General features: G+C 43.7%; 3 protein-coding genes across 9 annotated transcripts; 1 reads left to right on the forward strand and 2 right to left on the reverse strand.

The window, feature by feature from the left end:
• Positions 1–21,291: 21,291 nt before the first annotated feature.
• LOC148024687 (HNH endonuclease domain-containing protein) lies at positions 21,292–41,624 on the reverse strand. Of its 2 annotated transcripts, none has more exons than XM_087694336.1 (3): positions 41,344–41,624; positions 39,317–39,439; positions 21,292–21,796 (listed from the first exon to the last, which is right to left on the reverse strand). In XM_087694336.1, exons 1-3 carry the CDS (start codon positions 41,552–41,554, stop codon positions 21,666–21,668), a joined length of 465 nt encoding a protein of 154 aa, XP_087550462.1. In that variant the 5' UTR covers positions 41,555–41,624; the 3' UTR covers positions 21,292–21,665. The 2 variants fall into 2 exon arrangements, with proteins under 2 accessions (XP_087550462.1, XP_087550461.1); XM_087694335.1 differs by having other exon boundaries at positions 21,292–21,863.
• A 47,191-nt stretch (positions 41,625–88,815) lies between these two features.
• On the forward strand, positions 88,816–112,671 carry ABCI15 (trigalactosyldiacylglycerol2). Of its 2 annotated transcripts, none has more exons than XM_087694337.1 (4): positions 88,816–89,570; positions 111,132–111,461; positions 111,580–111,786; positions 112,275–112,671. In XM_087694337.1, the coding sequence occupies exons 1-4, from the start codon at positions 88,932–88,934 to the stop codon at positions 112,371–112,373; spliced, it is 1,275 nt and encodes a 424-aa protein (XP_087550463.1). In that variant the 5' UTR covers positions 88,816–88,931; the 3' UTR covers positions 112,374–112,671. The 2 variants fall into 2 exon arrangements, with proteins under 2 accessions (XP_087550463.1, XP_087550464.1); XM_087694338.1 differs by lacking the exon at positions 88,816–89,570 and adding an exon at positions 89,835–90,924.
• Positions 112,672–120,818: 8,147 nt separating this feature from the next.
• On the reverse strand, positions 120,819–241,708 carry LOC148024689 (calcium/calmodulin-regulated receptor-like kinase 1). 5 transcript variants are annotated; one of them, XR_015693338.1, is made up of 11 exons: positions 241,315–241,708; positions 232,702–232,824; positions 191,967–192,322; positions 188,448–188,601; positions 162,551–162,677; positions 122,870–122,955; positions 122,681–122,752; positions 122,272–122,475; positions 121,920–122,169; positions 121,395–121,750; positions 120,819–121,306 (listed from the first exon to the last, which is right to left on the reverse strand). XR_015693338.1 is itself a non-coding variant. In XM_087694340.1 (11 exons), exons 1-11 carry the CDS (start codon positions 241,366–241,368, stop codon positions 121,677–121,679), a joined length of 1,410 nt encoding a protein of 469 aa, XP_087550466.1. In that variant the 5' UTR covers positions 241,369–241,708; the 3' UTR covers positions 120,819–121,676. The 5 variants fall into 5 exon arrangements, 4 of the variants coding, with proteins under 4 accessions (XP_087550466.1, XP_087550468.1, XP_087550465.1 ...); XM_087694340.1 differs by having other exon boundaries at positions 120,819–121,750; positions 191,967–192,051; positions 192,142–192,322; XM_087694339.1 differs by having other exon boundaries at positions 120,820–121,750.
• Positions 241,709–259,168: the final 17,460 nt, after the last annotated feature.

A 259,168-nucleotide genomic window follows, 5' to 3' on the forward strand; every position in this document is an offset into this window, starting at 1 on the left:
TGAAACTTGGGCTCATAATTGTGAGGTTGTGGGTTTCAAGTCTCGCTAAATATATCACTTTGTTGGACATCTATGTTTATATGGTGTGTCTATTAAAGTCTTGCATATTGCCCACTTGGACACTTGGTTGGCCCTCCTCAATAAATTCTTTCAAGAGCATCCTATTGAGATCAAGGTTTGTCATCCTTGGCAGGGTCACCAAGGAGGGTCCTAGTGAGATCAAGCTCTGTTGTTCACTAGGCCTGTGAGCTATCCTATCTGCACATAATGGAGTCCATGACACATGTCAAGGCATGATTAAGTCCACACTATATGAGTAATGTAGTCCACACCACCATGTGTGAGAGATAGAGGAGAAAGGCACACATGAAAATGACAACTCCATTAGGAAAGCATGTTCATAATAGTCTTAACTTGCATACCACAAGGGGAGGCAACACATGCAAAGTCTCAAAGAAGGCATACATGTAGATGATAGCTCAAATGAAGTTATGCTTGAGTTATAGTGGTCTTAATGTGTATATTGAAAAGAAAGGAGGTGGTGGTGCATCTGAAGCCCTAAACAAGAAGGTCCTACATGCAAAAGACAACTCGATGAAGTTGAGGCTTGATATAGTGTCTCATTGTTGATTGTGCAAATGAGGAAAGCACAACACACATGAAGCCTTGAGAAGAAGATAACATAGGTAGATTATAGCTCAATCGAAGCCATGCATGATGACAAGGGTGGCTTTTTAATCAAAGAGGTGGCTACTTTTTGTTGTATTGATGTCAAACTTGTTTATATAGAGGAAAATTAAGGTAAAATGGCACTTGATGATTATAATTTTAATTTTATAAATGGGGATATAGATAGCATAATAAACAAAGATCTTGCTAAATATATGAAGTTAGATAGCCAACATGGCTATAATCATATTGGTAAGTAAGAAGTCCTTTACAAAAATACTTATTAACTCCCATTGAGGGATGTGGAATATCCCTTGTTTGAGCACAAGATAACCCTTACAATGGATCTAGTGCATTGCTACTCTCAACAATACAATGAGCAAGGCGCCAGGATTTCTTCAATCAAATGAATAAGTTGCATAGAAATTACAAAAAGGGGATTAATCTTGTTTCAAGACTAACATTTTGGGATTCTTAGAATGGTGATTGAAATGGTTTACTATTTTCATTTGATCCTTTGCAAATAAAGGGAGGAAAACATGTTGATTTGGTGTCTTGTCAAGAAAATGTAAGAGATCTATACATGTTTATGCACAAGAGCATTGCATGTAATAAGTGATATTTAGCTTATAAAGAAAGTGATAAAGTAGTCTTCTAAAAGAAGCTTTAGCAGTTCTAGAATGAGCAGTCACCATACTAAGTGAGAAATACTATGTTAATTGATGAGAATGACAACAAATGTATTTGAAATAAACATAGGGGACTAGTCTCATTGTGAAAAGATGCAACGCCAAGATCCAAGTGAAATGTGGGAAAACTTGTCCAAGGATGTATGTTTCTGGTTTACAAAGAGGCTTGCAACTTTCGATACCTTCGATTTCACTATCACCTACCCTATGCCTTGCCACTTAAACCCCAATAAGTAATTAGAGAGAATGGAAGTGTCACTATGGTGATATAGATACCTATGCTAGATATGGTTTGTTTGTTTGAAGCTTCATCCTCTTATTCATCATAAGATTCCTCTCTATCCAAGTCACATCTTCTAAAGATTTGTTGTCATTTTACCATCTTTCTAGTCTCTCTAAATTGTGAGCAGCTAAGACAACACAATGATACATGAAGTTCAGATAATGCTCCTTGGTCTTAGCTCTATGTTGGAGCTTCCAAGAGCTATTCCAATGGCTTTAGGTTAGCTAGAAGATTATGCTTAAACCTAGATACACCCTCAACCCCCAAATCATGTTGTACAAAGATTCAAAGATATATTAGTTTCAAAACCTACACAAAGCGGTAAAAGGCAAAACCAAGTGACATCTAGTATCTCATGCTCACATATGGATCTTCTAAAACTATCATCTTGTCCTAACGAATAGAGTTGACTTGTAATGATCTAATGGGGACAAGCCTTAATGAGTGGATAGGCGAGTCTAGCCTTCACCATTAAGTGGCTAGGCAATCCATGCATTAGAATATGCACTATGTCATCAACCCAATAATTACAAAGTAGGGTTTGCTCTAAATAATTTGATCTCTTGTGTGATTTGAAACTAGTATGTGCTTGATAAATCACCCACCATGCATTGTGAGGTTCTCCACTTGGAATTCTCAACATGTGGTCAGCCATAAAATGTTGTTTGCCTTTATGCATAACCATAAATAAGTCAAATTCAAGCTATAGAAGTAGCCATCAAGAAGATGTCAAGTTGCACACATCTTTTTCATAAGATACATGAAAGCCTAATCATCTACAGAGAATGTGAATAGCGTAGCTAGAAAATAATGCCTAAATTTCTTAACTTTGTATGCCATTCCCAATTGTTCACATTCAATGGTTGAATAGTTTATCCCAATGTTAGTTAGTCACTTTCTTGCAAAGCTTACCAAGAAGTCCAAATTGGGGTCACCTTTCAAGAATAATGTCACTCTATCAACAATCTTGCATTTATCAATATAGATATAAAACAAAAAAAGTTCCATTAAAATATCACAAGAAACTTGTGCAACGGTTTAGCAATTATTGCATAATTCAAGGCAAATCATCTATAGTGCCTTTTATGGCTAGGAATTCATTGGTATTTGTTGAAGGGGGGAGGTCTACAATAAATTTCACCTAAGAAAAGTTCATAGTTATTTTTCTTTTTGATACTACATGTCTAGAATATGGTTTACCCAAAATTGGCATTTAAGGGGTCCAATGAGAGTCAATATCATTTTCTTCTCTCAAATGATTGCCTTAGGATGTCTAAATGTTCTTTGTTTGCAACTAGAGTTGCAATAGAAATCACTAACAAAGGTTCAAGGAACTTCCTCATCATATCCCTGTACACATTAATTGTTAGAAAGGCCATGGTGCATTGGTCAGACCAAGGACATGAATACAAAAACTTCCCATTCTATGGCAAAGTTTATGTTGTGCTTATCATCTAGGTGGATCTTGAAAATTCATCAAGGAATCTATAAGACTTGTTGCCTACTACACAACCCAACATATGCTCTATGTACAAAAATTGGTAACTGTCTCTCTTTGTTTGCAACATTTACCTTCTTCTAATTGATGCACACACTCAAATTTTTCAATTTTTTTAGTACAACTATGATCGATGGTACCTTGTCTGTCTGGTTGATCTCACAAATGAAACTTGCTTTGAGAATCTTGTTGATCTCCTTCCTAACTAGACGTGCGTACATGGGGTTTATTATGTAATAATGGTGTCTTATTGGTTTGGTGTCAAGAGCTAGTATGGGCAACAATTTCAAGAGGTTCTTATTAAGATCCACATATGACCATAAGAAAATATATGAAATTACTATTTGAGTGGTTCCAATAGTTTAGATCTCTCCTCCTTGGTGAGATCATCAGCAATAAATACAAACTGGGTTTGATATACCCTCTATGACTAAGTTTACCTCCACCTTGAAGGTCCTTATATTGGTTTGCTATTATTATCTTTTAGTTTACACTCTATGGTTGGCATTACCTCAATCTTGGAAAATCCTTCTATTGGTTCAATGGTATTATCTTCTCATTGCCCTCTTGACCTCATTATGACTCAATCTCCTTTCTTGAACTTTGTGAATCAATTTAACAAATCTTGGGGTTCTTCTATGCTTCCTCTTCAAAGTTTTTCCCTTGATTACTTCATCTTTCTTTGTCATGAGTATGATGGTAGGTCACTTTTCATGCACTTAGCTTTAGCAAATTGAGGGATCTTTGGATCATTGTTAGTACATTCTTTAGACACTAAGTGAGAATATTGAGTCACTTTGAAGCAATGTAAATATTGAATTTAGATGTCGAGTGAGAATAATAAGTTGTTGTGGAATCTTCTTCATTAAGAGTGGCTTTTGTTTGACATGCTCCAATGTTGTAGAGGGTGACAAGCTTGGGTAGATCAAATATAGCTTTCTCATAATCTAGGACATGAAGCAATTCTAGCCATTTCCTTTCTATGTTAAAATTGACCACTCCACCATGGATACGAATTCCTATTGATTATTTTAGAGCAAGATCTACTACAATCTACTCTATGATTTACTCATAGGTGTCATAGTCTATGATGTCTAATCCATCTCTGCATTTGTCCTTAGACTCGTCTTTGTCAAAGTCTCTTCAGGATAGTCATCATCTAACATTCCTTATATTCTTTCAAGGACTTGAGATGTTGAAAGTGCATAATTATAAGATTAAGTCATGCACCTCAATCTTGAAGGGAGAAGCTTGAGTGAGAACATGAGCAAGCTGAAGAAATGGAGGAGTGAGCGATGGCAGGTGGAGAGAGAGAGAGAGAGAGAGAGTCAAGATGTAAGAACTCCAAGTAACAATATGTGACCCACCTTCCCTTATTCAAATGTCATTGAAAGAATAAAGAATGAAGTGGTAATCATGGGTACTCACCATCTGCAGTGTACAGGTATAAGAGTACTATCAATGTAGTAATATATGGGTGGCATAGGCACAAGTGCCTCTATCCTCAATATAACTCATCCAATTCAACCCAATCCTTTGCATCAAAGCATTTAGGCTTTACTCCATCATATCTCAATGGCTTGATTTGCAATTTTTGCACTAGAACCTGCCGAATTTGTGTCTTCCAATAGCTATAATTTGTGGCATCCAACTTGTCAATGTTGAAGATAGCACTATCATTTGATCCACTAGCCATAATGCAATGAATGAAACCATAATCCAAGACAAATAGGTTATTGTAAATGATAGTAAAACAAGCCAAAATCACAACCAAAGATAGTGCTTGATAGAGAAAAAATTGCTAAGAGTAGGGTTATCCACTAATTGATAAATAATGATGGCCGAGTCAAAGCAGGATAGTCAAGTCAAAGCATCTGCCCTCATAATGATGCATAAACCTACAATTGCAATAAGTCAAAAATAATGAAAATAGTAAATCCAAAGCTGTGTGAATAATCGACTAATAGAATCCAATTTGTAACTGCAAGGGATATCTTGCAAGAAGCAGGATATGAACAAACCACTAGTAGTCACTTAGCATGCAACCGGTACCAAGAACTATCAAACTCAATGTGTTAAATTGGGATACATCCAATAGACATAACTGTCATATATATATAGTAGGTCTCATGTATAATCGAAGAGAACTGTCAAATGCACAACTAAGAAAGTTGGAAGAGGCTTAATACATAGCCAAGCAAGATGAATACATCACTAACAACAACCTAATAGAGATAGGCCCTGGCTCAAAGCATGAATAAAATTAGCCCACTAGGCAACAACTACATCTAAATAGCATCTAGAGAGCACAAGCATAACTATTATTATTCCACAATCTCACAAAAGTCGGCTCAATTACATAGACCCAAAGCTCTGCTCAAATGCAAAATATCCAAGTAGCTAAGTGACTTTTATTGGAACAAAACCAAATGCCAAATGAGTAATGCAAGCTCAAAGCATCAAGTACATGGCCATCCAAAATCCCAAATACATCAAGGGTAGATCTCGAAAACCCAAGACAATATTCAAGCCTATAATATCAATGGTCATTGTAGCAACTGGCCAAAGCTCCAATACATGTAACCAAGCTCAAATGTGAAGCTCAAAACATTCCATAAGCATATCTCAATGCATAGCATCAATGTCATACGTTAATACATCCACTGAAGTGCTCGAATATCATCAAATGGCAATAGGCATAAACTTTCACAATCAATTGGCTTATTGTGAGAGAACACAAAATGTATATCATTAATAGTAGTCAATAAAGCAGGTATGTCCTTAATGTAGTGAACAATATGTCTATCTCCAACACAGTGAACAACAGGTCTATCCTACACAAAGTAAACACTAGGTCTCTCCTACACAAAATAAATAGTAGATCTATCCTTCACAAAGTAAACATTGATTCTATCTTACACAGAGTAGACAAAAAGTGTGTCCTACACAGAGTAAATAGCAAGTACGTCCTACACAAAGTAAACAAGTCTATTCTAGATAGAGTAAGCAACATGTTTGTCCTACACAAAGTAAGTAGCAAGTATGTCCTATCTATTATTATTGTTGTGGCCACACTAGAGCACTTGTTGAAGCTCAATTTGATCTAGTTGATTCTAGGAAGGAGTCCACATAAGCTAGGAAGAGGCCTATGAAGCATGGGCTAATATGTACAAGGGAGAGCACGAGCAGGTAGAAGCAATGGAGAAGTGAGCTATGGCAGATGGAGGAAGAGAGCAAGAGAGAAAGACTCAATATGTGAGAGCTCCAATTGTCATAATTTATGATCGGCCTTCCCTTATTCAAATATCACTAAAAGAATAAAGAATGAAATGATAGTGATGGACACTTGCCACTTGCAATGTACAAGTGTGAGGGTACTATTAGTGTAGTAATACACATGCAGCATAGGCATAAGCATCTTTACCCCCAACAAAGCTAGCTCCACTCTGAGTTGCTTTCAAGCGTTCTTCTACTAGGTTCTTGTTTGTTAAGGGATTCTAATGCTAGATAAGGACAGATTGGTGGATTGTGTCTGTGCACTAGTATCCAAGTACTTTAAATACGTCTTGATGTAAGGGATAGAATGCCAACACGATATTGGACCTTAGAGAATGTGTGGATCAATATACTACTTGCAACTGCTTTCAAAAGACTGTTTGAAACTATATTTGTGTCTGTACCTAATTTACTAGATTAACATTGTATAAAGGGACTAATTAATGAAGTTGATTTCTATGTGTCAAATTAAATTTTTGTAGGGTTAGTTAGTAAACTAAAGAAAACCCTTAAGGGAAGCGGGTGGTTAGATCCTTAGTAGATCTTACCAAAGGCAAGGTGGTCTTGGTTTACCAAGAGGCTTCCATCACAATTCAAGTGCTAGGTTAGGTAGGTTTAGGAAGGGCTAAATATTGACTATCCTAGCATATTGTCATTAGAATCCAACTCATGCCATTTTAGGGACTCAAAGTTGAGACTTTACCCTATGGGTAGCAGAGGAGTCAACATGCAACATTCCCCCTCGTTTCTTACTCTCTTTGGACCAAGTGTGACGTTGTCAAGTGGCTACATGTTCAAGGAAGGAAAAACAAACATATTCCAGATATATGCATATGGGATGCTTACTCATGAGCTTGGTAGATTTTCTAGATTCAAAATTGGTCTCCAAAATAGTCTGAATATCCATTAATGGTGAGTATTATATTAATTTAATGAAAATTTTGGGTAGATAAAAATACATGCAATAAGGTATATTGAGTGCAATAGGAAAATACCCAAAAAAAATGTGTTTTTACAAAAAGTGGCATTTTCAACTATTGCAAGACGATTCTAGCAATTCCGCCCATACTACCTTGTAGACCAAGTCTATCTTAGTTTATTTGAGTATCCTGATGACCATATTTTGGATTCGTATATAAAAGTTACAACAAAATCAAGTTATAGATAACTTAGGACAAGATGGTTGTACTTAAGGCTTTGATATAAGGTTTCTTGCTTCTATCAAAAGCCTGTGTTTGTAATCCAAGAGCATGTCCTCAATGTACAAAGTCCTTTGCAGAGTAATATACAAAGTCTATTCTTCTAAACCCCTATAGTTTGTGGCTTGTGACACATACTCCCCTCAATAGCATGAAGGCATATACTGCATCATCAATGCAAATTGTCTTACTTACATCGAAACAACTTGAAGTGAATTTAGTGGATGGAAAGGCTTAAGGATATCTACTTATTTATTTTTGAAGAACATAAATCAAAACCCTGTCCTCAAAGATAGATGGATACCAGATTCAATTAAACCACTATGTTTATGAGCAAGTGATCTAAGTTATTCCGACTAATAGAATTGCTATCATAAGCCACTCATGCTACGAAAATTATTACAAAGAAGGCTACCCATACCTTCCTTCCAAATATGGAATCCTAGAAATATTTGTTGAGCCTCCTTACTATCATACTATCGATATAGCAGATTTCCATGGATGAAATCTTCATACTAGAACCTTCATCTTGGTATAATACCTATTGTCACTATAAATAATACAAATAAAAGATGGTTTTCTCTCTCTAATGTGTACAATAACTATAGTCCTTAAAGGAAATCCTAAGCTACATGGGTAAGATTTACTATGCATATTAAACTAGCTCCTTATGTATTGAAAATCATGATATTCTAGCTATCATTGATCCTATCAAACTACGAGAAGAAATACATCTTGTTATAATACCTATGGTCATTGTAAATAATCTAAATAAAAGATAGCTTTCTCTCTCCAACATGTACAATAACTATAGTGCTTAAAGGAAATCTTTAGTTACATGGGTAAGCTTTATGATGCATATTAAACTAGCTCCTTGTGTATTGAAAACCAAGATATTCCTGTCTTCATTGATCTTATCGAACTACAAGAGAATAAATCTATTCTCAAGAAGATCAAACCTCCAAATTTTGATGGGAAAGGGAAGGACATGGAAACACATGCAAAATTTTGGATTGACTCTATGGAAGACTATTTCTGAGCTGTAGGGACAAGTACCCCTAACCACCCCATGTTGGCCAAGCTAAAACTAACAAGGGAAGCATGTCTTTGGTGGAAAAAGTGATGCAAAGACACTAGAGTCTTGAAAGCTATGGCCACATGGAAACTCATAAAAGGAGCTGTGAGTGGGAGGTATCTTTTGCCTTCCTATCACACCTTGAAGATAAACGAGTTATTCAAGCTTCGCCAGCTAGGGTTAGAGCCTAGAAGTATATTACTCCCAATTTGTGTCTCTCCAAATGTAAGCTTTGGGAATGGATATCACAAATCCTCCCTTGGACACTCAATTGGAATCTATGCAACCCAAGGATCTTCAATATGCTCTCCTTAGAGTCAAAACCTTAATTGGTTCTAATAGAGGCCAATATCTTGATTATCATTACCTCTCAATGTACTCCAAGAAAGACCTAATGATACAAAGAACCATGGGAAAAGGTGCCCCAAGTGTCCCAGAGATTCAAGACACATCCTGAGAAGTTTCCCCACTCATCGTTAATGTTTCTATTGCAATAAGCTAGGGTATATCCAAGCTAATTGCCCTAAATTGGATCAAGAAGATGAGGAACCAAGAAAGAAGGGAAGCCATACGAGTTCAACATTTGGTATATTGCAAGAATCAAATAACGATGAAGACCTAAGGCCCATTATACCCTCTGAAGATGAGTAGAAGCCCTAAAAAGATGCAATAAGCCTTATACTTGTAATGGATCATAGTTTTCTAATGAATTTAGCCACAATATATTACTCAAATCCTATCTTAAATTCATAATATCCCTTTGAGGTTAAATGCTTGTATTAGAATATCATAGTGAAAGCATGGTAGGTCCTAACCCACAGGTCGTACAATCAAATTTACCATAGAAAAAGCAATAACCCTAGTTTCTCCTAGGACATATTGATTCCTCTAAGGGGGAGAGGATGTAACCTGAATAATTATTTTAAAGAAGTGGTCGTCATTTGTCAAACCTGCCTCCATGTCATCTCCATTGTCAATGTCATCCTTTTCACGATTGCAACAAGTCATCATCATCTTCAATCCGTCATAAAGCACTACGATGAACAAAACTCTATAAAGCTTGCACATGAAAGTAAAAGGCATGCTCAGTGTGAAGGGGAGGGGAGCCTCGAGCCATCCACAAGCTATATAAATCCTATGAGTCTTAGGCTATTGATTTTCATTCATTATTCATTATTCATTAGCTCTCAAAGCATTACACACACACACACAAAGGTACGATAGAGGGAGTGAGAGAGAGATAGTAAGAGAAGCACATAATGAGGAAGATAGAAATAAAGAGTGATAAAGATGAAGAGATAGTATAGGTAGGGGGGAGAGAGAGAGAGAGAGAGAGAGAGAGAGAGAGAGAGAGAGAGAGAGAGAGAGAGAGAGAGAGAGAGAGAGAGAGAGAGAGAGAGAGAGAGAGAGAGTGTGTGTGTGTGTGTGTGTGTGTGTGTGTGTGTGTGTGTGTGTGTGTGTGTGTGTGTGTGTGTGTGTGTGTGTGTGTGTGTGTGTGTGTGTGTGTGTGTGTGTGTGTGTGTGTGTGTGTGTGTGTGTGTGTGTGTGTGTGTGTGTGTGTGTGTGTGTGTGTGTGTGTGTGTGTGTGTGTGTGTGTGTGTGTGTGTGTGTGTGTGTGTGTGTGTGTGTGTGTGTGTGTGTGTGTGTGTAAGAGAAGGATATAATGAGGAGGATAGAGATAAAGAGTGAGAAATTGGAGAGATATTATAGCTAGGGGAGAGAGAGAGAGATAGTAGTATCAGATAAAGAGAGTTAGAAGAGAAAGAGGAATAGAGAGGAAAAATGTAGAATAGAGAGTGGGTGAGATAAAGAGTAGACCTCAGAAGTCTACCAATTTCAAAGGATTGACCTACTTGCAACCCATCCTCACAACGATTATTCTCTTTTCCTGGAAAAATACTCCCCTGCTTTTTCAGACTCTAAGCATCATGTCTTACTTTTCCAAGCCATATGGTTTGGAGGTACTACAAGGATCCATGAAGGGGTAGAGCGAAGAACGTGTTAAAAGAAGTTTTCTTGCTATGATGGCCTCAAAGCGGCGGAGAGTTGAATTGGGATAAGAGGTTGCATGTGTAAAAGAAGTCCCATCCATTCCAAAATTTATTCAGGTGCCTTTGGATAGATTTAAATAAATGTTGATTAAGTCAAATAATTGATTTGTTGATTGATTAGTTTATAACTAGTCAGTTATATTGTTACTACTTGCAACAATGATGGATAAAGAGTAGTTTCTATTCATGTAGTCAGCATCCTTGAATATCCTTAAATTTTGTACATTTAGGAGGTAATTACAACATACAACATCCTAAGAATACAAAAATGATTTATCTATTAGGAACTAATCATGATTATCCCTTAGAGAACATGACTACTAGGAGTAAAGGTAGATGCCTAACTCATGCATGTTAATGCGTTGTATGCTAAAGGGTTGCATCATTTAGAAAAAATATTATGACCTTTGAAAAGTATAAAGAGATTTTGAGAAGTATCGCATCCTAAACACCAGGGGAGACTTACATGTATCCCTTTATGTGATTGCACTCTAAGGAGAAATAAGTCATGGATTGTATCTTCTCTTATGAGATATTCAAGGAAAACTATTTTGGTTTTGATGAAATGTTCTAAGACATGCTTGTTGCTTGGAAAAGGATGATTGCCCTGTTTGAGGATTTTGAAAAAGAGATATTGTGCCTAGATGGGTGAGCTCTTAGATATGCCCTAGGTCTCCCCCAAGACTAGTGGCAAAGCCCTTCACCAAGGGGTTTGATTTGTCGATGATAGGTGTTAGTACTAGCCCCAAATGTGAGAGGTCTCTTCATAGAAAGAGTCTTAGGCTGAGACACAATAAAGGTGCCAAGAGGGCTCTCACCATAAATTCCTTGGGTGTCGAGGACTAGCCTAACCCATGCAAGCCTAGGATGATCTTCATAAAAGTCCCTAATGCTGATAAGGGAGGATTAGTGGACTGGGCCCATGCATGGATATCCAACTACTTTAGATATGAGTTCCAATGTAAGGAACTCGTATCTAACACACTTTCAAATTGTATCTCTTATTAGCTTTTTCTTATACTCCTTGAACCCAATCATGATCATACCTATCCATGGCATTTTGATGAATTGAGTGTTTGAAGTCCTTGGATTCTAAACCACATGAAATATTAGCATCTTTGTGATGTTCAATTTCAAATCTCTAATACTCTCTTGCATCCAACATTTAGTGGATCTCTTGGGACTAGATTCATTGAGCCTACACTTTTATCCTTTGAGAGCAACAAGTCAAGAGTTCTGTGGATTGGATATTAAGCTATCTATTGAGATGTTCTTCAAATAGTTGTGCCTCTTCAATAGGAATCACTTATTGCAGTTCCAGTTACTTCGTCCCTCTTTCTTTGCTCTTGATCCTTCGTGGATTTGTGGCTTGGCACAATCATCCCTGGATAACATCACTTTAGCTTATAAGCACACCCTTGTAGTAGGGACACCACTTTAACTATTTGCCTTAGTCACACTCTCACATAATTTGGGCTAGGCTCACCCATTTCCAACCCTAAATCTATGAATGACATCATGAGGTTACCCCTACCATAAATAAGGGACATATAGCTTGAAATCCTAGCAATGTTATTCGACCCATTAGCCATAATACAAGAGATGAAGGCACAATCCAAGACAAACTGGCTATTGTAAATGATAGCAAAATAGCCCCAAAATCATAGCCAAATCAAGCATTGAGCAAAAGAAATTGCTAAAAGTATGAGCTACTAATTGTAATCAAGTAATTATCAAATCCAAGTAACTACCCTCAGATAGAATGCATAAAATTGAAATGACATGTTACTATAATAAACCGTAGCAATATACCAACAACAAAGTGTGAGCAACCAATAAAGAAAAACCATGAATAACCAACACTAAAGGCTATCACAATTACAATGTATCAATAACCATATATGTCGTAGGCATAGACATTATGCAATTGGAGATCTCAAGGTAAAGAGATAAGAGCTACCAAATACACAACCCATTGAGCAAAGCTCAATACAGAACCCACAACCATATAAATATCACTAATAACACACTAATAGACATAAGTGTCGGGTCTAAAGTAAGTAATCAAATTAGTCCACTATAGGGTAACTGCATCCAATATATATCAAGAGAGTATGTACATGAAGTAAGTGTTCCATGGTCTCAATGAAAGTAAGCTCAAGCTCAATTACATGTTAAGATGGCAAGCTCAACACGTGCAAACATTTATGATGGACCACCTAGTTAGATGGGTCCGTAAGTCTATACTTACTACATGAGTGGTCATTATGATCCTTACATGGCCACTGACCTATCTCTTATTATATTTGGTTGTTACAACTGTATACAACTAGCATAGTTATAGTACAAGTCGATTAGTATAGTCAATTATGCACTATTTGACTCAGTAGGCCACTTTTCTTTATGTTGTATCTTATCTATACTTTATGTAATTGTATTATGTGAAGAAGAAGAAGAAGAAGAAGAAAACCAGCAAGAAAATTAAGCTTGAAAGTTAAGTGCTTGAGATTAGATGGAGGGGAAAAGTACCTCTCTAATGAGTTTAGTAACTTTTTGAGGTCTCATATAATAAAGAGAGTTTACTTACAATTATACCCACAACAAAATGGGATTGCAAAAAGGAAAAATAGACATATTACAAAAATTGCACGAGCATTGATAGTTGAAAAGAAAATGCCAATATACTTTTGGTCAGAAGCTATTCATATTATTGTCTATATTATGAATAAAACTCCTACAACTGCAATTCATGGGATGACCCTCGAAGAATGCTTTATAAGCAAGAAGCCCGATGTGTCACACTTGAAAGTGTTTGGCTATATTGCATTTGTTCATGTGCCAAATGAGCTATGAAAGAAGCTTGATCTAAATGTTTAAAAATGTATTTTTACTAGATACTCTTTAGAGTAGAAAGAGTAATGTTGTTATAACCCTATCACAGGTAAGTTTAGAGTGAGTAGAGATGTCATTTTTAATGAGATGAACAGTTGGTATACATCTAGTGGTGATGCATTAGATGATGATAATGATCATGATAGTTATATGCAAAAAGAAAAGCAAGAACCATGGAGCCTTAGTGAATTTGATACATCATCTAGTACTACATCTATAGTTAGCCCTTGGTCTGAGACTAAGGAATAGCCCCACATCTTCAGGTGCATCTACAAGTATTGTAGGTAAAGACAAAGAGAAGAAGAAAGTGTCGAATAATAATGCTGCATCTATGAGTCATTTGGGATTTGATGGAGATTTCAGTGGTTCAGAGAGTTTGGATGATGAGCTTGGTATTCCTTCAATCAAGACACTAGGTATACAGAGAGCACATGGTAATGTAAAGGATCCACTTAGTGATCTAGTGATATGCAACTCTAGCAGGGTTAGATACCCTATTAAAAGATTTGGTTTTGAAGGTTAGGCAGCTCACCATTATGCTTATATGGTAAAGGTGGTTGAGAATATTATTGGTCATGCTCATTTTCCAATGTACATCTTGAATAAGGTATGGTTTGGGGATTCTATAATGTCATAGAGTTACATGTGCATATTATGTGAACCAAAAAGATCATAATAATATGTACCTCATGGACATCTCAATAGTACAATGTGCCACGTTCCTTATGAGTGAAGAGAAAACCTGTATCACTTGTCACTACTACGCGGATGCAAGACATGATTTAAAACTTGTGCTTGTAAGGGTTACTACATTTTTTCCTCATGATACAAAATGGAGTGATAAATGTTGAATGTGAAGAACATATCCAATGCGCAACCAAGAACATCAATGGAAGAAATTTAAAAAGTGAGAACCCTTGTCATGCCCATGCTCAAGGTCCATCAACATAGTGGTCCAATAAAGATTCAAATAATTCTTTACAAACAATTGATCACAAATTTTCTTATAACAAAGGGTGCAACAATGGTCGATATATGCAATGACAATAAATGGCCATCTCTAGACCAGATCCTATATCACAAATACTTTTTGAATTGTAAATGTTGAATAAGGTATGGTTTGGGGGTTTTATAATGTCACAGATTTACATGTGCATATTATGTGAACCCAAAAGAGAACAATAATACATACCTCATGGACATCTCAATAGTACAATGTGCCAAGTTCCTTACGAGTGAAGAGAAAACTTATATCACTTTTTACTACTACACGGATGCAAGATGTGATTTGAAACTTGTGCTTGTAAGGGTTACCACATTTTTCCTCATGATAGCAAAATAAAGTGATAAATGTTGCATGTGAACACATACCCACAATCTACAACCAATAACATCAATGGAAGAAATTTAAAAAGTGTACTCTTGTCAAGTTTGTGCTCTACGTCCATCAACATAGTGGTCCAACAAAGATTCAAATAATTCTTTCTACGTAGTTGATCATAGATTCTCAAATAACAAAGGGTGCAACAATGGTGGATGATCAAGAGATTCATAATTTTCTAGAGGAATAAATGCCACTAGTGCAGAATCAATTGTATGAATTTGTGTCATTAGTATTATTACCTATGAAAAAAAGAAGAGACTTTGGTGATAGGGGACGGGTTTAACAATATACTAAGTTAAAGGATAATTTTTCATATCCTTTCTTTCATAAGAGTCATTTTTCTAGCCAAGGTGCACCGCACGAGGAATGCTTCATCTTTAATATGTTCACAAAGGGACTTGGCTCTAGAGTTAATATTGCTAATCTAATGCATCAATTTGAAGGAGAGGATCTCTACAAGGCTTGGATTCATTTTAATCTTACCCACAAAATAAATGGTTAGGCCACAATCTTGTGTCTTCTTAATTCAAGGTATTTGGCTCATTCTTGTTTGTGGTAAAAATATGTGCTTAGTTTTGTGCTTATATTTGTTTCCATGTTTTTATAGTTTGAAGGGTCTCATGATCATTAATATGTGTGACATGAAAGAGAAGGATGCAAACAATCACATCCTCTTTTGGGAATGTCTTAACAACATTATAAGAAAAATGGACATCCTCCTACAGACATTGTGAGCTTTGTGGCATATGAAATCAGTGTGAATGAGTGACGTTGCTATCAATAGCAACCATTGAGACCTTACAAACCGCTTATCAAGTAAGGCATTTCAAGCAAGTGGTAATGGCTACCTCTCACATAGCTGTGTACGCTCTCACACAAGGATGTAGTGAGCTTACCATTGAATCTGATCATTGTAGTCCTCTTCCTTTAATCCTTTGATAGCTCCATGATTCAAGACACTAGCTCAAGCAAGCTTCATCTCCATGCTCCAAGTTCCAATATCCATAGTGCCACACATGAGAAAAGAGAAGAGAAGAAGGAGAAGAAGAAGAAGAAGAAGAAGAAGAAAAGAGGATAAGAATAGCTTCTCCACAGTCCCTCACCCTCACGCACTCACACTCTACGTCTCTTACACTCCCTCTCTCATGTACAAGAAGGAAGCAAGAGCAAGAACAAGAAGAGAGCTAGTTTGCACACACACCAAAAATGAGCTTACCCATTCACTTTTTTGACTTTTATACATACCCTTCTCACCTTGTGCACCCAACCCATTTCCATGATAGGCTATTCGGCCTTGGTCCTCTTTTCCACTCTTTTCCTATTCTCAAGGCTCATTTATATGCGCCTTTTCATTTACAACATACACAGGAGGGAGTATGGTGCTCATTTACAAAGTGCTAAAATGTGCTTTATCTCTTGTGCGCTTTGTTCTTGGTTTTAAAATTTTTCATGCACTTCTTGGTCTTCTTTTTTAATTTTTCCCATGCTTCTTAGTCTTCTTTTTCCATCAAGTTGTCTTCTTATGCTTCTTCTTAAGCCTTCTTTGTGCCTTGTGTCATTCCAAGGGTTAAAAATGAGATTGCAATTAGAGTTATATTCAATGGTAGACTTAACTATGTGCTCAAAGGGAGGAAATGTTTATACTTATTTCACTAGGAGCAAAGTGTTATGATATATAGTTTATTTCTATGAAAATAAAATTTTATTTATTTATTGAATTATTATTATTATTTATATATACTACATGTTGCATGTGTATGCATATAGCACTATTCACATTGTGCCCAAAGGATAGGCAAAGAATTATTGTATTTTCTGCTTTTGATGAGCAAATTATTAGTATTTGGAGAAATGCAAATGCAATGAGTTTTGTATTTATTAATGAAGTGCCTTAGGATTATTATTTTGGATACTATTATTGTGCACATATTTATTTGTGTACTTATGTGGGGGATTATTTATTATCATTGTAACTTCTGTATTATGGCCTTAGGAAATTTGGTTATTTTTATAAAATTAGAAATATGGCTTATGCTTTAACAATAATAAGATAGCCATTAGAAATCATTAGCCAAAAATAAGTCATTTTCATGCAAGGAAGGAAAAAAAGCCCAAACAGATGCTTTCATGATTTTGAACACAAAGGGCAAAGAGATAAATCATTTAATTAAATACATAGGTAAGGGAGGTGCTCACTCATGCATGGGGGGAGATTGTACCCATTCTCTTGTTGTGCACTCGTCTCTTTTGTTCTCTTGCTATCTTTTATTTTCTCAATTTATGGTTGATTCATTATTAAAGTATAGTGAAGGTGGATAGCACAAAGTGTACAAAAGCATACAACTAAGTTCATCCCTCCAAGACTTAGAAGCCAACATATTGAGTTATGTGAAATATAGTAGTAATTCAAGACATATAAAATTATGAAGATGAATGTATTCTGTATAAGCAAATGGAAGTGTCAAAATGACTTTACAAATCATAATGTTATGGCATTAGAGTGATAATGAAGGTGGTGGGAGACTAAAATAGACCATTATGCCAACCTCACTCTTGTATATTCATTGTTATTGTTCTTAGCTAAGATTATGTGTTTTTAAAATAAAGTCCTACTATTAATTTTTGTACTAATTTGTAGGGGCACTTTAGTCATTGGGAGAGTATATATACCCCAAACACAAATCTCTCTGAGAGCATACATGTAAGATGGTTGGCAGGGGAGGGCGGGAGAAAAAAATGTTATATTAGACAATGCATGTGTCACTCATGTAATAAACTCTTACATCCAATATTCTCATGAGATGGCTATTATAACATGGATTATGTGTACTTAAAATAAGGTCTTATTATTTTTTCGCTAACTAATTATTAGGAGCACTTGAACCCTTAGAAGAGAGACGCATTTGAAACACAAATTTCTGTGAGAGCATATATCTAAGTTAAAAAGGATGCTCTCTCTCTCTCTCTCTCTCTCTCTCTCTCTCTCTCTCTCTCTCTCTCTCTCTCTCTCTCTCTCTCTCTCTCTCTCTCTCTCTCTCTCTCTCTCTCTCTCTCTCTCTCTCTCTCTCTCTCTCAACTTGTCGTTTTTGTAACCACTCTATTCCTCTCAGTCAAACAATCAAAGAATATATTTAATCTTTTCATCACCCTCCCCCCCAAAGGTTGCAATTGTGGCACTTATGGAAGAGGCTTAGACTGGAATTCTCTCCGTACGAGTGAGATATAGCACACAAACTTTCTCTACCCTCTTGGCAGTATTGCCAAAGCCAAGTTAGCTCTAGTCCATGGAAGAAATACCTATGCCAATGAGTATACAACTTAAAAGCAAAAAATGTAGCCTTCAAGGATGCACTTTCCAAGCTATACACACACTTCACTCAAATAGAAAAGCTTGCTATAGAGGTGGCTACAACTAATAAGAAGATCAAAAATGAAGTCAAGGACATGACAACAAGAGTGCAAAAGGAGGTACACAAGGAAACACATATGACACCTATTAGCATATCTTCTCAATCTTTATTATCAACTAATGTTCATGAAAAACCAAGGTTGAGTTCAAAGTGAATTATTAATTTTGAAAAAGAAACCTTGAAATTCTTGACGAAAATGTTTTTCATTCCAAATCTAGGGTCACATTAGCCATAATATAGTCAAAATACTTACAAAAAACAAGAAAACCCCACAAATTGCCAAGGTTTAAGGTTTTTTAGACTATGGTTCCGCTCTACTACACTGCCCATCAATCAATCCATTGCCCAAATCCATGTTGCCCATATTTGAATAGAAACATTTTGCAATAAATAGTAATCATCCAAATTTAGAATAACTATTGACCTATGGATCTTTTTTTAAAAAAATTCACGAATCATGTTGCCAAATTCCAGCAATCACACTTTTCAAGCAAAACATTAGTCACTATATTACAAGGCTTATTCTTCAAGTTTATAAATAAGGTTGTATAAGCAAAAAGTTGGTTTACTCCTTTCATCAATTTTACTTGTTGCTTCTTCACCCATGCATGGATAACCTTGAGAGACTCATGAGCAACTTTAAATTTAATATATTTTCTTCTCTCTTAGTGTGAGAAGTCATAAAGGCACATCAGCCATATTTAGTATACAACCATTTCAAGCATATTCATTGTTTGAATTTTGTATTGCATGAGGTGTACCTCATTTACTCTCCCTAACCCTGACTCATCTATGGATTCTCTACTATCATGATGTATTGCATCTTGATCACCCATCATGGTTTGGATTTCGGCCTCACCTCTACACTACATTATTGGGATGAAGTCGCTAATAATTAAAGGATCTTGGGAACTTCTATCTAGAGTAACTTCTACAAGTGAAAACGCTTCAATGTCTAAATATGTTATATAGTGAGTATGTGTGTTCCACCATGTGAACATAGATGTACTAAATAAAGGTCAAGCTAGTTAATATGCCTCTTGCACTATATAAACAAGGCCATGCAACATGTCTTATTGTGCCATTTCCAATATATTGAGAAACACTCGAGCTCTCTCTCTCTCTCATTGGGTCTCATGCACTTCCCCCAATGTTTTGCATCTTAATACTTGCTCCAAATATTTGGGTTGATGAATGCCATTTTCATGCCAAGCTGCAAAGTCATCAACCCCAACAACCCAAAGGCTAGATGTTACCTCCACTAGGATACCCACTACATAGGAATCATTCTCTTTTCCGTTTGTACATTGTTTCTCTCTCTGATGGCCAATGGATTATCAAATTACATCAAAGGGGAGAGCAAGATTGTCTTATGTTTGCGACACAGCTACATGTTAGATGGTCGTAGTATTAGTAGAGATGAAGTACGATGGATAAGCTGCCTTTACTTTGGTCTGCCTTGACCGATTACATGGGGCCAACTCTCTACCGATGGTGCTCGAAAGTACCTCTTATCTTTCCTTGGATCAAGAAGTAGATGGAGACTTATCAAGGGTGCATCCATCGACAAAAGTGCTTGATGGCCCTTGTTGCATTCTAATGCTGGTTATAGCAACTTCAAGACGCCTCCAGCATATGCAATTTTCAATAAGACTGTGCTATGACGTGTGCTAACAGCATATTTTCCACGCCAACGAAAGGGTTGTCACATTTGCATACAAGTACGACGATAGGTTTACATTCCCGGAGACTTTGTGTCGATGAAGGTACTTGATTAAATTTCTCACTTGGGCTGTTTGATGACCATGCATGTTTAGAGTTTTACACTTGCCTTTCCTGGGCCCACCCAAACCACCGTCCAAAATGTTGCTGTAGACGTAAAACCATACAAAGGAAATAGAAGCTGTTTCACATTCTTTGGCTGGTATTGCAAGATCTATTAGCAATGAGCATAGTACGCTCTTTGTAAGGATATTGGAAAGTGAATTCACAGGTTAAAAATCCTGCCATTAGTCCAATGGTAGTCTCTAATATTTCATTTAGGTATCAAATCCAACTTACCTCAAATAAGTCCAAGCACGCGTACCCAATACTGTTCTGGAAACTTGCATATCCAGTCATATTGTTCATTGCTCGTGGTACTTTGCATTGATCACAAATCTGTTCTACCACGCAACTACATAGAATAGATTAACCTCATGAAGACACCAAACCAAGGGCTTCTAATGCTTTCTAAACATCCTGCTGATTGCTCTCATATCATGCTCATAGTAGCAGATTGTTTTTTCACCTTTAAGTTACTAAAACTTTCACCCCTAGCACAATCCATCATCATGGGAATGACGTGTATGATAAATTGCAGAGGAACATTGGGAGGAGCTCTTGATCAATACTTGAAGGCCAGTCTCATAATTAAACGTCAGCTGCAGCATCTTATGAAATACAACATCTGCAAGTTTTGTGATGTTATATGACCTCTTTTGGGTTCAAATTTGCTTTCATGAGTTTATAAATTATACCACTGCATGGCTGCAATAATGGATCTTCTTGGGTCTCTTCATTTATTAGCCATACTTATCAAGAGTCCAAATTCATGTAAGCACTGAATTGTACCCAAGAAGAGTTAAGAGGCCTGTCTTCTTTTGACTTGTTTGCAGTGTTACCCAATTATAGCCAGCACAAATGCACAAATGACTTGTTTATACAAGCAAGTAATCAATATTTTGAAACATTGCAAATCATAACCAGATATACAATTATCTAGATAGAGGATTCATGTCAGACATCACTCTGCTTTAGAGCAGTCAATGATATCATTGACTGCTCGAGTAAACCCCCCGCTAACATATTTTATCACACATGCACACACACCATATTAGAATATGCCGAGGGAAGTCATATTTCATGTTATCTTGTTGGCTGATTACAAGTTTGAATTCCTTCTAGCCAATAAATTTGCCAAATTTTCAAGAGGTTGGCTAGTGCACGACAAAGTGCGAGCAGATAGATCTGACCCTTATGTTACAGCACAAAAGGAACAAGGGGACTCTACATGCATCATATGCATGACATTTGAGAGTGTCTTACATCGTTAAATCTTTCACCCCATGAAGGGGCCAAAAGAGAAATCTGGACTTGGAAAGTGAGTGAGTGAGTCAATATTATAAACCATGGATGCTCTTCTTATGAAGCCAATGGTAATCACAATGTTATATCAAAATAAGTATGTGTGTATAGAATTAAGAAAGAACTGTTGTGTTGAGTCTATTCTTGTGGATCAGACTTATAGGGAAGTTCACATGCCATCTCTGAGACTGAGTTTTTTGTTTTGGAGAGTGCAATGCCGAGAATTTCTCCCACAGATTTACACCTGCATTGAAGACCTGGCCGAATTACATCACCATATACTGCCATCTCAATAATATCCAGTTCCTTGTCTACAGTAAAAGGAACAAGTCAAAAAGAACTCAAACAAACTCCTAGTACAAAAGAATGCAACTCACAGTCAAAACAGTTCAGGGCTAGTATTACAACTTTTTTTAAAAAGCCTAACACATATATATTATTGCAAGATCCACTGTCTTATCTGCAATTTCTAAAAGCAACTCATAATGAAAGAAAAATCCAACACCAATGAGGGAAGGGTGAAACAACTAGTTTGCGTCCTGTCCGACTAGAAAACTCTCACTGGTCCCGCCGCCTTAAAAAGTAAACAATACTTGGGCTGAAAATGATGCTGATTCAGGAAGAGTGGCTACTCAGTCAAAATGGGATGCTGGGTAGGCTTCTTTGGGAGCCAATTTAGTGGTTCAACAAATCGCTGGCTTTCATAAAGATTCCAATGTTTGGTTACATTTGATTTGCCAATTCTAATGGCAATATTCCCATGGTTGGATGTACTAGGGCTTCCTCCAGCCAATCCTACAGGATGCAATGGACATCTGATAGGCCAAGAAAAAGTTCTAATCTGAATATCCCCTGCTCAGGCAGACACCTTACAATTTGTACCCTAACTGTGTATAGTAGTAGTAGTAGCAACACAGGTGTGGGTTGTTACTTGCAGTATGGTGTTGGAGCACCATGATCAAACACAGGTTACAGGTAATGCACAATGGGCTGAGTTCAAGAATACTACAACTACAAACACAGACCTTTTTATTTTATTATGATCAGACCTTACTATGAGGATTATGCTGGCTTTACCTCAAGGTCCCCATTGGGGAAGTTTAGTATTCTAGGATTGTCCAGGAGACCGATGATGATTCCTGGTTTATGATAAGATAGTGGTGTGGTACATTCATTGGCCAAGTACGGATACGAATTCCTCAAACTGGAACGCTACTAGGAAGTTGAAGACTTCCAAAATTGGAAAGAGAGAACTCCTGAATTTTGAAAGTAGACTTCTCCTAGTTTGAAAAGTGGCTACTGATTACATTCCCTTTAGTTTGTTCTTGTTTGGTATTATAAAGCTTGAGCATGCAAGATGTTTGGGGCGTAACAACTGTAGAAGGTTGAGGGGGCAAGGGCCAAGAATCATGTCAGCGGTGTCATTCGTGATGTCTTGTGCTGCATGCCAAACAAGCAATAGTAGTTGATCAGGTCTCTTTAAACGTAGTTGTATCTTACTTGTATTACTGGTGAGGATACCATCACATTGTAGGGACCACGAGATTCATTTGATGCAAAGATGTTTTAGGTCAGATCTTGAGAGTACTAAGTTTGACCCAAGGAGGCATTTATTTAGTGTCGCAACCACCACAGCTAGCCAACCTACTACAAACATCGCCATGGCACTTTGGACCAAGTCCAACCTAACTCAAGCCATTAATCAGCTAGTATATTAATGACCAACTGCCCAACCCTTGATGCCACTCACTTTGTTCGACCATTTGCCACATCAGCAACTGCACATTCGACACTCAGCTATGGCCGGCTGCTCGACCCTTGATGCTGCTTGCTTTGTTCAACCATTAGCCACATCAGTAACTGCACAGTCAAGACTCAACTATGACTGGCTGTTTGCCCCTTGCTTTGTTCAACCATTTGCCACATCAGCAACCGCACAGCCGAATACTGGCCAGCTATATGGACCAGGTCCTTTGGCAGTATGTCAGGTATGTTGACAATCAAGCCAGAGGGCTTGAACCATCCACCGTGGAAAAGAAAATCAAACCCCATCTAGTGGCAAGGTGTATGGCTAGTTATTGATGGGCTTAGATCCTTTACCCTACAACTAAGTATGTTACTAGTGCATTGGCCTAGGCAGCAAACCCAAGATGATGGGAAAGATGGCTTCACCTCAACTTCAATCAACTCAAACAACAAGGTCTTTAATTGAAGTAAGATAGATCCTAGCCTAGATCATCAACCTTCATAGTCAACCTTACAAGCTCTCTATGAAAGAGTCTAGTCCACTTTACATGCTCTCTATGATAGAGGCTGGCTCGATAGTACATTGTCCATATCAAAGTGATGATGGATCTTGATCAGCTTGTTGTAGGGTGACATCAATGTTACTATATGTTGCAAGATTTCCTAAGGCACGTCTATGAGCCAACCAAATTTCGAGCATCATCAAAGCACCTACGGTAAAGGTTTCTTGGTTTGAGTTGGACCAATTGGTTAGTAACCAATGGCTAAGCAACTAGGCCTCCTCTCTGATTTAGATTTCATATGGTAATCAAATTATGACCTTGTATGGCAATCCACTTGTGTATATAAATAGGGACCCTTTTATTTCTCATTTTTATTTCTAGGTACTAATCAAGGCACTCATTCTTGTCCTTTATTTTCTTTGACCTTTCTCTTAGGGTTTAAGCTTCTAATCACCATTCTCCCCTATGCAACACAAACTACATATGATTGTGAAGGTGCAACAAGTTGCACATGCACACATCAAACAACAACCCAAAATGGTGCAAAAGACCCACAAACAACAACCCAAAATGGTGCAAAAGACCCATGAACAGTGCATTAGAGTGCATACCTATACACAGCCAAGGAGATCACATAATCCTCAATGCAACTTCAAAGTCCACACTTTCTTCTATGAGAGAAGATGGCAATAATGTGAGTGTAGATATAAAAATCATCCAATAAACAAACACATTATGTGAGAGAAGAAAGTAATATACTAAACAAGTGAACTAAATAAAGTAGTACAAACCTAAACCTAGAATACAAGTACCACACCTTGGGCCCTTACGGAATGGAGAGTGTTCAAAAAGGGAAAATTTCTTTGGTAGGGCATAAAAAGATCCCAAAATCGCTCTGGAAGGATACACGTGAAAATATGCTAGGGTTTGCACTAAGGAAACATGGCATGTACGACCAATGAAACACAAAGACTCAAATAAAGACAAGTAAAACTCAATACCTAAACCCAAAACGCAAAACACGAAAACTCAAAACTCAAACACAAAGACAAACACAAAGAGGAGAAACTCTAAAGCGAATAAATGTTGTAAATGAATGTAAGAGTGTACAAAATGCCCAAGGGCAAAGCAATGTAGCGTCGAAGAGTGACATCCACCAAAGGCGGATCCGAAGTGCAAGTGCCACCAATCAGAGATGAGAGAGTGCTGAATAATGAAGGGCAACAGGCTGGTCACCAAAACACAACAGTCAGAGGCTGAAATCTAGTAAACACAGCAATGTACCACCAAAGGAAGGCTAAAAACTAATCACCCAAGGCAAAGAACTGTCAAGCAACAACAAGAGAGGTTTACTGATGTAAACCGCTTGCTCAATAACAAAAACGCAGGTACTACAGCTATTGCCCGGTAGGAGAGATGGCAACAACTTGTCGCCTAGCACCAAATGCTAAAAACGCAGGCTAATCAGGTTCTATGATGACACCGCAAATGGAGACCTCCAAACAGTAAGGCTACGGCTAAAAACAAGCTGCCTAAGGCTGGATAGTGATGGGCTCTAGTCGGTGATGGCTAGACAACAAATGGTAGGTGGCTGATGGCCAAAATCTGCACGCTAGAGTAAAAAACCTGCACAAAAGGATAAGGTGGAATGGTGGGACACCGCCTATTTATAGATGCTAAAGGGTGCCCCAAAAAGTTAGGGTTTTGCGAGACCACTAAAACCCTCTCAAACCACGTACCAAATTTGCATCTTTCATTAATCAAGCATGTTTTGGGACTATTTAATAATGCCATCAATTGTAATGCATGTTTTAGCTAAACAACCCCTCTTAGATCCAAAATTGAGCCTTAAAGGTAAGGCCCATAATGTTTACCCCAAGGCGTCCCACCCCAAAGCAACGAAGGCATCAAACAAAGGGTGCACATCGGCTGCCCAATGACCTACCAAGACTGTAGAGGCAATGGTCACCTTACCAAGGGAATCCAAGTAGTCACCCTAAAGAGTATAGGGAATTGGACAAAGGATGCTTGTCGGCTACCCAATGGCCAACCAAGCCTACAAAGGCAAATAAAACCACATTCATTTATTTTTTTTAATGTGAAAAAGTTAATTTTATGGGTGGCGGGCAATTAAGTAATAGTGACCTAGAAGATAGGAGTAGGGATGGTACACCCGACACATCACAAACCAATACAAGCTTACCCATCCACTCGAGAATGATAATAATGAGATAAAAGGTGATGAAGGAGCATGTGAAGAAGGATGGTGGTTTAAGGCATAGATGGAAACAGCTTAGGATCCGTCCAGTGGTGCTCTGCACAATGGGATGCATAGTATGCTACATTTTGAAGATTGCCCATGCAGCAAGTGCCACTTGGAGAGTGTCCCTCATGGGAAAATTATTCACTTGCCCAAGCACCCTAGTACAAAGATGATGAAATCATGCAATGCATAGGAAAAGGTACAACAAAGAGAAAGGGCCAATATTGAAGATATGTACCAAAACCTGTAGAATAACAAGAAGGGTAGGAACCCTCTCTCAACTTGGATGTCGATACCAAAGAAGGAAGAGGAGACTGAGGATTTCAGCCTTTTTGTAGGTGTCGAGACCCATGTGGATAAAGATCATGAAGCATCCCTGCTGGAAGAGCAAGGATAGAAGTCACTGCCATGATAGTATCAAGAGAGATATTGCACGATCCGCTGCGGCAAGGAAAGCCTCCATCCTAGAAGAGCAAAACTCCAAGCACATGGAACCATGAAAGAAACAGCATGCATCTCCCGTCTCTAGCTCATGAAGAACCGATGCAAGCTTGTGTATTAGCCCTACATTAAAATACAAAACCATGCAAAAGGGATCAAAATCTGCAAGCACAGAGGTGAGTAGTGAGATACTCCAAAAAACAAAACTAAAAATAAAAGAAAGCTAAGCTCAGTGCAATGCAATGAGTATGTAAGTATGCAACGGAAGTGTAAAAAGAGAAAGCCCAAGTTAATGGCCACCATTGTGTATGGCAACGTAGGGAAGGGATTCTAGAAGCTACAATGGATGTCCGAGCAATGGATATGTAAAGTGCAATAGGCGAGCCACTAGCAAATCAATTAGCCAATTCTTCAAGAGTAGTGAGCGAGAGACACTATTGAGACTGTCCGTGTGTCATATATCTAGTAGCCGCTAGGGCTGATGGAGCAAATGGTGCAATAGCAAGAGGCGTAGTCCCATAGGACTGGCCAGACAAAGTGGAGACAATCGTATCAGATTATGGTGGTTTTCTAGGAGAAAGACCCTAGGCCTTCGTACAACACTCCTCGTCCACATGGCCCGACCTCTGATAGTGTGTGCAAAACCTATTTTTCTTAGGAATTTGCTTCCAAAGGAGTCATGTTACCTTGGTTCCATGGGAGGAAGTCGTGTCACCCTTGTTTTGGCTTGCTTGTGTATCTTACAAGTTCTTGCCATTGTTCATTTTCGATCCCAAAGAAGAGGCAACCAACCCTCGCCTCTCTAATTGGATGTGTGTGGTTACCTTGGTTCCATGGGAGGAAGTCGTGTCACCCTTGTTTTGGCTTGCTTGTGTATCTTACAAGTTCTTGCCATTGTTCGTTTTCGATCCCAAATAAGAGGCAACCAACCCTCGCCTCTCTAATTGGATGTGTGTGGAGAACTTCTAGTAGACTTGATCGTGCAGCCTTGCATAATGCAAAAACTCACACTCAGACTTGTAGAAGATCAGCAATCTAGGGAGTGGAATAATGTGTTGAATAAAATTGAAATATTTATCAGGCAACTTGTTCAAGAAGAACGATTGTTGTCTAACTTCGGAAAGCTAGTAGTGACAAACTCCGCAAATAATCACCAACATTTGACCAACTTGACTCTCAAATCATCCCCTTCTTTAATGAAAAACTCGTGAAGCTTAAAATCAAGATTGATACGTTGAGTATGATCTCATGCCGCATAGTAGTTGATGAGATGATTTCAAATTTCAATGCGAGGAAAAAAATGCTATAATTGACAATGGAACTCAAGAAGCAACCCATGCATTAACTCGACATTGACTGTAGCATTACAGACTCCATTGACGGATGTGATCAGGGTGAGCTAATTGAGGGTCCAACATAGGCTCATTGGTACCAATGACGAGGTCCCAAAGTTCTTGAGATTCAAGGACTTGTTGCATGAAGTTTGACCAAGTGGTGAAATTCAACCCATTAAAATGTGTCTCATCCGTAAAGGCATTTTTTGGCCATAGCAATAGTAATAGTATTACTAGGAGATGGAGAAGATATGTAATGGGGGTAAGGTGAATAGGGGAGATAGGGTAGGGGGGTGGAGTATACTTGAGAAGGAATTTCCTTCCCAGAGTGCCCACCATGCATATAAGAAGTGTACATAGTAGATCCAAATGTAGACAAGGACGGACTGGGTATGGGCATGGTAATCGCTTGTGGAGCCAAAGGTAAAGGGATGGGGACCCAAGGAACAAAGGATGGAAATCCCTGCGTAGAAGTAACCGAAGGGATGTAACAACAGTCCATGAGAAGACGATGGGTATCCTTGCATCTAAAAAGTAATGTGAGTGTCCAAGGGTAGTGAGGAGAATGCCCATTACAACCGTGCTTGCTTCTGAAAGATTGTGTAGGGGATTGTGAGTGTCCGAGGGTAGTGAAAGGAATAACCATCACAGCAGTCCCGGAGTGAGGATGTGATAAAGTGGGGGTATGTGAAAGATACAGTGTTACAGGGTAGCCTTCTTCCTAACAATGCACCAAGAGGTGTAGTGAATGGAGGGGAGGTAGATGGTGGGATGGAGAAAGAGAAAGTGTTAAGAGCAAAGAAGAAAGATCCAACCCCTACTATGCTTTGAGAGTGTGCTAGATCACTTGCATCCCTTTTGTATCGCTTTTGTCATTCTTCACCATCAGCTTTGCAATTGCTTCAGCACCTATTCAATACACTCCCATTTATCCATCCCACATTCATTCCTTCTGACGTTCTATCACTCCATTCCATCTCTCCGTTTGGTATCAACATGCACATGACCAATGTTTTAGCTACCAAATCACCTCTCTCTACCCAACGACAATGCTCTCCACCCAGCATCAGCCTCTTGCGATGTGTTGCACAGTCTAACACCTACCTAGCATCAACAATGGCTTCTACATAAACCTACTACCTCAGACACCTACGTTTTTGTAGTTCTTGCTCCATCAGAGCTGGATTTTCTCATCTAGCAAGCTGTCTTATTGATCCTCATCTTCCTAAATATGCGTTCATAGCTGCTGATCTTCTTTCTCAACTCCGAGGGCATCATAGATCTAAGTTTCACTCCCTTGATAGTTGGCCTTCACCTTTAGCATGCATCTTCGACATCCCACTACCCAAAGGACTATGTTTCGCCCCCTTCACCATGCAAATTCCCTACAAGAGTTGTTGCCTAATCAAATAACTTAGCGCACTTATCTTCAAAGTTTCAACTCTATTGCATCAACTTTGTTCACTTAGCATGATTTAGTGCTTCATTATCTTTTTCTTCTGTGTTTTCTAAGTTTCCCTTCTCTCCCAATGTTTGTCGTACACGCTTCGTATTTCTCCTTGCATACCCTACTATCTCTTTAATTTGCCTTCATAGCAATCATTTCTTGACATGGTGTCAGAGCCAGAGGTGCTCAAAGAGCCACAAAGATCCTCTGCATCGGAGAAGGCAAAGACATGTTGCGGGTTTGGCATCATCTTCTAATTTTCCCCTTTATTTCCGCTACATCATTGGGAGATACCTCCCACCCTCCCTTGTCCAAGTTGACATACCGATACCATGGCTTCCCCTGACGACAGTCCATTGGGTGCTTCAACACAACCAATGCTTTCCATGAATCTGGCAAAGTCATGAGCTAGAATATAGCCCTTAAGTTCGGATCAAAAGCTGGCAAGTCTGCATCACGTAATTGACTCAAAATACTAGTGAAAGCATTTAAATGCTCTGGAGGAGGGCTTAGACTCATCAAGCTTCAAGTTGACCAACTTTTGCATGAGAAGGACTTGATTGACAGGAGTCGTATTCTCATACATAGCCTTGAGTTTCTCCCAAACAACATATGCAATGGTGAGTCCCTTGACATCAATCAAGGTATCATCTATGATTGCCATTTTGACATAAGTGATGACTTTCTTATTCATTTTAGCTCAATCCTCACTTGACAAAGCAACAAGTTTTTGTTCTGCCAAGCATCATCAAGATCCTTCCAGAAAAAGTATACCCTACATATGATCCTTTCAAAGATCAAAGCCATAGCCGTCAAATTTGCGAATCTCAAAAAGATTCTTTGTGTCTGATGTAGATGCACTGCCAACCATTTACAGCAATAAAATGCTGAAAACTTTAAGCCAATAGCAAGGTTGTTGAATATAACAACAAGTATTCAAACTCATACTTCCAAAAGTGCCCAAGAAGCAAATATTATGCTGCAATTTCAGTCCCAAGGGCTGATTACAGCATATACATGAACCAAATCTGATACATGTGCATAAAAGACAGCTCCCACTTCAATAATACATCACCGTAATGCTCAAACACAATAACCCAAGTGTTGTATGTACCACTGTTTCATTGCACAATAAACATTTACCAATACATGTACCAAGAGAAGCTACCCTTTTACAACATTTAATACATCCCAAGACCAAATTTCTCCCACTCAACAATGAATTTGCTGTAGTTTCACTATTAAAGCACAAATCGGCTCAAAATGCATCATTGATGCAAAAAGCCCCAAAATTTTTGCAATAAATCTACTCCAATTGCATTAATGCATCATCCCAAGTGTCAAATACAGGCAAACATTGCAGGAATTTCACAAAAACTGCAAAACCCCCAAATTTCAAGATCCAAATGTACACAAATTTCAGTGAAATTGGCTCGACTAAGCTAAAATTCACTTGTACATGAAAAGCCCCAAAATTTCCATGGCAAATGCGCACAACATTTGCAATTTCTGGGTCAAATGTCTATGTTCTGCATGAACAACATCAAATCTCGGAAAAGCCCGAAATTTCAGGCACAAATCTGCAAACTGTTCTTGCACACGCAAACCATCATCAATGAGCAAGGGGCTTGCTTGTTGCAGAAATTGAAAAAAATGATGAAAACTGCTCGAAATGTGTGGAGTCAGCCCGTCACCAGCCATTGATTGTTGCCTGACTTGCGCCTGATGCTGCCTGGTCCAAAACATGACACCCGCTGCCTACTCATGACCTGCGCTTGCCTGTCGATGGTCGCCTAGTCACACCTGCCTGCCACCGCTGGCCAAACGTTGGTGCCACCTGGTCACACCGACCACCACCTACCTACCACCTGCTGAATACAATGTCGTCTACACATAGAAGTGACAACCTGCAGGTCTCTTTGTGCACGTGGAGAAATTGGCTCGTACAGTCCTCGAGAAGCGCGCGCACTCTTGATGAAGCTCTGATACTAGTTTCAAGGAAAGCAAGAGTTCCCAGCTAGTGTGCACAAGGAAAATGAGGTGTGTTCAGCAGTAGAGAGTGCAGAGAGAGTGGAGACTCAAGTTGGGTGTGTATCAATGTGGTACACACAAAGAATTAAAGAATGTATTTATACTTAGGGTACTATACACTAACACCCACAAGGTGTGAAGAAAATTGCTAGGGTTTGCACTGAGGACACACAGAGTGTACGACCACAACAGAAACACAAAGAGGCAGACACAGACACAGAGGGCAAAACTCAAACCCTAAACTCAAAACTCAAAACTCAAACCCTAAATGCAAAACTCAAAACTCAAACACAGAAACTCAAACACAAACAGAAGAAGAGAGAGAGAGAGAACACAACTCTGAAATGAATGCATGCTGTAAATGAATGTAAGAGTGTACAGTGTGCTCAAGGGCAGAGGAATGTCGAAGTGTGACGTCCACCGGAGATGGATTCCAAGGAGTGCTGAATAGTGAATGGCAGCAGTCTGGTCACCAAAACGCAAAAGTCTGGAAGCTGGAAACTGGTAAATGCAGTAGTGTACCTTCCGCCGATCGGAGGCTGGAAACTGTGCACAGGTGCTGTAAATAGTAGGGCGACAACTGGAGAAGGTGTGTCAGACGACAACTAGAGAAGATGTGTCGGAGAGTGTCAGGACATGCAATGCTGTAAACACAGGCTGGTTGACCCTAGATGATGGACAGCAAGCTGAACAACAGTTTGCGACAGTCTGGAGCAATCACCAGCAGCTGAGAGCTGTTCCCTACAGCAATGGACAGGCTGAAGATAATGTGGCTGCAGTCGATGATGGCTGGACAGCAGATGGAGGCGGACTGCGGGCTGGAAATTGGGCGGCAACAACAACAAAGGGTGTGTGGGCTGGTGTAACCTGCAAACAAGGATGATCAGATCGCAACAAATGATGATGTCACCAGCAGTTGACGTCAGCATGGATGAAGGCACCAGCAACAGGAGCAAACATGCATGGAGTGGCAGCAGTCTCGAGGGCTGGACAACCACATGGGAGGAGGCTGATGGCTGAAATCTGCACTCGAGAGTGTGAAATCTGCACAGACGGAATAAGGCTGAATGGGGGCAGTCTGTCTATTTATAGATGTGGAAGGGCGGCCCAACGATTAGGGTTTCCATTGAACTCTCTCAAACCGCTCCCTCTTTTAGGGTTTTACTTTAAAAGAGCATTTTTTTGTGTGTTTTGGGACTGTTTAAGAGGCTAATCAGCAAGTAATGCATGTTTTAGCTCAACAAGGGTGCGGTCACATGTACAAGTAAATTTATATACGAGAGAAGCAAAACAGTACACTCACACCCACAAGGGTGTGGTCACATATACAAGTAAATTTATACACGAGAGACAAAAGGGCCTTTACACCTAGCATAAGGTACCATTTAGTACCGTATTTTATCGTACCGTACTATATCGTACCTTTTGTATCTAGCAACTATGGAGCTAACTAATTTGCTAACACCCTCTGTCAAATCATGGGTGATCTGATGCAATACAATGATGACTCATCAAAGTCCATACAACAAAAACTATCAAAGTAGAACCATGGATACCCAAGCAATGGGTGAGTGATCAAACCACCACCAAGTGCCTCAGAGAGAGCTTGGCATTGATGTCGATCACATCAACTCCTAGAAATATTGAAGAATTGTAGCAACTCTCTGTCTGTCAAAAATACCTTGCAATAGTATACATGACCATGGATTCTCCACCAACCAAATCGCCAAATCGTCCCCTCATGTGAGATTGAACTAGGAGCCAATCTTACTCTTGGTCAAGAAACATCCCATCATGAACATGGAAGTCAATCCTAGCTCCACAATTTCAAAAAAACCTACCAAACTTTAGTCGATGCAGAAAGGAAATCCCTCTCCAAACCCTTTGCACTTGTATACTTGTATAGATGAACCCCACCAACCCCGTCTCACCACCCCCTCACACACACTCTGTGGCACTATGGAGTCATAATACATGACCATATCACTTGCACTAGAAAGCAACATGAGGGGTAGCCAACCCCTTCCCCTTCTCTGAAGAAGATGACCCCTTCCACGGCTTGGTCTTCAACTTGGTTGAGGGATCCGAGTCAGAGCCAAAGTCAGAGGATGAGAATGACTCATCTAAAGAGTCCATATCTTGCTTCTTCTTTTGTCCCTTCTTATCATAGTGATAGCACTAGGCCTTCAACTTCTACCGGTCACCCTCTTTGAAGCTCCAAATGCCTCAAAGCCACCATATCGAGATGGAAGCCTCCCTTGTCATCTCAATAATGTCTCATGCTCAAGCAACATCGAGGACATATGTGTAAGACTAACTAGCATCAATGATGTCTAGGCTTGCAAAGCATTGGCTACTCCACAAAACCCCAAAGGGAGCTTATAGAGCTAACCCCCACAAAATGAGCCTCTGGAAGCACGAACTGCATGTGTCAGTTGATTTTGTACTTGTGTAACCTAAAGCGAGAAAGATTGAACTGTATCTTTAGGCTCAAAATTAATTTGATGGAGCTATCCTAAGGTCACTACACGCATAATCAATGAAGTCTTGTACAACATCTAAAGCTTCTCCCACACCGTTGAAGCTATTCTGCGGGAGGTGACTGGTAGAACCTCTTTAGAAATGCATCACAGAAGAGCGGAATACACACATGCATCATCTTAATTCCATGTAAGCACAGCTTCCTCATTATTGAGGAGGTCCCAATCATCTGGAAGAGTGGGAGGTTGGGCTGCTCAATAGCTCCTAAAACAACATACCATAATCGCTTTTGCATAAACCATGCATTCATGACAGCACTCCATGTGAGATAGGACCATCAAGTTTATCATCAGTAGAACAACAAGGAGGTGCCATTAGGAGCGAATAGGAGAAGAGAAAGAATAGAATAGAACTAGAGAAAGACTACAGCCAAACTGCAATACAAACTGCACGACAAGTTCATACACATGTAAAACACAAAGTCTGATCAGGAAAATAAGAAGATTGCTGCAAAGACCAAATTGGGATCAAACACAACCCGAAAAAAATGATTACAGCCAACCAACTTCAAAATGGACCTGAAAACACAATCACCCGGTCTGTGGACACAGCAAATACCAAAAATGTGGGGTCAATTCAGAAAACGTAGGCTGATTAGGCAGAAAACACAGCATAAACTGGAGAAGACAAGTCACAAACAGCCTGGATGAGAATTAACAATAAAAACACAGTTTACTGAGGCTGAAAATAGGCCAATTGGGGATAGCAGCAGGTTGCCTAGTTTTGAAAAGGTGATCAGCAGCACTGGGCAGACCTGCAAAAGCAGAAAGCTGGCGCCCAAAAAAGAAATGCACAAAAAGAATGTGCCCAGCCCACAATGCATGTACAAACTCATGCATTAGATGACTTATCTACTAACTAACAGGAGGGAGAATCATAGGCGAAGGAGTGCTAATGGGTAACTTGGAAGTAAGGGGAGGGGCTGATAGTGAGGTGGAGTCAATCAATGACGAACCACCACCTGAGTCACCATCAATAGGAATATCTTGCAACCTCGTCAAATAGCACATCCCTATTCACCTGTACCTTTTCCTTCAGGTCAGAGAGCCTGTAGCCTTTGAGGTTCTGCTATAACCAGCGAAGATAAGCTTTCACCACATCAAGTCAAGCTTGCCCCATTTCTTCTTGTCCATATGGGCATATGCGCTACACACAAAGATGCAAAAATGGGAGTTAGAAGGCTTCTTACCAAATAAAGCATCATATGGAGTCATTATACCTGTAATGCCAAAGTTGGAGACCTAGTGCCAATATGCACCATTGTAGCAACCACCTTACCCCAAAGGAAATGAGGAAGATTGCAATGCTCTAGCATTGATCAAATAATTGCAAGCATGGTCTTGTTGGCACACTCCACCACACCATTCTCAAATGGTATGTTCAGATGGGAGTACTCCATATGAATGCCATTCCCTGCAAAACATGCCAAAAGCATTAGAACAAAACCCTCCACAGTGATTAGCTCATACACCTCAAACCTTGAAAGAAGTTTGCTTTTCAGCAAGCACATTCTAGTCACATAGATGTTGGAATACACCTTGCTCTTGTATTCCAAGGAATATAGCCACACGTACCTGATGCAAAAATGGGAGACAAAAGGCTTCTTACCAAAGAAAGCCTCATATGGAGTCATGTCCTGTAATATCGAAGTCGAGATCTATTGCAAATATGCACAATTGTAGCAACCGACTCGCCCAAAAGGGAATGAGGAAGGCCAGTGACCACAATGCTCCAACATCGATCAAGCCATCTCAAGCAAGGTCTTGTAAGTTGTTGGCATGCTCCACCACACCATTCTCAAGTGGCACGTTCAAATGGCAATACTCCATCCGAATACCATGATCCCTATAAAACATGTCAAAAGCCTCAAAGCTAAACGCTGGAGTATGATTAACTCGCACACCTCCACCCTTGAAAGAAGTTTGCTTTTCAGCAAACACCTTCCAGTCACACAAAAGTCGGAATATGCCTTGCTCTTGTATTCCAAGAAATAGAAGCACACATACCTATTGAAATCATCAACAATAAGCATTAGATATTTAACCTTCCAATGGAGGCTGTGCACATAGGTTTGCACAAGTTGGTGTGCACCAACTCTAGTAGAATATCTAACCTCAAAGCAACCTATGCGCGAGGGTACCTATGATGCTTGCCTCATAAGCAATTGGGGCACAATGTGTGGATAGGGAAAATTTTGGAAGCCCCTCTACTAACTTCTTTCAAGAAGCCTATCAAATGAAGTCAAAGTTTAGATGCCCATTACGCGCATGCCAAAGTAGCCCAAGCTTGTGTGAAGTCCACGTAGCAAGGGCAATAAAATTGTAGAGCCCACTCTCCTGTGTACATGTCCAAAAAATAGTACTTATGAAAGAATCCTCAACAATCACAACATCCTAGGTGAATACCACTCATGTACCTAGCTATGTCAAACCATGGACAAAAAGAAGGTTAAAATCCAAGTTTGACGAATAAAGAGCTTTGGCAAAAGAATCTTTTCAATCAAGTGAAAGGGGAATAGTCCCCACTCCACGAATTGAAATAGAAGGGTTGTCACCAATGGTGACAGAACCCCCCTTGGGAACGATTCTGGAGCCAATCACATCAATAGGTCATATGTGAAGAGGCTACATTGTCCACAAGCCATGGCTTCTCTGCAATCAAAGAAGCAAGTGTTGTATCCTTCAATCGTGACCTTTAATAGATGGACAAAGGCTAACTCTATAGTAACAGGGGTAGCTTTCCAATCTTTGGAACCTTCCTTTGGCTTCAAATGGGGCTACTTCTGCCAACACTTCTCTTCCGGATAAGTGCCCTTCGCAAGGTGTGGGCATTTAGGCTTTGGCTTCTTCTCATCCCACTTCTTGTTTGTAGCCTTCTAATTCCCCTTCTTGTTCCCCCCCCCCCCCAATATCTGGTATAGAAAGGGGGGGGGGGGGGGGGATATTCTACCAATACTTCTCTTCCGAATAAGTTCCCTTCCCAAAATGTGGGCATTTAGATTTTGACTCCTCATCCCACTTCTTGTTTGTAGCCTTCTTATTCCCCTCGTTTCCCCCTCCTATATGCGGTAAAAGCCTTCGTAGAGCCAAATCCACTAGCTGTTATCGCTTGAGTCACTCATCATGCTCCAAGACAAGCCAAGCTAGCTCTTTCCAAAGAAGACTGTCACAAACCTTGGAGGTCAACAAGCTCATGTAGAAAACATCATACTTAGGAGATGGCAACTAGATACAAAGTATCATGGCCATATCCTTCAAAGATATCATCCAACCAAGGGATGCAAGCTCATCCCGCACATCCTCTAACTGGTTGATATGGTCCTTCATAGAAGGAGTTCCATCAACTAAGAGCATCTTGAATTTCTCCTCAGTTATCATGTGGACAAAGGTCTTCTAATGGTAGAGGGAAGAGAGCTTTGTCCACCCCTCCACAGCAATCCGAAGCATGCGCACATGTACAATAACAAAAACCTATTGGCTCATACAGAGAAAGAATCAATCTCAATAGTTGAGCCAATCCAATAATGCAGCTTGGTCCATCATAGAACCAATATGGGGCTCCTTCGCCACTAGACAAAAAAGTCAAGGTGATAATAAAAGTCCATAGATCAAAGGTGTTGAGGATGCACTCCACTTTGCAGGAACAAATGGAGTAGTTTGAGTCGCTAGTCAATCTTCTTTTGGTAAGGAAGGAAGAACCCACACCTGTATAAAGGGTGCCATGATGACTATGCCAGGGCTAGAAGTACATGCCCCATAGTTACTAGGAACGGGGAATGAGAATGGGACCTCCCGGAACGGGGGGAACGCCCAAAGTTAGGGAACGGGAACGGAGGGAGCGCCAGGCACGCGGGAGAGGCGGGTGTTGGGAGGCGGGCCTGGCAATCGAGCGGCCAAGCAATGGAGAGGCATGAGGCATGTCAGGTAGGTAAGAGAGGTGGGAGAGGCAGGAGCGGGGCCTAGCTGGCACGAGGCGGGGCAACAATCACGACAAGTGAGCCGCGATAGTATTCACGAGAGGCGGGAGTCGGGCAGCTAGCGCAAGGTGGGACATGACACGATCGACAATTTTTTTATTAAAAAAATGCCCCGCTGCTGGAACAGTCGTTCCAAACAAGGAACGGCCAGGGAAACGGCCCAAAACGGATGGGAACGCAACAAAAACGAGCTGGAACGTTCCCCCAGCGTTTCCTGGGCTCGGACCTCCCGGAACGCGTTAATCCGTTCCCAAGTGCGAGAACGGCCGTTCCCTATTTCTATGACAGGCCCTATGAGAAACATGTAGTGAAGCGGGAGGGGGAGAACCCTGCTCTGATCCTCAAGTCCTATCAAAATGAAATGCCTCTATTCTTCTATCTTCATTGCACTCATCTAATGGATGTGAACACTTGTCTTCTGAGTCATAAAAATCATTGAGCCAATAATATTGCATAGCTCTTACAGACCTGTAAACACACTTGAATTTGCTGCATTTGGATGTTGGAAAGCCTGAACAAAGGGAGAAAAGAACTACACCTGTAAAGAAGCAGTTGTAGATGATTGGCACATGTGGAAACTACCCTAAACAAAGTGGAAAATCTACAAGGTGCTGAAAATCTATGTTTTCAGCTCCAAGTTGTCCACTAAACCTGGGTTTGGACTGCACTAGGCAGATCGCTTAGTGTGGTCTTCTCTAGAGGTATCCCCGGCATCCTCACTTAGGCAATGATACAATGTGAGAATGCACAACAAAAGGGAAATAGGGACGAGAAGAGAAAAGAGAAGAGAGAGACTGCAAGAGAGGAGAGTGTGAAGTGATAAGTCTACATTGAATTTGAATGGAAAGTGGAATACAATGACAGACTGGTCAATCCTTGCATGCAGCCCAAGTGGTCAATGAGAGCACTAGATCAAGCTGATGAAACCAACGACATCAAGATGAAGGAGAGGCTGAAGTCAAGGTGTGCTGTCCACTGCAAAGGAGATAATGACCAGTCAAAGTGAGGAGCTGATATATATAGCCCCAAACTGCCAATCTAACCGAATAGCTGCAGTCAACCACAAAAATGCTGGCCAACCAGCTGTAATAAATGCACAATCAGCTGGTGAAATTCAGAAACAGGCCACCCCCACACTGGCCACTAAAAAAGAAAAGCAAAGGCTGTAAACCATCCTTTGCTTGTGTGAACACACCCAAAACTCAACTGAACAAACCTACTAACCCTGTTTCACATCAAATAGTGACTCCCCTGTAGTTGAGGTAGGGAGATAACTCGTATCTTGTATGAAATACTTGGAATAATCATGGAGAAGCTTATCTTTGTGGTACATTTTGATAGGCAAGCATATAGTGACTAAATGCTGAGCCTATGAGCATCTCAGCCTCATTCAGCTGCTGGACAGGCTTCTTATGTCTTTCGCTATTACAAAAGATGACCTGGGCTACTATTTTAATTCAAAAAAGGATGTTAGAAGTCAACCTGTAAACTTAAGATTGCAGGAGTACTGTTCAAGTTGCTGTTTATGGAGATCATGTTTGTCACTCTTCCGACGATTTACACGTGACTGAAGAATCTGGCAATTTGACACATCTGACTCCCCACCTGCATGTACATAGGGGCAATGTGATGCAAAAACACAAGTTAAGAACAAGGTCCAAAAAACTTGAGTAAAAACCCCCAACATTAGCTGCACATGACTTCAAACAATGGGTCCACTTCCTTCAATTAATTAAGAACACAGTTTCAAAAGCCCTTTTTGTAACTTGGCAGCGGAGTCAAAGTTACTGGCATGATCTATAAAGGGTGACAGCCAAAAAATATGCCACCAGTTGGACAGTCCACACAGCTATTGGGTAGGTAAATTGGCTGCCCCTAAAACCCCATGCTCATATAGTTCTTCCTGGGATCCATTCAGCTAAGTAATGAAAGACAAGAAAGAAAATCTGTAGCTCAATAGATATTCAGCTAAGTAATGAAACACAATAAGAATCTGTAGGTTAGAAAACCTAGTTTATATGTTGCATTTTTATGTTCCATCGTGTTAGAAAATCTGTAGCTCAATAAATGTTCGGTAAAGTAATGATACACAATAAGAATCTGTAGGGATGTAGGCTAGAAAACCTAGTTTATAAGTTGCATTTTTATGTCTCACTTATGAGTGATTTTTCTAGCATATTCTATGTCAACATTGGAGGTCATTCACGGCCATATAAAATTCCTGAACGGTCTAAAAGTAATATCAAATCCCTCAACAATGCCTATGAGAATGAACAAGATGCTGATGCAAAGCAGCAGATGGACTACACTCCACAAGGCCCACTATACACAAAAGAGTACCTGATTGAGTACACCCTATGAATGGAAACATCAATGGCCTACTTGGACAAACCTTGTATGGCTGCAACTGTGTCTGATTAAGCATACAAACAGTATCTGATTGAGTGGACCTATGACCACACAGTCCAATGGCTTGATTGGACAGACACTGCATGACTGCAATAGTTCCAGGGTTTTTGGCCCTGTGACTGCAAGATCCAATGGCCTAATTAAGCAAACACTGTATAAATGGACTACCTGAGGGAAGTAAAAAGCTAATTAAGAAGACAAGCGGTAGTGGATTAAGCCGACCCTACAACTGCACAGTACAATGACCTAACTGAATTGAGTGGACCCTATAACTGCACAGTTCAATGGCTTCATTGGACAAACACTGCATGACTGCAATAGTTCCAGGACCTTTGACCCTGTGGCCGCAAGATCCAATGGCCTAATTAAACAAACACTGTATGGATGAAACATTTCACAGAAGAAAAAAGCTAATTAAGAAGACAAGCAGTAGCGGATTGAGTAGACCCTACAACTGCACAGTCCAATGGCCTAATTAAACAAACACTGTATAGATGGAAATTTTCACAGAAGAAAAAAACTAATTAAGAAGACGAGCAGTGCAGATTGAGAAGACCCTTCAACTGCATAGTCCAATGGCCTAACTGAATAAACACCAGACAACAAATTTTGACAATGGAGTTGAGAAACAAGTGTTTCTAGCATATCAACAGAAACATCACCATTCATATTGGCTGAGAATTTAATAAGGCAAATAGATATTCGTTCAGAGCGCATCAAGTGGTGCAACGTCATCATGAAGCACTCGTATACAATAGGCTTTTTTTGCAGTGAGCACATATGAACACTTACAGTCCCGTGCATGGGTGTCGTTAGTAGCTAAGCACATCCTATGACTGGACGGTTCAATGACCTAATTAGAAAGGACACTAATTCCACTGTGACCGTTCAGAGGAAAGAAGAAAGGTCTGATAATAGGAGCTAATGAAGCACACCTTATGACTAGTGTTCAGCTCAATGTTATACCCTAAATATTACTTGCTCGGGAAAGAAAAAGGAAGATAGTCGTGGAACAATATTAGCATTGAGCACACATAACACGGGAGTGTTTTTTTTCTTTTTGTTTTTTGAAGGGTGAGGGCTGCTTACGCAGAGGAGACCTTTGGAGAAGGGAACGATGTGGTCGTACTCATGGCAGAGGCATCCGTCGCAGCGGGTGAACTTGCGGCACACGATGTTGCCCGCGGGGTCCTTGCGCCAGCGCTCGGGGTGACGGCCAGGCACCACGTCCGCGTTCTGCCAGCACTGGCTCCGCACCTTCTCGTCGAAGAAGCGAGCTCGCTTGGTCGGGCTTGAGTTGCCAGCTTCCATGGCAGCTCGCCTCTCTCTCTCTCTCTCTCTCTCACCTATTGGTTAGATGCCGCTGCTAGCCTAATGTAACAAAAAGTAAATTAACCTGACGTTTCTAAGCCTACCCTGAAGGATTTTATTCTAGGATTTTGGTATCACTTACCCTAAGTCTTAAGAGCCGTGTCGCACGCGTTTTATCAGTTGCTTAGAAAGAGAGAGATTTTTGGTATTAGTTACCCTAAAGAGCCGTGTCACACGCGTTTTAGCCGTTGTTAAGAAAGAGAGAGACCGGAGGTTGTCATCAAGAGAGAGAATAGTGTAGCAAATGAGGAGTACATAAGCTGCCATCAATTTAATGCCCTAAAAGTTTTTCATTTGCAATTGTAGTTTTGTTGACATAGAGCTCAATTTTTATGCCTTACGCCTCTTACAATTAGGTCACACCAAGGTCAGCAATTACCCCTACTAGAATTGTGGTCACTCTAGGGGGGTTGGGAGTAGGAATGCGAATAGGTGAGAATGGTGCGATCTCATTCATGCTACCCCCACTATTCCTCAAGGTGGCATAGCTCTAAGTTCCATTACTTTTTTTCATTGAGGCATGTATGATAAAGAAATGGAGATTTTTTTGCTCTCTCTCTCTCAAAATTGGCCTTTATGTAGAGGGTAAATTGAAAGGATGATTCTTTATTATAAGGGATAGGATAAAAGTTGTCCTTCAATAAAAGCATGTTTTGTATCTAAACCTTGATTTTCAAGGTATAGATAAGGATGCATGCATGCACACACACACACACACACAAATAAAACAATTGTAGTTGTCTAACTCTCTCAACCATATGGCCTCACTTCTACCTTCTAGATCTTGGAATTTTGAGTGAATCTTGAACTTTGGAAGGTTGAATCTATAGAGTTAAAAGAGGATCAAAATGCAACACACACACACACACACACACTCTCTCTCTCTCTCTCTCTCTCTCTCTCTCTCTCTCTCTCTCTCTCTCTCTCTCTCTCTCTCTCTCTCTCTCTCTCTCTCTCTCTCTCTCTCTCTCTCTCTCTCTCTCTGTGTGTGTGTGTGTGTGTGTGTGTGTGTGTGTGTGTGTGTGTGTGTGTGTGTGTGTGTGTGTGTGTGTGAGGGTGACAACAGACTACCTCATTAACCTTAACGTTTCAAGAGATTAGGGTCCTGGGACTCTAAGAGACCTCATTCCAATACACAAATAATACAATGTTAAATTGAACATATTTGATTGGCCTTTAGGTGTGATAACCTAATTTGAATCTAAGAATATTGCAAGAAAGTGAGAATGTGGGGCTATTCTTGAAAAATGTTGATGAAGATGGCTCTAACTTGCATTAAAAGACTATAGTATAACTAATGATATATGTAGTTTCAAAGAAGAGTAGGCAACTATGGAGGCCATGCTACAACATTGTAACTATGCAACATTAGCCAAAATTAACCACATAGGATATTTTTCTCTCATGGTGGGGTTCTTGGCAATCTCAACCCATGGATTCGTTAAACTCCACTCGTGCCACTTAGATGGGGCCTAAAGTTTGAAATATTAATATTCCCTTTTTGTTTTGTACTTTCTAACTAATGGCTTGTATATCACTCCACTTCCACCAACCTCCTCCTCACCATAGAATTCAACTAGTTTCTCTACTTTTGCATTTCCCTAAAATCTTCTCTTATTTATGGAAATGAGCATGGTGATAATGCTTTGAAGCTTACTAAAATACTATTGTCACTAAAGCATTGTTTCATGTTTTATATGATGGATTTTACAAATGTTTTCTAAAAGTCGAGACATGCATCCAAACTAGAGCCATGCTTCTTTCTAATGATTTTTATCCTCCTTTATTTATCACCCCTAAATGGATGCTCTTAAAGTATACTACTAACCATCTAGTATAATATGATATCACATCTATCATGGGCTGATGCATTGATATCTAGTACATGCCCATCTACTAAGGCTTTTATTTCTGTATCAACAAAGCTAGCTACAATAGTGATGTCTAGACTCAATTTGAAAGTTAATACATGCATCCAAATTAGAGCCATGCTTCTTTCTAAAGATTTTTATGCTATTGTATTTATCAACCCTGAGTGGATGCTCTTAAAGTATACTACTCACCATTTGATATAATATGATATCACACCTATCATGGGCCAATGCGTTGATATCTACTACATGCCCATGTGAGGCTTTTATTTCCATATCAACAAAGCTAGCTACCATAGTGACATCTAGACTCAATTTGAAATATTGTACTCAATATACCTAATCATACTCATAAAAAATGCAAACTATGTATAAATCAAAAATTTGCAAGCTTGTCAAAAGGATTGGTTGTGGGACTTGGTTGAGGCTATGCATATTAGTAGCATCCCTCATGCTAGGATGGGGCCATGATGTTTGAGAGAGAGGGGCCTTGCCCTTGTTGAGGGAGAAGGAACCAATAGGTGCTGAACAAAAAACATGCTAATTGGGTTGATTCCATCTCCAACTTGAAAGAATAAAGGGTTTCTTTGCATGCTAGAATAAGTCAAATGAGGGTTGTCATTTATAGCTAAATTGACACTCCCTTTTGACTCATGAACACCCTCAAAAAAAGAAAAGCAATAGATGTATCCCTCTCAAGAGGATCACTCAAACCCAACTTCAAGGCTCGGGCATCAAATCCATGTCTAACACAACATATCATCCCTACCCCTCACCTTAAAAACAAAACAAAAAGAGAAACCAAGGCAGGGTGATAAAGACACATAGCACTCGAAAGAATCCATGTTGCAACCCAAAGACAACTCCTCCAGCACAACCTAAAAACCCTACACAACATAACTCAAAAATAACACACATGGTAAAAGCACTTGCACTCAAAGGGGAAACAAAATGGGTTTGGATATCACACACTCAATGATGCAATTCTGCAACTCACCCCCTTGGCCTCTAAGAACTCCCATAAAGCCCAACTCTAAACCAAGGGGTGGGCCACATGATGCCACTAGGCTAAATGTAATACATTATTGGCCAAGTCCCCTACATAAATAATAAGGGGTGCCTGAAGAATATCAATGACCAATCCTATGCATCCATGACAAGGTAGAAAAGTGGTCAGCAAACTTAACTCATCGTCCATGATAGCCATCAATGTTTCAAAAGAGACATATCAATGAGTAGCTTTTAAGGTAATCTAGGTCTAATCTCATTGAATAAATGTAAAAGACCCTGTAGATTGCAATTAAAGAAGACATCTTCAATGAACGCATAGTTGGATAGGGAATCCACAAATTAGTTCCACTGTCAAATAATCAATTGTGGCAAGTTACTAGCTCAAAAACTACAAACATAACTAGGGCCACTTGATAGTACATATGAAGCATGGGATCACAAACATTATAAGTCTCATTTAGTTGATTGATTATTGTGACTCACCTTTCACTAACAAAACAATAGATGCCTCAATGTTTAGCATGATGACTCAACGTCCGAGGTTTTTTTGATCGCCCAATGCTAGCATGCCTAGAAGGCTCTCGAGAAGCTCCATCAAAGTATAGAGTATAAACTCTAGCTTCATCGACATGCCATGTCATGTGAATCAACTATTCAAATTTATAGTGATCTAAATCAAGTAGGGATAGGGGATCCTTACCAGCACAATAACCCCTTCCTCATTGAGCTCAACAAGGATATCATAAAGAATCTTATGACAATAGTGGCAATAGATCTTGATATCCCTCATAAAGGTGCCATTTAGCCACTTAGTAATTCTCTACCCCTTGCTCCACCCCATATAGTATTGCCTTGGTGGTAGAATTGCTCTAAATATGAAATTATATATCCCATCTAGTGCTCTTGGTATCCTTCGCAAGTTTAGTCCATGCCATTAGATAGCTTCAAGGAACAAATATGCACATCAACACCTTACTAAGAATACTAGTGCTTAAGCTCATTAAAGTTTAGGTCCTTGTTTTTAAACTCTTCCCATCTAAAAGGTTGCTAGAAGGCATGTAGAGCCATTTTTCCCAATACACACTATCTTGTAAGGCATATCACACCTAGGCTATAGTTTTCACAAGAATAGTTCCCTTCACACATCATAGTATAAGACTAAGTGTCCCTTCACAAATGTATAATGAGGCACTATCCTTCGCTTCTTCCCACTTCTTGATGTAATAATCCTTGCAATCTAACCTCATCAAGATGCACTAAAAAGTGAGTCTTTCTTGTAGTGCATCCTCTTCTCCTAAAGATGATTTAACACAAACCTCATAGTGGGCAACTCAATCTCTAAAGGCAAGACACATTCTTTCCCATATACTAATTTCAATGGCGTGTGGCCTATTTCTTATTTGAAAGGTTTATATGCCCAAACAACCACATATGGTTTATTGTCTCAATTGTCCTTACTGTGCAATAAATGTTATTTTTAGCTTGTTTTCTTCACCTATGGCCATTTTTAATGAATACATCTCTCGCCCAACTACTTGATCCAAGATCTAATTAGTGAAAGACAAGGGACAAATATCCTTGATTGTTCACTCATTCAACTTCTTAAAATCCACACTTAAATGAATTTGGTTATTCTTCTTTTTTCTTATCAGTATATGATGAGCACCATTCAATATGTTCTACAAGAAAAACAAGTCCCACATTTTGCAAATGCATCAATTCTTCAAAGGGAGGCTCTCTAAGCTCAAATGGCATTCTTTTGTCCTTTTGCATTACTAGTTTACTTTTCTCTTTCAATGGAATTGTGTGCACAACAATAGTACAACACCACTCGAAAGAATGTTCAATGTGAAACTCCTGAGCATCATGTGTGGAGTCAAATTCAAGTTGATGGGGATAATGTAACAAGGGCATTAGAAGATAGGTTCAAAATAAAACTTGAAGCTACATTGAGTAGCATATAAACATAAAACTTCACTTGTCAAGCTAAGGTTCATGAAAGCAACAAAGGCTAATGTTGGAGAAGGAGAAACTATTCATTGTCTCTACTCCATGATTTTTAGAGGATGACGATGGAATGTAGCTTGGAGGGAGGAACCATTCATTTTGAGGTCATCATAAGTGCATTATTTTTTATGAGCATGTCTATACATGCTCTAGTGTTGTTATATATACTCAAGGCATCGAGATCTTTCATCTTATGCTACCTTGAATGAAAAGATATCACATACGCAACACAAGCGTGCTTTAAAACTAAAAATGATAGCCCCTTGGCATGTGAATGCTCATTCATTTGGTTTCTTATTGATATTTGGCACAATGGTTGGCACTAAGGCTACCCTCATGCTATCAAACCACTATTCTATCATAAATTCAAATATTCTTCAATCTTGAGACGTTTTGTGAGGTGTTTTTATGCCTTTTAGGTTTGGAATGATGGTCCTAAATTTTCATACTTTATTAATATTTTAAATAATTATTTGATATTTTTTGCATAAATTAGAGAACACAAACATACTTTACTCTATGCAAATAAATCAAATCACCATTTAATCAAACAATACATAATTCATGACTGCTTGCATGAAATTCTTGCAACTAGAAAAATGTCTATATATCAATGGAGTCTTTGCAAGGCCATTGATGCTCTTGATGGCTGCTAACATTCTTGAATAAGATTCCAATTTTCTCCATCACTTTTATCTATGATCCTCTTCTTGCCCCTTTTTGCTCCTAATCATTTCAGTTATCCATCCCTCTTATGCACATGAACACTCATTATGTGTATGGAGAAGGAGAAGAAAGAAAGACTAAAATAGGAAAGAGAGGGAAAGATTAAGGATGCAGCATTCAAAGTATCTAAAAGGTGGAGTGGAAGTGGAAGCATGAGTGAGAGTAGGAAGGGAGCAAGAGATTGCAATGCTCAAGCTAGAAAAGAGAGATTAGTATGCACGAACTCTAATAGTCACAATGTGTGACCTACTCTTCCTTATTCTATTGCCACTAAAAGAATAAAGAATAAAGTGACAATGATGGGCACCCACCAACTACATTGTACAGGTGTGCGGGTACTATATACAAGAAAATGTAGGTAGCCATAGGCAACCTTTAATCTCCAACAACCTCCCACTTAAAGGCAAATGTGTCTTAGTGAGGAATAAAAGAAAAAATGAAATCGTTGTCTTTAAGGCATCTAGCTTAGCATGAGCACTCCCACCTATAAGTATATTATCAACACAAAGCACGAAGATAATAAGGCTACCATCATGGACTTTCTTTGTGTATAAACATGGATCCATACATTTACAAGAATACCCTTGTGAATGCATGAAAACATAAAACTTATGGCACTATCCCCTAGGTGCCTACTTAAGCCCATAAATACTATTCTTTAATTTCTTTTTACAAAGCCCTTAGGCTATTGCATATAAATGTCCTCATGCAAGCTCCCATGTAGAAAATATGTCAACATCCATCTTATAAAGATCTAAATCCAATTGAGCAATGAAGACCAAGAACAAGCATAGGGTAGTTATCTTAACTATAGGAGAGAATATCGTATAAAAATCAACTCCCTTTTTCTACTAAAATCCCTTAGCAACCAAATTGGCCTTATATGTTGGTTTAGGGTGACCAGGGGTACTCTTCAACTTGTACCTCCACTTGTAGTAATGCATGCTCTCTATCAAGCAAGGAAACCAAGTCCCATGTATGGTTCTTTTGTAGCAAATCAAACCCTGACTGCATAGCTCTCTCCTAAGAATGAGAATCACCTTTGTACATAGCCTTCTCATAGGTAAGTGGATCACCATAGTCTATCACCCATGACATAATCCATAGAGGACTCGTAGTGATCAAGAGAATGTGAAGCTCTAGAAAATCGTCTTAAAGTTGGCTAAGGGGTGCGTACGACCTGTGTCCTCTCAGTCCAACATCATGATCTAACAATTGTAGTAGGTTGTCTCATTGGGGCTAATCGTACGATAACATGAGGCTCCTCCTGAAAGATCACCTTACATACCTCAATCACATGCTCTTATCTCATATTCATTTTACCCTTGTGGAAAATAACATCATGGCTATGGATAACCTTTCGAGCATGTGGATCCTAGACATGATAGACCACCTCACCTACATCACCATTTCTAAGAAAGATGCATTTGATGGACTTTGGATCTAAGTTATTGTGCTTGTCTTTGGAAATATGGTAAAAAGCCTTATAACCAACAACTTGTAAGTGTGTATATGATGGAGGTTTCCCAAACCATATCTCCTTTGCAACTCTACCACCAAGAACAGTGCATGGGGATCTATTAATGAGATGTACAGCAGTGGTAACTGCCTCAACCCAAAAGTGTTGCAATAAGCCTGCTTGACTAAGCATATTACAAACTCTTTCCCGAATAGTTCTGTTCATGCGCTATACAACATTATTCTAGGGTGAAGTGTACAAGGTGGTCAACTAATACTTGATACCCCTCTCATCACATAACTGCTCAAAAGCCTTAGGTACATATTCACCCCCATTGCTAGGCCATAGGCATTTCAACTTATACAAAGATTGGTTCTCAACCATGGTGAAAAAGCACTAAAACATAAGCAAAACATATGATTTCTACTTTATAGGATAGGCCCAAAACTTATATGAATAATCATCAATGAATATAACAAAGTACTTTGCATCACATAAGGATTAACAAGGCATGGGACCATAAATATTTGAATGCACAAGAGAGCCGAAGGCTTTCTCACATACGTAGAACCAAACTTTTTATGTAAATTACGAGTTCTTCTACCATAAAAACAATGATCACATGAATTAAAAATAAGATTAATCTAAGTGTGGAAGATATTGTAAATGGATTAATACCTTCATTCCTTTTAAAGACATGTGTAGGTGAGGATTCCATAAAGATACATGTGAAAGATCGATCACATCCAATACATGGTCAATAGTCCTAGAAACAAGCATAGGGTAGAGGCTGCCACCCACCTCTAGCAAAAATAAGATTGCTTCCATGAAGAATCACCACAACTTGAACATGACTCTAGCAATTTTGACAAGCCAATCTCATTGAACTCCCAAGGATCAAACCTTAAATCCATTTGCAACAGTTAGATTGAAGTGAAGTGGCTCTATGGGTGGACTACCCCATGATTTGAGAACATTGTGGTTAATTATACTGACGCTAGCCCCAATATCCGCTACTCCACCATGTGTAGTGTCTGTGAAGATTTCCACGGAAAGTACTGCATGTCATTTGGCACCCTCCCAAAATGTATTCATCTCGAGAGTACTCAAGGTCGGAGGTGCATTATGGTTTGTGTGAGAGCATGGTGTGATTGGCTAGGATCAAAACCCTCTACCTAGACTTTCAATCCTTGCCCAATAGTTGGGCCACTGTTTCTCTCTTGCTCAAGAGGTTTGGTGACTCTAGTGTAGAACCAAGAGACAACTTAGGATTCATGTCAAGTAAGCTTGGACGAAACTAGCTAAAGAAGTTAGGGTTGTATTGGTTAGAAGCATAGAGATCTAGGATTGCAGGGTCTTGAGTGAGGCAAAAGACATATGCGCTAACATTAAGTACCATGCTCCCTACTCCTAGCTTGCTAGCCACATGTAGATCTTCTTCTAGAAGTAGTTTATCATACAAGGGATGTTTTTGGACAGTGGTGGGCAGAAAGCTGAATCTCATGGACCATTGCCAACACTCTTAATGAGGTTGGGGCAACATACGTGGGATCATGTATTGATGCCCAAAGGGCTTTCCTTTGCTCAACAAGTGTCATTAGTCGGTGGCCAATTTTGGCTGCCAAACTTTGATTGGAGTACCATTTCTACACAAACTCACCTTGTCCTTTCCCTTTTCGTTTGATTGCTTCAATCTTTTCCTTATTTGTCTCACATTGAGCAGTATAGAGTGAGGGTATCAAGCGCAATTCTCTCTAACTGTGGCTTTTGGATGTCCTTTATGACTTCTTCAGCAATAGCTACATAGAGAAAGCAAACATATTGTTGCTCTTCCCAAGTCAAGGATTCGGCTATGAGCTTTGTGTGCTCCGATGTTGGCCTTCCAATGTCCACATGGACGTACGCACGTGTGATGGTTGTCAACTTGTGTTCAAGCTTCATGAGGCACTTCATCTTTGGTTCATTGGTCAGATGCGCCATCTCCTTGACCAAATCTTCGGGAGATTTCTCTGCAAGCCTAGGCTTTAGGTGCTTTGGCAATGATGTAGGTGTCAAGGATGTTGGTTGCAACACCTCTTCCACAGGTGAATTGTTAAGGACATGGTCCACAAGAGGCATCCTCATGGCCAAAGGCTGTGATTGCTGTGATTCCTGATTGGAAGTAGTAGCAGCTAGTTCAATGGATTGGCCACTATTGGTAGATTGTGGTGTCAAGTCTTTAAGAAAATCAAAAGTGGTAGTGTCTTTTGTTGCCCTTTGCGCATTCACTTGTGCAGATTGGAGCATCAGTTGAGCTAGTCATGATGAATTGCACAGGCATGTCCTTAGGCTGAGAGATAAGGGTGGTGTCATGTCCCACCTCTTGGACATTTGGAAGCTTAGATGGAGATAGAGATTGGGATTGAGCAGTTGCACTTAACGACTGTTGTTGTGCTTCCTATGTCCGTTTAGGGAAAGAGGGTGTAGGAGATTTGGGACTCCTAGGTGGACTTGGCACTGGCTAGAAGATTTGATCGTAGCTATTAGAGGATTCTGCCATTTGCTTTGTTGAGCAATTGGCCTTATCATGAGTGTGGGAGCTTTCGCTCAACCACCAAGACCCATGGACCGCTTATTCCTTCAAGCGTTCCAAGCGAGCTCTAATGGCTATCTCTCACCTAGCCGATGCGCCGTCGATCTTACGAGTGTAGTGAGCTTACCTTGATGCTTGATTGAGTACCCTCCTCTCTCTTGCACTCCGGTAGCTCCATGATTCTTGATGCTAGCTCAAGCATCCTCAAGCCTCCTCCATCTCCAAGCTCCATCCTCCATAGCTATGTGCACAAGAGAAGAGAGGAGAAGAGAGAAGGGGAGATGGTGAAGAGCTTTACCCTCTTGATCCCTCACTCCCACACACACTCACTCCCTCACATTCTCACACTCCCTCTCTCAAGAGCACACGCAAGTAAGAAGGAGAGAAGAAGAGAGGAAGAAGAAGACTCCTTTTGCCACACACCAAAGAATGAGCTTCTCATTCACTTTTCAACTTTATATACAAAGCCCTAAATCATTTTTGGGCGGTCATCCCCTTTTCCCTTTTTTACATGGCCGGCCATTTTTCCATTTCCCACCATTCTAATTTATCCTATTCCCAACTAATTCGTACACTTTGCACAGCAGCGAGCTTGGTGCTCTTTTACAAGGATTCGGGAGCGCTTCCATATTTTAATGGTGCGCCTTTTACTCTTTTGTTGTCTCGGGGCGACTTTGAGACTTTTTTAGGGTCGTGCCCAAACATTTAAAATTTTCAGGGTCTGGTTATCGGTCAAGGCACCTTTTTCTGCTTTTATCCTGCGCCTTTTTTGCTATTTCCTTTTTTTCCATTTTTCGCTCCTTTGTGTTGCGGGAAACACGGTAACATTACCCCCCTCCTAGCCAAGTGCCAGTCCCATGGTACTGCGGTGGGAAGTAGTGGCTAGTTATGTCTGTTGCTAGGCAGAACTAGTAGGTGGATGACACTGCTTACAAGGTGGTTGTGTGAATGAGAGGTGATGGGTTTTAATGACGATGACCAGGAGAGATTTCGGCATGCTTTAGGCTTCATGAAGATGCTCGGCATCTTTCACACAGTTGTGGCGTCCATTATGTAGCCGGTCGTCCCTTGAGCATCAGAAACGCTTGAACCAATAAGCAATCCCTTAGGAGGATGGTATTTGAGGGATTTATCCTAGACGAGCCCCCCCTGAATTCTGCCTTGACAATGATATGGTTTGTCTTCGCATTGAAAATCCGTGTCTTTGATTTGAAGATCTTTGTCTTTGAGTTGAAGGTCTTCAGTGCTGCGTTGAAGATCTTCAACCTTGCATTGAAATTCTTCAGTCTTGTGGAATCAATAAGCGATCCGTAGATCTTGAGGCGTTGGGCATGCACCTTTTGAAGATGAGGTTCCAAGATCTATGCCAATGGCAGGTCTATTACTGAGTACTCCTTTTGCTTGATTTGGTTCAATCATGGTAGCCATCAGCAGACAGATGGTTGGTGGCATGAGGCATGTTGGTCCGTCCATTCCAATACAGAAAAGCTCCTGAAACAGCAGCAATGGTGTCATGTCCGGCATATGGAACAGATTTTGGTCATTCAAGGATGTCGATGGTGACCTTCTTCAGCTGAGTAGCCAATTCTTGAAACTCGAACATAACCTGCAAGAAAAGTTGTACACTCCCTAAGGGGTGTGTTTGCCTCTCCGTGTAGTGCGTGGTGCTCGTGGGAGTGGAACTGAGAGATGGGTCTAACCTTGGGCAAGCCCTTGGTAATGTCCACACTTGAGGACCCAGTTCGTGTGTCGTTGGAGGTGCGGTGCAAGTCTTAGGGTGACAAGTCTGAAAGTCTTGCCCTTGATGTGCCCTAAGCGTGAAGTGGGGAAGGGGCTAGGGAGAACCCTAGGTGCAGTGACTGTGGTGCATGACGAGGCAAAGGGGGGTTGCAAGCGGATCTTGCGAAGGTCTCTCTCTCTTATCTTTGCTTAATAGGAGATTCATCCCTTGGCCTTGCTACGCTTTGCTGTTGTCTCTTCTTTCCAGTTCACCCTTTTTTGTTGTTGCCTTGTGGCTTTTTTTTTTGGTAAATAATATAAAGAGGCTTATACATAGATGCATGTGATACACGGGAATGACAGGAGTTTAATCCTTGTCATCCGAATGGCGGGTAGGGGATTGTGGAGGGCGGGGGCCTTGTTAAGGAATCTACGACTCAATAAGTAGCCCTTGAGATTGAGGCAGGTTTTGAGAGTGGTGGTGGAAAGGAAGGGGTGATTGCACTGTGTGAATTTGCTATCGCTCATATTCTCAAGCAGTGCAACACAGAAGGATGGCAAAAGAGTAGCGCGTATCATGAGACGAGTCATGGTGCTGCTGTCTATGGCGTTGGGGTCGAAGAAAAGGGGTGGGAGGTGGCGTTCTTGAGGGGCTGGCTCTTGGTGGACAGGAGGTGAACTCACTAAGGAATTACAAGTTGTTATGAAGGCGGGGTCAGGACAGGAGGTGAACTCACTAAGGAATCTATCTATAGAACTGTACAAATCAGGGAGGGTAAATACAAGGGCATCCTTATAGGAGGTGCTATTGGCATTATAGATGACGGGAAAGTCGAACTTGCCGTGGATGGACGGATTAAAATCCACTCCTACCCTTTGAGGATACGACATGAAAATGGGGTCGTTCCTCTCAGAAGGGAGGGTGTTACAAAACCCCATCCAAGCGTCAAGGTTGACATAAAAATTGCGTCTTCTCTAGGTGGGTTGGCAATTATAGCCTTCCACCGATCTAGGCACCTAGAGAACTTTATCCTGCCAAAATTCACGGTCCTCGGCTCCCCAAGCAGTTGGGTTGGCCTCTCGCTCCGCTAGCCACTTGTCCCTGAGCCTTGCACCCATAGCGATTACGTCGTTTACAAGTTTAATGGGCATTACTCTGTTTAGTATAGCGGGAAGCTCAAAGCTCAAGTCGAAGGGATCGCGGGCACATTCTTGCTATTCCCAGATAATCAACTCTGCACGGAATTCAACGGGGAGATTCTCAAGGTGCGGTGGTAGAGAGGCAGGTTGTCTTGGAACAGGTCTAACGTTCAGCTTTTTCCTTGCCTTCTCTACCATTTCTCTCCTGCGCTTAGCCAGGGCTGCTTTCCTCTCAGCAGATGTGTCAGGGGGTTGCACTTCATCTTGTTGTGGAGGAGGGGGTGGTGGAGCGTAGTCCTCCTCCTGAGGTCCCAGATCAAATTCTGGTTCACCCCCTTCTCCTTGCCCATCTTCTTGTGCCTTCTCTTCTGTGAAGCCGAGTTCGTCGATTTCCTGCACCGTCAGGCCTACCTGCGCAATATATCTTCTTTGCTCCTCCAAGCTCTGCGGCAGGGCTCCTAGCTGTAGCGGTACGTGCAGGCTTGCTGTTAGGGCTCTGCATGCGATGGCTAGCTAATCATTGGCTTCGTTTTCTTCCGATTTGGTGGAGTGGAGCAGCGTGTTGAGGAAGGTGTGCTGCTAGGCTATCATGGAGAGATGGGCCGCCTCTGCCTGATTCTCAGCCAACACTCTATTTCCTTCTGCTTTGGCCAGCCGACGTGCCAGGTCTCGTACTCTCCTCTCGTTGTGGTCAACCCATTCTTTCGCTCTCTTTTCCATATCTTCTAGGCTCTCCCCCTGATGGAGGGTCATAGCCATGAGTTGTTGCTGCTGGTCCTCGAGCTCGCGGTGTAGGCGGGACTGCTCCTGGTGTTCATTGGCGATCTGTGCGTTGAGCTAGTCCAGCTTCACCTGCATCCTTCGCACCTGCTCTCCTCTTAGTTGGTCCAGCTCTGTAGCCTCCTGTCTAATCTTCTCAAGCTGGTTTTGTGCCTCCAGGTTGACTGTAGAGAGCTGGTTGTTCTTGCGCCGCAGGTGATCATTGGTCTCCCTCTCTCCGTTGAGGCAATCCATTAAGATTTTTCTTCTTCCTTCCCAAGCAGCATTACGTTCCTTCAGGGCTTTTGATTCTTCTGCATCTTTATTGCTGGCTTCTTCCTTTAGCAGAACAATCTCCCTTTGGTATTCTGCTATCTGCTTTGTTTTCTCCAGTTGGAGAGCGGCTCGTGATTCTCGTTCTATTGCCAGCTCCTCCATGGCTATTCTCTTTTCTTCCTTGGCCTTTTCTAGCTGCGAGAGCAGCTCCTTAACGTATTCATCATATTGGCCTACTGGAGGTGGGGGATGGGACATGGTGGCGGTGGTGACAACGGCTTCTATTTTCTGTCTTTTATGCTCTGGCCCTGGGCTCCATATTAGCCGTGGCTGCCCTCTTCACTCCTCCCGCTAGGGTGGCCACGCCCACTTCTCTTGCCAACTCCCTTTCCACCAGGAACTGCAGCCAAGTGACCGTGTTGCTCTCATTGACTTTTGGAGTGGAGCCTTGGGTGGTGGTGGCAGTGGCCGTCGTCATGATGAGAGTGGCTGGCGTAGAAGGTACGAAGAGAGGGGGAGTTGGCGTCATCGGTTCTTTGCCTTTTCCTTCTGCTGGGGGCGGGGGTGCGATTTCCGGCACACTGGTACTGGAACCAGGTGCTTATGTTCCGTGCGGGCTCTTTGCGCCTTCCTCGTCTCTTTTGTGCTGCTCCTCAATGGAGCGACGGGTGGCCAGCGCTATTTCTTCCTGTTCCTTTCTTTTCAACTCCTCTTCAATCGTCTTTTTTCTCTCCTCCTCATCCCTGAGTGACTCCCTTCGAGCCCTCTCCAGATATTCCTTTTCTTTTTTCTTGCGCTCCTCTTCCCTCTTCCCATGCAGGGCTTTCGTTCTTTGTTTTGCGTGCCTCTGTGGGCTGCCCTGGGACTCTCCCTCTTCGTCTTCCTCAGTCTCCGTTTCATCTGAAGACCTATGCTGCTCTTCTGTGTGAGGTGGGGATTGTGACAGTGACTTGTCACTTCCTTCTTCGCCTCCCTTCTTATCTTCTTCTTCCTGTCCTTGCCCTAATGCTTCTTGGATTATGGCAGTAAGGACACCTCCAACCCCAATGGTTGAGGCTTTGGAGGATGATGCCTTGCATGTTGATTGGGACGATGGGGATTCTCCTCCAGCGGCTCTTCCTCCTGTTGCTAGGGCCTTAGCTGAAGCCTCTATGGTTCTCCTCACAAACCCATTCAGGTTTACCTTGTCCAGTGATTGTGCCGCAATGCTGTCGAGTAGAGGCACGTTGATCCGGCTCATTATGCTGTTGTACCTTTGGCTTGAGAACAAAGCGTGCACCATTTTTGCTTGCAGCTGGATGTCTGGGATGTCTGCCAAGCTAATCCCATCGTTGGTATGGACCTTCACCTTGTCCATTCCCAACATGGTGTAGACGTCCCTCTTCAGCTTTTTTTCCACCTTATTTGGTAGCCCCAGTGCCCTTTCCACCAACTCCGGGGTCAGCTCGATCTATACTTGCCGGGTGGCTTCATTCTCGCACACCGTGATGGTGCCTCTGTTTCTGTTAAAGGTGCATAAAAAGTCGACGCACTGGGTGTAGTCCACCCTTTGGCCCACTGCGTCTAGGTATTTCTGCAGATGGCACTGGTCTATGATCTAGCAAACTGCTGGCTCTTCAATGGCCACGTCTTCAAGGTTGAAGATGTGATGGAACTTCAACTGGTTAAAGGCTCTAGTCTCCACCGTGAGGCCGTACTTCGCTTGCTCCTCCTCCAAGAAGGGGAGCTTACTAGCCTTGTCCTGGCTTGCCATGATCGATGCATGCAAGATCAGCCATTTCCACCATTAGTGCTTTTTTACAAGTAACTTCCTGAAAGAAGAAAAGCGTAACAAATTTTATTGATCTGAAATATTTTGAGTGTAGCCTTAACTTTTCTTAGAATCCATCCCAGGATTGGAGGTTGAGAGGACAAGGGCGTTTAGCATAAAGGGCGTCGATCTATTTGCGCATGAGCCAAGCATAGAAGTTGGGGTTGTACTCTAGCTGAGCTTCCTGGTCTAATTCGAATGGGCGGATATCCACGTGCGTGATGTATGTCAGAACATCGGTTAGGAGATCACCAGAATCGACCCGACTTGCAATGTGGAGCTCTTCCTCTTTTAAGAGGCGGTCAAGGTAGGGATGCCCCTTGATGTGCTCTTTCATGGGTCGGCCCACGAAGAGTGGTTAATACTCGATACGAGGTTGGCACGACGTAGGTGGGGTCGTACTCTGTTGTTTTGATTGCGCAGCACTGCTCAGCGTTTGGTCATTATGCGGCACCCCTCAACTTCCCATTGCAGCCTAAGAGTGTACCAACGGTTCAAAAACGTGGAGTCCGTATCAGCGAGCTTGGATAACTCGGTGATTTCCAGATCAGTGATAGCAGAAGTGGTTCGATGATCGTAGGATGTGATGAGGCGTTGTTTAATGGCTTGCTCTTTGGAGATCTCGCTGCTGAGAAACTCAGTAGCAGAGCGAGAAGCTTTTGCAAATGCGAAATCAAAAGTCTCCCAAGAGCAAGACATATTGTGCACTTCCGTTGCAAAGGGTTCTTCTAATAGACCTAAGTCCAAGCGGTCATAGCTGAGGGCTAGCGACACGAAGGTGGCATCGAGTCGTTTAATGCATTCCACCACGTCATCCCCGGTGTCCTCAGCAAGGTCAGCGGCTATCCCTAGAAAGGATTTTCGTTCATAGGAGGGCGTGAGGCCGACGGGTGGTCGAGGTTTGCTAGAACTAGAGGCCTTGACAATACAGAGTTGCGGTTGGGAGTTTCCTTGAGCTTGCAGTTGGGCTGTTTGGAATATGGGCGGATTAGAGTCAGCCACAAGAGATGGACTTCTGCATTCAGGTTCACTTTGGGGAGTCGGATTGACTTGGTTGGATGATGCCTCCTGTGACGGTGGCTGTTGCTTGGACCGATAGGCCTGTGCGACTCTCTTAGGCCGAAGCGTAGATGAGTTGGATGGCTGGGGCTCTGGAGAGCACTGTGGCTTATGGTTTGGAGGTGTTATGGGACGTGGGCTGATCAAGCTTGAGGGTGGTGTATGAATAGTGCCTCTGGCCGTGGGGGCCTTAGGGATCCACAGCCAGGTATTTCCCTCGTAGTAGCCTTGCGACTGTAAGAGGGCTTTAGGGACCCATCTTTGCTTGATCATGCAACACTTCCTGTGATTGCGTCTTGGCCTCCTAGGTTTAGAGTTCTGGGTCTTATGAGGATAGAAGCGTCAACTCCTAGGCGGTTGTTGCGACTGTTTGAGCACCCATTGAAAGCGAGGCTGTTGGGCCTTAGCTTTGGCTGCTGTGGGTTGCGGTTTATGGAAGTCGGGGAGTGGCAGTTGCTCACTACCCCCCTCCTTAGTCTTACCTACGGATGTTTCTACTGGTGGCTTTGCGGACGGTGATGGTGTCGTGCAGCCCTCGCTAAAAGCTATGACAATGTGCACGTTGCCTATTGCTAGGTGGATGCGCTGCGACTCATAATCAACATTGCAGTGAGTCTGCTTTTTGAAGGTTCACCCCAGCAATGACTCCGTGCCTGCGTCTGTAGCACTTGGCAATACGTAAAAAAGCATTGAAACAGTCTCATACTCGATAGAAATGATGACCCTGCACTTGCCAAGAAGTGCATATGAGTGGGCCCCATATGGGTTTAATTTGGCAGTTATGGGTTGAAGTAGTGGTTTGCCAAGTTGGATCCAATGACTCTGGGTTAAGACATTGAAGTCTGCTCCCTCGTCGATCAAGGCGTTGAAAGCGCATGTTTGCTTGGCAGTGACCATGATACGGAGGTAAGCGGGTTCTACGGCTTCCTCATCCTCTTCGTTGATTTCGGTGATTGTGGCTACTCATACTTTGAGTAGCAGTTCTAACAATGGTGGCTCATGCCAAGGATGCATGGGAGGGTAGTACTTCTTGACATGACTACTATTGAAGAAGCCTATTCCCTCACCGTCTAGTGTCTCAAGCTCGACATTGCCGGTTCGGCTGATCGCATGAACTTTGAAGGGTCCGAGACCTCTGAATTTCATTTTTTGCTTATGCCCCTTAACTTAGTAAAGGAGCACTAAGTCACCCTGTTCGAATTCGCGCTGCTTGACATGCTTGTCGAACCAGCTTTTGCATCAGGCTTTCTCACAAATCAACGCGTGGGTGGCTAGAAGACGAGTTTCTGATAGGCGTTCCAGCTCGACCAGGCGTTGCGTCCATGCCTCCTTCCCTTCCCATCGTTCTTGAAGTGCTATTCTCAGGCTAGGAACGAAGAATTCTAATGGTAGAATTGCCTTAGTTCCATAGGTCAGCCTAAAGGGGGTTTGGCCGACAGCCATTTATAAGCTGTGCGGTAGGCCCACAAGGCTGCCGTCAACTTGTTGTCCCAGTCGTTGTGTGAGGCTGAGACTACTTTAGTCAGGACATTGATAAGAATCTTGTTAGTTGATTCTGCCTGGCCATTCACCTGAGGGTAGTATGGTGAGGATTTGCGATGGACAATGAGAAAGGTGGATAGGAGATGTGCTATCACTTCGTTGATGAAGTGTGTGCCTTGGTCACTAACCAGTTCAATGGGGCAGCCGAAGCGCGAGATCACTTGCTCCCATAAGAACTTGGCAGTCGTCCTAGTGTCGTTTTTTTGTGTGGCTCTTGCCTCTGCCCATTTTGTGAGGTAATCCGTGGCCACAACGATGTACTTGGCTTGTGAGTACTGTGCCGCAAGACTGATGGGTCCTATGAAGTCGATTCCCCATTTTTCGAAGGGTTAGCGAGAGCAATAATTGGGGTCAACTCCATTTGATCTTTACAAATCGGGACTTTTGTTTGTTGGCACTCGTCACAATGCTTGATGAATCGCTTGGTGTCGCGGAAAAGTGTGGGCCACCATAGTTGAGACTGCAGCACCTTCCGTGCTATTGTGTCTCCACTAAAGTGTCCTCCCGCGATACCGTTGTGCGCCTCTGAGAGCACATCATGCATCTCATGCTCACACACGCATCTACGCAGCAATCCGTCTTGCCCCAACCTGTAGAGTTGGCCTACAATCAACTCTGGTAGGGCTGGATTTTCAAGATCAAGCGCCTAAGTCGGGCTTTTTCTATTGGTCGCTCAGGTAGTCCGTGCTTGAGCACTTGGACTATGTCGTCCGCCCAATATGGCGTTAGATCAGCCTTAAATAAGTCTCTCTCGCTGGACAGGTGGAATAGGTGGGCGTCGAGTAACTCGTCAACGATGCCTTGTCCAGCGGCTTCTCCTGTGGGGATGCGTGACAAGTGATCAGCCATGTAATGTTGTTTTCCCTTTCGTACTACCACAGAGAAATCAAACTCTAGAAGTAGGAGGAGCCATCGAGCTATGCGCCCTGTAGCACAAGGTTTGTTTACTAAATAGAACAGGGCTTGATGGTCCACGAAAAAGATGAAGGGAGTGGCCAATAGATAATGCCGGAATTTCTTCACAGTGAACACCATGGCTAATCCCTCCCTTTCTGTTGTCGAGTAGTTCATCTCCGTCTCAGTGAGTTGTCTGCTAGCAAAGCTCACAGGATAATCTAAGTTGTGCTCACCAGGTTGGCACAACACTGCCCCCACGGCAAACTTAGACACATCGATGTGCACGTGGAAGGTAATGGTCCAATCTGGGGCTCGTAGAAATGGTGCTGTTGTTAAAGCCTTTTTCAATTCTTCGTACGCTCATTGGCATGCCTCCATCCCTCAAAGACAATTAGCAGCTTGTACAATGGTCTGGCGATCAGCGCATAGTTCAATACAAACCACCGATAGTATCCTGTATATCCTAAGAAGCATTGAACTCCCTTGTAATTAATTGGGGGTGGAAGGTCAACAATAACCCTTACCTTCGAGAAGTCAGTGGCAATGCCGTTCTTTGACACCACATGTCCTAAGATGCATCCGTGCTTTACCCAAAACTGGCACTTCAAGGGATTCAAGGAGAGACGATATAAGCGGCGCCGTTCAAAGACTGCACAGAGTTTGTCTAAGTGTTCGATCTAGGTCGAATGGATACACAGGTCGTCGACAAAGACCTCTAACTCCTTGCGAAGCATGTCCTTAAAGATGGTGCACATGAGACATTGGAAAGTGATAGGGGCATTGGTCAACCCGAAGGGCATGACTATGTATGCAAAGATGCCCCACTTAGTGGCAAAGGCGGTCTTGTGCCTGTCTGCAGGATGCACTTGCACCTAGTTGTACTCTGAGAAGCCGTCCAAAAAACTGTAGGCTTTCTTGCCTGCCACCCTCTCAAGCATGTGCTCGGTGTATGGCAATGGATAGTTGTCTCTCTTCATAGTAGCGTTCACCTTCTTATAGTTGATGCACACTCGGATTTTTCCATTCTTCTTCATCACAATGACTATGAGTGATACCCAGTCCGTGTGCTCAATTTTGTAAATGAATCCAGCTCTCATCAGCTTGTCAATTTCCTCTTTGACAGCATGAGTGTGTTTTGGATTCATAGGGTACGGTCGCTACTTGATCGGCGTTGCGTCCGATGTCATGGGTATGTTGTGAGTCACAACACTCGGATCTACCCCCTGTAGCTCCTCTAAGGACCAGGCAAACACGTCTATATACTCTCGTAAGAGAGCGATAAGACTCATTTCTTCTTCACCAGTCAAGTCATCAGCAATGAACACTGGTCGGGGTGTTTCTTCTTCCTGGGCTAAGTCTACCTCCTTGACTTTGGCCGGTCCCTCGATTGGTTCGCTCGTCTGCCCTTGACGTTTGGCACCTAACAAGACTACTACCCTATCCCCTTTTTTGAATTTTGTGAAGCGTTTAGGGAGGTCCTGCGGCTTTTGCTATTCTTCTATTCGTGTATCCTTGGGTTGCTTTGCCTTTTCCTGCCTTACCCGTCTACGCCTCAGGTGGACGGGTAGGTCCCCCTTGGTACGTCTAGTTGTGGGCGGCCTAGGGATCTCTGGATCACTATCTGAACTAACTTCCGACGATTCAAAATCAAACCCTCCATCTTCGCTAGAAGAGGTGGTCTCCCCTGGTGGCCGCAGTTCAGATGGCAATTCAGTCCTAAGTATTGATGTCGTTCCTGGCTGGGCTAGGCCTGCTTGCTCAAGGTCTATGGCTCCTATGTATTCCAACCAAGCGCGATCACATTCCATGCGCATGACTCCTCGCTCTACTCTAAGGGTTTGCCTTTTCTGCAGCTTGGCGTCTGCTCGTATCTACTCAATTTCTCGTCCTTTAGTGTCGTATTCTATGGTATCTACTTCGCCCTCGCTCTCATCACTGAAGGATTGGCAGTCTTCGTATTCGTCGCTAGAATCTTTGTCATCCGACTGCTCGTCGTCTCCTAGGGTTTGGTATGTCTCGTGCCGTTGGTCAGGAACTAGGGCCCAGTTATACACGAGGTTTAAATCGTGCACCCTGGTCCATTGCCACTTGGATTCCTCTAAGAGATCCTGGAGTGGTTTGAAATTTGCAGCTGGATTGCCAGCTAGCTGGTCCGTTAGGTATTCCAGTATCCCCTGGAGTTCCCTTTTGTTGAATGGTACTTGGAAGGTGACAAGCTCAGGCTTTCCCCGGTGGCTTCCTGCCATCATGCAGACCGGTGTACAGAGTGCTTCGTTGGACTTGCCGATCGTTTTGATGGCTTGCTCGTACGCCTCATGATCTAAGAATGGCAGGTCGATTGTAGCGAGAACGTGCATCCAATCCTGCTCATCCTCTGGACATGGGATATGCTTGGTCAAGGGTCCATAGGGATTCTTGACCTGAGTATTCCCCTTGAGCATAGTAGAGATGAGGTCGACTGATGAGGTCTTCCAAGTGTCCATTTCTATTCTTATGGCGTCCGTTCTATTGCCAAGGAAGATCAAGCCGTTACCCCAATCCTCGATGACTCTAGCATTGCGCATCCAGGGTCGGCCTAATAGGACATCGTAGTCCACTCCCTTCATGACTATAAAGTCAACAGAGAACTGGACACCTGCGATCTTCACTAGTCAATTCTTCAGTACCCCGAATGGCTTCACTCTCATACCATTTGCTAACGTGACTTAAACCTAGCAGTTTCAACAGGCGGGTTTTCCCAAGTCTGGAGCACTGCGTGGCTAAGCACACTAATCCCAGCTCCCGTGTCTACGATTCCCTTTCTTGTTGTGTCACCTAAGGCTAGGACCGGTAAGACCGCGTGCATCTCAGAGCCTTCCCAAAAGGCATTGACGTGCAAGGATTTAGGCACGGAGTGTAGCGTCAAACTTGGTAATTGTGTTTCTGCATCATGGTCTTGAGGGCCTGCCGTGACCTGCTCTTGTGACCCTTCGACCCACTGCTTAAGGTCTTGCCATAGGGTAGGATGCTGCTTAAGCAGATCTCCTAGGCTAAGTGTTACAAGGGTAGTCACCAGTGTGGTCAGGAGATCGTTGGATACTCGTCCCTCCCCTAACCTAGATTGTCCGGGCCAATGGGCGCGGCTGACCTGAGGCTCTGTCGCGTCAAGGCTTGGTCTTAGCGACACTGCTTGTAGCGCAGTTGCTTCTGCTGACTTAGGTTGAGGCAGTGATATTGGCGTGCTTACACTGGAGGGATCATGGATCTTGTCCTCTATGATGGGCTCAGCGTCTTTGAGATGCTCTTGAGCCTCCTTCACCCATTTCTTCACCTTTTCTATGGCCTCTAATTGTTGCTTCGAATGCAGGTATTCCCCTACCTTAGCGCTTCCCTTTTCGACCGTTTTAGGAGCTGAAGTCTTTGCCTCTGCGTCTGAAACCTTCTTTCCAGCAGGCAGAGTCGTAGCACTCTCGGTTTTTAGTGCGACTTTAGCTTCCGATCTCTTCTTCTTCCGCCTGCGGCTTTTCTTCCCTATCGAGGCTGCGTCAATGTTGCTAGGTCTTGGCAGAGAGATGCCGGCCTGCTTCGTTTGGACTCGGGTCATGACCCGCAATGGAATAGGTGTGGCCTCCCCATCAAGGTTTTCGACACCAACATCCCCAATGGGATAGATGGCAAGTTGGCTGAGCTAGAGGATGGCTTTCGCTTTGGGCAATCTATGAAAAGATGGGTGATTCCGCACTCTGCGCACCTTTGGTCAGCCTTATCTCTGTTTTGCTACTCTCTTTCAAGGCAGCGTGATGAGACATGACCAGGGTGACCTCAAGTCCAACAGGTGACTGGATCCTGCGTCTACCCTCCTAGGCCCCTACCTCGTCCCCTTCCTAATGCCATCACTGGCACAGGGCGATAATCCATGAGGATCGCATTGCCCTTGTCGTCATGCGAGATGTAAGGGTATATGTAGGTCTCTTCATCATTCGGCTCCTCCACGTAGTGTACTGAAACGTCGCTCGGATGGGTGGGTCACGTAAGGACCAGGCGGTCTAAGAATGCCTGTAGGATTTATGTCCATTCTAGGGACGGCTGGTTTCATATCGTTAGGCGCGAGAAGAGCCAATGGGGCTCCCCTTCCGAAGAATGGCTGTGGCCTGTTCGCTAGATAAGGCTGGCCTTAGGGTTGCGAGTGTGGAAGTCTTCTTGGTAATCTACAATGCGCGACATCATGGCCGCAGCTTTCTTATGTGTACTTCAAGTGCGGAATTCAATGTGAGTGTGACAATCGATCTCTATATGCTTACGTCCTCTTGTCTCGTCTCGGGCCTGATAAGCTTCGTTGCTCAAGTCCTGGCCGTTCTAGCAGGTTCTAGGGTCTGCGCTGCTTCTTGCTATTCACTAGGGGGTCGATCACAGGTCCTCCGGTTGGATTTCCGTTCTCAATGCGTCAGGTCGCTGGGGAGTGCCCTAGCATTGTCCCCCTGTCCCTTGGTCGTGACTCCTACGTCGAGAACTGTCTACAAGGCATTCGCTATGTTGTCCTAGAGCGGGTTGTGCTTCCAGTCGGTCGTAGGGGTAAATTGTTGATGTTTTCTTTTTCTTTTTGGCCTAAGGGTGTGTCCGATTGTGAGAATCGGACGTCCGATTTACCAGTGGTCCGATTCTTGGAATCGGACTAGGTGGGTCCGAGTTTGAGCCATCCCATTCTCAGAATCGGACGGGGGTTAAGTGTTCAATTTTCAAAAATCGGACAAGTGGTCCGATCGGACCAGGTGTGTGGTCCGATACTGACGTGTCCTAATTCATGAGTCCGATTTCCTCGATCGGATGATCGGATGAAGCGTCCGATCGGATGGAGTTGGTCCGAGTGGTTCGAGTCCGAGTGGTCCGAGTGGTTCGATTCCCAAAATCAGATGGGTTGGTCCGATCGGACGGTTGTCCGAACGTCCGATTCTCAAAATCGGACACTGAATCGGGTGTCCGATTCCACCGACCCGAACGCACTTTCGAGCATGAAATCGTCCGAAATCTTAAGATATTGATTATTATAGGCTACAAGATTCAACAAGAATGATGCTGGAGTGATGGGGGAGAGATCTATATACCTGGGTATCGCTGATAGCAATGTCACTCCTTGCACTGATCGATCGAACGGGTCACCCAAGCTCTCTCTCTCTCTCTCTCTCTCTCTCTCTCTCTCTCTCTCTCTCTCTCTCTCTCTCTCTCTCAGCTGGTTGCAAATGAGGATTCCCTTGCCCTCCAAGAACTTATAACCCTACTGGACATTACCCGGATGTTACCGATCACTCTCCTTGCAATTCCTACACATTCAAATGAGCGTTTCCTCCATTTTCCACCTGTTTTTTTCGATTTTCTCCCTGTTTTATAGCAGCAAACCCTATGCCTCTCGGGTGCGATTTCCTAATGTTAGCCTACTCTAAACGCAACAAAAATCGAAAGCAAAAAACTGAACTAATTTCTCCATGTTTTTCAATCATCAAACAACCAAAATATCCCAAAATATTTATTTGTTTTGAAAATCAAAAACACCCAAACTTCCTACCTATCTCAAGCTCCGTTTCGGGGATGAATCCCCTACTTCGATGCTCGATATGAGGCGGCAAGTGCTCAAGCTTAAATCCGTTGGTCCCGGCAAACGGAACCAAAATGTGGGAGCTTTTGCTCAACCACCAAGACCCACGGACCGCTTATTCCTTCAAGCATTCCAGGCGAGCTCCACGAGTACCTTGATGCTTGATCGAGTACCCTCCTCTCTCTTGCACTCCGGTAGCTCCACGATTCTTGATGCTAGCTCAAGCATCCTCAAGCCTCCTCCATCTCCAAGCTCCATCCTCCATAGCCGCGCGGGCAAGAGAAGAGAAGAGAAGAGAAGAAGAGAAGGGGAGATATTGAAGAGCTTCACCCTCTTGATCCCTCACTCCCACACACACTCACTCCCTCACACTCTCACACTCCCTCTCTCAAGAGCACACGCAAGCAAGAAGGAGAGAAGAAGAGAGGAAGAAGAAGACTCCTTTTGCCACACACCAAAGAATGAGCTTCTCATTCACTTTTCAACTTTATATACAAAGCCCTAAATCATTTTTGGGCGGTCATCCCCTTTTCCCTTTTTTACATGGCCGGCCGTTTTCCCATTTCCCACCATTCTAATTTATCCTATTCCCAACTAATTCGTACACTTTGCACAGGAGCGAGCTTGGCGCTCTTTTAAAATCCATTGGTTACTTGCGTAATACCCTTGAGCACGTAGCAACACTTTGAATATCCATCGCAGCGTTGTGCTGGCTCTCCATTGAAACCTTTGTCTATAAGGCTTGGGCTTCTTTTGTGATCTTCTACGATATTTGTAAGTCCATAGCCTATCCTTGGCATTGTCTCCTCACCTTCTTGTTTCAAGCATGGCCTTGCTCACTGGTTCTCTCTATTCAACATGCGCTTGTATCAACTCTTTCAATAAGTCCTTGCTCTCGTTACTAGGCTTGCCTTGTATATCAGAATGTTCCTTGTCTTTCCCTCGAGGTTTGATGAGGTCGCCCTTGCTAAAGGTTGTGATTATCCTCACACCCCCGGTAGTGTCAAGTGTATCCTCTGCTCTACATAATCAGCCTCACACTTCATCGCCCTTTTGAAGGGTCGTGCTAGGAGGGTTTCCTTTCCACAATCTGCACTATTTGGAAAAACCTGGAATAGGATAGGCAAGCTTTTAGTTTCAATAGTTACAAGGATTTTGCACTTCCCTATAAGTGCTTGTGGGTGTCCCCAGTAAGCACTAAGAGTTGCACTAGTTGGTATGAGCTCTGGTTGGCCTAGTAGGGTCCATGCTTCATAGGTCAAGATATTAAAATCAGCTTCTTCATCGATGAGAGCATCGACACTATGCTCTCTTTTTGCGGTGAGTTTGACCCTAAGATAAGCAAGTGGTACTATGTCTTCGTCTTCTAGGTCTTGGCTTATAGATTCAAGCCTTTTGATACATACCCTTGAGTCCCCAACTGCACAACCCGATGTGGATTCTCCACTAATGTCTTGGGTCGTTTGTGCAGTGCCGTTCAAGATGCATCTATTGTCAGGATTGCCATGTCTAGTTATCCTCGCAATTGTAGCTTGATGTTGTTCCATTCTGCTTTGACTAGATGCAATCTGAATGCAACATATACATGTTTTTATGGTGTGGCCTTTTTGCCCTTGTTGGCTAGATTGGCCCATTGAGGTTCTAGGGTCTTTGTTTGTCTTTGTTGTGGGTATGGGGTTTTGATTGTTGTTTTGCAAGTGAGAATCTTTGCTTGTGTAGAGCCATTACTACACTAGGATCTAATTTGGAGGACGTGTTGCGGTGTGCGTTTTCTCTCCATTCTACTTGGGGGAGGTGCATGTAGGGGTTCGGAGGGGGGGGAGCCAGCCCATTGGGCCGTTATGCTAAACACCATGCACGATTTGAAGGACCATTTGTAGCCAAGTTTTGAACTACTTGCTCTAAGTTTCAGCCTGGTGATAGATCTATGATGTGCTTTCAGCTCTATACGGTCTCTAGGTTGGCTTCAAGGGTTGGATGTATCAAATTTGTCCTCTGTTCACCTATCCAATTGAAAGTGTTATGTCCGATTCTCAAGAGTCCAATTATCAGAATCGGATGATCGATTTTGGATTGGTGTGATCAAACGAGTCCGAGTCCAAGTGGTTCAATTCTGGTGGTCTGATTTTTGTGCATCCGATTATGAGCTGGTCTGATTATGGGATGTCCGATTTTTATGCGTATGATCCTAGTAATCGAATGTCCAATTTGACAAGTGTCTGATTTAAAGTGTCCGATTTTGGTATCCGATTCTGGGATGTCCAATTTTCAAAATCGGAGAGGGTATGTTCCATCGAATAGGATGGGTTGGTCCAATTCTGGAAATCGGATAGTCCGAGTCTGATTCTAGGAATCAAACTCTGGTAATAGTGTCTGATTCCTACGGACGAGTTTCCAGGAACAAGAATAGAATAGACCCTAATGAAGGATTGTATATACCTGGAATAGCATATGAACTCCAAAATACAATCGGCAAGCAAATCAAACCCTCTTGCCTTGTTATGACAGTAGAAACCCCAATGCCTGTTTTCCTTATTTTTTCTTTGTTTTTTCTTGCCCTAATGCATCCAAATCACAAAGCAAATACCTACACCACTCCAACTTATCTTTCCAAATCCAAAAAACCAAAACTAACTTACTAAGGAGATCGAATACCTCTTCAAACTCCCTTGCTTCCTACCTATCTAGCTCAAGCACTGGTTCGAGGAAAACCCTACTTCAATGCTCTATTTGAAGCGTACAAACACTCAAGGCTTGAATCTGTTGGTCTTGCCAATGGAACCAAAATGTAGAGGCGATCAACCGCCAAGACCCATGGACCGCTTATTATTTCAAGCGTTCCAAGCCAAGCACTAATGGCAACCTCTCACATAGTCGACACGTTATCAATCTCTATGAGTGTAGTGAGCTTACCTCCATGCACGATCGAGTTGCCTCCTCTCTTGAGCACTCCGTTAGCTCCATGATCCAAGTGCAAGCTTCAAGCAAGCTCCATCCTCAAGCTCCACGCTCCAAGCTCCATTGCCGCGAGCAAGAGAGGAGAAGCGAAGAGAAGAGAAGAGAAGAAGAGAGGAGAAGCGAAGAGAAGAGAAGAGAAGAAGAGAGGAGAAGATGGAGAGCTTCTCCACCACGATCCCTCACCCTCACACACTCACTCCCTCACATTCTCACACTCCCTCTCTCAAGCACAAGCTCAAGCAAGCAAGCAAGAAGAAGAAGAAGAAGAAGAGAGCTACTTTTGGCTACACACAAGAATGAGCCTCTCATTCTCTTTTCAACTTTATATACAAAACCCTAAATCCCTTTTGGGCAGTCATCCCCTTATCCCCTTTTTTACATGGCCGGCCGTGGCCTAGGCCCTTTTTCCCATTTTCCTCCTATCTTCCTAGCTTCCTTCCTACTGCCCATCTACCTTTACAATTTGCATGGGTGAGAGTCGGCGCTCTTAAAATAAATCATGGTGTGCCTTGCGCTCTACAAAAGTATTGACTTGCACTTTTTTTTGTGCGCCTTTCTCCTTGATTTAGGACTTTTCTGCACTTCTTGTGTTTCCATATTTTTCTTGGTGCGCCTTTATCTTCCGTTTCGCTTTTGCCTTGGCCTTGTCTTTCGCTTTAGATTTTTCGGATTTTCCACCTTGTTCATTTGAGGGTTAACAAGGACGCGCAAGCTTTGTGCCAAAAAGAAGAAGTGTGCCTTCCTCAAATGATAGATTGAGTATCTAGGCTTCATTGTATCAAAAGAGGGAATATCTGTGGATCCTGCAAACATTAAAGATGTATAAGAATAGTCCCCACCAACCACTATTAAGGAAGTGTGTAGCTTTCTTGGTCTAATAGGATTGTATAGAATCTTCATCAAAGATTATACCTTAGTTACGGCACCCCTCACAAATCTACTAAAGAAGCAAGTTGCCATAGTGTGGACAGCCAGTGAACAAACAAGCTTTGACCAACTCAAACATAGCTTAGTGACAGTGCCAATTCTGAAGCTCCCAGACTTAAGCAAGGAGTTCAAAGTTGTTACAGACGCCAGTTCACTTGCACTAGGCTGTGTAGTAATGCAAAAAGGTCATCCCATGGCATATTCCTCAAGGAAGTTAAAAATCCATGAGAAAAATCATGCTATCCATGACTTGAAACTGTTGGCTATCATTCATGCCCTCAAACTCTATAGACACTACTTGCTCGGCAACAAATTCTCCTTGGTCACGAACCACAAGAGCCTCAAATGGATCTTCACCCAAGCTGACTCAACATGAGGCAACACCACTAGATCGAGGTGCTACAAGAGTATGACTTTGAGGTCAAATATAGACATGGCAAGGAAAATGTGGTCGTTGATGCCTTATGTTGTAAAGCAGTCCTCAACTCTCTCATTATGGAGGAACCTTTGATGGCAATCACTAGCCACCATGGTGTCAACACGAAGCAACCCTATCCTCGAATTGGCTAAGGAAGACTCTATACATGACCCACAATATCAGAAAATGATAAAGGAGATCCTAAAAAAGGACCAAAGTCCCAAACTCAAAGTTAAATACCAAGAGTACTTTGTCTATGAAGGCCTGGTCTACTTTAGGACAAGACTATGTACTCCTTCGAGCCAAAGACTTAAACAACGGATACTCTGGGAAGCACATGATTCCCCTTTCTTTGGTCATCCAGGATACACGAAGACTCTTTTCATGGTCATGAAGAGCTATCATTGGGAAAGACTTAAGGGAGATGTACTCAAATATGTCATGGAATGTTTGTCTTGCCAACGCATCAAGGTAGAGCATGTCAAGATGCTCGGAAAGCTACAACCCCTCGACATCCCTGAGATGAAGTGGGAACTTATCGGCATGGACTTTGTTGTTGGGTTACCTCCAGTTCCAGATGGGTACAACTCAATTATGATTGTAGTAGATATGCTCACCAGGGTTGCATATCTCATCCCAGTAAAGACAAATTATAAGGCTTCGGATATTGCCAGATTGTTCATTAAGAAGATATTCAGACTCCATGGTCTACCCAAAAGGATCATCAATGATCAAGACTCCCTTTTCACATCTCATTTATAGAGAGGGATACTTGAAGCTATTGGGACTCAGCTCTGTTTTAGTACAACCTATCATCCTCAAACTGATGGCCAAACAGAAAGGGTCAATCAAGTGATTGAAGATATGCTTAGAGCATATTGTTGTCGCAAACCCAAGAAGTGGATCCAATATCTACCCTTGGTGGAGTTTGCCCACAATGCTTCCTTCCAGCAAAGCATTCAAATGACACCTTTCTAAGCATTGTATGGGTGTGATTGCCATTCTCCATTAAATTTCTCGGACCCTACTTTAAGGGTAGAGAATTCCAAGAAGATGCTAGAAGAAATGGATGAAAAGGTTAAGGCCATTAGGCAAGATATCAAAGCCACCAAGGATAGGCAGAAGGCTTATGCGGATTTGAACATGCAAGAGCGACCCTCCAAGGAGGGGGGACCTATGGTTTTCATTCATGTATGACCCAAGAAGAGTTTCTTATCCTTGGGAGAGTTTAAAAAGCTTAAGCCAAGGTATTGCGGGCCTTATAGGATCCTCAAAAGCCTAGGACCTTAATGCTTACAAACTTCAACTCCTTGAAAATGTAAAAGTTCACAATGTATTTCATGTTAGTTGATTAAAGAAATATGTGCCTAATCCTAGCCATGTACTGAGTGATCAACAAATTGTAATGCCTAGCCAAGGAGTCCTTGAGTTGCAGCCAAATAAAATCCTAGATACTAGGGAGAGACAATTGAGAAGTAGAACTCTTAGGGAATATCATCCAGTGGAGAGACTACCCTGAAGAAGATGCTACACGCATAGATGAGAATGCTCTTCATCAACAATACCCATGGTTTCTCTCGAGATGAGGACATCTCGATTTCTCTAAGGGAAGGAGAGTGTAATACTTCCATGCAATGGTTAGTTCGAAAGTTAGTTAGTCAATTAATAAGTTAGTAAGGTTACTAACTAAAGACTAATTAAAGTAAAAACTAACTAATAATTTTTATTTAATTAAAAATATAAAAAATCAAGAATCATAATCTGACATTTTTCTCGGATTAACAAGGATTGTAGCCACTCTTCATGAAAGTTACAACATGAATGAGAGTTATGAGCCATATTAATCAATAGTGTTAATGTGTATAGTATGGATGGTCCAAAAATATTAGATTTTTGGAAAAAACTAGCATATGTTAGAGATTACTTATTCTAAATATCCTAAAAAGCTATGGAGATTTTTACAACAGGATGTCATGTAAAAAAAAGTAAGTGATTTTTAAAAGCTTGTTTTGGAGATTTAATATAAAAAAATAAGGATTGGCGAAATTGCGCGCGTCGCGATTGTAGTTTATAAGCAATAAACAACACTTCGAATAGGGAGAAGAAGAAGGAGTGATCTGGAAGATTTCTAACCAAGCATCGAGATATATTTTACCCCCCTTTTGAAGCCAACAAAACTATCAGAATTGTGATTTGAGCATCAAATTGCTGATTTTTCCAAGATCCCCTCCATAAAGAGCTATTCTTCTCAGCCACAACCCTTCTTCTCTTGTTTACTTATAAATATAAGGCATGGGGAGCATTTAGAGAAGGAGGAGACCTTGAGAGGCTACAAGAGAGAGGTAGAGAGAGGGAGGTAGAAGGATACCCCTCCAAGAGGCTGCAAGAAGGAGCTTGAGAGAGAGAGAGAGAGAGAGAGAGAGAGAGAGAGGAGTTACCTCGAGATGCTGCGAGGGAGAGAGTTAGCTCAATTCTCCCCCTATCTAAGTCTTTGACTAAGCCATCTTCTCATATGCTCTCCCATCTCAAATTCATTCCTCCTTATTTATATCTCCAATCCACTTGTAGACGATGGCCCCTAAGTGAAAGATCTCTCCAAACGCTAAAACTCCCACCACAATCAACAGGACCGCGAACCAAGGGACTGCAACTATGGAAAACACTTCTCTTATGAATCAGGTGCACCCTATTGTATTAGAAAAAAGAAATTGGAAGAAAATAACATTTTACATTAATTATCACAACTTAATTAAGCATGTTTTGAGATAATGAGCGTCCTAGAAAAATTTTGTTCATCACATTCATCTTAGGTGATCAATTAAACTTGCACTTAGAAGTTGTTAAATTATAAATAAATTGCATGGAAATTTCATGCTAATATATATATGAAAAGTTTCAAAAATACGCATTAAACTGCAACTAAGCCAGATAGATTTTATGCATCCACTTCCGTTTGCTTGGTTGAAATAATACGAAACCCTATTACATCTCACAAAAATAGATTGAACTTGTGATAGAATATGTAGGGTTCTTAAAAAGTCGAAAGAATTTGAAACCCTGAAGTGTTAGAAGTGGGAAGGATTCTTCTCAAGGCCCATCTTGCTTGAAGCTAAAAGGAATTCAAAGTTCTTAAGTAACTATATGAATTACTCGATAAACCCTAGTTCAAATGAATACGTAAGGTTTTTTTGTAGGGAAGCCAATGTCCTAATTTGTAATAAACATTGCAAGGATACTCCTTCATTCAAAATAATGAGAAGATTAAATTAGGTTATCTTTGGAAATCTCGGACGATAAAGCCGACACTAGATGCTATCACATCAAATCAAAATTTCCTTCGGCAGAGAGAATAATGAATTGTCTAGTGCATACTGTGCACTTTTGCGTGTGTTTGTACTTAGGAACACCTATTTGGAAAATGAGTCATCTAACAAAGGAATTGACAAGAAGAAAAACTTTCAAATTGGATTTGGGTTGAAACACCTAGGAAAGGCGTGATGAGCACCCCCAGCTAGCCGCCGACCCTATCCAAGGGGGTTTTGAATAGCCATGTCGAGAATGTGGACCAAACATGTTGTGAGAGGTCTCTCAGTAGAAACGTCTGTTCGTAGGAGGATGCTCAGGTGCTAGGGGGGCCTCTGGCTCTGTAAATATCCTACCTCCAGGTCTTACTTAGATGGTCTACATGACTCGGGAAGGAATCTCAGGGCCCTGTTACTAGTGCAAGGACTGAAACTTGAAGGAAAATAATACATATCCTTATGAATTGCAGGAATCATCCTATGGACGGGATTTGTATCTTAGTTGAAACTTTAATATAAAGTTTACTTTCAAGGAATTTGTCTGATCTGTTTTCGTGTTAGTGCATATAATTATGTAAAGGAACATGTGACTAACAGTTAATTAAGGAAGCTGCTTGTATGTGTTACTATTAATGTGCCTTTAGATAAGTAGGAAACTAAAGCTATCAAGGGAAGCGGGTGGGCTTCCTTAATTAACTGTTAGTCACATGTCCCAGAGGTCTAGGAGGCTTCTCAACATTCAAATCGTAATGATGTATTGACCTTAGATAATGTAGGGTAGAACCCTGGCTTGTATCATTTTAGGGGATTGGAATGGGACTTTACCCTAAGGGTAGAGAGGTCGAGCGATGCATCCCTCTCATTTCCCATTCTCTTTGAACCAAGTGCGATATGAGTCCACCTTGATTTAGATGCTCTGCGTAAAGTAGATTGTATGAAGACCGATGCTAGAAGGCAATAGAACGACTTGACCATTAGAAACCCAAAAAGATTCAAATCGATCCTAATAGGGTTGGCCAATATGTTTCATTGTGGAGTAGACTCAGGATTCGTTATAATCGACAAACCCAGTGACATTCCGTGGGAGTGTGACTACTAAAATGTGACGCGACCCATGGATGTTTCAATATCTGGCATTCGCTTGCTCATTCCGCATCTGATTTTGTTCCCATGGGAGCCGCTTCATTGACTTTGTGTTACATAAAGCTTATCGGTTATATAGTTGAGCTTGACTTTTGGCACAATGGGATATTCACATGTAGCTTCTCTCTTTACATGCTATTTGTCAACCGTTTATGCCTTGAGAACTAATCTAATTCAACTCCCTTCAGCTATCTTGCTCAGTTACTTGTGCTTTTGGAAAGCCCCCTCAATTACCTTGGGACCTGCTACATGCATGGTTGGTTTGCAGTTGATAGTCTTGGGTGCTTGTGTAATGTATGCTAGTTGCTAGAGTTTCTTACATACCTTGCATGATTCAAGCTATCACCTAACAATTTTGGTTTGTCTTATATAAGTGAAAGCTCAGTTTTGGCTTAGTTTTCTTACTATTTTACTTTATTTACATCAAGCTATAGTCGCAAAATGTGCATCATTTAATGAGGGAAATCACTTTTGTTTGACTCTATTTTGGTCATACCTTATGGAAACATCTTGGTTTTGCAGTTCCTCTTACTTTGGGCTTGATTCAGCAGTGGTTTTAGGGATGTTTGCAGCAATTACAATAGCCTTTTTTACTATTTGTGCACTTGTTTTCCTTCATTATGGTAGTGGCTCAAGTGATAGTGCTATCTTTAATATTGACAAGTTGGATAGCACCAACTATAGCTACTAGAAGGTCCAAATCTAGCAAGTTTTAATGTAGAAAATGTAGGTTAGGCCTTTGAAACATAAGGGTATCAAGCCCCAACTTATTGATGTAGATGATTGGGTTGAACTAGATGAGCTATATAAGTCCATTATCATATTGTCCCTCTCTAAGGAGGTATTCTATAATGTTGTCTCTGAGCAATCCCCATGGGACTTATGGGAAAAGATTCGCATTGTTTATGACAAACAGAGCCTCGCTTCTTAGATGTATTTAACTAAAGTAACTCATGGACCTTCGCATGAAGGAGAGCACTTCTATGTCAACTCACTTAAATGAATTTCATTCCATTATTAGTTATTTGTCTTCGCATGGGATTGAATTCAAGGATACTCTACTTCCCTTATTCCTCTTAGTTACACTATCTGAATCATGGGATACATTTCATACTGCCATGTGTGCCAACATGCCTATTGATGGGGTGTAGTTATAGGGTGCAGAGGGTGCACTCTTGAATGAACAGGTTAATAGAAAGAATATCGATGCTTCCCACACCTCTCATACTTTCACAAAGGCAGTAGTGGTAGGAGTGGTACTGCATGTCATGGGAGAGACTCTCAACAGTCTTGTTCTCAGTCATATGGACAATCTTGTAATAAGTCCCATGACCGTCAGTCCTCATTAACTTATCATTACTGTGGGAAAGTAGGACATATTCAGCCATAGTGCCATAAAATGTGTGAAAACAAGCACAAGGAAAAGGGCAAGGGTAAATTATAGGACACAAATGATAATCGCAGCATTGTCCCTAGCAAATCAGACATTAAGATTGAAGAGATTAATATTGTGCAAACTGATTCTGATGACGATTTTATATTTGTAGCTTCTTCTCTTGATACTTCATAGCTGATTGATGCTTCATCGGGTATGCGCAATGTTGGCTAATAGATTCATGGGCTTCCTTTCATATGACCCCTCACAAAGAGTGGTTTCACTTCTATCATAGTATGACTAGGTTTGTCCATTTGAATAATGACCTGGCATTGGGGATAGTTGGTATTGGTGATGTCTGGTTCTCCGACATCATGTTTACTCTTTATGATGTATGTCATGTATTGGCTCTCACAAAGAGCCTTATCTTTTGTTGGCACTTTGGATGATGCAAGCTATGTTGTTTCTTTTGGTGATTCCTCATGGAAGCTTACCCATGGGAATCTTGTCATTGCACATGGTGCTAAGTCCAGTCCAATATTCTCTACCCTTGCTTGTATTTGGGTCAATTGACTATATTTTGGCAGTGGGGGATGTACTTCCATATGTATCTTTGTGGCATCGTTGCCTTGGGTGCATGCTCTTGAAAGGAATGAAAGTGCTTACCCATTTGCAGTATCTTCCATCCCTTGACTATAAATGTTTTGAGTCTTGTGATCATTATTTATATGGCAGGCAAACACACAATATGCATAAAAGGTCTGGTAAGACATGCATGGGTGAGACTTTGGCTCTTTTTTACTTGGATATATGTGGTCCCATGCCTGTCATTAGGTGGCGTAAAGTATTTCGTTACTTTCATTGATGACTATGCGCATAACATCTGGGCATTTTCCATAAAGTAGAAATCAGATGTCTTGGCTACATTTCAACATTGGCTTGCCTTGGTTGAGAACTAGTCTGGGTATCGGTTGAGATGCTTAAGGTTAGATGATAGGGTGAATATGTCTCTAAAGCCTTTGAGCATTTTTGTGATGAGAGGGGTATTAAGCGTTAGTTGACCTCCCCGATACACCCCACCCTAGAATGGTATAGTTGAGCACATAAATATAACAAGTCCGCACTATACTTAGCCAAGAAAGCTTATCACAATATTTTTGGGTTGAGATAGTTACTATTGCCATACACTTGATTAATTAGTCCCCATTCACTGCTCTTGATTATCACATTCCAGAGGAGGTATCGTTTGGAAAGGCTGCCTCATATACTCATCTACACATCTTTGGTTGTGAGTCTTTTTGCCATGTTCCCAAGGACAAGCATAATAAGGAAGATCCTAAGTCTAAGAATTTCATATTTCTTGGTTATGGGGATGCAGGTGAGATGGGCTATCACTTATGGGATCCACAAGCTTAGAAGGTAAATCGTAGCCATAATATTATTTTCCATGAAGAGAAAATATATAAGCAGCATGAGCATGTCGTTGCAGTACACATGGTGATATTTCAGGAGGAGCCTCCTACTACTCTATATCCAGCTAGACAATCTACAATAGTGATTGATACTCTAGTGGCCCAAGATGCTCCACAAAATGTACAAGCCCCATAGCTTATACATATGTCTTGAGGCAACAGTCTACTAGAGATAGACAACAATGTGAACAATTCGAGCCCTCTGTGGATTATGTTATGATGACATATGCTGGTGGTGAGTCTCTAAATTATGATGAGGCTATGCACATAGGTGATAGTTACTCTTGGGAGAGGGTTATCCAATTAGAGTATGACTCATTGAATAAAAATCATACATGAGATTTGGTTTCTTTGCCTAGTGGCAAGTGTGCTTTGCCATGTGAGTGGGTGTACAAGTTGAAAAGTACCCTTAGACACCCCAAGCTAGTATACAAGGCCATCTTGGTTGCTAAGGGCTTCAAGCAAGAATGCGGTGTGGACTTTGATGAAGTCTTTTCTTCTATTGTGAATATGATTATCCTACGCTTGGTATTGGCTTTGGTTGCTTAGTGCTTGACTAGGATCTTTATCAAACGGATGTCAATGTGGATTTTCTTTAAGGAGACTTGCATGATGAGATTTACATGGAGCAATATAAGGGCTTTGTAGAACCTTGGAGGGACCACCTAGTGTGCATATTGAGAAATAGATTTTATGGCCTTAAACAAGCACCTAGGGAATAGTATCACAAGTTTGATGCTTTTATACATTCACAGGGATATTCTTGCAATGATATAGATTCGTGTTTATATATGAAGATGGCTCATAATGACAATATTATGATTTTGATTCTTTATGTGGATGATATGTTGATTGCTAGGGATGCTCATGATGAGCTGGATTCCTTGAAAGGTCAGCTCAAGAAGAGGTTTGAGATTAAGGACATAGGAGAGGTCTCACATATTCTTGGGATGCAAATTATGCACAATCACTCTAAGGGGCTCCTTTATTTATCATAGAAGGAGTACATCTAGAAGGTCCTTGAGTAGATTCATATGCAAGATATTAAGGCTATTGATTGTCCTCTACCTTCGCATGTGAAGGTTAGTCAAGTTGATTGTCCACAGTTATCCACAGTCCGATGAGCAAGAGGCTAAGATGGCCAAAATCCCTTGTACATTTGTGTTGGGCAATTTGATGTATGCCATGATAGCCACTCATCCTAACATAGCATTTGCAGTAGGAGTTATGGCACACTATATGGCTACACCTAGTAGATGGCATTGGGATGCCGTCAAGGGTATCATGAGATACTGAAAGGTAAGAAGGATCGAAGCTTGCACGGGAGAGCAAGAGTAAGAGAGAGAGAGAGAGAGAGAGAGAGAGAGAGAGAGAGAGAGAGAGAGAGAGAGAGAGAGAGAGAGAGAGAGTCACAATGTGGGAACTCCAATAGTCACAATGTGTGATCGGGCTTCCCTTTATTCATCTGTCACAAAGAATAAAGAATAAAGTGATAATGACGAACACCCATCGCATATAGTGTGTAGGCGCGGGTGCTGTCAATGTAGTAATACACGAGCAACTAGGCAGAGGTGCCTTTATCCCCAACAATCTCCCACTTAAAGGTGAATTCGCCCCAGTGAGGAGTGAAAAAGAAAAAGAAAAGACAATATAACATGTACACGTGTACAACAGGATGAGGAAAGACGTCATCTCATCCCATGTCCTTCAATCTCCTGAGAAAGGCAAAGCACTCCATAGAGAGGCTTTTCATGAGTAAATCTGTAGGATTCTTGTCAATCGAGATTTTGACAAGGTCAACAAACTTGTCCTCAATGATCCCACGTATGAAGTGATACCTCACATCAATGTGTTTCCTCTTCGCAAGGAAGACCAGATTCTTGGCTAACTGAGTAGCACTCGTAGAATCCAAATGCAATGTAGGCATAACATCAATACCAAGGTCATGAACCAAATGGCGTAACCATATGGCCTCCTTGCAAGCCTCAGTGGTTGCAACATACTCGACCTCAGTGGTGGAAAGAGCCATACGCTTCTACACCCTAGACATCCAAGGGACAGCACCTCTAGCATAGGTAAGCACATAGCCAAAAGTGGACTTCCTACTATCAGCATGTTCTGCATAATTAGAGTCAGTGTGCCCCACGACTCTTGTATCCTGGCTGCCATAGCATATGCACATATCTACACTGCTCTTCAAGTATCTCATGATACCCTTCACGGCATCCCAATGTTTCTTGCTATGTGTAGCCATATAGCGTGCCACAATACCTATTGCAAAGGCAATATCTGGATGAGTGGCTATCATATATACATAAGACTGCCCACTGCGGATGCATAGGGAATCTTGGCCATCTCAGCCCTCTGCTCATATATTGTCTGCAGACAATCGGCCTGTGAGACTTTCACATAAGAAGGCAATGGATAGCCAATAGGCTTCACGTCCTGCATGCGGAAGCACTCAAGGACTTTATGAATGTACTCCCTCTATGACAAGTAGAGGAGTCCCTGATGCCTGTTGCATCTAATGCGCATACCAAGTATGTGAGAGGCCTGTCCTAGATTCTTCATCTCAAAGCTCTTCTTGAGTTGAGCCTTAAGAGCATCTAGCTCATCTTGAGCTTTTCCTGCTAGTATCATGTCATCCACATAGAGTACCAAAATAAGCAAAGATCCATCACATGCTTTCTTCGTGTACAAGCACGAATCCATAGTACTATCACTATAGCCTTATGAACTGCATAAAAGCATCAAACTTATGGTACAATTTCGTAGGTGCTAGCTTCAAGCCATAAAGACTTTTCTTCAACTTGCACACTAGGTGCTCCCTGCCACGCTTTGCAAAGCCCTTAGGCTGCTCCATGTAAATCTCATCATGCAGATCCCCATGTAAAAATGTCATCTTGACATCCATTTGATACAAGTCCAAGTCAAGCTATGTGATAAAGGCCAAAACCAAGCGGAGGGTGGTCATCTTAACCACATGAGAAAAAACTTCATCCAAATCAGCTCCATACTCTTGTTTAAAACCCTTAGCAACAAGTCTTGTCTTATAAGTCGGCTTGGGGTGTCTAGGGGTACTCTTCAACTTGTACATCCATTTGCATGATTGAGCCTTCTTGCCATTAGGTAAGGAAACCAAATCCTAAGTTTCATTCTTATGTAAGGAGTCTATCTCATACTGCATAGCCCTCTCCCAAGAGTGACTATCACCCCTGCACATAGCCTCATCATAAGTGAAAGGCTCTCCTGCATTTGTAAACAAGACATAATGCATCGAGGGCTAAAATATGTTAGGGGTCATTTATCTCTAGTAGAATGCCACATTGTAGGCTCTGCTGCGTGCCCAACATTTTGTCCAACACCCTAGCCATGAGTACCTGCTGCTGCTACTGCAAGCTATCCAGCTGGTTGTACGGGAGATCATGGCTCCTCCTAAAATATAACCCTGCGTATCTCCACTATCTTCTCAGGCTGCCTATGCATCTTGGCTTCATAGAAGACTACATCATGGCTGTAGATGACTTTCCGCACCTGCAGATCCTATAGATGGTAACCCATCTCTCCTGCATCTCCATAGCCAAGGAATATACATTTAACACTCTTAGGATATAACTTATTACAATTGTCATTGGGCACATGACAAAATGCCTCACATCCAAAGACACATAAATGCACATAAGAGGGAGGCTTTCCTATCCATACCTCCTCTGCAACCTAGAAATCAATGGCACTACAGGGGGATTTATTAATGATATGCACGGCAATCGTAACTGCCTCAGCCCAAAAGCGTTAGGGCAGGCTTGCATGGCTAAGCATACTGCGAATCCTCTCCTGGGTGGTCCTATTCATCCGCTCAGGCCTACCATTCTAGGGAGGGGTATAGGGGGTGGTCAATCGACTCTTGATACCCCTCTCATCACATAACTACTCAAAAGCACATGAGATATACTCATCCCCATTATCTGTCCTTAGGCATTTCAACCTATGCTCACACAAGTTTTCTGCCAAAGCAAGCCATCTCTGAAAAACTGTCAATACATCAGACTTCTACTTTATGGGATAAGCCCATGCTTTATGTGAAAAATGAACTATGAAAGTAACAAAATACTCAAAGCACATGAAATATACTCATCCCCATTATTTGTCCTTAGGCATTTCAACCTATGCTCACACTAGTTTTCTGCCAAAGCAAGCCATCTCTGAAAAACTGCCAATACATCAGACTTCTACTTTATGGGATAAGCCCATGCTTTATGTGAAAAATCAACTATGAAAGTAACAAAATACTTCGCACCACCCATAAATTGACAGTGTATGGGCCCACAGACATTAGAATGAACCAAAGCCAAGGGCTCATTCATGCATGATCTACCAGACTTCTTATGTGTAGACCTAGTCTGCTTGCCATAAAGACAATGATCACAAGAATCAAAATGAGAATAGTCAAGGGGCGGTAAGTATTACAAACCAGAAAGCATTTTCATTCACTTAATGGACATGTGCCCCAAATGGGCATGCCAAAGAGATACATGAGGTAAAGACCCCACAAACAAAGCATGATCAACTGTTGATCCAGAAACAACTAAGGGGTAGAGGCTGCTAGCCTTGGCACCTCTCGCAAGCACAAGCCTACCACGAGTAATCTTCCTTGCAAAGTCTCCAAAAGATACATGATATCCTGCATCATCAAGCTGTCCAACGGACATGAGACTGCGTGTCAATGTAGATACATAACGTACATCGTGCATAGCAAAACTATTGCCAGAAGGAAATTGTAGCCTAATATCAGCAATGCCGATAATCTCGAGAGACCTGTCATCACCCAAGCACACAGAACCCAAAACAGAACGATATGAATAGAACTACTCTTAGCAAGGTGTCACATGAAAGGATGCACCTAAGTCCAAGAGCCAACACTGTGCATACATAAAGTGTATCTTTGTCATCTGCGAAGCATTAGATAAAGCTCCTACAAGGATACAATCCCCATCACTATCCTTGGGCTGCATAACATTGATCTCTTCAATTTTAACACTTAACTTAGTAGGTACCATGTTGCGATCAATAGAGTTTTCATGCACTTTCTCTTTTCCCTTGTCTTTGCGTCTTTCATTGCACAATTCATGACACTATGGCCTTATGTGGCCTTTCTTCCCACAATGATGACAAGTCAGATTTGCATTTCTCCCATGAGACTTACTGCACAACTTGCCATGCGACTTGGATCAAGATTTATGCGAATCCCATCCATGGCCATTACCACAGTCATTCTTTGCATTTCCATCATGTCAACATCTAACCGTCAAAGCATGAAACACATGAGAGGCATCTAAATTCTTACGATTTATCTCTTCCAGCAAAATAGAGCTCTCAACATTAGATAACTTCAGAGTAGTGGTAGAAGCACATAAGGCAGTACAAAATACATCCCAAGACTCATTAAGAGTTCCAAGAAAGAAAAACAGAGTGACATCCTCTTTGAAATCAATGCCTTACAAAACCAAGTTCTTAAGAAAAGCATGAAACTAGCTCAAATGAGTTGGCATGGTTACATTCTCTTTTATGCGGATATCCATAAGCTGTTTTAGCCAATACATTTGACTTGCAGGACTTTGCTTGTCATAGAGGTTTTTGATCTTATCCCAAAGCTACCAAGCACTTTGTGCTTCCTCAACCACATTGTAATGCACATGTTTAGTGAGAGACAAGATGAGGGTGGACTTGCATAACTCATCAAGCTCCATCCATTCATCATTAGTCATAGTTTCAAGTTACTCTCCACTCATCCTTAGTGGCTTTATTTGCTATTTCTGCACCAATCTCTACTAAACTGGGCTCTTCCAATAGGCGTAATTCATACCATCAAGCTTAGTGATGTTGACGATAGCAGTGTCAATGGAAGAAGATGCCATACTGTAAACTGAAATACCGCAGACAGTTCAAAACTGCTTGTTATAAACTGCAAAAAAAGACTAAAAAACCACTAAGAAAAATGGCAAGAAACGAGTATTTAATGATGTTGCCTACCAAGTACCATCAAAATTACATCAAACCAGGATGATTCAACATGAAAAATACATGACAGTCTGGAGATATATGCTTGCTGTAATTTATGACAGTAGTGTACAATGAGAGCTGGCATTAGGAAAAACCCAATATTCAAAGTTAATCATTGATTGCCAATGCAAAACCAACATCAAGCGAGCATAAACAAGCATGTAATAGTCAAACAGACATGAGCCAACACCCAAGCATGTCAAACAAAGTCCGTTAGTAAAATCGGTATACCCCCTAATCAATATGACAAAATGTGCATACCACTGCTAAGAACTAACACAAGTCGGTGTTTGCTCAGTGAATACAAAGCCGAATCAGCCCAAGTACATCTACACGGACCAAGGTATATCAACCATAGATCATCCACAAGGAGATCCCGATCTCAAAGATCCAAAAGCTCAATATGCATAACCCACACTACTCAATGTCTGATAAGCATACATAGACGCTCCCACTGGCACAAAAGCCACAAGTGTCAAGCAAATAAGCTCAAACGAAGCAAGTAAGAGCACCAGCTGTGGAGTATCCAAGATCATACATTAGTAAGATATCCAGAGCATATGAGCGGTCAAGTATCCAATGATAGCATCCAATGTCATGAAGACAATCCCAATCAATCTCTGATGAGCCAAAGCAAGACAAAAATAAGCTCCATAATATCCAAAGTCAAGCCCAAACGAAGCCCCAGTAGCATTCAAGTCCAAACAATGTAACTAGTATGTGTAGGTAACATAAGCATTAAGCACGTACTAATTGGTCATACATAGACTATAGGTATAACCTCTATCACAAAGCATGCTAGTGTAGACCAATGTTAAGTAAATGCCAATCAATACGGAGCTCAAACAAGGCTCAAAATACATTTCAAAACCATCCAAAGTGTTTGCCAACCTTCATTTGCATCCCAATAGTCATATGAAACACCTAGGAAGCACTTGCGATGAATATAAAAAGCATAAAATGACAAAATAAACTTCAATCTTGGAGTGTACAATAGTGATTTACTATATAAAACTGAGTATTTCAGGCCACTAAATTAGCTCCAAATGATGACCAATCAACAGGCATATATTCCCTTAACATTCGGGGACCATTCAGGACCAACCGGGCATCAAATGCCAATGCCAACCAAGATGTAGCATAAAATGTCAGTGTAACACTGTTTATAATAGCATGTCGACTATTACGACAGTCCTAAAATAGTGCTAAATCAAACCCAAATCAATACCAATGCTTAATGCTTCGATGTCAGGCTCCAAGTATGCTTCTAGGCATCAAATGAGACCTATCCAAGTACCCAATGGTTGGAGTAGTTTGAGAAGATCAATGTCAAGCTGAGGAAGATACTCTTGTAGGTCACGTGATGGCGCAAATTGAAGCAGGGCCTGTGGAAGGGTTAGGAAAGGTCAAGGTAAGGTTGGATGGGTAGTCAAGGTTCCCCAGGAGCTTCCTCCTGAAGGGCAAAGTCACAGGTAGAGTGTAGGCATCATAAGAAGCAAGAGGATATGTTGCCATGCTTCACAAAACCTGTGGACTAAAGTGAAATAACAAAAGAGAGTTCCAATATCTTTGAAGGAATGCCTTGAGGGTGCCCAAATGGGCCGGGTAGGTGCTCGGGAAGCTTGGGAGTGATCAGAGCTCGAAGGAGTCGGATATGGTTGCCAAGAGTGAGAACCAATGGTGTAGGGATTCAAATGAATGCTAAAGGAGTCACGAACCAAGCTCAAATGCTCAAGAAACCATGCTGTTATACTAGTTGAAAGGTAAGAATGATCGAAGCTTGCACAAGAGAGCTATGGCGGGAGAGAGAGAGAGAGAGAGAGAGAGAGAGAGAGAGAGAGAGAGAGAGAGAGAGAGAGAGAGAGAGAGAGAGAGAGAGAGAGAGAGAGAGAGACTCACAATGTGGGAACTCTAACAGTTACAGTTACAATGTGTGACTGGCCTTCCCTTGTATAGGCGTGGGTACTGTCAGTGTAGTAATACATGGGCGGCTAGGTGGAGGTGCCTTTACCTCCAACAGATACTGAAGGGCACAACAACTAGGTGCATATGTTATGTGGGAAGATACAAGAGTCATGGGATACACTAACTTTGATTATGTATGACATACAGATAGTAGAAAGTCCACCTTTGGCTATGTTTTCACTTTTGCTAGACATGCTATTTCTTGGATATCCAAGGTACAAAAATACATGGCCCTATCTATTACAAAGACAGAGTCTGTTGTAGCCACCACTGAGGCTTGCAAGGAGACTCTCTGGTTAGGCCATTTGGAATCTTGGCATTATTCATGTGGTCCCTACACTAAAACCAGATTCTATGAGTGCTATTCAATTGGCCAAGAATCTGGTCTTCCATGCGAATACAAAACACATTGAGGTGCATTACTACTTCAATAGAGAGGTCATTAAAGACAAGTCTGTTGACCTTGTCATTATTTCAACTAACCAAAATCCTACAGATCTGCTCACTAAAAGTCCCTTGGTGGAGCGTTTAGCCTTTCTTAGGAAGTTGATGGGTGTTGGATGAGATGATGTCTTTTCTCATCCTGTTGTACTAATATATATTTGTACTGTCACTTTTTTTCTTATTCTCTCCTCACTAGGGATACATTTGCTTTTAAGTGAGAGGCTATTGGGGGTAAAGGTGCCTGTGCCTAACCATTCATGTATTAGTTACACTCATAGTACTTGTATCCTTACACATTTGCACACTGCAAGTGACAGGCACCCATCACCGTCACCTCATTTTTAATTCTTTTAGTGATATTTGAACAAAGGGAAGGCTAATCACAAATTGTGACTATTGGAGTTCCCGTATTATGTGTGTCTTCTCTCTTTTTTACTCTTGCTCTTTCCATCGTAGCTCTTGCTTCTACTCACGTGCTTCCACTTTAAGGCTCACCTCCCTTCAGGAATCTCATTTCATATGTGTATAATGACTTCTCTTATGTGCATGAACAAGGAGCTTTCTCTATAGAAAGGGTGATTCTTGCTCCAATGAATGTAAAGGTGGAACAAATCAATCTGAAAGCATTGCATTTGATGCTAGGAAATGTAAGGCAATACTATAATGTTGACAGTATTGCTGATACTAATGATAATGCATTTATCTACTCTTTAGAATATTTCAATTCTCTTGAACTTAGAGGAGGATTTCCATCACATTTGCTGCTCTTGAAGGTTGATGCACCAATTATTTTACTTCGAAACTTAAATCTTATAAGAGGGCTATATAATGGGATGCGGCTCTGATATATAAGGCCTTTAGTAGTAAGGTTTTAGAGACCAAGATCATTACTAGTACAAACATCAGTTCCATGGTGTTCATCCTAAGAATCACCTTCATTCCCACAACCTTACACTTTTCCTTCACTATGAGGCAATGACAATTTCCTATGTGATTGGCATTCGCAATGACTATTAACAAGGCCCAAGGACAAACTTTGGCTTCGGTGGGGTTGTATCTGAAAAGCTTGGTATTCACACATGGATAGCTATATGTGCCATTTTCTCGAGTGAAATCGTCTACTGGGCTAAAGATCTTACTACGTGATAAAGATCAATGCTCAAGTTCCACTGTTAATATTGTGTACAAGGAAGTCTTGCAAAGAGTTTGACCACCTCATATCTACTACTTCCAATGTTTATCGCACTTGGTTGCTTGGACCATCTCTGTTACTTAGGGACTAAATTATTCTTTACTTTTTTGATTTTCTTGCTGTTGTTTTGTAGGAAAATGATGATCCTAGTCATTGGTTACTATTGTGCATCTCAAACTTAGATGAGATTGCAAGAGAAATTCCTTCGATTGGTGTAAGAGCCTAAAATGCATGGATCTATTGCGTGCTTGGTTACTATGGTGCATCTCAAACTCAGATGAGATTGCAAGAGAAATTCCTTCGATTGGTGTAAGAGCCTAAAATGCATGGATCTATTGCGTGCTTGGTTACTATGGTGCATCTCAAACTCAGATGAGATTGCATGAGAAATTCCTTTGATTGGTGTAAGATTCTAAAATGCGTAGATCTCTTGTGTGCGTGTTTGAGTACCTTTAGAATCTTCTATTTGTTTAGATACATGAAGGCATATTTGTTGATATTATCTATGGGGGATATGTGTAGTGTTATTATGTAGCATCCCCTATCTACGATTACATTGTAACTTGGTCACACTTGAGGAGAATCCCTCCTCAATGGAAATGATAGGAATGTCATGATTTGTGCTACTTGGTTGTGCTACATCTATTGAAGATGGATGTTGGCCAATGTATTTTGTTTGCATGCATTGTATTTCCTACTCCTTTTACTTTTTTACATTTTGTTGATGGGATACATTCCTACTACTGTTGTGTTGTTTTGTTGCAGCAAATGCCATGTTTTCTAGAGAAGTGTGATCTACATGTAATAGTTTGTTTGAAATCTCCACACTGCGACGTGTGGAAATAACAAGGCTTGTTGTCATTGATAACAAGTCTCATAAAAGTAAACTATTCAAAGACGAGTAGCCAAATGGACTTTATGTTCATCTTTGATACATATATGCATAAGTTTCATCTTCGATGCCTTTAAGTATAACTATATTATGTTTTTATGGAATTTTGAAGAGTGGTGGTCATTAATTTCAATGGGTTAGGGCTATGTTTCATTGTAGATAAAATTTAGAGAGAGAGAGAGAGAGAGAGAGAGAGAGAGAGAGAGAGAGAGAGAGAGAGAGAGAGAGAGAGAGAGAGAGAGAGAGCTATCTTGTGAAAAATAATGAGAGATTATTGGCATGTTGTTTATATATTGCAAAGAAGTACGTTCATAGTTTATAGTATAGCTATTGAGAGAGAGAGAGAGAGAGAGGAAGAGAGAGAGAGCTATGTTATTTTGAAAAATAATGAGACATTAGTGTGTTGTTTACATATTGCAAAGAAGTACGTTCATGGTTTATAGGATACTTAACGAGGAAGTTGTTGAGAGAGAGAGAGAGGAAGAGAGAGAGAGCTATGTTATTTTGAAAAATAATGAGACATTAGTGTGTTGTTTACATATTGCAAAGAAGTACGTTCATGGTTTATAGGATACTTAACGAGGAAGTTGTTGAGAGAGAGAGAGAGAGAGAGAGAGAGAGAGAAGACCATCTATTTGTAGGTGCCCCAAAGTCGTGCCAAGAGCGGGTCCTAGCACGGAACGCTAGTTGTAGCGAATCGCGATAGGCCAAAAATCAACACTCGTCCCCCTGCGCTGGCATGCATACCTTCAATGCGAGGGGATGTTTATGTGGCATACTCTTATCGATGTCTTCCTGGGTTTTCTGCAGACAGAGCATCTCCCGTTTGGTGGAGATCCACCACCCATGAGACCCTAATGGAGCGCAATTCTATCAGCTTGCCCTTCTCCAATGGCTCCATCAAGGCAGGTCCCCTCCACACACACATCGCCATTCATTGGCGGCAGGGTAGTTGCTCCATCAACAGAGGGTCAGTTCTCGTTAGGCAGCCCAGAAGAGGGTTTTTCACAGTCAGGGCAGGAACAGATCACACTCCGTCCACGTCGACATCTCGAAAACAACAGGGGGTCTTCTCTGCAGTTTTGAGCATTCCCAGGTCACTGTGGAGGCAAGTGGTCAACCCCTTGAGCAATTTTGGATTCGGTAAGCGCAGTGTGTGGGAAGGTGGAGTTGGCCTCTTCATCGTCTCCGGTGCCGTGCTGCTTTCTTTGACAGTTGGATGGCTGAAAGATTATCAGTTTCGGTCGCGGACCCAAAAGTATCAGGCAGTTGTTGAGTTTTCCAATGCGAGTGGGATTTCCGTAGGCACCCCAGTGCGCATTCGAGGAGTGGATGTGGGGAATGTCATAAATGTGAAGCCCACGGTTGACAGTATCGATGTAGTTGTGCAGGTATGTGCTGCATGCGTAATAGTGATTCACTACTGTGAAATGCTTTGTTTTACTGTGGTGGCCAAATACTCCAACCAGAGAGAGAGAGGGAGAGAGGGGGGAGGGGGGGGGGGGGGGGGGGGGGCGCGGGAGCACCTATCGATCGCAGCTTTCAGCCAATGGAAGGATGAACCCTGCCTTCTATTTGATCAATGTCAGAGTACTATGGGACCAATAGAAAGTGTAGGTGGATGATGGAGGCCTTCATGAATGTGAGTTTTTGCAGCGATTGGGTGCAGGAGGCAGTTTGGCTTGATGAGAGCCAACTTTGAAGAGCAACACACGTCTTCTTAGCATTGTATTTATTGAGCATATCATGGGCTTATTTATGCCTTGTATTGGGATATTTATTATGCCATATTATGGGCACCCATCTTCTCATGCCTTTCCCTCACCTCCTCTTCCTCTCCTCTCCCTATCTCTTTTCCCTCTCTATTCATTGCATCCATCTCCCTCTTCCTATCCACAATGCCGAAGCCTCTTCATGAAGCTTTTGGTCTCTACATCATTAATCTTGTGAAGGCCTTTGGCAATGCTAATTGCTACCGTCGGACTTTCAAGTTTTGTGGGAAGAAGATGACTAGTAGTGTGATGAGGCTCATCATCTACTTAACCAAGGTGGGTGGTCAATGCGGCCCATGTCCTTCCACCCCTCAATCCGTAGCGGACGAGATAATGAAGTACTCGCCCCTCTTCCATCAAAGTGGCCACGTGTGATTGAGGATGGCTAAAGCTCAAGAGGAGGCGGTTTTCCCTGACATGGAAGTGGATACTTCTCAAACGCCTTCTACACCTACTACAACTTCTCTTAGTCCATGTGCTTCAATGGCCTTAGGCTCCGCCGCCAGTGTTGAAAGCAAAAGGTTGTGTAGGCAAGCTACGGGTGGTGTTTTTGGTCCTTTGTCTTTTCTCCAGGAGAGGCAAAGGAAAGCAAATATAAAAATTGCATGTACTATCATTGAGTGCAATCTCCCATTTCACTTGCTTCAAGTGGATAGGTGGAAGAGAATGATTAAAGCCATTGCCGTGGTTGGTCCATGTGAGGGGTGGTATGATGTCATCTACAGTGACATGTAGACTAAGAAGCTCGATGAGGAGAGGAAATCAATAAATCTGAAGTCATGTGCTGGATGTCAAAGTATGGTTGTGCTGTACTACCGATGGATGGAGTGATAAGAAGAAATGAGGCATAATCAACATTCTTGTTTCTTTACCTCTTGGCACATTTGTCTTGTGGGCAGTGGATGCGGGGCAAAGAGGACGAAGATGCATGGGCGCATTCATATACTCACATATTTGCCAAGCTATCGTTGAGGTAATCTTTTTTTGGTTTATGATTTAATAAATAGTTACTCATTTTATGCTTGAATATTCATAAATCATAGTTTATTTTACATTTGAATAAATCTCTACCTCTTCATTTTCCATTACGATTCATAAATCTCTATCTCCATGATCCATGATTCCATCATAACTCAAACCTATCCCCTCTTTCACTTGTGCCATGTAGATTGGTGTGACCAACGTGGTGTAAGTGGTCACTGGCAATGCTTCCAATTATTGAAGGATGAGCTGTTTGCTTAAAGCAAAGTTCTCGTCCATTGTATGGATGTGCCACCCATTGCATTGATCTCCTTATGGAAGACATATAGGGTTATTGGAATGGGCGAAGAAGATTATTGGGATGCTTGTCTCATAGTAGATTTCATCACCAAGAAGGTAAAGGTCTTAGCTATCTATTGTGCCTATAGTGATGTAGAGTTAAAGAAGCCCTCAAAGACCCGTTTTGCCGCCATGTGGTTGCTTTTAGAGTGATTATATGATGTGCAAAATTAAATTTAATAAGCCATGTTTTGGGAGAAGTTTAAGGCATGGTTGCAAGAGGAGTCACTCTCAAGCGTGAAGGAGGAGAAAGCAATTTAAAGGCTTTGCTTGAGAGAGGCATTTTGAAATGATGTACTAGCGCTAGTCATCACTATTGCCCCCTCATATAGGGTTCTACACACGACTGACTGACATGAAGGACACCACCTTGGGGCTTCTCATGCACTTTATGAGAGAGGCCATTGAGAAGATCAAGGCGTGCAAAGTACTAGATGCAGAGGAACCAATGTAACTTCACTTGTTTTTGTATAAGTCAATTAAGTTTAAAGTAAAAGTTTTAATTTTTAAATTCGAATGACTAAATTAAATGCACTAAAAAAAAGTAGTGTTGACAGATTGGATGCCATACCAAGGTGTGATGACATTCTTTACTTAGGGAAGAAAAAACTGAAGTGGATGAGAAGATCCATCCATTGATTGGGTGCACTCTTGCATCTTGCTTATAAAGCTTCACTTCTTTTCATGGATCAAGAGTTGACAACCAATAGAGATGCCTACATTTCGAAGGCATTGGATGAAGACCAACGTGTAACATTTTTACAAGAAATCATCAATTATAGTGACCAAAGAGGAATTGCTTTTGCTAGTACTCTATGCTAGAAGAGGGTCTCTTTGGTCAAGCCTCTTTTTTGGTGGAAATCTTTTGGATATCAAGTATCCACTATCCAATAGATTGCCCTTAGAGTGCTTGTACAGGTAAGTTGTAGGTATCTGCTTATAAGCTGTCACCTAAAGTTGAATTGTTATGTGATTATTGAAATTGAATTTTGAAACAAGTTGAATTTTTCACCTAATGTAGGATTGTTTAGCTAGTGCGTGTGAGAGAAATTGGTTAGCATATTCTCTCATTCACGCCAAGATCCAAAACAAGTTGAGCACATGGTAGTTAAAGCGACTAATTTATTGTTGCTCTTTAACTTACATATTCTTCAAACTATATATGAGATGCCCATGGCTAGACAGGTAAGTTGGAAGTGACAAGTTTTATTCCACTTATTACTTATTCTAAATAATGAGTTAGATTCTAAATATGCAAATTATCTCTTTGTATTAATTAGGTGAATGTTGTTGAGATCAAGTTAAGTGAGTCTACCTTCAAGAGTGTTAACAAGGAGGAAAATGAGTAGGAGGAGGCCATCTTCAAGGATCTCTATATGGAGTTGGAGAAGATCAATCGTCAAGTCTCACGCTCTTGTATGGGCTGTGGAGTTGTTGCTTAAGTTGCAAACACTAGGACTAGCCTTACACTAGCCATGGGGACCAGAGGTTTCAATAGTGTCTATAGCATGTTATCATGGGTTAGATGAGATGAAGATACATTATTCCAATGATGAGGGCTTTGCTAGAGTTTATGATTTGTTATTAGATGGTCAGCACCATGAGTACTATACTCTTAGAGAGGGCTTTGTTTATGATGCATGGCCGATTATGTGTTACAAAGCAGGTAAGGGCCAAGGTTATGGTTGAAATTTATGCATCTCCGTACGTAGGGCACCTTGGCATTAATGGTATAGTGAAAGCAATTGAGACTTTGTTTTATTGGCTAGCTTTGAGATGTGACGTGAATCACCTCATTTGTTACATTTTTACCTTGATTCTTTTCAGTTGGAGCCAACTTCAATCCACTCAGTTAAGCTTAGCAGAGCATAGACGTGGAGTATTGCATGATGCTCAAGAGAGGGGTGGTGCTGTCAGAGTGCAGCGATGCGAAAGCGTGGGACCAAGACTGAGAGAAAGTGAACATGGAGAGAAGTGAGAGAGAGAGGAGACAGTAAAACGCAAAAAATTTGCAGTGTAGAATGCTGTATAGAAATGTAGAAATATACACGGGTACAGAGAGAATATTTGTGTATGTCTCCGCTTTGAGGACCTCGATCTCCGTGAGTGCGCGTGCTGTCAGCTACCAACACGCTTTCTTTGTCAGATGTTAGATGTGTGTGTGTCCAAATGCTAGACTGGACTGCTATAAATAGCAGATGAAAAATACAAAAAAAAAAACTAGAATCAGGTCAGCTGTCTAAATTTGTCCGATTGTTGCTGTACCTGACCACCTATGCTAACGTGGCAATTGTCCGACTGGTCTGGCCGTACTGCACTTGCTGACGTGGCTCTTGCGACTGTTGATGTGGCACTCTGGCCGTATTGCTCTGTACACTGCTGTCCAGGGAATGACTCTCTAACACGCCCTCTCAGATCTTGGACAGGTCTAAAGACTGAGGGATGTGGCATGTCGCTGAAGAGGAGTCTGGGGAAGCGCCTTCATGAACAAATCTGCAAGATTATCCTCTGTCTTGCAGTACTCCACATCAATGGTCCCATCTAGAAGCTTCTCCCGAATGAAGTGATAGTGGATCTCGATGTGCTTCGTCCAGGCATGGAAACAGGATTTCGTACCAAGGCAATGCAACTCTCATTGTCTCACCACAGAAGAGTAGGACGAGGCTGGGGGCAGCCAAACTTCTCCAACAATCTCCGAAGCCACATAGCCTCACATGTGGTGGAAGACGTGGCCCGATACTCCACCTCAGTAGAAGAAAGAGCTACCGTGGACTGCTTCTTACTACTCCATGAGACAACACCTGTACCCAATGTAAAATAATAGCCTGTAGTAGACCGCTGATGGTCCACATCGCCAGCCCAATCCGAGTCACTCCAACCTGTAAGAACAAGAGTTGAAGTATCTGTACCTGTTGGATAAGAAATCCCTAAGGCAGAGGTCCCCCTCAAATATCGAAGAATCCTTAGGACAGCCTGCCAATGCACCTGTTTGGGTTCACTCTCATGAACCCCGCCAAAAGACCCACAGCAAAATAAAGATCAACACGAGTGTTGAGTAGCCAAATCAAGGATCCAATCAAGTGACGGTAGCGGGAAGCATCAGTCAAGGGAGAATCTGAGTGTGAAGTGGCCTTCCAGTTTGGATCCATAGGAGTAGAAATGGTTCAACAAGTCTCCATCTCAAACGTCACCAAGAGCTCATGAATGTATCTTTGCTAAGAGATGAAAATCCCCCTCTGAGATGGATAAATCTCGTGATCCAAGAAGAAATGAAGAAGCCCCAAATCTGTCATCTCGAACTTTTGATGTAAAGTTGTCTTGGTCTCTTGGACCTTCTGTGCTTGGTTACGGGTAAGAATAAAATCATCAACAAACAAGATAAACAACACACGACCAACCTCGGAAGTGTGCATATAAAGCTGCGGATCGTCCTTGGAGCGCCGATATCCCAACTTTGATTGAAGAAACGAGTTAATCTTCTCGTTCCATGCACGAGGAGCCTACTTAAGGCCATACAATCTTCAACCTAAAAACTTTTCCATCTGAGGATCCAAAGCCAAGAGGTTGTTGGGAATAAAGGGCCATGTGCCTTTTACATGTGCACGGGTGTGAACACACCCTTAGCACATTTGTACTTTCATATATATATATCTATCTAAAAACCTAAAGAGGTACACTCGTCGTCGTACCCAAGAACGTCATGCTCACTCTCCTCTCTACTTTGCACTCTCTCTCTGTCTCTCTGCTGTGTGAAAGCATTGCGTGTCTCGATCCTCGTGCTCTTTGTCGTAACAAATTGGTATCAAAGCTCATAGGTCATGCACGCTTTCCGGAGTCATTAACAGTTGTCAAGCTGAGTGACAAATGAGTAGGAGCTTACAGTTGTCAAGCTGAGTGTCGCAGGCGAGCAGGAGTTGTAGGTCACGGGCTGCAGATGTCATGCGAGCAGGCGGTGGCAGCAGCTGGGCGCGACAAGGCAGCATCGTGGCACAGGGACACGGCGGATTGGAGTTGACGGGTTGTAGGGGTCAGATGGATCAGGTGGTAGGCGATGGACTGGTGACGATAGTCGACAGGCGACGGTCTGTAAGTGCCGACAGGCGCGTGGCGACCTGCACAGCGGGTCAACCGACACACACCCCCCCGGCCCCCCGCGTCACATTTTTTTTTTCTTTCTAAAAAAAAAACAGTTTTTACCCCTTTTCTTTGCATGCGTTCATGCATGTAAGCACAACTCATGATTTTGGGCAAAATTGTGCCAGAAATTTGGGGATTTGTCCAAATTTGATGTGACAAACAGTGATATTTGTCTCAGAAATTGCAGGGATTTGTGACATTTTGCCTTCGACATTTGGGGCTTTTCATGTACATGCAAGAATTGGGCTGAAATTTACCCAATTTCTCGACATTGATGCACATTGGACCCCGCACAATTTGGGGCTTTTGCTGTTTGGGCAAAATTTGTGCGCCATTTGGTCATTTTATGTACACCCGGGTTTAATTCCATGCATTTTGGACACCTAGCACTTAGAAAAATTTGGGGGTTTTGCTGAAATTGCTCTATTTTGGTAAAATTGGCTTGTTCTATGCATGTTAAAGACAGTGCAGATGTATGGTTGATGCTTTGAGCACAAAAATTTTGGGGCTTTTGACCATGCATGTCAAATTTTGTGCCCGTGGGTGCATGTACAATAGAAATTGCAGCTAAAATTTGGGACTTCTCATGTAATGTGATGTATTTGTCCTTGGAACAGCTGTAATCAGTTGTGGAGTGCTGTAGCACAAGGTTTAGTGCCGCTGAAAATTTATTTGCAGGTTTGAAATTTCTGCTTTTACGAGGTCATTTATTGCTGGTTGGTACTTGCTTGTACCTTGGTCACTTGTGTGCAGTTTGGGCCTGCATTTACTGAAATTTTTGGTCACATTTGGGCTGAAAATCATGGCTGGCAGCAGTGACAGTAGTAATCTCATGCACATTAAGAAGCTTGAAGGAGCACATAACTTTGGAGTTGGCAAAAACAATGCTATAATATCCTGTTGTTGCAGAAGAAGCAAGCAAAGCCAATAATTAAGACCAAAGGGGCAAAGCCCGCAGACATGGAACAAGAAGATTGGGATGAGTTAAATGAGCTTGTATGCTCAACCAACGAGCTATGGATTTCGAATGCCTTGCTGTTTAACATTGAAGGTTTGGATTTTGCCTATGCTATTTGGACTCGACTGGAAGAACTGTATGTCCAGAAGAGTGCCGCAAGCAAAGTTTATTGGCTGAAAAAGCTTATGGATTTGCGTATGAAAGAGGGTACAACAATGTCTACTTACTTGAGTGAGTTTAACTCCATTTTCAGCCAGTTGGTGGCTTTGAAGTTCTTGGTTGAGGAAGAATTTAAGGCTACATTCTTACTTTGCACTCTGCCAGAGAGTTGGGATACATTCAAGATTGCTATGAGCAATTCTATTGCGATCCTTTTGTATACTGATGTAGAGAGTGCTCTACTCATGGAAGAAATGAATCAGTAGAACAATGCATCTAGTAAGTCTTCCAGCACTTTGCATACTAGAGACAAATCACAGTAGAAAGGCAAATCTGATAGCAAGGGACGCAGTAAATCACGTGGTAAGGATGTTTAATGCCATCATTGTGGCAAGAAGGGTCACTTTAAACGTGACTGCTACAAATAGAAGAAAGAAAGAAAAGGGCAAGAAGACCGATGATAGCAAGGAAGAGAAGAAAGAGAGCCAGCCTAAGAAGAGCAGTGTCAAAATTGAAGAAGCGAATGTAGTCACTTATGACAGTGACAGTGGGAATGATGTACTCTTTGTCTCTTCACACTTTAGTACACATGCTTTACTTGCAAATATAGATGATGACATGCATACTTGGATTCTAGATTCAAGTGCTTCTTTTCATGTCACCCCTCATTGTGAGTGGTTTTCTAACTATATAGGGGTCGACATGGTGGTGTTCATCTTGGAGATAACTATGCATGTGACATTGCAGGTCTTGGCAATGTGCAGTTGTAGTTTCAGCATGGTCTTGTCTTCACACTTCAGCATGTACAGCATGTACCTCAGCTCAAGAAAAGCTTGATTAGGGCAGGGTAGCTAGATGACGATGGATTTCATACCACCTTTAGTGATGGGAAATGGAAGATCTGTAAGGGATCTAGAGTGATTGCTAGAGGTTGTAAAAGTGATACCTTGTATCTTTTCCATGTATCTAGTGTGAGTGATCATGTTGTTGTCGTGACCGAGTAGCCAAGTGTTTCTTAGTGGCATGGCCGGTTGGGATACATAATTCAAAATGGAATGAAAGTACTCTCTCGTTTGGGTTACTTGCCTTGTATTCATTATGCTGATTTTGAGCATTGTGATCATTGTATTTATGGTAAACATACACAGACGTCTCATAAAAAGTCTCTTTGGCTGGAATCTTCTCCTCTAGAGTTAGTACATTCCGATGTACCCCAAGAAGCATGGCGGGCAAGCCACCTTCGTATGTATCCTTGAAAGTGTTTGGCTGTGAAGCATTTGTGCACATATGTAAGGAAAAACGCAGCAAACTTGAGCCAAAGTGCTGTAAATGTATTTTCCTAGGATATCGTGATGAAGGTAAAATAGGGTATAGATTATGGGATGCCGAGAAAAGGAAAGTAGTACGCAGCAATGATGTTATCTTTCGGGAAGATCGCATGCATAAACAGCCCGAAAAGACTGAGGAGGTCCATAGGGTTCTATTCTGGGAAGAAATACCTTTTGGACAGCAAAATGTGCTCGCTGTACAGCAGCAAATACCTGCTGTACATGAACTTGCAAATGTAGAAAATAATGTTGGAAATGATCAGCCAGCTATTTCCCATAATGATGAGCCATTGGATGTGTAGGAACAGCAAGGATAGCAAGCTGTTAATGCTGATTTGCAAGCTAAAATGCCAGGACAGCAAGTTAAAAATAGAAATTTGCAGGAACAACCAGCAAACAATGATCACTGGGTTAGGAGATCGTCTAGGGCTACTAGACAACTTAATAGATTTATTCCTGGTGCAAACAATGTGGCTGATTATGTCATGTTGACAGACTGTGGTGAACCGTTTTGCTTCAAGGAAGCAATGGATAGACAGGATAGCTAGAAATGGTATAAAGCCATGTTGTCATAGATGGAATCTCTTGAGAAAAATGGCACTTGGGACGTGGTGCAGTTGCCTAAAGGGCAGAAAACACTTCCATGCAAATGGGTTTACAAGATAAAGGTCACTTCTGGTTCCTCACCAAAGTACAAAGTAAGATTGGTTGCGAAGGGGTACAAGCAGGAACATGGAGTTGACTTTGATGAGATCCTCTCTCCTGTAGTCAAGATGACTACACTGAGAACCATTTTGGGCTTGGTTGCAGTTGAAGATATGGAGCCCATACAGATGGATGTAAAGACAACATTCTTACATGGTGTTTTGCGTGAAGGCTCATATGTTCAACAGTCTAAAGGGTTTGTGGCAAAAGGGAAAGAGAAGATTGTATTTAAACTCAAAAGGAGTTTGTATGGGCTGAAACAAGTACCAAGAGAATGATATCATAAGTTTGATACATTTATGTAGTTTCAAGGTTTTTATAGAAGTCAAGTGGATTAGTGCTTATATACCAAGAAGGCCATAGATGGTAGCTTGATTATCTTGGTTCTGTATGTTGATGACATTTTAATTGTTGGCAGGGATAGTCATGACTTGGACTTACTGAAGCAAATTTTTCATGGCAGCTTTGATATGAAGGATCTTGGTGATGCAAATCACATTCTTGGCATGCGAATTCTCAGAGATAGGTCAAAAGGATTACTCTATCTATTTTAGCAGGAGTATATCTCCAAGGTTTTGCAGCGTTTCAATATGAAGAGGGGGAAAACAATTGGGGTTTCATTGCCTCCATATGTGAAACTCAGTGCAGAGGACAACCCTACATCTGATGATGAGAAGTTAGAAATGGGCAAGATACCATATGCTTTAACTGTTAGCAGTTTGATGTATGCTATGGTTGTTATACGTCCTGACATTGTCTTTGCAATGGGAGTGGTTAGCAGATACATGGCAAACCTTGGTAAAAAGCATTGGAAAGCAGTGAAAGATATTATGAGATACCTCAAAGGCACAAAGGATTTGTGCATCTGCTTTGGAAAGTAGAAGGCATTTGTTGTTGGCTTTATGGATGCAGACTATGCTAGTCATGCGGACTTTAGAAAGTCCACTTCTGGGTACGTGTATCTTCATAGAAGGAGCAGTCTCTTGCATCTCTACGCTACAAAAGTGTGTTGCATTGTCTACTACAGAGGTAGAGTATGTGGCTGCCACTGAGGCATGCAAGGAGGCTTTATGGCCTTCGTGTCTGGTTGAAGAGCTTGGCATTACAAAGTTACCTGTTCTCCATTGTGGTAGTCAAAGTGCTATCATGCTAGCACGGAATCCTGTCTTTCATACAAAGACGAAGCACATACAGGTGAAGTATCAGTTCATTAGAGATGTACTTGACAGCAAGAACATTGAGCTTGTCAAAGTGCATACAGATGATAATCCTGCGGATCTTCTCACGAAGGGTGTTTCAGCAGAGTGGTTTGCTCATTGCCGACAGATGATGGGAGTTGGATAGACATATGTATTTCAGCTTTGTACATACCTAGACTTAGCTGATTCTTTTCTTCCCTTAAGGCACATTGCCTTTAGGTGGGAGGTTGTTGGGAATAAAGGGCCATCGTGCCTTTTATACGAGTATGGGTGTGAACACACCCTTAGCACATTTGTACTTTCATATATATATATATCTATCTTAAAACCTGAAGAGGTACACTTGTCGTTGTACCCAACAATGTCATGCTCACTCTCCTTTCTACTTTGTACTCTCTCTCTATCTCTCTATTGTGTGAAAGCATTGCGTGTCTGGATCCTGGACTCTCTGTCGTAATAGAGGTTGCTCTACATAGATCTCCTCGTGCAAGTCATCATTGAGAAAGGCCGACTTCACATGCAATTGATAGATAGGCCATCTCCTATGGCCAACCAAGGCAATAATAGCTCGAATAGTCGCCATATAAGCAGTGGGGGCAAAAGTATCATGGAAGTCAATGCTTGGGCGCTAAGGAAAACCTTTAGCAACAAGGCGAGCCTTGTGCTTATCCAAAGAACCATCGCTAAGGTACTTGGTCTTAAAGACCTACTTGACGCCAATCACCTTCTTGTGGGAGGGACGAGGCACAAGGGACCAAGTGCCATTCCTCTCAATAGCCTCCAACTTGGCTTCTATAGCCTTCTGCCAATGGTCAGATTGCAAAGCCTCCTTCACAGAAGTGGGCTCTCAATCCTGCATAACACGAGTCATCAAACAATAGTTGGAGCAAACAAGCTTTGTAGAATGTGCCTGATTTCTTCGTGACCTCCGCGGTCCATCCTGCGGTTCCCACTTCTCAAGGACTCCCCTCTATTCTTGAATCTCGGAGTGCGTCATGGGTCCAACGAGGAGAAGGCCGACGAACCTCTTCCCGATATTTCTCAGAGGTCAGCTTGCCTATCTTTTCTTCCATATACTCAGATGTTTCTCTCACCATGTCGAAACTTTGTGGAGCAAGCTGATCGGCCCACTCTTGCTCGGTTCTCGGCATAGGCTGATCTGGAGACTGAATCGGTGTTGATGTGTTCGAAGTCATTTGAACCTACTGTTGTTCTTGCTTCTTGCGAAGAGCTTTTAGATCAAAGGCCTAGGTTTCTCAGAGAGTACCAGGCTCTCATACCATGTAAAGAAAAATATCCTAACACAGAAACATAAACAGAAACCGTACAATAAAGCACAGATTGATAAAAAGAACACAGTTAGGGTTAGGGTTAGAGTGACTCAGAGACAATGAACACAATGAATAAATGAAATGATATGACTACTAATAATACGATGCTCATGCAACAAACACATTATGTAGTGAATGAATATTGAACCTCGAACTCCTGTATCTCTAGGATCAGGGCAAGGGTAATGAACTGGAGAGTGTGTCGTACTCCGAACGGATCCCGAATCGTAGCAAGGCAGCCTCTAGATATCGAACACCAACAAACACAGCAATGAGAACCTGGATCTGATGTAGACAGCAGTGAGGAGAGAGAGAGAGACTAAAAACGAAGCCTACAGGAGAGAGAAAGACTAAAAACGCAGGCAGGATAGCCTGCAGGAGAGAGAAAGACTAAAAACGGAGCCCGTAGGAGAGAAAGACTGAAAACGCAAGCAGGACAGCTTGCAGGAGAGAGAAAGACTAAAAACGGAGCTTGCAGGAGAGAGAAAGACTGAAAACATAGGCAGGATAGCCTGCAGGAGAGAGAAAGACTGCAGCGACTGCAGACAGGAGAGAGAAAACTGGCAGGGCGGCAGCTGGAGTCTGCAAATGCAGCAGTTTGCTAGTGTGGCAGGCTGTACGACAGCAGTGCAGATGAACAGTAGTCAGTCGCCAGGCAGAAACAACAGCAATTAGTGTGTGGAGGGCCAGAAACAGGCGCTAGACTGTAGGGAACAGTGATGGACAGCAAAGGCTGAGATGTCCTGTGTGAGCGGGGTGTGGGCAACAAGCTGGTAACACCTGAAACTTAAAAAAACGAGATTATGAAAGAGTGGAGGGCTGGCTGCCAATTTATAGAAAAGTAGGGTTCTAAATCCTCTACCACTTAACTTTCTCAATCCGCGCCCTGTTCTAGGGTTTTGGCTAAAATAAGGCTAAAATAAGCATGTTTTGGGGTTGTTTAAGTGGCTAAGTGCATTTCTTAGCACAACAACATGAAGTGGATATAAAGTATCACTCTTGCAACCTTTGGCAATCACTCTTGATTCCTTACAGATCTTCCATTTTCCATGACCAAATGTGGTATGAAAACCATCATCATCTAGCTGCCCTGTGCTAATCAAGCTCTTCTTGAGCTGAGGTACATGCCGTACATGCTGAAGTGTAAAGACAAAGCCATGCTGAAACTGTAATTGCATATTGCCAATATCTGCAATCTCACATGTATAGTTGTCCCCAAGATGAACAACACCATGTCGACCCCCTGTATAGGCGAAGAACCACTCACGATAAGGGGTGACATGAAAGGAAGCACCTGAATCGAGAATCCAGGTATGCATGTCATCATTTGTATCTGCAAGTAAAGCATGTGCACCAAAGTGTGAAGAGACAGAGTGCGTCACTCCCACTGTCACTGTCATGAGTGACTACATTCACCTCTTCAATTTTTACACTGCTCTTCTTATGCTGACTATCCTTCTTCTCTTCCTTGCTATCATTCGTCTTTTTGCCTTTTTCTTTCTCTTTTTTTCATTTGTAGCAATCACGTTTAAAGTGACCCCTCTTGCCACAATGATGACATTCAACATCTTTACCACGTGATTTACTACGTCCCTTGCTATCATATTTGCTCTTTTGCTGTGATCTGCTCCTAGTATGCAAAGCACTGGAAGACTTACTGGATGTATTGTTTTGCCGATTCATCTCTTCCATAAGTAGAGCACTCTCTACATCAGCATACAAAAGGATCACATTAGGATTGCTCATAGTAGTCCCGAATGTATCCCAACTCTTTGGTAGAGTGCAAAGCAATAAAGTAGCCTTATATTCCTCATCAATCTTGAACTTCAAGGCAACCAGCTGGCTGAAAATGGAGTTAAACTCACTCAAGTGAGTAGACATTGGTGTACTCTCTTTCATACGCAAATCCATAAGCTTTTTTAGTGAATACACTTTGCTTGCAACACTCTTTTGTGCATACAGTAGTTCTTCCAGTCTAGTCTATATAGCATATGCAGAATCCAAATCTTCAATGTTGAATAGCAAGGCATAAGAAATCGATAGCTCTATGGTTGAGCGTGCAAGCTCATTTAACTCATCCCAATCATCCTGTTCCATGTCCGCGGGCTTTGCCCCTTTGGTTTTGATCGGCTTTGCTTGCTTCTTTTGCAATATGATATTGTAGCACTGCTTTTGCCAAACTCCTTCAAGCTTCTTTATGTGCATCAGATTACTGTTATCATTGTTGCAAGCTATGATTTTCAGCCCAAATGTGACAAAAAAAACAGCAAATGCAGGCCCAAAACTGTCACTCGAGTGACCAAGGTACACACAAGTACCAATCAACAATAAATGACTATGTAGAAGCACAGATTTCAGATGTGTAATTAAATTTTCAGAAGCACCAAACCATGTGCTACAACATTCCACAACTGATTACAGCTGTTTCAAGGGCATATGCATCACATTACACGAGAAATCCCAGATTTTAGCTGCAATTTCTGTTGTACATGTACCCACGGGCATGAAATTGTTAGAGATCAGATCAGATCAGGGCAGCAGGTGGCCTGGTGCAGCAGTCGGACTGCCACGTGGCAGTCCGACCTGCAGCAGGCAGTCGGCTGCAGCCGCCTGGCCATTTCTGGCGCCCTCTTTTGCCCCGTTTTTCGGCTATTTATACCCGACACTTTCAGCAGTCTGGTGCACTTCTCTGCTCGCAGATTACAGACCGGTGACACGCGCAGATTCCGTCTCTGTTCGCAGATTTCAGACAGCAGACAGTGCAGACTGCAGTGGACTTCGAGGTGAACGGTAGGTTGCATCGTCGAGGTGGAGACACGCAGTCCAGCGCACTGCGCCCGTGTATATATCTGCATATCGTTGTATTCAGCATTCTTTATACAGCAGATCTTCATCGTCCACTGTCTCTTTCTCTCTCTTCTCTCTCTGCGTTCTCTCTCTCTCAGTCCTACGCTTCCGCACCGCTGCACTCTGACATGGTATCAGAGCAGTGTTTGAGGGCTGACTGAGCGTAGAATCAACCTGAAGAGGAGTTTCCATCGCGACACAAATTTGCGTTTTTTACGTTTAAGGGCAGACAGGAGAGCTGCGCCTTGGAACAAGGCTGAAACGAGTGTGGGCGCACAGGAAAGGAGTACAGGTGGTGGATTTGCTGCTGTTTACTGCTGTTTGACGCGGAGGAAGTTTGAGTTTTCAGCCTACAAGTGCAGGTTTTGCTTTTTCATCGCCTTCGGCGGGTGAAGAAGCTTCAGGACGCGGAAGAGCCTTAGCAGGCTGAGTTTTCTCAGTCAGAGGGGGTTGCTTTTGCGTTTGTGAAGGCATTGCAGGTGAAGATGTCTACAGAGATTGACTTGGAGTTCCAGGCGATTATGGACCGGAAGGTGCCTGTCTTACCGGCTCTTCTTGCGGATCAGAAGCTCGACGGCGACAACTACCGCATTTGGCGCGTCATGATGTTGGCCATCCTTGAGTCCTATGATTTGGCGGAGCTGGTACAGGAGGAGATTGACCGGCCCTCGGTAAGAGATGAGTCCAAACTCTCTTCCAATGCTTGTGCGGAGTTGGCCAAGGCCCAGTCTCATTGGGACAAACTGAATGCCAGGATTCGATCCTTTCTCTTTCTATCATGCACTACAGCCGTGATCGCTCATATCGAGCACTTGACGGTGGCTCGGGAGATATGGCTGGAGCTTGATCAGATGTACAATCGGATGACCCTAATGAAGCGGATTTCTTTGGAGGTACAGATGCGGACCTTGCCCGTAAATAAGTCTTCTTCGCTACGGGAGCACATTAACAAGCTAAGGCAGCTTCAGATGCAGGCTCAGAATGCGGGGAAGCCGATTTCCTCCAAAGACATGGCGATCACACTATTGTCCCAGTTGCCGCTACGATTCGGTACATTTTACTCTGCCCTTATTGCTTCGGGGCGAGAGTCTACTCTTCGGTGGGAAGAGTTGGTTCCTATGGTCTTGGACCAAGAGGAATAATTAAAGGGACAGAATGCTTCCAAGTCGGAGGCGTTGACAGGTCAAGCCTCTCAGAAGAAGGGGAAGGACCAAAAGAAGAAGAAGGGGGACAATAAGTCCAAGAAGGACAAGGAGAAGGACAAGGACAAAGACTCCACATGCCATATTTGTGGAAAGACTGGCCATTGGAAGAAGGATTGCCCTGACAAAGACACGAAGGACACCAAGAAGAAGGACACCAAGGATTCTGGAGCGGTGGCTGCACCCTCATCAGCTGATTTCTTCATCTAGCTGTCATCGAGGACGCTTCACCGAATGCTTCTGATGCTGCGATGGCGGCTCCCCAGGCTCGAGAGTGGATTGTTGATAGTGGTGCCTCACGGCACATGACTCCTTCATCAGATGGTGTTGCCCAGTTGCGACCGTCGCGTGGGCAGATTCTCATTGGAGACAACTCTTCAGTTTCTATTGCAGGTCGGGGTAAGATGCAGCTTATTCCCGATGGACGAGGTGGTATCCATACCTCAGAGGTTTTGCATGTACCAGGATTAGGGTACCATCTTCTTTCAGTTGATAAGATTTGCTCCCTTGGCCTTTTGGTGGAGTTTGACAGTACTACGGTGCGAGTCCTTGATCGTGGATCGAGGAAGGTTCTCTCATCCGGATATGAGGAGAACGGCATTTACAAACTGAAGTCTTCCACCGCGCTCTCTACTCTTCTTCTTACCTCTCAGTCACAGTCAGAGTTATGGCATGCTCGGTTTGGTCACCTGAACTATGACTATCTTTGGAGGGCGTCACGTGGACAGCTTGTTCGAGGGTTGCCGGATATAGTGATGAGCCAGCAGCCATGTGTCTCCTGCATTCGGGGGAAGCAGCATAGGGATGCCATTCCCCACACAGCTTCGCTGCGGTCTACTTCACCGATGGAGCTAGTATCTACGGATCTATGTGGCCTTATGAGGAATGAGTCCTTGCGTGGGAGCTCGTACTTCATGCTGATCGTGGATGACTACAGCAGGATGACATGGGCCTACTTTTTGGCATTAAAGTCAGAAGCTTTCTCGCACTTCAAGGATTGGCTTCTCTTTGAGGAGAACCGATCGGGCCGGAAGTTGAAGACCTTGCGATCCGACAAGGGAGGTGAATTTGTTTCTAATGAGTTTGCTCGGTTTTGTGCAGATAGAGGAATTCACCAGGAGTTTGCCAATACCAACACTCCTCAAGAAAATGGTATTCTTGAACGGAAGAACCGCAGTGTGATCGAGATGGCGCGCACCATGATGGAGCACCGACAGACCCCTCAGGTTCTGTGGGCCGAGGCTGTGGCTACTGCAGTTCACATCCTTAATCGATCCCCTATGTTGAGCAGCCTCCTGGCTTTGGATCTTCAGATGGGAAAGTCTACAGGTTGAAGAAGGCCTTGTATGGCCTCAAGCAGGCTCCGCGTGCATGGAATGAGAAGATTGATTCGTTCCTCCAATCTCAGTTGGGATATCGGCGGTCTAAAGCCGATCCGCAGCTGTATGTTCATACTTCCGAGGATGGTTGTGTGCTGTTTGTCTTATATGTTGATGATTTGATTGTCACAGGTGATGATGCACAGCAGGTCCAAGAGACGAAGTCAGCTTTACATCGGACGTTCGAGATGACGGATTTGGGTCTACTCCATTTCTTTTTGGGCCATGAGATTTATCAGTCTGAGAGGGGGATCTTTATCTCTCAACAGAGATACGTACAGGAGCTCTGGTGTCTTTTGAGATGGAGGATTGTCGGGCCCTATCTACTCCTATGGATCCGAACTGGAAGGCCACTTCCCATTCAGCTTCTCCTTTGGCAGATGCGTCCCGCTATCGTCAGTTGATTGGGTCCTTGATTTGGCTTCTCAACACTAGGGTTGATCTATGTTTTGCTGTTGGGCTCTTGGCCGGGTTCATGAGTGAACCTAAGACGGTGCATTGGGAGGCTGCTCAGAGGATACTTCGGTATCTGAGGGGGACGTCTAATTTAGGGATTCATTACCCCGCAGGGACAGATGGGTCAGATCTTGTACTTGCAGGTTGGAGCGACTTTGATTGGGCCGGTGATGTGGACCACATGCGGTCTACTACAGGTTACTGTTTTACTTTGGGTGCAGGTGTTAACATGGAGTAGCAAGAAGTAGCCCACGGTAGTCCTTTCGTCTACTGAGGCGGAGTATCGGGCCGCGTCTTCCACCACATGTGAGGCTATGTGGCTTCGGCGATTATTGGAGGAGCTTGGGTGTCCCTAGACTCGTCCTACATTGCTGCGATGTGACAATGAGAGTTGCATTGCCTTGGCAAGGAACCCTGTTTTTCATACCCGGACGAAGCACATTGAGATCCAGTACCACTTCATCCGAGAAAAGCTTCTGGATGAGATCATCACTGTGGAGTACTGCAAGACGGAGGACAATCTTGCGGATTTGTTTACGAAGGCGCTTCCTTAGGCTCTACTTCGGAGACATTCCAGATCCCTCAGGCTTCTGCCCTGCCCAGGCTCTGAGAGGGGGTGTTAGAGATCAGATCAGATCAGGGCAGCAGGTGGCCTGGTGCAGCAGTCAGACTGCACAGTCGGACTGCCACATGGCAGTCCGAACTGCAGCAGGTAGTCGGCTGCATTTAATGCAGCCGCCTGGCCATTTCTGGCGCCCTCTTTTGCCCCGTTTTTCGGCTATTTACACCCGACACTTTCAGCAGTCTGGTGCACTTCTCTGCTCGCAGATTACAAACCGGTGACGCGCAGATTCCGTCTCTGTTCACAGATTTTAGACAGCAGACAGTGCAGTGTGCAGTGGACTTCGAGGTGAACAGTAGGTTGCATCGTCGAGGTGGAGACATGCAGTCCAGCGCACTGCGCCCGTGTATATATCTGCATATCGTTGTATTCAGCATTCTTTATACAGCAGATCTTCATCGTCCACTATCTCTCTCTCTCTCTCTCTCTTCTCTCTCTGCGTTCTCTCTCTCTCAGTCCTACGCTTCCGCACCGCTGCACTCTGACAGAAATTTGACACGAATGGTCAAAAGTCCCAAAATTTTTGTTCTCAAAGCATCAACTGCACATCTACATTTTCTCTGTCATGCATAGAACAGGTCAATTTTGCCAAAATAGCGCAATTTTAGCAAAACCCCTAAATTTTACCAAGTGTTGATATCCAAATTGCGTGGAATTCAACCTGCATGTATATAAAATGGCCAAATGTTGCATAGATTTTACCCAAACTGCAAAAGCCGCAAATCGCATGGGGTCCAATGTGCATAAATTTTGAGAAATTGGGTAAATTTCAGCCCAATTTGTGCATGTCCATGAAAAGCCCCAAATGTCGGGAACAAAATGTCACAAATTCCTGCAATTTCTGAGATAGATTTGCATGTCTAGCATCAAATTTTCCAAATCTGGGAAAAGCCCCAAATTTTTTGGACCACAGTTGCATAAATCTGGCCTTTTGTGCTTGGTGCACGAAACCTTGTCAAGGAAGGGGTAGAATTTGATTTTTGCTTTTTAAAAAAGAAAAAAAAAGAGGAACGTGACAGGGGGTCCGTTGACCTGTGGGATGGATCGTTGATTGAATGTTGCCCTGTTTGAGGCATGTCGTTAGCGCTCGCTCGTCCCGCCCCGTTGGTCAACACCCCGCTGCCCGCTGCCCGCCGACTGCTAGTCCTCGTTTGCAGGTTGCACGCTACCTGCTGCCCGTTGCACGCCCAGTGCCCCCTGGTCTTGTTGTACACTCTTCTCGCTGGAGCTTGGCCCTGTCGCCTGTGATAAAATGCCGCCTGATTCAGGCTACATCTCCCGTCAGTCGCCTGTTGGTTGGCAACACGACTGCTTATCCTGCACACAAGCCTGCCTTCGACTTGTCTCGCCTACTTGCTCACGAAGTGGAACTATCGCCTTGACAATTGCCTCCTCATTGTCATGCGGACATGAAAATTTGATGCTTTGCTTATGTTTAATTGACATTTGATTAAAGGATTAATCAAATGTGCAATTAAAAGATGCACATGTGTTGCACATGTGAGGTGCAAGCTACTTTTTCACAGTTGAAGGCCGAAGGACCCTGTGAAAAAGATGGGTGTCAAAGGCAAAAGTTGTCACAAGTTACACTTGTTAGATTCTAGGTGAATTTTGGTGTCAGTTTGCCCCTAGGACCATTAATTGGCCATTAAGTGTTAGTGGTGATACTAGGGACTAGGCATTAATTAATGGATTAATGCTTGTCCAAGGGTTAATTAATGCATGGGACCACTTTGGGTTGCAAACAGCCTAGCCAATTAATTTTTTGATGGTCAAGGTCAATTTTCTGGGCATGGATTAAGGACTGAATTAATTTTCAGAATTAATAATTAAATGATTGGAAATTGCTGAAAATGGATTAAGAAAGTTGCCACTTGGCAAAACTTTCCCATGCAAGTGGGGGAAAGGCCAAATAGGGTTGAAGGGAGAGGAAAATCTCGTTTTTTCATTTTGGAGCTGTTGGGAAGAGATGTTGGACTGTTGCTGCCAGCTTTTGGGGCTAGTTCCCAGCCGTTGGAGATCATTTTGGTGATGGAGATTGCATATTCTTGACCTTGGGAAGCTGGCAATTGCTACTGAGGCACTTTTTCCTGAAGATCACAGTCTCTGATGCTCCTATTGTTGTTGGTGCATCAATTTTGGGCTGGCACAACAGGGCAGCAGCTGATTTTGATCAGTTCTTCACGACAAATCTCAGAATTCTCTCTCTATAGCATTCTCTCATCTCCTTCAGTCTATGCTCAGCCATTCTCAGCAATTCTTAGCCATTTGGAGGAGATTTCAGCCATTTTTGGTGGGCTGATCTGTAATTTCTGTAGTATACCCTAATTTACAGCAGAAATTAGGGTTTAGCAACCACCTTGGGATCCGTGCCAGAGATTGAAGGCTCAAGGGACTGAAACCAGAGCTGATAATTGAAGATTATCAAGGGATTTTAGGAGCCAGCCCATCCCAAATTGATTTGGGGCAGCATTTGGCCAGCCAAGGGTCAAGTTGGAGAAGAAGTCCTGGGTGAATCAAGGGGCAAATGACCCAAAAGGCTTGCTGGTCATTTATGATAGCAAGAGCAATTGGTTAGTAGGAGGAGATTGAAGAATCTCAAGTTGTACTCCTTCCAATTGAATGAAAGCTAAAGAAATACCGCAAGGGGCCCCAATTTTGGGGCCAACAGGGTGTCTAATGTCCAAGAATGTTATGGTAAAGTGTGTATTTCATTTTATGTGCATTTACTTATTGCTATAATTAACTCTTAAATCAGGTAATTACCACCCATTCCAAGAAGGAAGGCTGGTTTCATCACCCAGCTCACTCTCGACGTCTCGAGAAGCGTGCAAAACCTGATGGCTCTGATACCAGTTTGTAGTGGCGGGTTAGGCATGGAGGTCGAGATAGACAGTCGTTACGCGCAGTGAGAGACAGAGAGAGTGAGATAGAGCAGAGTCGAGAGTGAGCCCGTTTGTAGGTACAATGACGAGTGAGTACCTTGAGGTTTTTAGATAGATATATATGTGTAAGTACAAGTGCTAAGGGTGTGTTCACACCCGAGCACATATGAAGGCACGAGGCCTTTATTCCCAACATAGAGGGGCTGAGGAGCACCCTAGTCTTGCTCCACAGCTGAGAGCATAGTTCTAGGCATTGCTGAATTTCTGACTGATGTAATTGATTGCTCTGCAGTTTAACTTTTATGCAATTTTCGGTCTAGTTTATGGGACCTTGTATGCTGCCCAGAGACTTTGAAATACTGATCCTGTATGCAAGAGTCTGAATAGCATGTGGATGTTTGATGGCTCACCAGTCTTATGCAACTTCTTTCCATGTGCAGTTTAGTTTATGAGACATTGTATGCTATCTGGAGGCTTTGAAATGCTGATCCTATATGCAGGAGTCTGGACTCTGATGTGAATGTGTTAACACTTGTCCTCAAAACCGCCATAATGCAGAATGTCATAGACATCGTTTAATCCTTTACAAAAAGATGGAGTAACATCAGGATATGAATTTATCAACTAAAATGAAGATGTTATTGTTTGGCAGGTGCTTGATGCAAAAGTGGTGATCCCTAGAAACTCATTAGTGGAGGTCAACCAATCTGGGCTTTTGATGGAAACACGCATTGACATCACACCAAATTATCCAGTGCCCCAGCCGTCAGTTGGCCCACTTGATTTGGGCTGTGCTGAAGAAGGCCTGATTGTATGTGACAGGCAAAAGATTAAAGGAGTGCAGGGTGTAAACCTTGATGAATTGGTAGGCATATTCACCAAGCTTGCGAGGGAGGTTGACTCTATTGGCATTCATGAAATTTATAATTTGGCAGATCGCATTGGCAAGTCAGTAGAGGATGCTCAGCCTCTTGTAAAAAAGGTATAAATTCAGTCGATATCAGTATATACAATTGCATTAGGTGTTCTGGTGGTTCCAGTGAGCAAATTGTTCATGCTTAGATGTTTCCTGTGAATGACATGTTGATGTTTCTTTGTAGATTGAAGGGTTGCTTGGTGAACTTGAGCCTCTTCTGAAAGAGGTACAAAATGGTGGTCTCTTAAAAGAACTGGAACATCTTGCCAAAGTCCTTACTGATACAGGCTTGGATTTAAGGAGATTAAATGAATCAGTTTTGACCCCTGACAACACAGAGCTTCTTCGTCAGTCTGTGTCAACAGTCACAAAGACACTGAAAAATATCGAGGTACAACATATTCTCATTCACTGAACTCTTCTGTCTCTAGAGTTGTCTGTATAAGCAAAACGACTTCTTCATGATAGTTGCAGTACTGTAAGGTTTGGTATGTGTCTAAGATAACTGAACACAAGCTCTTAGCTTGTCCCTTTATCAGGTAGTTCATTATTTGCAATACAATTGTTTTCTTGAGCCTATTCATCCTTCTGACAAACCAAGAAATGTCTTGCAGACTTGTATCACTAGTAAAAACATGCGATGCAATCCCTATGCTTAAGTAGCACATCTAACATGTGTCATATATTGCTATTATCGTCTGAAGAAGGGAAACATGGAGATTACATCTACTTCTGCCTTGTGCCTGTGGTCTCCAAGTGATCTGTTCTATTGCAAATTTTGAAGCTGTGAATCTGTATTGTTGGCACTTTTGTTCTCTTTTTCTGTGTTTTTTATGCAGTTCTAAAGTTGGACAAGTGTCTTGTTTGAAATTCTGGCAGAGCATTAGTGGAGATGTGAGTGGTCTTACTGGGGATACAACCACTCGGCATAACTTGAAGCAGTTGATTGAATCCCTGAGTCGGCTATTGGCAAATTGATACTGCAAATAATTGTAGAATTCTTAATCAATATGCTGCTTTTCTAAAACAGCAAATCACCTGCATTGTATAGTTCCTCAGCGTCAAATGGTAGGAAGTGCCTTTTCAGATGCACCCCTCCTTTGGGATATGAAACGGCATCTTCGGCTGAAAGGTGTTACATAATGTGGAATTCATGTTTCCTCCCAACTCTAATGTATCTAGCACATCCTTTGCCAAAGCGCCAGCCATTTATTTTAGGATTATTCCAAAGCATGTGATTTACAAGATGATTTTGTAGGCTTCAAAATTTCTACTATCATGGGACCAGAAATTGGTTGAATTGGTGTTGTTTTGCTTGATCAAACATTCTCTTAGGGCATTCTCAATGCTCTGCAAGTTCAAAGAATTAAAATGATTCAGGCTTATCATTAGCTTTGCTTGATGCATAAATTCTCTTTATTATTCTGTATTGAACATTCAACAAATATTACTCTGTATTATACCCCTTTTCAAGTTCAAGTAGGTTGTCATTATAGAAGACATTAAGGGCAGATGGCTAGATTAAGTGAATTAAGGTTAAGGTTGATGGTATGGAGGCACATATGATGAATGAATTTGAAGAGCCACTACCCAGAACGATGGGTCAAAAGACAATCTATTGGTTGTAGCTTGAATATATGTTGTACATTGCTAAACGAGAAGGGAAGGTAGAACTATTGACAATCTGTTAAAATAATTTAGAATGCTTGGTGTATGAAGAAAATTAGTGCAGTTAATTAGTGTTTGCAAAAAGAAAAACTCATCTGTATAGAAGTAGCAAATAGCTCCACAATCAAGTAATCACGTGAATATCTTGATTGCTGAGAAATGGTAATGGCATTTGCAACTCAATGTAATGTGTGAGGTGCATAGGCTAGAATGAGGTGGCTAGAACCACATCTTCTCTTTACATAGGTAAAACTTATCAGTACTCCCAAGAAGAAGGTTTGTATTAGTAAAATTGTACATGGTGATGGTCAATACTTTGTAGCCAAACCATTGCATATAGTAATAATCAGATTTCTATATAGCAATAGTTAAAAATTAAGGTGTCACTTGAGATATCTTACAACACCAAAAAAACCTTTACCCTTTTCATTAAGTGTATATATTTAATTATATATTACATTTGTTTTCCTTACATTATGTTCGTTTTTCTTTGTAATTAAAAGATAATGGTGGATCTATAAAATGGGCTAGCATAAATATAATGTATATTGTTGTCTACATCACTCAATTATATGCTTGTGATTGAAACTCAAACATAGTACGGCTAGACTTGCTCACACAAAAATCTTGGATTTTAATGTGAGCTAGATGCATCAGAATAAATGAGTACAATCAACAAAATGACATTGATCATGAAAAGTTGTGGAATTACATGTCTAGATAGAAATTTGATGTCAAGATTTTAGGATTGTTATTGTAATGTGCTTAGAAAGAGCTCTCATATGCTTGCATATATTAGGAGGTTTGCATATCTTAGGAGCCTTGAATTGGCCTTAAAAATGCTCATAGAGTTAGTCCTGTCAATATATACTAGGCGCTTTGCGCCTAGACTCGCCCCGGATCTTCGCGTCGGGGCGGGCGTGATTTTTGCGCGGAGGGCGGGTGCTGGACGCGTGGCACCCGCCGCCTCATTTCTTTGTGGGGGGGTTGGGGTTTGCCACGTGGCACCCGCTCCCACCTCCCCTTAACTAATAGTAAAGATAACACCACCTACAAAAAAAGATTGAGATTCTCTCTCTTTAATTTGCAAAAATCTAGTTTTGTTTTGTACATATAATGTGATGACTTATATTTTTATCTTTTGCACGAACTTGATTGAAAAATGCTTCTCTAAGGTTGACTATAATTGGGTAGAACCCTAAGAAAATTGGGTTGAGTAGGAATAGATTTCTTATGGTCTTGTTGGGTGAGGGCAAGGGGAGAAGGGGGTCTTTCATATTCAACCTCAATTTGTCTCTAGTTCTTGTCTTTGATTTACCTTTTTATTTGTCTTGCTATTAGGTGACATATTGTCACTAGAAAATCCGCATTTCCTACATCTTGAGTTGTAAACCTTGTGTTTTCAAGCGACTTCAGGGTCGTGGAGGTTGCTTGTTGCAATGGTTGGATTCTCTATTGCTTGCATTGTAATCTCGTTCCCCTTGTGTTTATGGGTTGATTACTTGCAATGGTTAGTAAAATTTGTGTTAGTACTAATCTAAATCCAAAAACTTTCATTTCTATGCATTAGGGGAAAACATGGACTCCAAAAGGGCTCTTTAGCTTAAGAGTAAATCACTTCGCTAAGTATAAATATTTTGATGTGGACCAATGGGAGAAGAGATGGGGTGTGCATGTTATTTAGTCGAATTTCCACGTGTGTAGTAATGGCTTGAGATTTTGGGAATCCACCATGCCATGTTATCAACATGTGCTACATGGCATGAAATTATATTTTCTTGAAATACAATTGTCCTTTCATTAGCATGTGTGTGGGTTTTGAACCCACATTCTCTTCTTTATGGAATCAACCTTTTATGAGTAGAATAAAGCCTAATGTTGTGATAACATTGCAAACTACCTTGTTATACAAAGTTGAGTTGTATTTTGACTTACAAAATTCAAAACCACTTGATCTATGGGTTAACCCACTTTCTATCTCTATTATGACATCCAAGCCCACCAGGTCTAGAGATTAGGAAAAGTGATCCCCATCTAATCCATTCCTTTCAAGGCCCTATTAGAGTCCATATTTCCCTTAAACTCTCTTTATTACAAACTTTAGTAATGCTCCATTATCTTCTCTTGTGAAATGCTGTAAAATAATATGGGTATCTTTCTCTCATTCTTTCTATCTTTGGTTTGTATAGCTATAGGAACTCTCAAGTTAAAACCCTTGCATGTTTGAGCTTTTGGAGGTGTAGAGAGGGTGATAAGAAGAAGTTGTAGTGCTTTTGTTGTGGATAGGAGGATATCTCTAGAATGATTGGGAGAAGCTAATTGTTTTTTTGGAGAAAGTGAAGAAGAGTAAGGCATGTTGACTCTTCATCATTCTCAAACTTCGAGTCAAAAACTATACAATGTATCTAAAACATAGCCCCCAAAAGTTTTGGCACCTCCATGTTCTTCTACTAATGATAAGCTTAAAGGCATTGACTACTCACCTTGGATTGCTATTCTAGAGGCTTGGGTTGTATAACTATAGGGACTCTCAAGCTAAAACCCTTGCTTGTGAGCTTTTGAAGGTGTAGAGAGGGTGATAAGAGGAAGAAGGTGTGGTGCTTTTGTTGTGGCCAGAAGGGATATCTCTAGAACGATTGGGAGAAGCTAATTGCTTTTTTGGAGAAAGAAGGTGAAGAAGGGTAAGGTAGGTTGATTCTTCATCATTCTCAAACTTCGACTCAAAAACTATACAATGTATCTAAAATGAAGCCCCCAAAAGTGGTTTGATTAGCTTTCAGTAATGGCAAGTTTAGTGAATAGGTGAATAGGACAATGCCATGGTTAAATATAACATTTTACTATCTACTAATTTTGGCCAATATTCATCTTATTTTAGCAAAGAGGTGGAAAGGGGTCTCTAAAATCTTATTTTAGCCAAAAGGTTTGTACTTGACATGACACTTTTTGGCTCCCTTCCTTCTACTTTCAATACCCTTCATGTGAATTTTGAAAATTTGATTCTTTTTAATTACCTTCAAAATTAGAAAAAAAGCATGGATCCAAAATAATATTTCAATATTATGTTATTTGTGTCCTTTTTATGTGCATCCATCTCACATTGTTTTCACACCTTAGTTTCTCCAACCTCATTTTTTGCATTTGCCCTATTCAAAACTCATTTTCTTTCAATACCTTGAATTCTTCCATGGCTTCTTCTAGGCAACCATATAACTTTGTAGATGCATGTTTATGCTACAACAAAATAGAGAATAATATGTGATCCAATAACCTACAAGCTCCATGATTTGATAGCAATGCTTCTCTCTTGCAAAGGTCCTTATAAGGTTAACAAACATAAAAGAGAGAATGTAAACTTTCATTGGAAAGGATAAATTTTGGGATTTAAGTTATAGATTAAAAATGATAAGGGCAACAAAATTTACCTTTTAAGAAAGTTTAAGATTAATTGTGTCTTTTATTTCATTCTTATTGTTCTAGTGAGTTTTGAGACTAACTCTTTGAGAACTTTGTGGAGATGCGTTTGTATCAACAAGTGAAGGATGATAACTATTAGAGTCACTCACAAGTACATTTAGCATGATGCATGCTAAATTCGACAAACTTATTTACCTTGATCATTCTTCAATTTTAAAAATTATATATTTACTTTGTAAAATACATTATTCTAATTAGCATGTAAGCATTTGAAAGGTCAAAAGAGCTTCTCAAACTTGATCTCAAGTCACTAAAGAATTGGGATACTTCATGATGATAGAAGCATCCAAGGGTTCAAGTTATAAATGTTATTAGAGAAATTCAAAATTTTATGAAAATTAGGAGAATATCAATGTGAGTTGGTTTATCTTGGTTTATCCCACTATGTTTTTGAATCTATCTTTCAGGGAATAGATTTGCATAGGATAAAAACAATGTGTTTGAGTAGGATAACCTCATCCCTCGTATTAGTTAAAATCTTTGAACCAAACTAGAAGTCAATGGAAAAAGTAAAGGGTGTTTTTTTCTTAGCAAATGTTTAGAGGACTTCATCATGTTATCGTGAAACATTCCAAGTTTAACAGTACATCATACAGAAGATGGAAGAGGATTAAGGGGGGATGGGCAACTTTGGACTCTAAGGAAACCAATGCTGACTTTGTTATGACTATCCATTTGGATGATGAGCTAAAGAATTTATTAGTTAGAAGGAAATGAAAATTGGTAGATGTAAGAAAAGCTCTTCAAGTTTTATCTTTTATCATGGTTTTACACAAATTCGTGTCCACATAGGGCCATAAACATCACTATGCACCATTTCTGACTACTTATTTGCTTGATTACAACCATCATTAGAAAGTGCAGTATGCTACATTTTATCAAGAATGTAACCTTTACATACTTATTTGGAAACAACATGCAAATGTTAAATTAGATACCATGTCTTGGAGATATGTGGCCAAAACATGCATGTCAACAATTAACATCATTTGCAAACTAGTGGTAATAATAACACATGCATAATGTGCAAGCCCCTTGTAAGCACCCACCCTATAAAGTGTAGAATACAAGGCCCCTAGTGCAAGAATAGTATCACCATAGCCATAATCATGAATCACACATATTTCGTGGACAAAAATAAATATAAAACAATTTTTGTGATATCTGGAACTAACAATGCCACATATATAAAGCACGAATGAAAGAGTGTGCAATACTAATAGTTGTTGTGACCTACACTCTACCAATAACTTTAATAGGGCTTGAGGTATTGTTGGCATCCTTAACATAGTTTTTTTATGAAGCCATTCCCAAAAAGAAAAACGACATAAGGAAATATGTGCTTGCTAGCACCACTATCTGAATACCAAACAATTGATTCAATAATTATTGTTAATACATATATCATGCATTGAAGGATCATAACCACAATCTCCTTCTCAAAACCACAATCTAATACATCATTGATTATCAAATCCAACTTGTTCTTAATGTGGCCTTCATGCTTGTAGTAACATGAGAAAAGCTTCTTCACTTGTCACCCTAGTCAATGTTTACCAAAATTCTATGCATAATGAGACAGGCTTTGAGCTTCCACTAAAAGAGACCTTACTATTTCCTTTCTCATGATGTGCAACCAACTCATTATCACATGTATGCATCACAAATTATTTTACTTGGACTACGTTTCTTGCACTAGCACTGAAGTTGATTCAATAAATGAGAAAGCATTAGGTTTTTCCTTCACAATGGTTCTAAGTGCAAATGCAAAGCCTTAATAAGAGTTGTATGTCGTACATTGGTAACTAATGTGTCATCTAGCATGATTTGATCAATTGGAACAAGTTGCTTCTCGATATCCTTGACTCTCATAAGAAATGTATTCATGGAATCACCCTCTTCATAGTCTTAAAATCCAATTGTTGATACAAGTAGGCAATGCATACCTCATTATGCACTTGAGAGTTTGAGAAGTGCATCCCAAGCTTGCTTAGTAGTTTTATATAAGCTATTGAAAGCGAGTCACTAATGCATGAGATTATGCATCATTGTTTTTCGACTAAATTTGTGCTCAATAGGCAACATATCTAGTAGCACATTACTAGGACCTGGATTGCCCTCCATTATGTGTCTTCAAAAGCAATAGCTACAGGTGCAATTGCAACAAGAGACTAAGGTAGCTTCTTGAATGCTCTATTAATATTCTATAGCCGTTTGACAACAAACATATGTTGCATCATATTATACCATAATAGATAGGTGGTCATACCAAGCTTCTCATTAACTAAAAATAGGTTGTAAACACAACATTTCTTCTAGACATTTTGATATCTCAAATGCACTGGTAAAGTACTCAAGGCACAATTGCAATGTGTCCCTGAATCATTGAAGCAATATGTATGCTTCCACCATTGGAAGATTCTTATAAAGCATGAACATTTGTTGCAAAAATGAAAGACTACTTACACCTCCTAATGACCTAAGTCCTTAAGCAACACAACAATTTGATGACTTTGATGCCCATGTAAGAGAAGCTTGGTAGAAAGTGGTGGAGTAAAGGCTTCGAGTAGTAGCAATCATTGGAAAACCCTTTAAAGAGGGAGAAAGCCACATGATCGTAAGTATGTTCACACATCACTAGGATAGTATGTGCCACAAGTTATTCAACACCAACTTTTTTCCCTATAACTTGAGGGAGGCCAAGGGGGAGGGGAAAAGGGGGAACGTCTCATAAGAATCTTCACACATCTAAGGGGATGCTTTACAATCCAGATTCTATTGTGTGTGGTCATTTTACAAAATCAAATCAATGCTGTGTTGTTATTGGGTTTTTTATTTGTGTAGAGTCTTGGATAAAGCCTCATGTCTTGTAGAGATGGTTAATAATAAAAAACTCCATGACCTTCAAAATACAATGAAAATAATGGATGACATCCTTAGATCACCTTAGCTTAGAGCCACCTCACTATTCAAGTCTGTTAGCATAGAAATCTTATCTTTTTATTATGAGTACCTTCAAAGTCTTTCAACCCTTGGTTGAAAGATTTTAGTCCATCTTAAAAACCTTTAAGCAAAATTATGAACAATTTAAATAAAAAACGAAGGTGACAATAATCACATTGTCATAACAAAGCTTCAAGCATATGTCAAGTTTACTTTTGGTCAAATAGTATGTCAAATTCAAAATTGAAAATTGGTTTTTTAAGAAATTATAATGGCCATGTACTAACCTATATAAAACCAATTAATGCAACTATTTTGGTGCCATTTGCATATGCCTTGCACTTCAATCTTAGGCAAATAAGCCAAGCTTGGAAGAAGAAAATTCTCTAAGCCTAAAGATAGATCACAATATGCAAAGAGACCCAATGAAGACAAGGACCAATTGCCACACTTTTATAAAGTAAAAGGGGAGAAGGGGGATGCCTTGTAAGGATTGGAGAACCCACATAAAAGCATGAATGCCACAAGCATAGATGTCCTAAATAGTAGTGCCAAATAGTAGTTTTCCAAGGTCTTGTTGGAATGTATCGTCAAAAAGGAGTTTCAAGGAAGAATTGAATACTCTGCTCTCATGACTTTTAATTAGTTCCCATCCTAAGCTTTCGAACCTAAATGTAACTCATTCTTTTCTGTCATGTGTAGGAAAAGAACACTTTGACACTTCTACTAAAGAGACTTCCACTTGAATTGGTAAAAAAAAAAGTTTTAACAATCCTACACACCACAAGATCCCACGCATGTTTGTTTTTCTTGCAACATTATTGGATCTTATGAAATATGCCAATTCTCCTCTTAGCTATGGTATCTTCCCCATGGTGCATATCCTCATTGTGTGATACAAAATTAAAATAAAAACCAAAAGTGAAAAAAGATGATGTTTGTGGCTATCCGAAAGTTTATCAAAGAAGGGGGATGGGACTTAGGATCATAAGTTGTCACCCTACAATGTCTGTAATGAGCTTTTATATATATAAAAGTTAATCACCCTACAGTGTGTAACTTACCATGCATTGAGTATATAACATGTATATAATGCATGTAAAAGGGAGATTTATTATTCTTACCCTTACATTTGCCAGCCTATTACAAAATGACGAATGCTTATTTTTGTCTTTTTGATGGCTGCAGAAGTTAGCACTAACAAACATGTTTGAGGTCTGGCGGTACAACCCACTAGACTGGTGGTTTACCCAGCTATTGTATCGATGATGTACGTGTATTACAGGACATATTTTGTACTTCGTATTTTACCGCAGGGTTTCTTCCCGAGGTGTTATTCAGACTCTTCTTTTTCTTGGAAAAAATATTTACTTAAAAGGAGTCAAGACTACATGCCCACAAACTTAATACATGGCCATCATTTTGAAATGTAGCCTACACAAAAATGATAACTTCTCGAGTTTCTTGCTTTTAAATAGCTAGTGTGATTAGTACAGAGAACTCTACTCTGGGGGGTGTTCCACAATTCAGAACAAGTCACAAAATAGGCCACACTCGTCTGACTGCACCTTACAAGAACAATGGCATGGGAGTTCTTCCCTTGTGCAAATATGCAATGGCACAAGCCTGGCGAATGTATTAAGGTCTATCCTAGACTAGAACTCGGATGGTTTTGTGTAGAAGCTTGAAGGTAAAACTCTGTAATACGCTTCTGTCCTTTTTGTTTCAAACTACCTGTTTCAGCAACCCCCCGAGTTGTCTGTCAGCAATCATCCAACACCGTAAAATTTGATGTCCTGTTCCAAAACCTAGTATGTTTCACCCTGTACATTTCCAAACAGCTCGAGTCTGAGCACAATGTGTCATACTATGTTGTCCTTAGTGCCTGCGTGTAATTCAATGGTAGTTTACCTTGTTGCAAGCTTTAAACCTGATATTTCTTCAGAGCATCTTTACAGCCACCTTGATCCAAGCTGCATTACACTTGGCAACATTCAGTTGCCATTTTTTTGTGGGACACCGAAATTCTGGCTCTCGAGATGTAAAGAAATGGGTCGTCACCTTGAAATATGTAGGCTCAGAACATCAGCATTAAACCTATCTCTACAGCAGCATACCCATCAGATACAAAAGACCACTTGATCCGACACCTGGGAGAGAAATTAGAACTTTCCCCTTGCTTCATTGAAGCTTCTAACTTCCCCCTCCTTTCATTGAAGCTTCTAGCTGCTTTGCAGCTTTACCAATGTTGCTTTCCAAGGTGATTCCTAATGGGCAGGGCAGAATCCAGGTTTAGATCGAACAGTATACTATTGATCTGAGAGTCTATACGAAAGGCAGTGGCATCACCCTAATAAACAATTCCTGATTAAGTCTCTTCACGTTCAGGGATACTAGCTAGACGAAGTAAATCATGCCTTTGGACATCAACCTCACCTGCTCTGCTTGTCTTAACTGTGTCATCATCATTGTTACTCAGTCTCTCCTGTTCGCCAGTAACTTTCCTCTTCCCCAACTTTGACAGTTGCTGCAATACCTCTCTCATTTTGGGCCGGTTGCGAGAACTTGTGTTTACACACTGCTTTGCAACTGCTGCAATAGCTGCAAGCTCTGTCAAATCGCACCTTCCATAGATTCTTTCATCTAAGATTTCTTCCCATCCCTCACCCTCCACGCTCAACAAAGCCTGCGAAGAAAGCAACAAGCCACAAGCTTCAATCTCTGATAAATCAGGTCTCAATTTCACAAATTGACTGCTTAGGAATGAAAATTTCGGACGTAGTACTACCAGGCCTACATAATCCATGAGTCCTTTTTGTGGATTTCTGGCTGTCATTAACTCAAACAACAAGATCCCAAAGCTGTACACGTCACTTTTTAAAGTGAATTGATGTGTTGATATGTACTCTGGATCCACATATCCAAAAGTCCCTCTTACTCCAGAATTGGGATGTTCTGTACTGACTTCCTTAGATAGCCCAAAATCTGCAACCTGATTAACAAACTTGCATCAGAACCAGTTAAAACTCATCAAAATGTTCAAGCCTGTCACAACCTCTCAGAACTGGAAAAATGCCCATGGCAACATGGATGATTCTTCATTTCCCTTGATGTGCCAATGATTTCCAATTTGCACATACTAAACTAGAACAGTGATCATGATGACTTCTCATAACAAGTCCTTTCTTTGAGTATACCCGTGCTCGCATGGAACCATCCAGCAGAATGTTTGCTGACTTAATGTCTCTGTGAATTACCGGGGGTGTGGCCTGAAGCACATAAAGCACAGAGATGAGGAATATTATTTAACAATATGTGAATGAAGACCGAAGCATGCTTTAATAATTCAGAAGCGTAGTCATCACAGCCTCAAAACCAACCATTACCCCTTCATGAAGATACTCGATTCCTCTTGCAACATCTTGAGCTATTTGAACTCTCATATCCCAAGATAATGGTTCACTAGCACCACCTGCATGGTTTGGCAACTTCTATTAATCATACACAGTCCAATACATGTAACTTCAATAACCAGTTTGACACTCCAGTCTAAATGTGTGGGGAAAAATTGTGAAAACTATCTATTAAAAGTAGATAGAACGAGCATATGCATGACCAAGATCATGTGCACATTGTTCTCTAGGTATGAACAAACAGCTTACACGAGGTAGGATTCAGATGCACATGGGAAAGTTTGTAAATGTTAAGGGGTAACTACACTTGGAAATGTGTGGCTGTTAGGGCCAAAAGAAGACCTCAAATGGTTGACATGAAATAAATAACATGGAAAATACCATGAGACATTAATATTAACATTAACTATCTAGCAGCGATGCTTTTAAGAAACCAGGAAAAGGGTTAATAATATTTTAAAGCTCGATCTCATAAGCCATCACTCATCTGCACCTTAGGGATATCCATTGCTTTGAAACTCCAAAAGAAAGGTCATTTTTTGCATTGGTGATGTACTAAAAGAGCAGAGATTACACAAGAGTGGGGTGTAAAATAGGCATTCACATAAAGCCAAATGTTTTAAGCTGCAACATGCAACCCAAAAACTAGTGCATTAAGAGTTGGGGTGGTTAGACTCTCTCTCTTTTTTTTTTCCATGAAGATAATTGAATTAGATAGAGAATAGTTACATCAGACCATCAGGTCAACATTCTCTCTGTAGCTCTTTCTTTCTATTACATGAGACCATCAGGTCAGCATACTCTGTCTCTCCCACTCTGTGTAACTAATATTTACATGAGGCCTGCAGGCTCTCAGAACAACCAGAAGAACCTACTACATGAATAGTACTAATAGATCACACCGAAGGAACAGCTGGAGTAGAGCGAACAATCGCCAGCCAGGGAGCAGCGATATCCAGAAGAACCAGGTCCGCTGATATCATAGAGGAGATTCGCCATAACACTATTCCGCGCACACGGGCCACATGCCCATGGATGCCCGATGCTGAATCAAAAATAAAGGCATTGCGAGTATGCCAAATATGCCACAGGGCTGTCCATCTAAGGAAATGAAATAGGCAGGAACAGTTCGAACTCAAAGAGGGCATTGAGGACATATTTCCCATAATCCAGGAATGAACTGATAGGCGGTGCTGAGTCACCGAGGTCCACACACGGGAGATGAAATTCCAGATCTGACGCGCAACAGGGCAGGAGACGAAGAGGTGAAGCAATGTCTAATCACATGTAGTGCAGAAAACACAACGCCCAACAGAGATCTTTCAGGCACGGAGCACTTCTCCCGTTGAAAGACCCCCAATGAGCAGCCGCCACATGACGACTTTTCCCTGATACGGGACCTTAGACTTCCAAAGCTGGATAAATCTTTCCCACCACTTCTTATTACTGTCCCTACGATGCCATAATCTATTCACTTTCCGCATGACCCACCTCTTGGCTTCCACCATTTGATGATGTATCTGATAGCTGACCTCTTCCCAAAATCATCAGGTAGCACAAACATCCAGTCATGCCAAGGATCCAAAGGCTGTAACGCAGGCAAAGGAAAGAACCTTTGAAGACTATCCTGTATGGACGACCAAATGTCCCTGTATCCAAAGTACTGATGAATACGCCTAAAGGAATAAAGATGGGGCTGCCCAAGAATAACGCTATCACGGACTATCTTCAACCCCAACCTAGCCATCCGATTGAACTTGTCTCGCTGCAAATCTTTTTGTGGCCAATCCAACAACTTTGAGGAAGCTAGTATTTCGTCTTGCAACGAATTTTCCTCTTTACGAATATCCGGGGGATGCCAAATTCCAAGCAACTCTTGCTAGGAAGCTATCAAATGAGAAAGGAGAAAAGACTGGGAGACCTTTAAAGGCCTTGTAGAATTAAGCGCATGCCACCAGGAAGTGTGAATAACCGTGCTACCATGAGAGATGCTAGTCTTTTCTATGAAGAATTTGGCAATGTCCGGCCAAGCATGACACTGAATACATAGACTCTGCAACAGGGATAGCCTCAAAGCAGCCATATGCAAATTGACATCTAGCAAAGCTGCACCCCCCATCCTTTTCGGAGTGGTCACATGATGCCAGGAGATCCATACCTGCCCCAAACGATTACCTTTCTTTTTCCAGAGCATAAATCTGATAGGCTGAACCAAATCCAAATTGGACTTCTTAGTCCAAGGAAGCAATGGCAAAAAGAATGAGATCATACTCATCATAATATATTGAGCCACTTTTAGTCTAACATGTAGTGGCCAATTCTGGGATTTCCAGTACATGAACCTGTCATGAATTCGGGAGGCCATCCAATCCAGCAATGCTCGGGAAGCAACCTCCACACCAATAGGATATCCCAAGTGTTTGGTTATATTACCCCTTGTCATCACAATCCCATTCCAGCCCAAGGCCTGCAGATCATTCTCCGTACAAGAGAGAAGGGTGGATTTCTGAGTATTGATGTGAAGACCTGATGCCAAAGTAAAAAGATTCCAAGCCACCATTGCCCGATTAACATTAATATGATCTACCTTAAGAACCATAAAAGAATCATTTGCCAAAGATTGACCCACAAGTTGGTCATCATCGGGAAGAGTCAAGCCAACTATCTCACCTCGAGCTGCCAGTTTATCCAATAATGAGAGTATTGGGTGAGTTACCAAAGCAAACAGCAAAGGGCTGAGAGACAGCCTTGCCGAAGGGACCGAGATAAAGCAATTTCCTCAGTAATCCCTCCATTAAGAGCAATACGGGTCACAGCACCTTGACTGATAGTATCAACTAGAGAAATCATACGGGGCCTAAAACCCATTGTAGACATTAATTGCTGTAAGAAAGACTAGCTGACATGATCAAAAGCCTTCTTGATATCCAACTGAAGCATAACAACTTGCTGGCTAGAAGCTTTGGCATAGTCAATTCTGAGTTGAACATTCAAAATGTTGTGCATTATATTCCGACCTTTAATAAAACCGTACTGACGTGGATGAATGAGGTGGGAAAAAACTTTTTGCAATCTCTTGGCAATAATTTTGGAGAAGATTTTATATAATGATCCCATAACAGAAATGGGTCTCCATTGTTTGAAAGAGGTCGGAGAGGGAACCTTGGGCAACAACTTGATTACAGCAAACTTCCAATCCGAAGGCATCATACCAAAGTTCCACACTTGCTGACACAAGCGAGTTAATGGGTCCTTGAGCAATTGCACATTGGCTGAAAACAGCTAATTAGGAAGCCCATCCTAGCCTGGACTTTTCCTTCAAGGCAAGTGAGATAGCACTTCTTCCACTTCATCTTTAGAAATATTAATCTCAATTAGATTCACCCATTTTGGTTTGACCTGATTACTAACCAGGTCACAAATATATGTTCGAGCAGCGAGAATAGCATCAGAAAGAATCTCTTGCGGACCCAACAAGGCCCTATAAAAGTCAACAGTCATGCGAATAATAGAGGCATGATCGGTCACCATATCACCTTGCCCATTCTTTAAGCGCACAATATTTTCCCGGGCATATTTCTAATGCAGACGAGCAAAAAATTGATGAGAATGACAGTTGTTGTCATGTAAAGCTTCAGCTTTGGCCAACAGTTTATATTTTGCATATTCCTCTTCCTGAAGAGATTGGACCCTGCCTTTCAGCCATTCAATACATGTGAGCAAGTCATCATTGGAATCCCCAGTCTAACATAGAGACAAGGAATGAGCTAATAAGGATTGAGCATGCTGCAATTCAGCTCGAAAGGAGGAAGCATGTTGAATACCATATTGTCGGGATAATGCTCGTGCATTATCCCTAAAAACCGCCCATGCTTCCATCCCTATAGATAGGACTCTCGAGCTAAAGGAGGCTATCAGCTGCTGAACCCCTTCCAAAAACTGATTTTGCTACAAAAAAGGTTGATTAAACTGAAGAGGAAAACGGGCAAGGAGAGCCTTAAATGCATGAACATGTCTGTGGCTCATTTCTAGAACCAAAGGGTAATGATTTGACAAAACATGTTGCTTTTCCACACGCATGTTAATGATTGCAGGAAGAAAAGAGTCACTTTGGCAGATGTATATCCTATCCAATCTTTGGCCCGAGTGTTTGGATGTTGAAGAGAACGATAAGTGTATCCAGCTTGTGATGGATATATCCAAGAGACTCTCTCTCTTTTTTTTTTTCGTAAAAGGTAATTGTATTAATTACGAAAAAAATACAAGATTACTGGATTACAAGATACATGATGACACAAAGCCATCATGTGAAGAGGTTTTCTCTTTCTCTCTCTCTCTGTTTTCTGATTACAAGATACACGAGGGCCGTGTGGGGAAGCCCCGTAGTAATGCACTGAAAAGGTTACACCAATCATGGCAACGACCCAGAGGCAATTGCCATATGCCACGGATGCAAATCCTCCCGAGGGAGCAAGTCGGAGTGTCGGATGATATCTAGCTGCCAATGCAAGAGCCCTTTAAGCCTGGCAATATGTTGGGGTACATTAGAGGCCGAATCAAAGAGAAAAGCATTGCGCGTGGTCCAAATGTGCCAGCATCCCCAATATCTGAAAAAGTGAAATAAGAGCTTCTCATGAACTGTGGCGGTGCGGGATACTTCGGGCGCACAAAAACCCAGTCGAAAGGAGTTAGTGAGGACCCCACCACCGCGTGCCAAATGTGCGACAAGAGTGACCAGATATTCTTGGCGAGCGGGCAAGAGAGAAAACGATGTCGGGCCGATTCCGCCGGTGTGGTACAGAAGAAACAATTGCCATTCGAGATGCGACGCTTGGCAAGGGCCGAGGCCAGAGGAAGACCACCAATCATCACCCGCCAAAGAAAAACCTTGCATTTGAAAGGTGTCTTATTTAGCCAGCCCTCCATCAGCATTTTCTGCCACCATGACAGCGATTTCCGTAGTCCCCAAACAGTATTAGCTTTCTCTCCCAGCCATTGGTGATCTTGAACAAGAAGATGATACACCTGATTAGTAGAGGCCTTTTCCAGACTCGGGCGGCCTGCAAGGTCCCAGTCCTGCCAAGGGCGATCCACAGTCAAGGCAGGAAAGGGTTGCCGACTCTGAAGCTCCGACGAAAGCTGCTCCCATAAATCACGGTATCCACGCGGGATCTTGAAGAGTCGCCGAGCAGTCCGAAACGATACGAGGACATTGCGAGTGGCAAGGGTAGCATCCGCAACCGACGTCACACCTAAACGGGCCATGCGATTAAATCTTGGTCTGAGTTGATGTTTATCTTCCCATGAAAGGAGTCGGGATACTGCCAACAATTCCAGCTGAAAGGAGTTAGTCTGCAAGCGGTCCCCTACTGGGTGCCAACGGGCCTTTTGGAGCACCACTTTCCAAGAGCCGACCAAGTGCAGTAACAAAGAGGAAGAGGGACTGGAAACACGAGAGTCAGCATTAAGGACATGCCACCAGGAGGCCCGAAGCCGTGTGTTGCCATGGCGGAGCCCGCTATCCTCAAGAAAATAACGGGCTATGATGGTCCATGGGTGATGATCCACACACATGGCACGAAAAAGGGACCACCGGAGAGCTAACATATGAGTGTGTGCATCCAAAATAGCTCCTCCACCCATGCGCTTAGGGGTACATACGTGCGACCATGAAATCCAGGAAATGCCGGCCTGCAGTGAATCCTTCTTCCACAGCATGAAACGGATGGGATGAGTGAGGGCCTTCAAAGTAGTAGGCGTCCATGGCAACAAAGGCAGGAAATACGTTAGCATTGGAAGCATGATTGTTTGGGCCACTTTGAGGTGGACATGGAATGGCCACGCTTGCGACTTCCAATACATAAACTTCGCCGCCAGTTTTTGTGAAATCCACTCCAGCAGGTCTTTTGGTCGTACATCCACCCCCAATGGGTATCCAAGATGCCTGACAATGGAGCCACGGGAAACCACCTGGACTTTCCAGCCTAAGGACTATAAATCAGGCTCCGTACAACTGAGAATGGCTGACTTAAGGGCATTGATGCGAAGCCCAGAGGCCTGACCAAAGAGTGTCCAAACATCTAATGCCCTTCGAATGTTGTCCTTGTCCGCCTGCAAAATCATAAAGGTGTCATCAGCCAAGGATTGGCTAACGAAGTGCTGACCCAACGGAAGAGACAGCCCGGCCAGCTGAGCCGAGGCTGCCATGGAGGATAACATTGAAAGGACCGGGTGAGTCGCCAGGGCAAAGAAGAGAGGGCTCAAAGGACAACCCTGTCTGACCGAGCGTGCAAGGACAAATGGCTCTATAACTCCACCATTAAGCATAACTCTGGAGGAAGCCTCAGCACTAATGGTGTAGATCAGTCGGGACATTCGGGTACCAAAGCCCATAGCCGACATGAGGTCTGCAATGAAAGACCAGTCCACATAATCAAACGTCTTTTCCAAGTCCAATTGGATCAATACCACTTCCTGACCGGAGTGCCGCGCATAGTCAATAGCCATTTGCACGTTTAAGATATTATGCAGAATGTTGCGGCCCTTAATGAAACCATATTGGAGAGGATGCACAATAGCTGGAAGGTGCTTGTGAAGCCGATTCGCCAGCACTTTGGAGTAGATTTTATACATGGAGCCCATCAAAGAGATTGGTCTCCAGTGTTGCAACTTTGACGGCGAAGGGACCTTTGGAATTAGTTTGATAAGGCCTTCTTTCCATGAGGAGGGCATGACCCCCGTTTCCCACACCTGCTGAAACATGGCCACCAATGGCTTCACCAACTGCGTGGCCGAGGTCTGAAAGAATTCATTAGTGAGACCATCCCAGCCAGGACTTTTATCATTCGGCAGATGCAACAAAACGTCCATAACCTCTTCCTCGCAAATATTCGTCTCCAAAGCGGCTTGCATATCAACTGGAACCTGCTGGCGGACCAGATGATAGAAGACTGAGCGGGCATGCGTAACCTGGCTAGAAGGCGAGGAAGAGGAACCAAGAAGATCCATAAAATAGTTTTTGCACATAGTGACAATGGTCTGCGGATCCGTGACCATGCGACCTTTCAAATCCTGGAGTCTGGTCATATTTTCGCGAGCCGGAGACGCATGCAAGGCGCGAAAGAACTTATGAGACTGGCAGGCGCTATCTTGCAATGTGTCCGTCAAGTTGTGCAGCTTGGCCTGTTGATAAGATTTCAACTGAAACACTTGAATAAGATGGGCCAATCGCCTCTCCAGAGACAACAGAAAATCATCATCAAGGGAATCCAGGAGCAAGGAACGGACCAAAGCCAGTAAGTCTTCTGCTGCATATCGACGTCGGCGGCAAAGCGAGGCATGATGGATCCCATACTGGCGAGCAACCCGCTGCACATTAGAGAGCAGCCGTGCAAATGAAGGCAAGCCCTCAGAGGCAAAGTCCAATAAGAACCTCTCAATCAGCTGCTGCATATAGCCCTGGAAAATTGAATGCTTCAAATAAGAGGAGTTGAAACGTAAAGGGAGCCTATCCAGGAATTGCACAAAAGGTGCAATAGAGTGTGCCCGCATCTCAAGCTGGAGGGGGAAATGGTCCGACAACGCATATTGCCGCAAGACCTTCATTTCCAGCATCTCGGGAAGAAAATCATCCCCCTGCATGATATACATTCTGTCCAGTCGCGACCAGGTAGTTGCATATTGTGCGGAATGAAAAGTAAATCCTGAAAAAGAAGGGTGAAGCCACGACCAAAGATCTTGCTTGAGTACGTGCAAAGCAAAGGAACTCCACACCCGGCTTTCCGACGTATCCATTACCGAATGCCCTGAAGTGGACTGAGAAGAGTCAACACACATATTGAAATCTCCCATCAAAAACCCCCTTCGGCCAAGTGACATGGAGCCCTGCAAAGTGGACCAAAGATCCTGGCGGGATACGGGATCATTCGGAGCATAGAGGCCCAACAGCCATAAAATCTCTCCTTCAAATAAGACTTCGATCACCAGAAAGCGGCCCTGCACATCATTTTTAACAAGGACAGGCTGATATTTCTCATGGACAATCATCAGCACGCCCGAATAGTGCGTAGCATGGGTCCCTGCATAAAACAGACGGAATCCATGACAATCCATCACTTTTCCTGCTTCACCGTGACTTTTGTGCTCAACTGCACACAGTACATCCCACTGGTTCTCATGCAAGACGGTCCACATGGCATGTTGCTTATGGCGAGAGCAAATGCCTCGCACATTCCACGTGGCTATCTTCATGTATCCTCAAAGAAGGAAGTCAGGAACGAGGCGCCTGCTGCCTCGATTTTACCTTTTCCGCGAGAGCATCCAGGACACCCTCATCCAGAAAATCAGCCAATACTGCAAAAGAATTCTGGCGACCTGCTTTGGAGGTAGAAGGGAAATCCACTGCCTTGGGAGAGGGGCGGGGATAACGCCGATCCCAGGGTGTAATAACATTTCCTTTGGCATCGAATGCCAGCTTGGCAGGTGGGCCTTTGGGGCCATCGGTATAGGCTCTCCTTGGAGACTGATTACGGGGGGCAGACGGGGCCGTAGGACACGCAGCCTGCTGTGAAGTGGCCATTTCTTTCCGGCGCATATACGTGCGCACGGAATCCTGGGGCGCGGTAGGCCCAGCATCCGCCAGGCCTGCATCCAACTTTTTCCCTTTTTTGGGACGTGCCTCAATCCAATCAGTGCGACGGGAATCCACACTCAGGACCTGTTGTTTGCCTTTATCCATGACATGAGGAGACTGAAGGGCTTCCTAGGGCGTGGCATCAAGCACCATGGTGTCCTTGGGCAGCACAACCTGCGCATCCTCCGAAGACGATTGCTTTTCAGGGCATTCGGCCATGAAATGCCCCAATTTACCACATGAAAAGCAGTGGCCCGCAAAGTTGCCCCATTTTAAGCGAAAATACAAAGGATGCATGCCCGAACAATTGAGGCGAAGCCACGCGGGCCTTTTCCTGGCTGTGTCCCATAGCATGCATAAACGGTTGCGGTTCATCGCCCTGAGGCTTCGGGGAACCAGCACTGTTCCCACAACTGCCATCGCATCCTTCAACATGGGCCAATAGACCGCCGGACAATTTTCCACCTCTACCCACACCGGGCATTCGCGTTGAAGCAGACGCTGGAAGTCGGCCATGGGGCGCCATGGCACAACATGGACCAGGCGGCGATCAAAGAATAGCGGCAACTTGGACAGGAGCTCAGCGCGATGCGTTTCCGATTTCAGCTGGACCTCATAAAAGCCGCGAGGTCCAAGGAAGATCTCCTCAACAGACTCCCCTTGCAATAGATGGTGCAACCACTGGCGAATATGCGAAAGCACTGGGATCCTGCCAGTGAAGAAAAGTATGACTGCACGATCATAAAACACCGAGAAGGATCGCAAGACTGATTTGGGGTCCACCGTGGCGTCCAACACATCATCCGTTCCCGCAACAGAAAAAGATTCGGTATTATGCTGGACATAATCACCGAGCAGAGTATTGGCGAAGTCCAGCAAATGCTCCCAGTCAAATTCCTGCGAATCCACAGGATCAGAGGCCACTTGCGCATAGGAGCGTTCCAGAGGACTCATTGGCTCATCAGGCGTATGCTTGGAGCGTTTGCCGGCAGGCGGTAGTTCAGAACTCGGCGGCAACTCCTCCGTGCATGGCACCATATCTTCCGGGTCCTCTGCATCGGAATCAGGGCCAAGGGCTGCCACCGTCCGGTCAAGAAAATCCATATCCAGGCCAGCCATACTGCTGACTTCACACTCGTCCTGGCAGAGGGCGAGCTAGGTTAGGTGAGGTCGATCCTGCGCAGGGACGGATTGCTGGTCCCCAGCTTCACACAGGATCCAGTCAAGCCCACGCTGCCCTGGGGGAAGGGGGCCAGGCGGCGCGCAGGGAAGGGCGGCGAAGAAAGCACAGGGCAGGGCGGCGCAGCACGCAGGCGGGTCAAAGACGAAAGGCGCACAGGGGGGCGACGAAGGGGGCGCAGGGGGGTAGCGACAGGCGAGGGGTCAGGGCGGCGCGCAGGGCGGTGCCAAGCCAGCAGGTCAGAGGGGCGGCGACGGGGCGGGGCACGCAGGGCCAGGCGCAGGAGGGCCCGACGGACGCAAGGGCGGACGGGCACGCAGGGCCCCGACGGGCGCAGGGACTCGCAGGGTCAGGCGGGCGCAGGCGGAAGCGGAGGGCGGACAGGTCAGACGACCTTCATGATGCTCCACACGGTCAACGAGCACAGGGGGGAAGGACCAGGGCGACGGAACGTGTGCACGCAACAGGCAGCGGGCCCTGCGGCGCAAGCCCAGGCAAGGGCACGCGACCCTTAGGCAGCAGACTGTGCGCAATGGTACAGGCAAGGGTTTGAGCAGGTCATGCAGGACAGTCGCGACAGGTCGCCATCCTCACTGCTGCCATTCTCCCGCGCTCACACTCTCTCTCTCTCTCTCTCTCTCTCTCACTCACTCACTCACTCCCCCCAAGCCTCTCTCTCTCTCTCTCTCTCTCCCCCCTATTGTCTCTCTTCTCATTCATGCCATCCTTAAGAGACTCTCTCTCTCTCTCTCTCTCTCTCTCTCTCTCTTTGTGAACAGGCCAGCCAAGCCTGAACAAAGGCCTCGTAGCAAACACTCATGAAGCCAAAAGGCTATTAAAACACCATTCTATAGGAACAAAAGAAGAGGATCATGAAGAGGGCACAACGGGGGTGAAGTGAACAGTATCCATGCATGGAGCAGCCACCTCTCCAATTATGAAACCAGCCGAAACCATGGAAGAAATCTGCCATAATAGCAAGCCTCACACCAACCCACATGTCCACAAATACTGAAAGTTGAATAAAAGATAAAAGCATTGCAAGTTCGCCAAATGTGCCAAAGACCAGCCTATTGCATTAATTGAAAGAGACAGGGATGGTGAGACTGTAACCTGGCCATGGTCAACATCTTGCCTAAGACCCAAGAACGGGTGCGCATTCTTTGACCTGTTAGTGAGGTCCACACTCTGGAGATGGAAGTCCCAAACCTATCTAGCAACTCGACAAGAAATGAAAAGATAAGTAGGGGTCTCATCACAAGTAGTACCAAAATAACATTTGCCACATGATATCTTGCAAGCCTGCAGCACATTGCTAGTGGGCAGACCCCCAATAAGAAGCCTCCATATAAATACTTTTCCCTTGATAGGGAAGCTTTGACTTCCATGGATGAAGCACACGATCACACCACTTAGTTGCACTATCCCGGACAGACCAAACTTTATTAGCATTCATTGTAATCCATCTCTTATCCTCTACCATTTTGTGGTAGATCTGATTGGCTAACTGTAAATCCATTCCTCCCTCCAAGCTCGACCAAATCAGCTTGTAACCTCGAAGTATTCAGAAATCTAGCAAGTATGGCGGAAAGAATAAACCCTCACTTGACTAGGAATAATAGCAACTTGAATGGACTTCAAGCCCAATCTTTTGAATCGCTGAGTTGAATTCAGAGTATTCCATCACAAGTCCTGGAAAGTAGTGCACCCATGCGAAATTCCAACATCCTCTATAAAGAACCTAGCAATATCTGTCCAAGGGTGATGCTGAACACACAAAGATTGCAAAGGGCAAACCATAAGGCCGTCATATGAATTTTGATATCCAACAAGACAGCACCACCCAGCTGTTTTGGCATAGTAGCATGTTGCTAGGATACCCACACTTGGTCTAGTCAGTTCCCTTGCTTCTTCTAGAGCATAAAGTGAATAGCCTGCACTAGTTCTTGCATTGACTTCTCCGTCCAAGGAAGCAATGGAAAAAACTATAAAATCATGTTGATCATGATTATTTAAGCCACTTTCAATCGCACATGCAGAGGCAAACCTTGGGACTTCTAATACATGAACTTATCATGAATATGTGAAGATATCCAGTCAAGTAAGCATAAGGATCCACTTCCACCTATGAAGAAAACTGCTAGGGTTTGTACTGAGGAAACACAGTGTACGACCACCACAAAAACACAAAGAGATAGACACAGACACTGAAAGCAAAGCTCAAACCCTAAACACAAAACTCAAAACTCAAACTCAGGAACTCAAACACAAATAGAAGAAGGGAGAGAAGAACACAACTCAAAAGTGAATGAATATTGTAAATGAATGTAATAGTGTACAGATACTCAAGGGAAGAGCAAAGTCTTGGAGAGTGACATCAATTGGAGACGGATCCCAAGTTTGTGACCACCAGTCGAAGTGTGGAGTGAGGAATCTGCAAAACACTGATGCCAAGAGGCTGAGGAGACTGAGGCCACAGTTGCAAAAGAGAGAGATGATGCCAAATGGCTCCAAGAGGGTGCAAATGCAAGTTGAAGGATGTCGTTTGATGGAGAGGGAAGCAACCACACTGTCACCAGGCAAAGGGAGCCCAAAGGCAGGCAATTGGAGGGTGTGGAGACTGACGCCTGGCTGATGTGGGTCAAATGCAAGCACTAGGAGATGGTGGAGATGTTCGTGATGGCAAGTGGATGCCAAACGCAGCCTAGAAGATGGCGCCAAATAGTGGGTGATAGCCTGGAGGAAGGCACCAAGCCACTGCAATGGCTGATGGAGAGGTGGTAGTAGTTGTGAAGGCTAGACAACCACGTGGAGGTAGATTGATGGCTAAAATCTGCATACAAGGGTGAGAAACTTGCAAAAGGGATCAATCAAGCTAAATGGGGGTAGCTTGTCTATTTATAGAGGTTGAAGGATGCCGCAAAGAATTAGGGTTTTTTGGGGACCACTGAAACTCTCTCGGACCGCTCCCCTTTTTAGGGTTTTTCATTAATTATTTGTTTTTTGGAGTTGTTTAAGAATGCTAATCAATTGAAAAGTGTGTTTTAGCTCAACACCCCCTCTCAAGTCCAAAACTGAGCTGAAAGGTTAGACCAACCACTTTGATTTTACTTACCCCAAGGCGTCCCACTCCAAAGTAGCTAGGGTATTGGACAAAGGGTGCACATCGGTTGCCTAGTGGCCTACCAAGACTATAGAGGCAATGGTTATCTTACCAAGGGAGTCCAAGTAGTCACCCCAGAGAGGATAGGGCATCGGACAACAGCCGTCGGTGGAAACAGGATAGTCCAAAAGGTGATGAGGTATCCATGTGATGAAGTATGGTCGTGTGGTGACAATACCATTGGACTGTGCAGTCATATCGGTCTATTGAGGCTTTTTAGCTGGGAGACCTTGAGCCTTGGAGTGACACTCCTCGTTCACATGGCCGGATCTCTAGCACTGTGTGCAAAACCTATTTTTCTTAGGGAGTTGCTACCAGATAGGTCTTGATTCTTTGGTTTCATCTAAGAAAGAGGTGTCACCGTTGGATTGGCTTGCCTTCGCATCTTGCAAGTTCTTGCCACAATTGGTTTTCCCTCCTAAAAAAGAGGCAACCAACCCCCTCTGCCTTGAATAAGGCTATGATGAGGATTTCTTGTGGACTTCATCGTGCAACCTCGTGTAATGCAAGAATTGACACTCAAACTCGTAGAACGTCGACAATCTAGGCTATGAGATGATGTGCTAGATGAAATTGAAGTATTTTCTCGGCAACTTATTCAAGAAGAAGATAACCTAATCGTTGCCTAACTTCGAAGAGCCAGTAGTGGCGAATTCGGTGAGTAACCGTCTATATTTAACCAACTTGACTTTCAGATCATTCCCTGTCTTAATAGAGAACTCTTGAAGCCCAAAGTCGAAATTTATGCATCGAGTACAATCTCTGGCCGCATAGCGGTCAAGAAGATGACTCCAACACTCTAATATGAGCGAGAAGTACTGTAACTAAGAGTGAAACTCAGGAAGCAATCCTTGCATCAGCTCAACATTGGCTGTGGCATTGCAAGCTCTCCATTGATGGATGTAGTTAGGGTGAGCTAGTCAAGGGTCTGGTATAGGCTCTAGACCAATGACAAGGTTCCAAAGACCTTGAGACTCAAGCACTTGTTGCATGAAATTTTACATTAGCTCAACATTGGCTGTGGCATTGCAGGCTCTCCATTGACACATAGGCTCTAGACCAACGACGAGGTTCCAAAGATCCTAAGACTCAAGCACTTGTTGCATGAAATTTGACCAAGTGGTAAAATTCGACCCGTTAAAACAAGTCTTATTCGTGAAGGCATTTTTGGCCATTGCAACAGGAGTGATAATGCTAGGTGATGGATATAATGGGGGAAAGTGTAATGTGGGTAGGATAGGGGAGTGGAGTATACTTGGGAATGGGTCCCAGAGTGCCCACCAAGCATACGATGAGTGTGCAAGGTGGATCCATAGGTAGGGATGGGCTGACTAGGCATGCACATGGTAGCTGCATGAGTAACCCAAAAAGGTGGGATGGGAACATGTGGAGCAAAAGATGGGAATCCTTGCGTAGATGTAATCCAAGGAGTGTATGAAGACGTACCATAAGCTAAGGATGAAAACCCCTATGTCTCAGTGGTCATGTAAGATGTGAATTTGGGGGTAGTGAGAGGGATGCCAACCACAGTCGTCCTAGGTGCTATGGGTGTGCTCATTTGCAGAAAGGTGAGAGGCATTGTGTTAAAGGGTGACATGCCCCCTAACGAAGTACCAAGGTACAAAGAGGTAGAGAATGCGGTAGAGAATGAGAAAGTGCCAGGAGTGAAGATGGAAGATCCAACCCCTAGTGTGTGTGATGTGGATGTGTGGCGTAATCCAAGGTTTTGGAAAGATGATGAGAGGTGATCAAGGTGTGATGTAGAAGAGGGTGAGATGGAAGGGAATTAAGTGTGTGTTACATGATCAAATGAAACAGAAGCTGTAGATGTACTTGAATTATGTCTGCTTCGAGAGCCCTCTCAATTGTTCACATACACAAAGTCTTCGGATCCTGTACCTCAAAAGAAGAAACAAGAGAGGATTTTGATTCATGCAGCTCAAACGGATTGTACGAACCTCGCACTGGACTTGGCTAAGATGAAGATGGATCGCTAGACGTTCTAAATGCCGTATATCCTCCATGATTGGAGAGGTGGCCAACCTCACCAACCGGTCCGAATGTGGTAGTAAAACTAGTAGGACGGGTATAAATATCACTGTACTTGTTGCGATAGAACTCCTCAAAGTCCTTCTCTGTCATGTGGGTGAAATCTAGAATAGGAGTAGAAAAAGAAGGTGACGGTGACGGTGAAGGTGGAGTGTTGTCCTCCTCACTGAGTCTATAATGTTGTCTCAAGGCCTCCAATGATGAAAAAGCTTGATAGGACATCATAGGAATTGGAGAAGAAGGTATTTGTGACATTGTGATTTGGTTACGAGTCGTATTGTGTGCCTCGCGTAAAACCAAGCTCTCCACAGTATCTATAGGATACTCTTTACAAGAGCACTTGCTCTAACATCGTGTGAAGAAAATTGCTAGGGTTTGTACTGAGGAAACACAGAGTGTACAACCAGGATAGAAACACAAAGAGAGAGACACAAACATAGAAAGCAAAACTCAAACCCTAAACGCAAAACTCAAAATTCAAACTTAGAAACTCAAACACAAATAGAAGAAGAGAGAGAAGAACACAACTTTGAAGTGAATGAATACTGTAAACAATGTAAGAGTGTACATATACTCAAGGGCAGAGCAAAGTGTTGGAGAATGACGTCCACCGGAGATGAATCTCAAGTCTGTGACCACTAGTTGGAGTGTGGAGTGAGGAATCTGCAAAATGTTGATGCCAGGAGGTTGAGGAGACTGAGCCGACAGCTGCATAAGAGAGAGATGATGCCAGGTGGCTCTAGGAGAGTGCAAACGGAAGTTGAAGGATGTCGCCTGATGGAGAGGAAAGCAACCACACTGTCGCTAGGCAGAGGGAGCCCAAACGTAGGTAGCTGGAGGGTGTGGAGACTGACGCTTGGCTGATGTGGATCAAACGCACGCACCAAAAGATGGAGATGCTGGCGATGGCAAGTGGATGCTAAACACAGCCTGGAAGATGGCGCCAGATAGTAGGTGACAACCTGGAGGAAGGCACCAAAGCACTGCAAGGGCTAATGGAGAGGTGGCAGCAGTTGCGAAGGCTGGACAGTCACAAAAAAGCAAATAACAAGGGACTAAGGGGGCATTCCTAACGAAGAGAGCAATCTCATCAATCACTCCCGTATTTAGTGCTATACAGACCACTATATTAGTGTTGATAGTATATATGAGAGATGCCATTTTGGGATCAAAACCCAAGGTAGACATTAATTGTCGAGAAAGAACAAGCTAACAAGATCAAAAGTCTTTTCAATATCAAGTTGAAATCAAACAACCTACTGACTAGAGGCTTTAGCATAATCTATCCCCAATTGACATTTAGAATATTGTGCATAATATTTTGCCCCTTAATGAAACCATACTATCGTTGCAAAGGAGATTTTATATAATGAGCCCATAACAGAATTGGGTCTCCACTACTTTAAAGTCTGGGGGGATAAAGGCATGTAACTCAACCTTCAAACTTGCTAAAAAAGGCAAACCAATGGGTCCTTAAGCTGATCAACATATGCTGAGAACAATTCATTAGGCAAGCCATCCCAACCAAGGCTTTTCCTATGTGGCAAATGGGATGACAATACCTCCTCAGTAATATTTGCCTCCAGAAGAAGAGATCTCAAAACCAAGGGAAGAAGTCGCCAAAGATGTGCAGGAAAATCAACCACCTCGACCCAAATTGGACATGCCTACCTAAGTACCTCCTAAAATTCCGCCATTGACTTGCTACACGGTCACGAAGCTCCCTTTGCTTCTCCAAGGTCACATTTGGATAAAACTGCACCTCTGAATTTGGCTCATGTAGGAGATGAGCTCGGACCTGATTATGCATAAATATTAAAATTTAAAATGGAACAAGTGGCAATTGGTAGTCCATATTCTAATATTTAAGTAACTTTGAAAAATTAAAATCAATAAAAATTTAAAATACAAATGCTCGGCTCAATGGATTACCTTGTTTGCTCCACTAGTTCGCTTGTATGGGCAAAGCTTGCAAGTCCATGGTCGAGATTCTCCACCACTCAAAGGGCGGTCAGCATTTACTTCTTCCCACCATGACCAATCATTAGACCTCTTCCTCGACCACCAACCCGACGAGCGGGGCGGGAAGATGAAGCCATTTATGATTTCAGGCTGAAAAATTGAAGGCCTTAGGTTCAAGAGTCGAGAGAAGGAAAAATTGAAGGCTGAAAATTGATTATTAAAGGCTCGAGAGAAGGGAGAAGGCTCAAGAGTCAAGACTCACTCAAGAGTCGAGAGAGAAGGGAAAGGGAGAGAAGGGAGAAGAAGAAGAAGGTTCATGGAAGAAGGAAGAAGAGAAGGGAGAAGTGAAGAGAAGGTAGAAGGAAGAAGAGAAGGTAGAAGGAAGAAGAGAAGAAAGAGAAGAAAGAGAAAGAAGAGAAAGAAGAAGAAGGAAGAGAAGGAAGAGGTTGGAGGTGGGAGGAGAAAGAAGAGAAAGAAGAAGAAGGAAGAGAGGGAAGAGAAGGAAGAGAAGAAATAAGAAGAAGGAACAGAAAGAAGGTGGCTGGGCCCTGGGGCCTGGGGGCAGGATGCAGGCGGGTCTCGTGAGCAGAATGCAGGGCCTCAGGCGGAAGCAGGCGGGAGCAGGAGAACTGGGCCAGGCGGGAGCGGGCGGGATGCAGGCGGAAACTGGGCGCGGGCGGCCCGTAGGTCATTTTGCCACGTGGCGTTCCCTGTCCCGTTTCAGACAGGGAACGTTCCATCATTTGGAAACGCGGTCCGCGCCGGATACATGCCGGGGACGGCGATTCCGCGTGCCGAGGGGCCGTTCCGGCCGTTTCTTGTCACTATGCCTTTGACACAGTCCCACGAGCGAGGCTCACGCAGAGAGTGCAGGAACTGGAGGTACCAACCGAAATGCGATGGGGGATACTGGCACTATACGAATCGGTAACGGGCCGAGTTCGGGCACCGGGAGGGCTGTCAAAGGAGATCACCAGCACCATCGGAGTCAAGCAGGGATGCCCACTCTCACCCACCCTATTTGACCTCTACATTGATGAGATCTCAGAGTACATAGATAGATTGGGCGAGGAGGGATCGAGCCTGGGAGGGACACTGATACCTATTTTAATATATGCAGACGACATAGTCCTCATCTCCAGCACACCCGAAGGGCTACGGCGCCAATTGGATGCACTACAGGCCTTCTGCCAAGACAAAGACCTAACTGTGAACCTGGGGAAAACCAAGGTCATGGTGTTCAACACGTCAACCCAATGGCTCCGACGGTTGGTACCCCCCTTCACATACGACGGAGAACCGTGGACGTGGTTCAAAGATACGTCTATCTGGGGATTACATTCTTTGGACCGAGATTTACCCTGAGAAAAGCCGCGGAAGATAGACTAATCCGAGGCTATGCAGCCCTCGGGTCAATGGAGAACCAACGTGCCCGCATACAGTTCCAGGAACCCCGGACAAAGCTCTCGCTTTTTGACACCTTGGTCACACCAGCCCTCCTGTACGGGGCTCCCATATGGGGGTCCAATCTCTACCACACGCGGAGGGCCCCATAGGATCAGCCACTGCCTAAGGAGGAGGCCACCTATGAGGGATGGGAGCAGATGGAGAGACCCTTAATACTTATGATCTCACGGATGATCCGAAGCAAGCCCTCCGTACCATACGAGATCATCCGCGCAGAGCTGGGGGCACCGCCCCTCGTGGCTGAAGCCCTCTTCCAGACCGTGACCTTCTTGCGCCGAATATGGGACCTGCCCTGGCACCGGTACCCCAGACTCGCCCTGAAGTCATCCAAACAGCTAGCAACACAAGGGGACATTGAGTGCTGGTATGCCCGAACAGAGACCTGGCTACGGCTCCATGGCCTGCACATGGACCACCTCCCCCCACTACAATACAGCCTAGACTGCCCACACTTGGAGCTCAGCCGAGAGGAGGTGAATCGCATCACCAGAATGGATATCATCCAGACAGACACCGCCAAGACATGGGTGACCCCCACGTCGGAACTAGGAACCAAGAAGGCTTTCTACCGAGAACACTTCCTGCATATCTCCCCGGACGGCTTCATCACCCGCCCAAGCTACATGGACACACACCTGTCTCACGGGGTCAGAAGTGCCATCGGACAGATCCGCACGTCCTCACACCAACTACGGGTCGAAACGGGCAGATACGGGGCCAACCCCCTCCCCCCAGAAGATCGAATCTGTCAGCTCTGCCATCTCAAGCCAGAGACAGAGGAACACTATATCTGTAGATGCCTAGTGTACTAGAAATCCGGGGACGCTTCCTCTGCCTATTCAGCGAATGATTCGGACCACTCTCCAAGGTGATGGAATTCAAAGACCAAAGATGCCTGGGGCTCTTTCTACTGGAAATACGACGCCACAGAGACCACCTCCTACGAACCACGGAGCAAAGACAAGGAGCCACCAACCAACGCACACTCAACGACTTCTACCAAATACCAGCTACCCTCCCCACCACCGAGTCCCCACCAGCCCAACCGGCCTCCCGACCCCCGAGGACCACCTTAAAGCCCGGCGCCCACGCCCCGCCGGCCCCCGTCCCCGCAGAAGACACTGGTCGAAGATACAAGGGATACTACGCCGCCATCGGAGGGCCCTGCCCCGCCGCTTTAGCCTCTCCATGCTAGACCGACCCATGCGGGACATCTTAGGATGAACACCCCAAGAGCAGTTCCACACCGCACTGGGAGTACCTCTAGATTGTATCTAGTCCAGATAACATTTTGTACCTACTCAATTTAGTTCAACATAGCATAAACGTTAGCTTCACTGGGACTTTTGAAATCTCCCAGACATTTGTATGCAACATTTTGGTCTCATAAGCCAACTTGGCCTGTTGTAGACGTTAATATAACTTTCTTTCTTTCTTTTTTTCTTTCTTTCTTTCTCTCTCCCTCTCTCTCTCTCTCCTGCCACGGGATGGGAACAAGACAGGGTGGTGACGAGACGTGTCTGACGTGAGTGACGGGATGCTGGCATGACAGACGTGTCTGGCACGAGTGACAAGAATTGACGTGACTGTCATGTCCGTCCTACAAGAGGCAGCACTCTGGTGGGAGCAACGGCAGTGACAGTAGTTTGGCGAGACTGGCATGAGTACTGACCCGAAGGAGCTGCTCTGCAAGGTCACAACTCTGCATAGGGAGACAGCCACTGTTCTGCAGGGACGCGAATGTACTTAGAATGACATGAATGCTGGCCTGTCTGCTGTGTCCTAGTGACTGCAAACAGTGTGAAGGCATTCCGGTTCATAAAAGATTACGGGGCTTGCAAAAATTTAGTGAGGGGTTAGGAAAACCCTGGAAATTTGCAGGAATCACAGAATTTACTTTGATTTTGGCAGTACAAAGTACAAGTTGAGTGGCTTTGCACACAAAGTGTGTGAGAGATGGATAATGTAGACAAATGCAAGCATCAAACCATGGAAAATGAATATTTGGGAGACGAATTTGATCAAGAACTAACACAACCGTCCATGGAAGCAATGTTCAACACCCCTTCTAAGAACACATGGTACAAGACGTATGGCCGTAGGGTCTGTGATGTTAAGAAGAGTGCTAGGGTTTGCACTGAGGACACACAGAGTGTACGACCACGATAGAAACACAAAGACATAGACACAGACATAGAGGGAAAAACTCAAATCCTAAACGGAAAACTCAAAACTTAAACCCTAGACGCAAAACTTATAACTCAAACACAAACAGAAGAAGGGAGAGAGAGAACACAACTCTGAAGTGAATGAATGATGTAAATGAATGTAAGAGTGTACAGTGTGCTCAAGGGCAGAGCAATGTCAGAATGTGACGTCCACCGAAGACGGATCCCAAGTCTGTGACCACCAATCGGAGTGTAGAAGTGCTGAATAGTGAATGGCCAGGTTGGTCACCAAAACGCAGCAGTCTGGAGGCTAGAAATTGGTAAACGCAGCAGTGTACCACCGATCGGGGGCTGGAAATTGTGCACAGTTTGCTGTAAACAGCAGGCTGAAACAGTGTCTGAGAGTGTTAGGGCTTGCAATGCTGAAAACGTAGGCTGACTGACCCTGGAGATGATGGACAGGCTGAACAGCAATCTGGGACAACTTGGAGCAGTCGCCAATAGCTGAGAGCTGTCGCCTACAGCAATGGACAGGCTGAAGATGATGTGGTTGCAGTTGATGATGGCTGGACAGCAGATGGAGGCGGGCTGCAAGCTGGAAACTGGGCGCCAACAGCAGCAAAGGGTGTGTGGGCTGGTGTAACTTGCAAAACAAGGATGATTGTTGAATGGGGGCAGCTTGTCTATTTATAGATGTGAAAGGGCGCCCCAAAAATTAGGGTTTTCACTAAACTTTCTCGAAACGCTCCCCGTTTTAGGGTTTCCACTGAACTCTGTCGAATTGCTCCCCGTTTTAGGGTTTCCACTGAACTTTCTCGAACTGCTCCCCATTTTAGGATTTTACTCTAAAAGAGCATTTTTAGTGTGTTTTGCGGCTGTTTAAAAGGCTAATCAGCAAGTAATGCATATTTTAGCTCAACACCCCCTCTCAGGCCCAAAACTGAGCTAAAAGGTTAGGCCAGCCATTGTGATGTTTATGTATCCCAAGGCGTTCCATCCCAAAGCAGCCAAGGCATTGGACAAAGGGTGCACGTCGGCTGCCCAGTGGCCTACCAAGACTACAGAGGCGATGGTTATTATATCAAGGGAATCCAAGTAGTCACCCCAGAGAGGACAGGCCGTTGGACAAAGGGTGCACGTCGGCTGCCCAATGGCCTACCAAGCTCTACAAAGGCGGATGGAACTACATTGAATGTTTTTTTTTTGAATAAGTAAAGTAAATTTGATGGGATGTGACCGATTGAGTAAAAGTGACCCAGAAGACGGGAGTAGGGAGGGTACACCCAACACATCACAAAACAGTACAAGCTAACCCATCCACTTAGGGTGTCGATGACGAGGAAAAGTAGGTGATGAGGTATCCATGTAATCAAGAAGAATGGTGGTGTGGTAACAACGACCGCCGATGGAAACAACTTAGGATCCGCTCAAGTGGTGCTCTACACAATGAGATGCAAAGTATGCTCATGCAGCAGGTGCCACTTGGACAATGTCTCTCATGGGAAAATTGTTCACTTGCACAAGCCCTAGTACAAAGATGATGAAATCATGCAATGCAAAGGGTAAGATACAATAGGGGGGAGAAGATGATGTCGAAGACAAAGTGCTGAAGCCTGTAGAATACCAAGAAGGGTAGGAACCCCCTCTTAACTTGGATGTAGATGCTGAAGAAGGAAGAGGAGCCTAATGTCGGTCTTCGTGTAGTGCCGAGAACCATAAGGAATGAAGAGGAGGAGGAAGCATCCCAGAGCTGGAAGAGCTAGATAAAAGTTACCGCCATGATAGCATCAAGAGAGATGCTACACGATCCGCCTCAGGAGGGGAAGCCTCCATGCTGGTAGAAGAGCAAAACTCCAAGGATGATGAAATCATGAAGGAACGACACGCATCCCAAGTCTCCAGCCCAGGTAGGACTGGGAAAACCTACACGTTAGCCCTACACTGAAAACAAAACTTGCAAAGGAGATCAAAGTTTGCAACCACAGAGGTCAGTAGTGAGATGCTCCAAAAACAAAACAAAACAAAAATGAAAAGCTAACTGAAGGAACAAGTGCAAAGATGCAAATGTGTATGTGTGTGTGTAAATACAGCGGAAGACTTAAAATGTAGAGACAAAAATCCTATGGGCCCGACTCTAAGAGTGCGAAAAATGAATGCTAGACTAACCTAGGGTATCCGAAAGGACCTAGAGACATACTAGTCTAAGAAGGTGGCTACCATCGTGTACGTCCAGTAGTAGGGCTCTGCCAAGGGAATGCCTGACGAGGTGGGGAGGAAGGTGAGATAGATGCATAAAGTGCAATGGGATCGGTACCTGCAGACCAATCAACCAATCCTTCAGGAGTAGAGAGAATGGCCATTGAGGTTGTCCGGATGCCACATGTTCAGCAGTCGCTGTGGGGGCTGGAGGAGCAGATGGAGCAGCAACGGAAGTTGTAGCCCCACTGGACTGTGAAGTCGCAGCGGTCTGCTCAGGCTTTTTAGATGCAAGACCTTGGGCCTTGGAGCGACACTCCTCGTCCACATCGCTTGCTCTCTTGCAATGTGTGCAAAAATGGTTTTTCTTAGGGAGGCGTTGCTAGATAGGTCTTGATTCTTTGGTTCCATCGGAGGAAGAGGAGTCACCCTTTGATTGGCTTGCCTTTGCATCTAGCGAGTTCTTGCCATTGGTGGTTTTCCCTCCCAAAGAAGAAGCAACCAACCCCCTCTGCTCTGAATAAGGTGTGATAAGGATTTCCTGTGGACTTGATTATCAGCCTTGCGTAACGCAAGAACTGGCACTCAAACTCATAGAAGGTTGGCAATCGAGGTTGGGAGATGATGTGTTGAATGAAATTGAAGTATTTTGTGGGCAACTTATTCAAGAAGAATGCAACATGATCGTGATGATCAGACTTTGGAGAGCCAGTAGTGGCGAACTCGGCAAGTAATCGCCTATAGTCAGTCACCTTGACTTTTAGATCATCCCCTTGCTTAAGAGAAAACTCTTGAAGCTCAAAGTCGAGATTGATGTGCCGAGTACAATCACGAGCCGCATAGCGATCGAGAAGGTGACTCCAACGCTCTGACGCGAGCGGGAAGTGCTGCAATTGAGAGTCAAACTTAGGAAGCAATCCCTGCATCAGCTCATCATTGGCTGTAGCATTGCGGACTCTCCATTGACGCATGTAGTCAGGGTGAGCTAGTCGAGGGTCTGGCATAGGTTCTAGACCAATGACGAGGTCCCAAAGACCTTGAGACTCAAGCACTTATTGCATGAAATTCGACCAAGTAGTGAAATTTGACCCGTTAAAACGTGTCTTATCCGTAAAGGCATTCTTGGCCGTTGCAATAGGAGTGGTAGTGCACGGAGATGGATAGTGTGAAAAAGTGTAGTGGAGGTAGGATGGGGGAGTGGAGTACACTTGAGAATGGGCCCCAGAGTGCTCACCAGGCATGCGGGTAGTGTGCAAGGTGGTTCCATAGGTAGGGATGGGCTGACTAGGGGTGGGCATGGTAGCCACATGAGGAACCCAAGGAGGTGGGATGGGAACATTGGGAGTAGAAGATGGGAATCCATGCGTAGGTGTAACCCAAGGATAGTGTAAAGACGGACCATAAGCTGAGGATGGAAACCCCTGCGTATAAGTGGTCATGGGAGATGTGGAGCTGGGGATAGTGAGGGGGATGTTCATCATAGTCGACCCAGGAGTTATGGGTGTGCTTATTTGCTGAAAGGTGAGACACTGTGTTAAAGGGTAGCATTCCTCCTAACGAAGTACCATGGTGCAAAGAGGTAGAGAATGGGGTGGAGAAGGAACGGTGCTAGGAGCAGAGATGGTAGATCCAACCCCTAGGGTGTGTGAAGCAGATGTGGAGTGTAATCCAAGATTTTGGAAAGATGATGAGAGATGATCAAGGTGTGATATAGAAAAGGGTGGGATGGGAGGGAAGTGAGAAGTGTGTGTAATATGCTCAAACGAAACAGAAGCTGTGGATGTACCTGAATTCCGTCTGCTTCGTGAGCCCCCTCTATTGAAGTTCACATACACAAAGCCATCCGGATCCTGTACCTCAAAAGAAGAAACAGGCAAGGGTTTTGATTCATGCAACACAAAAGAATTGTACAAACCTTGAAGTGGCAAAGACAACACAGAAGCAGATAGAAGAAGCTAGCCCATGGATTGAGGTAGTAAAAAAGAATAAGGGAACATCCGTGAATAAGACTGAAGTAATGAATGCTACCTTGGAAGAAGAGGCTAGGAGACGGGCTAGGGTTTTACACGTACGGGTAGTAGGATGGGAGGAGAAGAGCAGCCCACAGGAAGATGCTAAGACACTTGCTGACAAAATTGGGGCTTCAAACGTATCTATTGTCAGTACTTGGAGAGTGGGGAAAGAGGACTCTAATTCCAAGGCTCTAATTCTTCGCTTTGGGGACAGAGAGAAAAAAAAGGCATTTCTCTGCAAGAGGAGAGCCCTCAAGGGTGAGAAGATTTATTTGGATGAGGACCTTACCCCAACAAAAATAGCGCATCACAGAGAATACATGCCCAAGGTATTGGAGGCTCGCAAAGAGGGAAAGTGGGCTGTTTATAGAGATGGACGAGTCATCATCACTGACAAAAGGACTTCATGACGGACGGTACGATGCCTATGAGACGGTTCGGATGTCAATATGGAACTGTAATGGAGCCCTATGCTTGGATGCTGGTTACTTTGAAGATAGCTTCCAAAACATAGATATAGCAATGCACACAGAAACACACCAATGTAAAGGTAGCCGACTACCAGACATGCGGGGATACATGTGGAAAAGCGCATTTCGTCTAGCAGCTAGAAAACCAGGAAGCACTAGGGGTTCTGGAGATGTGGCCATACTATACCGGGAAGACCTCAAAGGATAGTGTAAGTAATGAAAAGAGATGATGATGCACGATATTTATGGATTAGGATACATGCAGGAAGACCATGGGATATATTCATCGCAATATGCTACTTTCCTCCCGCAAATTCTACCTATGCCACACGTGATGGATCTCCCTTTGATGTACTTTATGAGGATATCATGACATATGCTAGCACTGGGAACATATTATTAGTAGGTGATTTCAATGCACGCACTGGAGATAGACAGAGTGACTTTTATATGCATGATAATGCCATGTTCAAAGAGATCGACATAGATGAAATAGGCCTATGCAAGAAAGCCCAAGATAAAGAAGTGAGTATCTATGGGACACACCTATTGACTTTGGGAAGTGCACACACACTAGCCATCTTTAATGGTCTGCCACAATGGCCAGGATCTCACAATTTGACATGTTGGAATCACAAAGGAGGGGCAAGTACTGTGGACTACTTGATGAGCTCACCAACATTGATACCAGACATCCAAAACTTTAAGATATCTAAGAGACCAATTGGCATAGCAGCAGATCATGTTATTTTGACATTCATGCTATCTTGTGTACATATGAAACATGAAACACCATGCCTTCCTAGACATCCCAAATACTACTTTACAAAAGACACCTCACACATCTACATTGGTTCTTTGCAGACCAGTTTACATGATTTGGATTTGAGTAGATCGTTGGAAGAATGTACAAGGGATTTAGCAGAGGCCATGCATGGGTCCCATGTATGCATTCCCACACACCTTGCCTCGAGGTAGACCCACACAATCTACTGCTCCCCAAAATAGCTGGTATGATGATGAGTGTAGAGTCACCCGAGCTCGCTTACAAAGAGAAGTGGAGCTAGGCACTCAGACACATCGCCAAGCAAAGGCGTTCTTCAAACGCCTTGTGCGAAAGAAGAAACAAGACTACTTAGTGAAAGTAGAAGCAGAGATATATTAGCTATTTTTGGGGTGGGATAGCAAGAGCGCATGGAAGATGTTTCATGAAGGACAGCCCCCCATACAGATTACATCACCACATGCTTGGATTGACTATGGGAGACAACTATATGACCTGCCAGGACAGCCACCTATGCACCCCCACAAGCTTGTAGGCCAACACAGTGGTCTTTCTTCACATGGAAAATGGTTAGGGATGCAATTTATAGATTACAAAATGGGAGGGCACAGGATGAGGATGGACTAGTAGCAAAACATTTCTCACATGCTTGTGACATATTAGCACCCATATTAGCATATATGTTCAATAGAGCATTATGTGAAGGTTTCCCTATGAGTTGGTCAAACAATACTATAATCCCGCTATTTAAAAGTGGTGGTCCCCTGATCCTAGCAACTATAGAACTATCATGATCGGTCATGCTTTGACCAAGATATACAAATCTATATTGGAGCATGAACTTAGTGAACGGGCTGAAATACAAGGCAAGAGAGCATAAGGATAGGCAGGTTTCAGACGAGGATATACCATGCTGGACCACATGCTCACACTTAAAGCCATTATTGAGGAGAGTCGAGCCCGAGACAAGAGGATTATTGGTGCTTTGTAGACTTTCGCAAAGCTTTTGAGACAGTGCCTCGTACACGCATCATGCAGAGATTGCAGGACATTGGAGCACCAGAAGGTATACGATGCGGTGTCTATGCATTATATGAGGCAGTGATAGGTCATGTATGAGCACCTGGGGGGCTATCAGGGAGGATTGATAGTACCATAGGAGTGAAACAAGAATGCCCATATTCACCCACATTATTTGGTCTATACATAGATGAAGTGTCTGATTACATAGACCGAGGAGGAGGAGCTGGAGCCAGCCTGGCAGGGGTGCTGATACCGATATTACTATATGCAGATCATATTGTTCGCATTTCAGACTCACCGGAGGGATTGCAGTGCCATCTAGACGCTTTGCACATCTTCTGTAGAGACAAAGACCTCACAGTGAACCTTGGGAAGACCAAAACCATGGTTTTCAATACTTCAGTAGCATGGGTGACTAGATCTATGTACCAATTCACATTTGGGGAGACATACTGGAGCATGTGAGGGAATATGTCTATTTGGGAGCCACCTTCTTTGGCCCACATTTTTCATTGAGGGGAGCATCAGAGGCACGTCTGGCACGTGGATACGCAGCACTAGGGGCACTCGAGAGTCAATGTGCTCACATACAGTTCCAGGAGCCCCGCACCAAAGTCTGGTTGTTTGACACCCTAGTCACACCTACATTACTATATGGAGCAGAGATATGGGGTTGCAGCTTGTACCACAGGCGCCTTAGCCCACTCACTGATCAAATTGGAGTAGAGAGGGATTATTATGATGGTTGGGATAGCATGGAAAGGCCATTGATCATGATGATAGCACGCATGATTAGGAGTAAGCCCTCCACTCCACATCCCATTGTCAGAGCAGAGCTAGGAGCAACACCTATAGTTACGAAGGCACTCTTCAGGGTAGTGACCTTTTGGCACAGACTATGGGAACTTCCACGCCATAGATACTCTAGATTGGCACTAACCTCATCTAGACAACTAGCAGCAAGAGGCGAGAAGAATTGTTGGTTTTCATAGATGGCTATTTGGATGAGCCTACATGGTTTGGATATTGACCGTCTTCTACCTTTGGGTTATAGCCTTGACTGCCCTACACTTTCCCTTAGCCGATCAGAGCTGAACTAGGTGGTCAGAGCTGATATCTTCAGGATTGAGACAGCAAGGACATGGATCCACCCACCACTCCCTCTAGGATCGAGGATGGAATTCTACAAGAGTCATTTCTTGTGTCTCTCTGATGATGGTTTCACTATTCGGCCAACATATATGGACACCCATCTCTCCCATAGCGTGCGGGTTGCTATCAAACAGATTCGCACCTCCTCACATAGGCTTCAGGTGAAGACAGGCAGATGGAAAAATACCCTAGCAGAGGATAGGACTTGCCACCTTTGTGGTCGAGAGTCTGAAACGGAGCACTACATATGCAGATGCACAGTATACTATCACATACGAGGACGGCACCATTGCCTCTTCCATGATGGATTTGGACCTCTTCGTCACATCATGGAGTATGAGGACCGGAGATGCCTAGGTCTTTTCCTCCTGGAGCTCGAGAGGCGCCGAACTGCACTACTACAAGACAAGAGGCCAGCTCATCCAGAAGGATACACACAGAGAGCAATGACAGATTTCTTCTACAGAGCCGACCCTACTGACACTACCAACCTAGCAGAGACAAAGCCACCCCGCCAGACACCTTACAGGCCATGCCATGGAGTCACATTGGATAGAGCCATTTCCCTTCGTCGAGCACGATAACCCCATCTACCACGACTACGTCCGAGAAGGCCACACCACAATCGGATCAGAGCCATTATCACGAGACACCGAAGACTCACCACCAGGCATATTAGTGAAGCAGCTAGGGACCGCATCATAGCTGAGATCATGTGCAAATCTTGAGATCAACTACAACCCATAGTCTCCACCACACTTTTTGTACATGGCTCTATCAGATCTGGTTCTCCTTTCTTTTCCTTTTCTTTTCTATCGATGGAACAACACTACACATGGTTCAACCCTAGTACAGTCCCACCGTATAGTTATTTTCAGTATTGTTTCATAGGCCACCCACTTATTTGTAATGTTATCTTTACCTTACCGATGAGATGACATTAGACATGGATGTACTCTGGATTTTGTCTCATAGGCCACATTGGCCTTATGTAGACGTTAATATATCTTTCTTTCTTTCTTTTCTTTCTTTCTCTCTCTCTCCCTCTCCGTGTTCAGCACATGAGATCAGTCCTAGACCCACCCGTCTCTCTCTCTCTCTCTCTCTCTCTCTCTCTCTCTCTCTCTCTCTCATGTACTTTATGAGGATATCATGAGATATGCTAGCATTGGGAACATTTATTAGTAGGAGATTTCAATGCACGCACTGGAGATAGACACAGTGACTTTTATATGCATGATAAAGCCATGTTCAAAGAGATCGACATAGATGAAATAGGCCTACGCAGGAGAGCCCAAGATAAAGAAGTGAGTACATATGGGACACACCTATTGACTTTGGGAAGTGCACACACACTAGCCATCTTTAATGGTCTGCCACAATGGCCAGGATCTCACAATTTGACATGTTGGAATCACAAAGGAGGGGCAAGTACTGTGGACTACTTGATAGGCTCACCAGCATTGATACTAGACATCCAAAACTTTAAGATATCTAAGAGACCAATTGGCATAGCAGCTGATCATGCTATTTTGACATTCATGCTCTCTTGTGTACATATGAAACATGAAACACCATGCCTCCCTAAACATCCCAAATACTACTTTACAGAAGACACCTCACACATCTACAGTGGCTCTCTGCAGACCAATTTACATACATTGGACTTGAGTAGATCGTTGGAAGAATGTACAAGGGATTTAGCAAAGGCCATACATGCATCAGCCATGTATGCATTCCCACACACCTTGCCCCAATGTAGACCCACACGATCTACTGCTCCCCAAAATAGCTGGTATGATGATGAGTGTAGAGTCACCCGAGCTCGCTTACAGAGAGAAGTGGAGCTAGGCACTCAGACACATCGCCAAGCAAAGGCGTTCTTCAAACGCCTTGTCTTATGCAGAAGAAGAAACAAGACTACTTAGCGAAAGCAGAAGCAGAGATATATCAGCTATTTTTGGGGCGAGATAGCAAGAGCGCATGGAAGATGTTTCATGAAAGACAGCCCCCCATACACATTACATTACCAGATGCTTGGCTTGACTATGGGAGACAGCTATATGACTTGCCAAGACAGCCATCTATGCAGTCCCCACAAGCTTGTATGCCAACACAGTGGTCTTTCTTCACATGGAAAATGATCAGGGATGCAATTTATAGATTAGAAAATGGAAGGGCACAAGACAGCCATTTATGCAGCCCCCACAAGCTTGTAGGCCAACACAGTGGTCTTTCTTCACATGGAGAACGGTTAGGGATGCAATGGCTTGACTATGAGAGACAATTGTATGACCTGCCAGGACAGCCATCTATGCAGCCCCGACAAGCTTGTAGGCCGACACGGTGGTCTTTCTTCACATGGAAAATGGTTAGGGATGCAATTTATAGATTACAAAATGTGAGGGCACAAGATGAGGATGGACTGGTAGCAGAACATTTCTCACATGCTTGTGACATATTAGCACCCATATTAGCACATATGTTCAATAGAGCAGTATGTGAAGGTTTCCCTATGAGTTGGTCAGACAATACTATAATTCCACTATTTAAAAGTGGTGATCCCCTGATTCCTAGCAACTACAAGACTATCATGATTGGTCATACTTTGGCCAAGATATATGGATCTATATTGGAGTATGAACTCAGTGAGTGGGCTGAAATGCAAGGCAAGAGAGCACAAGGACAGGCAGGTTTAAAACGAGGATATACCACGCTGGACCATATTCTCACACTTGGAGCCATTATTGAGAAGGGTCGAGCCCGAGACAACAGGATCTATTGTTGCTTTGTAGACTTTCGCAAAGCTTTTGATACAGTGCCTCGTACATGCATCATGCAGAGATTGCAGGAGTACCAGAGGGTATACGATGGGGTATCTATGCATTATATGAGGTAGTGACAAGTCATGTACAAGCACCTAGAGGGCTATCAAAGAGAATTGACAATACCATAGGAGTGAAACAAGGATGTCCACTTTCACCCACATTGTTTGGTCTATACATAGATGAAGTGTCTGATTACATAGACCAAGGAGGAGGAGCTGGAACCAGCCTGGCAGGGGTGCTGATACCGATATTACTATATGCAGATGATATTGTTCTGATTTCAGATTCACCGGAGGGATTGCAATGCCATCTAGATGCTTTGCACATCTTCTCGATGAAGGAAAATGGCTCTATCCAGTGTGACTCCATGGCGTGGCTTGTAAGGTGTCTGGCGGGGTGGCTCTGTCTTTGCTAGGCTAGTAGTGTCAGTAGGGTTGGCTCTGTAGAAGAAGTCTGTCACTACTCTCTGTGTGTGTCCCTCTGGATGAGGTGGCCTCCTGTCTCGCAGTAGTGCAGTTCGGCGCCTCTCCAGCTCCAGGAGGAAAAGACCTCCAAAATATGGGTGCATCCTAAATGGAGCTAAACAAACTCCCCACACCCCCTCTTACAAATATTTTGGGGATGTAAATGTGACCCCAAAAACCGAGTTACCAAAGAAAGAGATGTACAAAAATGGATGACTGCAAAACATAAAAACCCAATCTCAAAACTGAAAAAGTGGAAGATAGAAGACAGATCCCAGAATGACAAGATAACTTCATAGAAAGTGCTTTGACACTGAAGCTAGAGGAGAGAGGATATGCACCTTGATCCCAAAAATGTGGTTAGTATGTCCCCATGCCAACCCAGAATTGGAGAAACTTTGTGTCGATCCTGGGGCCTCAAATCTCTGGCTTTGGATCAATCTCAAACTCGTCCTTGAAATGGAACCAGAATGTCAGCCATCTCTTGAACACAAGCATAGAACACTCCTCAAACAATCTAGTAAATCCTCATGAAAGAGGAAAGACTCCAAATTTTCCTTGAATGCAAGTACAAACACTTCTCAAACAATCATAATGAAAGAGAAGAGACCCTAAACTGGCTAGATGTAAGCCTTAGGCAAACCTAGAACCTGCAAAACGATTATGAAAATGTCACAAAGGAATTTGAGACTCCCAAGTTGATGTAGGATAGCCCTCTCAAGAACTAAGGTGGCCCACTGAAGCACCTGAATGTGCGTGTGGATGAACTCAAATGACTTGTCTAAGTCAGACGTATCTTGTCAGATAAATCAGGGTATAAGATTGACTTGCAAAGCAATCAGAAGAGAGCAGGGGAGCAGAAAGTCCTTGGTGTTGGAAGCTTGGCATGGCAGGTAATGTGGTTAGTAACAGCAGCAGCAGAAGAGAGCCCACTTCATCAAGCTTTGGCTCTGCCACAGAAAATTTCCAGCCTAGAGAGGGACACCCAAGAAGGGATGCAGATGAGTATGTGGCATCTCTCTAACAGTTGTATTGGGTAACCTAACAAAGACAACAGCTAACCAAGGGCCAATTTCACTTACATAATAGGAACATCTACTCCTTTGCCTGGATAAAAACAGGTGATTTCAAAGGTGCAGAACAAAGGACCTGTCCAATTTCAAGGCTTTGGATTAAACACGTTTTCTGTTTTACCCTTACCAGCCTTGCTGACTTTGTGAAGCATGTAGTAGAACTCTTTACAGGCTGATGGCAAGCTACTCTTTTTTTATTTCTGCTTTTGGCTCTAAATTGTGTAATCCATCTGCAACTATCAATGGCAGGTTCTATTTTATCCACTTCTTTGAAGTTGGAGATGTATTTCAATTGCATGACTCATAGGCATGATATCTATGAGCTTCAAGGGGGGTAATGAGTGCTCTCGGGCTGAAATACCTTTATTTTCCCACCCTTTTTTTTTTTCCCAAGTATAATGTGGCTGATTATATTACTCCAAAAATATGATTACAACGGAGTGCTCATGCTTGACCTACTAGCTGGAGCTGATGAAAGTCACAAATACATCATGTATACAAGCCTCTCAAGGCAGTCTGGGGGGGATGGGGGCAAGAAGCCATGGAGGGAGGGGTATATCGCCATCTAGGGCTACCTGCCTACATGACAAAAAAGAGGTCCTGGCCGCCCCAAGTGTGCATGAAATGGCCTTGGATTTGCCCTGCACCTGATCCCATCGGCCACGGAGGGGGTGGATGATGGAGGTCCAGAGCTCTGCTAAGGTCGCCTGTACTGAAAGTCTCTCTCCGCCGAAAGCCTCCTGACACCGCGCTTTCCAAATATGCCACCCACTGAGACTCCCTATGATCTCCCATACCTCAGAGCGGTCTGTTGTGGGCTCCACTACCTAGCGGATGGGTAGAGCCTCCAAACCAACCACACGACCCTGTCTCGATAATGAATATCGTGTCCTGCATCCCAGCCTCGTACAAAATGTTGGGGCCCTGGCTGGCTGGCTGCCAGCAAAAAGCTCCCCATGAGATACATCCAAGATTGGGTGCTATCGTAGCAAAGGATGTAGCATACTCCTTTCAACACAAGCTACGCCGCCTCACATGACCAAAGGCAGTGCTTTGGGGTTTCCAGAGGCTGTTGTGTGCAGCGCTTACAACCTCCCTCCTACATTTGGGCAAGCCAACTTCCCACCGCCAAGCCTCCATGTGCCACTAGCCATAAGAAATACGATACTCTCCTCGGCCTCCAGCTATCCCAAAGGCAACGCCGGAAGGTCCGTTGCAAAGGCTCCATGATGCTGTGCTCCGCCCAGTGCCTACTACGTGATGGCGCCCAATCCATATCCTCCTGCATCAATATATGTCTGCCAATCCTGGTAGTGTACTCCAAGAACCTTGGCCGGCCATAGCCACTCTCCCGGATCCCACTCCAGCTCATCAAGTGGCGTGCCCTCCTAGATCCAGAGGTGCCACTCCCTGAGTTCCATCCAAAAGACAAAAGGGTCCAGTTGCCATGTCTTTCCCTGCATGCCAATCACCCGGATCCTCCTCCATGAAAGGACGGCTATCCCCTCATCATGCTACCCTCTGTCAAGAGCCAGACGCCCCCCCTCCTCTATGGTGAAGAAAGTCCTAGGTGGAGCGCTGCCCACTCTACTTGCCACCTGTAGGGGGATGCTTGATGGTGAAAGCCTAGCGGCCCATACCTCACCGAGCTCTATCGGCTCTCGTACCAGGGAAGCAAGCCACTCTTGAGGTATTGCTGCGTCTATCTCCCTTCTCCTCAACTCCACTCCTCTCTAGCAGCCTGATACTCACTCCAGCACCTCCTCATCCACCATTCTGAACACCTCCAGCCATGTCCTGATGGTACGAGCCGGGCCGGCCTCCCAACCAGCCCACTGGATGTGGGGGTGCTTGCCAATCTGTGCTCCTTCCCGATCTTTGACCTGGGGGTTCCAAACCACTGGCTGACGATCTATCTCCTCCTGGCAGCTTGGGGGGCTTTGGATTAGGGCCTTACGAAGGCCCTACCACACGCTGAGCAAGTTGCATAGGAAAGGTGATCTGGGGGGGTGATCTGGGCTGACGTGAAGATCCATCTTAGGGACAGTCTCCACTCACCGCCAAGCCTCGGTCTACAATCCTGAAGACCCTCCTACAATAGGACCTTCTAGGTTTGCCCTCCTGGTCTAAGGCCATAAACAACTAGCTTGCCCAAGAGGGCCATACTCTGATACTCTGGGTCTATGATCCCAAGCCCTCCCTTTGACCAATGTCGTATGATGGTCGCCCACACCACCTTAGCCCTAGAATCCTTGGAACTGTCTGACCCAGACCAAAGGAAATTCCGCACTAGGCGGTGAAGCTGCACTACGCAAGAAGAGAAGAACCAACACGAGGCTATGTACCAAGCGTTCGCTATGAGGACCTGGTTAACCACCAGGCTCGGCCTGCTAGTAAGAGGCGAGCGGTGCTCCAGTAGGTCAACTTCCTTCGAATAGAATTGAGGACCGGAAGAAATTGCTAGGCGGGAGTGATGTCGAGTCCCACCTGGAACCCTGGGTAATGGACGGTCTGTCCTCTGCTCACCTATCTAAATCCCAGATGGACGCCCCACTCCGTGCTAGAGTTCGGGTCTGTGAGGAAACCAACCGACTTTCGCTCTCGCTGCTGCAGAACAAAATACCTCAAGAGCCAATCTCACTCTCTCTAGCATCAACTCATCGTCCTCTATGTAGAGTGCTGTGCCATCTGCATACTTTGAGTCTAGCAACTCACTCTTCTCTCTCACTGGAAGTTGGACACCGTGTAATCCACTCACACATGACCTGAGGAAGTGAGACATCACCTTTGCAAAGAGTAGGAACAGGTACGGGGCCAAGGGGCAGCCGTACTAGACGATCTCTCTAGCCGAAACTCCTCCCCTCGCCTACCGCGAATGAGAATCCTGCTGGTGGCCGATCTGTAAAGTGTGGAGACCCCACGGATCCAAGCTTGGGGGAAACCCAGCCTCACCATGGTGCCCTCTAGGAAATCCCAATCTACCCTGTCATAAGCTTTCTCGAAGTCCAAGAGTAGTATGGCTAGTCTCTGCCCACTGTGCTAAGCCCACTCTATCGCCTCAAAGAAGGTGCATACATTGTCTAGGATGCTCCTATCCTAGACAAAGCCTGTCTATGTGTCATGAATGATGTCTAGAAGCATGAGGCGTAGTCGTCACTGACAATAAGGTGATCGGTCTCCACTGGGAAAGCTCCAACCGGTCTCCCCCTTTGGGAAGAAGACTGATAAGGCCTGCCGAAAGGCTCCCTGGCATTTGTCTTGAGGTGAAAATCTCCTGGAAGACCATCAGTAGGGGGTCCTTCACCACCTCCTAGTACGTACTGAAGAAGGCCTTAGAGAGGCCATCCTCTCCCGGACATTTTTGCCCGTCCTGTGTGTGAAAAGCCTCCTCTAGTTCCTTCTCTATGAAGGGAGCTAGGAGGAAACGTCCCATCTCCTCTTTGACAAGGGACAATATGTGATCCCAGACTTGCTGTCTGCAACATTGTCCTCTGGCTAAGGCTGTCTCCTGCTCGAAAAGGCGTCTGTAATAGTCGGTGGCAATCTCCATCACCTCGTCTGGGCTAGAGCAAATCCTCCCATACTGATCCCGAAGGCTACATATCTGCTCTCTTAAGGTGCGGGGCTAGTGTGCCTGAAAGAACTCCTTGCACATTGTGTCTCCCTTCCATGCCTAGAAGGCTGCTGAGATGCGGAATGAGAACACCGAGCGCCTGTCCTCTAGGCCGGCGATGGCTGCTCGTGCGCTCACCTCCTGTGCCTGGAGGATGGAATCCCCTGGTGTCTCCTATAGTAATCTCTGCGTAGCTGCTAGGTCCCACCGGAGTGCTCTCTCCTCCTTCCGGCGCTGTTGCATGGCCTGTAGGGCTGCCTCCTGGAAAATGTTACTCGACGCGGCTAGGACCTCTGCAACCTCCTCTGCGATCTGGTCCCTCTTGCTCCACTCCCTCTTCCAAATCTGCTCAATCTTCCTCTTCACCTCCTCTCTCCTGTAGATTGAGTCAAAGATCCGATAGGATCGTGTATCTAGGGAGGATGCTTGGAGATCAAGTGTTAGGAGGACCATCGGACAGAGTGGTGCTAGCCAGCTTCCCTATCTGACCTCTGCGAGAGCATCCCCACATAAAACCTATCCAACCGCTCTAGCAGGACTCCGCCTAGCCGCCTATATCCCCACGAGAAGTCCAACGACCTTTCCCTCTTGTGAAACGTTGGGTCTCTCCAAGCATCGCGAGCTCCTACTGCTAGTAAGAAGACCTCCCATGCTTCCTGCTTCTCCCCAACCATGCCCTGGTAGTTTCTGCCTCTATCCTGCTGGTCCTCTAAGGCCTCCATGTTGTTGAAGTCTCCTCCAACAATCCAAGAGTCCACCTCTGGGAGTCCTGCTGCAATCTCCACCCAGAACCTACTGCGTGCCCTGACCTCAGTGGGAGCATAGATATTGAGGACTCCGATGCACAATTCCCCGATATCCAACCAGACCCATAGAACCCTCCCTGCCACAATTGCCCCATGATCCCATACGCAAGCAGTAAGGCTCGGGCCAATAGAGGTGCATACGTCTCCACTCTTGCCGTGAGCACCAATGGCGTATTCCTAGTAGATGTATGACCTGCCTGGGAGAACCTTCCCTACCCAATGGGCCTGGACGGGGGTGAGCTTGTGCTCCTGCAGAAGCAGGATGTCTATCTGTCCCGCAAGGGCCGACTGCAACTCCTGCCGAACAATAAACTCCCCAGAGCCATGTGCCCCACTGTAGTGGAGATTATTCACATTCCAGGATGCCAAGTGCAAGCTCATGGGAAACCTATGACTAACCAAACAGGCATCTATTTGGTGTGGAAGCTGCTGATGAGGATGAAGAACTATGGGGCATACATGTACGCTTTGCTGCCAATCTAGACGGCAAACTCCAGTCCCCCATGGTGGCCCTTGGGCGGACCATGGGGGTGATAGATGCTCCACGTGGTACTACCAAAGCATCTATCAGCCATACTGAGAGTCGTGACTCTGTACACTGGTAGAAACGGGCCGCTTGTGCTAGGGGCCACTCGATTACGTCCATCGGAGCTCTCCACTGTGGAGGGGCCCAAAAGATAATGCTAAAGTGTGGGACCTCGATACCAGCCCACCAGTTAATGTCCATCATGCAACCTAGCCACAAACAAAGCTAGTCCTTCTTCTCCCATCCACTGGGAGATGTGGTCCACCACCTGACTCTTCACCTCATCCTCTATTTGTGTCATTGTCCAATCCCCTAAGTGAGAGGACTGAAGGAAAAGGGCGTAGTTTGGTCCATTCGGTGGTGCTAGTAGATGGACCTTGCCCCTCCTTGACTTACGCACCACGAAGATCCCCACCTCTAGAGATAGTGGGAACTCTCCGTGCTTCACAACGCTCAGGTAAGACCACGAGCCACCGCAGAATAACTCCTGTGGTAACAGCTCTGCATGTCTTGAGAAGGTGTGACGGCGGCCAAGGCAAATGAGCTAGTAGCTATGTAGGGGGGGGGGGGGGGGGGGTAGGACTGCTGGTGCGACGAGGATGTGGGCGTGTGTGGCTCATCACCTCCTGTGGGAAGGGGGGGGTTGGTCTGTGAGGAATCACCTGTACCAGATGCAGATTAGGGGGGGGTGCTTGGCAAGGGAGGTGGTGGCGGGGAAGAGGATCGAGGAATGGTGGGGTGGGGATCCATGGGGGGATGGGGGCTATGGGATCTCAGGTGAGGTAGTCTGTGGCACGGGTGGTGGATGTGGAGGGCTGCCGTCCTCTGCCGAGTGGAGCGGGCAGGGGAGGGGACTGCGGAGTGCTCAACCAGGGGGGCGTCGCTCGCCCTCCTGATCCCTATTGACGAGGTTGTATCTAAGGAGCTGGTCGAGGCTCCCCCTCCCATTTCCCTCTCTGTCATCTCTGGCCGAGGCTCCGAAACGCGTGCAGACTACTGCCTGATGCCCAAAGTCATGGCAGTGCAGACACTGCCCTGGTTGCCCGGTCACGATGACCTGCTGCCTAAAGGAGTGACCTCCTGCCTCAATCTCTAGGAACTCGGGTATACTCTTTGTGTTTTTCACTGCCACTCGTACCTTTGGGACTCTTGCAGATGTCACTGCATCCACGAAGGAGGCAGGAAGAACTGTGCCGAAGAGCCGTCCAAAGTCCTCCACTAACTAGCGGTACTCTACCACCACTCTGAGAAAAAGTAAGGTGACTAGATGTCTGAGAAATCTGTTGTGGAGCGCAAATGTCTCCACTGTGAACCTGTTATACCAAGGAACCATGTGAATGACCCCCTCCGTGGAGGCATAGGGCGAGCTCTCCACTAACTCACAAGCTACGTCTGCAAAGGTGAGTCAAACCATGAAGATCCCTTGGCCCATGAGGACTGCCTCCACAATCTACGTTGTACCAATGCGCAGCGTGGAGTGAAGCCAATCCTGCAGCTGGCCCTCGATGGGGAGTGTCCAATGACCTGACCAAAGATCGTTGTTTCTTTCAACTCCAGCTCTGTGGCACGGACGACTAAGAGTTGTTCCTCAAAGAGGATGATGTGCAAGGTGTTTCACTGGGGGGCACTCGAAGAATGTGCCGGCGTCTAACCAGGGGTTTCCATTGCGCGTCCCTGCTAGGAACCTACCTATCACGCCGCTGTGCTACCGAGGGGGGGAGTTGCTGCAAGGGGAGGGAGCAATTGGAGGTGGGGAGGATCAATGGCGGGGGGGGGGGGGGGCACCTGGCGATGGCGGGCAGTTCAGTCTGAGAGTTGGGGGGCAGCAACACGACGAGATGGTGGGAGTTTTCAGCATTCTCTCTTACTTGCCCACTTAGAGAGGGCTAATGAGGTTTTTCAACTCAAAGACCTTTTTTATTGCTCACTTTGTCACGTTTGCACATGGCACCGCACAGTAAAGAGTCAATTGATTCTATAGTTCTTAGCTTACTGGACCTATTGTATTGGAGACGCATTTATCCTCACCAGTTATGACAACATATAAACAAAATGGCACAATGAAGTCTAGCATGAAAAATCTTACCATATAATGCTTCTGCCAAGCTACCATTACTCATAAATTCATAGACCAAAATTCGTTGGCCTTTCTCAGCACAGTAGCCAACAAGATTGACCAAATTTCTGTGATGCAGTCTTCCCAAAAGTGTCACCTGCATACTAAAATAAGAGCTAGTTAACAAACCAACATGTCAGAAATTGAGACATAAACTATCTAGATAAAAGCTAGTTTAAGAAACCAAACTGTCAAATGTTGGGAAAATAAATAATTTAGATCAAACAACCTTATGAAAAATCTTGCAGATCTGACCCTACACAAGAAATATATTGACAAGAGCTAGTTTTAACAAACCAAAATGTCAGATATTGGGAAAAGAAATAGTTATACATCAACGATCCATGAAATTACTAAATAGCAAAGAGTCTTTATGGACAAACTAATGGATCTCGCTCTACACATAGCTATAGTAAGTCCTCCCATAAGCAGTATACAACGCATATAGCGACATTAAAACCATGCTCAAGATATGCCTCAGAAAAGTATCTTAGAGGAAAACATAGGAAGTGTTGCGGTACTTCACTTGCATTCAATTTAATACTAGCAGCTTGTGAGGAGCTTGGAATCTTCTAAGACAGTCAAGAGCAGCTTGTGACAAGTGTGACATCTTTTGCTGTGAATTTGTGTTCCAGCAGCAGCTACGAATAAATGGGATGAGTTTTGAAGCTGTAGGGTGTGAACATGATGTGCCTTGGAGCAGCCACAAATTAGAGCAATAGGTTCTGGAGCAATCACAAAATCATCCAAGGTTGCTTGGAAGGAAGTTGAGATGATTTAAACCAAGGCACTTCACTTGGAAGTTGGCTCTTATGCCTAATTGCAGGTGGGATTTAGGATCTGAGGATGCATGGTACTACTACTTTTTGCCATTTTTGTGTTTGTTTTGGCTTCGAGCCTGTACTTCTTTCCGTAGTTTTCTCCATATTTTTTGCTTTAGACACTCGAAAAACAGAAAAAAAAAAAAACCTGAAAATAACTTGTTTTCTAAAACTGAGAGGCCAATGTTATAAGGATCAAAATAGCAACCAAACAAGTTCTAGAGCTCCAAACATATCTACTTTTAACGGCAATTGCCATAAAAGCTGAATAAAAATGGACTTCATTAATCCTTAAGTTTTGAGGTTCTAGATCAATAGTAACGGAACGTCAATTCTACTTCAATTGGTCCTCCAGCCTGAGCACTATTCTAGCTCTTTTGCACCTTAACCTGCTTCTATGGCCATGAAGTTTCCATTCTAGCTCATTCACATCTGAGCTTGGGTGTCAACAGCAGCTGCCTTTGCTTCGATCCCCATCAGCACTTCCTTGCCTACCTCATTGCCATCTTCTCTTTGCACTAGAATGCCCAGCAATATGGTGGCTGTGCTGATCATCTTCCTCAGCTGCATGGCATCACCCCATACTGCTGTCATCATCATCAACCCTAAATTTTCCATCCTGATGGCTGTGTTTCTGCAAATACCCTCTCCATACAGCTGCCAGCCATTGAAAGAAGTACAAATCTTGCTACCAAGTCCTCTCTAAGTCAACAAAGTACTCCGATTAAGGGAGCCATTGAGGCTTAGTTTGTGGACTTCCATAGCCCGATTAAAGTGTTTGGACAGCCACTGATGGCTGCAAATAAGGCACAACCGCTTGGTTTTGGGATGCTCAAGAAGAGACTCGGTTCATGTATTCAACATATGCAAGCATGGGGGCTTCTTGAGCACAAGGGAACTTGTTATTCAAGAAGCACGAGGTAAGCTTGTGTTCATAACCAAGGGGCATGCTTGCTGAATATAGCAAGGGACTTGCTTAAGCTCAGAGCCTGCTTTTAAGCAAGGGAGCTGTTTCAGTTACAAACAAAGAAGAAAGGAAGTGATCTTCTTGTGGTTGTTTGGACAGCTTGGTGCTCTAGATGGAGTCAGTTGCCAGCAGAGGGGATAGTTTTGATTAGTTCAAGGTCAATGACAACATCTACTCACCCTCTTGGAATTAGAGCCATTTGAAAACGATCACGGACTGCTCAAACAAATTCAAGGCTTGTTTAAGCCTGAAAAACCCTCTTCTAAGGCTCTTTAAGCCTTAGCCTTAACAATCATTTTTCACACTCAGGTCTTCTTGAACCAGTTTGGAGAAAAGCCCTTTTTACACTGCCTGAAGGTTAAACCGGTTATTATGAGATCTCTATTCACACTTGCTGAGTTGGAACTTGATGTTTTGAGGCCAGTTCCATACTCTCTAGATGCATTTGAACTTGTTATCTGAGAAATTGCTTTCATACTGTAGAAGACTGGAACCGGTTATTGTGTGAGCTGTTTGCAAGAGCTATTTTCACACTGTGGGAGACCTCAACATTATTTTCGAAAACTAGTTCAACTGTATTCTGTTCACATTGCATGATAGAACCGGTTGCATTGGAAGACATAATGGGCCATTCGTATGCAATTGTTCAGGGCCTGTTTTATGCTTGAAAAATAGCCAAAGAATCATATAGATTTCATATGCATTGAGGAGTGCCTGAGAATAATTTTGACATCACATTTGGGCTGTTTTGGTGTTGCATTAGCCACTGTTTGGCAATTGCAGTAGCACTCCAGTTTTGCAATAATATTTATCATCTTATTCTTATAGTTGACAATGTCTTGGCTGCTTGTTGTTTGGCACATATTGTAGGGGTTGTGGCTTCTTCTTCTACTTTTGAAAATACATCGTTTAACATTGAGAAATTGGATGTGACAAATTTCTCATATTAGAAAAAGTAAATTTACAATATATTGGCACAAAAGAAGCAAATTAAGCCAACTAAATTGGCTTGTGCAAAGTGTAAGGACATGAACAAAGATGTATGGGATGAGATGGATGAGCTTGCACACTCAAGCAAAGTGCTACAAAACAAGTTTATTGGCTAAAGAAACTCATTGACTTTTGCATGGAGAGGGGGACTTTTATGTCTAGTCATTTAAATGAGTTTAATACTAATATTTAGTCACTTATTAGTGTTGGGTGTAAAGCCCCTTCGGGTGTAAACTCCCATTTATCCCATGTCTTACGGGTGTGAACACACCCTTTACTTGTACCCTAACATATAAATACATTTTTATTCTTTGTGTACCGTGCAACACACTGGTACACTCTCACTTGATGCTCTCAGCTCTCAGCTCTCTGCTCTATCTCTGCTCATTCCAAGTTCTCATCCTAGTAAGCACTCCAGCACAACAAACTGGTATCAAAGCAGTTGGTTACAACATTCGCGCTTCCCGAGAGTGTCATAAGTCGCGGGACAGGATCCAATCAACAAATAGCACTTGACGTGTGCAGCAAGTCAAGCTGAAGGAAAGAGCTGAGGAAGAAGCGACCAACACAAGTCGCACAAGTCCAACTGAAGAAAAAGGCGACCAGCGGGTATCAAGCGTACCACCGGACGTCAATTGCATCAAACGGAGTCGAAAAGCGACCAGCAAGCTGTCGACCAGCCAGACCAGCATCCAACGAGCAGAAGACTAGCGGTGCCAGCAATCAGTCAAATGGAAGACTAGCTGGACCAGTGGGCGACCAAATCTGACGGGTCAACGTCAGACGGGACCAACGCAGCAGCCAAGCAGACACGCCATACAGGTCGACATGGGTAGACAGGCCACTAACCAAAAAATTTCCTTTTATTTTCTTTTTGGGTTGTGAAGTGGCTTATTCTTAACCCTAGTTCAAGTGTGCAAGCACGGTCTTCAAACCAGTGCATTTTTATGCCCAGAAATTTGGGGATTTTCCCAAATCTGATGCTGGTCATACATAACAGGACAATTTGACCGGAAAATTGCAGAAATTGTACACATTGGTTCCAAAATTTTTGGGGCTTTTCTCATATCAATGAAATTTTGCTTAGTAGAGTCAAATTTGTAGACATTGATGCACAATTGACCTAAGAATTTTTTGGGCTTCTGCAAAATTTTGGCAAACTTTGCCAATTTTTCCCATTTTATGGTCTCAAGTTTAATTTAATGCTGCAATTGGTTCAAATTTGTCAATAAAACTTTGGGGATTTTGCTGAAATTTGAGAATTTTGGCAAAAATGATGTCTAAAATGTACATTGGAAACATTGTTGATGCAATCTTGGTGTTGTAAGCAATGAGATTCATTCCCCACTTGTGAAATATTGAAGAACTTGCAGAGAATCTCGGTTTCTTCTATGTGTCAGAAGTACTTGGTTACATATCTATGCAGTACATATATTGGCAGCTTCCATTGAGTTGATGTATTGCTAAACAAGCATTTTGCAGCAGTCTTAGTGATCATTTGCAGATCTGGGATTATTGCAGATGTACTTTTGGTGATATTGCTGAAGTGGGAGTCACCTAGCAGTGATGTATGCTTTGAGTATGTGCTGAAATTTTAGTTATACTGCTGAAAGTCATCAATTCTACTGCTGTACATGTACTTGGATTAAACCTTACTCTCATTGACTGAAAATTTGGACTGATATTAACTGAACATTCAGCTGATTGTTTGCTGTTATAAATTGCAGTTTTTTTTTTGATACATTGCTGAACAATGGCTGCAAATGCTTCAAGCAGCAGTGACACTAAATCCCTTCTTGAAATCAAGAAATTTGATGGCACTAGTTTTGACTTGTGAAAGGACACGATACAAGGCATTTTGTTTCTCAAGGATTGTGATGATGCTCTTTTGGAAGTCAAGCCTGCACCTATGACAAATGAGGATTGGGCTAGACTCAATAAGAAGGCCATTGCATACATTAAAATGGTCGTATCTAATGAAGTACTTACGGACATTAAAGGGTCTTGATATAGCTTATGCCATATGGAAAAAGTTGATGGATACTTATGAAAATACAACTCCAATAAATCAAGTTCACCTTATGTGCAAGCTTGTAAACATGGGATTGGATGAGTCTAAGCCCGCAATGGAGCATTTGAGTGCTTTCACACGGACTTTGAGCCAGTTACAAGACTCTAGTTTGCAGCCCTTCAATGATAAATTGAAGGCCATTTTCTTGTTGATGACTTTGCCTGATAGCTAGGAGTCTTTGCTTGTTTCATTGAGCAACAATCCAACTTTAACCTTCGATGGTATTAGGGGCTTTATTCTCAATGAGGAGATAAGAAGAAAGTCCAATGGAGAAAGCAGTGGTTCAGCTTATCATCTTAGAGCCAAGTCAGAAAAGAGGGGTAATGCAAGAAATAAAGACAAAAGCAAGAGTAAAAGCAAGGGCAAACAACAAGATGTCACTTACTATCAATGTGGACGTAAAGGGCATAAAAAGCCCGATTGTCGCTACTACAAGAAAGAGAAAAAAAGAAAAAAACAGCAAGGAAAGAAAAAGAAGAATGACAAGAAAGATGATGATAGCTCTCCCTCAAAAGAAGTTGCAAAAGCAAATGTTGCATCTATTGCGGTTATTCAAGAGCTCTCTGACACTGGAGAGATACTTGTTGCAGCCTCATGTAATGATGCAGATATTATGGCAGCAGTAGGTGATATCCGCATCACTAAAAAGGAGGTGATTGATGCCTTACTTTCAGCTCATGATGGGCTGTCTCAATCATGGATAGTGGACAGCAGTGCCTCTTTTCATGCCACTCCCTCTTTTGAGTCATTTTCTGAATACACTTCAGATTGCCTAGGCAAGGTTTACTTGGGCAACAATTATGCATGTGAAATAGAGGGTGTAGGTACCATTCACTTGGCCTTTGAAAATGGTCAAGACCTGATTTTACATGATATCAGATATGTACCTGGCATAAAGAAAATTCTACTATCAATTGGGCAGCTTGATGCAAGAGGGTACTTTACTACCTTTGGTGGTGGATCTTGGAAGGTCCACAAGGACTCTATACTGATTGTTAAAGGCAGCAAAAAGGGGACTTTGTATTGTTTGCATTGTAAAGCATTACCTGGCAAGTTTTTGACTTTGTTGGCTGAAGTTCATTCCACAGATGGAACTTTGGCACAAAAGACTTGGTCATATGAGCCAGAAAGGCCTGCAGGTTCTCTCCTCTTCAGGGAGATTTAATGTAAAATGCTCTGGTCTCAACTTTTGTAATGATTGCATATATGAAAAACACATGAAGTCTTCTTATTACTCCGGTGTTGTTAAGAAGTCCAATGCTCTTGACTTAGTATATTCAGATGTGTACACTATGCCGGTTAATTCATATGGGGGTATATTAAAGAGCAAAAAGGAAGAGTTTGATGCTTTTAAAAGATACTTTGTCACTTTTATTGATGATTTCAGTAGAAAGTCATGGGTGTGTGTATTAAAGAGCAAAAATGAAGCATTTGATGCTTTTAAAAGGTTTCATGCCTTTGTTACCACATAGAAAGGGCTTAAGTTAAAAGCTATAAGAACACATAATGGGGGCGAGTATATCTCTAATGAGTTTAAAAGATTTTGTGAGATGCATGGCAATAAGAGAGAGTTGACAGCCCCTTAAAACCCTGCATCAAATGAAGTGGCTGAAAGATATAATCGCACACTTTGTGAGAGAGTCAGATGCATGTTGTCCACAGTTAATCTCCCGCAGCAGTTTTGGGGAGAGGCTCTTAAAACTGCATTTCATGTGTGCAATCGCTCCTCCAATCGTGCATTGGAAAATGGCATTCCTGAAGAGGTTTGGTCTAGCAAACCTACTTCATATGACCATTTGCGCGTCTTTGGTTGTGATACTTTTATGCATATTCCTGTAAATAAGAGAACTAAACTAGACATGAAATCCATCAAGGGCATCTTCATGAGATATGGAGATAAGGGAGAGATGGGATATAGAGTTTGGCTTCCTCAGGATAGGAAGGTAGTACGCAGCGGACATAGTATTTAATGAGGCAAATGTTGGAAATAAAGGACCTCATGCCTTTTAATGTGCTCGGATGTGAACACACCCTTAGCACTTGTACCTTCATATGTATATCTATCTAAAACCTAAAGTGGTACACTCGTCATTGTATCCACAAATCGTGCACACTCTCTAAACACGGCACTGTCCAGAGGCACGACGGACCAGTGGGGCTCATGGGCTCACGGACGGCGACCAGTGGGCGACTTCAGCGGATGGGACGGCAGTCAAGCGTCAGACGCGACCAACGATGGGCGGCAATTTGGCAGGTGCCACGTCACCTGACAAGTCACGGACCTGAACAGCCGTTAACCCGCCATTTTTCTCTTCTTTTCAGAAATATTTGAGATTATTTTTGCCTCCTCTCCTCCGAGTGTTCGCGCACGTAAGCATAGTGCCCAAATCTGTGCAGATTTAGGCCCACAAACTTGGGGCTTTTCTTAGATTTGGGGACCTTAACGCAGAATGGAGAATCTGACTCAGAAATTGCAAAATCGGTGCACATTTGCCGGAAAATTTTGGGGCTTATCACATTTTAGTGAATTTTTTTCAATTTCACTGAAATTTGTCCACACCGGACCTGAGGAATTTGGGGATTGTCCACATTTGGTGCAAGCAAGACACAACAGTGATATCTATCTCATTAATTGTAAGAATTTGTGACATTTTGCCTCTGACATTTGGGGCTTTTCATGTACATGCAAAATTGGGCTGAAATTTACCCAATTTCTCGACATTGATGCACATTGGACCCCTTGCGAATTGGGGCTTTTGCTGTTTGGGCAAAATTTGTGCGCCATTTGGTCATTTCATGTACATGTGGGTTTAATTCCATGCAATTTGAACACCTTGCACTTGAAAATTTTGGGGGTTTTGCTGAAATTGCTCTATTTTGGCAAAATTGGCATGTTCTATGCATGTCAGAGACAATGCAGATGTATGGTTAATGCTTTGAGCACAAAAAAATTTGGGGCTTTTCGCCATGCGTGTCAAATTTTATGCCCATGGGTACATGTACAACAGAAATTGCAACTAAATTTTGGGATTTCTCATGTAATGTGATGCATTTGCCCTTGGAGCAGCTGTAATCAGTTGTGGAATGCTGTAGCACATGCTTTGGTGCTTCTGATAATTTAACTATAGATCTGAAATTCCTGCTTCTACGTGGTCATTTATTGCTGGTTGGTACTTGTTTGTACCTTGGTCACTTGTGTGATAGTTTGGGCCTGCATTTGCTGAATTTTTTTGTCACATTTGGGCTGAAAATCATGGCTAGCAGCAGTGACAGCAGTAATCTTATGCACATAAATAAGCTTGAAGGAGCACAAAACTTTGCAATTTGGCAAAAACAGTGCTACAACATCCTATTGCAAAAGAAGCAGGCAAAGCTGATTAAGACCAAAGGGGCAAAGCCCGCAGATATGGAACAAGATGATTGGGATGAGTTAAATGAGCTTGCGCGCTCAACCATCGAGCTATCGATTTTTGATGCCTTTTTGTTCAACAATGAAGGTTTGGATTCTACATATGCTATATGGACTCGACTGGAAGAACTATATACACAAAAGAGTGCCGCAAGCAAAGTGTATTGGCTGAAAAAGCTTATGGATTTGCATATGAAAGAGGGTACAACAATGTCTACTCACTTGAGTGAGTTTAACTCCATTTTCAGCCAGCTAGTTGCCTTGAAGTTCTTGATTGATGAAGAATTTTAGGCTACGTTCTTGCTTTGCACTCTTCCAGAGAGTTGGGATACATTCAGGACTGCTATGAGCAATTCTAATGCGGTGCTTTTGTATGTTGATGTAAAGAGTGCTCTAATCATGGAAGAAATGAATTGGCAAAACAATGCATCCAGTAAGTCTTCTAGTGCTTTGCATACTAGGGGAAAATCACAGCAGAAAGGCAAATCCGATAGCAAGGGACGCAGTAAATCACGAGGCAAAGATGTTGAATACCATCATTGTGGCAAGAAGGGTCACTTTAAACGTGACTACTACAAATGAAAGAAAGTAAAAGGGAAGGGCAAGAAGACATATGATAGCAAGGAAGAGAAGAAAGGGGGACAAGCTAAGAAGAGCAGTGTCAAAATTGAAGAGGTGAATGTAGTCACTCATGACAGTGACAGTGTCAAAATTAAAGAGGTGAATGTAGTCACTCATGACAGTGACACTGGCAATGACGTACTCTTGGTCTCTTCACACTTTGGTACACATGCTTTACTTGTAGATACAGACGATGGCATGCATACCTTGATTCTCGATTCAGGTGCTTCCTTTCATGTCACCCCTCATTGTGAGTGGTTCTCTACCTATATAGGGGGTCGACATGGTGTTGTCCATATTGGGAACACCTATGCATGTAACATTGCAGGTATTGGTAGTGTGTACTTACAATTTCAGCATGGTTCTGTCTTCACACTTCAGCATGTACAGCATGTACCTCAGCTCAAGAAGAGCTTGATCAGCACAGGGCAGCTAGATGATGATGGATTTCATACCAACTTTGGTAATGGGAAATGGAAGATCTGTAAGGGATCTAGAGTGATTGTCAGAGCTTGTAAAAGTGATACCTTGTATCCTCTCCATGTATCTAGTATGAGTGATCATGTTGTTGTCGTGACCCAGCAACCAAGTGTTTCTTAGTGGCATGGCCGGTTGGGACACATAAGTCAAAATGGAATGAAAGTACTCTCTCGTTTGGGTTACGTGCCTTGTATTCGTTATGTGGATTTTGAGCATTGTGATCATTGTATTTATGGTAAACATGCACAGACGTCTCATAAAAAGTCTCTTTCGCTGAAATCTTCTCCTCTAGAGTTAGTAGATTCTGATGTATGTCAAATGCTAGAATTATCTTTAGGGAGAAAGAAATATTTTGTCACCTTTGTCGATGATGCTACACGGAAGGTATGGGTTTATTCTATTCGTAGCAAGCATAAAGTGCTTGATAAGTTTAAAAAATTCTTGGCATTGATTGAGAATCAGACATAAGACACTTAAGTGTCTTCGCTCTGAAAATGGTGGGGAATATATGTCCAAGGCCTTTCAGGCATTTTGTGAAAGCAAAGGGATCAAGAGGGAGCTCACTGCCTCCCATAATCCAACCCAAAATGGAGTTGCAAAGCGTATGAATTGGACCATACAATATAAGGTCCGTATGATGCTGCCTCATGCTACATTACCCCATGGTTTTTGGGGAGAGGCTATTATGACAACCATACGCTTGATTAATCGGTCACCAAACAGGTCTTTGAGGGGGTTTTCCTCAAGAAGCGTGGTCGGGCAAGCCACCTTCATATGCACATCTGAAAGTGTTTGGCTACGAGACTTTTGTGCACATTCGTAAAGAAAAACGCAGCAAACTTGAGTCAAAGTCCTGTAAATGCATTTTACTAGGATATGGTAACGAGGGTGAAATGGGGTATAGATTATGAGATCCCGAGAAAAGGAAAGTAGTACGCAACAATGATGTTATCTTCCGGGAAGATCGCATGCATAAACAGCCTGAAAAGACTAAGGAGGTCGGTAGGGTTGTATTCCGAGAAGAAATATCTTTTGGACAACAAAATGTACCCGCTGTACAACAGCAAATACCTGCTGTAAATGAACCTGTAAATGCAAAAAATAATGCTGGAAATGATCAGCCAACTATTGCCCATGATAATGAGCCACTACATGTGCAGGAACAGCTAGGACAACAAGCTGTTAATGTTGATTTGCAGGCTGAAATGCCAAGATAGCAAGCTGAAAATGCTCAACAGCCAACAAACAAAGATCATTGGGTTAGGAGATCATCTAGGGCTACGACACAACCTGATAGTTCATTCCTGGTGCAAACAATGTGGCTGATTATGTCATATTGACAGACTGTGGTGAACCGACTTGCTTCAAGGAAGCAATGGACAGACAGGACACCAAGAAATGGTATAAAGCCATGTTGTCAGAAATGGAATCTATTGAGAAAAATGACACTTGGGACTTGGTGCAGTTGCCTAAAGGGCAGAAAACACTTCCATGCAAATAGGTTTACAAGATGAATGTCACTTCTGGTTCCTCACCAAAGTACAAAGCAAGATTGGTTGCAAAGGGGTACAAGCAAGAATATGGAGTTGACTTTGATGGCATCTTCTCTCCTGTAGTCAAGATGACTACATTGAGAACCATTTTGAGCTTGGTTGCAGCTGAAGATATGGAGCTCATATTGGGATGTAAAGACTGCATTCTTACATGGTGATTTACATGAAGACATATATATGCAGCAGCCTGAAGGGTTTGTGGAAAAAGGAAAAGAGAAGATGGTATGTAAACTCAAAAGAAGTTTGTATGGGCTGAAAAAAGCACCAAGAGAATGGTATCATAAGTTTGATACATTCATGCAGTCTCAAAGTTTCCATATAAGTCAAGTGGATCACTGCTTGTACACTAAGAAGACTGCCTGATTATCTTGGTTTTGTATGTTAATGGCATGCTGATTGCTGGCAGGGATACTCATGCCTTGGACTCACTGAAGCAAAGTCTTCATGGCAGCTTTGACATGAAGGATGTTGGTGATGCAAATCACATTCTTGGCATGTGAATACTCAAAGATAGGTCAAAAGGATTGCTCTATCTACCTCAACAGGAGTATATCTCCAAGGTTTTGCAACGTTTCAATATGGAGGGGGGGAAAACAATTAGCATTCCATTGCCTCCATATGTGAAACTCGGTGCAGAGAACAGCCCTACATCTGATGATGAGAAGGTTGAAATGGCCAAGATACCATATGTTTCAGCTATTGGCAGTTTGATGTATGCTATGGTTGCTACACGTCTTGACATTGCCTTTGCAGGGGGATTGGTTAGCAGATACATGGCAAATCCTGGTAAAAAGCATTGCAAAGCAGTGAAAGGTATTATGAGATACCTCAAAGGCACAAAGGAGTTGTGCGTTTACTTTGGAAAGCAGAAGGCATCAGTTGTTGGCTTTACGGATGTAGACTATGCTGGTCATGCGGATTGTAGAAAGTCCACTTCTGGGTATGTGTTTACCTTTACAAGAGGAGCAGTCTCTTGGATCTCCAGACTACAAAAGTGTGTTGCATTGTCTACTACAGAGGCAGAGTATGTGGCTGCCACTGAGGCATGCAAGGAGGCTTTATGCTTTCACGTCTGGTGGGAGAGCTTGGCATTACAGAGTTACATGTTCTCCATTATGATAGTCAGAGTGCTATCATGCTAGCACGGAATCCCGTCTTTCATGCAAAGACCAAGCACATATATGTGAAATACCACTTCATTAGAGATGTACTTCACAGCAAGAGCATTGAGCTTGTCAAAGTGCATACAGATGATAATCCTACAGACCTTCTCACAAAGGGTCTTCCAGCAGAGTAGTTTGCTCATTGCCAACAGATGATGGGAGTTGGATAGATATATGTATTTCACCTTTGTACATACCTAGACTTAGGTGATTCTTTTCTCCTCTTAAGGCACATTGCCTTTAGGTGGGAGGTTGTTGGGAATAAAGGCCCTTGTGCCTTTTGATGTGCTCGAGTATGAACACACCCTTAGCACTTGTACCTTCATATATATATCTATCTAAAAACCTGAAGTGGTACACTCGTCATTGTACCCACAGATCGTGCACACTCTACTCTGCTCTCTCTTACTCTCTATCTCGTTGCTGCTAATGAACACTGACTGTCTCGATCTTCGTGCCTCCCGGTCACTACAGCAAAGTTGCTGAAAAATGCTACACATGGTGACCTTGACAAAAAGAAGGTCAAGTTTTAGCATGAACAGCCAGCCATTCAGCAACCATTAGTTGAAGATTCTGTCTCTTTTGATGTTGAAAATGAGCAACAACCTATTGTGCTATAGCCAAAAGATAATGGACAGCAAATTGATGCACATGATGGAATGGGACAGCAAGAAGAACATGCTGAAAACAGGTTACAACAGCAAGAAAATGCTGAAAATCAGCCACGAGGTGATGGTATGCACATACCTGAGGATGTAGGCCCATTGCTTGTCAATACAAATCATTGGGTAAGAGGGTCTACATAGATCATGTTGAAAGATAAGCATAGGAACTCTCCTTAAACTAGAGAGAATAAGGATAGCTAGGTGTAAATGGACTGGAGGACAAGGGAAACCCTAACCCTAGCTCCTCCAGAGGCTATATAAACAACCTAAAGTACACACTCAAATGGTGAGGAGAGTGTACTAGTTGTACCTTGAACAACTGACTAAACAAGATCTTGTTCTTGTACTTGAGCTCTCTCTCTCCCTCTTATGCACGCTCTCTCAATTTTCCAACTCTGTTTTACAACATGGTATCAGAGCAATCTCTGATCCTTCAGCTTCCCTCAGCCTCTTTACACATCTAAGTGCACAAGAAGAACTCTTGCCATCTCAGTTACCTTCCTTTCCACCATAGCCAACTAGACCCCTTGACCTTGGAGGAGCTGATGTGTGCAATAAAAGCAGTATTAGCTTCTAATTTCTTCTGGAGACTTCGTCCTCAGCTTAGGGCGCTTCAGCAAGGCACATTAATCCCTGACATTGGACGACATGGTGGGCAGCATTGCAACAAATGCAGAAAACGGCGCAGTTTTAACAGCGTGGTAGTTCGTACAGCAGTGCAGCCTGTAGCAAGAATGGCGGCCACCATGGGGCTTTGATAGCCCCCCAAGTGGGCTATCTCCACCCAAGAGGGTTCTCAGAAATTCTTCCTCTACTCCTCCCACAGAGTCAAACCCTAACTGTGGTTTCATGGCAGCCATAGCCTCAAGCTTGAAAGCTTGACCTTCTGGCTTTTTTCATCTTCTACTATCACTAACAGTGATTTTAATCACTGAATCATCTCTTCCAGAATCAATTACTAATATGGGAACTTCATTTCAGAGGTTCTTTTACTTGGAAGAGCATCACCAAGCTCATCAAGACCGACATCTACCATCTCTAGCAACATAAACTGGAGATGAGTGCTTGTAAGCACTAAGGCACATTGCTCAACCATTATTGCTGCTGGTACTTACGCAATCTGAGTTTTTCATCAGAAAATTAAAACAATTAAGTGCTCCACTTCATTTTGTAAGGCTATGTGTACAACTATAAACACATAGACCATCCTATCCTAAACTTGTATTGCATATCATGTGTGGTTTTTTTCAAGTACCCTGGTCAATGAAATCAGAGGGATGAGTGTCATTGTACTCTCCTCGGAGTCATCAGCAACAAGCATTGAAATCATAGACTGTCCTTGTCCAACACAAGGTTCATCTACCAAACCATACCACAAGGAGGAGCCTGAAGTCCAGTCTAGGTTTACATCATTGAAGCCTAAAAAGACCATTAAACCTTGGAAGAAGATTACACATAAGAAAGGACTATCAAAGTCATATTTTGAAATATTACATATGTATGATTTTCAGCCTTTCTCCTCATTACAACTTTGATATCAATTGTTTGTAAGGGTGTCCTTGATTTACTTCCACATTCATTGGCAAGTTTGTAAGGGACTAGACACTACCCTTGTCCTAGTAAGTGGTAAGACCTTCCCAATGGCCACAATATATGTTGATGTCTGTCCTCAAATTCGAAAATTTAATGGAAAAGATTTCCATCCTTGGCAAGTCTTGGTCAAATACAAAATGATGGAAAGAGGATACTGGCCCTTCATAAAAGGGACCAAAGTAATTGATCCATCCAATCCCCTTGATGTAGAAGATGATGAACGGGCTCAGGCCATCATCACGCTTCATTTAGATGAATCATTAAGTCATCACATTAACCAACCCTCAATTGCAAAAGAAAAGTGGGATGAGCTTGAAAGGCTCTATGGCGCTACAGGGAAGATCTCCAAGATATTTCTCAAGATTGAGTTTTTTAGCTTGGAATACAAACAGGGAGAAGATCTAAGTAAGTTTATTTCACATATGAAGGGACTTATGGCACAGCTTGCCTCTATTCAAGCACCCATCCATGATGAAGATGCCATTGCCATCCTGCTAAAGTCTGTGAAGAAGGTCTTTCCAACTCTTGTGACTACCCTAACTAATATCTCGAACCCAATTTTAGCAAGTACCATCCAGTCATGCCTGGATGAAGAGAAGAGAAACCATACTGAAGGGTCTTCAGCATTTACTTCCCATGAGCAAGTGTTGGTCCATACAACTTCTACTAAGTGCTCCTATCACAAAAAAGGGCATATTGTGAGCAACTGCTGGAAGAAATATCCTGACAAAATGAAGTGCAATAAATGCAAAAAGACTGGGCATATCGCCAGTAAGTGTCCCAGTGTTCCAGAAGTACCTAAGGAATTGGAGGCCAACTTTGTCTTCCAATCCACAGATATCCTCCTGCATCAATACATGTCTGCCAATCCTAGCAGTGTACTCTAGGAACTTGGGTGGCTTCTTGGCAACCGCAGAGGCCGGCCATAGTCACTCTCCTGGATCCCACTCCAGCTCATCAAGTGGTCTGCCCTTCCAGATCCAAAGGCGCCACTCCCTGAGCTCCTTCCAGAAAACATAGGGGTCCAATCACCATGTCTTCCCCTAAAGGCCCATCACCCGAATCCTCCTCCACGAAAGGGTGGCAATCCCTCATCCTACAACCCTCTGTCAAGGGCCAGACGTCCCCCCTCCTGAACAGCGAACAAAGTCCCCTGCGGGGCGCCACCCACTCTACCTACCACCTGAAGAGGGATGCCTGCTGGTGAAAACATAGCTGCCCATACCTCCCCAGGCTCTATCCGCTCGCATATCGAGGGAGCAAGCCACTCCAGAGGTATTGCTGCGTCTATCTCCCTTCCCCTCAACTCCACTCCTCTCTGGAAGCCTAATACTTGCTGCAACACCTCCTAATCCACCATCCCTGTACACCTCCTGGCATGTCCTAATGGTACGAGCCCGGCCAGCCTCCCACCCAGCCCACTGGATGTGGGGGCGTTCACCTATATGTACCCCTTCCCGATCTTTGACCTGGGGGTTCCAAATCACCGGCTGACAGTCTATTTCCTCCAAACAGCCTATGGGCTCTGGATTAGGGCCTTACGGAAGCCCTGCCACATGCGGAGTAAGCTATGAAGAAAAGTTGATATGGAGGCGGTGATCTGGGCTGACGTGAAGATCCATCTCAGGGACGGCCTCCACTCACTGCCAAGCCTCGGTCTACAGTCCTGAAGTCCCTCCTGCAATAAGACCTTCCAGGTCTGCCCACTTGGTGTGAGACCATGGACAACTAGCTTGCCCAAGAGGACCATACTCTAATACTCTGGGTCTATGATCCCAAGCCCTCTCTCTAGCCAATGTCGTATGATGGTCACCCCCGCCACCTTGGCCCTGGAATCCTTGGAACCATTAGACCCTAACCAAAGGAAATTCCGCACTAGGCGACGAAGCTACACTACGCACGATGAGGAGAAGCACCAACACGAGGCAATGTACCAGGTCGTCGCTAGGAGAACCTGGTTAACTACCAGGGTTCATTCCCCTAGTGAGAGGCGAACCGTGCTCCAATAGGTCAATTTCCTCCGAATAGAATCAAGGATAGGAAGAAACTGTTGGGCAAGAGTGATATCGAGTCCCACCTGGAACCCTAGGTACCGGATGGTCTGCCTTTGCTCACCCATCTAAATCCCACATGGACGCCCCACTCCGTGTTGGAGTTTGGGTCTGTGAGGAAACCAACCGACTTTCGCCATTTGATTTTTGCTCCCGCTGCAGAGTAGAACACGTCAAGAGCCAGCCTCACTCTCTCCAGCATCAACTCATTGTCCTCTATGTAGAGGGTTGTATCATCTGCGTACTCTGAGTCTAACAACTCAGTCTTCTCTCTCACTGGAAGTCGGAGGCCGCGTAATCTGCTCACACGTGACCTAAGGAAGTGAGACATCGCCTCTGCGAAGAGTAGAAACAGGTATGGGGCCAGGGGGCAATCCCGTTGAACCGATCTCTCCAGCCGAAACTCCTCCTCTCGCCTTCCGCCTATGAGAACCCTGCTAGTGGTCGATCTATACAGGCCGGAGACCCCACGAATCCAAGCCTGGGGAAATCCCAACCTCACCATGGTGCCCTCCAGGAAATCGCAGTCCACTCTGTCATAAGCTTTCTCGAAATCCAAGAATAGTATTACCAGTCTCTACCCACTGTGTTGAGCCCACTCTGTCGCCTCAAAGAAGGTAAATACATTGTCTAGGATGCTTCTACCCTGGACAAAGCCTGTCTGTGTGTCATGGATGATATCTGGAAGCATGGAGCGTAGTCTCCTACCAATTATCTTTGCCAGTGCCTTATAGGCCACTGACAATAAGGTGATCCATCCCCACTGGGAAAGCTCCAACCGGTCTCCCCTTTCAAGAGAAGACTGATAAGGCCTACCGAGAGACTCCCTGGCATCTGTCCTGAAGTGAAAATCTCCTGGAAGGCCATTAGTAGGGGGTCCTTCACCGCTTCCCAATAGGTAGTGAAGAAGACCTAGTTCCTTCTCTGTAAAGGGGGCCAGGAGGGAGCGTCCGATCTCCTCAGTGACGAGGAACGGGATGTGATCCCATACCTACTGTCTGTATCTCTGTCCTCTAGCTGAAGCTGTCTCCTGCTAGAAAAGGCACGTGTAATAGTCGGTGGCAATCTCCATCGCCTCTTTTGGGCTAGAACGGGTCCTCCCATACTGATCCCGAAGGCTGCATATCTGCTCTCCTGCGGTGCGGGGCTGGTGCACCTAGAAGAACTCCCTGCACATCGTGTCCCCCTTCTGCGCCCAGAAGGCTGCCGAGGTTCGGAAAGAAAACTCCAAGCGCTTGTCCTCTAGGCCAGCAATGGCTGCTGGCAAGCGCACCTCCTGTGCGTGCAGGATGGGATCCCTTGCTGTCTCCTGCAATAATCTCTGTGTGGTTGCAAGGTCCCGCCGAAGTGCTCTCTCCTCCTCCCAGCACTGCTGCCTAGCCTGTATGGCTGCCTCTTGGCAAATTCTGCTCGACTCGGCTAGGACCTCTACAACCTCTACTATCCCGTCCCTCTTGTCCCACTCTCTAGTCCAAATCTGCTTTATCTATCTCGTCACCTCCTCCCTCCTAGAGATCAAGTCAAGGATCCAACAGGATCGTGTGTCTAGGGCGGATGCTAGGGGGTCAAGTGTCAGGAGAACCGGGCAATGATTGGACAATGTGGTGCCTGCCAACTGCTCAATTTGGCCTCCACGAGAGCCTCCCCACTCTCCCACATAAAACCTGTCCAACCGCTCCAGCAGGACTCCACCTAGCCGCCTGTATCCCCAAGAGAAGTCCAACAACCTCTCCCTCATGTGAAAGGCAGGGTCTCTCTAAGCATCACGTGCTCTGACTGCAAGCAAAAAGACCTCCCATGTCTCCTGCTCCTCCCCAACCATGCCCTGGTAGTGTCTGCCTCTGCTCTACTGGTCCTCCAAAGCCTCTAGGTTGTTGAAATCTCCTCCAACAATCCAGGAGTCCACCTTTGGGAGTCCATCTGCGATCTCCACCTAGAACCTACTACGTGCCCTAACCTCCGTAGGGGCATAGACATTGAGGACTCTAATACACGAGTCCCCAACATCCAATCTGATCCATAGAACCCTTCCTGCCACTATCGTCCCGTGGTCTCATACACAGGCGGTGAGACTCGGGCCAATAGAGGTGCATACGCCTCCACTCCTGTCGTGGGCACCTATGGCGTGCTCCAAGTAAGTGTGCGAGCTGCCCGGAAGTACCTTCCCAACCCGCTCGGCCTGGGTGGGGGTGAGCTTGTGCTCCTGCAGAAGCAAGATGTCAATCCATCTAGCAAGGGCAAGCTGCAACTCTTGCCAAACAATCAACTTCCTGGAACCACGTGCCCCATTGTAGTAGAGACTATTCACATTCCACGATGCAAGGTGTAAGCTCATGAGGAAACCTGTGACTGACCGAATAGGCATCTGTTCGGTGTGGATGCTGCTGATGAGGAGAAAAAACTGTGAGGTATGTAAGTGCGCTTTGCCACCGGTCTGGACGATGAACTCCAGTCCCCCATGGTGGCCCTCGATCGGACCATAGGGGTGATAGATGCTCCAAGTGGTACTATCAATGCATCTATCAGCCATGCTGAGAGTCGTGACTCTGTACACTGGTAGAAACGGGCCGCTTGTGCTAGGGGCCACTCGATCATGTCCCTCGGAGCTCTCCACTGTGGAGGGGCTCGAAAGATAAAGCTCAAGTGTGAGACCTCGGCACCAGCCCACCAGTTAATGTCCATCATGCAAACAGTGCTAATCCTTCATCTCCCCTCCACTGGGAGATGTGATCCGCCACCTGACTCTTCAACTCCTCCTCAATCTATGTAGTCGTCCACTCCCCTGAGTAGATGAACTGAAGAAAAAAGGCGTAGTTTGGTCCATCAGCTGGTGCTAGTAAATGGATCTTGCCCTCCTTGACTGACGAACCACGAAGATCCCCACCTCTAGAGGTAGTGGAAACTCTCAGCGCTCCACAACTCTCAGGTAGGACCATGGGCCACTGCGGAAAAACTCATGTGGCAGCAGTTGTGCCTGTCTCGGGAAGGTGTGGCGGGTGGCAGCGGCAAATTAACTGGTAGCTGTGTGGGAGGGGAAAGACTGCTGGTGCGCAGAGGAGGTAGGTGTTTGTGGCTCATCACCTCCAGTGGGAGGAGGGGGGGTGGGTCTGGGCAGGCTCACCTGAACCAGGTGCCGATCAAGGGGGGTGCTCGGTGGAGGGGGGAAGGGGGGTTTGTGGAGTGGGGGGGGGGGGGGGGGGGTGAGGGGGCTGTGGAAACTCAAGCGAGGCAGTCTGTGGTGCGGGTGGAGGATATGGGGGGCTGCGGTCCTGTTGGGTGGAACGGACAAGGGGGACTGTGGAGTGCTCTGCCGAGGGGACGTCGCTCGTCCACCTACACCCTGCTGCTAACAAGGCTGGGTCTGAGGAGCTGGTTGCGCCCCCCCTATCGTCTCTGGACCCGTGTGAAGCCGTCAGCGTCCACCTGCTGGCCTGTCGGCGGAGCCGCCTTGGCTCCAAAATGCGTACAAATTGCTCCCTGATGCCCAAAGTCGCGGTAGCGCAGTGCCCTGGTTGCCCGGTCACAATGACCTGCACAAGGCGAGGAACCACAAACGGCTCACAAAACCCGTCATGTCGCGCATGCTATCTCCACCCCCGTCTGATCGTCGCGCCACCTCCCACCAAATTCATCGCCATCGCCAAGTCCGCTGTTCCCTCCCCATGGCCATCGCCAGGGCCCCCTCTTGCTTGTGGCACGTTGCCATTGCCCCATCCAGCGCCTGTTTGCTTCCCCCTGCCTGCGCCACCACCTGCACTTCCATGCCGCCTACGGTCTCCCCCCCCCCCCCCCCCCCCCCCCCCAAGCTGCCTCGCCTTGAGGCCTGGCCCCCTGTCAGATTGACATACCACTGGCAAAGAAAACAACTTCCTCCTCGCTCCTCGCTCCCCCCTCACCATCACCCCCCCTCCTCCAGTTGCTCCCTCCCCCCTCCAGTAGCACTGCAGCGTAATAGGTAGGTTCTCCCAGAAGGGACACGCAATGGAAACCTCTGGTCAGACACCGGCGCACTCAGCGAGTGCCCCCCAGTCAAACACCTTGCCCGTAGTCTCTGAGGAGCAGCTCTTAGCCGTTTGAGCTAAGGAGCTGGAGCTAATGGAAACAATGATTTATGGTCAGGTAGTAGGACAGTTCCCCGCCAGGGCCCAGCTTTGGGACTGGCTTCACTCCATGCTGCGCATTGGCACAGCGCAGATCATGGAGGCGGTCCTATTGGGCCAAGGGATCTTCATGGTCCGGCTCGCGAATTACTTGCAAGTTCACCGTATGCGTCCACGAAGGGGGTTATATACATGGTTCCTTGTTACAGTGGCTTTACTGTGGAGGTGTTTGTACTCCACAACAGGTTTCTTCGGCACCTGGTCACCCTTCTTTTCCCCGGCTTGGCGATTGAGTACCGCTAGTTGGAGGAAGACTTTGGACGGCTAGGTAGTAGTGAAAGAGGTCAAGAATATCCCACAATTCCTAGAGATTGAGGCAGGCGGGCACTCCTTTAGGTACATGTCTTATCCATGAAGGCATTCTTGGCCATTGCAATAAGAATGGTAGTGCTCGGAGATGGATAGTGTGAAAAAGTATAGTAGGGGTAGGATGGGGGAGTGGAGTACACTTGCAGATGGGCCCCAAATTGCCCACCAAACATGCGGGCAGTGTGCAAGGTGGATCCATAGGTAGGGATGGACTAACTAGGCATGGGCATGGCAGCCACATGAGGAACCCAAGGAGATGGGATGGAAAGACAGGGAGCAGAAGATGGGAATCCCTACGTAGGTGGAACCCAAGGAGAGTGGGAAGACGCACTATAAGCTGAGGATGGAAACCCCTGCGTATGAGTGGTCATGGGAGATGTGAAGCTGGGGATAGTGAGGGGGATGCCCATCATAGTCGACCCAGGAGTTATGGGTGTGCTCATTTGCTGAAAGGTGAGAGGCACTGTGTTAAAGGGTGGCATTCCCCCTAACGAAGTACCATAGTGCAAAGAGGTAGAGAATGGGGTGGAGAAGGAAAAGGTGCTAGGAGCGAAGATGGAAGATCCAACCCCTAGGGTGTGTGATGCAGATATGGAGTGTAATCCAAGGTTTTGGAAAGATGAGGAGAGGTGATCAATGTGTGATATAGAAGAGGGTGGGATGGGAGGGAAGTGAGAAGTGTGTGTGATATGCTCAAATGAAACAGAAGCTGTAGATGTACCTAAATTCTGTCTACTTCGTGAGCCCCCTCTATTGAAGTTCACTTATGCAAAGCCATCCGGATCCTGTACCTCAAAAGAAGAAACAAGCGAGGGTTTTGATTCATGAAACACAAAAGAATTGTACAAACCTAACATTGGACCTGGCCGAGATGATGAAGATGGATCGTCAGATGTTCCGAATGCCATATATCCTCCATGATCGAAGAGGTGGCTAGCCTCACCAACCGGTCCGAATGTGGTAGCAAAACTGGCAGGAGGGGGTGTAAACATCACCGTACTTGTTACAATAGTACTCCTCTATCATGTTAGTGAAATCTGGTGAAGATGGAGTGTCTTCCTCCTCACCGAGTCCATAATGCCGTCTCAGGGCCTCCAATGATGGAGAAGCATGATAAGACATCATAGGAACTGGAGAAGAAGGTGTCTGGGACATTGTGATTCGGGGTTACGAGTCATATTGTGTGCCTTGCACAAAGACTAGCTCTCCACAATATCCTCAGGATACTCTTTACAAGAGCACCGGCTCTGATACCATGTGAAGAAAACTGCTAGGGTTTGCACTGAGGACACACAGAGTGTACGACCACGACAGAAACACAAAGAGACAGACACAGACACAAAGGACAAAACTCAAACCCTAAACGCAAAACTTAAAACTCAAACCCTAAACACAAAACTCAAAATTCAAACACAAACAAAAGAAGGGAGAGAGAGAACACAACTCTGAAGTGAATGAATGCTGTAAATGAATAAAAGAGCGTACAGTGTGCTCAAGGGAAGAGCAATGTCGGAGTGTGACGTCCACCGGAGACGGATCCAGAGTTTGTGATCACCACTCAGAGTGTAGGAGTGTTGAATAGTGAATGGCAGCAGGCTGGTCACCAAAACTCAGCTGTCTGGAGGCTGGAAACTGGTAGACACAGCAGTGTACCACCGATCAGAGGCTGGAAACTGTGCACAGTTTGCTGTAAACAGCAGGCTGAACAGTGTCTGATGCGGCTGGCGATGACTAGATGATCAAATCGCAGCAAATGATGATGTCACCAGCAGCTGACGTCAGCATGGATGAAAGCGCCAGTAGCAGGAGCAAATAGAGATGGAGTGGCAGTAGTCTCGAGAGCTAGACAGCCACGTGGGAGGAGGCTGATGGCTGAAATCTGCACGTGGAGTGAGAAACCTGCACAGACGGAATAATGTTGAATGGGAGCAGCTTGTCTATTTACAGATGTGGAAGGGCGCCCCAAAAATTAGGGTTTCCACTGAACTCTCTCGAACCGCTCCCTGTTTTAGGGTTTCCACTGAACTCTCTCGAACCACTCCCCGTTTTAAGGTTTTACTCTAAAAGATCATTTTTTAGTGTCTTTTGGGGTTGTTTAAGAGGCTAATCAACAAGTAATGCATGTTTTAGCTCAACATTTATCCCATTTGCAAAAAACCATGCCAACGGCAACATTGCTATAGGTCCTCCCTCCTCAACATCAAGTTAGGGGGGTGTTGAGCTAAAAATGCATTAGCTTCACTTAAATAGTCAAGGAAGAAACATTGTTTATTTAAAAAGAAATGCATTCCTAGAGAGTATCTGTATCCCATAAGCACAAATCCACTTAGGAGGGCCCAAACTTTCTATAAATAGGTATGCTACACTTCATTCATCCTTAATCTCGTTTTTGCAAATTTCAGATATTTCAGCTTGCTACCCACACCTCAAACGCGGAGGACATCGCAATCCAAGCTGGCCATTGTTGTCTACAACAGTCTGGCGCTTGTTTCCAGCCTACCACACACTATTCAGAGCTGATTTCAGCATGCTGACTGCTTTCATACCTGACAATATGGTTTGGAGTATGACAATCTCTAGCTGATTACCCATGCCCTGATCCTTGAGATACAAGAGTTTGAGGTACAACATTCATTCCACTACATAGTGTGTTTGTTGCATCATAACATTTCATTCATTCTCTGTGTTCATTGTCTCTGAGTTACCCTAGTCCTAACTGTGTTCTTCTATCAGCCTGTGCTTTGTCATACGGTGTTATTTGTGTTTCTGTGTTAGGATATTTCTTCACAGGGAGCAAGTCTTGGCTCTTCTTCCACCATCAGCATCAATTTGGTAGGAGAAGGATTGCCTCTCCCCCATTATACTTTCAGGGTTTGTTTTGTCACTTGTGTATACATTTTCAACAACTTTCATTCTTATTTGTGCATGGATGATTCATACTTATAATAAAAGGTCACTTGTTGCACAAGACCCTTGCAAGGGCTGAGCAAATAGCCCAAGCAACATCCATTTATCTTTTTGTCACCACTACATTGCCATCACCCTCCTCACCCCATATCTTGTTTTTGACACCCTCGCAAGTGTTTAGGTGTTTTTCCTGTTGACAAGCATGTGAGATAGCCATCTCTTTCCCCACAGAGCACTCACTTAAGAAAATTTGGGGATACATAATTTAAAAAGCCCACACAAATAAAATGCTTCGACTTTTAAGGGAAATAACAATCGCCTTTGTAGTCTTGATATTTTATTGGGCAGCCGACAAGCACCCATTGTCTGATGCCTTGGATGCTTTGGGGCCTAACCTCTCAAGTTAAAATAAAGGTACTTCATCTCATTACCTTTGTAATCTTGGTAGGCTATTGGGCAGCCAACATGCACCCTTTGTCCCATGTCATGACTATTTTGGGGTGAAAGCTCTTGGACAAGCTACGATTTGCAATCCCTCTTAGCTTGAGTATTTGGGCAAAAGGGGATGCTATGTAAGAAAGGGTAAACCCCCTTTTTTCAGCCTGTTAAACATCCCCAAAAGTCAAATATTCAATGTACCTAAAGTGTCCAAGCACTCACATTTAATGAACCCAAACTTCCCAAGTGCCAGTTGGGATAGTTTGCATACCACCCTAGACAGTCGGTTGGCTCATGTGTCTATAAATAGGGACTTGTCCAGCCATTTCGCACATCCCAAATCCCTCATTTGACAATCACTGCCCATCACCCTTGCTGTCCACCTGCTGGCCACTACTGCACCTATTGCCAAGCTGCTACCACATCATCGCCAAACAACTAACAATGGTGTTTTCCTGTAGATCAGGTCGTCCTGCTGCTGCCCAGCTGCGGCCCTGCAGACTGCAGCCACTTTGCACATCCTGAATCCCTAATTCTACAATTGTTGTCCATCACCCTTGTTGTCCACCTGCTGGTGACTGTTGTGACTGCTGCTGAGCTGCTGCCACATCATCACCAAAAAGCTGACAGCTGCGTTTTCCTGTAGATCATGCCATCCTATTTCAGCCCAGCTGCTGCCTTGTTGCCATGCCATCTTCCACCTGCAGAAGACCTGTTTCCAGCCCCTTGTCCAGCATTTCAAGCATCAGATCAGCTGTATTTTGCTGCTGTTCAGACCAACCTGGCTGAGATCATTATCCGGACAATGCAAGCTGCATTTCCATCAGATCTTGCTGCTTCCCACTTCCTGAAGTTACTAAATAGCTGTGTTTTCTCATCCAAAAGCTGTGTTTGCTGCAGCTGCATTTTCATCCTCTTTGGCTGCAGTGGCATCCTCCAGCATCTGCCCTTTGCTGGTGTGTTGCTTCAAGGTCATCTAGAGGCTATCTCCATCAACTCCTTCCACTCAGCCTACTCCTAAAGAGACAGTGGTTTGAGTTATTCTGTACACTTTGGACATATATTGTATTCTTCACTATTGAGTTATTCCTTCACTTTATGCTTTTGTGTTTTGTGTTTTTTGAGTTTTTCTCTGCGTTTAGTTGTTTTGTTGTGTTCATACATATTTTATGTTTTCTCTACAAACCGTGAAGCATTCTCCTCACACCTTACACGGCTGTTTTTGTGGTTTGCCTTGGGCTAATTTATCCCTAGGAGATTTCTTAATATATTCTTTCTTTTCTCGTAAAGAAAATGTATTGAAATGACTATGAGAGTGAATCAGATTATTTGAGTAAAAACACATCTCACTATTTCCTCAAACGGAAAGGGAAAACATCACAAAATTAACACCAAGTTTTAAAAGACTATAGATGAACCTAGACAAGCTCGCGAGCAAATAATAAAGAGTGTATTAGTCACAATATCTGAAAAATGTGCTTCCTGCAGTTACAGTAGCACCACAGTTTGTTGTTTTAGCAATGAAATACATACCAAGATATCCAATCCAGTACTTGCTTCTTAATCAAACAAAACCAGAGGTATCAACACACATCTAACCTCCAACTCCATGCTTCTTATTTGGGAAACAAGTACTTGCATCAACTATAGCTATGGAACAGCAAAGTACCTCTGTCAAAAACTCTCTTTCACCTTGTCTGGAATCAGACGACAGCATCTTAACAGCAAAAGTTCCACCTTGAGGCATTAACGCTTTGTATACAGGACCAAATGCTCCCTCCCCCAACTTAGCTGTGAAGTTATTGGTTGCCTTCTGCAAATCCCTGTGAAAGGTGCAAGAAGCTTGTGAGTATAATGAAATTTTGAAATTTTGATTCCTTCAAACAAACTTATTTTTTCAATGTGTCATGGATATTCCACTTCTTTTAGTTTTGCATTCTTGTTGTGTTGGTGTTGTGGGTTCCTCAATCACATGGTTTAGAAGTGACCATGAATCAGAACATCTCCAAAGGAGATGATGCATGTCTTCACAGACCACTGCACATCTCTTACACATTACTCCTGGCAAAAGTCCCACCAAAGATCACCATGAAATTACCTTCACTTCAAAGCAAGTTTGTTTCCTTCAAAGGTTTCCCATCCACTATGCTGTAGACTTAGTAAGATGTCAGAATTATTGGCATGCTCATGTGACATGAATCCAAGTGGGTGCAAGCAGACCTTTATATGCCCTTTGGGCAAGCAGGCATTTATAGGCGCTTTTAGGTTAGATAAGATTCAAAGCATAACAGTTGATTATCGTACAATCTTGCAATCATCAACAGGATCCACCAAGGCACTACTCCAAAGGTAATATTGGTTCCTCAACCTTCCTCCAAATAGGCCTAACCTTTCATGGATATTCCACTTTTTTGGTTTTAGGTTTTTGTTGTGTTGGTGTTGCTGGGGTGTGGGGAGAGGTGGGTAGGTTCATTCAGTTAATTTACACTTGGTGATGCAGCTCCTTTAAAATGTATAAGAAGCATTGGAAAAACATAAGACAGTATGCACTGGAAAAATATATAAGAGTATGGACCACACAACATCACCAACAAGTGAAGCACAATCATATAGTGACTGTCCATGGAAAATAAGAGAGAATCTGAAAATACGACGACCCAAATTGACATGGCTGCATGCTGTCCATACTAGAAATCTCATCCATTAAAGGAAGAGAAGATTCAGTAAGAGAAGGGAATCTGCCAACCAACCAAAAGTATTTGCCAATTTTTTTGTCCACATAGATGCATTTGATTTCCACAATCATATGGTTTAGAAGTAACAATGGATCAGAACAGCTCCAAAGGAGATAATGCATGTCTTCACAGAACACTGCACATCTCTTACACATTACCCCTGGCAAAATACCCACCAAACATCACCATGAAATTACCTTGGCTTCAAAGAAAATTGGTTTCCCCACATCCTTCAAATGTTTCCCATCCAAAACACCCACCAAATATCACCATGAAATTACCTTGGCTTCAAAGTAAATTGGTTTCCCCATATCCTTCAAATGTTTCCCATCCAAAACACCCACCAAACATCACCATGAAATTACCTTGGCTTCAAAGCAAGTTGGCTTCCCCATATCCTTCAAATGTTTCCCATCCACTATGTCGTAGACTTAGTGAGATGCCATAATTATTGGCATGCTCATGTGGCATGAATCCAAGTGGGTGCAAGCAGACTTTTATATGCCCTTTGGGCAAGGAGGCCTTCATAGGCCTTTTTAGCCTAAATAAGATTCAAAGCATAACATTTGATTATGGTCCAATCTTGCAATCGTCAACAAGATCCAGCAAGGCACTGCTCCAAAAGCAATATCAGGTTCTTGACCTTCCTCGAAACAGGCCTAGCCTCTCATGGATATTCCACTTTTTTGGTTTTAGATTCTTGTTGTGTTGGTGTTGTTGTGGGGTGGGGAGAGGTGAGCATGTTCTTTCAGTTAATTTACATTCAGTGATGCAGCTCCTTTAAAATGTATCAGAAGTGTTGGAGAAACACATAAGAGTATGGCATCCAAGATCACCAAGTGAAGCACGATCATATAGCGACTGTTGTAAAGAACCATGGGAAAAAGAGAGCCAAAAAATATGAAAACCCGAATTGGCATGGCTGCATGCTGTGCATACTAAAAATCTCGTCCATTGAAAACAGTAAAAGAGCATATTTTAGAAGTGACTATGAATCAGAACAGCTCCAAAGGAGACAATGTATGTCTTCACAGACCACTGCGCATCTCTTACACATTACCCCTGGCAAAACTCCCCCCAAACATCACCATGAAGTTACTTTCGCCTCAAAGCAAGTTTGTTTTCCCATATCCTTTAAAGGTTTTCCATACACTTTGTTGTAAACGTAGAGAGATGCCATAATCTGTTGGCATGCTCATGTGACATGAATCCAAGTGGGTGCAAGCAGACCTTTATATGCCCTTTGGGCAAGGAGGCCTTCATAGGCCCTTTTAAAGGAAATACCAGGTCCTTGACCTTCCTCCAAATAGGCCTCACCTGCATTCAAAATCCAAGCTCCTACATGCTTGCGGGTCAAAATTCAGCATTTGAGGAGATACCTTTAGGATTTTGGCCCTTGGGGCATTTTGGAACTGCTGGTAGCATCACACCGGTCAAATTCTGTGTACAATGTACATAGTGATGACCTAGTCAAAGTCTGCATGCACAAATTTCTGCCACAGATCTGCAGCTCGCTGCTCTACATCTCCTCTTATCAACATCTTGCTTCAACATGGAGTCAGTATATGTTGTTTTCTAAGCCCTTCAACTGCAGTGATTAGCTGGCTCCAACTTATGCAGAATCCTACCACCAATTATAGCAAAACTAAGAAGGCTTAAGTTGCTATGACTCCAAATTGCCTGTACAATTCACGCAGACGAAAAACAATTTCTCTGATATACTTCATGAGGGTTTTAATAAAACAGATTAATTGTGGGATGTAGAAGGGATCAATTTGTAGCAATGACTTGCCAAAAACAACAACGAACTCACTGTTTGGATATGTGGCACAAGATCCAGGACTGCATGCTGCCATCTGGATCTGCATTGGGTGCTGGTTTGCACATGCGTACACTTTCAGGCTGAGGTCTAGAGATCTGAGATCCTCCATGCTGGTTGCGGGTGTGTGGTCAGCAGTGAAGGAGTTCCAGAAGATTTCTCTGTTTTGGAATGGCCAGGGCATCAAGTAGCGATTCGAGATCCCTCTGCTCCAGGGAAAGAGTTGCTGAGCATTTTAGGCACCTTGCTTATAGATCAATTAACTTTTGGTACTTATTATTTACAGAGGATAAAGATTGTGGTGTACTTGATTCTCTTAGAATGAATTAAAGAAATGCTACAAGGGATGCAAAAGCTTCGGGTAATCTGACATTGGTGTCTTGGCAAATTTGTGCAATTGCGGAGGAGTAATCTAGATCCATCTGTGCTGTGGCTGTCTGATTTTGTTCGAGTGTTTAATTATAATGCTATCTTAGTTCTTATGTAAAAGTGTTCAAATAGATCTAATATATTGTGAAAGAAAAGAAAACAAGCAGCATGTCCACAAAATCATATTATTTCCAACATGATCAACACAAAATTGCTCTCAAGATAGTTTTATCCAGAGATGGTACAATGAGAGACAATACATCACCTGTAAGGATAGCTTGGCAGCCCAGAATTTGATAAAATTGAATTCTTCTCGCCCCCTCCAAACCACAATGAGAAGATTTTTTGATCTTTGGTATGTACAGGAGAATCATAATCAGTTGTGTCTGAAAGCACTGAGCTAGCATTAAGCCCTTTGACACGGATGGGTAGAACCATACCCCTTTGTTCACTACCACATTGGACCTCATTCTTCTTTTGCACTTGAATGCAAACAAAAAAACATGCAGCCAAAAGGGCTGCCACTAAAACACCAATAGCCACTCCTATACTGATACCAAGGATGAGGGTAGCACTCATTTTTCTGCCAGCTTCAGTAAGGCATTGAGAGGAAAGTGATGACTGTATGAACAAGAAAGATATTGATCAGTGCCATTTCCAGATTCAAATAAAGCGAGAACATTAGGACTACTACATTTTAAGAAAAACATATACCAAGATGAAACTAGACTGTCACTAGAGCATTTTAAAGATTACTAAATAGAGCGCGTGATTCAAGATTATTCTACAGGGTCAGAAACCAGTCAGCATTCGTAAAAAGGGGCACCATAAAGCATCTTACTATTAAGATAAACTCCAGATTCTTGACACAAGTAGATATCTTGTAACTTGTTAATGCAATCAAAGATCATGCAATTGTGGGCAATTTCATAATTTCAGCTATTGTCTACTGTAAATCATATTTGGGATTTGCTGGAATTGTTAATGATGCCAATTTGAACACCCCGCACACATCACCTGCTTTTTGTAAAAGTCTCATGGCTTGATTCTCTTTGTTCTTACTAAGAATTCATATTGCTCAGTTTACACCTATTATACCAGCATGCAGTAACAGAAACTATCCACAAATAACTTGGATGGGCATGGGTAGAGTCAAGGTGAGCTTGAGCTTGTGCACCTTAATACAACAACAAACAATGACTGCTAACCATTATCAAAATTAATTGTATGAAGTATTTGGGAGGAAGCAGATCCAGTGGGGGCTTATGTAACGAGTATGATTTAACTAAGGCATGATATCAGTTAATCAGCTCATGTTGTCTGTTTACTATATGGCCATACAATAGCTAAAATGATATGCATATTCAATGCACTAATGATCACATATTGCCTATGTTAGCCTATCGCTTTAGTGTTGTTAATCTGTCATCTCCCGGTTGTGAGCTCTTGTTAGAGTCTAACAGAGACATGGGAGCTCTGGCATTTTACCATGCATTTCTCCTGTTTTAGGCCTGGTTCTTATGCCTGTCAGTCAGATTTCATCTTCTATCAGTCACACATTGTCCGGACTGCCATGACATTATTTATGGCAAATTTTTCAGCAGTCAAACTGCATTTATTACAGTCCTATCGTTATCTCCAGCTGGTCAGCCATATTTTGGCCCCTATTTTCAGGTTGGCCAGATTTAGGGGTTTCCAGCTATTTATAGCTGCCCCCTCCCAAACTTTGGTCATCATCTTTTGCAAGCTGCTCCAACTGCGGGCACACTCCTTTGTCCTTGGTGCTATTGCCGCCATCGTCATTTCAGGCCAGACCTGGTGCCCTCACTGACGCCTCGGGCTGCACACAAGAACTGATCAGTCCATCTGTTTTTATTCAACATTTATTTCAGTCAATACAAATTTCTTTCTTCCTTCATCTTCCTACTATCTTCTTTCTGTGTTCAAGTTCCTTCTTCCATTGTGCACTCTCACATGGTATCATTGCCTAATGGGAGATCAAAGAGGAGCTTTTCATCGCCAAGACCACCCTGAACTGTTAGGCGACCTTGTCCAGATTTGCGTTTGCTGCAAACGCAGCCTTCCTAGCACTAGACAACTACACTCCAGTGCTTCCAACATCATCTACTGCCTAGGCGACAGCCCTTCTATCCAAGCGACTGCATCTGGCTGCTAAACGCAAATTGCTACTGCTTTTCAGACATCTGTTTGCCCCTGTTGAGCTAAAATATGCATTACTTGCTGATTAGCCTCTTAAACAACCCCAAAACACACTAAAAATGCTCTTTTAGAGTAAAACCCTAAAACGGAAAGCGGTTCGAGAGAGTTCAGTGGAAACCCTAAAATAGGGAGCGGTTCGAGAAAGTTTAGTGGAAACCCTAATTTTTGGGGCGCCCTTCCACATCTATAAATAGATAGGCTGCCCCCATTCAGCAATCATCCTTGTTTGCAGGTTACTGCCCACACACCCTCTGCTCCTGTTGGCGCCCAATTTCCAGCCTGCAGCCCGCCTCCATCTGCTGTCCAGCCATCATCGACTGCAGTCACATCATCTTCAGCCTGTCCATTGCTGTAGGCGACAACTCTCAGCTGTTGCTGACGACTGCTCCAAACTATCCCAGACTGCTGTTCAGCCTGCTGTCCATCAGGAGTACTATCGCAACAAGTACGGTGATGTTTATACCCCTCCTACCAATTTTGCTACCACACTCGGACCGGTTGGTGAGGCTGGCCACCTCTCCGATCATGGAGGACATACGGCATTCGGAACGTCTGGCGATCCATCTTCATCATCTCCGCCAGGTCCAATGTCAGGTTTGTACAATTCTTTTGTGTTGCATGAATCAAAACCCTTGCCTGTTTCTTCTTTTGAGGTATAGGATCCGGATGGCTTTGTGTATGTGAACTTCAATAGAGGGGGCACACGAAGCAGACGGAATTTAGATACATCTACAGCTTCTGTTTCATTTGAGCATATCACACACACTTCTCACTTCCCTCCCATCCCACCCGCTTCTATATCACACCTTGATCATCTCTCATCATCTTTCCAAAATTTTGGATTACACTCCACATCTGCTTCACACACCCTAGGGGTTGGATCTTCCATCTCCACTCCTAGCACCTTTTCCTTCTCCACCCCATTCTCTACCTCTTTGCACCATGGTACTTCGCTAGGGGGAATGCCACCCTTTAACACAGTGCCTCTCACCTTTCAGCAAATGAGCACACCCATCACTACTAGGTCGACTATGATGGGCATCCCCCTCACTATCCCCAGCTTCACATCTCCCATGACCACTCATACGCAGGGGTTTTCATCCTCAGCTTATGGTGCGTCTTCACACTCTCCTTGGGTTATACCTACGCAGGGATTCCCATCTTCTACTCCCCGTGTTCCCATCCCACCTCCTTGGGTTCCTCATGTGGCTACCATGCCCATGTCTAGTCAGCCCACCCCTACCTATGGATCCACCTTGCACACTACATGCATGTTGAGATGACAAGCTCAACACATGCGAACATTGATGATGGACCGCTTGGTTAGATGGGTCCACACGTCTACACTTAGCACATCGGTGGTCATTATGACTCTCACATGGCCACTGACTCATTACTTATCATATTTAGGTTGTTACACCTATTTACAGCTGGCATAGTTATAGCGCCAGTCGACTAGTGTAGTCGGTTATGCATTGTTTGACTTAGTAGGCCACTTTCCTTTATGTTGTATCTAATCTATACTTTGTGTACATTGTAAAGTGTGTGGAAGAAGAAGAAAAAACCAGCAAGAAAACGTTTTGGCCTCCATCTCTCTTCTTGTCTCTTGAGTGAGCTTCTCCTTGTGCATTCTGTGTGTTCGGCGCAGCATCTTGAGCAAGTCCCCCCACCACGCGATTCTTGACATGGTATCAGAGCCGCGCCACTGAGAGAGGCTAATTTCGAAGGCTGAAGCGAAGGAGAAGAAGCAAGGTTCGAGCAAGCAAGCCACGGGTAAGAAGCTCTCCCGTTCTTCCACTCTCTCTCTTGGATAGTGCTTGTGGAGGCACCGAAAGCAGGGTCGAGCAAAAATCTCAGATTGCAATGAGATTTGGTGTGCGCGAAGAGCGCTGTGTATTCTGCAGATAAGCCCTTTTTCCACAATTATTTTGGGCATCTGAGGCCGTTTTAGGCCCCGTTTTAGATCCGCAAGGTTGCGGACAGCAGTTTCAGGGTACACTGTGATTTCGACTGTATTGACCGGAAGTGGGTGCACAGGTTACAGATTTCAGATCTGTAAGTTCAAAGGTGTTTACCAGCGAGTAAACACAAGGTTTATCTGCAAACTGGTTGCAGATTGCATGTATTGTTGAGCAGACAGTGAAAAAGGCTGTCTAGTGTATTGCTGTGCACTACAGGTCGAGGGTTGCAGAAAATTTGCTTGCTGTTGGTATTAATTTTGTGATAATGGCAGAGAACAATGGAAGCCCCATCATTGAGAAGCTCGACAAGAACAACTACCCTTCATGGAAGTTCCGTGTCACGAACTTCCTTATTGGAAAAGGCCTCTACGAGTTTGTTTCAGATGAAGAAAAGGAGCCGGAGGTGAATGATCCTCCAACTGCAAAAGAGACAAAGACACGGAAGGAATGGAATGCAAAAGATAAAAAGGTCATGTATTGGTTGTCTGCACTAATTGACAATAATATGCTGGGACATATTAGAAATGCAGAGAATTCATATGTAGCTTGGACCATACTTGAAAGTATGTTTTCTGTAAATACAAAGGCACGAAAGATTCAACTCAAGCAAGAGTTGAATACATTGAAGAAAGGGAAGATGTCTATCAATGAGTATGCACTGAAGGTAAGGAGCATTGCAGATGCATTGGCAGTGATTGATGCAATGCCCGATGATGATGATTTGGTGTCGTCTACCTTGGGTGGACTTAACAATGAAAAGGCTTGGAAGTCTTTTGTAACTTCCGTATATGTTAGAAAGCCATTTCCAGATTTCGATGAGTTGGTCTCCCTTATGATCACTGAAGAGATCAACATGCAGAGTGAGACATCTGAAAGAAGTGGTGAACAGGTCCAGGCTTTCTACTCCAGTTCAGGAAGGGGATGTGGCAGGTTCTCCTCAAGAGGTCGTGGTACAGAACGTGGTAGTGTCAACCAGCAAAACAGATTGAATCAGCAATTTGGAGATATGCAGGTTTCAGGAGGTCGTGGTAACTTTAGAGGCAGGGGGAGCTTTAGAGGAAGAGGTGGATGGCAGAACAGAGGTTCTAACAACTCTCGTATTGTGTGTCACTACTGTGGCAAAACAGGTCATATTGCAACCCAATGTTATGCTAAGAAAGATGATATCCGCAGTGGTAAGTTGCAGCAAGGAAACTATGCATCGTCTTCACGACAGAATGAAGACAAAAATGAACGTCTATTTGTTATGCAGCATATGCTGAATGCTGTTACAGGAAAGGGAACACATGATGATGTTTGGTATGTTGATTCAGGTGCATCCAATCATATGACCAGCCATGCAGAATGGTTTGGAGAGATGCAGGATTTGCAAAATGCAAGTTATGTACAGACGGGTGATGATTCATGCCACCCAATTTCACACATTGGAAAAGTTCCCTTGTCCTTGCATGATGGTAAGACAAAGAGTCTTTCAGATGTATTACATGTGCCATCTATTACAAAAAACTTGGTGTCAGTCGGTCAAATGGTAGAGCAAGGGCTGCAAGTCAAATTTAATGCAAAGGGCTGCTTTGTAGAAGACTTCAATGACAAGTGCAGGTTGGTAGCAAAGGGAAGTAGAGTTGGACATATGTTTACTTTGGATGCTGGAATTCCTACTATGAATGCTGCTATGTATGCAAAAGGAAAAGGTGTTGTTGCAGATATTGAAATTTGGCACAAATGCATTGGACATGCAAATGTACAAAGACTGAAATTAATGCAGTCCAAAGGGTTGGTTACAGGTTTGCCTACATTTAGAGTTGCAGAATTTCATAAGGTATGCGAAGCATGTCAGTTTGGTAAGCAGGCAAGACAACCCTTTTCACATGACAGAGATATAAGCAGAAATATCCTTGACGTTGTGTATACAGACATTTAGGGGCCTACACAAAATGTATCTCTTGGAGGCAGTTCATACTTTGTCACATTCATTGATGATTGTTCTAGAAAGCTGTGGGTATATTTTATGAAGGAAAAGAGTGAAGCATTTGAGCACTTTAGAACTTTCAAGGCTGCAGTTGAAAGAGAAACAGGCTTGAAAGTGAAGTGCTTGAGGTCAGATGGAGGGGGAGAGTGCCTCTCAAATGAGTTCAGTGATTTTCTGAGGTCTAAGAGACAGTTCACATGCAGGTATACCCCACAACAAAATGGGATTGCAAAAAGGAAAACCAGGCATATTGCAGAAGTTGCACGTACCTTGATGGCTGAAAAGAATATGCCTAAGCATTTTTTGTCTGAGGCTGTTCATACTGCTGTTTATATTATGAATAGAACTCCCACAACTGCAGTTCATGGTATGATCCCCGAAGAATGTTTTACAGGTAAGAAGCCTGATGTCTCACACTTGAAAGTGTGTGGCTGCATTGCGTATGTTCATGTGCCAAATGAGTTGCAGAAGAAACTAGATCCAAAGGCTGAAAAGTGTATCTTTATTGGATACTCTTCAGAGCAGAAAGGGTATCGCTGTTATAACCCTGTCACATGTAAGTTCAGAGTGAGCAGGGATGTCATCTTTGATGAAATGAGCAGTTGGTATGCATCTAGTGGTGATGCATTGGATGATGATGATAATCATGACACTCATGTGCAGGCTGAAAAGCAAGAATCATGGACTCTTAGTGGACCAGAGACGTCATCTGGTAGTCCTTGGTCTGGGAGACTAAGGAGTACCTCTACGTCTTCAGGTACATCTAGTAGCACTACAGGTAAAGACAAAGGAAAGAGTAAAGTATCAGAAGACATTGATGCAGTTCTTGATGGAGACTCCAGTGGCTCAGAGAGCTTGGATGATGAGCTCGGCATTCCTTCAGTGAGGACTCCAGGTGCGCAGAGAGCACGCGTTAATGCAAAGACTCCATTAAGTGATCCAGTGGTACGCAGGTCTAGCAGGGTGAGATACCCTGTTAAAAGATTTGGTTTTGAAGGCTATGCAGCTCACCATTATGCTTATATGGTGAAACTAGTTGAGGATGCTGAGCCCACTTGTTTTGAGGATACTATTGGTCATACTCATTTGGATGCAACAATGGATGAGGAGATGGCTGCATTAGAGGCCAATAAGACATGGGATCTAATATCTTTGCCAAAGGGCAAGAAAGCTATTGGATGTAAGTGGGTTTATAAGATTAAGCACAATGCAGATGGCTCTATTAGTAGGTACAAAGCTAGGCTGGTTGCAAAAGGCTATGCCCAGACATATGGCATAGATTATGATGAAACCTTCAGTCCAGTTGCTAGGATGGCAACTGTCAGATGTGTGATTGCTTTGGCAGCAGCCAAAGGTTGGAGGTTGCAGCAAATGGATGTGAAGAATGCCTTCTTGCATAGTGATTTGCAAGAAGAAATGTATATGGATCAGCCAGCAGGTTATGAAGATTTAGAGCATCCCAAGTATGTGTGTAGGTTGAAGAAGGCGCTCTATGGGCTCAAGCAAGCACCTAGAGCATGGTCTGACAAGATCAGAGAGTATCTTGTCAATATTGGCTTTTATGTTTCTGATGCTGATCACTCACTTTATGTGAGAAAGGGAGATGCAGGTTTGGTCATCATAGTCATCTATGTGGATGACTTGATTATTACAAGTGATAGTGATAGTGGGATTGCTGAAGTCAAGGACTTTTTGAAGAAGAAGTTTGAGATGAAGAATTTAGGTGAGCTAAGATACTTCCTTAGCATTGAGGTGATCAAATGTGATGATGGTATATGGCTCTCCCAAAGATAGTACGGCTTGGATATGTTGTCCAAGTATGGTATGACAGCATGCAAACCACTTTCAGTCCCATTGGAGCAGAATGTAAAGTTGAGTGTTGATGTTGGGGATGAGATAGAAGACCCTACTATGTTCAGGAGGATAGTGGGGAGTTTGATCTACATCACCATTACAAGGCCAGACTTGAGCTACGTTGTTGGTCTTGTGAGTCAGTTTATGCAAGTACCTAGAAAGCCACATTTGGATGCAGTCAGACGCATATTGAGATATGTGAAGTCCACATTACATTATGGACTTTTCTATGAGGCAAGTACAGATGTACAGGTGTTTGGATACACAGATGCAGATTGGGCTGGTAGTATGGCTGATAGAATATCTACCAGCGGATACATGTTCTCTCTTGGTAGTGCAGCAGTTACTTGGAGCAGCAAAAAGCAATCTACAGTTGCTTTGTCGAGTACAGAGGCTGAGTATAGAGGTGCTGCTGTTGCAGCATGTGAGGTAGTATGGCTGCAAAAGTTATTGGCTGATTTAGATGTGCAGATGGAAGGTCCAGTTGTCATTTATTGTGACAACATGAGCAGTATACAGTTGGCTAGGAACCCTGTGTTCCATGCCAGGACAAAACATATTGAGGTACACTACCGCTTTGTGAGAGAGAAGGTACTAGCAGGTGAGATTGACTTGGTGTATATCAGCACACAGGATCAAATAGCTGACATCTTCACGAAGGCATTGTGTACAGAGAAGCTTCAAAAGTTTCGAAGCTTACTTGGAGTTGCAGAGATACAGTTGAGCTTGAGGGGGAGTGTTGAGATGACAAGCTCAACACATGCGGGCATTGATGATGGACCGCCTGGTTAGATGGGTCCACACGTCTACACTTAGCACGTCGGTGGTCATTATGACTCTCACATGGCCACTGACTCATTACTTATCATATTCAGGTTGTTACACCTATTTACAGCTGGCATAGTTATAGCGCCAGTCGACTAGTGTAGTCGGTTATGCATTGTTTGACTTAGTAGGCCACTTTCCTTTATGTTTTTTCTTATCTATACTTTGTGTACATTGTAAAGTGTGTGGAAGAAGAAGAAAAAACCAGCAAGAAAACGTTTTGGCCTCCATCTCTCTTCTTGTCTCTTGAGTGAGCTTCTCCTTGTGCATTCTGTGTGTTCGGCGCAGCATCTTGAGCAAGTGCCCCCACCACACGATTCTTGACACTACATGCTTGGTGGACACTCTGGGGCCCATTCCCAAGTGTACTCCACTCCGCCATCCTACCCCCACTACACTTTTTCACACTATCCATCTCCGAGCACTACCACTCCTGTTGCAACGGCCAAGAATGCCTTCACGGATAAGACACGTTTTAACGAGTCAAATTTCACTACTTGGTCGAATTTCATGCAACAAGTGCTTGAGTCTCAGGGTCTTTGGGACCTCGTCATTGGTCTAGAGCCTATGCCGGGCCCTCTACTAGCTCACCCTGACTACATCTGTCAATGGAGAGTCCGCAATGCTACAGCCAATGTTAAGCTGATGCAGGGATTGCTTCCTGAGTTTGACTCTTAGTTGCAGCACTTCCCGCTCGCGTCAGAGCGTTGGAGTCACCTTCTCGACCGCTATGCGGCTCGTGATCGTACTTGGTGCATCAATCTCAACTTTGAGCTTCAAGAGTTTTCTCTTAAGGAAGAGGATGATCTGAAAGTCAAGCTGGGTGACTATAGGCAGTTACTTGCCGAGTTCGCCACTACTGGCTCTCCAAAGTCAGATGTCGATCAGATTACATTCTTCTTGAATAAGTTGCCCGCAAAATACTTCAATTTCATTCAACACATCATCTCCCAACCTCGATTGCCAACCCTCTACGAGTTTGAGTGCAAGTTCTTGCGTTACGCAAGGCTGCATGATCAAGTCCACAAGAAATCCTCATCACAGCCTTATTTAGAGCAGAGGGGATTGGTTGCTTCTTCTTCGGGAGGGAAAACCACCAGTGGCAAGAACTCGCTAGATGCGAAGGCAAGCCAATCAAAGGGTGACTCCTCTTCCTCCGATGGAACCAAAGAATCAAGACCTATCTAGCAGCAACTCCCTAAGAAAAACCGGTTTTGCACACTCTGCCAAAGAGCGGGCCATGTGGACGCGGAGTGTCGCTCCAAGGCCCAAGGTCTTCCACCTAAAAAGCCTCAGCAAACCGTTGCAACTTCACAGTCCAATGGGGCTACGTCTTCCGTTGCTAACCCATCTGCTCCTCCAGCCCCCACAACGACTGCTGGACATGTGACACCCAGACAACCTCAACGGCCATCCTTCCCTTGGCAAAGCCCTGCTACTGGACGTACACGATGGTGGCCACCTTCTTAGACTAGCATGTCTCTAGGCCCTTTCAGATACCCTAGGTTAATCTAGCATTCATTTTACGCAATCTTAGAGGTGGGCCCATAGGATTTTTGTCTCTACATTTTAAGTCTTCCCCTGCATTTACTCACATACATATACACATTTACTGCATTTACTCACACACACATACACATTTGCATCTTTGCACTTGTTCCTTCAGTTAGCTTTTCATTTTAGTTTTGATTTGTTTTTGGAGCATCTCACTACTGACCTCTGTGATTGCAAACTTTGATCTCCTTTGCAGATTTTGTTTTCAGTGTAGGGCTAACATGCAGGTTTGCCCAATCCTACCTGGGCTGGAGACTTGGGATGTGCGCTCTTCCTTCATGGTTTCATCATCCTTGGAGTTTTGCTCTTCTATCAGATGGAGGCTTCCCCTCCCGAGGCGGATCGTGCAACATCTCTCTTAATGCTATCATGGCGATGACTTCTACCTAGCTCTTCCAACTGGGATGCTTCCTCCTCCTCTTCATTCCTTATGGTTCTCGGCACTACACGAAGACCGACATCATGCTCCTCTTCCTTCTTCGGCATCTACATCCAGGTTGAGAGAGGGTTCCTACCCTTCTTGGTATTCTATAGGCTTCAGCTCTTTGTCTTCGACATCGATTTCTCCCCCCTGTTGTACCTTACCCTTTGCATTGCATGATTTCATCATCTTTGTACTAGGGCGCTTGGGCAAGTGAACAAGTTTTCCATGAGGGACACTATCCAAGTGGCACCTGCTGCATAAGCATTCTTCAACATGTAGCATACTTTGCATCTCATTGTGTAGAACACCACTTGCGCGGATCCTAAGCTGTTTCCACCGGCGGCTGTTGTTACCATATCACCATCCTTCTTCATCACATGGATACCTCATCACCTACTTTTCCTCGTCATCGACACCCTGAGTAGTTGGGTTAGCTTGTACTGTTTTGTGATGTGTTGGGTGTACCCTCCCTACTCCCGTCTTCTGGGTCAATTTTACTCAATTGGCTGCATCCCATCAAATTTACTTCACTTATTCAAAACCTAGCTTCTACCACACAGGAGAAGCCTTGGCTCGTCGACAGTGGAGCATCTTCACATATGACCTTCCGACAGGATTGGCTTCAGGATCTTCATTCCAGAGGGGGTACAGTCACCATTGGTGACAATTCTACAGTCCCTGTTCGAGGCGTGGGGACTTTACCTATGTTTTCTGACAGGCGGTCTTCCTCCGCCAAAGTTCTCTATGTCCCTGATTTGAGTTTTAACCTGTTATCTGTGCATGGCCTTACTCAGTTAGGTACCCGCGTCATTTTTACACAGGATGCAGTCACAGTGGAGGATGCTTCTACAGGTGATGCTCTTTGGACAGGTACACAGGAGGGTGGGCTTTATACGCTCACAGCCTTGGCTGCGCGGACTTCCCATGAGCTTGGGCTGCTTTGGCATGCTCGGTATGGTCATTTGAACCTCGATTCTCTTCGCCGGGCTTCTAGGAGGAAGATGGTGGAGGGACTTCCTGATTTCCCTCCTCTTCACACTTTGTGCCCTAGCTGCTTGAGGGGCAAGCAGCACCTGCAGCCTCACCCGCAGGTTGCTTCTAGGAGGGCTACTTCTCCGCTTGAGTTGGTTCACACCGACCTTTGCGGACCTATGGGCACGGCCTCCCTTGGGAAGGCCAAGTATTTGATGCTGATTGTGGACGACTTTAGTCGTTATGTATGGCCTTATTTCTTGGAGTACAAGAGCGAGACGTACTCCCGTTTCTGTGAGTGGCAGGTGTTTGTGGAGACCCAAACAACTTCCAAGGTTCGTGGCGTTCGAGCTGATCACGGTGGCGAGTTCACTTCTGACCTTTTCTCTCAATTTTGCAGGGATCATGGTATTCGGGTGGAGTATTCCCATCCGAACACACCATCAGAGAATGGTGTGGTGGAGTGTGCGAATCGGACCATGATTGAGATGGCCCGATCTATGCTGGAGCATAGGAGTCTTCCTCATTTCCTTTGGGGTGAGGCGGTGGCTACAGCGGTGCATATTCGCAACCGCTCTCCGACTTCAGCGTTACAGGACATGACTCCGTATGAGGCTTTCTTTGGGAAGAAGCATTCCATGTCCCATTTTCGCATCTTTGGGTGCGATGCTTTTGTCCATGTGGACAAGAAGAAGAGGAAGACGAAGTTCGACTCTAAGTCGAAAAAGCTTATCTTCGTTGGTTATAGTACGACCACGAAGGGATATCGGCTCTACGACCCGACGACGCGGAAGGTTGAGGTGAGCAGGGATGTGATCTTTGATGAGGCTTCGGCCTTTGAGGATCCGATTGATGGTTCCATTACAGATGTTTCTTCGTAGATGGACCCCCCCCCCCACCTTCTCTCCCTTCACTTCCTTCCAGGATGCCCCTTAGCACCCCCCCTATTCCTCCTCCTTCGGCTTCCCTTTTCCCTTTGGTGGATGTGCCTCCGTCTTCTACGAGCTCTACTACCGCCACTTCGGGATCTTCACGGGATACACAGCCTTCTTCAGATGCGGAGGATCTACCTTCACTCGGTGAGGGGGAGTCCCTCTCCGATTTGGGTGCTTTGCAGGTTCCGGAGACCCCCCGGTCTCCCTCACAGCAGCAGGAGTCTCTCAGGATTCCTTTATGGTATCGCCGGCTCATGCAGGATTCAGGTGTTACTCACTTTCCTGCTTTTTCTACAGGTCCACGTCGATCAGCCCGTTTACAGGCCCAGCGGAACAGTTCACTATGTGTGAACTATGCTCTTATGTCACAGATTCTTCAGGATTCTGAGCCTTCCACTGTGGAGGAGGCTCTTGCACAGGATATTTGGAGACAGGCTATGCACGCCGAGCTCGATTCCATCGAGCGAAACCATACGTGGGAGCTTGTTCCGCGTCCCGCGAAACGGAAGGTGGTTGGTGTGAAATGGGTCTTTAAGACCAAGTATCTTGCAGATGGCTCCTTGGACAAGCATAAGGCTAGGCTTGTTGCCAAGGGTTTTGCACAGCGTGCAAGCTTGGACTACTTCGAGACTTTTGCTCCTACAACCAGGATGTCCACCATACGAGTTCTTTTGGCTCTTGCTGCTCACCACCGTTGGCCTGTCTATCAGATGGACATCAAGTCTGCTTTTCTGAATGGCGTTCTTGAGGAGGAGATTTATGTTTCACAGCCTCCTGGTTTTCTTGTGCAGGGGAAGGAGGATCATGTCTACAGGTTGCGGAAGGCTCTTTATGGCCTAAAGCAGGCTCCTCATGCTTGGTACCAGCGGATTGACCGCTTCTTTCTACAGAGTGGCTTTGCGCGCTCCGCTTATGATCCCAACCTCTACTTACGGGTTGTGGATTCTCTTTCAGTGTTCCTTATCTTGTATGTGGATGATCTTATCATTACAGGGAGCGACACTTAGCAGGTGGAGCATACACGGTCCATTCTTCAGCAGGAGTTTGACATGACGGATCTAGGGATCCTTCACTTCTTTCTAGGCCTGGAGATCTATCAAATGGCACAGGGCATTTTTATCTCGCAGCACAAGTACATCTCCGAGCTTCTTTCGGAGTTTGATATGGCTGAGTGTCGGCCTATCTCATGCCCCATGAACCCCGAGTCCAAGCTTTTGACAGCAGGAGTTCCCCTTACTGATCCCACCTGTTACAGGTGCCTTGTCGGCTCTCTTATCTGGCTGCTGCACTCTCGGCCGGATATCTCCTTTGTGGTGGCTTTATTGTCTTCTTTTATGCAGACTCCTACCCAGGATCACTGGCAGGCGGCCTTGCGGGTTCTTCGCTATTTACAGGGGACTCGATCCTTCGGGATCATGTATGGAGATGGGATTACCCTTTCTGGATGGAGTGATTCTGATTGGGCAGGTGATGTGGATTCGAGACGATCCACTACAGGTTATGCTTTCACCCTTGGATCTGGTGCTGTCTCTTGGAGCAGCAAGAAGCAGCCTACTGTGGCGCTTTCTTCTACAAAGGCTGAGTATCGGGCCCTATGTTCGACCGCTATGGAGGCAGTTTGGCTCCGTCGCTTACTCGCGGAGATTGGCTTTTCCCAGACCGGACCTACGGAGCTGCGCGTGGATAACCAAAGTGCTCTTGCTCTGGCCAAGAACCCGGTGTTTCATGCTCGCACGAAGCACATTGAGGTTCAGTATCACTATGTTCGAGAGCGGATCGTAGCTTCGGAGTTGGTGGTGGTCTATTGTCCTACGGCGGACAATGCTGCTGATCTCTTTACGAAGCCTTTGCCTCAGGCTTCTTTGCTTCATCACATGCGGTTCTTGGGTCTTCAGACTCTCCCAGGAGTTGAGAGGGGGTGTTAGCCTGCTCTTTATCATTCTCAGTCTGTCATCTCCTGGTTGTGAGCTCCTGTCAGAGTCTGACAGGAGACAGAGGAGCTCTATCAGTCATTTTAGTGGCTGTCCTGTTTATACAGCAGCCTGTGGGTGTCATACAGCCCAAACTGGGCTGTTTTTTGTGCAGTCTGCCCATTTTCTGGGCAGTCGGCCAGATCTGGCCAAAGTCAGCCAGATCTGGCTGGTCGGCCAAATCTGGCCAGGTCGGCCAGATTTGCCTGGTCGGCCAGTTTTCTGGCCTGGGGGCTATATATAGCAGCCCCCCCAGTCATTCCAGTATTGTGCTCTGCAGGTTCAGCACTGCCTCTGTCATCTCCGTCTCCGGCATTGGTGCTGCCACTGCTTCCAGTCTGTCCTGGTCCCCTCACTGACGCTCCGGGCTGCGTGCAGGGACTGCTCTGTCCATTTCAGTGTATTCAGCATTCATCTCAGTCAGTGCAGACTTTCTTCCTTCATTCTCTGCTTTCTCTCTCCTCTCCTCTGTGTTCGTGTTCTTCTTCCGTTGCGCACTCTCACATATCTCTCCCCCTGTTCCCCAACCCGTGGAAGACCCCACACATGGGTCATCAATGCATCATGTAGCCCTTTGGGATCGACTCAACTCTCGAGCCCGATCCTTCCTCTTTATGAGTTTATAGGATTCTGTCTTGGTTCATGTTTGCAGATTGAAGCCTACGGCGAAGGTGTGGAAGAAGCTTGCGCCTCTTTACCATCGGAAGACATTTGCCCACAAGATCTCCTTAGAAAAGCAACTTTGGATGCTTGGTGTTGATGACTCTCCTTCCATGAAGGATCACATCAACAAACTAGAGGATATGTGGGACGAGCTTGTATCCCTCGGGAGGATGATATCTTCAGAGGATATGGCCATGATTCTATTGACTCGGCTACCATCTCCTAAGTATGATGTCTTCTATACCAATCTTCTGACTTCCAAGGACCCGAGATACTCTTCTTTGGGAGGAGCATTCACTGCTTGTCTTGGAGCATGATGAGTGTCTCAGAGAGGTGGGGACTAGTGGATCTGGCAATCATAATGTCTAAAGCACCTTCTCTGGGATCCTATGATGCCCTATAAAGCTTCTCCATCATTAGAGGCTTTGAGAAGGCATTATGATCTCGAGGAGGAGGTGGACACATCTTCACCTTTCCCGCCTTCTTCTTCTCATTTTGATCATCTTATAAATGAAGAGTTTAAGGAGTACTTGTACATCGAGCCGGTGGTCTTCTAAAGAGTATCCTGCGGTGATTAAGGAGACTGGTCTTTGTGTGAGACTCACATGTGACTCGATTCTGATTCATAATATCTCATGCACCTTCTTCTTCAAATCCTATGATACCTTATCATGCTTCTCCATCATGGGAGGCTTTGAGAAGGTATTATGGTCTCGAGGAGAAGATAGATACACCTTCACCTTTATCATCTTCTTCTTCTCGTTTTGGTCATTACAAATGAAGAGTTTGAGGAGTACTTGCGCATCATGTGCAGTTCGGTTTACACTCCTCCAATGAGTGCTACTACTCCGTCTAGACCGATTGGTAATATTAGCTCTCTCTCTGATCTTAGAGGGATTATGACATTCGGCACATCTGGCAATCCATCTCCTTTATCTCCACCAAGATTCATATAACCCTTTTGAGTCGTATGAGCCAAAACTCTCTTGCTTTTTCTTTTGTTGTATAGGATCCAAATGATTTTCAGCATGTTAACTTTAATAGAGGAGACTCTCAAAGCAGATACCCTTCATCAAGTATATCTCTACCACTTGTTTCATTTGAGCAAGTAAACCACACTTCTCAACTCCCTCCCATCCTACCACTATCTTCTCCACATTCTGATCTACTCACATTCTCATTCCAAAATCTTGGATTACATTTCACTTTCACTCAAAGCACACTAGGGGTTGCATCTTGAAGTGAGCGATGCGCAGTGGCGATGCAATGTCCTGCGATGAAAATATTAGGCAAAGAGCAAAACGTGAGCAAGAGTAGAGAGCATAGTTGTCAGGTACGAAAAGTACGGTACTGTACGGTACGATAAAATACGGTACTAAATGGTACCTTAAGATTTTATAAGGTACGGTACGATATTAGTACGAAAAAAATTTAACTTCATTATTTTGAACTATAGATGATAGAACAAATGTTAAGAGTCTAAACAGCAACGCTATTGGAGTATATAAGATGAATGCTTGAGGGTAACACGCCAAAACCTCTATGGCATATGCCGCATGCGCAACATGCGCTACAACTTTCAAGTACATACATAGGAGTGGATACATCATACATGAATGATCATACAAATAAGAGGCATGTATGCTTGAGAGAGAGAGAGAGAGAGAGAGAGAGAGAGAGAGAGAGAGAGGACACGAGATGCTTTATTAACGTCTACAAGAGGCCAAAATGACCTGTGAGACCAACAATTACCAAACAAACCACCAAAGGTTTTGGTAAAAGATTTATGAATTTTGTTATAGTTTTGTTTGGCATTGCTAAGGCTAAAGCAGCTACCGATGGTACATTCACTAATTCGTGTACTCTCAGAAGGTGCATTAGGCCAAGCTATCCTCTGGTCTAGTTTTATTAGCAATGTGTACTAATGCTTTGGGTTGGGTGGTGCAAAATGAGCTGTGAACAAAGGTAAAATCAATAGGATTAAGCTACTTGATGATTCTCAAATGGTGCTGAATTTATTTATCGATGACACTAACATATTGTGAAAAATGATGGGACATCAATTAGAAACGTTTGGAACTGCTTGAATACCTTATGTATGGCCTTTAGCTCTAGGATAAATCATAACAAAACATGTATGAGGAGTCTAATCAAGCTTCCACCCCCTTTCTTGGTTGATCGATCGAGGCTACAAAATCACCACCACCACCACAACAACAATAGTCAACAACCCAAACCACCACCAACAACAACAACCAAGCAAAAAAAAAAGAGCTTTTTTTTTTTACGAATTCGTACGGTATGATACGGTACGGTACGAACCAATTCGTACTACGTACGAGTGCAACTATGGCAGAGAGTGAGAGTCAAAGAGAGAGATGCACAATGTTCTTGGGTACAATCTTTTTGTGTGTGTACCTCTTTAGGTTTTAGATAGATATATATGAAAGTACAAATGTGCTAAGGGTGTGTTCACACCTGTGAACATATAAAAGGCACGATGGCCCTTTATTCCCAACAACCTCCCACGTAAAAGCAATGTGCCTTAAGAGGAGAAAAGAATCAGCTAAGTCTAGGTATGTAAAAGCTGAAATACATATACCTATCCAACTCCCATCATCTGTCAACAATGAGCAAACTGCTCTGTTGGAAGACCCTTCGTAAGAAGATCTGCAGAATTATCATTTGTATGCACTTTGACAAGCTCAATGCTCTTGCTGTCAAGTACATCTCTAATGAAGTGATACTTCACCTGTATGTGCTTCGTCTTTGCATGAAAGACGGGATTCCGTACTAGCATGATAACACTCTGACTATCACAATGGAGAACAGGTAACTCTATAATGCCAAGCTCTCCCACCAGACGTACAAGCCATAAAGCCTCCTTGCATGCCTCTGTGGTAGCCACATACTCTGCCTCTGTAATAGACAATGCAACACACTTTTGTAGCCTGGAGATCCAAGAGATTGCTCCTCCTATGAAGGTAAACACATACCCATAAGTGGACTTTCTACAGTCCACATGACCAGCATAGTCTGCATCCGTAAAGCCAACGACAGATGCTTTCTGCTTTCCAAAGCAGATGCACAAATTCTTTGTGCCTTTGAGGTATCTCACAATACCTTTCACTGCTTCCCAATGCTTTTACCAGGGTTTGCCATGTATCTGCTAACCACTCCCACTGCACAGGCAATGTCAGGACGTGTAGCAACCATAGCATACATCAAACTTCCAATAGCTGAAGCATATGGTATCTTGGCCATTTCAATCTTCTCATCATCAAATGTAGGGCTGTCCTCTGCACTGAGTTTCACATATGGAGACAATGGAACCCCAATTGTTTTCCCCCCCTCCATATTGAAACAGTGCAAAACCTTGGAGATATACTCTTGCTGAGATAGATAGAGTAATCCTTTTGACCTATCTCTGAGTATTCACATGCCAAGAATGTGATTTGCATCACCAAGATCCTTCATGTCAAAGCTGCCATGAAGACTTTGCTTCAGTGAGTCCAAGGCATGAGTATCCTTACCACCAAACAATCAGTATGTCATCAACATACAGAACCAAGATAATCAGACTGCCATCTGCTGCCTTCTTGGTGTACAAGCAGTGATCCACTTGACTTCTATGAAAACCTTGAGATTGCATATATGTATCAAACTTATGACACCATTTTGGCACAAATCTGCCCAAAATTCTGTTGAGAATGACAAATGATGCTTGGCCATAGAGGCTGATGAATGCCCTGAAGAGGCTAGGAGATATGACAAAGATGTATGCTCTAGAAGCTCTAAGAAGAGATGTCCAAACTTCCATATGCACAGTGAGTACAATGGTACTATCCCCAAAAGCTATATAAGCATGTACTTGATCCTCATTTCATATATGGAACTATCAATTTGAGTTACTCAAGACTGTCTTTATGAGTCCAAGCTAATCTATCTTGGAACCTAATTCACTTGAGTTACAATCTCTCAATCTGACAATGTATCGTGTGTTTGATTTGCATCCACCATAGCTAACTAGCTCTAGATCCGTGTTTATCAACATGGTATCAGAGCCATAGCTGAGCTAGATAGTTCTAGATTCCTAACATTCCCTTCTTCCTTGCATATTCTAAACCCTTTCCATCTCGTTCTTCTCCTTGTACATGCATGTGCCTATTCCAATTTTTCAAGCCAACATCTAGTGTTGTGTATGAGGTGAAGAAGCCCAAGAAAGAAGGTGTTGCTCAAGAAGCTCGGTTTGGAGTTCACATTAGAGGTATTAAGGTTCATTTCCCATTTCAGAAACTGTCATTTGGAAGAAGAAGAAGAGGGGCCTTCTTAAGACCAAGCTAAGGGCTTGCTTTCAATTGCAAGCAAGGGCTTTTGCCCTGAGGAAAAAGGAAAGGGTGTGTTTCTTGGTTTGACAGAGAGAAGAGGAAGAAGAAGTGGGTGCTGTAGAGAGCTTAGAGCTCTATTTTCAACTGAATGGTACCAGTGGTGGGGCTGCAACATAAGCGAACAATAAAAAGCACTGAGCAAGATCGAATAGATGCTTTGCACGGCCTGATCTAGTTTGCAATCTTACCGAAGCACTCAGCAAGATTGGATCTGTTGCTAATGTTCTCTGTTGATGGGCATGGCGAAGAAGGGGAGATGAAGAATCGACAGCTGCCACAGCTGTCCACAGATAGCCGGTCACAGAAGGAAAAAGAGTAGACACAAAAATTTCGACAACCAACATCACGATAGGTAAGGTAGTGAAGGACAGCGTTGGCGATGGAGAGGGAGTAGAGGTTCCTGTGATCGAATGTCATCCCCTCCATCGAGCAGAAGAAGAAAAGGAGAACAAAGCAACGAGGCTGACGGCCACCTGTGGCTCCTCTTGCAACACCACCAAGCGAAGAAACAGATCATTGCCTTTGCACACACGTGAGCAGATCCACTCAGGACTCCTTGAAATTCGTAAGCCTTGCTAAATCCGACGCAAGGATAGATCTGACTCTCTGGCCAATAGCTTTTTCATTTCCCTCATGAGGGGGCGAGGATGCCATTGCTTCTAGTCTCGGCTACCAATTCAAAATTAGAGGAAGAAGACGAATGGAGAATGAGAGATCTGCACGCGGGCATGAAGAGGCCTTCGACAGGTTGTTATAGCAACGTATTTTTAGTTTCTATTATCCTGTTTTTTTCCTCTAAATTCTAAGGCTTTAGGTTGACCTAACTAAATCTCCTTTTTCACACTCAAGCTAAGTTTTTTAATGTGTGTTCACACTATTGCTCTCTAAAGTGGTCCAAGTACCCCTATTCACACACTATCCTTTGTCTGGACTTGGCTTGAACTAAAAGAACGGATAGTTAATACGCTTGACAATTAGTTATCAAAAATCCTAAGAGGTTACTTGTGATTAGAATTTCTTTTCTTGTAAGGGCTTAGACACTGCTCGAGTATACTCGTGGTAAGACCTTCCCATATCCCAAAATCAAAATGATTTGCTTATACCATTCCATGTCAAGCCATGTACCCCAAATCCGACAAATATCCAAAGAGAAATATGTTCATCTTGTATGCCAAAAACATTGCAACATCCATGCTAAGCCAAAGGCCAATCCTATGTATGGCAAAGAAAGCTTGTCAAGAGAAAGCCATGTACCTATAAAGTACAAAGATCGTGTCAAGAAGGCTGGAGCAAAAAGCATGTACCATGCATCAACAAAAGGGATAAAGAACACAACAAAGGAAAAGAGCATGAAGACAAAGACAACTAAGAAGACCCAGAAGATCGAGAAGACCAAAGGATGTCAAAGTAGCAAGAAGAAGATAAAGAAATTTCCGCTGCTAACAACAAAGAATGTCCCATAGTGGATCTTCCTTAATGGATCTTGTTTCCCATAATGGATGTAAAAACCCTACCAAGATGTAAAGTTTCAAGCCTTAACTTGACTAGGCTGCCAAAGAGCTAGTTTCCTAGTCCATGTTTGCATGCAGGGGGGGCAAAAGCCAGCAAGGGTAGGAACTCATCATTTGAGGGGGGGTGTTGAGAATGACAAATGATGCTTGGCCATAGAGGCTGAATGAATGCCCTGAAGAGGCTAGGAGATATGACAAAGATGTATGCTCTAGAAGCTCTAAGAAGAGATGTCCAAAATCCCATATGCACAATGAGTACAATGGTACTATCCCAAAAAGCTATATAAGCATGTACTTGACACTCATTTCATATATGGAACTATCAATTTGAGTTACTCAAGACTGTCTTTATGAGTCCAAGCTAATCTATCTTGGAACCTAATTCACTTGAGTTACAATCTCTCAATCTGATAATGTATCGTGTGTTTGATTTGCGTCCACCATAGCTAACTAGCTCCAGATCCGTGTTTATCAACAAATTCTGAATTGTGCTTACACGCACGAACACCCGTCAGTGAGCAAAGGGCTTACTTGTAGGGAACCTTTGAAAAATTAAAAATTTTGCAAAAGAAAAGTGACGAATCTGCCCCATTTACAGCCGCCAGCCAGTCGCCTACTCGCGTGACCTACTCATGACCTGAAAAACGATGTTTTGACCTGCACCTGAAGTGCGTGACCTGCGCATGACTGCGTTTGACTAGGAAATGACGATTTTGCCCTGCATGCAACCTAGAACTATCGCCTAACTAAAAGCGTGGCCTGTTGACCTATGCCTGACTACACGAGCTATCGCCTATCTATCCAGTGAAAGAACAATGACGAGCTGACCTACACGGACTCCGAGAAGCGCAAACACCTTAGCCGCAACTCTGATACCAATTTGAAGTGAGCGATGAGCAGTGGCGATGCAATGTCCTACGATGAAAATGTCAGGTAGAGAGCAAAACGTGAGCAAGAGTAGAGAGTGAGAGTCAGAGAGAGAGAGATGCACGATGTTCTTGGGTACAATCTTTTTGTGTGTGTACCTCCTTAGGTTTTAGATAGATATATATATGAAAGTATAAATGTGCTAAGGGTCTGTTCACACCCATGAATATATAAAAGGCACCATGGCCCTTTATTCCCAATAGATCTTCCATCTCAGCTCCTAGCACTTTCTCGTTCTCTATCCCGCCATTTACCTATCCTCCAATCACTCCAACTCTTAGTGCATTATTAGGGAGAATGCTACCCTTTAACACTATATCTTCTACATACTCCCACTTTATCACATCCTTCCACTCTGGGACGATTCTAATGGGCATCCCCTTCACTACCCCCGGACACTCACAAATCCCCCACATGACCTTTCAAACATAGGGATATCCATCCTTTGCTTATGGACTGTCGTTACACATCCTTGGGATTACTCCTATGTAGGGATTTCCATCCTCTACTCCCTGTGTCCCTATCCCTCCACCATGGGCTCCTCAAGCAGTCACCATATCCCTCTCCAATTCGCCCATGCCCACATTTGGATCCGCTATACACACTTCTCGCATGTATGGTGGGCACTCTGGAATTACTTCCCAAGTGTACTCACCCCACCTCCCTATCCACCCTATCCCCATTACATACCTTCTCTATCTCCTAGCACTACTACTCTTGTTGCAATGACCAAGAATGCCTTCATGGATAAGACTCGTTTTAACGGGTTGAATTTCACAACTTGGTCAAACTTCATGCAACAAGTGCTTGAATCTCAGGGACTTTGGGACCTTGTTATTGGTATCGAGCCTATGCTAGCGGACCCTCAATTAGCTCACCCTAATCACATCCATCAATGGAGAGCCCACAACGCCACAGTCAATGTTGAGTTAATGCAAGGTTTACCTCTTGAATTCCACTCTCAATTACAGCACTTTTCCCTTCGCATCTAAGCATTGGAGTCATCTCATTGAGATGATCTAAAAGTCAAGTTGGTCGAGAATCGGTGGTTACTCACCAAGTTTGCCACTATTGGCTCCCCAAAGTCAAACGACGATCAGATCACATTCTTCTTCAACAAGTTTCCTGATAAATACTTCCATTTTATCCAACACATTATCTCACTCCTCCCTAGATTGCCGACCTTTTACAAGTTTGAGTGTCAATTCTTGCATTATGCAAGGCTGCATGATCAAGTCCACAAGAAATTCTCCACACACATCCATTTAGAGGGACAAGGGTTGGTTGCCTCTTCTTCGAGAGGGAAAACCACCAGTGGCAAGAACTTGCAAGATGTGAAGGCAAGCCAAAACAAGGATGGCACCACTTCCTCCGACGAAACCAAAGAAGCACGACCACTTTGGCAGCAAATTCCTAAGAAAAATAGGTTTTGTGCACACTACGAGAGGTCAGGCCATGTGGACGAGGAGTGTTATAGCAAGGCCCAAGGTCTTCCACATAGAAAACCACAATAGACTATTGCAACTGCCTCCATTCTGGCTAGCCAGTCCAGTGGAGCTATGGCTCTCGCTGCTGCTCCATCCACCCCCGCGGCTACTAGATATGTGGCACGTGGACAATCTCAACAACCTATCTCTACACTACTCTTGGCTGATTGGCCTGCTAGTGCCCTCGCTTATTGCACTTTACACATCCACTCCTAGGACATCCACTGCACCTTCTAAGACCACTTTCACACTTCGCCATACATGACAGTGGCCACACACTTAGCTTGTCTCTTTTTTAGACTTCTATTGTATACTTACATACTCATTGCACTGCACTTAGCTTTGCTTTCTTTTATTTTATTTTCAATTTTGTTTTTTGGACCATTTCACTACTCACCTCTATACACTTAGCCTTTCCCCTTTTTTAGACTTTCGTTGCATACTTACATACTCATTGCATTGCACTTAGCTTTGCTTTCTTTTCTTGCATTTTCAGTTTTATTTTTTGGAGCATCTCACTACTCACCTCTATGCTTGCAGATTTTTATGTCTTTTGTAGGGTTTTGTATTTCAATGTAGGGCTAACATGCAAGCTTGCATCAATCCTTCTTGAGCTAGAGAGAGGAGATGCACGTCGTTTCTTTCATGGTTCCATCTACTTGGAGTTTTGCTCTTCTACCAATATGGAGGCTACCCCTCCCGCTGCGGATCCTGCATCATCTCTCTTGATGCTATCATGCTAGTAACTTCTATCCTTGCTCTTCCGGTAGGGATGCTTCATCATCTTCATCCACATGGTTCTCGGTACCACACGAAGACCGACATCCTCAAACGCTCTCTTCCCTCTTCAACATCGACATCCAGGTTGAGAGGAGGTTCCTACCCTTCTTGGTATTCTATAAGTTTCGGCACTTGTCTTTGACGTCAGCCTTTCCCCCCTTGTTGTACCTTCCCCTATGCATTACATGATTTCATCATCTTTGTACTAGGATGCTTGGACAAGTGAACAATTTTTCCACAAGGGACATTGTCCAAGTGACACCTGGTGCATGAGCATTCTTTAGCATGTAGTATACTATACATCTCATTGTGCAGAGCACTACTGGATGGATCCTCAGTTGTTTCCATCGGCAAATTACACCACCATCCTTCTTCTCATGATACTTCATCACCTTTCCCTCATCATCAACACTCTCTAGTGGTTGGGTAAGCTTGTACTGTTTTGTGATGTGTTGGGTGTACCATCCCTACTCTCGTCTTCTATGTCTTGTTACTTAATTGGCCACCACACCTAAAATTAACTTTTCACTACAAAAAAAAAGGAAAAAACGAAAAAGAAACATTCAATGCAGTTCCATCTGTACTTGTAGGGCTTGATAGTCCACTAGGCAGCCGACGAGCAATCTTTGTCCAATGCCCTGTCGTCTCTGGGATGGCTACTTGGACTCCCTTGGTAAGATAACCATCGCCTCTATAGTCTTGATAGGCCACTAGGCAACCAATGTGCATCCTTTGTCCGTTGCCCTAGTTGCTTTGGGTGGGAGGCCTTGGGGTAAACATTATCGGTCTTCCCTTTTTGGCTTAATTTTAGGCCTATGAGGAGGTGTTGAGCTAAAATACGCTTTACAATGGATTAGCATTCGCTTTACAATGGATTAGCATTTTTTAACAGCCCCAAAATATGCTTAATCAATGAAAAAAGTAAATTTGGTTGCGGTTTGAGAGAGTTTCAGTGGTCCCCCAAAACCCTAATTTTTTGGAACACCCTTCAATATCTATAAATAGACAGGCTGCCCACCATTCAGCCTAATCCTTTTGTGTAGGTTTCTCACTCTACCATGCAAATTTCAGCCATCAGCCACCTAGCATCTGTTGTTCAGCCCCATCAACGACTACAACCCATCACTATCCAGGCCTAGACGGCTTGTTTTCAGCCATCACCCTCTTGTTTGGAGATCTCCATTTGTTGTGTCATCATAGCACCTACTCAGCCTATATTTTCAGCATCTCATGCTAGGCAACAAGCTGTTGCCATCTCTCCCACTAGGCAACTACTACAATGCCTGCGTTTTTGCTGTCCAAAAGCCATCTACATCAACAAACACCTCTCCTATTGTCGCCTCAGTTCCCTAATACTCTAGTGATCAGCATTAAGTGTTTCCCATACTCCAACACTCTAACAGGTGGTCACATCACTTGGGATCCATCTCCAGTGGACATCACTCTCCAACACTGCATTGCTCTGCCCTTGGGCATTCTGTATACTCTTACATTCATTTAAAGCATTCATTCACTTCAAAGTTTCTTCTCTCTATGTTTGAGTTTTGAGTTTTTGCGTTTAGGGTTTGAGTTTTAATTGTCTTTGTCTGAGTCTATGTGTTTCAATCTTAGTTGTACATGCTATGTTTCCTCAGTGCAAACCCTAGTATATCTTCACATCACCTTCTACCTGTTGGTGGCCCCTCCTACAACTGCATTTGGATCTTCCTATTGTTGCCTTCTGCTCCAAGCATCATCTCTACTGTCACCTCTATCTTCTAACTACCTAGTGATCAACATTTGGTGTTTTCTTGCCTTCCGACACTCCGACTAGTAGTCACAACACTTGGAATCCATCTTCGGTGGACGTCACTCTCCAACACTTCATTGCTCTACCCTCTTATATTCATTTACAACATTTATTCACTTGAGAGTTACTTTTCTCTGTGTTTGACTTTTGAGTTTTGTATATGTATTTTGCATTTTGTGAAAGGTGAGAAGGATCGAAGCTTACTTGGAAAAGCTATGGCGGGAGAGCAAGAGCAAGAAAGAGAGAGAGACCAAATGCGAACTCCAACAGTCACAATATGTGACCAATCCTTTCTTTATTCAAACTGTCACTAAAAGAATAAAGAATAAAGTGACGATGACGAGCACCTGCCACCTGCAGTGTATAGTGGCAGGTATTGTTAGTGTAGTAATACACAGGCGGCTAGGCAGAGGCGCATTTACTCCCAATAACCTCCCACTTAAAGGCAAATCTACCCCAGTGAGAAGTGAAAAGAAAAAGAAAGACACTGCAATGTACACATGTACAATAGGATGAGGAAAAACGTCCTCTCATCCCACACCCATCAATCTCCTGAGGAAGGCAAAGCGCTCACTAGTGAGGCTTTTCGTGAGCAGATTTGTAGGATTTTTATTAGTGGAGATCTTGACAAGGTCAACAAACCTATCCTCCACAATCCCACGTATGAAGTGATACCTCACCTTTATGTGTTTCGTCTTCGCATGGAAAACCGGATTCTTGGCTAGCTAAATAGCACTCATAGAATCCGAATGCAACGTAGGTATAGAATCAATCCCAAGGCCGTGAACCAAACAGCCCAACCATATGGCCTCCTTGCAAGCCTCAATGACTGCAATATACTCGGCCTCAATGGTAGAGAGAGCCGTACACTTCTGAACCCTGGACATCCAAGAGACAGCACCTCCAGCATAGGTGAATACATAGCCAGAAGTGGACTTCCTACTATCTGCATGTCCTACATAATCGGAGTCTGTATACCCCACAACTTTAGTATCCTGGCTGCCATAGCAAATACACATATCTGCTTTGCCTTTCAGGTATCTCATGATACCCTTCATGGCATCCCAATGTTTCTTGCCAGGTATAGCCATATAGCTTGCCACAACACCAACTGCTAAGACAATATCTGGACGAGACCTATCATGGCATACATCAAACTGCCCACGACTAATGCATAAGAGATCTTGGCCATCTCGGTCCTCTACTCATCTATCTATGGACAATCTGTCAGAGTGCAGCGGTGTGGAAGCGTAGGACTGAGAGAGAGAGAACGCAGAGAGAGAAGGGAGAGAAAGAGACAATGGACGATGAAGATCTGCTGTATAAAGAATGCTGAATACAAAGATATGCAGATATATACACGGGCGCAGTGCGCTGGACTGCGTGTCTCCACCTCGACGATGCAACCTGCTGTCCACCTCGAAGTCCGCTGCAGTCTGCACTGTCTGCTGTCTGAAATCTGTGAACAGAGACAGAATCTGCGCGTCACCGGTCTGTAATCTGCGTCAGAGAAGTGTGTGTAGACTGCTGGGAACGTCGGGTATAAATAGCCGACAACCGGGGCAAAAAGAGGGCGCCAGAAAATAGGGCGCACCAGGACAGGTCGGCTGCATTAAATGCAGCCGACTGGGCTGCAGGCAGTCGGACTGCCACGTGGCAGTCCGACTGCACAGTCCGACTGTGCAGACTGCCTGCCTGCCTGGCTATGATCTCTAACACCCCCTCTCAGAGCCTGGGCAGGGCAGAAGCCTGAGGGATCTGGAATGTCTCCGAAGTAGAGCCTGAGGAAGTGCCTTCGTAAACAAATCCGCAAGATTGTCCTCCGTCTTGCAATACTCCACAGTGATGGTCTCATCCAGAAGCTTTTCTCGGATGAAGTGATACTGGATCTCAATGTGCTTCATCCGGGCATGAAAAACAGGGTTCCTTGCCAAGGCAATGCAACTCTCATTGTCACATCGCAGCAATGTAGGACGAGGCTGGGGGCACCCAAGCTCCTCCAATAATCTCCGAAGCCACACAACCTCGCATGTGGTGAAAGATGCGGCCCGATACTCTGCCTCAGTAGACGAAAGGGTTACCGTGGGCTGCTTCTTGCTACTCCATAAAATAACACCTGCACCCAAAGTAAAACAGTAACCTGTAGTAGACCTCCTGTGGTCCACATCACCGGCCCAATCCGAGTCGCTCCAACCTGCAAGTACAAGATCTGACCCATCTGTCCCTACGGGGTAATGAATCCCCAAATCAGACGTCCCCCTCAGATACCGAAGTATCCTCTGAGACTGATAAATCTCATGGCCCAAAAAGAAATGGAGTAGACCCAAATCCGTCAGCTTGAACGTCCGATGTAAAGCTAACTTCGTCTCCTGGACCTGCTGTGCAGCATCACCTGTGACAATCAAATCATCAACATATAAGACAAACAGCACACAACCATCCTCGGAAGTGTGAACATACAGCTGCGGATCGGCCTTGGACCGCCGATATCCCAACTGAGCCTGGACGAACGAATCAATCTTCTCGTTCCATGCACGCGGGGCCTGCTTGAGGCCATACAAGGCCTTCTTCAACCTGTAGACTTTCCCATCTGAAGAACCAAAGCCAGGAGGCTGCTCAACATAGATCTCCTCCTTCAAATCACCATTCAGGAAGGCCGACTTCACATCCAACTGATAAGCAGGCCATCTCCTATGGCCAGCCAAAGCAAGAACAGCTCTAATGGTCGCCATACGAGCTGTGGGGGCAAAAGTGTCATGACAGTCAATCCCTGGGCGCTGTGCAAAACCTTTAGCAACAAGGCGAGCCTTGTGCTTATCCAAAGTACCATCACTGAGATATTTGGTCTTGAAGACCCACTTGACTCCAATCACCTTCTTCTTCGGGGGGCGGGGCACGAGTGACCAAGTGCCATTCCTCTCAATAGCCTCCAACTCAGCTTCCATAGCTTTCTTCCATGGGGCGGACTGTATAGCCTCCTTCACGGAGGTGGGCTCTCAATCCTGCATAACACGGGTCATCAAACAATAGTTGGAGCAAACAAGCTCCGTAGAATGTGCCTGGTGCCTCCGTGACCGCCGCGGACCATCCTGCGGTCCCCACTCCTCAGGAACCCCCTCGATCCCTGAATCACGGAGTGTGTCACGGGCCCAGCGAGGAGGAGGCCGAACCTCCCCTCGTCCTTCTCCATCAGCAGAAGACTCTGGAATATCCACCGGCGGTAACTTCTTAGAGGTGTCCGGTGGAACAGTAGACTCTGTGTCAGAAACAGAATCATAATCAAAAGGCACGGGCTCCAGTGGAACTGTAGAAGGAGCCCAACTCTCCCCTGGATCTCCAAGAACGGGATGCTCCTCACCCGTTAAAGTAGCCGGAACCTCCACAAACCGCACATCACGGCTAGTGTACACATCCCGCTTGACGGGATCATACAGTCGGTAGCCTTGGGACTGGGAGCTGTAGCCAACAAATACCTGTTTTCGGGAAGCCACTTCAAATTTATCACGGTGAGCCTTGGGAATGTGAACATAGCATCACACCCAAAGACCCGAAAGTAAGAAACATCTGGCTTCGTCCCAAAATAAGCCTCAAATGGAGTCATCCCTTCCACGGCCGAAGTAGGGGATCGATTAAGAATGTGGACTGCAGTAGCCACAGCCTCGGCCCACAGAACCTGAGGGGTCTGTCGGTGCTCCATCATGGTGCGCGCCATCTCGATCACACTGCGGTTCTTCCGTTCAAGAATACCATTTTCTTGAGGAGTATTGGTACTGGCAAACTCCTGGTGAATTCCTCTATCTATACAAAACCGAGCAAACTCATTAGATACAAATTCACCTCCCTTGTCGGATCGCAAGGTCTTCAACTTCCGGCCTGATCGGTTCTCCTCAAAGAGAAGCCAATCCTTGAAGTGCGAGAAAGCTTCTAACTTTAATGCCAAAAAGTAGGCCCATGTTATCCTGCTATAGTCATCCACGATCAGCATGAAGTAGGAGCTCCCACGCAAGGACTCAGTCCTCATAGGGCCACATAGATCCGTAGATACTAGCTCCATCGGTGAAGTAGACCGCCGCGAAGCTAAGTGGGGAACGGCATCCCTAAACTGCTTCCCCCGAATGCAGGAGACACATGGCTGCTGGCTCACCACTATATCCGGCAACCCTCGAACAAGCTGTCCACGTGACGCCCTCCGAAGATAGTCATAGTTCAGGTGACCAAACCGAGCATACCATAATTCTGACTGTGACTATGAGGTAAGAAGAAGAGTAGAGAGGGCGGTGGAAGACTTCAGTTTGTAAATGCCGTTCTCCTCATATCCGGATGAGAGAACCTTCCTCGATCCACGATCAAGGACTCGCACTGTAGTACTGTCAAACTCCACCAAAAGACCAAGGGAGCAAATCTTATGAACTGAAAGGAGATGGTATCCTAATCCTGGTACATGCAAAACCTCTGAGGTATGGGTACCACCTCGTCCATCCGGAATAAGCTGCATCTTACCCCGACCTGCAACAGAAACTGAAGAGCTGTCTCCAATGAGAATCTGCCCACGCAAGGGTCGCAACTGGGCAACACCATCTGATGAAGGAGTCATGTGCCGTGAGGCACCACTATCAACGATCCACTCTCGAGCCTGGGGAGGCGTCATCGCAACATCAGAAGCATTCGGCGAAGCGTCCTCAATGACAGCTAGATGAAGAAATGCAGCTGATGAGGGTGCAGCCACCGCTCCAGAATCCTTGGTGTCCTTCTTCTTGGTGTCCTTCGTGTCTTTGTCAAGGCAATCCTTCTTCCAATGGCCAGTCTTTCCACAAATATGGCATGTGGAGTCTTTGTCCTTGTCCTTCTCCTTGTCCTTCTTGGACTTGTTATCCCCCTTCTTCTTCTTGTGGTCCTTCCCCTTCTTCTGAGAGGCTTGACCTGTCAACGCCTCCGACTTGGAAGCATTCTGTCCCTTTAACTGTTCCTCTTGGTCCAAAACCATAGGAACCAACTCTTCCCACCGAAGAGTAGACTCTCGCCCCGAAGCAATAAGGGCAGAGTAAAATGTACCGAATCGTGGGGGCAACTGGGACAATAGTGTGATCGCCATGTCTTCGGAGGAAATCGGCTTCCCCGCATTCTGAACCTGCATCTGTAGCTGCCTTAGCTTGTTAATGTGTTCCCGTAGCGAAGAAGACTTATTTACGGACAAGGTCCGCATCTGAACCTCCAAAGAAACCCTCTTCATCAGGGTCATCCGGTTGCACATTTGATCAAGCTCCAGCCATATCTCCCGAGCCACCGTCAAGTGCTCGATGTGAGCAATCACGGCTGTAGTGCATGATGGAAAGAGAAAGGATCGAATCCTGGCATTCAGTTTGTCCCAATGAGACTGGGCCTTGGCTAACTCCGCACGAGCATCGGAAGAGAGTTTGGACTCATCTCTTACCGAGGGCCGGTCAATCTCCTCCTGTACCAACTCCGCCAAATCATAGGACTCAAGGATGGCCAACATCATGACGCGCCAAATGCGGTAGTTGTCGCCGTCGAGCTTCTGATCTGTAGGAAGAGCCGGTAAAACAGGCACCTTCCGGTCCATAATCGCCTGGAACTCCAAGTCCATCTCTGTAGACATCTTCACCTGCAATGCCTTCACAAACGCAAAAGCAGCCCCCTCTGACTGGGAAAACTCAGCCTGCTAAGGCTCTTCCGCGTCCTGAAGCTTCTTCACCCGCCGGAGGCGATGAAAAAGCAAAACCTGCACTTGTAGGCTGAAAACTCAAACTTCCTCCGCGTCAAACAGCAGTAAACAGCAGCAAATCCACCACCTGTACTCCTTTCCTGTGCGCCCACTCTCGTTTCAGCCTTGTTCCAAGGCGCAGCCCTCCTGTCTGCCCTTAAACGCAAAAAACGCAAATTTGTGTCGCGATGGAAACTCCTCTTCAGGTTGATTCTGCGCTCAGTCAGCCCTCAAACACTGCTCTGATACCATGTCAGAGTGCAACGGTGCGGAAGCGTAGGACTGAGAGAGAGAGAACGCAGAGAGAGAAGGGAGAGAAAGAGACAGTGGACGATGAAGATCTGCTGTATAAAGAATGCTGAATACAAAGATATGCAGATATGTACACGGGCACAGTGCGCTGGACTGCGTGTCTCCACCTCGACGATGCAACCTGCTGTCCACCTCGAAGTCCGCTGCAGTCTGCACTGCCTGCTGTCTGAAATCTGTGAACAGAGACAGAATCTGCGCATCACCGGTCTGTAATCTGCGTCAGAGAAGTGTGTGTAGACTGCTGGGAACGTCGGGTATAAATAGCCGACAACCGGGGCAAAAAGAGGGCGCCAGAAAATAGGGTGCAACCAGGACAGGTCGGCTGCATTTAATGCAGCCGACTAGGCTGCAGGCAGTCGGACTGCCACGTGGCAGTCCGACTGTGCAGACTGCTGTGCAGACTGCCTGCCTGCCTGGCTATGATCTCTAACACAATCGGCATGTGAGACCTTCACATAAGAAGGTAATGGACAGCCAATAGACTTCACATCTTGCTGTTGAGAAACCCTTCACCTGCAGTTAGCGTTTTTGCGTTTTGTGTTTAGGGTTTGCAGTCCCAAAAAGGGGCGCCATCCTAGACTGACTGTGCCTATTTATAGGCCACTCTCTCATTCATTCCTCACAGCTGATTCATTCAATCCATCATCTCTTCTCTCAATCCTCTCCACTACCCTCACACCCCTTCATGAGGACATTGCGGTTCGTGGTTCGTGGCTGTCTTCATCATCTTCCTTGTGCTACGGCACCCTTGTTCACTTGTATCACATTCACTCCATGATTCAAGTCTTCATTATTCCATTCATCATAGTTTCTTCTCTCTTCCCTTCTCTTCTCCATGTTTGCTGAGTTCACTCTGTGTTCCTCCCCGCAAACCCTACTGTCCCCGCTGGTATGTCATCTTTTGACATGGTATCAGAGCTGGATCTACTCACCTAGCAGCGAAGATCCTCCACTCCAGTGAAGGCAAAGACCGGTGGCGGGTGTCAACATCCACTTTTCTTCTTCCGCTACATCAACACTTTTTTTGGCAGCTGTTCTAAGTTGTGTTTGCAGCCTGCAGCTCAACCAAACCAGCTCAAGGCTCAGCCTAACTTGCATTTGCAGCTACCTGACCTCCGCCTGCTCCGCCCAGCTCCTAGCAGTTGTTTTCTTGCCACTCGCCTGCTCTACCCAACTCTTGGCGACTGTCTTCTGCTGCTGGCCTCCTCCGCTCTGCATCCTAGCGGCTGTTTCCTGTCAGCCAGCGGCTCAGCTCCTGCTGCCGGCGGCTACACTCAATCTGCTGGGTTTTTCAGGCGGCTGCTAATGGCGGCACCGGCTGCAGACCGGCAGTTCTGCCCAGCCATCTGGCGGTTCTTCCTTCTGCTGATCTGTGTTTACAGCAGGCGGTTTCTCCCTATCTCCTTGCATTTGCACAGGCTGCTGCTGGTGGCTCAGCCAGTCAGCTGGCGGCACAACCAGCACTGTTTTTACCTAGCTAGCGGCTTTTTCCCACAGCCCGCAGCTGCACCTTAACTGCTAGTGGTTATTCCAAACCACTGGTGGTTCAGCCCACTTCCAACCCTTCCCTATCCTCCCACCCTCCCTTCTCCAGTTTGCCACACCGGTACCATGGCGTCTCCACCAACAAATTGCCCTTCTACTGGGTGCTACTACTGCAGCACGAACGGTCATCCCACCGAAGACTGTTGACATCAACCTTTGCTCCCCACCCCTCCGGAGTATATGCATCTTCCACCAGGCACTCATTGTGCCACCTCTCCTTTCTGGGCCACAGAGATTGTTCTGCATCGACTATCAGGGTATTTTGCTCAAGGCAATAAGCCGCACCCAATGCGCACTAAGTCCTTTTGAGCATACGGAGGCTCTAAGACCTTACGAAGCGATAAGCCCTCCTTGAGACCAACCCATTTCTTGGAGGTTTCCCCCACCCACTTTCGGATACAGTGGCTTCCACGGCCCACATCTCCTCCACAATCCACTCTCCTGAGAGTCCATGACTGTTCCCCACCCCTCGCTCATCCTAAGCCTCCATCTTCTCCGCCCTCTTCCACTCAGGTTCGAGAGGCCACTTTTAGATGCTTTTCGGCTTCTTCTTTCGAGCCCCGGATACCTTCTTCGGCACGACCGGCGGCACTTCCTTCATCATCAAATGCTTCGCAATCCATGAGCCATGAGTGGTTGGATTCTCTCTCTCTCAGACTAGGATTCAAAGGAGGATTTTTTTACTTCGCCCTCAGAGGGGGCTTCCGGTTCTTCTTCAACTTCAGCGGGGGCTCCTGTCAAAAGATGACGTACCAACAAGACAGTAGGGTTTGCGGGGAGGAACACAGAGTGAACTTGGCAAACATGGAGAAGAGAAGAGAAAAGAGAAAAAAACTCTGACGAATGGAATGATGAAGTTCTGAATCATGGAGTGAATGTGATACAAGGGAACAAGGATGCCGTAGCACAAGGAATATGATGAAGACAGCCACGAACCACAAACCGCAATGACCTCCTGAAGGGGTGTGAGGGTAGTGGAGAGGCTGGAGAGAAGAGGTGACGGATTGAATGAATCAACCATAAGGAATGAATGAAAGAGTGGCCTATAAATAGGCATAGTCATTCTAGGATAGCGCTCCTTTTTGGGGCTGCAAACCCTAAACGCAAAACGCAGAAACACAAAAATGCAAAATGCGGGTGAAGGGTGAAGGGTGAAGGGTAAAGAGTTTCTCAACAGCTCCTACTTCTACTTCTTCAAATTCAGAGAGGGACCCTATGTGCCATGAAGTTCTTCACACACCACCACCTTTCACTTTCGAGGAGTGGCTCTCCTTTGAGCAGTCATTTCCTCTGCTCATAACCTGGATCTAGAGGATCTACCTAGATCGGGGCCCTTGGGTCTTCAGCAGCGACTTGGTGGCTAGGCCTTCGTATTCCTTCCAGCAAGGAGTCACGCAGCTAGTAGCTTCTCTCCCAAGGTTGATTTTCGGGTTCTACAGCTCATCCAGTCTCTTGAGTCTTGACTATCTTCAAAGGTCTCCTTTTAGGTAGTATTCTCAAATTGCAAGGTGGATCCTCTTTGTCCCTTGGTCAGCATGGAGCCACCTCCCGAGATCAAGTACGAGCGTATCCTTATAGTTCTCAGCACCACACAAAGTCCGACATTCCTCCTATGCATTGCATGTTTTCATTATCTTTGTACTAGGGCGCTTGGGCAAGTGAACAAATTCCCCATGAGGGACTTTGTCCAAGTGGCACTTGCTACATAAGCATTCTTCAACATGTAGATTACATCTCCACCTCACTTTTCTCTTGTTCCCCTTTTTGGGCCTGAGAGGGGGTGTTGAGAAACCCTTCACCCGCATTTAGCATTTTTGTGTTTCTGTGTTTTGTGTTTAGGGTTTGCAGCCCCAAAAAGGGACACCATCCTAGACTGACTGTGCCTATTTATAGGCCGCTCTCTCATTCATTCTTCACAGCTAATTCATTCAATCCGTCACCTCTTCTCTCCAGCCTCTCCACTACCCTCACATCCCTTCAGGAGGACATTGCGGTTCGTGGTTCATGGCTGTCTTCATCATCTTCCTTGTGATACGGCACCCTTGTTCCCTTATATCACATTCGCTCCATGATTCAGATCTTTATCATTCCATTCATCATAATTTCTTCTCTCTTCCCTTCTCTTCTCCATGTTTACGAGTTCACTCTGTGTTCCTCCCCGCAAACCCTACTGTCTCGCTGATACGTCATCTTTTGACACCTGCATACGAAAACGCTCAAGGACTTTATGAAAATATACTCCCTTTGTGAGAGGTAGAGTAGTCCCTGATGCCTGTCGCGCTCAATGCACATACCAAGAATGTAAGAGACCTGTCCCAAATCCTTTATCTCAAAGCTCTTCTTCAGCTAAGATTTAAGAGCATCCAGCTCATCATGAGCTCTCCCTACTATCAGCATGTCATCCACATAAAGTACCAAAATAAGCAATGAGTCATCACGAGCTGTCTTCGTGTAAAGACATGGATCCATAGCATTCCTGTTGTAGCCCTATGACTATATAAAGGCATCAAACTTATGATACCACTCCCTAGGTGTCTGCTTCAAGCCATAAAGACTTTTCTTCAACTTGTACACTAGGTGCTCCCTACCAGGTTCTGCAAAGCCCTTAGGCTGCTCCATGTATATCTCATCATGCAAATCCCCATACAAGAATGCAATCTTGAAATCCATCTAACACATATCCAAGTCAAGCTGCGCGACTAAGGCCAAAACCAAGCGTAGGATGGTCATCTTGATCACAAGAGAATAGACTTCATCAAAGTCAACTCCATACTCCTATTTAAACCCTTAACAACAAGTATTGCCTTATAAGCCGGCTTGGGGTTTCCAGGGATACTTTTCAGCTTGTACACCTATTTGCATGGCAAAGCCTTCTTGCCCTCAGGCAACACAACCAAATCCCAAGTCATATTCTTATGCAGGAAGTCCATCTCAGACTGCATAGCCCTCTCCCAGCGTGACTGTCACCCCTGCGCATAGCCTCATTATAGATGAGAGGCTCTCCTACATCTGTAACCAAGACATAATGCATCAAGGACTCAAATCTATCAAGTGGACGTCTAGCTCTAGTAGACCATCTCACTACAGGCTCTGCTGCATGTCTAGCTTCCTATCCAACACCCTGGCTATGTGTATCAACTGCTGTTGCAAGCTGTCCAACTGGCTGTGCAGGAGCACGTGGCTCCTCCTGGAATATAACTTTGCATATCTCTACCACCTTCTTAAGCTATCTATACATCTTGTCTTCATGGAAGACTACATCATGGCTGCAGATGACTTTCCGTGCTTGCGAATCCCAAAGGCTAACCCATCTCGCCTACATCTCCATAGCCAAGAAAAATGCATTTGACACTCTTAGGATCCAACTTAGTCCGCTTGTCCTTCGGCACATAGCAGAATACCTCACATCCAAAGACACGTAGATGCGTATAAGACAGAGGTTTCCCAGTCCATACCTCCTCTGCAACCTAGAAATCCAAACCACTAGAAGGTGATCTATTGATGACATGTACAACTGTACTGATTGTCTTAACCCAAAAGCTCTGTGTAGGCCTGCATGGCTAAGCATACTACATACACGCTCCTAGATGGTTCTATTCATCCGCTCAACCAAACCATTCTAGAGTGGGGTATAGGGGGCAATCGACTGACGCTTAATACCCCTCTCGTCATATAGCTGCTCAAAGGCACGTGACATATTCTCCCCCATTGTCAGTCCTAAGGCATTTCAACCTATGCCCAGTCTAGTTCTCAACCAATGCAAGCCATCTCTGAAACACAGCCAAGATATCTAACTTAAGCTTAATGATGTAAGCCCAAAATTTACGTGAAAAATCGTCAATGAACATCACAAACTTTGCACCACCCATAGACTGACAGGGCATGGGCCCACAGACATCCGAATGTACCAATGCCAGGGGCTCACTCATGCGTGTCCTACCAGACGACTTATGTGTATTTCTAGTCTGTCTGCCATAAAGACTGCTCACATAAATCAAAACATGCATAGTCAAGGGATGGTAAGTACTGTAACCCAAAAAGCATTTTGATTCCCTTCAAGGATATATGGCCCAAACGGGCATGCCAAAGAGATACATGTGGAGACTCCCCTTCTTTAAGGGAAGGTTCTCCTATTATAGGTGGTTCTTCATCTTTGACTGACCCCCCCCCTCCCAAACCATCAATCCCTTCCCTTCCTTCTAGGTTACCCCATGGCACCCCTTTTTCGTCTACAACACTTTCCCCTCCTTCCATATCTTCACCCTCCCCTTCCACCCTTGACGGCTCTTTCATCAACTATTTCATCATCGAGTATTTCTAGCCCTTCCCCATCTCCTCAAGTTTCCTCTGGGGGGATTGAGCCATCAAAGGGGGGAGCTCTCTTCATCAAGTGAGGAGGATCAACCTTCCCTTGTACCGAAGACTTCTTGGTCTCATTTGCAGCAGGATGAGCCTATCCCCGTTCCTCAGTGGTATCAGTCGCTCGTGCAAGATTTAGGGATTACTCCATTCCTTGAGGCACCTCTTGGTCCATGCCGGTCAGCTTGGTTACAAACCCCCCACGAGATAGTTTACTCTATGTAAACTATGCTCTTATGTCTCCAATTCTTCAAGACCATGAGCCTACTACAATTGATGAGGCTCTTGCACAAGATATTTGGTGCAATGCTATGAAGGCTGAGCTCGATTCTATTAAGCAAAACCAAACTTAGGAGTTGGTTCCTTGTCCGAAGAGGCAGAAGGTGATTGGTGTAAAGTGGGTCTTCAAGACTAAGTATCTTGCAAATGGGACCTTGGACAAGCATAAGCCATGACTTGTTGCCAAGGGATTTTCTCAAAGGGCAGCTTTGGATTATTTTGAGACTTTCGCACTGATAGCTCGGATGTCCACTATTCGAGCTATCCTGGCTTTGGCCGCCCATCACCATTGTCTTGTTTATCAAATGGACATGAAGTCAGTCATTCTGAATGGCGTCTTAGAGAAGGAGATTTATGTCTTATAGCCTCTTGATTTTCTTGTGCAGGGGAAGAAGGACCATGTTTACAAGTTGCCGAAGGCCCATTATGGCTTGAAGCAAGCTCCCAGGGCTCGGTATCAACGGATTGATTGATTCTTCTTGGACAGTGGCTTCCATCAATCGAATCGTGATCCCAACCTTTATTACAAGGTTGTAGAGGACAAGTGTGTCTTGGTTATCTTATATGTTGATGACCTCATCATTACGTTGACCGTACTCGATAGATATTAGGCCACGTTTTTGACATGATGAATCTTGGGATCCTACACTTCTTCCTTGGATTGGAGATCTATGAAATGGCACATGGCATTTTTATCTCCTAGCACACGTATATCTGCGAGCTTCTTTCGGAGTTGGTATGGCCAAGTGTTGACCTATTTCATATCCCATGGACCCAGAGTCCAAGCTTTTGGCAACAGGAGATCCCCTTAGTGATGCCACCTGTTATAGATGCCTCATTGGCTCTTTGATCTAGCTAATCCATACTGGACCGGATATCTCTTTTATGGTGGCTTTGTTATCTTAATTCATGAAGACTCCTACTCAAGTTCACTGTGAGCTATGTTGCGCATTCTACGCTACGTATAGGGGACTCAATCCTATAGGATCATGTATGGAGAGGGGGCCACTTTTTCAGGATGGAGTGACTCTGATTAGGCAAGTGATGTGGACTCACGGCGGGACTCACGGCGGTCCACTACTAGTTATGCCTTCTCCCTTGGATCGGAAGCTATCTCTTGGAGCAATAAGAAGCAGCCTACTATGGCTCTTTCATTTACAATGGCTAGGTACCGTGCCCTTCCTTGTATAGGTATGGAGGCAATTTGGCTCCGTCGTTTGTTGGTGAAGATTGGCTTTCCACAGACAAGACCTATGGAGCTGCGCATGGACAACCAAAGTGTCCGTGCTCTGGCAAAGAACCCTATGTTTCATGCTCACACGAATCACATCAAGGTTCAGTACCACTATGTTCGAGAGCGGATCATGGATTCCAAGTTAGCCGTGGCCTATTGTCCTACTAAGAACAATGCAACAGATTTCTTCACGAAACCTTTGCCCAAGGCTTCTATGCTTTATCACATGAGATTGTTGGGTCTACAGACACTCCCAAGATCTGAGAGGGGGTCTTAGCTTGTCACTTTTAGTATTGTTAATCTATCATCTCCCGGTTGTGACCTCCTGTCAAAGTCTAATAGAGACATGGGAGCTCTAGCATTTTAGCATGCATTTCTCCTGTTTTAGGCCCGGTTCTTATGCCTATCAGTCGAATTTCATCTCCCATCAGTCACACACTGTGCAGACTGCCATGACATTATTTATGCATTTTTTTTCAGCAGTGAGACAGCATTTATTGCAGTCCTATTATTATTTCCAGCTGGTCAGCCATAATTTGCCCCCTATTTCCAGGTCGGCCAGATTTAGGGGTTTCCAGCTATTTATATCTGCCCCCCCCCCCCTCCCCCCACCTTGGTCATCATCTTTGCAGGCTGCTCCTTCAACTGTGGGTACACTCCTTTGTCTCCGGTGCTGCTGCTGCCATCATCATTTCAGGCCAGATCTGGCACCCTCATTGACACCTCGGGCTCCATGCAAGGACTGATCAATCCATCTGTTTGTATTCAGAATTTATTTCAGTCAGTGCAGATTTCTTTCTTACCTCATCTTCCTGCTGTCTTCTTTCTCTATGTTCGAGTTCCTTCCTCAATTGTGCACTCTCACAGCCTATGATTAATTTTTTAGCCAGCATTGAAAGTAGTTTCATAAATAATAATTTCCTGGTTGACCTTCCAAACCCCACTGCTAGTACCATGACCCTAGAGCAAGCAAACAGTTAGCACTACAGGAAATTTAAGAATGTGTAAGAAGGCTTCAGTTGTTGAATTTCACAGGAATCTCTAGCCTGTCTGGATGGTGTCAGTACACTCAAATAGTAACAGTACAGGGAATCACAAAGTGTGCAAGGTCCCTTTTGTTATATTGTCACCATAAATGTCTTAAGACCATCGATCTGAGCCATTAACGATGCAATCCAGGCCCTAACACCAATAACAGATATGAAGTGGTGATTGAAATTCTAGCAGAGTTTTTTTCTTTTCTTATGCAAATCAGCTGTGTGCTATTGCCAAAACTTCAAGAACAATAAGAATCAAAGATGTATAGCAGAATATAATTACCTCAATAATGCTGATGGCAAAGTAAACAAATGTCAAGTGGATTGCTATTGCACTCCTCGGTTCATCAGATTGACTTGTATCATGATCTTTGTCCAAAAGTTCAACTGTGGTATATACTGCAAACTGCCATCAAGAAAGAACCAATCTCCATTATACCTTCCATATGCAGGCTCTGAATCTATTTGATCATGCCTCATTGATCTTATACAAGCTGGAACTAGGGGCCCATTCATTTTGACAGCCCTCTGATAAGTGTAATGCATAAGCTTCAATGGGGCTTCCACCCATTTTTGGCAAGTCCAAGGCAGCAGTTAGTGCTGCAGACTGGAAGCCAGTGCATAAAACATGCAAAAGTTCATTCCTGCAAATATGAACAAATTCTTAAACATTCAGAGCAGAAACTTAAAGGAATAGCTATGCATTCCACCTACTCATGCAAAGTCCTTCTACTCAACAAACAATATAAACTTTAAATGTTGCAAGTCATGGCAATTTCAAAATAAGCGAAAAAGTTGACTCTGATAACCCAAAGACTTGTTAATGGTGGAAGATAATCATTTTAAGCAATACACCACTACAAAAAGATAAGTGACAGTAAAAATGTTCACAGAATGGTCACTAGTGACAGGATCACAAGAACTGTCTGTCTATAAAAGGGGATCCAAGCACTAGATTCCCAACTGAAAGTAGCAAAGCAAAAAGGTGGGCCGGGCTGGGGGGGGGGGGGGGGTTGATAAACTTGCACTCGTTACGCACTCAACACGGCACAGAAAGGTAACACGATATGAGCTCAAGGTATACTCTTGCATTATTCAATCCAAAAGCGGGACAACATAGACACATCCCAGGACTACACCCTCGTGACGCCGCACATAAGAGGGTTCACCACTGGGCATAGGGAATCACACGTAGAGTGGAAACAAGGCAGGGCTTTGAATCACTACTACTCCCTATATAGGTGCAATCGGTAGCAACGGCATGGTATAGCTACAAAGCCCTTACACTCACCCCCGCTTACTGGATTGCTGACCTCAGCAATCTAAGGGTAGCGTTTGTTATTTGACTCATCCGGGGTCTTAACGCAGCTTTTCCTATCAAGCTGGTCAGTGTCTGCCGGTCTAAGGGACCGCGGGGTCTTAACACAGTCTATGCTATCAGACTGGCCAGTGTCTGCTGCACTAGGACGTTAAGGCTTTTTATTTACTAGAGTTGTTTTTTGGATGGTTGCTACCATGCGGGTCCACCCTCGACTCGATTACATTTGAGGAGTGGGGCACGTTTGGGTCTATGCTTGAGAACCGCATTATTGTTGAAGTACTGGGAAGGCTCAAGGGTCGTTGGAAGGAGCTGGGGGGTTCTCCTCGAGCCAAAGGGCGAAGGCATCCTTTCCGCGTTCGCGGGCCTCCGCTTTTGAGATCCAAGTGGCCTCCTTGAGTGGACGCCCGCGCCACTTGGTGAGGTATTCGGGGAAGCCTCTTTGTTCCCGGCGTCGGAGGAAGGCTTCTACTTCGAAGGGACCGTTGGAATGGAGCATTGGTACGCGCCGTCCCCATTGGTTGTCGGGATAGAACCTGCGCAGAAGACGAGCATGAAATGCGTTATGAACACAAACACTATCTGGCAGGTCCAGCTTGTAGGTGACTTCGTTCAGCACTTGAGTGATTCGGTAGGGTCCATAGTAACGGTGATTGAATTTGGGGGTCATGTTTTTGGGCAGTGACATATTCTTAGAGCTCACTAGGACCATGTCTCCTTTGGCGAATAGTACAGCCTTTCTCTTTTTGTTTGCTTGCTCTGTCATGGTGATCTTGCTCTGCTCTAGGCTCTGTTTAGCTGCTGCATTGCGGTCTCTCCACTTCTTCAAAAATTCTTCTGCATCTTGATCTTCTGCTTTGGCCGCTCCGGATGCTAAGGCCAATGGTGTTATGACTTCTTTTCCTGTTGCTAACTCGAAGGGAGTGTACCCGGTTGCCGAGTGTATGGAGCTATTATAATGGAATTCCAAAACATCAAGGTACAATGCCCAATCTTTCTGGTCTACTCGGGCATAGCTTCGGAGATAATCTTCGATGCCTTGGTTGACTCGTTCTGTCTGTCCATCTGTCTCTGGGTGGAAGGATGATGAGAATCTCAATTGTGTTTCCAGAGTCTTAAAGAGTTCCTTCCACATGTCACTCATGAATCTTCCATCTCTATCTGATACAATAGCCAGCGGTAAGCCATGAAGTTTGAATACATGTGTGAAGAAGAGGCGTGCTACCTCCTTGGCGTTCAGTGGTGGTTTGGCTGGGATGACGTGAGCTTGTTTGGAAAAATAGTCCGCCACTACAAAGATGATTGTGTACCCATGGGACTCAGGTAGTTCCACAATGAAGTCCATGCTGATGACGTCCCACGGGCGGCTGGATACTGGTAATGGCTGTAGTAGACCTGCTAGTCTTGATCGTGGTGCTTTGACCATCTGGCAGGTGGGACAAGTTTTGATGTAGTCTATTACTTCTTCCTTCATGTTTGGCCAGAAGAACTGCTTCCTGAGGGCCTCCAAGGTTTTGCTTTGCCCTTTGTGGCCTCCAATCTTGCCATCATGTATTTCATGCAACATGAGTTTCTTCAATTCCACATTGTTGGGGATATACAATCTTTTGCCTAGAAAGAGGATACCTTCCTCTAAGGTATACATTCCGTGTGGGGTCTTCTCTGCTTCCACATCTTTGATTATTTTGTGCATTTCTTGGTCTTGCTCTAGGGCCTCTTTGACGAGCTCTATGAAGTTGCTGCTGACCACACTAACAGCTTTTAGGTCTGCTTTCCGGCTCAATGCATCTGCTATCTTGTTCGTAGAGCCGGGTTTGTGTTTAATCTCCAGGTCGAATTCGGCTAGGAAGTCTAGCCAGCGGGCTTGCTTTGCCGATAACTTGGGCTGAGATTGGAAGTATTTGAGGGAGATGTTGTCAGTGAAGACGACTGTATGCTTGTCTTGAACATAATGCTTCCATTTTCTAAGGCAGTGTATGACTGCCAACATTTCCTTCTCATGCGTGCTCCACCTTGTTTCAGCACCAGTAAACTTCTTTGACTCATAAGCAATGGGGTGGCCCTCTTGTACCAGGACACCTCCTATGCCGTAGTCGGATGCATCTGTGGAAATTTCAAAGGGTTTGGTAAAGTTTGGCACCTTTAGGACAGGGGTTTGGCTCATGCACTTCTTCATCTGCTCAAAGGCTTCCTGTTGCGCATTCCCCCATGTAAAAGGGTGATCCTCCTTGGTGAGGTGGGAGAGGGGGGCAATGATGAGGCTGTAATCTTTTATAAATCTTCGGCAAAACACTGTGAAGCCGAGGAACTCCCGCACTTCTCTTACATTCTTGAGTACGGGCCATCTTTGGACGGCTTCAACCTTCTTAGGATCCACTTTGATTCCATCTGCTCCTACAATAAAGCCTAAGAACTCCAACTCTTTTACTGCAAACTCACATTTTTCGGGCTTGGCATATAACTGGTGCTGCCGCAGTTTCTCAAAAACTCGGCGTAGGTGCTGCTTATGTTCTTCTAATGTTTTGCTGTAGACTAGGAGGTCATCTATGTAGATAATGACAAATATATCTATCTCCGGTCTAAAGACTCCATCCATGAGGCCACAAAATGTGCCTGCCCATTGCTTAGGCCGAATCCTAGTACTAGCCATTCAAAACTACCATATCGGGTACGGAATGCTGTTTTGGGGATATCTTCTTCTACTATGCGGATTTGGTGGTATCCGGATCTAAGGTCAATTCGGCTAAAGTACTTGGCCCCGTGTAACCTATCTAAGAGATCCTCCACTAGGGGCATGGGGTATTTGTTTTTTATGGTGATTTTGTTAAGGGCCCTATAATCTACACAGAGTCTGAGTCCCCCATCCTTCTTCTTTACAAATAGCACTGGGGCACCAAAGGGGGATTTGCTAGGGCGGATGAATCCTTGTTCTTCTAACTCATGCAGTTGCTTCTTCAGTTCTATTAGTTCGGTGTGATTCATGCGATAGGGGGCTCGGGCTGGTGGGGCCGACCCGGGGATTAGCTCAATTTTGTGATCTACATCTCGCCTGGGTGGTAGACCCTTGGGCAACTCTGCTGACATCACATCTTTGAACTCTTCCAGTATTTCTGCCACTTCTGTTTTCTTGTTCTGTTGTCTGGGTTTCTTGCCACTTTCTTCTTCTTCAATCGGTCGGATCATGCATAGAAAGACCATATCTCCTTGTTTGACTGATTTTTCGACTTGCTTGGCACTGCAAGTCATGATACGTGGCCTGATAACGGTCCCCTGGACCGGTACACTTTGGGTTTGGCCCTTTGGTTGGGTTGTAGTCTGCTTCATTGTTTGGCAAGCTACTCCTGGCTTATTTTCCTTCATTTGCACTTTGATTGGGGTCCTGCCAGGTAGTTGCATTCTTTCACATGGTACTCTGACGCCTTCTCCTTGCATATCTAACATCATTTCATTTACACCTTTACCAAACATTGCAATGACATACTTGTCATAGAATTCCAATCCCAGTATCACTTCAAAATCATCCATGGGGATTACTAAGACGTTGAGTTTCGCCTTCCACTTGTGGGCTGCTACTTGGACTGCAAAGACTTGTTTCACCTCCTTGGCTTCTCCTTGTGCGAATGTCACTGTTAGTCCTTCTGGGGCCTTCGATAGTTTTAGTCCATGTTTTGCTGCACACCCTGGTGTCAGGAAGTTGTGTGTTGCTCCTGTGTCCACCATGATGGGTTGGTTACCCTCGCCCACTTGGCCTTTAATGTACAAATGATGGACTGCTGCTACTCTGGCTGCCATGCATTGGGGTCGGGCGCTAACTGACCCTACCCTTGGGTGGTCCATGCTTTCTTCACTCCCACTAGGGATTTCCTGGATTCGCAGTGGTTGTAGTTCTTCTCCTCCATATGCACTAGTTGCATTCACCCTTGATCCACTTGACGAAGCTGTATCTTCTATTGGGCATCTGTTTTGGTAGTGTGGATCCCCGCATTTGAAGCATCTGATTCCGACAGACGGGCCTGGGGGTCTCCACCATGACGTGTTTGATCCTGCTGGCCCATATGATGTACTAGGGGTTGGCCTGTAGTAATTGCTTCCCCATCTTCCTGCTGCTCCTCTCGGTACTAAGGCGGTTTGTGATACGGCTGTGGTGGTCGTGTTGTTTTGGCTCCGTGTATCTGTGAATGCCCCTCTAGGAGCATTGGGCCTCTGGTTCCATGAGTTGTTGTTGTTGAAGGTGTTGTTGAAGTTGTTGTTGAACCTATTTTGATTTCCTTGTGCTGTTCTTCTGCCTTCCAGGTCCACCAGTCGTTCAGCCATTCTCATGGCTTCTGCTAAGCTTGTTGGCTCTTGTCTCTCCACATCTCTTCTCGCCCATTCTTGCATCCCAAACAAAAATCCATGTAGCTTAGTATCTGTATCCATGTTTGGTAGCTGCAGCATGATCTGCCTATATTTGCTAACATATTCTTTCATCTTTCCCTATGTTTGCTTGAGGTTCCTCCATTCATCTCTCACTTTGAATTTCTCTAGCTTTGGAATAAAGTAGTCCTTCAGTTCTTCCTGGAGCTCTTCCCACGAACAGATTGTGTGGCCCTGCTCTTGTTCTAGCAAGTACCAACTGGCAGCGTCCTCCTCCAAGTAAATGGCTGCCACCTCCACCTTCCTGTCTTCAGTAATTCGTGAATACTTTAAGTATCTGTCCACCTCTGCGATCCACTTCTTCAGAACCAAACCATCCCTCTCTCCCTTGTACTTGGCGGGTTGGGGCATCTTGAATTTTCCATAATCATCTTCTGAACTACTGCTATCTCCCTCTTCTTTGCGATGGTGCTTCTTCTCCTTCTTCTTGTCTTTCTTTTTGCTTCCTAACTCTACTACTTTCTCCTTCTCCTTCCTTGTATCTTGCGCCCTCCTAGATGTCTCCTCTCTACCCGTTCTATCCATCTCCTCTTGCATTCGGTGTCTTTTCTCCTCTTCTTGTTGTTGAATCACCCATTCTCTATAGCCCTGCTCTACTTCTAGTTTCTTTCTCCTTTCTTCCTCTTCTTCTTTCATCTGCATGTTCCTCCATATTGATTCTAGCATGCCTGACATACCATCTAATTGTCTTTCTAGCCCGGCCACTTTCTCCTCCTGGGCCACTCTCCATTCTTGTCCCCTACTCTTCTTTCTCTCCTCCAGTGTTGGGAGGGTGACGTTCTCCCTTTCGTCCTCCATGTGGTTGGTGGTGGTGTCGACGCGGGGAAGCCGCGTTTCGCCGGTGGTGGTGTGGGTCGTGCCGCGGGGAAGCCGCGTCACGTCTTTAGATGGTGGGATGTCGCGGTTGGGGCGACGCGTGGGGGGGGCGACGCGACGTGGGGCGACGCGACGCGGGGCGTCGCGCTGTGGGTCGTTACGACTTCGATCTCTTCGGGGCACTGGATCCTTTCTCCTGCTTCCGTGAGCACTCCTTCACTCCAAGCAAGAGTTGCTCTGATACCAAGTGTGATAAACCTGCACTCGTTACGCACTCAACACGGCACAGAAAGGTAACACGATATGAGCTCAAGGTATACTCTTGCATTATTCAATCCAAAAGCGGGACAACATAGACACATCCCAGGACTACACCCTCGTGACGCCGCACATAAGAGGGTTCACCACTGGGCATAGGGAATCACACGTAGAGTGGAAACAAGGCAGGGCTTTGAGTCACTACTACTCCCTATATAGGTGCAATCGGTAGCAACGGCATGGTATAGCTACAAAGCCCTTACAGGGGGGGGGGGGGGGGGGGGGGGGAGGGCCGGGGCCGGTGGGGAGGAGAGAGAGAGAGAGAGAGTGTGTGTGTGTGTGTGTGTGTGTGTGTGTGTGTGTTTATGCACATGTGTGCCTGCACATGCACCTACCACAATCTAATGCCTCTGCACTAGATATTTGTCATTTTGAATATTAGAAAAAGTAAAAAGAGTAAATTGGCTATTTGTGTCAGTGCAGAAACGACTGGTTACTCTGATCATCATAAAGAGAACTATGTAGTGTGATAAACATTTCTCTGAAATGCCAGAGCTCTGTTCCAACGGTATGACCTAAAACTCCAGATACTCATAGTGAATATATGGTTGATTGTCATGTTCATCAACTGGCTTCGAATGGATTCCTCTGTTGCTCAGAGAAGAACTTCTTCAGCTACTTTGCTTTGCCTATATTTCTCCACTATTGCTATGTCAATTCAACAAATACTACTTTGCTTTAAGAAATATGGCAACACTTCATCAAACTCCATCAAATCACTAATTCTGTCCCCATAAAATATTTTGAGCATGATAAAGTTGCTTCATTAGGCACAAGAACTACAGGGTGAAGTTTATGACTCAACCCTCTCCTCCTTGCCATTGTACTCAATCCATGTAGTAACTCAGCTTTATGTTCCAGCACGCATCTGATACTCTAGATATGAGAAGATGTTGACAAGATAAGTTAAGCCTTTTTCAATGTCATGTGTAAACTGTGAAAACATACCCAGGATCCAACGAATTCCTGACATCCAGTGAAACCTCGTGCCATCTGAGACTCCACAGGTAAGAGATGTAGGTTTCAACGCATGAGATCCTATGTGCTGACGGCTAATTAACCTGTCAGATAAACTAAACCTTCCCAATGCTGAGTGTAAACTGTGAAAACATACCTAAGATCCAATGAATTCCCAACAACAAGTGAAACCTCCTTTCTAATCTGCTGCATTGACCATAAAAGTTTTGGGTTTGAGATAATCAACCTGTAAAACACACCTAACTGAAGCTACTAAATTCTCAATGCCGAGTGTAAATCTGAATATATTATGAATTCCCAACGTCAAGTAAACACTGAGTTCTAAGTTGCTGGTTGACCACTAAGTTTTGCGTTTAACCCGATAGACCTGTAAAACATAGCACTGTCCACTGGCCATGATGACAGGGATTTCAAAAGGGAGCCATCTTTGTAAGTATAAGTACCCTGGCATTATCTAGCATTGTGAAGATGCACGCAGTCATGTGGAGATGTATGCTTACTTGATCTCAAGTGTACTGCTCCGCTCAATCATGTTTCCCATTATGTTTTAGATTATCATCAATCGCCTCTTAGAAATATCACATTACCATATTGTACACATACTAGAAACTCTCTGAATTGTTCTTCGACTTGGCTAAAAATGGAGTAGCCAACAAAGTCGTTAAGGCAGTACAGGAAAATCTTCAAACTGGACATAGTGGTGTTGAGGTGTTGCGAGAATGCACTAAGAGTTCCCACATTGTCGATCAATATTCCACTGAATCAGATTCTACAAGTGCTGGGCAAATGTGGATAAATCAGAGTAATGCAAGTGTGATCTTGCGCTGAAAAAATTGCTTATGTATCTGTCAGCAACCTGAAGACCGCATTCTTTCCCTTCGCAAAATAGAAGCCATTTATGGCACTTGATGCAAAGAGTGTTTGCATACCAAGAATGCCCTTCAGGCACAGTAAGACAGGTGATTGTTGAGTTTGATAATTATTGCCGTTAGACAGATAGCTTGACGGCTTTTTTAACGATGCAAAGTGAGATACACTTAAGAGGATTACCTTCAGACTAATGAGCATGGATTCTCTCTTTAAGCTGATGATCAAATGGTCCATCTCCTGGAAATCAACATGGTCGGATGAAATGCAATTGGCATTGATCCGGAGCTAATGCCAGGAGGGGAAATCTGCTGCTAAAGGATGGTTTACTACTGTACACGAAGAAGAGTGCAGCTACTAGAAGTGGGGCAGAGGCGAAAGGCCGAAAAGAGGACTTTGAGGGAGGATGAGTAGAAAGAGGGATAGTGGGGGGAACGTGCTGGCGAGACATGATTGTGGGCTGATGAGAGGAGGCGGAGGAGGGGAAGGGACTCATCAGCAAAGACAACAAACAATGCATCCCAAAATCAAGCAGCAGCAGCAGTACCGAGAGAAAGAGAGAGAGAGAGAGAGAGAGAGACACCATGATCCAAAGTCGTAATGGTCGTGGTTTGTGCTATTTATGCACTTAATTTTTTCACGATTTTTAAAACTAAAACTTAATCTGAAAATCTTACTACAAGAGAGGCTTCAAACTATAGCACAATTTGGGGACGGTCATTCTCACCCAAGTAATGGTGTTGGATATTAAAGGCTAAGGCGTGAATGAGAAAATTATGGATTGTGACTACTTATAGCAAGTAAATGATCTGCCAATAGTAAGTAAATTTAATAAACAAGAGGCAAAGTTTCATAGCCTTTGCTAAAAAGTAAAGAGTTTTAAAACACACAATATAGCAACTCGTAAATGGAGGATTTGTTTGGCTTTTAGCCCAAAATTGACGTCTATACATTCCTATCAAGCTTGTGGGAAGGCATTCTAAAAAGAACAAGGCACACTATTACGCTCAAGAGCATTGTCTTTTTGTTTTCGTTTTTATTTTTTTGTTGAAAAAGTATTTGCAATGGTGACCTAAGAAGATGATGAAAGAATCATGCCAAAGCATTCATGGCCATCTTGATCTTTTTTTTTTGTGGGGGGGAGAGAGAGAGAGAGAGAGAGAATGTGTGTGTGTGTGTGTGTGTGCGCGCGCGCGCTTGCGCACGCGCACATGCTACCATCACATTCATGATATTCGTGAACACGTCTCAATTGCAAAATCATGCCAAAATTTGCAACCATTGCAATACTCGGGTTTGAGGAAATAAGGCATCTCAAAAAGATAGTTATTCGATGGTAGCAAATTCGTAATGAGTGCAAAAAGGAGGGGTGCCAATGAGCATCCTTGCCATATTGATCAATGCAAAGGAAAAAGGAGGAAAACCATCCCATTGACCATCACAGAGGCCGAAGCATTGCTGAAGAGGGCTCCTACCATCCCCAAGAAGATAGGACCAAATCCAAACAATCTTAGAGTTGAGAGAATGAATAACCAACTAACTCTATTGTACGCTAAGACATGTTGACAAACAGGTTGCTATGGGAACTATCAAAGGGTTGCCTCTTCCTAATGGCACCCACATGGCACCATAGTTTTTTGCAAATGATAATGCACATGTAGTTTAGGCTGAGAAGAGTTCGGTGGATAACCTGATGCATCTATATTAAGAGTTTGCAGCACTATTAGTGTCTAAAATCGGCATTGCCAAAACGGAGCTCTTACCATTGTCACAAAATGAGCTAAGCTCATGGATGTTGGAGTATGGCTTTAGGCTGGTCAATTGTGGTGAAATTATCAAGTACTTAGGATGCCTCGTTGGTGTTGGGATATCTTCTAAGCAACGTTTCCAATGGTTCAGGGAAAGGATCCAGAGTAACTTGAGAAATGGCAAAAACAACATCTCTCTCTTACTAGGAGGCTAGTTGTAGCAAAGATTATTATGACCTTTCTAATGGTCTTTATGGCCACCATGCTCCCCTTCCACTAAACCTCTGGGGAGCAAATGGACCACATGATCACGGGCTTCATATGGAGGAATGGAGATAAAAAAGGTGTCCCTCAAATACCATGCTCTATACTGACAGTCAATAAAACAAAGGGAGGATTTGGGCTCAAATCTATGTATGCAAAAGCTCAATCTTCAGCACTCTCATCCCTTAAGAAGATTGAGAGTAACCAACCATGGGCAGTCCTTATGAGGGAATGGATGAGCAAGGCAAGAATGTGGGGTAAAGATTGGCCTGGTGCTTGTTGGTTTGATGTATTGAGAGGGGATCTTAAAATCAAGTTGCATCAGTCCTCGGTTGGGCAAGATCTTGTCTTGCTTTGGAACTTGATCCTAAGGGAGTTCAAGTGGACTTGTGATCCCCAACATCGAGAAGACCCCTCTCTATTGCTAAGCATATGGCTCTCTCCATTTCTGTATGACCCTCAGGTTGCGCCAATGCACAAGCAACCCAAAATGGCTAGAAGGATTGCATCGAAGGTATGAAGAGGTGGGTGGATATCTAGAATGAAGGTGCCAAGTCCTAGATGGATGTGCACGAAGTTCAAGAGCTGTTTAAGTTGAATAACTCAAAACTACAATGGTTCTTGAGAGTTATGGAGCAGCTTAAGTCGGAATTTCCACCTCCTGGGAAACCATGACATGCTCGTATTCTGAAATACATGGTTAATCCTACATGAAAGAGGGTGTGGGCCCTAAAGAATGCAAGATAGTTTAAAGATAAGTCACCTCAAGTTGTCATGCAAACATGCGCAACTTGGAGGAAGCAAATCCCTCATGCTAGAATAGCATCATCGAAGAGACGCTTAGAGCAAGTTTGGAAAGCAACTAACTCAAATAGATTAAACATACTTCTATGGAGACAAGTTTTGAACAAGCTCCCTGTTAGAGCTAGATTAAGTAAGATGCTTAAGATCTCCCCTTATTGTATTTGATGCAGAAACAGAGGAAATAGCGATGCACTTGTTTTGGAAGTGCCCAAGGTCAAAACCAATCTGGTCTTCAATAAAGAAATGGTTCACGCAAGCCAACTTGACGGATGTAGTCATAATGAAAATGGCTCCTTTTGGTGACTCGGGAGTAGCTGATAAGGAAACACTATTGTTGTTAAGTACTATAAGAGCAGTTGTGCTTATGTATATTTGGTCTCATAGGAATGCTACCATTTTTTGTGTAATGTGCCTGCCTATCAACTGTCCAAGCACATTTTTAGTGGTCCATCGAGAGACGAGTCTAAGCGACGCCGCCTAGCACTCCCATGGAATGTCACGAGGTTTGTCCCTAGGGTTTTTTGAGTCCGTCTCGCAACGAAATGTTTGCAGCCGAACCCACTAGGATCGACCTAAAACTTAAGTCCCTAGAGGTCAAGGTCTTCTAACAGCATTCTAGCGTCGGTTTTGGACATCCTACTTTACACAGAGATAACCAAGCCAAAGTAGATCCATGCCGCACTTGGTTCAAAGAGAATGGGAAACAAGAGGGATGCGGCACTCCATCTCTCTACCCATAGGGCATAGACCCATTCCGGTCCCCTAAAACGGCATGAGTCGGGGTTCTAACCTAACGATTTCTAAGTGTCGGTCGTCAGTAAACCCTTGTGAGAAGCCTCCCAGTTCTCTGGGACCACCCTGCTGTAGGATAGACCCGTCATGGGTTCCACCCTCCCGCTTCCCTTAGTTGGAGTACTTTAGTTGTCTAATTAGCCCTATCACTTTTAAGTGTGACATGTAAAAATAGCTTCCTTAATTAGCATTTTTAGAGGACAGGGTTCATTCACGTAATCTTATGGCATTGACACGAAAACAAATTCAAACAGGTTCCCTAGAAGTACTTAATATTAGCAATTTATCAGAGGTACAAATCTTGTTCAAAAGGGACAATATTCTCAATCTGTAAGGATGCACTTTATTTCCACCAAGTTTCCACCTTGCACTAGTAACAAGGGCCCCTCGAGAATCTATCCCGAGTCACGCTAATCGTTTGAGTAGGACCCGGAGGCAGGGAATTTATAGCCAAAGCCCCCCTTGGCATCCAAGCATCTTCCTATGTTCAAACCAATCCACGGAGAGACCTCTCATGGCAGGTTCAGTTCACGTTCCCATCACGGCTATTTAGAACCCCCTTGGCTAGGGTTGATGGCCAGCTGGGGGTGGTTTGGCGCGCCCTCCAAAAGTTCAACCTAATTCACTATGCTCATTTATGAGTTTGGGGTTACACAATCTCTCTTTCTTTCTTTTTTTCAAGCAATGTTCCTAAATTTACAAGCATAAACAAAGGTGCAGGTGAGTGCTCAATACATCTGCTAAGGTGGGGTCCCTCTCTTGAACCTAGCGTTTGTCCTTCTTGCCTTAGCGGTAATTTTCAATATCCTCTGAAGGATGGGGAATACCTTCATTCCATCCCCCCCCCCCCCCCCGGGCTGTATGAAGGGAACAAGCAATTATGCAATTGGATCTATATCTGATAGTTCATGGATGGTAGCTATCTTAGCTTGCTACCCTTTAAATCCAGGTTCTTATCTTGGAAGAAATGACACTCGAACTCTCTTGTATTAACGTCAAATTGTGTCATGGTTAAAGGTGATATTTTCAAGGTCGTTTCAGCTTTATCGAGGCCAGATTTAGAATAGACACCAGTGAGTGTTTTATTTGTCTCATGGTCCCCCTATGAAGTAACAATGGATTGGCTTAATTTTTTTAAGATCCTAAATAAGTTGAGTTGAGCCCTATCCTTGCGTATATAAGGTTCATTTTTATTGAACGGCTCTTGAGCAATTATTAGTATTTCGTATGTGCGATTTACAGTTATCTTCAAGATGAATCCCTAGCAACGCAACTAAAACTGATCATGATGCCACACAATCTAGAGGCGTCTCTTCCCTAGGACAATGCTGCAATGCAGACCTTTGCTTTTGGCAATTCATTTCAACACGCTTATGCAAAACACAAATAGAGACTTGTATTTTTCTTTTGGGTGGGGGATGTGAAGTTATAAGGCCTAATGCAAAACCGAACCACTTCCCTCTGAAGGTTTATAGGGACCTAATACCTGGTTTAGTATTGTAATAGCCTAGATATACTTAACTGTTATCGTAGCAATTCACGAACTTCATGTACTTGATTCAAGCTGTTAGTTCTACCTTTCCAATTTCACAAATTTTGCGATGCAAAGAAAAAAGTACTATTTCCGCTTAATCACGAATATGCATAAGTGTTCTAACAACCCATTTTTCAGTACCTTTAAGCATGCTAATGTTAGTGCATAATCTAAAGCATTACGAGCACAATCAATAAGGTCCTTGATTTTTTTGCGTACATGAATGCAAAATCTTTCGTGCAATTTACTTGTTAAACATGCCAAAGTGCAAGTAAACACAATTTCCAATATGATAAAATGATGTAAACTAAATGGTGGTTAGTTATCATAGACTTTCATCGAATACCTTTCCCTTCCCAATGAAGTCAGCCTATGTCCTTAAGGCCTCCCATCAGGGTAGGATTTATGGGATGCACCTGATTACCAAGTGACGTGGTTCCTTGACCCGTAGTTCCATCGATTGAAGCGGGATTTGGACCTTACTTCACTTGGGAGGCATCGTATGATTTGGCTTTTGCTTCGCGGCTACGCACCCAGGTTACGAGAGAGACAACTCCTCGTGGAAGGGACTCGTCCATGAGGACCTTCTCCGAGAGGGGGGGGAGAAAGAAAGATGGCAAGCTTGGAGTTCTTCAAAGAGGAAAAAAAACAATTTCCTTCTCTCTCTCTCTCCGCCCCCCCTCTCTCTCTCTCTCTCTCTCTCTCTCTCCCCCCTCTTACTCTCCCTTTCCCTCTCTTTTCTCTCCCTCTCTCTTTTCTCTCCCTCTCCCTCTTTCCTCTCTCTCTCTCTCTCTCTCTCTCTCTCTCTCTCTCTCTCTCTCTCTCTCTCTCTCTCTCCTCTTACTCTCCCTTTCCCTCTCTTTTCTCTCCCTCTCTCTTTTCTCTTACTCTCCCTCTTTCCTCTCTCTCTCTCTCTCTCTCTCTCTCGTTTTTACTAGCATGAAGGGTCACCATCTCCCCTTTTTTTCCTCTCCACGCTTAAGCCCTTTTTATAGGGTTTTGGGGGGATTAGTAATGTATGTAATGTATGGAGGCCCTCCCCCCTGCCACCTCCAGGGCACGCAGCATCTCCCTTTCCCCCTTCCAGGCACGTGACAGCCCCTCTCCAGGGCACGCAGCACCTCCCTTGCCCCCTCTAGGCACGCGGCAGCCCCCCCCCCCCCTTGCCCATCCAGGGCACGTGGCAACCCCCTGCCCCGTCGACCACGTCAGCCCCCTCCCCTCCCGCTGTCCGCTAGTTGGTGGCATAAGTAGGGGGTTGATTCTTTTTTTTTTCAAAAAAAAATTATTAAAGGGGGGGAGGTCATACAATGGGAGGGAGGGAAAAATGTTACATATGGGCAAGGAAAAAGAATGCCCCCAGTAGAAGATAGCATTTTTGAGAAAGATCAAAAACACCCATTGGGTGTTTAAATTGTTTTGTAAGAAGTTGAGCGTTTTGGCCTAGTGCATGATGCATAGAAAAATGCTGTAAATATTCTCACTTTTTAATGGAAAATGACCATGCATTTTTTTTAAAATGGTACCAAATCCTCATTAATAATAAGCCCGTATAGTTTCACTCCACAATTTTCAAACTTTAGGATACTCTTGAGTAAATTGGCGAACTTTTAAAAAATACACTTTAATGTCATGTAATTGCAACAAAAGCTCATTGACTTAAAACTCCCAACAATTTCATATCAACTAATTGTAAGTCCCATAAAGGGAGGACAATTGATATACATGACCACAATAAATATTTATTGACAAACTAAAGGTTTGTTCTTCTTGCATAGCTTATCCAACCTTACAAAAACAAAGAGATGTTAACTTTAAAGCCTAAGATGGTTGCAAGTTTGACAATACTCTTGAGAAAATTAGGCATCTTAGAGGGGCACATCTACAACGACAAATTTTTGAAGCATCGTAACCCATTGAAACATTTCATCAGCTATCACATGTTGCTAAATCATTCCAAATATACCAACAATTCCACTATGCTTCCTCTCATTCACATGTAACCATTCTTCATCCTTGCAATCTAACATTGATGATAGAGATAGAGGTGTATCTCAAGCATCTAGCATGTCCTCTTCATCTACTCTAAGTTTCCCTTTTATTCCACTCCCCCTTATTCCAACAAGTAGCTTTGATCCAAATGTACATACGTACACGCACGCGCGCGCGTGTGTGTGTGTTACTAGAAAACATTAGTAATATGAGTTAGAAAATGTATAAACATGCATTGCAAGACCAAATCCATTGATCAAGGATTAAAGCTTGGACCATTTCATTGCATAATGTTGAAAAATATATTTATATATACAAGAGGGGCCATGAAGTAGATCCTTGATATATACCATGACTAATTAATAATAGCAATAGCAAGAACTTAGTAGATAACACGATATAAAGAGGTTGTGCCTAGTACCTGCATCCATACAAAATAAGAAGGACAAAACCTTGCAACCTATGTGTATTGTAGGTTCTAGAGACACAACCTAGTGTTGGGGGTAAAGGTGCCTTTGCCTAGCCACCTGTGTATTACTACACTGACAATACCCACACTTGCACACTGCAGGCAGCCAACGCCCATCACTATCACTTCATTCTTTATTCTTTCAATGACATTTGAATAAAGGGAAGGCCGGTCACACATTGTGAGTGTTGGAGTTCCCACATTTGGTGTCTCTCTCTCTCTTGCTCTTGCTCCTTCCACCATAGCTCTTGCTCTTGCTCGTGCTTCCACTTCAAGGCTCATCTCCCTTCAACTACTATTAGAGCCTTCTTCTTCACGAGCTTGAGCTTGGTCTACACTCTGAACTTCCATTCAAATATCTACAGCAGTCATCTCTTTGTTGGCAGCCATAGCCACTCCATTCGAGCTTCCTATCATTTGCATTCTTCTTGGGTACTCCTTGAGCCTTCTCGAGCAAGTCTTGGAGTAACCCCCCATAGCCCTCACCCTGTTAGTCTAGCATCATGTTTTTTAGGCCCTTTTTTAAGCAGCAGCTCACATTTTTCATCTCCTACAATATATCTTCTTCATTGGGTAGCTATACAAGCACTTATACACTTGGTTTTGATGCTTGGCACTGATCCTTCCACTCTTGGCATTTGATTTGAGTGTTAGGCTTTACTTTTGGACTGTTATAACAGTCCATAGACTATCATTAAATAGGAAAAATCCCTATTTGATGCTTCTATGGTCAGCTTTGTTAGTCTTATGATTCCCGGTTATGCTAGGGTGATGTCTACATATATGGGAATGTTATGCCTACGTTATGGGTTGGATTTGGAGCTGATTTTGATCCTAAAATAGCTTGGCTTGATAGTGTATTCACTATTGTATACAATAGGGTGGAACCTCTTTTAACAATGATTTTATATGCTTATTGCTCTTGCCTATGATTCGGGTGTTCTATATGCACTACTGATGTGCACCATTGATGCTAGTATAGTAGTATATCATATATCCATGATTTGAGGTGGCTTTGAGCTTGATTTGAGGACTGATTTACTCAGTTTTGATCGTGAAGTTACTCTTGTAATAACCAAGGTTGAAACCTATTTGGTCAGTGCATGCTCTACCTATTGCTTATGGGTGCTTCTCGGGTGATTCATTTGACCATATGGATGTATATGGAGGTTGGAAAATGCTTTATTTTGGTTTGGGAATGCTTTTGAGTAGTGATTAAGCTCTATTTCAGTCTACACTAACTAGAATTGGACTACAATTAGCATTCTTTGTGACAATTTATGCTTATCGTCTATACTTGGCATCTAGGCTTCATGCTTTGACGCTTATATAAAAAATAGATGCTACTTGGAATATCTATGTCTGACTTGGGGCTTCATCTCTGATTGCATTTGAGCATTTTGAAGATCTTGGACACTCTATTTGGTTGCTAGCTACTCGACTTTGGAAGCTTCAATGCTTTATGCTTTATAGGCTTGAGCTACTTTGGGATTTATACTTTGGATGTATCCTACTTAGATGTCGGATGTTTAATGACATGTACTCACTTTAGCCAGTTTCATTCTATCATGAAGAATTTGCTTCAATAGGATATTGAGTTTTAGGATAATCTACATCCTTTGTTTTTGCTTGGCACTTTACTTGAGTCTTGAGATGTATTTCGCACTGCGATCTATACCAACAAACTTGATGGGCTAAAATTGAAAGACTTAGAGAGTGCTCTTTTGACTAAAGAAATTAACAAGAAAAAGAATGATGCTTCTCACAGTTCACGTGCTTTATCTGTTAGAGGTGGCAGAAGTGGCAAATAATATAATGATCATCATGGGAAGGACTCTCAGAAGTCTCGGTCTAAGTCATGTGGATGTAGTAAGTCCCGTGTGGATGTAAGTCAAATCTTACATGCTATTATTGTGGGAAAGTAGTACACATACAGTCGCAATGCCATAAGATGCACGATGACAAGCACAAAGAAAATGGGAAAGAGAAAGTGCAAGAGAAATCCAATGATCGCAACATTATACCTGCAAAGTCTAGTGTAAAGATTGAGGAGATAAATGTCGTGTAGTAGCCTAAGGAGTATGATGGTGACTACATATTAGTAGCCTCTTCATGTGATGCCTCTCAGCTGATTGAGGCTCAGTCGATACATGCACAGTTTTGGTGCATCTTTTCATGTGACCCCCTACCGTGAGTAGTTACATACCTATCGTAGTGCATCTAGTTCTATGCGCTTAGGTGATGATCGCGGTCTCTTGCTATTGCTAACATTGGTGATGTCACTCTAAAATTTCTCTCTAGTAGAACTTTTGTTATACATAATGTATGTCATGTACCCATACTGACTAAATGCCTTATGTCTACTAGGTAGCTTGATGATGTAGGTTATTGTATGCTTTGGTGATTTTGCATGAAAGATAACTCTTGGTAGGCTTGTTCTTGTAAGAGGTGCCAAGTTTGGTAGCCTCTACCCCTTGGTTGTATTTGGTACTATTGACTATGTTTTATCAGTGTGTTCTATCCCACATGTATCTCTTTGGCATGCTCGTCTTGGGCATAAATCGCTTAAGGGAATGAAAATGCTTAGTGCTTTGCAGTAGTATCTCTTTTGACTTTTGACTACTAGCATTTTTTAGTCATGTGATCACTATTTATATGGTAGGCAGACTAGAAATGCACATAAAAAGTTTGGTATTCCACGCATGGGTGAGCCTTTGGCTCTTGTGCATTCAAATGTATGTGGACCCATGCACTGTCAGTCTTTAGGTTGTGTGAAGTACTTTGTCACATTTATTGACAATTATTCATGTAAGGTTTGGGCTTATCCCATAAAGCAAAAATCTGATGTCTTGGCCATCTTTTCAGCATTGGCTTTCTCTAACAGAGAATCAATTTGGGCATAGGCTGAAATGCCTAAGGATAGATGATGGGGGTGAGTACGTCTCATGTGCCTTTGAGCAGTTTTGTGACAAGCGGGGTATTAAGTTTTAGTTGACCGCCCATTACACCCCTAGCTAGAATGGTATGGCTATGTGCATGAATAGGAATATCTAGGAGAGGGTCCATAGTATGCTTAGCTAGACAAGCTTACCACAACATTTTAGGGCTGGGTTAGTCTCTACTGCTATGCATCTCATTAATAGGTCACCTTGCAGTGGTATTAACTTCCAAGTTGTAGAAGATGTATGGACATGAAAGCCTCCCTTATATGATCATTTGCGTGTCTTTGGATGTGAGGCCTTCTACCATGTGTCCAAGGAACAATGCAATAAGATGGATACGAAAAGTGTGAAATGCATTTTCCTTGGCTATGGAGATGCATGTGAGATGGGTTACTGTCTTTGGGATTTGCAGGCGGTGCAGAAAGTCATTCGCAACCATGATGTATTCTTCCATGAAGACAAGATGCATAGGCAGCCTGAGAAAGTGGTCGAGATATGTAGGGTTATCTTTCAGGAGAAGTCCCCCTACTCCCGCATAGCCAGTTAGACAACCTGCACCAGCAGCAGCCGATGCTCATGGCTAGGATATTAGATAGGATGTTGGATAGGTTGCATAGTTTGCCTTGAGGTGTTTTACTAGAGATAGACGGCCACCCTCCATGGATTATGACTTGGTTACAAATGCAAGAGAGCCTCTCACCTATGATGAGGCTATGTGCAGGGGAGACTATCACTTCTGGGAGAGGGCTATGCAGTTTGAGATTGACTCATTGCATAAGAATCATATGTGGGACCTATTTTCCTTGCCTAGTGGTAAGAAGGCTTTGCCTTGTAAGTGGGTGTACAAGTTGAAAAGTATCCCTGGCCACCCCAAGCTAGTATAAAAGGCCACATTGGTTGCTAAGGTTTTTAAGTAGGAACATGGTGCTGACTTTACTGAAGTCTTTTCTCCTGTGGTCAAGATGACTACCCTACGCTGTCTTGGCTTTGGTTGTCCATCTTGACTTAAATCTTTATCAATTGGATGTTAAGATTGCTTTCTTACATGGGGACTTGCATGATGAGATATATATGAAGTAGCCTATGGGTTTTGCAGAGCTTGGTAAGGAACACCTAGTGTGCAAATTGAGGAAGAGTCTTTATGGTCTAAAGTAGACACCTAGGGAATGGTAATGCAAGTTTGATGCTTTTATGCAGTCATAGGACTATAGTCATAAGTTATGGATCTGTGCTTGTACATGAAGAAAGCCCGTGATGGTTCATTATTGATTTTGGTACTCTATGTGGATGACATGCTTTTGGCAGGGAAAGCTCATGATGAGCTAAATGCTCTTAAGGCTTAGCTCAAAAAGAGATTTCAGATGAAAGATTTGGGACATGCCTCTCATATACTTGGTATGCGCATTATGCATGATAGGTCTCAGGGACTACTCTATATGTCACAGAATGAGTATATCCATAAATTCCTTGAGTACTTCCGTATGCAGGATGTGAAGCCCATTGGCTGTCCCTCTCATATGAAGGTATCACATGCTGATTGTCTACAAACAGATGATCAAAAGATTGAGATGGCCAAGTTTCCCTATGCATCCATAGTGGGCAGTCTTATGCCATGATAGCCACCCGTCCAAATATTGCTTTTGCAATTGGTGTTGTGGCATGTTATATGGCTACACTTGGCAAGAGGCATTGGGATGTTGTGAACACTAACTCTGACTATGCAGGACATGCAGATAGTAGGAAGTCCACTTCTAGCTATGTGTTCACTTTTGTTGGAGGTGTTGTTTTGTGGATGTCTAGGGTGCAGCAATGCATGACCCTCTCCACTACACAGAGGCCGAGTATGTTGTAGCCACACTAAGGCTTGCAAGGAGGCCATCTAGTTAGGCCATTTAGTTGTTGACCGTGATATGATAGCATTCGGATTCCTAAGTGCTATCCAGTTAGCAATCTTCCATGCAAAGATGAAACACATTGAGGTGAGGTATCACTTCATGAGGTCATTGAGGACAAGACTGTTGATCTTGTTAAGATCTCGACTAACCAAAATCCTACAGACTTGCTCACAAAAAGTCTCCTAGTGGAGTGTTTTTGCCTTCCTTAGGAAGATGATGGGCGTATGATGCGATGATGTCTTTTCTCATCTTGTTGTACCCATGAACACTTGTTCCCCCCCCCCCCCCCCCCCCTTCCTCACTGAGGTAGATTCACCTTTAAGTGTGGGATGTTGTTGGGGGTAAAGATGCCTCTATCTAGCCACCCGTGTATTACTACATTGACAGTACCCGTGTCTACACACTATATGTGGTAGGTGCCCATCATTGTCACTTCATTCTTTATTCTTTCAGTGACATTTGAATAAAGGGAAGACCAGTCACACATTATGACTGTTGGAGTTCCCACATTTGGTGTCTCTCTCTCTCTCTCTCTCCTTGCTCCTACTTCTTCCACCATAGCTCTCGCTTCTACTTGTGCTTTCACTTCAGGGCTCACCTCCCTTCACACCTGGTTGTCATCCATGTCATTATATCCAATTAAAATACCTTGTTCTTGTAACGAATCTAATTAAGCTGAATTCAACTATTGTACCTAATCTACATCATAAGGAAGGGTGTATGATTTCTTCTTGTAGGGTGCTGTAAAATGAGTGATTCTTTTTTATTTTAATAATTTGACTATCGATAAATTGCATTTTTAGTAGTGTTAAATGCATTATTTAAACAAACAAAAAATGTCTTACAAATAGCTACCATGTCTAGGCACCTTGTGTTTGGTGAAGAAAGCACTTGGTAGCAACATTGTGCTCAATTAAGTCGTAGTAGTAGCAATTGAAATAAGCCATGTCATGCATCAATAACCAATTTTTTGGCAACCAGTTTTTCAAATGCCCCACAATAATTACCTAGTCAAAGAACCATGCAGATGTGGATGGGAATATGAATGAAGTATGACTATCATGAATGCTCCAACAAGGCCTACTACAAGAGTAGTATGAGTATACTCAACTAGATAATAACAAGGGATTCATTATGTTGTAATGATTATTACCTATAGTGGTCCTCCTAGCCTCCATAATCTAGCTCAAACTACCATTGAGCAATAAGGTGGTTTGCTTCTTATCCATTGCACAACTAGATTAGATGGAGAGGAAGTATTGTCATAGCTATGAAAGTAGCAACTCACAGAGGTCTCAGTCTTGAAGGCAATAGCCTAAGCTAGGTTGCACTTGTTTCTCTTCCATGTACATCCCATAGGGCTTAAGAGAATGTAAGAGAGCACCAAGTAGATGTAATGGGAATATGGAAAAGTGAAGGTAGTTGACATGTGATCGGAGCCATAAAGTTAACTCAAGACTAGGAGTAATCGTATCATCCAAATGTGCTAGTCACCTACGAGTAGTCATATCATCCAAATGTGCTGATCAACCATCACAACCAAGAGTTACAAGTGCCACATAAATAACCATTGCTACTTTCATTCAATTTAGGAGATGCCCATCCCTTGTCATGGAACATGTTGATGCCTACATATGTTAGTTAGCATGCCTTCCATCATAAAATATGGGTGATGACAGAGGTGACGATAGCATTGGGCATTGGCTAGTCAATCCCAATCATGTGCTTTGCATGAGAGTAAAAACCATGCAACATTTCATGAATGAGCTACACCATAGAATAGTTTGTGAAGTGTTCCCCAGGTTGTATGTACATAGCTTCAAAAGAGTATCTATGTGCTTCTACCTGGGGCTCTACTATAGCTTGTGAAGTACATCTCATGTTGTAGCATTGAGAAGTGTAAGCCTAGAATAAGAGGTGGTGGTACAGAAACAGGTCTCTATCTCTTGAGAGTAGAGAGTGAGCTCGAATTATTACATAATGTAGAGGCTTGCAAATGCATGCCACAACATAGTAGTGGTAGTAGGTGATAAGCAATGCTTTAAAAAAAACCTAGGTATAGTGTAATCTCACCTTCAAATGTTAAAATTTACCTTTAAAAACAAAATTTGAATGTGAGAAAACCTACAAATCTTGGAAAATTTTAGTGTATTTTTGTGTTAAAACCTTTAAAATTTGGCAAGATACCTCTTATCTTCCCCACTTGAAGCTTTTCCAACTTTTTGAAAAAATATTTATTTTGAGCACTAGTGGTAAGGGAGGCCACAATAATGACTACTAAAGGAGGAGACTCTCTTTACTATGATTGAGGAAAGACAACTACACTTGTACCAAGATTGTGTAGATATACCCTTAAGAAGGTCCATGAGAAATCTTTAGGATTAATATTGGCATAAATAGTGCCAAATACTTTGACAAAAAGGTTTAATATTACTATTATGAGCATATCACTACTAAAAGGTATATATGTCCTCATCAAAGAAAAAGAAGCTCATATAACCTTGCGAATTGGTGTAAAGATAGAAGTTTCCATGGTAGAATCCATATATAAGCCCCAAGAGTATTCCTTGTCAAGTGATAGCATTGTAATTGAAGAACGATTGAAGGCAAGAAGAGAATGACATCACATAGTTCTTTCATAATCCAAGACACACATAGTGCAAGGCACCTAAGCACCAATAGTGCATTTAGAAATCAAGGAGGAAATGCCCCATAGTAGGACATGTAAGGCACGAAGCACAAGCTACGTGCAGAGAAGGCTAGACCACCAAACATCCTGTACTAGTTTGATTAAGGGATCTATGCCTAGGGGAGATGGAACCAAAAGGACCCACATCCCATCATAGTACTAGTCCCATTATACACATAATATTGACATTCAAAGAGTGTGAATTAGCTCTAGTAAGGTTATGGGCCATTTACCAAAGTTTAAAGTCCATGGGGGTGCACAACATGCATGCCATGGTTATTCATGTAGGTTATGTCTATGAATGTCAATCATCAATGGTCAATTGGTAGATTTTCATGAAAAATACTTCATGCATTAAACACTATGAGATGTTTGATAGTAGTAGTCTACCCAAGTGTAAGAGATGAAAAAATCCCCATTATCAAATGTATCTTTCTAGCAATGTACTCCAATTTATTGTGGAGTCTTTAATGGCCATATTGCTATAATTTAGGAAAGACTTCAATAGGCCTAGAACTATCTCAACTATTCTTATGATACCATCTTTTTCTACTCTTAAGGTATTCAAACCAACAAGTTTGTATGTTCCAAGAAGAATCAACTTCCATTTGAAAATATTTCCATGATCTCATGCCATGAAGAAGTCTAGTGGTGGGTTAAATCAACCCAAAGATCAACTATAGGGCATAGCTAGGCATAGCACCATACCCATGAGCATGTATTACCAAAAAGCACTAGCAATATGAGGTAGAAAATATATAAACATACCTTGCAAGACCAATTTTATTTATTAAGGATTCAAGTTTGGAGTATTTCATTGCATAACATTGAAAAATACATTTGCACATACAAGAGGGGCCATGAAGTAGATCCACCACATGACTAATTAATAACATTAGCAATAAGAACTTAGTAGATAACGTGATATAAAGAGGTTGCACATGGTACTTGCATCCATACAAAAGAAGAAGTTTAGAACCTTGCAACCTAGTCGTCATCCCTATCATTATATCCAATTAAATACCTTGTTCTTGTAATGAAATTGATACACTAAGCCAATTGGCACTTTCAAAAGTGCTAAAGGCATTATTTAGACAAACATAAATGTCTTACAAATAGTTACCATGGTTATGCACCTTATGTTTTCTTTTTCTTGGATAATCAAGGTCCTACTTCTGTTTCATTTGCTTCTTTTACTTTTCCTTGGGTAATCAAGGTGCAAACTTAGGAGATTCTATGCCTTCAATTAGTCTGGCAATTGTGTCACTGGGCTACTCATCAGTGATCCACTTTTTTTTTTGTCTTCTCATGGGGCTTCCTCAAGTCATGTTGAGAAATATTCTTAGGCTATGATGATTCAGTTGCCTTTTGTTTTGAAGACCCCATCTTTTCAACCGTTTCTCATTCATTAGGCATACTAACTATGGATGTGGGCAATTGCTCTTGCTTAGTTTCTAGTTGTAGGACTTTATCTGATTCGACTGTGGATGACTTGTCCTTGAGTATCTCAGCACCAGCATTGCCTCCCTTGACTGTCTCTTTTCAGGCTTTGTGTTAGTGTTAGGTTTGTTTATCTTCTATTGAGGAGGCATTTATGTGTGGTGTGAGAGAGGTGGACTTGCAAGTGCTTTGGGCAACCATAACCAATGATTTCTTGTAAGTCCATATTGTATCATTGGCACCACTCCCTAGGTTATTTTTTTGAAGAATGGTCATGCTAATAGGTTCTCTTTCTTCATTCTATACTCGAAGTAACTCCTCAAGTGTTTTTTTACTTATCCTACTAGCTATTTATCTCTTTTGAGTTAGAGATTTACTCTATGCCTTTCCCTTGAGGATTGGCGAGATACCCTTATTAAAAGTTGTAATTATCCTCACATTTGCAAGTTTTAGATTTAATTTTTTGCACTAAAGAATCAACCTCTCATTTTGTTGCTTGGGAGTACATGGAATAAGATGGGGAGGCTTTTGATATCGATAGTTGTGAGGATTATGCATTTTCCTAGGAGACAATGCAATTTTCCCCTGTAGGAATTGAGGATTGCATCAGTTAGTGTGAACTCTAGTTGGCCTATTTCAATCCACGCTTCCTAGGTCAAAATATTGAAGTCCGCTCCTTTGTCAAATAAGAGCATCAATCACATGCTCTCTTTTTGCAATAAGTGCGACCCTATGATGAGTGGGAGGTATAGCTCACATCTTCTGGTTCCAAGTCCACAAACCCAACCTTTTAGATGTAAAACTTTGGAACTCTAGCTACACTATGAGATATGGTTTGCACATTGGAATAAAGGCTCATTTGTGCAATGCTACCCATAGTGCATTCAAGGTCAATGTTGTTGAGTCTATTCATTTTGTGTATATATTTTTTATGGTGTGGTATTTTTTTAGACAGAGTATAGTCTGAATATAGTATGCAAGTGTTGTTGTGTGGCCTAATTGCCCTTGATGGGGCTAGCATGGCCCATTAGAGTTCTATGTTCTCTATTTTTAGTCGTTATGAATGGGCTTCCTTGTGTTAGAATGTTCCTTGGCCTCTTGCATTCTATCTAAGCTATTAGACCTATTTCTAGGTTCATTTTCTTTCCAATTTGATCCTTGATAGTTCTTTTATCTAGCTCATTTTTCTTGGATATTCTTGGTGGTAATTTAGTACCTCTTGTATCTATGGTCATTTTATTGTGGGTTGTTGTTTCCATATCATTGTTTTGCAAATGTGATTCTTGTTTTTCCTTGACTATTCCATTTGGTATGGTCACCATTTGTTTTCTTGTTAAGATTCTTGCAATTCTTGATGATTGGTTTCTTTGGAGTCCATGGTTATTTCCCAAGACTCTTATGGCAATGTGAGTATCCAAAAATGGGCTTTTGGTCTTCTTATCAAATGTGTTCAAATATCAATCCAAGT

This window comes from Lygodium microphyllum, chromosome 15, assembly GCF_053477565.2.
Source record: "Lygodium microphyllum isolate KBCC chromosome 15, Lygodium_microphyllum_v1.1.10, whole genome shotgun sequence".
Classification (NCBI taxonomy): domain Eukaryota; kingdom Viridiplantae; phylum Streptophyta; class Polypodiopsida; order Schizaeales; family Lygodiaceae; genus Lygodium; species Lygodium microphyllum.

Excerpts from the sequence above, each read along its gene's own strand:
- LOC148024687 (XM_087694335.1), bottom strand. The coding sequence starts at position 41,554 with ATGGAAGCTGGCAACTCAAGCCCGACCAAGCGAGCTCGCTTCTTCGAC. Across the intron at positions 39,440-41,343 it reads CATCGTTCCCTTCTCCAAAG|GTGGGGAGTCAGATGTGTCA; the intron begins GTCTCCTCTGCG and ends ATGTACATGCAG. Across the intron at positions 21,864-39,316 it reads CTGCAATCTTAAGTTTACAG|ACAAGGAACTGGATATTATT; the intron begins GTTGACTTCTAA and ends CTTTTACTGTAG.
- ABCI15 (XM_087694337.1), top strand. The coding sequence starts at position 88,932 with ATGCGAGGGGATGTTTATGTGGCATACTCTTATCGATGTCTTCCTGGG. Across the intron at positions 89,571-111,131 it reads GTATCGATGTAGTTGTGCAG|GTGCTTGATGCAAAAGTGGT; the intron begins GTATGTGCTGCA and ends ATTGTTTGGCAG. Across the intron at positions 111,462-111,579 it reads CTCAGCCTCTTGTAAAAAAG|ATTGAAGGGTTGCTTGGTGA; the intron begins GTATAAATTCAG and ends GTTTCTTTGTAG.
- LOC148024689 (XM_087694339.1), bottom strand. The coding sequence starts at position 241,368 with ATGGACCATTTGATCATCAGCTTAAAGAGAGAATCCATGCTCATTAGT. Across the intron at positions 232,825-241,314 it reads CCATGCTCATTAGTCTGAAG|TTTGCAGTATATACCACAGT; the intron begins GTAATCCTCTTA and ends TCTTGATGGCAG. Across the intron at positions 162,678-188,447 it reads AAAGAGAGTTTTTGACAGAG|GTGACACTTTTGGGAAGACT; the intron begins GTACTTTGCTGT and ends TTTAGTATGCAG.